Source organism: Triticum aestivum, chromosome 3A, assembly GCF_018294505.1.
Source record: "Triticum aestivum cultivar Chinese Spring chromosome 3A, IWGSC CS RefSeq v2.1, whole genome shotgun sequence".
Taxonomy (NCBI): Eukaryota; Viridiplantae; Streptophyta; class Magnoliopsida; order Poales; family Poaceae; genus Triticum; species Triticum aestivum.
Genome location: NC_057800.1, coordinates 666971115 through 667259472, shown reverse-complemented (window position 1 = coordinate 667259472; position 288358 = coordinate 666971115).

Here is a 288358-nt window from a genome sequence, read left to right as displayed (position 1 = left end):
AACATACAACTAACCCTGTGGTGTGATCCACGCGCGCGCTCATATGATGGGCACCAAAGGACAGCAACATAATCACAAGCAAATTAAACCAATCATAGCAATTCACCAATTACCGATAGGACAACGAAAATCTACTCAGACATCATAGGATGGTAACACATCATTGGATAATAATATGAAGCATAAAGTACCATGTTCAAGTAGAGGGTACAGCGGGTTACGGGAGAGTGGACTGCTGTAGATAGATGGGGGAAGGTGATGAAGATGTTGGTAAAGATGACAGAGGTGTTGGTGTAGATTGCGGTGACGATGATGGCCTCGGTGGTGTTCCGGCGCCACCGGGAGAGAAGGGGAGAGGGCCCCCATTCTTCTTCTTCTTCTTCTTCTTGTTCTTCCTTGACCTTCACCCTAGATGGGAGAAGGGTTTCCCCTATGGTCCATGGCTTCCATGGCATGGGAGGGGCGAGAGCGTAAGTGTAAGTGTTTAGTAACGCAGTTGATGTAGTCGAATGTCTTCGCGATCCAACCGATCCAAGTACCGAACGCACGGCACCTCCGCGATCTACACACCTTTAGCTCGGTGACATCCCTCGTACTCTTGATCCAGCTGAGGCCGAGGGAGAGTTTCATCAGCATGACGGCGTGATGATGGTGAAGATGAAGTTACCGGTGCAGGGCTTCGCCTAAGCACTACAACGATATGACCGAGGTGGAAATCCGTGGAGGGGGGCACCTCACATGGCTAAGACAATTGTCAACTTGTGTGTTCTAGGGTGCCCCCTGCCCCTGTATATAAAGGAGCAAGGGGAGGCTGGACGGCCCCTAGGGTGCGCCCCTAAGAGGGGAATCCTACTAGGACTCCAAGTCCTAGTAGGAATCCACGAAGAGGGAGAGAGGGGGGAGGAAGGAAGAGGGGGAAGGGAAGGAAAGGGGGGCGCCGCCCCCTTCCCCTAATCCAATTGGGATCCAAGGGAGGGGGGGGGGCGGCCAGCCCCTCCCGGCCCTCCCTCTCTTCCCACTAAGGCCCATAGAGGCCCATTAGTTCCCCCGGGGGTTCCGATACCCCCCCGGCACTCCGATATATATCCGGTAAGCTCCGAAACTCATCCGGTGTCCGAATATAGTCATCCAATATCTCAATCTTTATGTCTCGACCATTTCAAGACTCCTCATCATGTCCGTGATCACATCCGGGATGCCGAACTACCTTCGGTACATCAAAACAAATAAACTCATAATACCGATCGTCATCGAACGTTAAGCGTGCGGACCCTACGGGTTCGAGAACTATGTAGACATGACCGAGACTCATCTCCGGTCAAGAGGAACTTGGATGCTCATATTGGTTCCTACATATTCTACGGAGATCTTTATCGGTCAAACCGCATAATAATCTACATTGTTCCTTTTATCACCGGTATGTTACTTGCCCGAGATTCGATCATCGGTATCTCAATACCTAGTTCAATCTCGTTACCGGAAAGTCTCTTTACTCGTTCTTTAATGCATCATCCCGCAACTACCTCATTAGTCACATTGCTTGCAAGGCTTATAGTGATGTGCATTACCGAGAGGGCCTAGAGATACCTCTCCGATACACGGAGTGACAAATCCTAATCTCGATCTATGCCAACTCGGCAAACACCATCGGAGACACCTGTAGAGAATCTTTATAGTCACCCAGTTACGTTGTGACATTTGATAGCACACTGAGTGTTCCTTCGGTATTTGGGAGTTGCATAATCTCATAGTCATAGGAACATGTATAAGTCATGGAGAAAGCAATAGCAATAAACTAAACGATCATAGTGCTAAGGTAATAGATGGGTCAAGTCAATCACATCATTCTCTAATGATGTGATCCCGTTCATCAAATGACAACTCTTGTCCATGGCTAGGAAACTTAACCATCTTTGCATAACGAGCTAGTCAAGTAGAGGCATACTAGTGACACTCTATTTGTCTATGTATTCACATATGTACTAAGTGTCCGGTTAATACAATTCTAGCATGAATAATAAACATTTATCATGATATAATGGAATATAAATAATAACTTTATTATTGCCTCTAGGGCATATTTCCTTCAGTCTCCCACTTGCACTAGAGTGAGTAATCTAGATTACATTGTAATGATTCTAAGACTCATGGAGTCTTGGTGCTGATCATGTTTTGCTCGTGAGAGAGTCTTAGTCAACGGGTCTACAACATTCAGATCCGTATGTATCTTGCATATCTCTATGTCTCCCTCCTTGACTTCGTTGCCGATGGAAATGAATCATCTCTTGATGTGCTTGGTTTTCTTGTGAAATCTGGATTCCTTTGCCAAGGCAATTGCACTAGCGTTGTCACAAAAGATTTTCATTGGACCCGATGCACTAGGTATGACACCTAGGTCGGATATGAACTCCTTCATCTAGACTCCTTCATTTGCTGCTTCTGAAGTAGCTATGTACTCCGCTTCACATATAGATCCCGCCACGACGCTCTGCTTGGAACTGCACCAACTGACAGCTCCACCATTCAATAAAAACACGTATCCGGTTTGTGACTTAGAGTCATCCGGATCAGTCTCAAAGCTTGCATCGACGTAACCGTTTACGCGAGCTCTTTGTCACCTCCATAAACGAGAAACATATCCTTAGTCCTTTTCAGGTATTTCAGGATATTCTTGACCGCTGTCTAGTGATCCACTCCGGGATTACTTTGGTACCTCCTTGCTAAACTAATAGCAAGGCACACATCAGGTCTGGTACACATCATTGCATACATGATAGAACCTATGGCTGAAGCATAGGGAATGACTTTCACTTTCTCTCTATCTTCTGAAGTGGTCAGGCATTGAGTCTAACTCAACTTCACACCTTGTAACACAGGCAAGAACCCTTTCTTTGCTTGATTCATTTTGAACTTCTTCAAAACTTTGTCAAGGTATGTGCTTTGTGAAAGTCCAATTAAGCATCTTGATCTCTCTCTAAAGATCTTGATGCCCAATATATAAGCAGCTTCACCGAGGTCTTTCATTGAAAAATTCTTATTCAAGTATCCTTTTATGCTATTCAGAAATTCAGTATAATTTCCGATCAACAATATGTCATCTACACATAATATCAGAAATGCTACAGAGCTCCCACTCACTTTCTTGTAAATACAGGCTTCTCCAAAAAGTCTGTATAAAACCATATGCTTTGATCACACTATCAAAGCGTATATTCCAACTCCGAGAGGCTTGCACCAGTCCATAAATGGCTCGATGGATCTTGCACACTTTGTTAGTACCTTTTGGATCGACAAAACCTTCTGGTTGCATCATATACAACTCTTCTTTAAGATATCCATTAAGGAATGTAGTTTTGACATCCATTTTACCAAATTTCATAATCATAAAATGCGGCAATTGCTAACATGATTCAGACGGACTTAAGCATCGCTACGGGTGAGGAGGTCTCATCGTAGTCAACTCCTTGAACTTGTTGAAAACCTTTCGCAACAAGTCGAGCTTTGTAGACAGTAATATTACCATCAGTGTCTGTCTTATTCTTGAAGATCCATTTATTCTCTATGGCTTGCCGATCATCGGGCAAGTAAACCAAAATCCATACTTTGTTCTCATACATGAATCCCATCTCAGATTTCATGGCTTCAAGCCATTTTGCGAAATCTGGGCTCATCATCGCTTCCTCATAATTCATAGGTTCGTCATGGTCAAGTAACATGACTTCCAGAACATGATTACCCTACCAATGTGGTGCGGATCTTACTCTGGTTGACCTACGAGGTTCGGTGGTAACGTGATCAAAAGTTTCATGATCATCATCATTAGCTTCCTCACTTACTGGTGTAGGAATCATTGGAACTGATTTCTGTGATGAACTACTTCCCAATAAGGGAGTAGGTACAATTAATTTATCAATTTCTACTTTCCTTCCACTCACTTCTTTCGAGAGAAATTCCTTCTCTAGAAAGAATCCATTCTTAGCAACGAATATCTTTCCTTCTGATATGTGATAGAAGGTGTACCCAACATTCTCCTTTGGGTATCCTATGAAGACACATTTCTCCGATTTGGGTTCGAGCTTATCAGGTTGAAGATTTTTAACATAAGCATCGCAGCCCCAAACTTTAAGAAACAACAACTTGGGTTTCTTGCCAAACCACAGTTCATAAGGTGTCATCTCAACGGATTACGACGGTGCCCTATTTAAGGTGAATGCAGCCGTCTCTAAAGCATAACCCCAAAATGATAGCGGTAAATCAGTAAGAGACATCATAGATCGCACCATATCTAATAACGTGCGGTTATGACGTTTGGACACACCATTACGCTGTGGTGTTCCAGTTGGCGTGAGTTGCGAAATTATTCTGCATTGTTTCAAATGTAGACCAAACTCGTAACTCAAATATTCTCCTCCATGATCAGATCGTAGAAACTTTATTTTCTTGTTACGATGATTTTCCACTTCACTCTAAAATTCTTTGAACTTTTCAAATGTTTCAGACTTATGTTTCATCAAGTATATATAACCATATCTACTCAAATCATGTGTGAAGGTCAGAAAATAACGATACCCGCCGCAAGCATCTACACTCATCGGACCGCATACATCAGTATGTATTATTTCCAACAAGTTTGTTGCTCGCTCCATTGTTTCGGAGAATGGAGTCTTAGTCATCTTGCCCATGAGGCATGGTTCGCGAGCATCATGTGATTCATAATCAACTGATTCCAAAAGCCTATCAGCATGGAGTTTCTTCATGCGCTTTACACCAATATGACCTAAACAGCAGTGCCACAAATAAATTGCAGTATCATTATTAAACTTATATCTTTTGGCTTCAATACTATGAATATGTGTATCACTACTATCAAGATTTAGTAAAAATAGACCACTCATCAAGGGTGCATGACCATAAAAGATATTACTCATATAAATGGAACAACCATTATTCCTGATTTAAATGAATAACCATCTTGCATCAAACAAGATCCAGATATAATGTTCATGCTTAACGCTAGCACCAAATAACAATTATTCAGGTCTAAAACTAATCCCGAAGGTAGATGTAGAGGTAGCGTGCCGACGACGATCACATCGACTTTGGAACCATTTCCCATGCGCATCGTTACCTCGTCCTTAGCCAATCTTCGCTTAATCCGTAGCCCCTATTTCGAGTTGCAAATATTAGCAACAGAACCAATATCAAATACCCAGGCGCTACTGCAAGCATTAGTAATGTACACATCAATAACATGTATATCAAATATACCTTTCACTTCGCCATCCTTCTTATCCGCCAAATTCTTGGGGCAGTTCCGCTTCCAGTGGCCAGTTCCTTTGTAGTAGAAGCACTCAGTCTCAGGCTTAGGTCCAGACTTGGGCTTCTTCACTTGAGCAACAACTTGCTTGCTGTTCTTCTTGAAGTTCCCCTTCTTCCTTTTACGATTTTTTCTTGAAACTAGTGGTCTTGTTGACCATCAACACTTGATGCTCCTTCTTGATTTCTACCTCCACAGCCTTTAGCATTGCGAAGAGCTCGGGAATCGTCTTATCCATCCTTGCATATTATAGTTCATCACGAAGCTCTTGTAGCTTGGTGGCAGTGATTGAAGAACTCTGTCAATGACACTATCAACTAGAAGATTAACTCCCAGCTGAGTCAAGTGATTGTGGTACCCAGACATTCTAAGTATATGTTCACTGACAGAACTATTCTCCTCCATTTTGCAGCTGTAGAACTTTTTGGAGACTTCATATCTCTCAATCCGGGCATTTGCTTGAAATATTAACTTCAACTCTTGGAACATCTCATATGCTCCATGACTTTCAAATCATCGTTGAAGTCCCGATTCTATGCCGTAAAGCATGGCACACTGAACTATCAAGTAGTCATTAGCTTTGCTCTGCCAGACGTTCATAACATCTGGTGTTGCTCCTGCAGCGGGCTTTGCACCTAGCGGTGCTTCTAGGACGTAATTCTTCTATGCAGCAATGAGGATTATCCTCAAGTTACGGACCCAGTCCGTGTAGTTACTACCATCATCTTTCAACTTAGCTTTCTCTAGGAACGCGTTAAAATCCAAAGGAACAGTAGCATGGGCCATTTATCTACAACAACATAGACATGCAAAATACTATCAGGTACTAAGTTCATGATACATTAAAGTTTAATTGATCATATTACTTAAGAACTCCCACTTATATAGACATCCCTCTAATCATCTAAGTGATCACGTGATCCATATCAACTAAACCATGTCCGATCATCACGTGAGATGGAGTAGTTTTCAATGGTGAACATCACTATGTTGATCATATCCACTATATGATTCATGCTCGACCTTTCGGTCTCAGTGTTTCGAGGCCATATCTGCATATGCTAGGCTCGTCAAGTTTAACCCGAGTATTCTGCGTGTGCAAAACAGGCTTGCACCCGTTGTATGTGAACTTAGAGCTTATCACACCCGATCATCACGTGGTGTCTCGGCACAATGAACTGTAGCAACGGTGCATACTCAGGAAGAACACTTGTACCTTGGAATTTAGTGAGAGATCATCTTTTAATGCGACCGCCGAACTAAGCAAAATAAGATGCAGAAAGGATAAACATCACATGCAATCAAATAAGTGATATGATATGGCCATCATCATCTTGTGCCTTTTGATCTCCATCTCCAAAGCACCGTCATGATCACCATCGTCACCGGCTTGACACCTTGATCTCCATCGAAGCATCGTTGTCGTCTCGCCAGCTATCGCCTCCATGACTATCGCTACTGCTTAGTGATAAAGTAAAGAAATTACATGGTGATTGCATTTCATACAATAAAGCGACAACCATATGGCTCCTGCCAGTTGCCGATAACTGTGTTATGAAATATGATCATCTCATACAACAATTTATATACTCACGTCTTGAGTATATCACATCACATTTTGCCCTGCAAAAACAAGTTAGACGTCCTCTACTATGTGCAAGTTTTACGTGGCTGCTATGGGCTTAGCAAGAACCGTTCTTACCTACGCATCAAAAACCACAAAACGGTATAGTGATTGCTTTATGATCTTCAGAAAGAACCCTGTTCATTGAATCCGATTCAACTAAAGTTGGAGAAACTGACACCCACTAGCCACCTATGTGCGAAGCACGTCGGTAGAACCAGTCTTGCGTAAGCGTACACGTAATGTCGGTCTGAGCCGCTTCATCCAACAATACCGCTGAATCAAGAATTAACTAGTGACGACAAGCAATATGTATATACCCACGCCCACAACTCCTTTGTGTTCTACTCGTGCATATAACATCTAGTGCAACTCTGGTGCTGATCTTGCTCTGGTTGACCTATGAGGTTCGGTAGTAACTTGATCAGAAGTTTCATGATCATCATCATTAGCTTCCTCACTAATTGGTGTAGAAATCACTAGAACTAATTTCTTTGATGAACTACTTTCCAATAAGGGAGAAGGTACAATTACCTCATCAAGTTCTACTTTCCTTCCCCTCACTTCTTTTGAGAGAAACTCCTTCTCTAGAAAGGATCCATTCTTAGCAAATATCTTTCCTTCGGATCTGTGATAGAAGGTGTACCCAACAGTCTCCTTTGGGTATCCTATGAAGACAAACTTCTCCGATTTGGGTTTGAGCTTATCAGGTTGAACCTTTTTCACATACGCACCGCAGCCCCAAACTTTAAGAAACGACAACTTGGGTTTCTTGCCAAACCACAGTTCGTATGGTGTCGTCTCAACGGATTTTGATGGTGCCCTATTTAACGTGAATGCAGCCGTCTCTAAAGCATAACCCCAAAACGATAGCGGTAAATCAGTAAGAGACATCATAGATCGCACCATATCTAATAAAGTGCGGTTACGACGTTCAGACACACCATTACGCTGTGGTGTTCTAGGTGGCGTGAGTTTCCAAACTATTCCATATTGTTTCAAATGAAGACCAAACTCATAACTCAAATATTCACTTCCACGATCAGATCGTAGAAACTTAATTTTCTTGTCATGATGATTTTCCACTTCACTCTAAAATTCTTTGAACTTTTCAAATGTTTCAGACTTATGTTTCATCAAGTAGATATACACATATCTGCTCAAATCATCTGTGAAGGTCAGAAAATAACGATACCCGCCGCTAGCATCAACATTCATCGGACCGCATACATCAGTATGTGTTATTTCCAATAAGGCTGTTGCTCGCTTCATTGTTCTGGAGAACGGAGTCTTAGTCATCTTGCCCATGAGGCATGGTTCGCAAGCATCATGTGATTCATAATCAAGTGATTCCAAAAGCCCATCAGCCTGGAGTTTCTTCATGCGCTTTACACCAATCTATACCTACTAATAAAGTAAGGTGCGTTTCTCCAATTTTTTCATCTATTCACCGTCGAAAAGAATTTATTTTTTTCTATCCGAGGTGGTACTAAACTTTTATGCGTCTATCCGCTAGAAAAGAAAAATTGTTTGTCCAGTATTCCATAATTGGGCCACGCACGCTTCGGCCCAACTAAGCCAGCCCACTTACCATTGCCCAAGCAGTTGGGAAGACCATATTTCGCGCATAGAGCGATAAATAGCGGAAGCTGTCCATAGGGCGCCTAAGATTGGGCCGCCCCTTTTCCCCTTTTTGGGTGTTCTGTTTTTTTCCTGTTCCTTTCTCTTTCTCTATTATATTTCTTTTTTCTATTTACCTTCTTTATTTTCATCTTTCTTCAATTAAAAATTTACAAAAATATTCAGAATTTCAATTTTTGTTCAAATATTAAAAAATGGTAATAATTAAAAAAACAATTTCTTGATTTGAAAAATGTATGAAATTTTTTAAAACTATTCCGGTTTTGAAATTTCTCATTTTTAAAGAAATGTTTGTGTTTTTTCAAAAATTGTTTGAGTTTTTAATAAAGATTACTTTTTTATAAATGTTCCAAATTTTAATATATTTTATTTTAGTTAAATGTTCACAATTACAAAATAATATTTTCGTCTAAGAAAATATTTGCGAAAATTGTTTTAAATTCCCCCTTTTAAAAATTCCAAAAATTCACAACATTGTGTTTTTTTATAAAATTTTCATGTTTTCAATTTTTTTTGTGAATTTCAAAAATATTAATGTTTCTCTTTTTGTTTGTGTTTTTCCAAAAATATTGGAAATTCCAAAAAACGGTTGTTCGCATTTTTTCAAGATTGTCCAGGATTTAAAAAATTGTTCATGATTCCAAGAATATTTGCCAATTTATTTTTTTAATGTTTGAAAAAAATAAAAAAATATTTCTAATCTGACGCCATTGGCGGTGCGTGTCCGTTCTATACTGGTTGACTATAAATAAAAGTAATTATGGGCACGTGCCAATAAAAGAGAGTATGTTGTTTGGCTTTAATTAGAGAAAAAATATGGGCAATTGTGCACTAAAATAATCAAAGAGAATAAACCCTCAAAAAGAAGGAGCATTCATGCCTGATTATGCTAATAAAACGTGATTTATGCATTGCAATTAATAATCCACCTGGTTACGCCGTCGTAGGATAGAGTGGTCAAGACAACCATGTCCTGAAGGTTGTCTCACGGCCACCAAATGAGGAGGCAGGCACAACCCCAAGTTGAGTGCTCGCCACCACGCCGACCAACCGCATCACTATCAAGATTTCCCATGTCAAACATGTCCAGTGAGAAGATCATAACTCCTTAAGTTACGGGCCCAATCCGTGTAGTTGCTACCATCATCTTTCAACTTAGCTTTCTTCAGGAACGCGTTAAAATTCAAAGGAATAGTAGCATGGGCCATTTATCTACGACAACATAGAAATGCAAAAGGCTACCATTATGGAGACCATTTTAATGATGACAAATCTATTATCTTTTCCGTTGCTTCTCGCAAAAAATATCTCGCCCATTGCAACGCATGAGCATATGTGCTAGTATGACCTAAATGGCAGTGCCACAAATAAGTCGCGCTATCATTATTAAACTTATATCTTTTGGCTTCAATACTATGAATATGTGTATCACTACTATATCGAGATTCAATAAAAATAGACCACTCATTAAGGGTGCATGACCATAAAAGATATTACTCATATATATAGAACAACCATTATTCTCCGATTTAAATGAATAACCGTCTCGCATGAAACAAGATCCAGATATAATGTTCATGCTTAACGCTGGCACCAAATAACAATTATTCAGGTCTAAAACTAATCCCGAAGGTAGATGTAGAGGTAGCGTGCCGACCACGATCACATCGACTTTGGAACCATTTCCCGTGCGCATTCGTCACCTCGTCCTTAGCCAATCTTCGCTTAATCCGTAGCCCATGTTTCGAGTTGTAAATATGAGCAGCAGAACCAGTATCAAATATCCAGGCACTACTACGAGCAAGTAAGGTACACATCAATAATATGTATATCAAACATACCTTTCACTTTGCCATCCTTCTTATCCGCCAAATACTTGGGGCAGTTCCGCTTCCAGTGACCAGTCCCTTTGCAGTAGGAGCACTCAGTGTCAGGCTAGGTATAGACTTGGGCTTCTTCACTTGAGCAGCAACTTGCTTGCCGTTCTTTTTGAAGTTCCCCTTCTTCCATTTGCCCTTCTTCTTGAAGCTAGTGGTCTTTTTGACCATCAACACTTGATGCTCCTTCTTGATTTCTACCTCTGCAGATTTGAACATTGTGAAGAGTTCGGGAATTGTCTTATCCATCCCTTGCATATTATAGTTCATCACGAAGCTTTGTAGCTTGGTGGCAGTGATTGAAGAACTCTGTCAATGACACTATCATCAGGAAGATTAACTCCCAGTTGAGTCAAGTGGTTGTGGTGCCCAGACATTCTGAGTATATGTTCACTCACAGAACTATTCTCCTCCATCTTGCAGCTATAGAACTTATTGGAGACTTCAGATCTCTCAATTCGGGCATTTTCTTGAAATATTAACTTCAACTCTTGGAACATCTCATATGCTCCATGACTTTCAAATCGTCATTGAAGTCTCGATTCTAAGCCGTAAAGCATGGCACACTGAACTATCAAGTAGTCATTAGCTTTGCTCTGCCAGACGTTCATAACATCTGGTGTTGCTCCTGCAGCGGGCTTTGCACCTAGCGGTGCTTCCAGGACGTAATTCTTCTATGCAGCAATGAGGATAATCCTCAAGTTACGGACCCAGTCCGTGTAGTTGCTACCATCATCTTTCAACTCAGCTTTCTCTAGGAACGCGTTAAAATTCAAAGGAATAGTAGCATGGGCCATTTATCTACAACAACATAGAAATGCAAAATACTATCAGGTACTAAGTTCATGATAAATTAAAGTTCAATTAATCATATTATTTAAGAACTCCCACTTAGATAGACATCCCTCTAGTCATCTAAATGATCACGTGATCCATATCGACTAAACTATGTCCGATCATCACGTGAGATGGAAAAGTTTTCAATGGTGAACATCACTATGTTGATCATATCTACTATATGATTCATGCTCGACCTTTCGATCTTAGTGTTCCGAGGCCATATATGCATATGCTAGGCTCGTCAAGTGTAACCTGAGTGTTCTGCTTGTGCAAAACTGGCTTGCACCCGTTGTATGTGAACATAGAGCTTATCACACCCGATCATCACCTGGTGTCTTGGCACGCGAACTGTAGCAACAACGCATATTCCGGGAGAACACTTGTACCTTGAAATTTAGTGACAAATCATCTTATAATGCTACCGCCGTACTAAGCAAAATAAGATGCATAAAAAATAAACATCACATGCAATCAAAATAAGTGATATGATATGGCCATCATCATCTTGTGCCTTTGATCTCCATCTCCAAAGCACCATCATGATCACCATCGTCACCGGCTTGACACCTTGATCTCCATCGTAACATCGTTGTCGTCTCACCAACTATTGCTTCTATGACTATCGCTGCCGCTTAGTGATAAACTAAAGTAATTACATGGCGATTGCATTTCAGATAATAAAGCGACAACCATATGGCTCCTGCTAGTTGCAGATAACTGTTACAAAACATGATCATCTCAAACAACAATTTATATCATCACGTCTTGACCATATCACATCACAACATGCAAAAACAAGTTAGATGTCCTCTACTTTGTTGTTGCAAGTTTTATGTGGCTGCTACGGGCTTCTAGCAAGAACCGTTCTTACCTACGCATCAAAACCACAATGATTTTTCGTCAAGTGTGATGTTTTAATTAAACTTCAACAAGGACCGGGCGTAGTCAAACTTGATTCAACTAAAGCTGGAGAAATAGACACCCGCTAACTACATGTGTGCGAAGCATGACGATAGAACCAGTCTCATCAACACGGTCATGTAATGTCGATCTGGGCCGCTTCATCCAAAAGTACCGCCGAATCAAAGTATGACATGCTGGTAAGTAGTATGACTATTATCGCCCACAACTCTTTGTGTTCTACTCATGCATATAACATCTACGCATAGACCTGGCTCGGATGCCACTGTTGGGGAACGCGGTATTTCAAAAATTTTACCGATGATCATGTAAGATCTATCTAGGAGATGCATAGCAACGAGAGGGGAGAGTGTGTCTACGTACTCTCCTAGACCGAAAGTGGAAGCATTTAGTAACGCGGTTGATGTAGTCTAACGTCTTCACAATCCAACCGATCCAAGTACCGAATGCACGACACCTCCGCGATCAGCACATGTTCAGATCGGTGACGTCCTCGTACTCTTGATCCAGCTAAGGCCAAGGTTGAGTTCTGTCAGCACGGCGGCATGGTGACGGTGATGATGAAGTTACCGACACAGGGCTTCGCCTAAGCACTACAACAATATGAACGAGGTGTGTAATGATGTCTACTACACAACCTTCTTCTTGTAGACGTTGTTGGGCCTCCAAGTGCAGAGGTTTGTAGGACAGTAGCAAATTTCCCTCAAGTGGATGACCTAAGTTTTATCAATCTGTAGGAGGCGTAGGATGAAGATGGTCTCTCTCAAGCAACCCTGCAACCAAATAACAAAGAGTCTCTTGTGTCCCCAACACACCCAATACAATGGTAAATTGTATAGGTGCACTAGTTTGGTGAAGAGATGGTGATACAAGTGGTATATGGATAGTAGATAAAGGTATTTGTAATCTGAAATTATAAAAACAGCAAGGTAACTAATGATAAAAGTGAGCGTAAACAGTATTGCAATGATAGGAAATAAGGCCTAGGGTTCATACTTTCGCTAGTGCAAGTTTCCTCAATAATAATAACATAATTGGATCACATAACTATCCATCAACATGCAACAAAGACTCACTCCAAAGTCACTAATAGCGGAGAACGAACGAAGAGATTATGGTAGGGTACGAAACCACCTCAAAGTTATTCTTTCCAATCAATCCGTTGGGCTATTCCTATAGGTGTCACAAACAGCCCTATAGTTCGTACTAGAATAACACCTTAAGACACAAATCAACCAAAACCCTAATGTCACCTAGATACTCCAATGTCACCTCAAGTATCCGTGGGTATGATTATACGATATGCATCACACAATCTCAGATTCATCTTTTCAACCAACACAAAGGACCTCAAAGAGTGCCCCAAAGTTCTACCAGAGAATCACGACGAAAATGTGTGCCAACCCCTATGCATAGGTTCATGGGCGGAACCCGCAAGTTGATCACCAAAACATACATCAAGTGAATCATGTGGTATCCCATTGTCACCATAGATACGCACGACAAGACATACATCAAGTGTTCTCAAATCTTTAAAGACTCAATCCAATAAGATTACTTCAAAGGGGAAACTCAATTTATTACAAGAGAGTAGAGGGGGAGGAGAAACATAAGATCCAACTATAATAGCAAAGCTCACGATACATCAAGATCGTATCACCTCAAGAGCACGAGAGAGAGAGATCAAACACATAGCTACTGGTACATACCCTCAGCCCTGAGGGAGAACTACTCCCTCCTCGTCATGGAGAGCACCGTGATGATGAAGATGGCCACCGGAGAAGGATTGCCCCCTCCGGCAGGGTGCCGGAACGGGTCTAAATTGGCTTTCAGTGGCTATGGAGGCTTCTGGTGGCGGAACTCCCGATCTATTGTGTGTTCTGGAAGTTTTAGGATACATAGGTATATATGGGTGAAAGGAGCATGTCGATGGACCGAAGGGGGGGTCACGAGGCAGGGGGCACGCCCTAGGGGGGTGGGCACGCCCCCACCCTCGTGGGCACCTCCCTTTTTTCCTAACATGCACTCCAAGCTTTTCCGGTAGCTTTCCTTCCAAAAATAACTCCTCCAGTTGATTTCGTTCCGTTTCAACTCCGTTTGATATTCCTTTTCTTCGAAACACTGAAATAGGCAAAAAACAACAATTCTGGGCTGGTCCTCCGGTTAATAGGTTAGTCCCAAAAATAATATAAACGTGGATAATAAAGCCCAATATTGCCCAAAACAGTAGATAATATAGCATGGAGCAATCAAAAATTATAGATATGTTGGAGACGTATCAAGCATCCCCAAGCTTAATTCCTGCTCGTCCTCGAGTAGGTAAATGATAAAAACAGAATTTTTGATTTGGAGTGCTACTTGGAATAATTTCAATGTTATTCTTCTTAATTGTGGTATGAATATTCAGATCCATAAGATTCAAGACAAAAGTTCATATTGACATAGAAATAATAATGCTTCAAGCATACTAACTAAGCAATTATGTCTCTTCAAAATAACATGGCCAAAGAAAGTTATCCCTACAAAATCATATAGTCTAGCTATGCTCCATCTTCACCACACAACGTATTTAAATCATGCACAACCCCGATGACAAGCCAAGCAATTCATACTTTTGATGTTCTCAAACTTTTTCAATCTTCACACAATACATGAGCGTGAGCCATGGACATAGCACTATAGGTGGAATAGAATGGTGGTGGTGGAGAAGACAAAAAGGGAGAAGATAGTCTCACATCAACTAGGCATATCAACTGGCTATGGAGATGCCCACCAATAGATATCAATGTGAGTGAGTAGGGATTGCCATGCAACAGATGCACTAGAGCTATAAATGTATGAAAGCTCAACAAAAGAAACTAGTGGGTGTGCATCCAACTCGCTTGCTCACGAAGACCTAGGGCACTTTGAGGAAGCCCATCATTGGAACATACAAGCCAAGTTCTATAATGAAAAATTCCCACTAGTATATGAAAGTGACAACATAGGAGACTCTCTATCATGAAGATCATGGTGCTACTTTGAAGCACAAGTGTGGTAAAAGGATAGTAGTATTGCCCCTTCTCTCTTTTTCTCTCATTTTTTTATTTGGGCCTTTTCTCTTTTTTATGGCCTCTTTTCTCTTTTTTTATTTGGGCTTCTTTGGCCTCCTTTTTTTTCCGGAGTCTCATCCCGACTTGTGGGGGAATCATAGTCTCCATCATCCTTTCCTCACTGGGACAATGCTCTAATAATGATGATCATCACACTTTTATTTACTTACAACTCAAGAATTACAACTCGATACTTAGAACAAGATATGACTCTATATGAATGCCTCCGGCGGTGTACCGAGATGTGCAATGACTCATGAGTGACATGTATGAAAGAATTATGAACGGTGGCTTTGCCACAAATACAATGTCAACTACATGATCATGCATAGCAATATGAAAATGATGGAGCGTGTCATAATAAACAGAACGGTGGAAAGTTGCATGGCAATATATCTCGGAATGGCTATGGAAATGCCATGATAGGTAGGTATGGTGGCTGTTTTGAGGAAGGTATATGGTAGGTGTATGATACCGGCGAAAGGTGTGCGGTATTAGAGAGGCTAGCAAAGGTGGAAGGGTGAGAGTGCGTATGATCCATGGACTCAACATTAGTCATAAAGAACTCACATACTTATTGCAAAAATTTATTAGTTATCAAAACAAAGTACTACGCGCATGCTCCTAGGGGGATAGATTGGTAGGAAAAGACCATCGCTCGTCCCTGACCGCCACTCATAAGGAGGACAATCAATAAATAAATCATGCTCCGACTTCATCACATAACGGTTCACCATACGTGCATGCTACGGGAATCACAAACTTCAACACAAGTATTTCTCAAATTCACAACTACTCAACTAGCATGACTCTAATATCACCATCTCCATATCTCAAAACAATCATCAAGCATCAAACTTCTCTTAGTATTCAATACTCTATATGAAAGTTTTTACTATTCTTGGGTGCCTAGCGTATTAGGATTATTTAAGCAAATTACCATGTTATTTAAAACTCTCAAAATAATCTAAGTGAATCATGAGAGATCTATAGTTTCTATAAAACAAATCCACCACCGTGCTCTAAAATATATAAGTGAAGCACTAGAGCAAATGGCAAACTACTCCGAAATATATAAGTGAAGATCAATGAGTAGTCGAATAATTATGCAACTATGTGAAGACTCTCTAACATTTAATAATTTCAGATCTTAGTATTCTTATTCAAACAGCAAGAAAAACAAAAGAAAATAAAATTACGCTCCAAGCAAAACACATATCATGTGGCGAATAAAAATATAGCTCCGAGTAAAGTTACCGATGAACAAAGACAAAAGAGGGGATGCCTTCCGGGGCATTCCCAAGCTTAGGCTCTTGGCTATCCTTGAATATTACCTTGGGGTGCCTTGGGCATACCCAAGATTAGGCTCTTGCCACTCCTTATTCCATAGTCCATCGAATCCTTACCTAAAACTTGAAAACTTCACAACATAAAACTTAACAGAAAACTCATAAGCTCCGTTAGTATAAGAAAATAAATCACCACTTCAAGGTACTGTAATGAACTCATTCTTTATTTATATTGGTGTTAAACTTAATGTATTCCAACTTCTCTATGGTTTATAAACTATTTTACTAGCCATAGATTCATCAAAATAAGCAAACAACACACAAAAAACAGAATCTGTCAAAAACAGAACAGTCTGTAGTAATCTGAATCAAACGTATACTTATGGAACTCATAAAATTCTCAAATAAATTGCTGGACCTGATGAATTTATCTATTAATCATCTTCAAAAATAATTAACTAAATAGCACTCTCCAAATAAAAATGGCAGCAATTCTCGTGAGTGCTAATTTTTCTGTTTTTACAGCATGATCAACAAGACTTTTCCCAAGTCTTCCCAAAGGTTCTACTTGGCACAAACACTAATTAAAAGCATAAAACCACATCTAAAGAGAGGATAGATGAATTATTTATTACTAAACAGGAACAAAAAGCAAGGAACAAGAATAAAATTGGGTTGCCTCCCAACAAGCGCTATCGTTTAACTCCCCTAGCTAGGCATGATGATTTCAATGATGCTCACATAAAGGATAAGAATTGAAACATAAAGAGAGCATCATGAAGAATACGACTAGCACATTTAAGTCTAACATACTTCCTATGCATAGGGATTTTGTGAGCAAATAACTTGTGGGAACAAGAATCAACTTGCATAGGAAGGTAAAACAAGCATAACTTCAAAACTTTAAGCACATAGAGAGGAAACTTGATATTATAGCAATTCCTACAAGCATATATTCCTCCCTCATAATAATTTTCAGTAGCATCATGAATGAATTCAACAGTATAACCAGCACCTAAAGAATTCTTTTCATGATCTATAAGCATAGAAATTTCATTACTCTCCACATAAGCAAAATTCTTCTCAATCGGAATAGTGGGAGTATCATAAGAGACTCGAATACAATAAATTGTTTCCATATTAAAAGAGTAATGTTCAGAGAAGGGGGTAATCATAATCATGACAAGTTTTATAAATATAATCACTACTTTTTATAGCATAAGTATCATCACAATAATCATCATAAGTAGGAGGCATGCTATCATCATTATAAACTTGCATATCAAAACTTGGGAGACTAAAAATATCATCTTCATTAATCATAGCTTCCCCAAGCTTGGGACAAACATTAATTGCTGAAAATATATTCTCAAAAACATCATCTTCATCAAACATAGCATCCCCAAGCTTGGACCTTTTCATATCATAAGCATAATCACTCTCATCATTAATAGTATGGATAGCACCAATAGTATAGCAATTATCATATTCTTCCAAGCATGTGCCAAAAAGATTTTCAAGATCATAAGAAGTATCATTACCTTCCATAATTATATTTTCATGAGGCACAATAGTAATAGGGGCATCATTATTTGGGAGAGACATCTTTTGACCGCTCTTCCTTTTTCTTTTCTTCTTCTTCACCACATCATGTGTGGTGTCGGTGTCAAAACCGGCGGATCTAGGGTAGGGGGTCCCGAACTATGCGTCTAGGCCGGATGGTAACAGGAGGCAGGGGACACAATGTTTTACCCAGGTTCGGGCCCTCTTGATGGAGGTAAAACCCTATGTCCTGCTTGATTAATATTGATGATATGGGTAGTACAAGAGTAGATCTACCACGATATCAGAGAGGCTAAACCCTAGAAGCTAGCCTATGGTATGATTGTGTGTTGTCCTACGGACTAAAACCCTCCGGTTTATATAGACACCGGAAAGGATTAGGGTTACACAAGGTCAGTTACAAAGGAGGAGATATCCATATCCGTATTGCCTAGCTTTCCCTCCACGCCAAGTAGAGTCCTATTCGGACACGAGACGAAGTCTTCAATCTTGCATCTTCATAGTCTATCAGTCCGGCCAAAGGATATAGTCTGGTTGTCCGGAGACCCCCTAATCCAGGATTCCCTAGTAGCCCCTGAACCAGGCTTCAATGACGATGAGTCCGACGCGCAGTATTGTCTTCGACATTGCAAGGCGGGTTCCTCCGAATACATCATAGAAGAATTTGAATACGAGGATAGTGTCCGACCCTGCAACATAAGTTCCACATACTTCCGTAGAGAGAATAATATTTTTGCAAATCTAATTTGCTGACTTGTTTTGACAGTATGACGCCATGTCATGGCCCGGTGATTATTCGAACCGTTTCCTTTAACTAGCCCCGCACATAATGCGAGGGAGTTTTTTGACACATCTTGTCAAAGCAGAGATCGTGTCCCCTTATTACGGGATTCTCATCAATACGGTCGTGGGTAAGCCAACCATGTCTAGGACTCCTAGATTATAGGCAAGTCCCAAACGGCTACGGAGAGGACGCTTGATATTCACCCTCTTTATAAAGGGACAAGGTTTTCGCTTTTTCCCTCTCGTGCTCAATCGAACCCTTCCCCCGCCTCGAGTTCTAACACCTAAAGCTCAGGTCAGGTGCTCCAGATCTTCAATCATGTCCGGATCTAGCCTTCAAGGCCGGTGGATGCCCTCCTCCATCACGGAAGAGGATATCAAGAAGTTGAGGGAGGCCAGATACCTGACCGCCAAGGTTTCGCATCGGCTGCCTGCTCGAGGGCAGGTTGTCCCCACTCCCGAACCCGACGAGAACGTCGTGTTCGTCTCCCACTTCCTCCGAGGCCTAGGCCTCACTCTGGATCCCTTCTTCAGGGGTTTGATGTTCTATTACGGGCTAGATTTCCATGATCTAGCTCCAGACTCCTTTCTCCACATCTCGACATTTATTGTCATATGTGAGGCCTTCCTCCGCATTACCCCTCACTTCGGCCTGTGGCTCAAGACCTTTGAAGTGAAGCCAAAGATGATAGCATGCGGAGGCGCGTCAATAGGCAAGATGGCAGGAGCTCCGTGGCCGAAAGGTTCCTTTCCAGAGGTGTCCGAATTATGGCAACGGGAGTGGTTTTACGTCACGACTCCCAGAAGTGCCAAGTGGGCGGCTGCCCCCGCTTTCTGCTCGGGCCCCCCACCACAACTAATGTCATGGATTAGCAGAGGTCTGAGCTGGGGTCCAGCCAAGGACGTGCCTATACTGCAAAGCCGCATTCAAGATCTCTTCGAGGGAGATTTTAATTTGGTTGTGGTAATGCAAGTTATGCTGGTTCGTCGAGTCCAGCCTTGAAAACGCCGGCACCTTCACTTGTGGGAGTTCAACCCAGAAGGACCGCATGCCATTCAAAGTTTCCTCGGCCTGACGCATGAGGAGATGTACAAGTCATTCTTCGGACCTCAAATAGAGTGTCCGGATACTACCGAGGACGTGGGCCTGAGCAGTAACCGCGCCGCCGAACAAGTAAGAAATCCTCTAGCCGAACACACCGTATTTTATTCATGAAGTTATTTCTGAGAGATCGCTCTTTGACGAGGAATGGCTAACAAAGGCGAAGATGATTCGGTGTTTGCCCCCCCCTCCCTGAGGGTTTGGAAAATCCGGTTTTGGAAAAGATGCTCGAGCTCGCACCTTGCCCGGAGCCCTCGAAGGAAGATACATGGAGGAATAATATGGGCGGAAGCGGGCCCCCATCGCTGCCAGTTCCTACTGAGGGAATGAGCGCCTCCATAAAGGAGGATAACCGGGGGAGGAAGATGATTGCTTCTGAGGATCCGGAAGCCGATGCCTCCAAATGGGAGAAGAAGTCTCCAACAGAGGGTCCTGCCTCGGGGGGTGCTCTTGCCGCACAAAGTCTGCGGGGGGATCAGCCCTCCAGCGAGTCGTAAGTGCTCCAAAAAATACTTTAATAGTGAAGGTGTACCATCTTTCTTCTGAGAAAATAACCGCCGCATGTATCTTGCAGTTCGGGTCAGCCCCTCTCAGCTGAGCTCGTCTTCGAGGGATCTTCTTCCGGAGATGATGGAGAGCGAAACGCCTCCCCCGGACTCCTCCGCTCAAGAAGCAGGCGACCCCAAAGTGTCGCCATGGAGGGCCTCTCCGGATCCGGCGATGCCAGAAGATAATCCCATAGACCCCCGAAGTCCCCAGCGTCCGGCTCTCGAAGAGAGCAAACAAAAGAGTTCGACACCGTCTGGTATGCAGTCGGACGTTCTGAGGGAGCTGGTGGGGCGAGCAGCCATCTCAGAGGAACAACGTACGCTGATGGGTATGGTGATGTAGAGAATTTCGTCCACCGAAAGCGGATTACATGAAGCCTTTATGAGTCTACTGACAGGCTTTGAGGTACGTGAGATAATATGTGATAGTACCACACATGTTAGGTGTGCCCTGTGTAGATAGTAACCCCTGAGACTCTGGTTGTCGTCGAGAACGGCGGCGAACAGATGATCATAGTCCCAGGCAATAACCAGACTGCCTTTATGTGCAGGTGGTGGAAGCTCCGGTGGCTAGCCGGACTAGTGAGTTTGCCGAATTAAAACGGCAACTGGATGCGGCAGACGCCGACATCGAGCTTGTTAACAAGCCTCTTGACGAATCACAAGGTAAGTAATGTTTTTTGGTGAATGTCACACAATAAGAGCAGCATGATGCCAGTATCTTTAATATATTGTGACTGCAGACGGAGCTGCCACCGTGGAGACCATTCGGGCGGAGCTCGCCCGAGCCAAGGAACAAGCGAGGGTTAGTATTGCAGCTGCTTTGAAGGCGGCCGAGGAGTTAAGAGCCGAGAAGGCCGCCCATGGCGAAAGCAAAGAAAAGATGGCCAAGATGGCCGTAGAATTAACAGGCACTGCCGACCGTTGCCAGCTCCTTGAAGAGGAGAACCGAGTGAACGCAGCGGACCTGGAGAAGGCCACTATGGCGACCAAAGACAGTCGCTCTGCTATGAGGGCGAAGAAGGAGGAGCTGCGTGAAGCCGGGGATATTGCGGCTTGCAAGCCCTTTCTGCTGCGGAGGAAGTTCGGAGATCCGTGGTATGCCCCTCTGGATCGGCTGTGGAGTTCGACAGACGCATATATGGACTTGGCGGCGAGCGCTGTCGATGCGGTCGAATACTTCCAAGATCAATCAGGTCGTGAAGTGGACAAGCTATTCTGGTCGCAATTCAACGTTCCAGAGCGTCCGCTTCCCTTGACTAATCAGCTAGCCGAATGGTCCGAACTTAATAGGTTGTACGGACTCGCCATGAGGTCTTTTGTAGATCAGTTGTGGCCGGAGAAGCCGAAGCCGAACGGCTATTTGAGCTTAGTGCAGCAGTTCCTTGGCGCCGTGCCGCGCATCAACGCGATGAAGAGGTCGGCGTGCATAGAAGGCTCGCGGATGGCATTTGCCCGTGTCAAGGCATACTGGGCAGAGATGGATGTTACCACTGTTGCAGCGCAAGGTTCGGCCATGGGCCGAGTAGCTGCCGAGCACTATTTTGAAGAGGTTCTTGAGGGTGCTCGTTTGATAGAGTTCCAGTGCTCGAAGAATATTATGTTTGAATGACATGTATTCCCATTGTAAACACAATATTTTTATGAAATATAGTAAGGCTGTATTTATACTTTTGCCGGAAAGTAACGTGATGCCTCCTGTGCGGCCGTTTATGTATATATCTTATATCTTATATCTTATATTTACTAATTGAAGGCACCATACGAGCTTCCACGTTAATTCTAGAATTAAGCAATATTGTCCATTTGATTAGTATAAGATATGTTTTGCTGCCGTTGGATGAAGCATAACACGTCCCCTCTATTTTTCCATGCGTGTGAGTCGTCTGGTCCTTGGTCTCTATCTTCCCCCGTTTCAATTAAAAGAAAGGAAAACTGAAATTTGACATCCACAAGTTATCATGCGTGCATGGACCCATCTCCTGGTGACACACGTGATTCACAAGCCACGCGCGGCCGGCCGGCGGCTACAATGGCGGAGGCATCTGCAGGCCGGAAAGTGGAGGTGATGCGATTGCGATCAACGCGAGGACGACATGGTCAGCTGCAAAGGGCGGCAAGACCTCGGTGGCAACATCAATGTCGTTCTTGATGTGCTTCTTGGTGGGCCTGGAAGCAGTTCAACGACGACACAATGGTGCGTTGCACGAACGACGGTTGCGAGTGCACTGTCATGCTATAGCACCCTCAGTTCACCAGCGAACATTGAGGCATCATGCATGCAAGGATACGGTCTCGATGCACAGGCCCACACGATTCCATGATTAGGGGCAGTTTCGTTGATCATTGGCATGTCCGGCTGACATGCACGTGCAGCTTATTTGATTTCTAGCATCATCTATTGGTTTTGATTCAATTGCATATTAAGAACATACTTCAGTCCGTGAGAGAGCTGGCATGTTGACTAGCTTCCTCCACATACAAATTAGATTTGGAAAAAGGTACACTATACTAACGAATTGAATTGCAGGAACATTGGTTTTCCAGATTTTTTTTGTGCAGGAGATTTTCTAGGATTTCAGCTTCTGATGCATAAACAATATTATTTTTCCCTGGTGCCCGTCATTGCTGGAACTGTTAATCTCGAACTCATCTCAATGTTCCATCACATATCACATCGTTATCCAGTGCTTCTCTATTTTTGTAATGTTGTCCATTCTCTGAATTTGTTGCAAGCACTAGGTTGATGCATGAGGATAACATATGTTGTGTTTAATTGTGTTTGGCTACTTGCCTTTCCAAGAAGGTGGATGTTTGATTGCAATTATTCTGTATTGTAGGTACAGGAGATGCAAGCAAGCATAGGAACTCTACAATAACTAGCAAGTTAATAATAAGGTACGAGTTCAGTCTAATATATGATTCACCGTGAACCTTTTTTCAGTTCTGTGTACCAGCATTTTTTTTTTGCGTAGCAGCATTAGGATCATTAAGATGTCAGGTTCTTCCTACCGTTCTGTTCATGAATGGAAAAATTCTCCAATTTTTTCGACGACAAATAAGTTAACAACTTCTTGGTCAATGACATTAAATCTTTCAGTTCACCTATTTAATACATATTCTCTGACTTTCAGAAGGCACCATACGAGGCTCCATGTTATTCCACATCATCAAAATTAAATTAGCCATTTGATTAAAATTTAATGGTCAATATCTATTAGAAGGCCATAACTAATTAAAAGAAAAAAAAACACATGCGTAAAGGAATAGGCACGCACATAAAGGATTTTTTTTGAACACACGTACATAAAGGATTAACCCATATACCATGAATAAAGGGGGATTTTTACCACGTACGTAAGGGACTAAACTACCACCTTCATATTGATTCTCAAAAAAAAAAAACTACCACGTCCATAAAGGAGTCCTCAATTCCCACGTATGTGTCTTCTCCTTGCAAAAGGGAAAGAAAGACACGTAAAACAATCTTGACACCCAATGCTCAAAAACACGTGCATGGCGAATCAGCCCGTGGTTGAGTTGGTTAGGTGGACAGTGGTATCCCCAACCCACCAGGGTTCAAATCCTGGTGCTCGCATTATTCCTGGATTTATTTCAGGATTTCCGGCGATGCACTTTCAGTAGGAGGAGACGTTCCCGTCGACGACGAGGCGCCTATGGTGACTTCATAAGTCTCAACATGATATGCCGGCTCAGTCTTTCGGAGGTGCTCATAGGGGTAGGGTGTGCGTGTGTGCGTTCATAGGGATGAGTGTATGCACGTGTATATGAGCGCTTGTGTTTGTATTGATGCTCAAAAAAAAATCGTGCATGCCTACTTGATGGAAAGAAGACCCGTACAAATTAGGAATCCTTAAATGTCACGTAAAATAAATGATTTTATATGTCTGATCGGAAAAATTAAAAGCCGAGTATCTAAAAAAATCATGTCCCAGTAGCACGTGCCTTCTGCTTGCGTTTTTCTTAGCAAAGCCTTCTCCTTACAAAAGGGGAGGAAAACAAGGGAAAAAATAGCCCAACATTAATAAAAATACGAGATCACAATTTAAGCAAAAGTCGCGTGCGTGTCTAATTGAAGGAGTATTACACCCGTACAAATTCAGAATCCTCAAGCACCACGTAAAAGAAACGAGACTATATGCCTGATTGATTTTATTTTCACATCCTAGAATCTCGACAGAAAAATAGCCACGTCCCCAATCCAAAAGAAGCACGTACCCTCTCCTTGCAAAAGTGAAAATAAAAGACAAGAAAATATTCATGCCCGACGGTAATAAAACCTCATATCACAATTATCATGGAAGCAAGAAAACACTTGCGTGTCTAATTGAAGAAAAAGAAGACCCGTAAAAATCAGGAATACTTAAGCACTGCGTAAAAGAAAATAGGCATATATGCCTGATTGACAAAAGGAAACCTGACGTAAAATGGAAGACTTGCCCACATAAATAAATCATTTTTTTGCGGGTAAAATAAATCTATCAGGAACATACAAAAATCTCTCCCAAATTGCTGTTGGATATCACCATGGCCAAGTTTCCCTCTTTTGGAGTGTAATCTGTTGTGAAGAGCACGACTTAGTTTCAGCCAATGAAATGTTGTTATTTCTATATGATGATACGTTACATCTGAATATTGGAAAGTTTTGTCATTCTATCTACTTCAAAGGATTAGTGAAACCAATAAATTGTACCTCAGATTAAATTGTAACTTCCTTTATAGCATTACGTTTTTATGTTTTATGTGCTTAGAATTTTGGAGAAGATGGCATAAATCTTCCATCTAAACGATTTATGCACCTTCATAGTTATTACACCAATGTGCAGTCTTGACAATTAGTATCTTGCTGCAGCATCGCCAAGGTTTTGATAAGTTTTTTTCAATCAAAGTCTTATGTTACTCATACAGCAAATGTTGTTCAATAAGATTCACTATCATATGTTTTTCTAATGCTAGCCCGTGCGGATGCACGGGTTGACGACTAGTGTATATAATCTGAAAGATTGCAGTTGTTGGCTTCAACCCCCACGCATATAATGGGGAGGTGCTCGCAAAAAACGCGTGTTCACACTTAACCCAACGTTTTGGTTCTATTAAGGAGGTGATAACGTAGCGAACGAGGCAACCGGACTATAATGCTTTAACACTTTCACTTAGCCATAGGAGTTTGACAGTGGGGCTACTAGATAGCCCCTGGTGGCTCCGCACTCTCCCGATCTCGGGGTGCGTACATGCCTGGCCGGAAAATGGCCCTTCGTTAAGGCGAAGGAATTCTAACATTCCGATAGGTCATCGAGTGGTTGACCAGTCTCATGCTATATCATGACAGTAAGTTTTCGGCTTTCTCTACTGAGGTGCTCGTCCGAATGAATCAGGGCACAATCGCAGTAGTTCTCCTAGTGCTGCCTTAGCCGATAAACCGGAACGTAAGGCACCAAAACACAGGAGCCGGGCAAACCCAACATTTGACCAAAGACAATGATTCGGAGCTGATGCATATAAGGCCAAACTCGCGACGCCGAACACTCCCTAAGGTATTCGGTCTTTACGGTATAGACCGGGCCTAAATAGTGCCCTTTGTAAGAAGCCCCTTGTGTCTAGGTACGTGCATTACTCTGACGTGGCCACATGCCAAGACGTCAGCATCCTTCTCAATTATACTGAGAATTCGAGGGATGTGTATCAACAAGAGACAGTAAAAAAGGTTTACGCAGGGTCTTAATCTAAAAAGAATCCTTGGAGCGGGTCTATGCTGCATGTCTGCGCCTGTGTCTCCATTGTGCCGTATCCTGGATGGGTGTAGCACGATGATCATCTGTAAAAGAGAGGAACTTAGGTGAAAAAGTTGTCGTGCAAAAAGATAGTTTTTAAAGAAACCATGTATAACTAGAAATGAGTAAAAATTGCCACTTGTCTGCGCGCGTTGAGCCCCTTGTATTTGTAATAGGGGTGTGACCATCAATCCAGTACAAATTACATATAGCAGCGCCGGACTCGTCTAACCGCGTCCGTGGTCTTGACGACCTATCAGATGCTTTAGGTTGTGAGGCCGTTTTTAGTGTGCGGCTGCCAAGGCAGTCGCATTATCTTCGGCGCACAAAGATCTCTTAATACTTCCGTTCATTGTAATGATGCCATGTGGACCGGGCATCTTGAGCGTGAGGGAAGTGTAATGCGGTATTGCATTAAAGCGAGCAAAAGCTTCACGTCCAAGTAGTGCTTGATAACCGCATTGGAACTGAGCAATGTGGAAGGTTAAATGTTCGCTACGGGAGTTATCAGGGAAGCCGAATATAGCCTTTAGTAGCAGGGAGCCCGTGCAGTGAGCCCCTGGGCCTGGCATTACTCCTTTGAAGGTAGTGTTGCTATGGCAAATTTTCGTTGGGTCTATCCCCATTTCGCGGATTGTATCCTGGTATATCAGATTTAAACTGCTGCCACCGTCCATCAGGACTCGTGCAAAGTGGTATCTATCAATTATTGGGTCTAATACCAGGGGAGCCCATCCTGCCCGCCGGATATTTGCTGAGTAATCACGATGGTCGAAAGTGACAGGTTGAGACAACCAGTGGCAGGGTTTCGCGGTGATAGGCCCTTGGGCATATTTATTTGGGAGGGCCGCTTTGCTTCCCTTGATCACGTGTAATACATTGACTGTTTTGACTTCTGATGGAAACTTCTTTTGTTCCCTAGTGTCTTGCTTGAGAGGCTCATCCTCATCTTCGCTTGGTGTATCCTCCCCCTTGTGTACGGCGTTGAGCTTGCCGGACTGCTTGAAGACCCAACATTCTCTGTGGGTATGATTAGCGGGTTTACCAGGGGTGCTATGGATCTGACATACCTGGTCCAGAATTTTGTTCAGGATGGACAGTTCATCTCTGGCACCTTTAGAGGGCGGCTTTTGTTGACCTGGTCGAGAGCTTCGGAATCCGGCGTTTACCGCCGTGCTCTTCGGGCTGTCTTCTTTATTCCGACGCTTATTATTTTTGCTGCGTCATGATTTCCCGTTTTCATCTCTAACTTCGGATGTGCTTGGGTCACTGGTGCTGCATCTGGCTAGCCAGCTGCCCTCACCCACGCAAAAGCGGGTCATGAGGCCTGTTAATGTTGCCATTGTTCTCGGCTTTTCTTGGCCGAGGTGTCTGGCAAGCCATTCGTCGCGGACGCTATGCTTAAAAGCTGCCAAGGCTTCGGCGTCTGGGCAGTCAACTATTTGGTTCTTCTTAGTAAGAAACCTGTTCCAAAGCTTTCGGGATGACTCTCCGGGCTGTTGAGTTATATGACTCAAATTGTCCGCATCCGGGGGTCGGACATAAGTCCCTTGAAAATTTGCCCGAAATGCGTCTTCGAGCTCTTCCCAGCTTCCAATGGAGTTTTCAGGGAGGCTTTTAAGCCAGTGCCGACCTGGCCCTTTGAGCTTGAGGGGTAAGTACTTGATGGCGTGGAGATCGTCTCCTGGAGCCATATGGATATGGAGGATATAGTCCTCAATCCAGACCCCAGGGTCTGTTGTTCCGTCGTATGCCTCTATGTTTATGGGTTTGAATCCCTCTGGAAATTCATGGTCCAGCACCTCATCGGTGAAACATAGGGAGTGTGCGGCACCCCTGTATATGGGTGTACCGTGTTGTTCTGATGTTTGTTGTGTTACATCATATGCTGGGGCGCGCTTGCGTGGTCCATAGATGGATCTGGTTGCGCCGTCCTTTTGGTGCGAGCCCTCGTGTGGATCACGTATTGGCTTGTGAGTGGCGTTGTTTGCCGATCCATGTTGGCCGTGAGGTCGTCTATCCAGCCAGGTGACCGTTTTGATTTTTGGTTGTGGGGGATCTAGGGCCTCCTCATCGAATTCGGGTAGCAACTTCCGCTTCGGGTAGCTCTCGGTGGGGCGATTACCACCATACTTCGCTGCTATGTTGAGTACTTTACTCCATCTGATTTGGAGTGTGTCCTGTGCAGCCTTGAGCCTTTGCTTCTGCTTTTTTAGACTCCTCGCGGTGGCAACAAGCCTTTGACAGGAATTCTGCTACTCCGGGTGCCTGTCCGGCGTTATGTCGTTCGGACTATTATCTTTGACAGAATTGGTTTGTTCGGTTTGATTCTCAGTATTGCCGTGGTTCGGCAGTGGTTCGCCCTGCTCCAACGCTGGGTCTGTGTGATCGTTATTTCTGCCGAGGCAGGATTTGGGGTGGCGCTTACGCCGCCGCTTTGACTGCTTCTCGAGGGGACAAGCCTTCATTGCATCCTTCCGTTCCTCGTCGTCGTCTTCTTTTGGTGTGTCCACCATGCATACATCATATGATGAGGTGGACGTCCAGCGCCCTGTGGGCGGTGGTTCCTCTTCGCCTCCCGCATCGTCGTCCATACCGTCGATGTCTTCGGAGTCGAAGTCGAGCATGTCGGTTGAGTCATCGACAGTGGCTATCAAGTGGGTGGTGGGTGGGCCTTGAATTTCTTTGTCGTCCGCATCCCAGTCCTGCCGGACATAGTTCGGCTAGGATTCTCCTGACAAGGAGAGAGACCTTAATGAGTTCAGTATGTCGCCAAAGGGTGAGTGCTGAAAAAAATCCGCGGAGGTAAACTCCGTGATCGGCGCCCAATCGGATTCGATAGGAACGGGCGCAGGCGGTTCGGAGTCCGTGGCCGAAGAAGGATCCGGCAGTTTAACAACACGGCTCTCATGTAAGGCAAGGTCGATGTTCGGCTCGATCGCCGCTGAGGGTAAGGCCTCCGTGGCAGGGTCCATCCACCCATCCACGGAAGGCGCAACTGGCTCTGAATTGAGGGTCGGAGCGGCTGCCACTGCGATCTCCTTAACATTGTCCAATGGGAGAGCTAAGTCATGCTCATCGTGACCGCGTGGCGCACAAGGTAGAGGCTCGAATCCGTCGAAGATCAAATCTCCACGGATATTGGCCGTGTAGTTTAAGCTTCCAAACCTGACCTGGTGGCCAGGGGCGTAACTTTCCATCTGCTCCAGATGGCCAAGCGAATTGGCCCGCAGTGCAAAGCCGCCGAGCACGAAGATCTGTCCGGGGAGAAAAGTCTCACCTTGGACCGCATCGCTATCGATGATAGTAGGAGCCATCAAGCCTAACGGCGACGACACAGAGGAACTCTCAATGAAAGCACCAATGTCAGTGTCAAAACCGGTGGATCTCGGGTAGGGGGTCCCGAACTGTGCGTCTAGGCCGGATGGTAACAGGAGGCAGGGGACACAATGTTTTATCCAGGTTCGGGCCCTCTTGATGGAGGTAAAACCCTACGTCCTACTTGATTAATATTGATGATATGGGTAGTACAAGAGTAGATCTACCACGAGATCAGAGAGGCTAAACCCTAGAAGCTAGCCTATGGTATGATTGTATGTTGTCCTACAAACTAAAACCCTCCGGTTTATATAGACACCGGAAAGGGTTAGGGTTACACAAGGTCGGTTACAAAGGAGGAGATATCCATATCCGTATTGCCTAGCTTGCCTTCCACGCCAAGTAGAGTCCTATCCGGACACGAGACGAAGTCTTCAATCTTGCATCTTCATAGTCTATCAGTCCGACCAAATGATATAGTCCGGCTATCCGGAGACCCCCTAATCCAGGACTCCCTCATGTGGGTTCAATCCTCTTTTTGGAGCTCCTTATTAATGAGATTGGTTGAATAGGAGGCTCCTCCTCGTTACCTAATTCATCATAAGAAATAATAGGAGGATATTGGGAAGTCTCTTCCCTTTCATTAGTATTCTCTTCATCTTATATTTCTTTTCTTTTCTTTATGTAGTTGGCAATATAAGGATTTTCAATAAAATTCACCACACAATACATATAAATTTCCTCTAGATCAAATCCAGGAAGTCTATCAAGATTAAACTTTGGAATACCCTCAGTTATACGTTTCATTTCCTCATACCCCAAAAGAAGACTAAGCTCTTTATGATTCTCAAGGGTAATTAAATTATCACAATTTTTGGATACGTTTCGGTCATGAAACAATTTGCATTGGAGATTTAAATGACCATGTTCATTGCAAAGTTCACAAGGGGTGCGAAAAATATTGAATTTTTCAGCACAATCATCAAGACTTTCTTGCAACAATTCAGTTTCTAACTACTTATGCCTCTTGCAATATCTATCTTCCCTATTTGGTGTGTACTTACAAACCCAATGCACTCCACGAAAATTGACATGTTTATAGGAGACATTTTCATCATAACTAGTGCAATCATCATTAGTATCATGGATATTCAAAGAATTCGTACTAACAACATTGCAATCATGCTCATCATTCAAAGATTTAGTGCCAAACATTTTATAGATTTCTTCTTCTAGCACTCGAGCACAATTATCCTTTCCATCATACTCACGAAAGATATTAAAAAGGTGAAGCGTATGAGACAAACTCAATTCCATTTTTTATAGTTTTCTTTTATAAACTAAACTAGTGATAAAACAAGAAACTAAAAGACTTGATTGCAAGATCTAAAGATATACCTTCAAGCACTCACCCCCCGGCAACGACGCCAGAAAAGAGCTTGATGTCTACTACACAACCTTCTTCTTGTAGACGTTGTTGGGCCTCCAAGTGCAGAGGTTTGTAGGACAGTAGCAAATTTCCCTCAAGTGGATGACCTAAGGTTTATCAATCCGTAGGAGGCGTAGGATGAAGATGGTCTCTCTCAAGCAACCCTGCAACCAAATAACAAAGAGTCTCTTGTGTCCCCAACACACCCAATACAATGGTAAATTGTATAGGTGCACTAGTTTGGCGAAGAGATGGTGATACAAGTGGTATATGGATAGTAGATAAAGGTATTTATAATCTGAAATTATAAAAAAGCAAGGTAACTAATGATAAAAGTGAGCGTAAACGGTATTGCAATGATAGGAAATAAGGCCTAGGGTTCATACTTTCGCTAGTGCAAGTTCCCTTAACAATAATAATGGTAGGGTACGAAACCACCTCAAAGTTATTCTTTCCAATCAATCCATTGGGCTATTCCTATAGGTGTCACAAACAGCCCTAGAGTTCATACTAGAATAACACCTTAAGACACAAATCAACCAAAACCCTAATGTCACCTAGATACTCCAATGTCACCTCAAGTATCCGTGGGTATGATTATACGATATGCATCACACAATCCTAGATTCATCTATTCAACCAACACAAAGGACCTCAAAGAGTGCCCCGAAGTTCTACCGGAGAATCACGACGAAAACGTGTGCCAACCCCTATGCATAGGTTCATGGGCGGAACCCGCAAGTTGATCACCAAAACATACATCAAGTGAATCACGTGGTATCCCATTGTCACCACAGATACGCACGGCAAGACATACATCAAGTGTTCTCAAATCTTTAAAGACTCAATCCTATAAGATTACTTCAAAGGGGAAACTCAATTCATTACAAGAGAGTAGAGGGGGAGGAGAAACATAAGATCCAACTATAATAGCAAAGATCGCGATACATCAAGATCGTATCACCTCAAGAACACAAGAGAGAGAGATCAAACACATAGCTACTGGTACATACCCTCAGCCCTGAGGGAGAACTACTCCCTCCTCGTCCTGGAGAGCACCGGGATGATGAAGATGGCCACCGGAGAAGGATTGCCCCCTCCGACAGGGTGCCGAAACGGGTCTAGATTGGCTTTTGGTGGCTACGGAGGCTTTTGGCGGCTACGGAGGCTTTTGGCGGCGGAACTCCCGATCTATTGTGTGTTCTGGAAGTTTTAGGATACGTAGGTATAGATGGGTGAAAGGAGCACGTCGGTGGACCAAGGGGGGGCCACGAGGCAGGGGCGCGCCCTAGGGGGGTGGGAGCCCCCCACCCTCGTGGGCACCTCCCTTCTTTCCTGACGTGCACTCCAAGCTTTTCTGGTAGCTTTCCTTCCAAAAATAACTTCTCCAGTTGATTTTGTTCCGTTTTGACTCAGTTTGATATTCCTTTTCTTCGAAACACTGAAATAGGCAAAAAACAACAATTCTGGGCTAGTCCTCCGGTTAATAGGTTAGTCCCAAAAATAATATAAACATGGACAATAAAGCCCAATATTGCCCAAAACAGTAGATAATATAGCATGGAGCAATCAAAAATTATAGATACGTTGGAGACGTATCATGTAACTCTGGAGGAGGGCACCGCACAAGGCTAAAAGATCAACTTGTGTGTCTATGGGGTGCCCCCCTCCCACGTATATAAAGGGGGGAGGGAGTAGGAGGCCGGCCAAGGGGTGGCGCCCCCAAGGGGGGCGTCCTACTCCAAGAAGGATTCGCCCCCCTTTTCTATTCCTACAAGGAGAAGGGGGGAAAGAGGAGAGGGATAGAAGGAAAGGGGGGCCGCCCCCCAAACCCTAACCAATTCGGAATGGGCCTAGGGGAGCGCGCGCCTCCACCTGGCCGCCGCCTTCTCTCTTCCACTAGGGCCCATGAAGGCCCATTAATCCCCCGGGGGGTTCCGGTAACCCCTCGGTACTCCGGAAAATGTCCGAACCTATCGGAAACCATTCCGGTGTCCAAACATAACCTTCCAATATATCAATCTTTATGTATCGACCATATTAAGACTCCTCGTCATGTCCGTGATCTCATCCGGGACTCCGAACAAACTTTGGTACATCAAATCACATAACTCATAATACAAATCGTCATCGAACGTTAAGCGTGTGGACCCTACGTGTTCGAGAACTATGTAGAGATGACCGAGACACCTCTCCAGTCAATAACCAATAGCGGAATCTGGATGCTCATATTGGTTCCTACATATTCTATGAAGATCTTTATCGGTGAAACCGCATAACAACATACGTTGTTCCCTTTGTCATCGGTATGTTACTTGCCTGAGATTCGATCGTCGGTATCATCATACATAGTTCAATCTCGTCACCGACAAGTCTCTTTACTCGTTCCGTAATGCATCATCCCGTAACTAACTCATTAGTCACATTGCTTGCAAGGCTCATAGTGATGTGCATTACCAAGAGGGCCCAGAGATACCTCTCCGATAGACGGAGTGACAAATCCTAATCTTGATCTATGCCAACTCAACAAACACCATCGAAGACACCTATAGAGCATCTTTATAATCACCCAGTTACGTTGTGACATTTGATAGCACACAAGGTGTTTCTCCGGTACTCGGGAGTTGCATAATCTCATAGTATGTGGAACATGTATAAGTCATGAAGAAAGCAATAATAGAAAAAGGGTGATGCAGCAAAGTAGCGTAAGTATTTCCCTCAGTTTTTGAGAACCAAGGTATCAATCCAGTAGGATACAACGCATAAGTCACCTAGTACCTGCACAAACAATCAAGAACCTTGCAACCAACGCGATAAAGGGGTTGTCAATCTGTCGTGGAATTTGATACGTCTCCAACGTATCTATATTTTATGAAGTATTCATGCTATTAAATTATCAACCTTGGATGTTTTATATGCATTTATATGCTATTTTATATGATTTCTGGGACTAAGTTATTAACCTAGATCCCAGTGCCAGTTTCTATTTTTCCTTGTTTTTGAGTTTTACAGAAAAGGAATATCAAACGGAGTCCAATTGACGTGCCAATTTTTGACGATTATGGACCAAAAGAAGACCCCGGAGTAAAAGAGTTGGGCCAGAAGAGTCCCGGGCTATCCACGAGGGTGGGGGAGCGCCCACCCCCTGGGCGTGGGCCCCTGCCTCATGGACGCCTCGGGCACCTCCTTGACGTGAGACCGACGCCAAAAATTCCTATAAATACAAAAATCTCAGAAAATTAACCTAGATCGAGAGTTCCACCACCAGAAGCCTCCGTAGCCACTGAAAACCAATCTAGGCCCTCTCTGGCACCCTGCCGGAGGGGGCCATCATCACCGGAGGGCATGGAGGAGGATCCCGGAGGGTTGATCATCACCATGAAGGCCAAGGACCAGAGGGAGAACCTCTCCCCATCTAGGGAGAGGCCATGGAGGAAGAAGCACAAGGGGGAGAACCTCTCCTCCTCTCTCTCAGTGGCACTAGAGTGCCATCGGGAGGGGAATCATCGCCGCGGTGATCGTCTTCATCAACATCACCATCATCATCATCAACCTCATCTCTTTTACGCGGTCCACTCTCCCGCACCCTGCTGTAATCCCTACTTGAACATGGTTCTTTATGCCACATATTATGATCCAATGATGTGTTGCCATCCTATGATGTTTTGAGTAGTTATCCTTTGTCTTTGGGTTGATTTATGATCTGGATTGGTATGAGTTGTATGTTTTACTTTGGTGCTGTCCTATGGTGCCCTCTGTGTCGCGCAAGCGTGAGGGGTTCCCGCTGTAGGGTGTTGCAATACGTTTATGATTCACTTATAGTGGGTTGCGTGAGTGACTGAGACACAAACCCGAGTAAGGGGGTTGTTGCGTATGGGATAAAGAGGACTTGATGCTTTAATGCTATGGTTGGATTTTACCTTAATGATCTTTAGTAGTTGCGGATGCTTGCTAGAGTTCCAATCATAAGTGCATATGATCCAAGTAGAGAAAGTATGTTAGCTTATGCCTCTCCCTCATATGAAACTGCAATAGTGATTACCGGTCTTGTTAACGATTGCCTAGGACAATTCCGCACACCGATCCACCATTATTCCACACTCGCTATTTATAGTATTTAGTAATATATTCTAACTTCATGATAACAGCACCTACTTTTATATTTTAGCTCTCCGATATCATACAAAGTTATCCTCTTCATACCCACAGCATAGTTTTATTTCTCGTTGCTAGTTGGAAGCAAACGTTCGGTGTATGTAGAGTCATATCAATGGCAGATAGGGATTGAGAGAATATTGATCTTACCTTTAGCTCCTTGTGGGTTCGACACTCCATACTTATCACTTCCACCTTTGGAAATTGCTACGATGATTCCTTGCACTTGGGGATTATCAAGCTCTTTTCTAGCGCCGTTGCCGAGGAGCAATAGCATGGGGTTGATATTCTCGTGTGTGCTTGTTTGCTTTCTTCACTAAGTAGATTTTATTTTTCCTTTTTTTTCTATTTAATTGTGGGTGAAACATACACAAAAAATTAAAGAATGAAAATACAAAAAAAATATTACTTGCCTCTCATGCCTAAAAAGTTTTTCAAAAAGAGAAGTGATTGGAAAGTTATGCATTGAAGAAGTGAGGGTCGACCTTGAGCACTTGTGTTCATGCTCACGGAAAAAATGTAGAATTTTTCATGGAAGTTTCTCTGTAAATAATTATCCCCTTGTATATATCCATTGTATTATAAAAATAATGTGCCAAGCTTTGGTTTTAGGATGATTAGATTGCTTGTTTACTATGTGCAGAACAAAAACAGAAACTTTGGCTGTAGCGCGTGATTTTACATTTTTTACTGGAAAGTAAAATGGGTCTGAAACTTTTTGCACATTAATTCTGTATAAATTTCTCAAATTTTCAAATTTATTTCATAATTATTGGAGTCACAGAAGTTTACTAAACTTCCAGATTACTACAGACTGTCCTGTTTTAGACAGATTCTGTTTTCTATGTGTTGTTTGATTATTTTGATGAGTCTATGAGTAATATCGGAGGGTATGAACCATGGATGAGTTGGAATACAGTAGATATTACAACAATATGAATTTATAATGAGTTCACAACAGTACCTAAAGGTAGTGATTTGCTTTATTATACTAAGGGATCTCACAAAGTTTTTGCTAAAGTTTTGTGTGGATGAAGTGTTCCAAGATCGAGGAGCTATCAATATGAGAAGAATAAAGAGAGGAAAGAGCTCAAGCTTGGGGATGCCCAGGGCACCCCAAGTAAATATTCTAAGGATACTCAAGCATCTAAGCTTGGGGATGCCCCGGTTGGCATCCCATCTTTCTTCTTCAACAATTATCGGTATACCTCGGTTTTTGTTTTGTTCACATGATTTGTGTCCTTTGTTTTTTTGTTCTTACTTTATGAACCATGCTAGTATGAGATATCCCTTCATTGATTTATATAATGCTTCATGTGCTTCACTTATATCTTTTAAGTATGATCTTATAGAATTGCTCTTTGTGCTTCACTTAAATCTTTTGAGTATGGTTTTATAGAATGCTCCGTGTGCTTCACTTGTACATTTTGAGGTTGGACATTGGTTAGTTTATATTAATTGTAGAAAGCTCCACGAACTTCACTTATATCTTTTGGAGTATGAATAATAGTATCATCTAAAGCGGGTTTGGAAGAGTGTCAACTCTAGGAACTAGTGATCCCGCTATTCCGAATGAGAAGAATTTTGCTTATGTGGGGAGTAGAAAAATTTCTATGCTTGTAGATCATGAAAATAATGCTTTATGTGATGGTTATATTGTTGAAATCATTCATGATGCTACTGAAAATTATTATGAGGGAGGAATACATGCTTGTAGGAGTGAAATAATATCAAGTTTTTCTCTCTATGTGCTTAAATTTTTGAAGTTATACTTGTTTTTCCTTCCTATGCTAGTTGATTCTTGTTCCCATAAATTGTGTGCTCACAAAATCCCTAGGCATAGGAAGTGGGTTAGGTTTAAATTTGCTAGTCATATTCTTCATGATGCTCTCTTTATGTTTCAATTCTTATCTTTTATGTGAGCATCATTGAAATCATCATGCCTAGCTAAAAGGCATTAAAGAAAAGCGCTTGTTGGGAGACAACCCAATATTTACCCTTAATGTTTTTGTGTGTTATCATGATTAATATACTGTAGTAATCATGTTTTATAGATTTTATTTCAATAAAGTGCCAAGTAAGACCTTTGGAAAGACTTGGGTGAAAGTTAATGTGATCTTGCTGTAAAAAACAGAAACTTTGCACTCACGAGATTTGCTGCCATTTTTTATTGATGAGTGCGATTAGGTTGATTATTTTTGCAGAAGATTAATAGACAAATTCCTCACGTCCAACAATTTATTTCATAATTGTTTGAGTAGCAGAGGTATCGTTAGTGTTCAGATCATTACAGACTGTTCTGTATCTGACAGATTCTGTTTTCATTGCATAGTTTGCTTGTTTTCTAGTTTCTATGACTTATATTTATCAATATAAATTGTAGAAATGATATGGTACAGTAGGAATTGTGTGAGAACAATCATGATCTTTGTCTTTGACAGTACCAAGGTGAAAGGTTTACTCTTTATCATACTAACCTATCTCACGAAGTTCCGTTAAGTTTTGTGTGATTGAAGTTTTCAAGCTTTGGGTGAGATATCGATATGAGGAGAATAAGGAGTGGAAAGAACCTAAGATTGGGGATGCCCAAGGCACCCCAAGATAATATTCAAGGAAGACTCAAGCACCTAAGCTTGGGGATGCCCCGGAAGACATCACCTCTTTCGTCTTCAAAACTATCGGTATACCTTACTCAGAGCTATATTTTTATTCGTCACATGATATGTGTTTTGCTTGGAGCGTATTTTCAATTTTACTTGCCGTTTGAATAAAATCATTGGATCTGAAATATTAAATGAAAAAGAATCCTCCCATGGCTAGTTAATTATTTGATTACTCAGTGTCCTTCACTATTATCTTTTGGAGTAGTTTGTCATTTACTCATGTGCTTCACATATATCCTATGAGTAAATGGTTGAATAATTGAACATCATAAATCTGAATTTATATATGTTTCATATGCTTATACCATGGGGAGTAATGACTTCACATAGCATAAGTATAGGCGGTAAACTTATTGAAAGTTAGCAAACGTAGAATTGGTCACTTGAACAATTCATGAAAGAATATTGAAGGAAGAGAGATTTCACATATAAATATACTATCTTGGACATCTTTTGTAATTGTGAGCACTCATTAAAATATGACATGCTAAAAGGTTGATGTCGGACAAGGTAGACAATGTAATGGGTTACGTTTTCTTATATCCGAAATAAAGTATATTGTCTTGAATCATCCAACATGTTGAGCTTGCTTTTCCCCCTCATGCTAGCCAAATTCTTTGCACCAAGTAGAGATACTACTTGTGCTTCCAAACATTCCTTAAACTAGTTTTGCCATGAGAGTCCACCATACCTACCTATGGATTGAGTAAGATCCTTCAAGTAAGTTATCATCGATGCATGCAATAAAAATTGCCTTCTAAATATGTATGATCTATTAATGTGGAGAAAATAAGCGTTATACGATCGAGTGATGTGGAAGAAATAAAAGCGACGGACTGCATAATAAAGGTCTATATCACAAGTGGCAATATAAAGTGATGTTCTTTTGCATTAAGATTTTGTGCATCCAACCATAAAAGCGCATGACAACCTCTGCTTCCCTCTGCGAAGGGCCTATCTTTTACTTTTATCTTCTACCATTATGCAAGAGTCATGGTGATCTTCACCTTTCCTTTTTACATTTTATCCTTTGGCAAGCACATTGTGTTGGAAAGATCCTGATATATATATATATATATCCAATTGGATGTAAGTTTTCATGAACTATTGTTGTTGACATTACCCTTTAGGCAAAACGTTGGGAGGCAAAACTATAAGCCCCTATCTTTCTCTGTGTCTGATTAAAACTTTGAACCCATAAATATCATGTGAGTGTCAGCAATTGTGAAAGACTAAATGATAGTTGAGTATGTGGAGTTTGCTAAATCAAAGCTCTGACATAGACCCTTCCTGAAAGTAAGATGAATTGCAATTGTTTGATGACTGAGAATATAGTTTGTTAGTTTCAAGAGAGTTTATGATCTATACTTTAACATATGAATAGCTTGTTACTTGATCATGAAAAGTTTTATGAAATTGAGCTACTGTTATGATATATAATGATGCTAGAAAAAGTGATTGGAACTATCATTGATGAAACTTATGCACTTGCTAGCATTCACACTTCATAAATTATTTCTTTTATCATTTACCTACTCGTGGACGAGCAGGAATTAAGCTTGGGGATGTTGATACGTCTCGAACGTATCTATAATTTATGAAGTATTCATGCTATTATATTATAAACCTTGGATGTTTTATATGCTATTTTATATGGTTTTTGGGACTAACCTATTAACCTAGAGCCCAGTGCCAGTTTCTGTTTTTTCCTTGTTTTTGAGTTTTACAGAAAATGAATATCAAACGGAGTCCAATTGACGTGCCAATTTTTGATGATTTTTTATGGACCAAAAGAAGACCCCAGAGTAAAAGAGTTGGGCCAGAAGACTCCCGGGCTGTCCACGAGGGTGGGGGCGCGCCCACCCCCTGGGCGTGGGCCCCTGCCTCGTGGACGCCTCGGGCACCTCCTTGATGTGAGACTGACGCCAAAAATTCCTATAAATACAAAAACCTCGGAAAATTAACCTAGATCGGGAGTTCCGCCACCAGAAGCCTCTATAGCCACCAAAAGCCAATCTAGGCCCTCTCTGGCACCCTGCCGGAGGGGGCCATCATCACCGGAGGGCATGGAGGAGGATCCCGGAGGGGCGATCATCACCATCAAGGCCAAGGACCAGAGGGAGAACCTCTCCCCATCTAGGGGGAGGCCATGGAGGAGGAAGCACAAGGGGGAGAACCTCTCCTCCTCTCTCTCGGTGGCACCGGAGTGCCATCGGGAGGGGAATCATCGCCACGGTGATCGTCTTCATCAACATCACCATCATCATCATCACCCTCATCTCTTTTACGCGGTTCACTCTCCCGCACCCCGCTGTAATCCCTACTTGAACGTGGTGCTTTATGCCACATATTATGATCCAATGATGTGCTGCCATCCTATGATGTTTTGAGTAGTTATCCTTTGTCTTTGGGTTGATTTATGATCTAGATTGGTATGAGTTGTATATTTTACTTTGGTGCTGTCCTATGGCGCCCTCCGTGTCACGCAAGCGTGAGGGGTTCCCGCTGTAGGGTGTTGCAATACGTTTATGATTCGCTTATAGTGGGTTGCGTGAGTGACTGAAACACAAACCTGAGTAAGGGGATTGTTGCGTATGGGATAAAGAGGACTTGATGCTTTAATGCTATGGCTGGGTTTTACCTTAATGATCTTTAGTAGTTGCAGATGCTTGCTAGAGTTCCAATCACAAGTGAATATGATCCAAGTAGAGAAAGTATGTTAGCTTATGCCTCTCCCTCATATGAATCTGCAATAGTGATTACCGGTCTTTTTAACGATTGCCTAGGACAATTCCGCACACCGATCCACCATTATTCCACACTTGCTATTTATAATATTTAGTAATATATTCCAACTTCATGATAACAACACCTACTTTTATATTTTAGCTCTTCGATATCATACAAAGTTATCCTCTTCATACCCATAGCATAGTTTTATTTCTCGTTGCTAGTTGGAAGCAAACGTTCGGTGTACGTAGAGTCGTATCAGTGGCAGATGGGGCTTGAGAGAATATTGATCTTACCTTTAGCTCCTTGTGGGTTCGACACTCCATACTTATCACTTCCACATTTGGAAATTGTTACGACGATTCCTTGCACTTGGGGATTATCAGAATTGTCACGGCAGATGTCCTAGTGTGAGGACTTAGTCATGGAGCCATCACACTAGGTTAGCTTAAAGGGGTTAAACGGGACAAAGGACACAAGAATTTATACTGGTTTAGCCCGTTGCGGTGAAGGTAAAGGCCTACTCCAGTTGAGGTGGTATTTCTTAAGTCTTGATTACCAGGGAGCGAATATGCTTGACCTAGCTTTCGATCTCTTCTTTCTTGTCGTAAGTCGCCGCCGGGTTGTCCCTTTAGATACACAGGTTGACGCCCGACGGTTTACAGAGTCCCGACCGACTCATAAACGTGTCCGGCTCGGTGACTAACTGCACATGCCTTGCAAGTTACATATATATGACAGTTTACAATTGTTTGGGCCTTAAGTCGTCTTCGGGCTCCGAGCTTTGTCATCTGCATAATAGACTACCGCCTTAAGTTTCTTCATGGGCCTTGTCTTGATAAACCGCCAGGGACTTAACCCGGCCCTCCTGGGCGGGTTAACCCAATAGTCATATCCCCAACATTAGGCCCCAGGTTGATTTGAACTTGTTCATATCAATCTTCAACACTTAGAAAATATTCCTTCTCCATTACCTTTGCAAAATCTTGTAACTCGCCGTGACGTCATCTTCTAGGTTCTTGATAACCCGCCGTGACATCATCTATCATTAATATTTGCACAAGGCCCAACTCTAAATAAATCTTCTCTTTAATGAATCTCCGAGAAACACACCATCTGCGCCTTTCATATCCAGTTTTTGGCCTCCTCGATCCCCGCGCATGTCACTTATCAGTTTGCCGTATAAATATGGACGAGGGTCCCTTTCACTTCTTCCCCCCGTGCCTCTTTGTCTGTCTTCCACCTCGCGACGCCCTAGCGTTCTGGCTCTGCCACCGCCGTTGACCTTCACCTCTGCTCCAATATTGGCCGTTGCATCAACCTGTTCGAATCAGATTTCTTCCGCGCATCTCCGCTGTTCGACAACCCTGGTTAGTTCTCCTTCTTCCTCTCTCATAGATCCGCTAGGGTTTCAATGGAGTTCATGGAAGTTCGTCTTTGTTCTTGGTTGTAGCATTCATTTTTGATCCAAACTCGATACTCCTCCTACATTGTGGTAGTCGTAACAATCCCTCTCACTGTTTAGAATATTTCCTCTATATGAGAAAACGAATTTGGACCATGAACTACTCAATCACTGATATTTTAGGTCTGAATATTTTTGTATTAACTGGAATGTGGTAGATCCAAAATCATAGCATCAATCTGCGAAACCTGTTTTTCTCAGCACTTAGATTTTTCATCCGTAGATCTGTCCTTTCAAAATTTGTATGGGCGGCTTAACTCAGAAATAGTAACCCGCCAGGTATCATTAGTCCCCTTTTAAGCCGTCAATAGTTCCTTCTAACTCTGTAATGTCAATCTTCGGCTTAACACCTATGCATGCTTCCTTATTGTTTCCATGTTAACCATAATCTGGCTTAATCATGCAATACTGAACTGGCAAACCCTTTCTTTCAGATCATTGATATGATGGCTAAGACATACACGTCTTGCAATTGGGTCAAATCCCAGGTTACCGAGGAAGATTTGAACAATTTTTTTGCCACTAGCGCTTTAGCCAAGAAAGAAATCATCCATTAGAGAGTTCCTGGTGAGGAAGTTCCTCCTCAACCCAGACATGGAGAAATAATTGTTTTTGTTGATCACTTGGGTCAAGGATTCAGTCCACCCGGCTTAATTTTTTTTGTGATGTGTTGTATTTCCTTCAACTTCACCCTCAAGGCATCGGACCCAACTCCGTGTCCAACATCTGCAACTTCCAAGTATTTTGCGAAGCTTATCTTCAAGAGGAGCCTACAGTTGACTTGTTCAAGCAATTCTATTACTTGAACCATCAAATAGAATTCGTCAACGGGCCGTGTCAAGAACTTGGTGGAGTCTCCATTTAGAAGAGGAAGGACGTCAACTTTCCCCATGCTAAACTGCATAGTCACCCCAAAGACTGGAACCAAACTTGGTTTTATTGTCAAGATACATCTCCAGATGGTGAAAACCCACTACCAGGTTACCGTGAACACTGACTTAGCAACACTCATCCGCTCCCCCAATGGCTCAACTCGAGGGAAAGGGCCAAATACTCACCAACCTTTTGAAAGCTCAGAGCCTTTATGTTCAACGGCTTAACTGGCGTTGACTTTTCCTGGTGCTGGATATCTTGGAGTATTTTGCCATTAAGCCCTCGCCCCGGCTTAATGTGTGAATATATTGGTGATGTAAACCATCCTCGACGCCATTGTAACATTCAGCTGTCTGATGCAGAAGTCACTGAAGCCACGAAGAAGCTACTGAATGAATCTGTGAAAGAGTGCAGCAAAACCGGACTTAGTCCGTTCTGTTCCTTCAACCGGCCGCCAGCTGTAAGAATTTCCCCTCTTATGATTAATCCATATTTTTTGATATCTACTTATAATCTGCTCAATCTTCACATGCCGATGATCCATTTTGGAAGAGGAGAACATAGGATAAACCGGCCTAGCCGACTCGTGTGAAAACCAAGGCTCACAAGAAGCCCACCAATTAGAAGAAGACTACCGAGTCCGCCGACTTAAACATTGATGATGATGATGACGATCATGAGTCAGAGGTAGAACTTGATTCTCTTGGCTCCTTTTTATACATCTCACTGAAAATGATTGTTGCCAGGACGAGGCAGGAGCTAGCCGTGCAGGTGACGCAGAGGTAATTATTCTTTCTTCCGGCTCAGAACCTCTGCCAACACCAGAAACCCGACAAGAAAGCCAGAAAGTAAGATTTTCTCACCCTCTAGCTCACTTGGATCCAAACTTTCTTTTGAAGAAACAACAACATGAAGCTTGCCGCAGGACCTAGCATAGCGGCAATGTGATTACTTCTGTCAGCTTACCAAACACTCCCCTTCACAAACGCCGTCCAGAGGTCTTACATATTTCTGACATACTTTACCCCAAGGTGGGTTATTTTAGGCAACCTCTTAACCCATCTGATTGAAACTATTAGGGGACTTCTCATTCCTCCTCTGGCGAGTCAACATGAACACAAATTCCAGCTTTCAAGACCGTACCTGGGTAAGATCATTTTCAATTAATCCGACCTTATGCTTGATCATCACCTTGACTTCCTTTTACTTCTTATTTCTCAGGGGCCAAGCTAAGCCCAGCAAGAAGGCCAGGCTAGCTAAGCCGGCCGATGATATTAATCTGTCTGTACTGGAGAAGCAACCAGAGTCTCCTCATCCTCAACAAACTGTAGAAGCCATAATAGATAACTCTCCTCCGGAAGATCATGAAGCTTCCATGGACCATGTGGATGTTGAATCGACTACCTCTAAGCCGCCAAGCCCAATCAATCCTTCCAAGGAGAAGATTGATGATGTTGTTGTCATCGGTGTTGGATTCACAGCTTCGGGTCAACCTAAAGTCTTATCCAAGCACAATGCTAAGGAGGAAATTGCTGCTGAAGACAAAGGCAAGTGGAAAACATATTTGGAGAATTATGCTCATTTCAGCGCTCACGATCTTCATTCTGGTTTTTTGAACCGTCTGTACACAAGTCATGACTTTGAAGCCGGCTTAGTGAATCTGATGAAGGAGCGCTATGAGGTAAACACTGTAATTTCTTGTTACATGAATATCCTTCCCCTTAACCGCCAAGTTTATTGAACATGATAGAATAACATGTGCTGTAAACTTCAATAGTTGCATTGATCCACTCCTTGTAGCCCCCAAGGGCTGGCTTAATAAATATGTTGAGCTGGGACTTCTTAGCCAAGCAAGAATCAACATTGCGTCCATAGCCCCCCAAGGGTCGGCTTAACAAATATGTTAAGCTAGGACTAATCATCTTTCTAGAAATCCAGCAAAGATTAACATTGCGTCCGTAGCCCCCAAGGGTCGGCTTAACAAATATGTTAAGTCGAGAGTAAAACATCTTATAGAAATCCATAATTCCAGTCATAGTCTTTGTAAACCGGATCATCCTTATTTACCCAGGCCAGCAAACAAAGCCATGTTTAAAGAGCAATATGCATTAGCCCCCAAGTGCCAAGTGTAATACCTGTATTGTACTTGGGACTTCCCAATGTTTGAAGAAGCAATAGACATTAGCCCCTAAGTGCCAAGTATAATACTTGTATTGTGCTTGGAACTTCAAACAATTCCTTTGCCATCTTATTTACTGTTTACCTTTTGCAGACTGAGCTTAGCAGCAAAGAATCCCAAGTCGCCGACTCCAAGAAAATATTAAGTCTTAGTAAGCAGAAACTTCCAAGGCCAAGGATGAGCTGACTAGTTCCTTAGCAACCATGGAAAAAATGAAGGAAATCTTCAAGGCGGAACAAAAAGGTTGGGAAACAGATAAGGCAGCTCTGCTGAAGAGGGCTGAAGATGCGGAAGCGGCCCTTGAACCGGTATCTTCAGAGCTTGCCGGCTTAAAACAACAAATTAATGCCATGACTGCTGCTATCTTTGGTAAAATAATTTCCTCTTACTCTTTGAACATTTGTTTATCCATCATGCTCCCATCTTACAAACATCCTTAATACTGCAGGATCCCGAGTTACCCATCTAGGCTCAGATATGCGGATGAAGCTGAAGGCTGCTTATACACTCATAGAGCAACTCTATAATGGCGCACAACGAGCTATCTGCACAGCCGCTCACAAAAAACCGGCTCCAACCCTTACCAAGGATATATTGGACAAACAATCTATGGTGCCTGCACGGATTGGGGAATTGAAAAAATCAGCTGCCAGAGTCAGTGCCCTTACTGCAATAACCCGGGCCAAAGCGTGGCTAGTCGATCTTGCGTCGGCAGACTTAGCCAACGGCTGACCGAGCATAAAAGAAGATGGATCACCCTTTATAGCAGATGACTTTGCCACTCTTACTAGAGAAATGCGTACTTTGGCTAGCAAACTGGGTGAAGAAACTGATCTGACCCATTATCAGCCGGTTTATGATGCCAATAATAAGAAGGTGAAGGCGTCGACTCATGATGCTCCGGACCTGACTCCTCCGATCTGTAAGCACACTTATGCCCATGATGTTGATCCATCCACACTTATAAGTGATGAAGTTGTCTTCAAAGCATTAATGGGGATCGACTGGTCGACCACTAACTTCCAGCCATTGGGTGAAGAGGAGGCAGATGAACTGGGGCTGGATGAACCGCGACCTTGAAGACAACAAGGCCAAGAGTCGTAAGCCGGAGGCCGGCTTATCATCTATTTTCTGTGAGATTGCTAAAACAATTATTCCTGTGGGGCACTTGGTGCCGTTGTAATAGGCTTTAATTTAAACCCATGATCTGCCATGCCATCATGCATGTGTTGTTCTTCTTGATACTATTGATCTGTCAAGTTGAAGATCTGCCACGCATGTTTTATAATTTCATCAACTGTGTGTACCCGATTTATTTATTGTACATGCACACAAACACATGACAATAATCCTGGCGGTTTACCGCAGAACGGGTCATACTATCATATCAAAACCACTGGTGCCTAAAGATAGTCCATAACCAGGGCTGGTTCAATCATGACTTTTAATAAAGAAGTATCATACTTGTGACACCCGACCGCTTAATTTACCAGTGGAAAAGGGTGACAACCCAAAAAGTTGAGCGTACAAAGCTCGGTGCCAGTTGACACGTACCATTGGCTTAATACGCCATATGTAGCCAGGGGTAATATCCCAAAACTTAGAGCATAGCACTTCCAAGCATATAAAATCAGTATATCCTGGCGACTTATAGTCTTAAAGCCAGGGCCGGGTTAATGAACACCGAGTAATTTCATGTATAACTCAGAAGGCATAGCCCTTCGTTTTTAACCATGTATCAAGAAGTGTTCAAATCAAAAATCGAAAAATCAAGGCTGTCATAGGTGGCCAGGCCTAAAAAATCAAGTGCGTTCAAGGGCTGCACAGCCACTAAGTTAAACCTTCATACAAACCTTATAAGTCAGACCTCACATAACCAATCATCGTTTTAACTTTTGACAAATTGACGGTTTGTATAAGATTGATTTGTCAAAGTATGGAGGGTCGTTCCAAGATTACCTGGGCGGAGTGGCAGACTTAAAAATGCAGGATAACTCGGGGTTTTTAGGTGAATACACCTGGCATCCAAGCCTAGCTTTTAAGACTGTTAAAAGGGTCACAAAAACTCTTGTCCGTTGAACAAAGAGCCCCCAAGTAACATTATATTCCGAGCATGTAAGCCGGATCAACAAGGGTAGTCATAGCTATGCTTGATGATCAGGAAGGCCCCAAGTGATATATTTATGAGTTGTGCTCGCTGGGTACCTATGTTTGAGCCATGCTATGCAACAGACTCTCTTCGACCCTCATTATTTGGCATCAGGCCTTGAAGTGATCATATAAAATAAAGACTCAATTTCTGAGAAATGAAAACGACAGAGGCCCTGATTTATCAGGGATGCCGGCTTTGTTATATTAATCATAACATATACATTGTCAAAATATGTACATCAGGTGAGCCGGTGGCTCAGGTATAGTAAGGCCGAAGATGAGCAATATTCCACGGGCGACGGGTTTCCTCCTCCGACGTGCATGAGTCCTTGTGGTCTCGAACATTGATTAGGTAGTATGACCCATTGTTCAGATTTTTGCTGACCACATAGGGCCCTTCCCAAGATGGGGATAGCTTATGCATATCAGATTGCTCCTGGATAAGTCGGAGCACCAAGTCACCTTCTTGAAAAGTTCTGGTTTTAACTCGGTAGCTGTGATATTGGCGCAGATCATGCTGGTAAATCACCGAACGAGCCGCTGCAAGGTCACGCTCCTCATCTAACAGGTCAAGGGTATCCTGACGTGCTTTTTAATTGTCAGCTTCAACATAAGCCACCACGCAGGGCGAGTCATGATGGATATCACTAGGGAGAACTACCTTTGCTCCGTAAACCATGAAGAAAGGCGTGTAACCCGTAGATCTGTTGGGGGTAGTATTGATATTCCATAACAAGGAAGGTAACTCCTCCACCCAACAACCCGGCGTCCTTTGTAAAGGAACCATAAGCCGGGGCTTGATGCCTCTAAGGATCTCTTGATTGGCTCTCTCAGCTTGACCATTAGACTGGGGGTGAGCCACTAATGATACATCAAGTCGGATATGCTAACGTTGACAAAATTATTCCATAGCACCCTTGGATAGATTAGTGCCATTATTAGTTATTATACTATGGGGAAAGCCAAAATGGAAAATCACCTTTTTGATGAATTGAACCACTGTTGCTGCATCACATTTGCTAACTGGCTCTACTTCAACCCACTTTGTAAATTTGTCAACTGCCACCGGAAGGTGTGTCTTTTTATCTTTGGACCTCTTGAAAGGCCCAACCATATCAAGCCCCCAGACTACAAACGGCCAAGTGATTCGAATCATCCTCAATTCCTGAGCTGGTACGTGAGCTCGGCGTGAAAACTTCTCACACCCGTCACACTTACTGACCAGATCTTCAGTGTCGACGTGAGCCGTCAGCCAATAAAACCCATGATGGAAAGCCTTGGCTACAAGAGACTTAGAGCCGACGTGATGACCACAGTCTCCTTCATGAATCTCTCGCAGAATCTTACGACCTTCTTTAGGAGAAACACAACGTTGAAACGCCCCTGTAACACTGTGATGATGCAACTCTCCATTGACAATAGTCATTGACTTAGACCGCCGGGTTATCCACCTGGCTAAAGTTTCATCCTCAGGTAAGTCGCCTCGGGTCATATAGGCCAAATATGGAACTCTCCAATCAGGAATAGCATGAAGATCCGCCACTAGTTATGCTTCTGGGTCAGGAATAGCAAGATCCTCCTCTGTGGGAAATTTAACAAAAGGGTTATGCAGAATATCCAGGAAAGTATTAGGTGGCACCGACTTATGCTGAGACCCTAACCGGCTTAAAGTATCAGCCGCCTCATTTTTCCTACGATCAATGTGTTCAACCTAATAACCTTTAAAGTGACCTGCAATAGCATCAACCTCTCGACGATAAGCCGCCATGAGTGGATCCTTAGAATCCCAAGTGTCATAAACTTGCTGAGCTACCACATCTGAGTCGCCGAAACACCTCACCCGGCTCAAGTTCATCTCCTTAGCCATCCGAAGACCATGGAGCAAGGCATCATACTCAGCTGCATTTTAGTACAAGGCAACATCAGCCGGAGAACATAAGAAAACTTATCGCCTCATGGGGAAGTTAACACAACTCCATCCCCCGAGCCTTCCAACTGTTTGGATCCATCAAAGTGAATAGTCCAATACGTGTTGTCCAGCTTCTCCTCAGGCGTCCGCAACTCTGTCCAATCATGATAAAATCCACAAGTGCTTGAGACTTGATTGCCGTACGGGGCACATACTTTAACCCATGAGGCCCAAGCTCAATGGCCCACTTGGCTATCCGCCCTTTGGCTTCTCTATTTTGAATAATATCCCCTAAGGGGGCAGAACTAACCACAGAGATAGGATCACCAAGAAAATAGTGTTTAAGCTTCTGGCTAGCCATAAAAACCCCATACACCAACTTCTGCCAATGTGGATACCTCTGTTTGGATACAATAAGGACCTCATTGATGTAGTAAACTGGCCGTTGAACCGGATATTCTTTGCCAGTTTCCTTCCTTTCCACTACAATGGCAGCACTGATAGCTCGGCTATTGGCAGCCACATATAACACCAAGGGCTCCTTGTCAATGGGAGCAGCAAGAACTAGCGGCTCAGCCAATTGTTTCTTCAAGCCCTCAAATGCCTGATCAGCAGCATCACTCCAGCAAAAGTGACCATTCTTCTTCATCATCCGGTACAAAGGAATAGCTTTCTCACCCAACCGGCTTATAAACCGGCTTAAGGTCGCAATATGACCCGCCACACGCTAAACATCATTAACACACACCATCTTAGTCAGAGAGGTGATTGCTTTTATCTTCTCCGGGTTAGCCTCAATACCTCATTCTGAAACTAGAAAACCCAATAGTTTGCCGGCTGGTACACCAAAAACACACTTGGCCGGGTTAAGCATCATCTTATAAACCCATAGATTGTCAAAGGTCTCTTTCAAATCATCATTCAAGGTTTCCTTCTTTCTGTATTTCACCACAATGTCATCCACATAGGCATGCACATTACGATCGATTTGATTGTGGAGGCAATTTTGCACACACCGTTGGTAAATCGCCTGGGTGCTCTTGAGCCCAAAAGGCATAGACACATAGCAGAAGGCTCCAAACGGAGTGATAAAAGCCATTTTCTCCTGGTCCTTAACTGCCATCTTGATCTGATGATAACCAGAATAAGCATCCAAAAAGCTCAAACGTTCACAACCCGCCGTAGCATCAATAATTTGATCAATGCGAGGGGGAGCAAAGGGATCAGCCAGACAAGCCTTGTTTAACTCCATGTAATCCACACTCATACGCCACGTGCCATTCTTCTTAAGTACCTGCACTGGGTTAGCCAACCACTCAGGGTGAAAAACTTCAACAATGAAACCAGCCGCCAAGAGCCAGGTCACCTCTTCACCAATGGCTTTATGCCTCTCTTCTTTAAAACGACGAAGAAACTGTTTAACCGGTTTAAACGTTGGATCAATATTAAGAGTGTGCTCAGCGAGTTCCCTCGGTACACCTGGCATGTCAGAAGGTTTCCATGCAAACATGTCCCGGTTCTCACGGATGAACTCAATGAGCGCGCTTTCCTATTTTGGATCCAGATTAGCACTGATGTTGAACTGTATGGATGAATCGCCAGAAACGAAATCGACCAGCTTAGTATCATCTGCCCATTTAAACTTCAAGACCAGCCAGGTCAACATTATCTTTGTAAAACTTCAACTCCTCTGTTGCGTAGACAGACTCAACGTAGGCTGCATCACCTTCCTCACACTCCAAAGCTATCTTCCTGCTTCCATGCACCGTGATGGTCCCCTTGTGACCCGACATTTTGAGATGCAGATAAACATAACAAGGCCTTGCCATAAACTTAGCATAAGCCGGCCGTCCAAACAGAACATGGTAAGGACTCTTGATCTTTACCACTTCAAAGGTCAATGTCTCAGACCTGGAATCATAGTCATCTCCAAAAGAAACCTCCAAAGATATTTTTCCCACTGGATATGCCGACTTACCAGGCACTACACCGTGAAAAACAGTATTCGACAACTTAAGGTTTTTGTCAATCAATCCCATGCGACGGAAAGTTTCATAATAAATGATATTGATGATGCTGCCTCCATCCATGAGTACTTTGGTGAATTTGTATCCTCCCACCTAAGGCGCCACCACCAAAGCCAAATGACCCGGATTATCAACCTAGGGTGGGTGATCCTCGCGACTCCATACAATGGGTTGCTCAGACCATCGCAGGTAATGAGAAACCGCCGGCTGAATAGCGTTTACTGCCCTCTTATGGAGCTTCTAATCCCGCTTGCATAAACTTTTGGTGAAACATGGTACTGACCACTTTTCAACTACTTCAGGTTACTTTGGTAACCGGACTGCTGCTGCTGATTCCCCTGATTGTTGTGTTGGCCGTAACTGCCCCGATTGCCTTGGTTTTGAAAGCCAGAATTAGAACCTCCACCACCATAACCCGGGCCATGAGAGCCGGAACCTGAGCCGCCAGCTGGCTCATGATTGTTTTGAAAAAGATTGGAATTTTTGTACTCCTTCATAATGAACCAATCCTTCCAGAGGTGAGTGGATGGCCTCTCCCGGGTACCATGCCTTGGGCAAGGCATGTTTAGCTGCCGCTCAAGGGCAAAACCTGACCCTCTGATCCGTGGAGGCATCTTTCCCTTACGTCGCTGTCCATTATTCTGTGTATTGGTGTTAGCCACGAAATCCAAACTATTATCAGCTTTGCGCTTACCGTTGCCTCCCTGATTCGCTGGGTTATGCTGCTGCCATGTGTTACCGCCGCTCTTCATTCCCTTCCCCGGATTTTCCTCAGACTCAGGGTCCTTGGTACCATCAGAGTCGGCATACTTAACCAGAGCCGCCATCAGCTTCCCCATGTCATTGCAGTGACACTTGAGCCGCCCTAACTTCTGCTTAAGGGAAAAAACAATAGTTCTTATCTAACATCAAGACTGTTGAGCCGGCATTAATGTGATCTGACGAATGCAGGATAGTCGAGACCCGGCACACCCAATGGGTTGTTGACTTGCCTTCTTCTTCTATACAGGAATATAAATCCACAATCAACATAGGCTGCTTGCATGTATCCTTAAAATTCTGGATGAACCAAGCTTTTAACTCGGCCCACGATCCAATGGAGTTAGCAGGTAGCCCTTTCAACCAATTGCGGGCCGTCCCCTCCAACATCGTCATGAAGTACTTAGCACATGCAGCATCATCAACATCCAAGAGCTCCATTGCCATCTCATAACTCTCGACCCATGCTTCAGGGGGTAAGTCCGGTGTGCAATTGGGCACCTTACGAGGACCTTTGAAATCCTTAGGCAAGCGTACATTGCATAAAGCCGGCACCAAACATGGCACTCCCAAGGTTCTAGAGGTTACCCTCGTCTCCACCGAAGTTGTGGGATAAACCGGGGAACGTTGATGAGTCCCTTGCTGAGCCGCCAGCTCAGCTTCCCGGCGTGCTTTGCCCTGATCTACCAAATCCCGAGCATTGGCACCACCGCGCACCGAGTCATGTCCATGGGGTGGGTTATGGTGTCTCTCGCTGCTTGAAACGGCAGGTGTATCAATGTGTCTACTATAACTCCGGCTTGGGCGAGGGGTTGAATGAATCCTCTCATGACTATAGGAATAAGCCTCCTTGTAAGTGCATCTAGTGCCCCTTAGTGATTTTGGTGTATTGAAGACTTATAGGTTAAGGGACCGATGCATTTGTGAGTGTACACATGTCTATAAGTCTATGAGGAGTTTGGTATATACAAAGAAAGTCCACCCCTAAAAATTAAGTTCTTTGACCGAAGACTTTGGATTTCTGAAGACTTTCTGAAGACTTTGAAAGTGAAGAAATTGGTGTGACTGTGAAGAAGCGTGAATACTTTTGTTTTCGTAGTTTCATTTTCTCTTTCTTGAGTCATAGGAAACACCATACTGTTAAAGGGGGTCGAGGAAATACCAAGGAAAAGTTTCCAAGTGATGCTCAACTCAAAATCCTACACCTACCAATCCCTTCGAGTGAAGCCATTGGAAATCTCATGCAGTTCAGTCAACTTCTTCAGTGGCAGAGACGAAGTTCTTCTGGTCTCTGAAGAATTTTTTCTAATTGAGGAGTTAGGAATTCGCTAGTGCGGATTGCCTAGAAGTGAGGAACATGATAGCCTTGAGGAATTTGATACTCAAATTTCCGACCGTTGTTGTGCTACGCGCCAACTGTCCCAAAATATTTTCCCACCTAACGGTCATATCATTGAAGGGCATTTATGTCTTATCATGTCGGACTGCTCCCTAGGCTATAAATAGCCGCCCCCTACAACCACTAGCTAGTTGGCTGCTCTGAGAGAAACTAACACTTGTCATTTGAGAGCATCCCATCCTCCGAGGACTTTGAGGGAAAATCATCAAGTGAGGAAAACCCAAACCCAAACACCTACAAACCCAAAGTGATTAAGCATCACTGAAGAGATTGATCCTGCATGGATCTGACGCTTGTTACCTTTGAAGACTGTGCATCTTCCAGATGGTTAGGCATCATGGTCTAGAGCATCCAAGAGGAAATTGTGGATCACCGAGTGACTGAGTCTGTGTAGGTTTGGAAGTCACCTGAAGACTTACCACGAGTGATTGGGCGAGGTCTTTGTGACCTCAGCTCAAGGGGAATACGATGAGGACTAAGTGTCCTGAACTGCGTGTTCAGGACTATGTGTCCTCAGGTTTGAATACCTAGCCGCCCTAACCAGATGTACAACTGTCATAGCAGTTGGAACTGGTCTACCAAATCATTGTCTTCATCAAGCCTACTGGTTCTATTTCCTCAACCCTTCCATTTCCTCATTACCGTGTTGTGTGCTTGTTCATATCTGTTTGAAGACTTTGACTGAAGACTTTCCCAATTTCCTCAGTTCAATTTCTTTAGTCTATTTGTCTTCATCATGTTTATCATGTGATTACGCTTTCTGTACTCTGTGCTTGTCTTCATTTCATCATGAAGACCAAGCTTATGTTCTGTTATGTTTACATCTGAGTACTTATTCCGTTGCAAGTAGTTCTTCTCTTAGGAATTTCCTCACCCTGAAATTCCTTAGTGAAGAATTCATAAAAATCGCCTATTCAGCCCCCTCTAGTCGACTTAACACATTTTCAATTGGTATCAGAGCAAGGTACTCCCTTGTTCTGTGTGATTTTGGTTTAACTGCCTGGAGTTTTAGTTATGTCGATCGCAGGTATGATCAAGGTTTCTGCTGGGTGTCCTACCTTCGATGGGACAGACTACCCCTACTGGAAGAATAAGATGCGCATGCATCTTGAGGCAATTGACAATGATCTCTGGTACGTTGTGGAAAATGGCGTTCCCTCTGTCACTCCTACCATCAACGCTGCTGATGTGAAGAGATTCAAGCAACTCGACTCTCAAGCGCAGAACATCATATGTGGCCATCTGAGCAAAGGGCGGTATGGCAGAGTAAGTGCTTTGGAGACAACAAAGCTTATCTGGCAGGCTATCCAAGGTCAATGAAGGTGTCTCAACACAGCGTGACTCCGAAGTTGACGTTCTTCGCAATATCTTCAACCACTTCAAAAGACTCGACAATAAAAATGTTCAGCAAACCTTCGATCGCCTCACTGACATCTCAAATGACCTTCAAGCACTTGGTGCCACTAACATCACCGACCATGAGGTGGTTAAGAAATTGCTAAGATCGCTTGATTCCTCATTTGATACTTTGGCATTGTTGATACAAGAACGTGGAGACTATAAGTCACTTGATCCCGCTGATATCCTTGAGAGGCTAAACACTCATGAGTTCCAGCTTGCTGAGAAGAGAGATCTCTATGGACCAAGCTATGTCAGATCACGAGCTCTGAAGGCCAAGGCAGTGTCTGAATCTGAAGGTCAAGATTCTGGTAGCAGCCTTGGTGACCCTAAAGAACTGAGCCAGGAGCTAGCAATGCTCGTGAGGAAATACCAGAAGTTCTCAAGACGTGGTCGTTTTGGAAAATCCTCAAGAAGTGGTGACTTAAGATCAGATTCCTCATCCCATGATTACAAAAAGAGACTCTGTCACAAATGCAAGAAACCCGGTCACTACATTCAAGATTGTCCTCAGTGGGAAAAGGAATCAAAGAAGAATAAGTACAAGGACTACATTTCTGATGATTCAAAGAAGAAGAAGAAACATTCAAAGTCCTCTTCATCAAAACCTTCAAGGTCTTCATATCACAAGAAGAGCACCTCCAAGAAGTCTCGGGCATTCATTGGCAAGGAAATGGACTCTGAGGCTGAATCTGAGGAAAATGAGGAAGAGGAGGAATCTGAGGAGTCGGACTCTGGTGTGGCGAGCCTAGCCCTCCCTACCGTGTTCGTCAGCAAGTCCATCTTCAACTCTGAGGAAAAGGACCTCTCCAACACAGCTGACGACCGCGATGATGACTACACTCCCACCTATTGCTTCATGGCAAAAGGTGCAAAGATACTCAAATATCCCTCTTCTGAATCAAGTGAGGATGAATCTGATGAAAATCTCAAGCCTAGTTATTCTAAACTTGCTTAGATTGCTGTGAAACAACAAAAGGCTCTTGAAAAGGTTCAAAATATGCTATACAAAATCGATGATATGTTTGGTGATGAAATGGATCGCACTAAAATTTTGACTAAAAATCTTCAGAGACTTCAGTCCAAGTTTGACAATCTTCAAGGTCATCGTAACACTCTCTTATCTAATCATGAGAAGATTTCTTATGAATTTCTTCAAAGAAAGCAAGATCTTGAGCAATTAAGAGTGAGTTATGAAGATCTTCAGAAGGAGCGTGATTCATTACTTGCTCAATAAATCAGTGCTAATCAGGAATAATTTATTCCTCCATGTTTGAAGTGCATTGAACGTGAATCTGCTAATTCTTCACCTGAATGCTCAAATGCTTCCATTGCTGCCAATTCTTGAACTGTCTCTGCTATCACTAATTCCCCATCTGAGGACTTTGCTAGTATCATTGACGATGTAGGGCTGAAGGAATTGTATATGACAGGCATGTACAAAAGCCTCAAAGGGCATCAGGCTCTTTGTGATGTGCTTAAAAAGCAGATCCTCAACAGGAACCCTAGGAAAGGGGGTATTTCCTTTGAGAGGAAACTCAATGCTGATGGGACCTACTGGAAACCTGAGCAGTATCCCAACACCTCATGGGTTGCTGCAAAGGGACCTTCAGTGGATCCATCTACTTTATCTGGCTTTACATCCGAATCTTCATATTCTTCTGATGAGTCATTTGACTCCAACTATAAACTGTTCAAAAATCAGAATGGTGAAGTATTTGCTAGATATGTTAGCACTAACTGCAGGAACGGTTGTCCTATGAAGAAAATCTGGGTTCCCAAAAGGTGCCTTGAAAGTCTTCAGGTGAATGTCATCATGACACCACCTGTGAAGAATAGGAACCCCAGATCAAATTCTTCATATGGATCCAAGTCCTCATACGGACCAAATTCCTCACGTGGATCAAATTCCTCAAAAGGATCGAAGTCCTCATATGAATATGATCGTGCTAACCCTTCTGCTTCGCAGGGAAGATCTAAGGATTATGGATATGTGCATTATTCTTCAAATCATTATGTTCATAAATCCTCGAAGAATTTCTCTGCTTACTCTTATGATTACCCTACCCCCTCCTATGTGAAACGAAGTGGATTGGCATATATGCCACCTTTCTCTTATGGAGCTCGCAAAATGATGAACTCTTTGCCACCCCTTCAGATGTGTGTGGTGAAGAAAAATAACTAATCTCTTATGTAGGGTTAGGTCTCTAGACGAACTAAATCGTCTGAAGAATTTGCTGGAGACCTGAATATGCTTGAAAGGACGCAAGCTAATCATGAAGAAATGAATTATCATTTCTCACGTCCCCATACTGCTTTAACTGTTCGATTGCTTGATGAAATTGATCTGATGAAATTGATATCATATTCTTCATTGATGAAGTATATGAGTTTGTAAGCTGCACTAATTCATCTGCATGATGATGAACCCAAAGCCACTGAGTGGGTCCTCGATAGTGGATGTACAAATCACATGACTGGTGACAGGAGCTTACTGATGGACTCTGATTTATCTCCATCACATCTTAAGCATATCACCTACGTTGACAAAGGCAAAATCAAGGTATCGGGTCTAGGTAAGGTTGCAATCTCAAAGGATCGATACATGGACAAAGTCATGCTTGTCGAGTCCTTAGGGTTCAACCTCATGTCTGTCTCAATGCTTTGTGATCTTGATATGGTGGTTGTCTTTGGCAAGTATCATTGTGTTGTGATCATGGAAGCTGACAATTCCAAAGTCTTCAAAGGCTTTAGGAGAGGAGATTCGTATATTGTTGATTTCTCTACAGGACCACAACCTACTACATGTCTACTTACAAAAGCTTCAGAAGGCTGGCTATGGCATCGATGACTTGGTCATGCTGGGATGAGGAACTTGCACACGCTAGCGAAGAAGAGGCATGTCATTGGCATCGAGGGTGTCAAATTCCTCAAGGACCATTTGTGTGGAGCTTATGAAGCTGGAAAGATTACCAAGGCCAAGCATCCCTCAAAGACCATCATGACTACCACTTGTCCATTTGAATTGCTTCACATGGGTCTCTTTGGCCCTACTCACTATGCCACATTTACTAATGTTGCATCTTTATATGGCTTTGTCATTGTTGATGATTATTCTTGATATACATGGGCGCATATCATCACTTACAAAACTGAAGTGCAGGAAGTCTTCAAACGATTTTCCTCGAGGGCTTCAACCAACTTTGGTGTGAAGATCAAGCACATCAGAAGTGACAATAGAACTGCGTTCAAGAACACTGGTCTTGATGACTATCTTGATGAACTTGGTATCACTCATGAGTTATCTGCTCCTTATACTCCTCAGCAAAATGGCATCGTGGAGCGCAAGAACAAGACTCTTGTTGAGATGGTTCGCACTATGCTTGATGAATACAAGAAGCCTACTCACTTCTGGCCTGAGACAATTGATACTGCATGCCACATCATCAACAGGGTATATCTTCACAAATTCTTCAAGAAGACTTCATATGCACTCCTCACTGACAAGAAACCCAATGTGAGTTATTTCAAAGTCTTCGGTGCTAAATGCTTGATTAGAGATCCTCATGACAGTTCTAAATTTGCACTGAAAGAACATGAAGGTTTTATGCTCGGTTATGGTAAGGACTCGCACACCTACAAAGTCTTCAACACCTATCACCACAAGGTTGTTGAAACTGTATATGAGTGGTTCGATGAAACTAATGGCTCACAAAGAGAGCACCTACCTCCTGTGACAGATGAAATATCTCCAGAGGAATCCATCAAGTTCAAGGCTACTGAGGATGTCATTCCTACCGAAGAATCTGCTGAAGAAGTTGTTCCAGAACGTGAAGAACGTCATGCTGATGCACCTGAGGAAAATGGTGCTGAAGAAAATGCTGATCAAATTCCTCAACGACCACCAGCTCATCCTCGTGTTGCAAATGAAGTGCAGATTGAGAAAATCATCAGTGATATCAACATTCCAGGTCCTCTCACACGCTCAAGAGCTTCACATTTATCTAACTTTTGTGGGAACTTTGCTTTCGTCTCTATCACAGAGCCCGCTAAGGTAGATGAAGCATTTCTGGAGCCTATGTGGATTAAAGCTATGCAAGAGGAATTACATCAATTTGAGCTCAACAACGTCCCGGAACTAGTCAAACGTCTAGATCCTCGCAAGCACAATATCATTGGCACAAAGTGGATCTACCGCAACAAGCAAGATGAAAATGGCCTTGTGGTGAGGAATGAGGCACGACTTGTAGCTCAAGACTACACACAGGTTGAAGGAATTGATTTCAATGAAACTTTTGCACCTGTTGCTAGACTTGAGGCTATTCACATATTACTTGCTTATGCTAACCATCATGATATCATCTTATATCAATGGATGTGAAAAGTGCATTCCTCAATGGTAAGCTTGAGGAAGAAGTATATGTTGCTCAACCCCAGGTTTTGAAGATGCAAAGCATCCTGACAAAGTCTTCAGACTCAATAAGGCCCTCTATGGCCTCAAGCAGGCCCCTCGGGCGTGGTATGATACTTTGAAGGAATACCTCATGAAGAAAGGCTTCAAACCGGTTCACTAGACCCAAATCTTTTCACTAAATCTTATGATGGTGAATTGTTTGTGTGCCAAATATATGTTGATGATATCATTTTCGGATGTACTGACCAATGTTATAGTGATGAATTTGCCTATATGATGAGTGAAGAATATCAAATGTCAATGATGGGAGAATTGATATTCTTCTTAGGTCTTCAGATTCATCAACAGCGAAATGGCATATTCATATCTCAGGAGAAATACCTCAAGGATGTACTGAGGAAATTCGGCATGCAAGATTGCAAAGGAGTCAAAATCCCTATGCCCACAAATGGCCATCTATGCACTGATGAAAATGGTATTGACTTTGATCAAAAGGTATACCGCTCCATGATTGGTTGTTTATTGTATTTATGTGCATCTAGGCCAGATATTATGCTTAGTGTTTGCATGTGTGCCCGATTTCAAGCTACACCAAAGGAATCACACCATAAGGCTGTGAAGCATATTCTTCGATATCTAGCTCACACACCAACACTTGGATTATGGTATCCCAAGGGCTCGGCTTTTGATATCATTGGATATTCAGGCTCTGACTATGCTGGTGATCGTGTGGACCGCAAGTCAACATCAGGAACATGCCATTTCCTCGGACAATCCTTGGTCTGTTGGTCCTCCAAGAAATAGAACTGCGTATCACTGTCTTCTGCTGAAGCCGAGTACATTGCTGCTGGTTCTTGCTGTGCTCAATTGTTGTGGATGAAGCAAACCCTCAAGGACTACGGTGTCAACATGAAGAATGTGCCTCTCTACTGTGACAATGAGAGTGCCATCAAGATTGCTCATAACCCTGTTAAGCACTCAAAGACAAAGCACATTCATATTCGTCATCATTTTCTTTGTGATCATGTGTTTAAGGGCGAGATCACTATTGAGCATGTGAAGATTGAAGAACAACTAGCCGATATCTTCACAAAGCCCTTGGATGAGAAGAGATTTAGCAAGTTGAGGTGTGAGCTACATATGTTAGAATCTTTGAATGTCCTTTGAGAAGGACACACATCCTAACACTTATGCAAAATTTATGACATAAACGTGCAACACACGAAGTAACGTTTTTCTTCAATCAATGAAGACTAACCCTCTAAGTGTGAAGAAATTAACAAAGAATTTGATTCTCAGAACCCTACGACAATTGTACGCGGTATCTGAAATCATCATTCTTATACGGTGGGTCACGCCACCACCAAAAGTTGAAAATCTTCAATTTGACTTTTTTTTCTAATTTGAAATTCCTCGGTTGTTCATTTTCTTCAACTTTGCAATGTCTTCACTCTTTCCGTTGTTGTTCTTCATTGGCAATATATATATATATATATATATATATATATATATATGAGTTTATGTCCTCTACATCATTCACTTATTACTATTTCTTCAAGTTGCTTGTTCTGCTAAGTGAATGTGATCGGACCCTTCCCCCTCTATGCTAAACTCAACCCAGTCTATTCACAAATTCTTCATGTGCGTTCTATTTGAAACTCGTTCAAAATCTTCACTATGTCCTTGTCAGCTGAAGAATTTGCGAACGAAACTTTGAACTTATCTTATCTGAATTTTCGGGTTGCCGCTCAAACTGTTCCACCTTTCGCGATATATTATCCTATTCACCCACGACCGCACACGATCGTCACTTCTCTATACGTGGGTGACACATGTCACGCGAATGAGAAGGGTCAGGGGCACGTTCGTCCAATTTCCTTGGGCGAGCAGTTTTTCACTTCGGCTATAAATAACCCTCTCCCTTCCTCACTTCATTTTTACTCTGCTCGACCTCACTCCCTCGCTCGAGCTCTCAAACCCTAGCGCCGCCGCTACTTCCATCGTCGCTGGTGAGGAAGAGCTTCACTGCCTCGACCTCGTCGCCGTTGTACTCACGCCGGTTGTGGATTTCTTCACTCTGCCGCCGCCGTAGTTGTCTTCCTCAGCCAACTTAGGGCATGGAAGATCTGAACTGGCGAGCTTCTAAATCTACTCTTCATAGTTCGTCGTGTTCTTCATCAAGGGTAATTAAAAGTTACTTTTACTGCCCTTGTTGATTCTGATGTTTTCTTCAAATCTTCAAAAGGTGTTTATTCCTCAAATCTTCACACACTAAACACCTCACATATCTGCTCTTGATCTGTTTCTCTAAGCAACATTTTTCTTCAAGATTCCTCAATTGTGTGGATTTTCAAATCTGTACAACTCTGGAACCTAAGTCAAAGAACGCTTAGTGAAATTCCTCAAGACTCATCTGGTCAAATTCCTCAAACTTGCTCTTTTTGCAAAAACTTCTGAGAACGCATGTGACCTCTCCAAATTCTTCGCACCTATACTATGTTCACAGGTGCACATGTCTGCTGCTGAATCACTAGGTTCTCATCAACTTAACTCATTTGTAGCGTTCCTTGAAGAAAAACTGCACACCTCTTCATAGAATTTAATTGTTCAAAATCCTCAGTTGAAGAAAATGGCTGACGGAAAGAAACCTCAGAAGGGAGGAAAGAAACTGGAAGTCAACACAACTTTTGAGATCCCTGATAACATTTACAAGGATTATTGCACTCCTAATGAGGCCACACATGGAAAGGAGGACAAAAATCAGCGCAAGGTGCGCATACTGATACGTCCATTTTGCATCATGCTTTTATATCGATATTTATTGCATTATGGGCTGTTATTACACATTATGTCACAATACTTATGCCTATTCTCTCTTATATTATAAGGTTTACATAAAGAGGGAGAATGCCAGCGGCTGGGATTCTGGGATGGAAAAGGAGCAAATATTAGAGACCTATTCTGCACAGCTCCAAAAGTCCTGAAACTTCACGTAAGACGTTTACCGAATATATAAAAATTACTGAGGGCAAGAAGTTCACCAGGGGGGCCACACCCTGCCCACAAGGGTGGGGGCACACCCTACCCCCTGGGCGCGCCCCCTACCTCGTGGCCCCCCTGGTGACCCTCCGGTGGCCATCTTCTACTTTATGAAGTCTTTCGATGGGAAAAAAGAAGCCATCTTCTCGGACGAAACTCCGCCGCCACGAGGCGGAACCTTGGCGGAACCAATCTAGTGCTCTGGCGGAGCTGTTCTACCAGGGAAACTTCCCTCCCGGAGGGGAAAATCATCGCCATCGTCATCACCAACGCTCATCTCATCAGGAGAGGGCAATCTCCATCAACATCTTCATCAGCACCATCTCGTCTTGAAACCCTAGTTCATATCTTGTATCCAATTCTTGTCTCCAAGTCCGGGATTGGTGCTAGTAGGTTGCTAGTAGTGTTAATTACTCCTTGTAGTTGATGCTAGTTGGTTTAATTGGTGGAAGATCATATGTTCAGATCCTATATGCATATTAATACCCCTATGATTATGAACTGTTTATGCTTTCTGAGTAGTTACGTTTGTTCCTGAGGACATGGGAGAAGTCTTGCTATTAGTAGTCATGTGAATTTGGTATTCATTCGATATTTTGATGAGATGTATGTTGTCTCTCCTCTAGTGGTGTTATGTGAACATCGACTACATGACACTTCACCATTATTTGGGCCTAGAGGAAGGCATTGGGAAGTAATAAGTAGATGATGGGTTGCTAGAGTGACAGAAGCTTAAACCCTAGTTTATGCGTTGCTTCGTAAGGGGCTGATTTGGATCCATATGTTTCATGCTATGGTTAGGTTTACCTTAATACTTTTGTTGTAGTTGCTGATGCTTGCAATAGAGGTTAATCATAAGTGGGATGATTGTCCAAGTAAGGACAATACCCAAGCACCGGCCCACCCACATATCAGATTATCAAAGTACCGAACGCGGATCTTATGAACGTGATGAAAACTAGCTTGACGATATTCCCATATGTCCTCGGGAGGTCTTTTCTCTATATAAGAGTTTGTCCAGGCTTATCCTTTGCTCCAAAAAGGATTGGGCCACCTTGCTGCACTTGATTTACTTTTGTTACTTGTTTCTCGTTACAAATTATCCTATCACATAACTATCTGTTACCACTTATTTCAGTACTTGTAGAGAATACCTTGCTGGAAACCGCTTATCATTTCCTTCTACTCCTTGTTGGGTTCGACACTCTTACTTATTGAAAGGACTATGATAGATCCCCTATACTTGTGGGTCATCAAGACTATTTTCTGGCGCCGTTGCCGGGGAGTGAAGCGCCTTTGGTAGGTGGAATTTGGTAAGGAAAAATTTATATAGTGTGCTGAAATTTACTGTCACTTGTTACTATGGAAAGTAATCCTCTGAGGGGCTTGTTCGGGGTATCTTCACCCCGGCCAGTAGAGAAAAGAGTTGCTCCTCAACCTACTGAACCTACTAAAAATGAAAATGTCTGCTTTGAAATTCCTTCGGGTATGATAGAAAAACTGCTAGCTAATCCTTTTTTAGGAGATGGAACAAAGCATCCTGATGAGCATCTAATATATGTGGATGAAGTTTGTCGATTATTTAAGCTTGCAGGTGTAACCAGAGATGTTGTTAAGAAGAAGGTCTTCCCTTTATCTTTGAAGGGAGACGCATCGACATGGTATAGGCCATGTGATGATATGGGGTCTTGGAATTACAAACGATTGAAATTGGAATTTCATCAGAAGTTTTATCCTATGTGTCTTGTTCATCGTGATCGCAATTATATATATAACTTTTGGCCTCGCAAAGGAGAAAGCATCACTCAAGCTTGGGGGAGGCTTAAATCAATGTTATATTCATGCCCCAATCATGGGCTCTCAAGAGAAATGATTATTCAAAACTTATATGCTCGACTTTCTGATAACAATCGCACCATGCTCGATACTTCTTGTGCTGGCTCTTTTATGATGAAGACTATTGAATTCAAATGTGATTTATTGGAAGGAATTAAATGCAACTCTGAAGATTGGGACCTCGACGAAGGTAAGGAGTCATGTATGACACCTAAGTTTGATTGTGTTAAATCTTTTATGGATACCGATGTTTTCCGTAAATTTAGCACTAAATATGGACTTGACTCTGAGACAGTAGCTTCTTTCTATGAATCTTTTGCTACTTATGTTGATCTCCCCAAGGAGAAGTGGTTTAAATATCATCCTCCCATAGAAGTCAAAGTAGCTGCACCTATTAAAGTTGAAGAAAAGATTGTCACTTATAATCATCCTATTGTTCCTACTTCTTATGTTGAGAAACCACCCTTCCCTGTTAGGATAGAGGATCATGCTAAAGCTTCAACCATGGTTCGTGAGAGCAATATTGAAACTTAAACACCTCCTGAGCAAATTAAAGTTGAACCTGATATTGCTATTGTTAAAGATCTCTTGTCTGATAATATTGATGGGCATGTTATTTATTTCTGTGATGAAACTGCTAGAATTTCTAAACCTTGTGCTAAAGATAAACCTGGACCTGTGGTAGGCACGCCTGTTATTTCTGTTAAAATAGGAGATCATTGTTATCATGGCTTATGTGATATGGGTGCCAGTGCTAGTGCAATACCTATTAGCCTATATAGAGAAATTATGCATGATATTGCACCTGTTGAGTTAGAAGATATTGATGTCACAATTAAACTTGCCAATAGAGATACTATTTCACCAATGGGAATTGTTAGAGATGTTGAAGTCTTGTGTGGGAAAACTAAATATCCTGCTGATTTTCTTGTTCTTGGTTCCCCACAAGATAGCTTTTGTCCCGTTATATTTGGTAGACCCTTCCTAAACACTGTTAATGCTACCATAGATTGCAAAAGGGATGTTGTTACTATCGGTTTAGATGATATGACTCATGAATTTAATTTCTCTAAATTTAGTAGACAACACCGTGAAGAAGAATTACCTAGTAAGGATGAAATTATTGGTCTTGCTTCTATTTCCATACCTCCTAGTGATCCTTTAGAACAATATTTGCTAGACCATGAAAATGATATGTTTATGAATGAAGAAGGGAAATAGATGAAGTATTGTTTAAACAGGAACCTATTCTGAAAAACAATTTACCTGTTGAAATCTTAGGGGATCCTCCTCCACCCAAGGGTGATCCCGTGTTTGAGCTTAAACCGTTGCCTGATACTGTTAAATATGCTTATCTTGATGAGAAAAAGATATATCCTGTTATTATTAGTGCTAACCTTTTAGAGCATGAGGAAGAGAGATTATTGAAAACTCTGAAGAAGCACCATGATGCTATTGGGTATACTCTTGATGATCTTAAGGGCATTAGTCCCACTCTATGTCAACATAAAATTAATTTGGAAGAAGATGCTAAACCAGTTCGTGATCATCAACGACGGCTGAATCCTAAAATGAAAGAAGTGGTAAGAAAGGAAATACTAAAGCTCCTTGAGGTAGGTATAATCTATCCCGCTGCTGATAGTCGGTGGGTAAGTCATGTCCATTATGTCCCTAAGAAGGGAGGTATTACTGTCGTTCCTAATAATAAAGATGAATTGATTCCACAAAGAATTATTATAGGTTATATGATGGTAATTGATTTCCACAAATTAAATAAGGCCACTAAAAAGGATCATTACCCCTTACCTTTTATCGATCAAATACTAGAAAGATTATCCAAACATACACATTTTTGCTTTCTAGATGGTTATTCTGGTTTCTCTCAAATACCTGTGTCAGCCAAAGATCAATCAAAGACTACATTTACTTGCCCTTTTGGTACTTTTGCTTATAGACGTATGCCTTTTGGTTTATGTAATGCACCTGCTACCTTTCAAAGATGCATGATGGCTATATTCTCTGACTTTTGTGAAAAGATTTGTGGGGTTTTCATGGATGATTTCTCCGTCTATGGATCTTCTTTTGATGATTGCTTGAGCAACCTTGATCGAGTTTTGCAGAGATGTGAAGAAACTAATCTTGTCTTGAATTGGGAAAAGTGCCACTTTATGGTTAATGAAGGTATTGTCTTGGGGCACAAAGTTTCTGAAAAAGGTATTGAGGTTGATAAAGCCAAGGTTGATGCTATTGAGAAGATGCCATATCCCAAGGACATCAAAGGTATAAGAAGTTTCCTTGGTCACGCCGGATTTTATAGGAGGTTCATTAAGGACTTCTCAAAAATTGCTCGGCCTCTGACTAAATTATTACAAAAAGATATACCATTTGTTTTTGATGATGATTGTGTAGAAGCATTTGAAATACTTAAGAAAGCATTGGTCTCTGCACCTATTGTTCAGCCACCTAATTGGAATTTACCCTTTGAAATTATCTGTGATGCTAGTGATTATGCTGTAGGTGCTGTTCTAGGGCAAAGAGTTGATAAGAAATTAAATGTTATTCAATATGCTAGAAAAACCCTAGACAATGCTCAAAGAAATTAGGCTACTACTGAAAAAGAATTCTTAGCAGTAGTATTTGCTTGTGATAAGTTCAGACCTTATATTGTTGATTCTAAAGTAACTATTCACACTGATCTTGCTGCTATTAAATATCTTATGGAAAATAAAGATGCTAAACCTAGACTTATTAGATGGGTTCTCTTGCTACAAGAATTTGACTTATATATCGTTGATAGAAAGGGAGCTGAGAACCCCGTTGCAGACAACTTGTCTAGGTTAGAAAATGTGCTTGATGACCCACTACCTATTGATGATAGCTTTCCTAATGAGCAATTAAATGTCATAAATACTTCTCATACTGCTCCATGGTATGCTGATTATGCTAATTACATTGTTGCTAAGTTTATACCACCTAGTTTCACATACCAGCAAAAGAAAAAGTTCTTCTATGATTTGAGGCATTACTTTTGGGATGACCCACATCTTTATAAAGAAGGAGTAGATGGTGTTATTAGACGTTGTGTACCTGAGCATGAACCGGAACAGATCCTACGCAAGTGTCACTCCGAAGCTTATGGAGGACACCATGCTGGAGATAGCACTACTAGGGAAAAGCCTAGCAGCAGCAAGGGTTTTGGGCCTCTTAGTAGCGCGGGTGCTGATGCTACTAATAAGGCGCTACAGCTAACGTATAGCAGTAGCGCCTGTTGTCCCACGCTACTGCTATACATGAATAGCTATAGCGCTCTTTAGAAAAGGGCGCTGCTGATATTATCTACAGCGCTGTTTACTGGGAAGCGCTACTGGTAAGGCGGCACTACTGCTAAAATTCCCCCCCTTGCTACTACTAGTTTTATTAGTTTTTTCCCTGCATATTTTTTTGTATTTGAATAGGCTTTATACAATAATCTTTAGCATATCATACACATACAAATGTAATCATAGCATATACATACAATTAGTCTCATCAAATCATGTCATCATCATAATCATCATCCAACACAAAGTGGTCTCTCGTCATCATATCGAAAATAGCGATACAAGTCTCGATTACTTGCAAATACATCGTCATCCATCTAAACAATGATATACACGAGAAGAGCTATCACCTTGAGAACATGAGTTCGTATCCCTCTCTCGCATTAGCGTGAACCTAAACTAACTACTGCTTGTCACTCGGAAACCGGAAACCGGTACACCTGGGCGGCCTGACACTCCGGCCACTTGTCGTATATATACTCCTGGCGTAGCACTTCTTCTCCATCTATGATCTATGCACCTGCATCATCACATGAGTCGATGATATGCAACATATATAGTTGAGCAACAGAAAGAGACAGACTTGGCAAAAATAGAAACAACATATCATAAGCATAAATAACAAAGTTCATCGTACCCCAAAATACCCTAACTAGAGTGATTTTCGCTAGTCGAGGAGGAGGAGGACGGTTTAATTACATCACAAATAAAGTTTCACTGTGCATAACTCAAAGTTTTGTCATACAGAAAGTATGGACTAAACGGACACATTGTCATATATCGACAATCACTCCAACATGTCGATCCATCCATCCAAGTCAGGGAGATAGTCCCCGAGCCTAGTGAAAGGCTTCAGGTCGAGACGCTGAGAGGCTATCCATGTTCAGACGTCTTCCCGCGACATTTGTCCTTCTCCGTAGAACATCCCTGTTTTTCTGACGACCTCCTTCATGATGATTTGGGCAAGTTCGCGCCGGATGTTATAGAACTCAGCTCGAAGTCGATGATCCTCGATATCTCCTATGTCCTTTGCCCATTGCAGAGTAGGGTTCCTTCTTGTCGATGATCCTTGCTTTCACTCGATTTTTCCAGGCGGCCAACGCGTCGCTAAACTTGGTCATGGCGTGTTTGTTTATCTTCTTCATTGCCGGGTCCTCATCTGGATCTTTATAATCATTCTCATTCCGACCCGGGAACAAGAATATCTGGTGAAACTTCTTTAGGAGGGAGCTCCTCATATTTTCTATCTTCTGTAGTTTCTCATCGTTGATGGTGGCGGTTGTCCGTACGATGCAGCCTATTTGATTGCCGTAGCATCGACGCGCTTCCTCGGGTGCTGTTGGCTCAAAATTGCCGTCATCCACCTTCGTGACCACCACTATAGTAGTCCTGAGTTTGTTAGGAACCCGTTGCCTCTTTGCTTTCGGTTCTACACCGGCTCCGCTCCTCGAGGCAGCGCCGGTCTCAGTCTCAACGCCGGTCTCAATGCCGGTCTGAGTCTGAGCGCCGGTCTCAGTCTCAGCATCGGTCTGCGTGTCGGTCTCATTCCCCGATGCCACTGGTGGGCCCAGCAATAACATCGGTTGACCGTTGGTAAGGCTAAAAAATTCGTTTGCCGCCCGGTAGGCATCGTCACAATCACCAGAACCCTGTCCTTCATCGTTGCTAGCCATGTTTCCTATGATTAAATCCAGTCAATTAATTCTAGACCTAATAAAATGAATAATGACATAAAAAAAGCCTATTGTTTTGCAGGAATGTTGACTCCTTCCTGGTGCGGCAAATCATGGGCACTCGATATGTCCTACTTTGTAGCACAAGTCATGCCGAAATTCATGGAAAATTTCGACATGACCTTTGCTAAAAAGTGGACAAATCGAGAACCTGAAATTTGCCGGAAAAGAAATGAATCAACATTCCGGCAAAACATAGGCCACTAAGCATCATTCCCTGGAAATAGTTTCCAAATATACACGAGCAACCACATGTCCAAATTTCGCAAGCTAATTCAAAAACAAAGTGTAGAAGAAAATTCATTTAACTACTAATAGAACAAAATTCAGTTAACTTTAGTGCTCTATAATGATGAAAGGAAAAAAATTCAGTTAACTACTAATTTCATTCATTTAGGTTATTCATTTAACATCACCTAATTAACCTACTGTATCACTAGTACTAGCAGCACTACTAACCTAATTAACCTAGCAAAACTCTAGTGCCCTAACTGAAAAACATCTAATTAACATCTACTAGTACCACTATTGCCCTAACCTAATTAACATCTACTAGTATCACTATATACTATAAAAGCAGCATCTACACTAATTAAACCCTACTGCCCTAACTAACTTTTGCTCTACTAATTTTTCTCTACTAATTTTTTTCTCTAAAATGCAGAGAGAGATGAGTGGGGGGGGGAGGGGTGGGTGACTTACAGAGAGGGGAGAGAGGGCGGGCTCGGGCACGGGCAACGACGGTCCTGGGCGGGCTCGGGCACGGGCAACGGCGGTCCTGGGCGGGCTCGGGCGGCGGTGAGGTGGAGGGCGCCGACAGTGACGTCGAGGGCGGCCTCGGGCGGCGGCGGTGAGGCTGAGGGCAGCCTCGGGCGGCGGCGGTGAGGATGACGGCGGCCTCAGGGGGAGATGGTGAGGTTGCGGGCGTCCACGCCGGCAGGAGACGGCGACGAAGTGGGCGACGATGAATTGGGGAGACGGCGGCGAGGGCGAGGGATTTGAGGAAGAAGTGGTGGCCGAGGGGCGGGGGGGGGGGGAACCGCTGTTTAAGTGAAACGTAACGGTAGCGAGTTTCCGGAAACGCGCTATAGCTATGTTAGCTATAGCGCGTTTATTGAAACCCACTACTACTATTCCTTTCTCCTTTTTTTCCTTTTTTCTTTTATTTTTCTTTACAATTTATTTTTTTCCTTTTTCCTTTTTCTATTTCTTTCATTTTCATTTACTTTTCTACTTGTTTTTCACTTTATTTTATTTACGTTAGCAGCAGCGCCTTACACGTAAGCGCGCTACAGCTAAGGAGCGTAGCAGTAGCATTGGGCCAGTATACGCGCTACTACTAGGTTGGGCTAGCCATGTGCGCCCAATTCAAACATAGCAGCAGCGCTTTTCGCCAGTACGCGCTACTGCAAAAGTCGTAGCAGTAGCGCGGTTTATTTACGCGCGCTGCTACTAATTAGCAGTAGCGTTTGATTTTGTACAGCGCTACTGGTAACATTCTATGTATAAGGTTTTCCCTAGTAGTGTAGAACTGCACATAAGGTATTGCAATCTGGTTTTTATTGGCCTACTCTCTTCAAGGATGCCCGTAAGTTTGTCTTATCTTGTGATGAATGTCAAAGAATTGGTAATATTAGTAGATGTTAAAAAATGCCTATGAATTATTCACTTGTTATTGAACCATTTGATGTTTGGGGCATTGACTATATGGGACCCTTCCTTCCTCTAATGGATATACACATATTTTAGTTGTTGTTGATTATGTTACTAAGTGGGTAGAAGCTATTCCAACTAGTAGTGCCGATCGTAACACTTCTATTAAAATGCTTAAAGAAGTTATTTTTCAAAGATTTGGAGTCCCTAGATATTTAATGACTGATGGTGGTTAACATTTTATTCATGGTGCTTTCCGTAAAATGCTTGCTAAATATGATGTTAATCATAGAATTGCATCTCCTTATCATCCTCAGTCTAGTGGTCAAGTAGAATTGAGTAATAGAGAGCTCAAATTAATTTTGCAAAAGACTGTTAATAGATCTAGAAAGAATTGGTCCAAGAAACTTGATGATGCATTATGGGCCTATAGAACTGCATATAAAAATACTATGGGTATGTCTCCGTATAAAATGGTTTATGGAAAAGTATGTCACTTACCTCTCGAACTAGAACATAAGGCATATTGGGCTATTAAAGAACTCAACTATGATTTTAAACTTGTCGGTGAGAAGAGGTTATTTGATATTAGCTCACTCGATGAATGGAGAACCCAAGCCTATGAAAATGCCAAGTTGTTTAAAGAAAAAGTTAAAAGATGGCATGATAAAAGGATAAAAAAGCATCAGTTTAATATAGGTGATTATGTATTGCTATACAACTCTTGTTTAAGATTTTTTGCAGGAAAACTTCTCTCTAAATGGGAAGGTCCTTACGTTATCGAGGAGGTCTATCGTTCCGGTGCCATAAAAATCAACAACTTCAAAGGCACAAATCCGAAGGTGGTGAACGGTTAAAGAATCAAACATTATATCTCAGGTAATCCCATAAATGTTGAAACCAATGTTATTGAAACCATAACCCCGAAGGAATACATAAGGGACACTTTCCGGAACGTTTCAGACTCCGAAAAGGAATAGGTATGTGGTACGGTAAGTAAACCGACTCCAAAACAGTTTTTAAGGCAATATTTCTCTGTTTTGGAATATTTAGGAAAATAGAAAAATAAGAAGCAATCCGTGAAGGACACGAGGGCTCCACGAGGTTGGAGGGCGCGCCCTACCCCCCTGGGTGCACCCCCTACCTCGTGGGCACATCGTGTGCTCTCCGGACTCCGTTTTCTTACACGACATGTATTTTGGTCGGTAAAAATTCATTATATAATCTCCCAGAGGTTTTGACTCCCGTATCACGCAAAAATCCCCTGTTTTTGTTTCGAGCTGTTTTTCTGACAGATCCAGATCGTCATGTCGTCCTCAAGCACCCCCAAGGACCAGTTCTTCGAGAAGGTCATCAACCCCTACCTCGCAGAAGTGCTGCAACACCCTCAAACCATTGAGATGCGTGAGGGGTTGTTGCACATCCGCGATTTTGAGGGACCAAGGAAGACCGGAAGCACGGAGGCAAGGCTCGAGGCATTGGAGCAAGAAGCTTTCAAGTGTCAGGAGATGGTGGAACATGGACTCGATTCCAATCACATTATGATCACAGAGTTCACCAACAACCACAAAATGGACGTCAAGGACATTGGGGAGGCCATCTTCAAGCTTCATGAGAAAAACGAGCACCTCCAAGCCCAGATCTATGACCTGCAAAATCAAAACTGTGAGTATGAATATAGATTCAAGAGGATGAGTTTGGCTGCAGATTTGAGGTTTCAGGAGACTCGGTCATCCTTCTATGATGGTGAGCCTATGCCTTGGAAGAAGGACGACAAGCCTACGCCATCAACAAAGTCACCACCGTCTTCACCAACAAAGAAGAATTGAGTATCTGGTATGGGCACTCCCCTTGGCAACTGCCAAGCTTGGGGGAGTGCCCCGGTATCGTATCACCATCACTTTACCTTTACCATTTTTCTTAGTTCAATCCTTTTGGTAATATCTTGATCTAGTAGAATAAAAGTTCTTAGTATGATCTAGTTGTGAGTTTTGCTTTATGATTCCTCTATGTAATCGAGTCCGTGAGCTATATAATAAAGATTAGTGTTGAGTCAAGGGCTTGATTATTTTGCCATGGTACTAAGGGAATAAAAGAAAAGAGAAAGAAATAGAAAGAAACAAAGAGATCATGTGAATCTCATGGAGAGTAATGAGCTCACATAGAAAAAGTATGATGAATAAAAGTTGTTGAGAGTTGACGAACATAGTTTTGGTCATTGTTGCAATTAATAGGAAGTAATAAAGAAAGAGAGGTCTTCACATATAGATATACTATCTTGGACATCTTTTATGATTGAGAGCACTCATTAAAATATGACATGCTAAAGAGTTGATGTTGGACAAGGAAGACAACGTAATGGGTTATGTTTTCTGACACCTGAGATAAATTATATTGTCATGGATCATCCAACATGGTTGAGCTTGCCTTTCCCTCTCATGCTAGCCAAATTCATCGCACCAAGTAGAGATACTACTTGTGCTTCCAAATACCCTTAAACCAGTTTTGCCATGAGAGTCCACCATACCTACCTATGGATTGAGTAAGATCCTCCAAGTAAGTTGTCATCGGTGCAAGGCAATAAAAATTGCTCTCTAAATATGTATGACTTATTAGTGTGGGAGAAAATAAACTTTACATGAGCATGTGATATGGAAGAAATAAAAGTGATAGACCGCATAATAAAGGTCCACATCACAACTGGCAATATAAAGTGATGTTCTTTCGCACTAAGATTTTGTGCATCAAACCATAATAGCGCATGACAACCTCTGCTTCCCTCTGCGAAGGGCCTATCTTTTACTTTTATCCCCTACCTTGCATAAGAGTCATGGTGATCTTCACCCTTCCTTTTTACATTTCATCCTTTGGCAAGCACAGTATGTTGGAAAGATCCTGGTATATATGGCTAATTGGATTTGAGTTTTCATGAACTATTATTGTTGACATTACCCTTGAGGTAAAACGTTGGGAGGCAAAACTATAAGCCCCTATCTTTCTCTGTGTCCGATTAAAACTCCATATCCATAAGTATTGCCAGAGTGTCAACAATTTTGAAAGACTATATGATAGTTGAGTATGTGGACTTGCTGAAAAGATCTTATATGTTGACTCTTTCCCATGTTATGATAAATTGCAATTGCTCCAATGACTAAGATTATAGTTTGTTTGTTGTCAATGAAGTTTACGATTCATACCTGAAATTGTGATTGAATTATTACTCTAGCATAAGAAATCATATGACAAGAATTATATAAGTTGCTATTCTAAGAATGATCATGATGCCCCCATGTCCGTATTTTATTTTTATCGACACCTCTGTCTCTAAACATGTGGACATATTTTTGATTTTGGCTTTCGCTTGAGGACAAGCGAGGTCTAAGATTGGGGGAGTTGATATGTCCATTTTGCATCATGCTTTTATATCGATATTTATTGCATTATGGGCTGCTATTACACATTATGTCACAATACTTATGCCTATTCTCTCTTATTTTACAAGGTTTACATAAAGAGGGAGAATGCCGGTAGCTGGGATTTTGGGCTGGAAAAGGAGCAAATATTAGAGACCTATTCTGCACAGCTCCAATAGTCCGTAAACTTCACGGAAGACGTTTTCCGAATGTATAAAAAATACCGAGGGCAAGAAGTTCACCAGGGGGGCCACACCCTGCCCACGAGGGTGGGGGGCGCGCCCTACCCCCCTGGGCGCGCTCCCTACCTCGTGGGCCCCCTGGTGACCCTCCGGTGGCCATATTCTGCTATTGAAGTCTTTCGATGGGAAAAAAGAAGAAGCCATCTTCTCGGACGAAACTCCGCCGCCACGAGGCGGAACCTTGGCGGAACGGATCTAGGGCTCTGGCGGAGCTGTTCCGCCGGGGAAACTTCCCTCCCAGAGAGGGAAATCATCGCCATCATCATCACCAACGCTCCTCTCATCGGGAGAGGGCAATCTCCATCAACATCTTCATCAGCACCATCTCCTCTAAAAACCCTAGTTCATCTCTTGTATCCAATTCTTGTCTCCAAGTCCATGATTGGTGCTAGTAGGTTGCTAGTAGTGTTAATTACTCTTTGTAGTTGATGCTAGTTGGTTTAATTGGTGGAAGATCATATGTTCAGATCCTACATGCATATTAATACCCCTCTAATTATGAACATGTTTATGCTTTGTGAGTATTTACGTTTGTTCCTGAGGACATGGGAGAAGTCTTGCTATTAGTAGTCATGTGAATTTGGTATTCGTTTGATATTTTGATGAGATGTATGTTGTCTCTCCTCTAGTGGTGTTATGTGAACGTTGACTACATGACACTTCACCATTATTTGGGCCTAGAGGAAGTCATTGGGAAGTAATAAGTAGATGATGGGTTGCTAGAGTGACAAAAGCTTAAACCCTAGTTTATGTGTTGCTTCGTAAGGGGCTGATTTGGATCCATATGTTTCATGCTATGGTTAGGTTTACCTTAATACTTTTGTTGTAGTTGCGGATGCTTGCAATAGAGGTTAATCATAAGTGGGATGCTTGACCAAGTAAGGATAGTACCCAAGCACCGGTCCACCCACATATCAGATTATCAAAGTACCGAATGTGGATCTTATGAACGTGATGAAAACTAGCTTGACGATATTCCCATGTGTCCTCGGGAGCGCTCTTCTCTATATAAGAGTTTGTCCAGGCTTATCCTTTGCTCCAACAAGGATTGGGCCACCTTGCTGCACTTTATTTACTTTTGTTACTTGTTGCTCGTTACAAATTATCCTATCACAAAACTATCTATTACCACTTATTTCAGTACTTGCAGAGAATACCTTGCTGGAAACTGCTTATCATTTCCTTCTGCTCCTCGTTGGGTTCGACACTCTTATTTATCGAAAGGACTACGATAGATCCCCTATACTTGTGGGTCATCACATACAAAGGATAGAGAGGAGATGGGCACGAGAATGGAGAGAGTACAGGTATGTCACTCCAAAATATATGAAGAAATTCGCTCTTCACCCTCCCTGCCCAAGACCTCCATTGGCACCTGGCCAAGAAGCTGATCGCACTAGCCTCAAGTGCATTGAGGACTATCCTAATGAATGGGCAAAGCGTCAAGCTAAGTTGGCCAAAGTAGCAAAAGAGGCAGTGAGGAAATTCAATGAAGACTCTGCTGCTGCCACTGCTGAGGCCTCTGCTAGCAAGCCGAAGAAGACCATGCCTAAGAAGCCCGTACACAATACCAGTGCCTCTTCTTCTTCAATGCCCTCACAGCCAAGCTCCTCTGCAATGCCCTCACGGCCAACTGTTGCTAAGCCCTCACGGCCAATTCCTCAAGCCGCCCCAGTTCCTCAAGTTATAAAATCCTCAGCTCCTCCTTCAAAGTCCTCAACACCTATGGATCTCGCCTCATGCCAAAGGACAACAGGCATCTCTATTGCCTTAGGAGCCTCTGCAAGGTTATCAGCTCCTCTGCATTCTACAACTGGCCATACTTTGCTGAAGACCAAGGCCACTGCTGGACGAGGCACTATACCTAGGCCTCAAAATAAGTAGGTTGCCTTTCAAGTACCGTCCTATGAGGACGAAGCTGATGATGAAGAACTTGAAGAAATCCTCAGAGACAGACATCACAGGGTTGCTAGAGCCAAAGGCAGTAACATGCCATTGATGCTGGATCCAAAGTTGATCCTCGACTTCATCGACTTGTGGCACAAGGACCCCAACACACCTCTGCCTGAGATGAACCTCACTCCTAGTCAAAGTCATGTGTTGACTACCTTCATTGACGAAGAGAAATGGAAATTTGAGAAGGCCAAGCAGCTGAAGAAAGCGCAGTACAAGACGGAGCGCCTTCTGAAGAAAAACATTGTAACAATGACCACTGATGAACTCATTGCTGCTCAGACGGAGATAAAAAACCTCAATGATGAATTTGACGCGTACCATGGAGATTGGCTTGGAGCCAAGGTCAGATTTGTAAAGTTAGCTGAAAAATTCACTACCAATGTTGCAGCTCCAACGCAACAAGAAATTCCTCTGGCTGAAGCATCTGCTCAGCCTACTAAAGAAAATGCCAGCACCGCTGATGACAATCAGGCTACTGAAGAAAATGCTACTACCAGGGCTGATGACTGCATTCCAGCCGCTGATGAAACTGCTAGGGAAACCACTAGTGTTGCGCCTAAAGAAACTGTCAGGACAGCTGAAGCTTCAACTGTTATGCCTGAAGAAACTGATCACGCCAGGGCAACTGCATTAGTTGTTCCTGAAGAAACATAACCAATTTCCTCTACTCCTCCAGCACCTACACCAAGTCCTATTCTTCGTTCTACATTAGAAGCAAAGAAGACCAAGGCTGCGGAGCGTGCAACTGTGAAGAAACGGAAAGCATCAATTTCATCATAATCTTCAGCTTCGAAGAAGATGAAGAAATTGACCAGCTCATTTGAAAATCCGATAGATGATGTTCCAGTCTCGAGCATGCCATCAAAGGAACTCGTTCCTTTTGATGAAGAATACGTTATCCCAAGCGGATCCGATGAAGATATTCCTTCTGCTGCTTCTTCAGAGCAGTTGGATGAAGAAATTGAAGTGGATGCAATCCCTTCAACCCCGGTTGTCTCATCACCCATGCCTCAGTTTACTGCTGAAGAGGCCGACGTTGAAGAAATGAGTGGAGAAGATGAGGATGTGGACATTGGGTGCACAACGCCAGTGATTAATGATGACTTTTGGGAAAGTCAGCACCCCAATTCTCCTTTATTCACTCCCCTGCAACAAATTCCTCAGTCCCCAGTGACTACTGAAGTTCAAATGGGATCTGAAGAACCACACCCCACTTCGTCTATCCCTGAAGATATTCCAGCCACTAGTGCTGATGAAATTGCTGCCGAAGAATTGAAGACCCAGGCTGCCACTGAAGAAGAAACTGAAATTCCTCAGCCTGCAGATCCTGAGATTGCGATTCCTAAGGTTGTGATGCAATTGACTGACACTCCTCACCCCAAGCCAAAGGATCCTTTCTCAAAGAAGCAAAAATTCAAGGCTGATGACTTCTTCCACGAGCATGTATTCTTCAGGAACTACAACCCATATGATTCTACTCGTCTTAGAAGGAAGCGTTTTTGGACTGCCAGCCAAGCAAACTTCTATTCTTCGCTGCTTTTCAACAAAGACAAAGTCTTCGACCATGAGCACATTCCTCACGTGGACATGGAATCACTGCCTTGCTTCACGCTAGTCCTCAGTGTTCTTCATGATGCTGGACTGCTCAACTTTTGCACTGATATTGTTGATTGGAATGAAGAGCTAATTCTTCAGTTCTACGCAACACTACACATCACAGGAGATGTTGAAGATGTGAACTCTTGGGTATTGGACTAGATGACAGAGAATACTCACTTCAAACCACCGGCCTCTGAATTGCTTCATGCCCTGCCTGTCAGTCCTCCCCTTGAAGGCGCTCGTTGCATATATCATGAACCTGAACTTACCGCTCACTACATGCAAGTGTTGATGAAGCCGCTGAAGCCCGATCAAGCCCCAAGGACCAAGTTCGTCGTGAAGGAATTGTTGTTTGTGCCTAGAACTGTCTATCGCATTCTGACGAAGACATTGAGTCCAATAAAAGGCCACGTTTCGAATGACGAAGAAGGTGTTAGCAACATGAAGAATCTGCTATTCAATATCATACATGGCATTCCTATCAACTATCATTATTTCTTCATGAGGACTCTAGCACATGTTGCACTCTCTCCATTTGAGTTGAAGCCTTATGCTCCTTGGATTATGAGATTCCTCAGAACAAGATTTTCACTCAACTACAAGGCTGATTTTCGGAATCACGTCAGTTACCTGCCCCCAATAGAAGTCCTCAAGCGAACATTTTCCTCATCTGATGAAAAGGGCAAGGCTGCTGCAATTATTGATGAAGGCATTCGTCCATTGGATGGTCTGTTCTGCAAAGCTGCATCCTACTCCACCAATGATGACTCTGTCACTCATGACTCTGCCGCAAATGCTTCAAAGCAAAATCCTCAAGGCACAGCTCCAAGGGTGATGACTGATCGTGAGCTTCTCCTCAGTCTTCACCAGAAGGTTGATCGCAACCACAAATGGGTTAAGCGTTAGTTTGGTTCTATTCTTCATAACATGACTGCTACACATAATGCAGTGAATAAAAACCATTACTACCTCCATGAAGTCTTCAGTCACACCTGGGCTGTTTTGTCACATCTGTATGGTGAAGATGATATGAAGCAAATGGGTTCCAAGCAGGACTTTCGCTGGTCTCAACCACCGGCGAAGAAATTCAAGAAGCAAATGCTGTTGATTCCCCTGAATGTTCTGTTGGCCGTAACTGCCCGGATTGCCTTGGTTTTGAAAGCCAAAATTAGAACCTCCACCACCATAACCCGTGCCATGAGAGCCGGAACCTGAGCCGCAACCTGGCCCATGATTGTTTTGAAAAAGATTGGAATTTTTGTACTCCTTCATAATGAAGCAATCTTCCAGAGGTGAGTGTATGGCCTCTCCCGGGTACCATGCCTTGGGCAGGGCATGTTTAGCTGCCGCTCAAGGTCAAAACCTGACCCTCTGATTCGTGGAGGCGGCTTTCCCTTACGTTGATGTCCATTATTATGTGTATTGGTGTTAGCCACAAAATCCAAACTATTATCAGCTTTGCGCTTACCGTTGCCTCCCTGATTCGCTGGGTTATGCTGCTGCCCTATGTTACCGCCGCTCTTCTTTCCCTTCCCCGACTTTTCCTCAGACTCAGGGTCCTTGGTACCATCAGAGTCGGCATACTTAACCAGAGCCGCCATCAGCTTCCCCATATCATTGCACTGACGCTTGAGTCGCCCTAACTTCTGCTTAAGGGGCAAAAAACGACAGTTCTTCTCTAACATCAAGACTGCTGAGCCGGCATTAATGCAATCCGACGAATGCAGGATAGTCGAGACCCGGCGCACCCAATGGGTTGTTGACTCGCCTTCTTATTCGATACAGGAATATAAATCCACAATCGACATAGGCTGCTTGCATGTATCCTTAAAATTCTGGATGAAGCGGGCTTTTAACTCGGCCCACGATCCAATGGAGTTAGCAGGTAGCCCTTTGAACCAATTGCGGGCCGTCCCCTCCAACATCATCGGGAAGTACTTAGCTCATGCAGCATCATCAACATCCAAGAGCTCCATTGCCATCTCATAACTCTCGACCCATGCTTCAGGGGGTAAGTCCGCTGTGTAATTGGGCACCTTACAAGGACCTTTGAAATCCTTAGGCAAGCGTACGTTGCGTAAAGCCGGCACCAAACATGGCACTCTCAAGGTTCTAGAGGTTACCCCCATCTCCACCGAAGTTGTCGGATAAACCGGGGAACATTGATGAGTCCCTTGCTGAGCCGCCAACTCAGCTCCCTGGCGTGCTCTGCCCTGATCTACCAAATACTGAGCATTTGCACCACCGCGCGCTGGGTCGTGTCCACGCGGCGGGTTACGGTGTCTCTCACCGCTTGAAATGGCCGGTGAATCAATTTTTCTACTATAACTCCGGCTTGGGCGAGGGGATGAATGAATCCTCTCACGACTATAGGAATAAGCCTCCTTGTAAGTGCATTTAGTGACCCTTAGTGATTTTGGTGTATTGAAGACTTATAGGTTAAGGGACTGATGCGTTTGTTAGTGTAGACATGTCTATAAGTCTATGAGGAGTTTGATATTTACAGAGAAAGTCGACCCCTAAAAATTAAGTTCTTCGACTGAAGACTTTGGATTTCTGAAGACTTTTTGAAGACTTTGAAAGTGAAGAAATTGGTGTGACCATGAAGACTTGGTATTCATTCGAGGAACATGAAGCGTGAAGACTTTTGTTGTTGTAGTTTCATTTTCTCTTTCTTGAGTCATAGGAAACATCGTATTGTTAAAGGGGGTCGAGGAAATACTAAGGAAAAGTTTCCAAGTGATGCTCAACTCAAAATCCTACACCTACCAATCCCTTCGAGTGAAGCCATTGGAAATCTCATGCAGTTCAGTCAACTTCTTCAGTGACAGAGATGAAGTTCTTCTGGTCTCTGAAGAATTTGTTCTAATTGAGGAGTTAGAAATTCACCAGTGCGGATTGCCTACAAGTGAGGAACATGAGAGCCCTGAGGAATTTGATAGTCAAATTTCTGACCGTTGCTGTGCTACGCGCCAGCTGTCCCAAAATATCTTCCCACCTAACGGTTATATCGTTGAAGGGCATTTATGTCTTATCATGTCGGGCTGCTCCCTAGGCTATAAATAGCCGCCCCCCTACAACCACTAGCTGGTTGGCTGCTCCGAGAGAAACTGACACTTGTCATTTGAGTGCATCCCATCCTCCGAGGATTTTGAGCGAAAAACATCAAGTGAGGAAAACCCAAACCCAAACACCTACAAAACCAAAGTGATTGAGCATCACTGAAGAGATTGATCCTGCGTGGATCCGACGCTTGTTACCTTTGAAGACTGTGCATCTTCCAGACGGTTAGGCGTCATGGTCTAGAGCATCCAAGAGGAAATTGTGGATCACCGAGTGACCGAGTCTGTGAAGGTTTGGAAGTCACCTGAAGACTTACCACGAGTGATTTGGCGAGGTCTGTGTGACCTCATCTCAAGGGGAATACGGTGAGGACTAAGTGTCCTGAACTGCGTGTTCAGGACTGTGTGTCCTCAGGTTTGAATACCTAGCCGCCCTAACCAGACGTACAACTATCACAGCAGTTGGAACTGGTCTACCAAATCATTGTATTCACCAAGCCTACTGGTTCTATTTCCTCAACCCTCCCATTTCCTCATTACCATGTTGTGTGCTTGTTCATATCTGTTTGAAGACTTTGACTGAAGACTTTCCCAATTTCCTTAGTTCAATTTCTTCAGTCTGTTTGTCTTCATCCTGTTTATCCTATGATTACGCTTTCTGTACTCTGTGCTTGTCTTCATTTCATCATGATTACCATGCTTATGTTCTGTTATGTTTACATCTGAGTACTTATTCTGCTGCAAGTAGTTCTTCTCTTAGGAATTTCCTCACCCTGAAATTTCTCAGTGAAGAATTCATAAAAATCACCTATTCACCCCCTCTAGTCGACTTAACGCACTTTCACTCCTGCTGTACCAATGCTGTCTGAAGAAGCTCCCTAGCCCTTCGTGTTTCAACCGCAGTTGGAGACTTGCCTTCCACCGGGAGAGCCGCCAATCGCGATGCCGCAGAGATCATGTTATCCAAAGGGTTATAGTAATGACCCGATGGTGTTGGAACATACTGCAGTGTAACATTGTTCAGACGAGGCGGATCCGTCATGCGTGGCTGAGTCGGCGCTCCAGCCCTAGGCGTGGTTACCGCCTGGTTTACCTCTGGCGGGTCACTGGTCCCTGCACCGGTGCCTTCTCCTCATTACGTCGTTTGAAGCATTCTGATCCAATGAGAGCTGGAAGGAATCAGCCTGGATCTGTTGTGCCTGAGCATCTAGAACAGCTCGTTCCGCCGTCATCCTCGTGTCCTCAGCCGCCAGATCCTCCTTGGCTTGAGCTATCTGATCCCGCGGTTTTGCAATTTCTGTGTTATGCCGATCTTGATCTGCCGGGTTGACTTCTGCTGTTACCAATGTTGTCAAGGTGTCCAGTAAGTTGGACAAGACCTGAGCCGGTGGGCACGCGGGACCTCTTGCCCCACGCTGTCACCGTTGCTGAACCGGAAATCATTGCTGCCGCCATTGAAGAATTATGCATTGGCTGTGTGCTGACCATGAAAATCGCGACCCGGTTCGGCGGCTCACAGGGGTCTAGAATACTGTCGCCATCGGAACAACCCCCAAGCCTACCATCCTGCAGTTGATACAATGAAGTAGTCTCACCCGTGGACAAATCACCATCAGAGTAGATCTCCGTCTCACCACCAGACACGGATCCTTCCTCAAGTTCTGCTCCATGGATGAACCCCATGAAAGCACGTTTCATGGCGGGCTAAACTCGGGTGGGTCTCGCTCGCTGAGCTGTCTCGATGATGTTGGTGCAGATGTCTGGCTCAGGGCCCGGCTCGCTGGTTTTGCCTATGAAAACGTGGATTCCGCCAAAGGGGACCCGGTACCCGTACTCAATTGAGCTGGCCTCGGGGCCCCAGCCTGCATCATCGATGTAGAGCTTGCCGTGACTACTCTTGGTCATCCGGTCCATAGCGTATCCCTTGATCCCTTCGAAGTTGCCCTTCAAGAACTTGAAACCACCGTGTGCTAGCCCCACGGTGGGGGCCAAATGTCGTGGAATTGTCACGGCAGATGTCCTAGTGTGAGGACTTAGTCGTGGACCATCGCACTTGGTTAGCTTAAAGGGGTTAAATGAGACAAATGACACATGAATTTATACTGGTTTGGCCCCTTACGGTGAAGGTAAAGGCCTACTCCAGTTGAGGTGGTATTGCTTAAGTCTCAATTACCAGGGAGCGAATATGCTTAACCTAGCTTTCGATCTCTTATTTCTTGCCCTAAGTCGCCACCGGGTCGTCCCTTTATATACACAGGTTGACGCCCGGCGGTTTACAGAGTCCCGGCAGGCTCATAAACGTGTCCGGCTCAGTGACTAACTACACATGACTTATACTACAAGTTACATATATATGACGGTTTACAATTGTTTGGGCCTTAAGTCGCCTTCAGGCTCCGGGCTTTGTCCTCTGCATAATAGACTACCGCCTTAAGCATCTTCATGGGCCTTATCTTGATAAACCGCCAGGGACTTAACCCGGCCCCTCCTGGGCGGGTTAACCCAATAGTCATATCCCCAAAACAATCCCTTCACGGTCATTTACAAAATTGAGATCTGATAAAGATAGTAAAGTAAATATTTTTGGTATTTTTGTTGTATAGATTGGAAAGTAAAGATTGCAAAATAGTAAATGAGATGCGATGTAAACAAAAGAGATGCAATATAATAAGAAAGAGACCCCGGGGCCATAGGTTTCACTAGTGGCTTCTCTCAAGATAGCATGTATTACGGTGGGTGAACAAATTACTACCGAGCAATTGATAGAAAAGCACATAGTTACGAAGATATCTAAGGCAATGATAATGAATATAGGCATCACGTCCGTGTCAAGTAGACAGAAACGATTCTACATCTACTACTATTACTCCACACATTGACCGCTATCCAGCATGCATCTAGAGTATTAAGTTCATAAGAACAGAGTAACGCATTAAGCAAGATGACATGATGTAGAGGGATAAAGTCAAGCAATATGATATAAACCCCATCTTTTTATCCTCGATGTTAACAATACAATATATGTGTGTAACATCCCAATTTTCAATTTGGATGTTATACATAGATCATCATATGCATATCATAATTTTAATTGCATTTGGTTGTGATCCTAGAATTCTTAAGCAACTCAAGGACACAAGGAGAGAGTTAGAGGTTTCACTAAATTTTTATATTTCAATTTTTTCATATTTGAAAAGAGGATCAATTTGATTTTAATATTTTCTCTCCAATTATTCCCAACAACAAAAATAAATGAGAGAAGATAAAATGACTTTATTCAAAACAGTGGAGAAATATTGGAGAAGAAATTTTAAAATCAAATTAATGTTTTATTTGTATTTTATTTGAATTAGGGACAAATATGCATTTTAGTTCAGAAAAATGTTCATCTTATCCTAAATATTTAGTTTGGACGGTGAAAATTGTTTCTGGTATTTTTAGATTTTTTTTATTTTATTAGGATTTTATTTCGTGGCCAAATTTATTAAAAAAATGGTTTCCTGGGCTGGGCCAGCTGAGCTGGGCCAAGACCCAGCAACCCGGCGCCCTCATATCCGTGCGGACGCCGGACTCGGGCGAGGAGGAGTCCGGGTCGATCTCCGCCTCCGCCCCGCTTGCCCCTCCCGCAAGCTGGACGCCCCATCCCCCCTTTATAAGTGCAGGCCCCCACTTCTCCTCACCACCGCCACCGCCGAGCCGAGCCACGCCGCTGTTTGCTGCCGCCGCGGCCACTAGCCGCAACTGTCGCTCGTGCGCGCCACCGCCTCCCGGCGCAGCACCACCGCCTCGCCGTCACCTCGCCGCCGACGCCCCGCCACCGGAGCTGCCCGACCTCGCCACCACTCGCCGGAATCCCGCGCCGGTTTTCTTCGGTTAAACGATATAAAACCGTTTAGTTTTTTGGTTTATTTATTTTTTAGATCGGTTTTTCGTTTTGTCTAATTAGTTTAACAAACGGTTTTCGTTCATTAGCCTCTGTTAGCGAACGTTTGTTCGTTAGAATTTTCTTTTTAATTTTATTTTTCAGCCAGGGACCTATCCACAAATACTTTTCGTATAGATTTAGTCCCTGATCTTCAAAACCTCGTTACTTTTCACTCGTTTGTCCAAATCCAGTGAAACCAACGCCACAATCTTCATCTTGTTCCCCTCTTTCCAAATAAACAACTTGAACATGGTTTTGACAATTTAAAATTTGGGTTCAAGCAGATTTGAATTCGAACTTCTTTTGATCGTAATTTGAGTTTCGTAGCTCCGATTCGATTGATTCTTTTTTGCAAATCGGAGCTCTTCACTTGGACTTTCAGTTTCGATCTTTTCTCTTAGTCTTACTTTTGCATATTATGCTTGAGTGCTGATGTATGCTATTGTTTGTTCACGATAGAGTTTCTGGAGTGCGAGGCTTGCTACTACGATGTCACATCCCTAGCTTCTGGTGTTGCCTAGTGTTTGCATCTTGCTTGCATCATGTTTAAATTTCCGAAACTTGAATTGAGGATTGTTGAAACCTCAGAAATATGATTAAAAGAAGGGCAAGCACCCTTTAAATAGCATTCTATGAATCCAAAATGCCCTAAAAATAGTTTTGTGAATTTTGGCAAGAGTTATATATCAAACCAAAATTCTGGAACATTTTTAAGGAATTATTTGGTCTCTGAATTTAAATCAATAAGCTATTTGAATTTGGGGATATATTCATAATATATAATGAATATATTTTCAAATGCTTTGAAATGTTTTATGTACTTTTGGAATAGTCCAGAGAGGGAACATAAAATATCCCAGAGTGTTTTGGCACTGTTTTGAATTCATTTTGAATTTTTAATCAGTGGAAAAATGTATAAATAAAATCAAAACAAAACAGAGATAAAATTAGAAAGGGCAGAACTCGCCTGGCCTTACCTGAGAGGCCCAGTTGTAGCCAGTCCACCAGAGCCCACCAAGGGCAGCGATGTCTTCTTCCTCCTGCCAGGAGGAGAAGCAGCTGCGTGCGGCGTGCACAGCCAACCGTGGCCACCTCCTGCCTCCCTGCTGGCCTCCCCGGCGCCTCAGAGACGCCACGCAGCACCCTGGCTCACTCCCTCACTCCCCCCATCTCTCTGGTGCATCTCTCCCTCTCTAGCCCTGCTCCAAGCGCAGCCCGAGCAACCACCAAGCGCCTCGCAGCGCGCCAACGAGCTCCAGCGCAGCCACCCCGCACGCCTCGCCTTGCCGTTCGATTCCCTAGCTTCGCCTCGACGCCGTGGAGCTGCACGCTAAAGAACGTCACCGTGGGAGCCCCTACAACGCCGCCTGCATCGCCTTCTTCTCCCTCCGACCGTTGAGATCGCCGGCGACCTCTCGTCACCACCAGCCCCTCCCCGAGCTCGCCGAGGCCACCACTGAACTCGCGGTGAGCTCCTCTACCGATCCCCCTACTCCCATGCCCACTAGCTCATCGTAGCACCCGTTCCCGTCGAGCCCGAGAGCTTGAATCCGCCAGTCATGCCGCCACCGTGACCACAGCCGCGCAAGCTCGCAACCGAGCGCGCCACCGTGCTCAGCATGTTCCCAGGAGTCGACCGGGACCACCCGCGGCTCCTGCCGATCCCTGCAACGCCAATCCGCTCAACTCCCGAACTCCGGCCACCACGCAAGTCGCCACCGCCGTCGTTTTAGGCCACTAGAGCTGTTGCTGTGAGCACCACTGGACGCGGACGAGTCCCCTCGTCACGTAGAGCATCTCCGCCGTGCAAATGGTCGCCTGTGGGCGATTCCCGGAGCCCTCCGCCGCGTCTGCCGTCGCCGGCGTCGAGCCGTGGACCAAGTCCGGCGGGTTTGAACCCGTTGACCAGGGGTTTGACCTCCCCTGGTTGACTGACGTGTGGGACATGCCCCTTTTTAATTAGTGTTAGATTTAGTTAGTACTAATTAACTTAGTTAAGTAAATTAGACACTGACATGCGGGCCCAGGCTCTAATTAACTTAAGTTAGTTAGTTAGTCACTGACCAGTGGGCCCCACTGGTCAGGTTTGACCTGGACGGCTCCTGTTGACCTGCTGATGTCAGCATGACCCAATGCTGATGCAGTAATACATTTTCTGGATTTATTAATAATCAGTAAATTCCAGAAAATATCCAAAACTTTGAAAAATCATAGAAAATAATCTATGACTCCAAATTAAATAATTTATATATGAAAAATTATCAGAAAAATTCAATCTATCCATCTGTCCTAGTTTCATGCATGTTAGAATACTTTAACATTGCTGTTTAGGTGAATCAAGTTAAGGCACTAATATGACTTCATGAAATGGGTTTGCATTTGAATCTTTGGTTCAAATGGACTCATTCCAATCTGTTCTAGCTTGCATTAGCCCAAAACACATTCATATTGCCATGCCATAGCATGCATCATATTGTTGCATTGCATTGATTATGTTCCCTCTTGTTTGCCGGTGGTTGTCCCCTCTCGATAGACGTATTCCGACGATGAGATCGATGACACCGATGAAGAGTTATACTATCTTCAGAAGTGCCAGGCAAGCAAAACCCCCTTGTTCATTCCGATACAATTCCACTCTCTCGCTCCTGCTCTCTTTTATTGCATTGGGACAACACCGATTCAACTATTACATGTTGCGGTAGTTGAACCCTTTCCTCTGCATGACCCATCATTGCCACAGTAAATAGATGAAACCCACTAGCATGAGTAGGAGTTGTTTGAGCCCTGTTGTGCCTACTCATTCATGCTTGTTTGTCATGCCTGCTACTGCTTAGAGTTGAGTCAGGTCTGATTCATCGGGAATGAATTGGAATGTGGTGAACATGTCCTACTATTGAGAGCTAAGTGTGTGAACACGATTTGGTAAAGGTAGCGGTGAGAGGCCATGTAGGAGTACATGGTGGGTTGTCTCATTGAAACCATCCTCAGGAACTGAGTTCTGTGTTTGTGATCCATGAACAGTTACTACCACACATTGGGCTCCGGGCGCTCCATGCTCTCTCGACTTATTAATCAACTTGATCTCTGTCCAGGAGTTGCCACTAGTTTCTGGTGTTTGTAGGTAGTGTTAGTAGTCTACCAAGTGGCACCCGGTATAGGTGGGCTTGGGACAGACTAGGCACAGTGGCACGGTGTACCAAGTGGCACCCGGTTGGTGGGCTTGGGAACCCTGCTCACATCGTTTGGGGCCGTGAGCGACACCCCGGCCGGATCTCCTTGCGGATGGAACCCGAATAGGCGATAAACCTGGACGAGAGACTTGTGTGGTTAGTCAGGTCGTGGCCGACTCCCTCGCCCGGCTTCCGCTTGAAGGTTGCCGAGGTACATGACGTGTACAAGGCAATAAGTGGCGAGAGCGTGTGTGAAGAAGTACACCCCTGCAGGGTTATCATTATCTATTCGAATAGCCGGATTCCTCGGATATGGAAACTTGGACCCCTTGGATAGGTCATAGACAAGTGAAAGTGGATACTCTAAAACTCGCAAGATAAGCATGAGTGCTATGGATGGCGTTCTCGCAGGGAGACAGGAGCAGATCCATAGTGGTGTATTGGTATGGTGAATTTGTGGACTCATGTGCGCCACCTCAAAAGAGTTACTTGTAGTCGTAGTTCAGGTTAGCCACTGAATCAAAGCTGGCTGCTGCAGTTAAACTCCACCACCCCCTTTGTTGATACCGATGCATATGTAGTTAGTTCTGATGTAAGTCTTGCTGGGTACATTTGGACTCACGTTTGCTTAATTTATGTTTTGCAGAGAGACCCCAGTCCCGCTAGTAGTTCCGCTTGGACTTCGACGTTTAGCTCGTTACCTCAGCTACGATCTTGTGCCCTCGGCAGGATCTGGTAGATAGTCAGGCTTCTCAGCCTTTTTCATTTTTAGATGTCTGTACTCAGACATGTTAAGCTTCCGCATGTGCTTTGACTTGTATGCTCTGAATGTTGGGTCATGAGACCCTTGTTTGTAATATCTCGCTCCTTGGAGCCTAATGAATAAATACTTGAGTCGTAGAGTCTTGTTGTGATGCCATGTTGTATTTACACATATTGAGCATATTGTGTCTATGATTGAAATGCTTGGTATGTGTGGGATCCGACAATATAGTTGTTTATCCTTGGTAGCCTCTCTTATGGAGAAATGTAGTCTAGTGCTTCCATGAGCCATAGTAGTCCGCTACAGCTCGGTTCACCGGAGTCCTGCTAGCCCAGCACTACTGCTCAGGACACTTGACTGACCGGCATGTGTTTCACTTCATTCCTGTGTCTGTCCCATCGGGGAAATCTCACGCGGTGACATCCGGAGTCCTGCCTAGCCTGCTACAGCCCGGGTTACCAGAGTCCTGTTAGCCCAGTGCTACAGCCCGGATTCACACGCTGTTGACCGACATGCTCGAGGTTGATTCATGTATGCTTGTTCCCATGGGTTAGTGCCGCTTTGGGTTCACGACTAGCCATGTCGGCCCGGGTTCTTTGTCATATGGATGCTAGCGACACTATCATATACGTGAGCCAAAAGGCGCAAACGGTCCCGGGCCAGGTAAGGTGGCACCCATGGGAATACCGTGCGTGAGGCCGCAAAGTGATATGATGTGTTACATGCTAGATCGGTGTGACTTAGGATCGGGGTCCTGACAGCTTTGGTATCAGAGCCTGACTGCCTGTAGGATTACCAAGCCAAACTGGTCGAAGTTGAGTCTAGAAATGCTTTAGTTATATAAGGGAATTGATTGTGGAAGGGAGCGTAAGGCTCTTTTTACTCCTTATACCTCATGCCTATGATCTGAGTCATCCTCTTCTTTTCTACGGGGGTTGAGAACTAGGCTTCTCTTCTATCTCTTAGGATGACGTCTTACTAAACCGTAGTTGCCTAGGATTGTTGAGTTCAAGCCTCAGTTCAGTTCCTATTGCTTCCATATGTTCATAGCTGGCCTCAGAACCTTGATATTGTGATGTTGAGTGGTTATGCCACCATTTTGCAGGATGTCTCAAATTATTTTGAGCATTTACAGCTGTTATGCTGTCCGAGTCATCCCAGGTTTCTAAATAGTCTGATGCATTTGCAAATCCTTTCTCTCCATTCCTGATGTCCTTTTGGTCAGAATAAGAACACTAATTGGTCTGTTGAGGTACTCCGTTGCCTTGACATATATGTTGGAGCTATCATTATTATGACCCTAGGTGTTTTAGGGAGTCACCTAGTAATCTAGCCATGTTTTGTGTTCCGGTGTGATGATTCTGGCCACCATTCTCGAAAGCATCCCGTGATGCCATTTAGTAGTAGGTATTCTATTCCTAGGTTTTGAACCCGAGATTCACCCTACTTACCTCATGTCGATAGTGTTTGCTAGTTCCTTTAGGATATTAGTAACCTTTGCATTAGTCCTCGAGGTCCGTGGTATTTTCCTTCTTCCAAATACTATGAACCACTTATGGCAGAAGTTTGTTGGATCAAAAGATCACAACAGGAGGGCTCTCGATGAGTTCCCCATTCTATATTGTGACTCTGCCAATCCTACCTCTCTGCATGGGTTATCCGGAAGAAACCTGTTGAACTTGATTCGACATACTAATCTATGCATCCACAACTCAAAAAGATATATGTCCCCTTTAGTTGTCCATCTTCATTTGTTATTCCGACCATCATCTATCAATTGATAGTCAGGAGTAATTGTGCACCCGTGTTATCGATGTTTATTATTCTCGTGGTACGTTAAGCCATTCCATTTCAGAATAATTAGGAGAAACAAACTCCAGTACCTCATCCATATCTAGGATTGGGTCAAAGTAGTTGTATCCCGCAGATCAAAATGCCAATCGAGCTTTTGTTCTGTTCTACCTTGGATTTCTACCCTATTCATGCCAAGAATATCATAGGAATTGCACCATCTCTTATGAAATTTTGACACAGTGATACTTCTCGCCATCATCATTCATTCCTCAGTTCCGTGTTGTTGCAACAGGAATACCGACAAGTGAACCATGATGTGTGAAATTAATACTCCTAGCAACCCCGTTGCTTGGTGGTTAATGGACGATAATCTCATTCTTGGTGTGTTGATTATGGAATCATCATTCTAAGATTGATCGTGCTACCTAGTCCATTTTCCTGGTGCACTTTTTGATCAATGAGTTAGGATAGTGTCAACCCTTTGCTTATTTGATCATATGGTGTCGCTCTGTAAAGCAAGATTGTTCTTGATCTTAGTAACATATCGGTGGTTCATGATTTTCCGAATATCTTCTCGGAAGTATTTCCAGGTTGTCACCTGACCGCTATGTTGAGTTCGTGATCAAGTTGGTTTCTTGTAACCACGCCTTTCTCCAAGAATCCGTGTTGGATATCCCTGAGCTAGTTGGTTAAGCTAAACAACAACTTGGAGAGTTGGAAGATAAAAGCTTGTCTGACTTAGTTCACGTTAAGGGATATCTTTTTATTGTGTGTGTGTGTTGAAGAAAGATGATATCTCCATCGATTGGTCCTTGTGATCAGTTGTTGGATATATTGCCTTGTCAAAACTTAGACTTGAGTATGGGCTATCGTCAAGTCAAATCAGAACCAACGATGTTCGTAATGTTGTCTTACTCGTGGTTAATCCCTCGAGCATACACCATTATATCTTTTGGTCTGACCAATGCTATCACCGTGTTCACATGATGGTGGAAGTCCAGTGATATGGAAATTCCGATGAGTTGTTGTTGAGCCCATCAGCAGCATTTTGTCTCCCCCATGATTCATGTTGAACATCCAGCTAGTATTGGAAACTTTATAAGCATTATCTTCGTGTTCCGTTCATGAAGCATATGTTCGGATGAAAGAAGTGACTTCCTTTAATTCATGTGCATTTGATGCAAGTTGCCGCCGTGAATTAGAGAAAGTTTGTTTTGCCTCCTCTGGAATCATCCCAAATCATTCATGCATATGTGCGAAGTATTCTGTGGTTTGGAGACTTGCAACCTTCATTCTATATGTGTCCCTAGCACACCAAGCCACTGATTGATTTGTTCAAGGAGAAGAAGTTCCCTTTTAAGAGCTAACCCGGGCTTAATCAAGGACTTCGTTATCCGCAATGATGGTTTCCCACCTGAACTCGGTAGTATTTTATTGTAAGACTACTTTGTGGTCATGCTTGTCTTGGACAACATGTTCACATGTGTGTAGCAGAACCAGCTCATGTTTTGGAGCTTGCTATCATAGTTCATCTCCCGAGAGTCTCGCAACGTTATCTCGTCGACTTGTGTTGCAACCATTCTTTTCTAGACATCATGTCTGAAAAATCCTTTTACCAGCCAGATCTGAATCTCAGGCAGATATGATGGCTGGAACATTTCCAAGATCTATGATGTAGGTCCCGACGAGGTTGATATTCTGGCCGACACACCTAGTCAGAAGATCTATTATTGTAGCTCTTGACTGGTCAATTTCACCATCTTCTCTGTGAGGATCTTGTGCGACTTATTTTAGAAGTTCTTCCTTAGGGATTCTTGTGCTATTGGTATTCCTCGATTATGCTATACCATTCAAATGGTGGAATTGCTCTCGACTGTTGAGTTATCTCCCAGTTACCAGAATCATTCCCAGCATTTACATTTTGTTCCCAGCCTGTACCACCATTGTGCCATTCTACCATGGACTATCCTTCTCGGTAACCTCTGGTCAGGATCATCTCCAAAAGTGGTCCTACCATGGGTCCCATCCATTTCCGATGATAAGGTAAAAATCATCCATTGTGTTGTCTTCAACGAGGTAGTCCACATCATCCATTCTAGTCGGAGTATGCCATTCTTCGAACTTCTTCAAACGATCATTGTGATTGCCTCAGGCTGGTATAGAGAGTTTCAATGATCTTTGTATCAAAAGTAATTCTTTTTGCCACCTAAGGGAAAATCTCACGGGTCATCTCCCCTAGGGTGCCCCATTATGGAATCATGGCAATTATTTCCTCGCTATCTTGAAATCATGCACCATCCTTTTCAACATGGAATTTTTGCCTACCCAGTAGAACCTTGTCATCTACCTTTTTTCCATCACTCGTGATCTGTGTTTCATGTCTCAGCTCGAGAGATGTTACTATGTCTCATTCCATGAGTTGATCTTGTGATCATTAAGATGATCCTAAGTTGCTCGAACCTCAGGAAGGTCGATTCTTCTTAAATTCTCCCTTTCCACTCGTTGTCATGTTGGATGTAGTTCTAAAAGCAAGATGTCGAGATTAAGGTGATGATCGAATCAACGTTCTTATGAAGTGCAACCTGGATCGTGAAGATTGTGCTAGCTTTGTGTTCCCTCTGTCTTCTTACCTCACGTCTTGAATCTCGGGACGAGATTCTTGTTTAGTAGGGGTGAGCTGTCACATCCCTAGCTTCTAGTGTTGCCTAGTGTTTGCATCTTGCTTGCATCATGTTTAAATTTACGAAACTTGAATTGAGGATTGTTGAAACCTCAGAAATCTGATTAAAAGAAGGGCAAGCACCCTTTAAATAGCATTCTGTGAATCCAAAATGCCCTAAAAATAGTTTTGTGAATTTTGGCAAGAGTTATATATCAAACCAAAATTCTGGAACATTTTTAAGGAATTATTTGGTCTTTGAATTTAAATCAATAAGCTACTTGAATTTGGGGATATATTCATAATATATAATGAATATATTTTCAAATGCTTTGAAATGTTTTATGTACTTTTGGAATAGTCCAGAGAGGGAACATAAAATATCTCAGAGTGTTTTGGCACTGTTTTGAATTCATTTTGAATTTTTAATCAGTGGCAAAATGTATAAATAAAAACAAAACAAAACAGAGATAAAATTAGAAAGGGCAGAACTCACCTGGCATTACCTGAGAGGCCCAGCCGTAGCCAGCCCACCAGAGCCCACCAAGGGCAGCGATGTCTTCTTCCTCCTGCCAGGAGGAGATGCAGCTGCGTGCGGCATGCACAGCCAACCGTGGCCACCTCCTTCCTCCCTGCTGGCCTCCCCGGCGCCTCAGAGACGCCACGCAGCACCCTGGCTCACTCCCTCACTCCCCCCATCTCTCTGGTGCCTCTCTCCCTCTCTAGCCCTGCTCCACGCGCAGCCCGAGCAACCACCGAGCGCCTCGCAGCGCGCCGACGAGCTCTAGCGTAGCCACCCCACACGCCTCGCCTCGCCGTTCGGTTCCCTAGCTTCGCCTCGATGCCGTGGAGCCGCACGCTAAAGAACGCGACCGTGGGAGCCCCTGCAACGCCGCCTGCATCGCCTTCTTCTCCCTCCGGCCGGCAAGATCGTCGGCGACCTCTCGTCACCACCAGCCCCTCCCTGAGCTCGCCGAGGGCACCTCTGAACTCGTGGTGAGCTCCCCTACCGATCCCCCCTACTCCCATGCCCACTAGCTCATCGTAGCACCCGTTCCCGTCGAGCCCAAGAGCTTGGCTCCGCCGGCCATGCCGCCACCACGACCACAGCCGCGCAAGCTCGCAACCGAGCGCGCCACCGTGCTCAGCACGTTCCCAGGAGTCGACCGCAACCACCCGCGGCTCCTGCCGTACCCTGCAACGCCGATCCGCTCAACTCCCGAACTCCGGCCGCCGCGCAAGTCGCCGCCCCCGTCGTTTTAGGACCCTAGAGCTGCTGCTGTGAGCACCACTGGAGGTGGACGAGTCCCCTCGTCACGTAGAGCCTCTCCACCATGCAAATGGTCGCCTATGGGTGATTCCCGAAGCCCTCCGCCGCGTCGGCCGTCGCCGGCGTCGAGCCGTGGACCATGTCCGGCGGGTTTGAACCCGTTGACCAGGGGTTTGACCTCCCCTGGTTGACTGACGTGTGGGACAGGCCCCTTTTTAATTAGTGTTAGATTTAGTTAGTACTAATTAACTTAGTTAAGTAAATTAGACACTGACATGCGGGCCCAGGCTCTAATTAACTTAACTTAGTTAGTTAGTCACTGACCAGTGGGCCCCACTGGTCAGGTTTGACCTGGACGGCTCCTGTTGACCTGCTGACGTCAGCATGACCCAATGCTGATGCAGTAATACATTTTCTGGATTTATTAATAATCAGTATATTCCAGAAAATATCCAAAACTTTGAAAAATCATAGAAAATAATCTATAACTCCAAATTAAATAATTTATATATGAAAAATTATCAGAAAAATTCAATCTATCCACCTGTCCTTGTTTCATGCATGTTAGAATACTTTAACCTTGATATTTAGGTGAATCAAGTTAATGCACTAATATGACTTCATGAAATGGGTTTGCATTTGAATCTTTGGTTCAAATGGACTCATTCCAATCTGTTCTAGCTTGCATTAGCCCAAAACACATTCATATTGCCATGCCATAGCATGCATCATATTGTTGCATTGCATTGATTATGTTCCCTCTTGTTTGTCGGTGGTTGTCCCCTCTTGATAGACGTATTCCGACGATGAGATCGATGACACCGATGAAGAGTTATACTATCTTCAGAAGTGCCAGGCAAGCAAAACCCCCTTTTTCATTCCGATACAATCCCACTCTCTCGCTCCTGCTCTCTTTTACTGCATTAGGACAACACCGATTCAACTATTACATGTTGCGGTAGTTGAACCCTTTCCTCTGCATGACCCGTCATTGCCACAGTAAATAGATGAAACCCACTAGCATGAGTAGGAGTTGTTTGAGCCCTGTTGTGCCTTCTCATTCATGCTTGTTTGTCATGCCTGCTACTGCTTAGAGTTGAGTCAGGTCTGATTCATCGGGAATGAATTGGAATGTGGTGAACATGTCCTACTATTGAGAGCTAAGTGTGTGAACACGATTTGGTAAAGGTAGCGGTGAGAGGCCATGTAGGAGTACATGGTGGGTTGTCTCATTGAAACCGTCCTCAGGAACTGAGTTCTGTGTTTGTGATCCATGAACAGTTACTACCACACATTGGGCTCCGAGCGCTCCAAGCTCTCTCGACTTATTAAACAACTTGATCTCTGTCCAGGAGTTGCAACTAGTTTCTGGTGTTTGTAGGTAGTGTTAGTAGTCTACCAAGTGGCACCCGGTACAGGTGGGCTTGGGACAGACTAGGCACAGTGGCACGGTGTACCAAATGGCACCCGGTTGGTGGGCTTGGGAACCCTGCTCACATTGTTTGGGGCCGTGAGCGACACCCCGGCCGGATCTCCTTGCGGATGGAACCCGAATAGGCGATAAACCTGGACGAGAGACTTGTGTGGTTAGTCAGGTCGTGGCCGACTCCCTCGCCCGGCTTCTGCTTGAAGGTTGCCGAGGTACATGACGTGTACAGGGCGATAAGTGGCGAGAGCGTATGTGAAGAAGTACACCCCTGCAGGGTTATCATTATCTATTCGAATAGCCGGATTCCTCGGATATGGAAACTTGGACCCCTTGCATAGTTCATAGACAAGTGAAAGTGGATACTCTAAAACTCGCAAGATAAGCATGAGTGCTATGGATGGCGTTCTCGCAGGGAGACGGGAGCGGATCCATAGTGGTGTATTGGTATGGTGAATTTGTGGACTCGTGTGCGCCACCTCAAAAGAGTTACTTGCAGTCGTAGTTCAGGTTAGCCACTGAGTCAAAGCTGGCTGCTGCAGTTAAACTCCACCACCCCCTTTGTTGATACCGATGCATATGTAGTTAGTTCTGATGTAAGTCTTGCTGGGTATATTTGTACTCACGTTTGCTTAATTTATGTTTTGCAGAGAGACTTCAGTCCTGCTAGTAGTTCCTCTTGGACTTCGATGTTTAGCTCGTTACCTCAGCTACGATCTTGTGCCCTCGGCAGGATCTGGTAGATAGTCAGGCTTCTCAGCCTTTTTCATTTTTAGATGTCTGTACTCAGACATGTTAAGCTTCCGCATGTGCTTTGACTTGTATGCTCTGAATGTTGGGTCATGAGACCCTTGTTTGTAATATCTCGCTCCTCGGAGCCTAATGAATAAATACTTGAGTCATAGAGTCTAGTTGTGATGCCATGCTGTATTTACACATATTGAGCATATTGTGTGTATGATTGAAATGCTTGGTATGTGTGGGATCCGAAAATCTAGTTGTTTATCCTTGGCAGCCTCTCTTATGGGGAAATGTAGTCTAGTGCTTCCATGAGCCATAGTAGTCCGCTACAGTCCGGTTCACCGGAGTCCTGCTAGCCCAGAACTACTGCTCAGGACACTTGACTGGCCGACATGTGTTTCACTTTGTTCATGTGTCTGTCCCTTCGGGGAAATGTCACGTGGTGACATCCGGAGTCCTGCCTAGCCTGCTACAGCCCGGGTTACCGGAGTCCTGTTAGCCCAGTGCTACAGCCCGGATTCACACGCTGTTAACCGACATGCTCGAGGTTGATTCATGTATGCCTGTTCCCATGGGTTAGTGCCGCTTTGGGTTCACGACTAGCCATGTCGGCCCAGGTTCTTTGTCATATGGATGCTAGCGAACTATCATATACGTGAGCCAAAAGGCGCAAACGGTCCCAGGCCAGGTAAGGTGGCACCCGTGGGAATACCGTGCGTGAGGCCGCAAAGTGATCGGTGTGACTTAGGAATACATGCTAGATCGGTGTGACTTAGGATCGAGGTCCTGACATACGAATCACTAGGGTTTTTCGAACGTCAGCAAGGCAAGTAACACTTTGATCACATCCCTTATTACCCAGTTTTTATGCATTAGTTTCAACCCTACAAACATTGCATGAGTAGGACTTAGGATCGAGGTCCTAACATACGAATCACTAGGGTTTTTCGAACGTCAGCAAGGCAAGTAACACTTTGATCACATCCCTTATTACCCAGTTTTTATGCATTAGTTTCAACCCTACAAACATTGCATGAGTAGGACTGATAACAGGTGGGTATTTGGGAAGTAGTTGATGAGGTAGCACCTATTGTCTTATATCAAACCCTGGGTGTTTAACTACGTATGCTTATACTGCTAAGCTATGCTCGTAGATGTGGTTTGGTTTGAGAGAATTCATGAAAGATGTGAGAGATTATTGTTAACTAAGGTTTAACTTAAGGTGGCTACTTTAATACACATCTGGGTGGATTGGTTTGTGGGCACCTGGGGAACCTAGTGTTGTCCAAGGAGGTCCCGGGGAATCTGTGTGATCATCCTACGGGTCGCCACCCAAGCTCAAAGGGATCATTATGTTATTCATGCTGGAAACTTCCGTGTGCAGCCACAAGCCATTATGGGCTCTGGCATAGTTGAGTATGTTGTGTGACCTCTTACAGTGGTAGACTAGCAGATGTAGGGGATGTAGGTGGTACTGTCTACCCATCGTAACGAGCTAACGCTTCTGAAAGACCGTGTGTCGGTCATTTGTTTCTCAAACATCATGCAATGTGAGAAATAAAACGGAGGAGGTCGAGTCTTGTGGTGAAAAGTGCGCAAACCTCTATAGAGTGTACAAACTAATCATGGATAGCCGTGTCCTCGGTTATGGACATCTTGAGTATCTGGTACTTGAATTATTATGTTGATCTCATCACTTTACTTAATTAATTTGTTGGGTTGTGAACTTTTTTAATTGGGATTTGAGTTGGGGTTACATTCTCAATGGTTTTCAACCAACTTGGTAGTTAAATAAAATATATTCCATTATTGTAGGAAAAAACTAGCTGTAACACCCACGATGCGGCTGTATCTCCCACGTGTCGGAGCACGACTTAGAGGCATAACTGCATTGTAGGCATGTCGCAAGAGGGGTAATCTTTACACATCCCATGTACTGAATAAGAAAGGGATAAAGAGTTGGCTTACAATCGCCACTTCACACAATATATGAATATAGCATTACATCATCCAGAATACAATCAAGGTCCGATTACGGAACCAAAATAAAGACAACCCCTAATGCAATAGATCCTCGATCGCCCCAACTGGGCTCCTCTACTGATCGAAAGGAAACGAAACAACACAATGAACACGATCTTCATCGAGCTCCTCCTTGAGCTTGGTTGCATCACCTGCACGATTATCATCGGCACCTGCAACTGGTTTTAGAAGTAAACTGTGAGTCACGGGGACTCAGCAATCTCACACCCTCGCGATCAAGACTATTTAAGCTTATGGGTAGGAAAAGGTAGTGAGGTGGAGCTGCAACAAGCACTAGCATATATGGTGGCTAACTTACGCAAATGAGAGCGAGGAGAGACGCAAAGCACGGTCGTGAACTAGAAGTGATCCTGAAACTACTTACGATCAAGCATAACTCCAACGCCGTGTTCACTTCCCGGACTCCTCCAGAAAGGGACCATCACGGCTACACACGCGGTTGATGCGTTTTTAATTAAGTCAAGTGTCAAGTTTTCTACAACCGGACATTAACAAATTCCCATCTGCCCATAACCGTGGGCACGGCTTTCGAAAGTTCAAAACCCTGCAGGGGTGTCCCAACTTGGCCCGTCACAAGCTCTCACGGTCAACGAAGGATATTCCTTCTCCCAGGAAAACCCGATCAGACTCGGAATCCCGGTTACAAGACATTTCGATAATGGTAAAACAAGACCAGCAAGACCGCCCGATGCGCCGACATCCTGATAGGAGCTGCACATATCTTGTTCTCAGGGCAACACCAGATGAACACTACGTACAGCTAAAACCGGCCCTCAAGTTTCCCCGAGGTGGCACCGCAAGTGGCTCTGGTTCGGACCAACACTTAGACAAGCACTGGCCTCGGGGGGTTAAAATAAAGATGACCCTTGAGTCTGCAGAACCCAAGGGAAAAAAGGCTAGGTGGCAAATGGTAAAACCAAGGTTGGGCCTTGTTGGAGGAGTTTTATTCAAGGCGAACTGTCAAGGGGTTCCCGTTATAACCCAACCGCGTAAGGAACGCAAAATCAAGGAACATAACACCGGTATGACGGAAAACTAGGATGGCAAGAGTGGAACAAAACACCAGGCATAAGGCCGAGCCTTCCACCCTTTACCAAGTATATAGATGCATTAATAAAATAAGAGATACTGTGATATCCCAACAAAATCCATGTTCCAACAAGGAACAAACTCCATCTTCACCTGCAACTAACAACGCTATAAGAGGGGCTGAGCAAAGCGGTAACATAGCCAAACAACGGTTTTCTAGGACAAGGTGGGTTAGAGGCTTGATATGGCAATATGGGAGGCACGATATAGCAAGTAGTAGGTATCACATCATAACAAAAGAGCGAGCAACTAGCAAGCAAAGATAGAAGTGATTTCGAGGGTATGGTCATCTTGCCTGAGATCCCGCAAGGAAGAAGAACGAGTCCATGAAGAAGACAAATGGACGTAGTCGAACGAATCCTCACAAACGCGACTTTATCGGAACTAACCCGAAGAAGCAACACCGGAAAGAAGCAAACAACATAGTAAACAACCACCACATAAACATGACATGATGTACAACCAAGTATGATGCATGTCCGATTTAAAGAGGCATGGCACGGCAAAGTGCACAAACAACACTACAAGTTAAGTGGAGCTCAATATGCATCGGGATGCATATTGACAAAACACCACATTCCATTATTTAGTTCAATCTCGTTTATGTACCCAACAAAATTAAATGTTGATTAACATGGCAAGAGGTGAAGCAAATGATAACTACCTATCTAGGCAAGTTTAAATGAGGCCGGAACAACAAACAACAAGTCCGGAAAAATCCTCACCTGCATTTAGCAATTTAAAGCAAACACCAATTTTAAACATCTTAATGCTGTTAACATGATGCGGATGACATGTTCAAGTTTATGCAATTTTTATTAAAAGTTGGCAAGAGCATTATGAAGCATTTGTCACCATGGCGGACACGAAAGGGGTGCCATGGCAACGAATCCGGAAATGATGCCACGGCAACATATCGGTTCCGGTAGCTCACGGAGATACCGGTGCAAAAGGTGGTGTGGCGGGAGCGGAATAACTAGAGATGGTGGGGTGATCCCGGTTACCGGGTGTCCCATGAGACGACGGTATGGCAACGGGCAACATGCAAGAAACACGTCGGGCATGGTGCAAACGCGAGCATTTCATACAACACGCAACATTCGTTCATGGGTGTCGTCTCGGTGGTTATACCTTTAAAGCGTACAATTTCGGAACGGATCAAGTCGGCGTTGAGGAAGTAGTGGAAGTCGACGTTCTCGTGACGGTAGTGGAAGTAGACGTTCTCGCGACGGTAATGGAAGTAGAGGTACACATCTCAATGAGGAATTAGTCGTTTTTGTTCGCGAAGCGGTGGTGGTACATGGTCATCGAGGAACTTGACGAATCCACGTTCAACAGTAGTTGTACACGGGTCTTCGGCCACGGTAGTAGTCGTTCAACGTTTTCGTAGATGTTCAGGGTCACGGCGAGAAACTTGGCGTCCATAGAATCTTCGAGGGTCTACGGTAGTGGTACACATGTCATTGGGGTACTTGTCGGATCCAAGAGGTACTTGGCGAAATGCACGTCGACGGTAATTGTACTCGTATCATCGTGTTGGAGAGGAACTTGGCGCCCGGTGCGGTACTTAGAGAAATCCTTGGAGATGGATAGTGGTATCTCGCGTCCCACGGGATCTTTGAGGTTCGGGCGAGTAGGCAAACGACGACGAAGCCATTAGTCTTGCGTCAACAGCAACCGACAACGAAAACGCGCGGACCAGCAACAGGGGGCTGCCTCTTGGCGATCCAGTGACAGCAGGGTATGGAGCTCGATGGAGGCGGCGCAGCGAGGAGGCAGGGGCGACGAGAGACAGCGAGGACACGGGGAAGACGGATCCGTCCCATTCCCAGCTGGAAGGAGTGCAGAACGGCGGCAAGGCAACGGGCTTGGCAGAGCCGTTCGTTGATGGCGGGGTCCTGCTCCAGTTGGGCGACGAAGACATAGGCGCAATACCCATGGCAGGGGCCGAGGCGCGGTGCTCCGGGTTGGCGGTGTCCGGCAGGGTGACGGTGGCGGCCTCCAGTGAGGGAGCCGAACGGGGTAGGTGGCGCTCGGCGTACTCCGGCGATGCGGCGATCTCCTGGCGAGGCGGCAGTGCGCCTGCTGGCTCCTGGAGTAGCGGAGTGACGGGGACCGGCAAAGTGGCACCCCGGCGGCCGTGCTCGTGAGGATGAGGTCAGAGGAGCGCCGGCAGGGGCACGGCAGGTCGTCTGCATAGGTGGCCGGCGGGAAGAAGGGCAACGGGCGTGCGGCTCCAGGCGGAGCTCGAGCTCCCGGCGAGAAAGACGAACAGGGAGGAGGAGAGATGGGGATCGGGCAAACGGCAGGGGTGCGAGGCGTGTGTGCATGCAGCGCTGCTGGCGGCGGTGAGGGAAACGAGAGGAGATCGAGCAAAGGCTCGCTAGGGTTAGAGGGGATCGGGCATTGTTGGTCCTGGTGCGGGAGGTTGGGCGGCCCAGGTGTAGATGGCCTAGGAATTAGGCAGGGGCGCGGCTGGGCCTAGGGATGGGCCTTAGAGGCCGGCGGGCGCAATCTCTCTCTCCCTCTTCTCTTAACTAACTTATTTTCTTTAACAGAAAAGAAATTAGAGAGAGGAAAAGAAAGAGAAGGTTAGGGAAGGATTTTGCGCATGGGCATAATATTTCTGGACTCACAAAAATGTGAGGAATTTAAATAAAATGACAAGAGGATTTTTGGAGAACAATAGATTCGCACATGTTGAATTTAATTCAACATGTTTGAATTTTGAAACCCATTCGAAAGGACTCTAAATGGGCTGAGATTTTTTTTAGAGGAGCCTCGATAAAAGAGATGAGAAATATTGGCAAGGTTTGATGGTCAAACTCGAATAGGAATAGACATGGAAATATTTTGTAAGTGTGTTATGGGTGATTCCGAAGATGGAATATTTAATATAGCTCCCTAATATCGGGAGGATATGTTATAAAGAGAATCACCATGTGAATTCCCTCGATTTAAATGGATCAAAGATCCATGCCATTTATTTAGTTGAGTTAAGAAAAGAAATGACAAGATGGCATGATGACATGATGCAATGCACATGATGCAATGATGATTGCAATGAACCAAACAAATCACACGACGAAACCCGGAAACCCTGGAAGGCAACTGAAGCTCCAGTCTTGGGGCGTCACACTAGCTTTATGCAAATGATAACCATAGAGCCTACACCAGCCATATATGCATGTAGTAATAGCGGTTATTTGTTCATTGCTCTATAGTGTTATTTTGCCAGCATATTCCATGTACTGACGTACACATGCGGCAACGTATTATGTTGTAGAGTTTTCAGACGAAGTGTAAGGTACGCTAGGTCGTTGTCATGCACTTAGTTTTGCCGTGGAGTTGGATGGGCTTTTCTACCTTCGAAGCTTCCGCTGTTATCTTATTTAGATGGCCTTCGGCCATATTATTGAAATAAGTTATCTCTTGAGATATTCGATGTAATAAGTGTGTGATTGAACTCTGTTATAAATCCTCGAGTAATGTGTGTGTCAGCAATACCGATCCAGGGATGACACTAAAGCACAAAGACTTGACTGTCTGAGGTCGGGTGGCTACAAGGTGGTATCAGAGCACACGCTGACTGTAGGATGCGACCACTAGGACAAGCCACATGATACTCTTCTCTACTCATTTCTGACTCTTCTCCATTTTCTACTCTATAGGTGGCGGACCCAAGGAACAAGTTTACTCAACCGGATGACGACACCCCTTTCGGACGACACTTGAAGGAAGTCACTAGGTACCTGAGCATCGGAATACCAAGCTTCGCCGGGACCTACACCGCCACTCTACCTTAAGAAGAGCGCTGGACGATACGAGTACATGTTCCAGGAAGGACATTCACACCAGTTACTGAGCCCATAGAGTTCTCCTTTGATGCACCAACCTGGAGTCTAGGAAAGAGCATGGCGTCCCACATCGCCATGGGACGCATAGGCGAGGTATACAACAAGGATCTTAGGGACACCATCTACCAGATATGTGGACGCAGAGATGAGCAATGGGAGATGATTTCCACCAGGAGGGATAAGTCCATTGCAGCCTACATCCAGGAGTTAAACCAACACATTCGTCGTCAGGAGAACCAGTTGTGCGCCAGTATGATAGACATGAAGAAGGTGATGGCCAAGAACATAGAGCTAGAAGAGGAACTTAAGTCTACACGCGATGGATATGAAGAGGAAATTGTTGTACTACTGGAGAAGAATGAAGACCTAAAGAGGAATCTAGGAATATTCATGGGAGATCCCGTGCCAGAAGAGGACAATCATCCTGAAGACTACATCATACTCGACGACACCGACTCAGACCCCGATAGTGATGATGATCATGAAGATGAAGCTGGAGCAGATATCATGGAGTCTTCCACCGATCAAAATTTCTAGTCAACCACCATATTACCATTAGTATTCCCCCATGTATATAGTAATAGTCTGAGCATTTTGTAACGGTAGCTTAGATCGATTGTATGATCTTGTTTGAATTGAGTGGTGTGAAATGAATGTGTTTGTCTCATGTGCATATGGGTAGTGAATTTCTCCTTAAACCTCACACTATTCTGTTCTCACCCTGTTGGAAACGAGAGTTTTGGCAATGCTTCACGATATATTGATCGGTGCATAGCGCACGTATATATGGAGTACAAAGTGGGCCACAACCTCAACTATACAATGACTAGGGGGTGGGCCGGGCTATACAATATACATGAACATATCATATGTTCAACACCCCGCGCAGTCAAAGCATCACCGAAGACGCAAAGAATGGACCTAAACTCCTCAAAAACAGAAGTAGGCAGTCCTATTGTCATAACATCGGCGAACTGCTGCGCCGTCGGGACGTGGAGGACCCGGAAGTGCCCAAGAGCCAGCTGCTCACGAACAAATTGTATGTCTAGTTCAATGTGCTTCGTTCAACGACGGTGGACCGGGTTGGCGGAGAGGTACATGGCGGAGACGTTCTCGCAGTAGACGAGCGTGGCCTTGTGAACATCACAAAGCAACTCCTGGAGCAGCTGATGAAGCCAAGAGCATTCAGCAATGGTGTTAGACACTGCCCGACACTCTACCTCGACACTCGAGCGGGAGATGGTGGGCTGTCGCTTGGGGGACCAAGAGATCAAAGACAGCCCAAGGTAGACACAGTACCCCGAGGTGGAGCGTCGTGTGTCCGGGTAGCCAGCCTAGTCCGCATTAGAGTAGGTGACGAGGTCGGTGGAGGTGGAGGCCGTCAGCATAAGTCCCATGGACTTGGAGCCACATATGTAACAGAGGATATGCTTCACCAGAGTCTAGTGAGAGTCGCGCGGAGCATGCATGTGAAGACAGACCTGCTGAACAACATACTATAATTTGGGGCGCGTCAGGTTCAGGTACTATAGAGCACCCACAATGGAGCGATAGAAAGCCGCATTGGATGTAGGACAACCCTCCAGAGTGGAGACCTTGGCCTTGGTGTCGACAGACATGGGAGCGGGCTTGCAGTTAAGCATGCTGACGCGATCAAGAAGCTCATGGGCGTAGCGTTGCTGTTGTAGGAAGAACCCATCTGGCCGTCGAACCACCTCAATGCCAAGGAAGTAGTGCAGGGGCCCCAAGTTCTTCAGGGCAAACTCATCACGAAGACGAGCAGTAAGCCGCTGGAGGAGTGCGGTCGTGGATGTCGTCAGGATGATGTCGTCGACGTAGAGCAGCAAGTTGGTTGTGTCAACTTCGTGATGGTACACGAAGAGGGACGCATTGGAGCGAGTCGATGTAAATCCGAGCGTCTGCAGGAAGGCAGCAATGCACTGGCACCAGGTCCGAGGCGCCTGCTTCAACCCGTAAAGGGAACGGGATAGCAAGCACACATGGTCTGGATGCGCGGCGTTGACGAAGCCAGTGGACTGCTCAGAGAACACCTGCTCAGCGAGGTGGCCGTGCAAGAAGGCATTGGAGACGTCCAACTGATGCACAAGCCAAGCTCGGGAGACAACTAGCTGAAGCACGGTCCGGATCGTGCCCGGTTTAACAACCGGGGCAAAGGTGTCGGTGAAGTCCACGCCCGCACATTGCCGAAAGCCCCGAACCACCAAGTGAGCTTTATAATGCTCGAGAGTGCCATCCGGACGAGTCTTGTGCCGAAAGACCCACTTGCCCGTGATGATGTTAGCACGAGGCGGCCGAGGGAGAAGCTGCCAGGTACGGTTCCGCTGGAGCGCGTCGAACTCTTCCTGCATCGCAGCGAGCCAATGAGGATCCCGAAGGGCGGCTCGGGCTAACGATGGGAGAGGGGACAGCTCAGAGACGGAAGCAGCAAGAAGGTACTCATCGCTGGTGTACCACGTGCTCAGGCGGAAAGTGCCAGCCCAAGAGCGAGTCATCGGGCGGGGCAGCGAGTCCGGGGTGGCGGCGGGCGATGACGAAGAAGAGCCCTCCACCTCTGAGGCCGCGGGCGAGGCCGCGGGGGACGTCGGGGTGGGAGCGGGAGGTGTCACAGCCGCCAGGGAGGCAGACGGCATGGTCGGGACCGGGGACGCCAAGGGCAGCGCGGGCACCGGGAGGGGTGCAGCCCCTAAGGCAGCCAGCTGGGGAGAAACTCGACCCATGGCGCGGGGGCATCCTCAAAGCCGGGAGGCGGCCCAAGAGAAGCACACGAGCGGCCATCACCGGGAGTGGGCAAGTCTGCAACATCCGAAGGTACCTGCTAAAACGGAAAAACCATCTCATCAAAGTAAACGTGTCGAGAAGTGATCACCCGATGTGAGATAGGATCATAGCAGTGGTAGCCTTTGGTGTTGGGAGGATAGCTGAGAAAGATGCAGGCCACGGACCGAGGTGCGAGCTTATGAGGAGTAGTGGAAGCGATGCTAGGGTAGCACAGGCAACCGAAGATGCGGAGCTCAGCATAGGAGGGTGGCATGCCAAACAATAGGTGATGAGGTGCAAAATTCCCGCGAGTGCGACTGGGACGAATGTTGATGAGTAGTGATGCAGTGGCTAGCACGTCGGGCCAAAATAGGTGGCACGTTGGCGTGAAAGAGGAGGGTGCGGACGCAGTCATTAAGAGTGCGAAGCACGCGCTCAGCGACCCCATTTTGTTGCGAAGTGTATAGGCAAGTGAGACGAAAAATCATGTCGTGTGTGGCGAGAAGCTTGCGGATCGCAAGGTTATCAAACTCCTTCCCGTTGTCTGTTTGCAACGCATTAATGGGCCATCCAAACTGCGTGGAGTCATAGGAGTAGAAGGAGGTGAGAGTAGCAACAGAATCCGACTTTCGCCGCAACGGGAAGGTCCACACATAGTGCGAAAAATCATCAAGTATGACAAGATAATAAAGATAGCCCGTGTTACTTGCAACAGGAGAGGTCCAGACATCACTATGAATTAACTAAAACGGGTATGAAGCAACATGTGAGGAAGTTCTAAGAGGAAGACGGACATGTTTACCGAGATGACAAGCATGACAAGTGTGATCGTCAATCTTATTACACGTGAAGGAAAAACTCCGAAAAATATGATGAATGGTGGCGGTGTTGGGATGACCGAGACGAGCATGCCGAAGGTCCACTCCGGCGGAAAGCGCCATGGGTGCAGCAATGGAGGAGGTGGATGAGTGGATCGGGTAGGGCTCGTCGGGGCTGTCACATCGGTGGAGCACCATCCGGGTACGGACATCCTTAACAGAAAAGCCAAACATGTCAAATTCAACAGTGACCGGATTTTCACGTGTAAGAGAACGAACGGAAACAAGGTTTTTAATGATGTCAGGAGAGAAAAGTACGTTAGAAAGATATAATGGCATGGAGTTAGAAGGAAAAGCAGCATGACCGATATGAGTAATAGGCATGGAAGAACCGTCGCCCATGGTAACGCGAGCAGCGGTGTGAACGAGGTGAGCGGTAAGAAGGTTACCGGGGTTAGCGGCCATGTGAGCCATGGCTCCGGCATCCATATACCAGTCGCCACCACCAGTGTACTGCTGTGGCGTGGGGGCGGTGTGGAGGGCTGCTAGAAGCACGGGGTCCCAAGGCACCGGCGGGAGGGCCGGGGCCAACGGCGGCGCCGCCGCGAACCCACCGGCTGAGGGCAGCCCATAGGCCGCAGAGGGGCCGTAGAGCGGCGCAGGCGGGTAGTACTGAGGGGCCGCGTAAAGCGCCTGATGAGAGGCCGGGCGGGCGCCCAAGAAGCTGGGAATGGAGGCACGTGGTACAGGCATGGAGTATGCATAAACGACCCCCGTCCAGGGGTTCTGGGCAGCCTGCCAGGGCGCCGATGGGAGCTGCTGCTGCTGGTGGCGCGACGCCCCGCCATGTGCAGCCGGCTGCTCTTGCTGCTGTTTACGGCCACCACGGCCACCGCAGTGCTGCGGCTGCTCGGCGGGGGCGACGGGGGGGGGGGCTGCGGCAGCTGCGGGTATGGAAACCCGGGCAGCGGCAGTGCCGGAAAGGGGCCCGGGGCAGGCCACAGTGGGGGAGCCGGGGCGGTGGGCAGCGCACTACCGTGGGTACCAGAGGTGAGGGCCGTCTGGGTGGCCCGGGTGCGCGACATCCGCATCCTCCTCTCCTCGAGCTTCAGGTGTGCGAAGATCTTGGGGAACGTTGGTTGGTGATGAGAGGGATGTTGGAGGCGGCGTTCCCGAAGTCGTCCTTCAGGCCGGCGATGAGGGTGCTAAGAAGAAGCTCATCGGAGACCTTCGCACCGAGGTCACGAAGCTCATCAACAAGCTTCTTGAGGCGCATGCAATAATCATCAACAAACGAGTCGAGCTGCTGGCACCTAAAAAACTCGCCGTGCAAGAAAACCTTGCGTTGGAGCGCGTTGTCGGTGAAGAGGTTGTTGAGGTAGGTCCAAATGGCGTGAGCATCATCGTCGGCGGAGACCACCTTATGGAAGCGGTCCTTCGAGATGGTGGTGTAGAACCAACGGATGAGAGTGGTGTCGATGGACGTCCACTCCTCATCGTCTTCCATGAAGCAGGAATCCATGAAGTCATCAATGATCACGGAGGTTGTACTCACGGAACACAAGGGAGAAGTATGTCTTCCAGGCATAGTAGGTGGAGGAAAGATGATCGAGAACGACGGGAACCCGAGCGAGGATGTTGAGATCGCGGATGACGACGGGGTCAGGACCATCGAACGGGTTGGTGCGACGGCTGTGGGTGGTGCCGGTGGAACCGAGGGAGGCCATGAGTCCGAGAGGGGACGGGGTTGCGGCGGCGCGCGGGGAAGCGGCGCAGCTTGGGGAGGCACGGCGGGATGTGGGCGGAAGCGTGGGCGGCGGCACACATGGGCGGTGGCACGATGGTGTGGGAACGCGGCAGCGGGTTGCGGTGGCGGCGGCGAGTAGATCGCGGTAGAGGCAAGGGTTAGGGTTAGGATCGTAGGTATGATACCATGTTCGAAACGAGATTTTTGGGAATGCTTCATGATATATTGATCGGTGCATAGCGCATGTATATATGGAGTACAAAGTGGGCCACAACCTCAACTATACAATGACTAGTAGGTGGGCCGGGCTATACAATATACATGCACAAACCGTATGTTCAACACACCCCTCTAAACCTATCAGATACCTCTGAGATGTGACCCCGGATTTTTCTTCCTACCGGAGCTCACTCAATTGATCCAACAGCAGAATGCCTTGATGCAGTTGCTAGTCCAGAACCAAGGCAACAACAACAACAATCCACTGCCACCACCTCCAGTGGACAACTTAGCCCATTTTCTGAGGTTGAATCTGCCTGTGTTCTCTAGTAGCACCGAGCCGATTGTTGCTGATGACTGGCTCCGCAAGATTGGAAGGAAGGTGACCACCGCAGGTTGCACAGATGCTGAGAAGGTGCGCTTTGCCGCACACCAACTGGATGGACCCGCAGCCTCATGGTGGGAGAATTACACTGCCACTTTCCTCGTGGCCAATGTCACTTGGGATCAGTTTCAGCAAGCTTTCCGCACAACATATGTCTCAGATGGAGCCATGAGTATGAAGAAGCGTGAGTTTCGCAACTTACGTCAGGGAAATCGTACTGTGGCCCAGTACGTGGATGAGTTTAGTAAGTTAGCTCGTTATGCCCTAGATGATCTGGCCACAGATGCCGCGAGGTAGGAGAAGTTTATGGAAGGGCTGAATGATGAGCTGAGTAGCAGTTGATGGTGGCAACATTCACTAACTACCAGGAGTTGGTAGACAGGGCTCTTATGATAGAAGGCAAGCAACAGCAGATAGAAAGCCGCAAAAGGAAGTATGGACAGGGGAAGTACAATTCTGGAGCTCAGCAGAAGCCTCGCTTTACCCCAAACTCGGGAGGACATACCCATCGTAACCATGGAGTCCCACTCACAATGGAGGAACTTCGCATAACCACAGCGGTCCTAAGAATGGAAATGGGAATGGAGGAAGCAACAATCAGAACCGTTCCAACCCAGCAACACCTGCTAAGAAGGTCCTAAGTCATGTCACATGTTACAAGTGCGGGAAGACTGGACACTATGCCAATGATTGTTCTGAGCTGAAGAATGGCAATGGAAATGGAAGCTCTGGAAAGAAGCCCAATCCCTTTACCATAGGTCAGGTGAACCACATCAACGTGGAGGAAGTTGAAGAGTAGCCTGGCGCAGTGATTGGTAAGTTTTTGATTAAGTCATTCACCGCTCTCGTTCTTTTTGACATCGGTGCATCGCATTCATACATATCAAGGGGATTTGTGGACAAGCTTAAATGCCAACCTTAGCCCTTAGGTCACCCATGTTATTAAGCTCGCCAGGAGCAAAGTATATGGCCAGTCGATGGTGTGATCGGTTACCCTTAGCCATTGGTAGCCACGTTTTCCCCTCAGATCTAATAATTTTGGAGTCACAAGGATTGGATATAATACTAGCCATGGATTGGCTATCAAAGTATGGAGGAAACATCGACTGTGCTAGTATGTCAATTTTACTCACCACCCCTGAGGGAAAGAGGATCAAGTATGTATCTAGGCATGCGCCAAGGAGGACCTAAGTAAATTCCCTCTCGGGAGTTATTCAGGAAGAAGTGCCTATTCTGAAGGATTATCCTGATGTATTTCCAGAGGAATTACCAGGCATTCCACCAGATCGAGATATAGACTTTTTGATAGAGTTGTTGCCAGGCACCAGATCAATATCGAAGAGATTGTATCGGATGCCCGCGAATGATCTGGAGGAAATTAAGAAGCAGATTAAGGATTTATTGGAGAAAGGTTATATTAGGCCTTCATCACCGTGGGGAGCCTCAGTGCTCTTAGTTGAGAAGAAGGATGGATCTCTTAGAACGATTGTTGATTATCGTGCATTGAATGAAGTGATGATCAAAAACTAGTACCCACTACCGATGATCAATGATTTGTTTGACCAGCTGTAGGGAGCTAAAGTATTCTCCAAGATCGATATTCGATCAGGATACCACCAGTTGAAGATCCGAGAACATGATATACCTAAAACAGCTTTTACCACAAGGTATGGGCTATATGAGTACACGGTCATGTCTTTTGGATTGACTAACGCTCCTGCCTATTTTATGAGTATGATGAATGAGGTGTTCATGGAGTTCTTGGATAAGTTGTTGTGGTGTTCATTAATGACACATTAGTATACTCGAAGATTGAAGAGGAACACAAGGAACATTTGCGCTTAGTTCTCGAGAAGCTAAGGGAACATCAGCTATACGCCAAGTTCAGCAAATGTGAGTTTTGGTTGAAGGAAGTTGGATTTCTTGGACATGTTATAACAGGAGAAGGTATAGTTGTAGACCCTACCAAGGTTCAGTCTGTCACTGAGTGGTTGGCACCCACCTCAGTTGGCGAGATCCACAGTTTTCTTGGACTCACAGGATATTATAGGAGGTTCATTGAGAATTTTTCCAAGATTGCGAAGCCCATGACAGAGTTGTTGAAGAAGGACACCAAGTTCAAATGTACCGAAGAATGTGTGGCCAGTTTTCAGGAGTTGAAGAAACGTTTAGTTACAGCCCCAGTGCTAATTCTTCCAGATATACGCAAGGATATCCAAGTGTATTGCGACGCTTCTCGCCTGGGACTTGGAGGTGTACTTATGCAAGACGGAAGAGTTTTTTCATATGCCTCACGTTAGCTTTGACCTCATGCGTTGAATTATGCGGCGCATGATTTGGAGTTAGCAGCCGTAGTGCATGCGCTCAAGACTCAGAGACATTTTCTTGTTGGAAACCGTTGTGATGTATACACGGATCATAAGAGTTTGAAGTACATTTTCATGCAGAAGGAGTTGAATCTCAGGCAGAGGAGATGGTTGGAGCTCATAAAGGATTATGATATGAAACTACATTATCATCTAGGAAAGGCCAATATTGTAGTAGACGCCTTGACCCGCAAGAGTTATGTCAATACCCTCGTAACCGGAGGATTACCGCAGGAGTTAGCCGATGATCTCAAGGAACTTCGTTTGGAGATAGTTCCAAGAGGTTTTGTTGCAGCAATGGAGGTTCATTCTACATTATTGGGAAAGATTCAAGAAGCCCAGAAGGATGATAAGGAGATTGCTAAGATAAAGGAGAAGATGAGCAAAGTAAAGGCCAAAGGTTTTCGTGAGGATGAGCACGAAACTTTATGGTTTGAAGATCGTATTTATGTGCCTAATGACCCAGAGATCAGGAAGTTAATACTTCAGGAAGCTCATGACTCACCATACCCGATTCACCTCGGAAACACCAAGATGTATTTGGATTTGGAGGAATGTTTCTGGTGGACATGTATGAAGAAGGATATTGCCGAGTATGTAGCAGTATGTGATGTATGTCAGAGAGTTAAGGCAGAACACCAGAAGCCAGCAGGATTATTACAGCCTATGCCGATACCCGAATGGAAGTGGGGTAAACTTGGCATGGACTTTATCACCGGATTACCGAGGACCCGATCAGGATATGACTCTATCTGGGTAGTAGTAGATCGCTTGACCAAAGTGGCTCACTTTATTCCCGTGAAAACCACATATATGAGCGCGAAGTTAGCCAAGATATATATGACCAGGATCGTATGTCTGCATGGAGTTCCGAGGACCATCTTATCAGACAGAGGAACACAGTTTACCTTAAAGTTTTGGAATCAGTTACACCAGACTTTGGGTACCAAGCTAGAGTTCAGTATAGCCTTTCATCCGCAGATAGATGGACAGACTGAGAGAGTCAATCAGAATCTAGAGGACATGTTGAGAGCTTGTGCGCTAGATTATGGATCTAGTTGGGATGATAATTTGCCTTACGTAGAGTTCTCATACAACAAGAGCTATCAGGCTAGTTTGAATATTGCCCCTTTCGAAGCTCTGTATGGAAGGAGGTGCAGGACACCATTGATGTGGGATGAAGTCGGAGACCATCACTTGTTTGGACTAGATTTAATCAGAGAGTCTGAAGAGAAGGTTAAGTTGATTCGCGATAGACTGAAGGTAGCTCAGTCCAGGTAGAAGAGTTATGCTGATGGGAAATGCAAGGAGGTAGCCTATGAACTCGGAGACAGAGCGTATCTTCGTGTGTCACCACTACGAGGAGTTAAACGATTTGGAGTTAAAGAAAAGCTAGACCCAAGATTTGTAGGACCATATCGAGTTCTGGAATGTATGGGAGAAGTGGCCTACATGTTGGAGTTACCCGAAGGATTATCAAGAGTTCATGATGTGTTTCACGTTTCCCAGTTGAAGAAGTGCCATGCAGAGATGGCCGATATTCCTCTGAGAGATACAGTGCCCCTAGAAGCAATCCAGTTGGAGAGTGACCTAACTTATGAGAAGAAACCCGTCAAGATTCTCGAGTTTGCTAGCCGAGTTACACGCGGCAAGGTTATCAAGTTTTGCAAAGTTCAGTGGAGCCACCATACCGAGGAGGAAGCCACCTGGGAGCGAGAACAAGACCTACGGAAAAACCACCTGCACCTATTTACTAGCCAACCCGAATCTCGAGGGCGAGATTCATCTTAAGGGGGGTAGGTTTGTAACATCCCAATTTTCAATTTGGATGTTATACATAGATCATCATATACATATCATAATTTTAATTGCACTTGGTTGTGATCCTAGAAATCTTAAGCAACTCAAGTACCCAAGGAGAGTTGGAGGTTTCACTAAATTTTCACATGAATTATTTCAAATTTGAAAACAGGATCAATTTGATTTTAATATTTTTCTCTCCAATTATTCTCAATAACAAAAATAAATGAGAGAAGATAAAATGACTTCTTAAAAAGAGAGGAGAAATATTGGAGAAGAAATTTTAAAATCAAATTAATGTTTTATTTGTATTTTATTTGAATTAGGGAAAAATATGCATTTTTGAAAATTGCATTTTAGTCCAAAAAAGGTTCATCTTGTCCTAAATATTTAGTTTGGACAGTGAAAATTGTTTCTGGTATTTTTAGAAATTTTATTTTATTAGGATTTTTTCGAGGCGAAATTTATTTAAAAAGGTTTCCTGGGCCGACCCAGCAGTGCGCTGCCCTCATCTCCGTGCAGATGCCGGACTCTGGTGAGGAGGAGTCCGGGTCGGTCTCCGCCGCCGCCTCGCTTGCCCCTCCTGCAAGACGGACGCCCCCTCCCCCCTTTAGAAGCGCACCCCCCGCTTCTGCTTACCACTGCCACCACCGAGCCCCACCGCCATGCAGAGCCGTGCTGCGCCGCCGTTTGCCGCCGCTGCCGCTAGCCACAACCGTCGCATGCACGCGCCACCGCCTCCCCACGTAGCGCCACCACCTCATCATCGCCTCGCCGCCAACGCCCCACCACCGGAGCCTCCGGACCTGGCCGGCGCTCGCCGGAATCCCGCCACCGGTTTTCTCCGATTAAAAGGTATAAAACCGTTCGATTTTTTGGTTTATTTATTTTTTAGATCAGTTTTTCATTTTGTCTAATTAGTAAATGTTCACTGGTTAGATCGTTTTAACGAATGGTTTTCGTTCGTTAGCCTCTGCTAGCGAACATTCGTTTGTTAGAATTTTCTTTTTAATTTTATCTTTCAGCCAGGGACCTATCCACGAATACCTTTCTTACAGATTAGTCCTTGATCTTCAAAACCCCGTTACTTTTTACTCGTTTGTCCAAATCCAGTGAAACCAATGCCAAAATCTTCGTCTTGTTCCCCTTTTTCCAGATAATCAACTTGAACATAGTTTTGACAATTTAAAATTTGGTTTCAAGCAGATTTGAATTCAAACTTCTTTTGATCGTAGTTTGAGTTTCGTATCTCCGATTCGATTGATTCTTTTTGCAAAACAAAGCTCTTCACTTGGACTTTTAGTTCAGATATTTTCTCTTGGTTTTACTTTTGCATCTTATGCTTGAGTGCTTATGTATTCTATTGTTTGTTCACAATAGAGTTTTCGGAGTGCGAGGCTTGCTACTACGAATAACTAGGGTTTTTGGAACGTCAGCAAGGCAAGTAACACTTTGATCATATCCCTTATTACCCAGTTTTTATGCATTAGTTTCAACCCTCCAAACATTGCATGAGTAGGACTGATAACATGTCGGTATTTGGGAAGTAGTTGATGAGGTAGCACCTATTGTCTTATGTCAAACCCTGGGTGTTTAACTATGTATGCTTATACTGCTATGCTATGCTCGTAGATGTGGTTTTGTTTGAAAGAATTCATGAAAGATCTGAGAGATTATTGTTAACTAAGGTTTAACTTAAGGTGTTTACTTTAATACACATCTGGGTGGATTGGTTTGTGGGCACCTGGGAACCCAGTATTGTCCAAGGAGAGATCCCGGGGAATCTGTGTGATCATCCTATGGTTCGCCACCCAGGCTCAAAGGGATCATTATGTTATTCATGCTGGAAACTCCCGTGTGAAGCCACAAGCCATTATGGGCTCTGGCATAGTTGAGTATGTTGTGTGACCTCTTACAGTGGTAGACTAGTAGATGCAGTGGATGTAGGTGGAACTGTCTACCCGTCGTAACGAGCTAACACTTCTAAAAGACTGTGTCTCAGTCATCCATTTCTCAAACATCATGCAATGAGAGAAATAAAACGGAGGAGATCGAGTCTTGTGGTGAAAAGTGCGCAAACCTCTGCAGAGTGTACAAACTAATCTTGGTTAGCCGTGTCGCCAGTTATGGACATCTTGAGTATCTGGTACTTGAATTATTATGTTGATCTCATCACTTTACTTAATTAATTTGTTGGGTTGTTAACTTTTTTAATTGGAATTTGAGTTGGGGTTACCTTCTCAATGTTTTTCAACCAACTTGGTAGTTAAATAAAATATATTCCATTGTTGTAGGGAAAAACTAGCTTTATGCAAATGATAACCATATAGCCTACATCAGCCATATATGCATGTAGTGATAGCTGTTATTTGTTCATTGCTCTATAGTGTTATTTTGCCAGCATATTCCATGTGATGACCTACACAGGCTGCAACGTATTATGTTGCAAAGTTTTCAGACGAAGAGTAAGGTGCACTAGGTCGTTGTCATGCACTCAGTTTTGCCGTGGAGTTGGATGGACTTTTCTACTTTCGAAGCTTGCACTGTTATCTTATTTAGATGGCCTTCAACCATATTATTGTAATAAGTTCTCTCTTGAGATATTCGATGTAATAAGTGTGTGATTGAACTTTGTTATAAATCCTCGAGTACTGTGTGTGTCAGCAATACCGGTCCAGGGATGGCACTAAGCATAGAGACTTGACCGTCTAAGGTCGGGTCGCTACAACGTACCTTGCTGCCCCTACTATCACTAGGAAAGGACACTGCAAGATTGAACCCGAAGCTAAGCACTTCTCCCATTGCATGAAAGATCAATCTAGTAGGCCAAACTAAAACGATAATTCGTAGAGACTTGCAAAGATATCAAATCATGCATATAAGAATTCAGAGAAGAACCAAATAACATTCATAGATAATCTTGTTCATAAACCCACAATTCATCGGATCTAGGCAAACACACCGCAAAAGCATATTCCATCGAATAGATCTCCAAGAACATCGAGGAGAACTTTGTATTGATAATCAAAGAGAGAGAAAAGGCCATCTAGCTAATAACTATGGACCCGAAGGTCTATGGTAAACTACTCACGCTTCATCGGAGAGACGTAGAAGCCCTCCATGATCGATTCCCCCTCTAGTAGATCACCGGAGAAGGCCCCAAGATGGGATCTCACGGGTACAGAAGGTTGCGGCGGTGGAAAAGTGGTTTTGTGGCTCTCTGCGATCGATCTAGAGTATAAGAGTACATATAGGCGAAAGAAGTACGTCAGTGGAGCTATGAGGGGCCCACGAGGGTGGGGGTGCACCTACCCCCCGCTACAAAAAAAGACACTTCCATGATGATACGTGTTTGTCACAGTAGGTCACGTTTTCTGTCATGCATGTACATCCATGACGATTTTATGATGGAATCAAGATAGTCATACCTGTGCTGTCGTAGAAGTGTTCCATGGCATTAGCAAAATTATCATCACGGAAGTGTTCACTTCCATGACAATAAATGCCGCATCATGGAAGTGGTTTCGTCAAGGGTGACCGACATGTGGCATCCACCGTAACGGGTCGTTGTTAAGCTACCGGGTCCGGTTTTGGATCCGATAACATGATAACAACCCGGACCAATGAGGATTTTCCACGTGTAAAATTCTCATTGGCCTGAGGAAACACGTGTTGGCTCACTGTTGGGACAGATGTCATCCATTCATTGGACATGAGGCGCCTATGATACGTCGACACGTGGACCGTCCCAACAGTGGCCCATTCAGGTTAAAAGGTTGGGCCTATCAAAATAAGCGGGCCGGCCCATTAGCGGCCTACTTGAGTCAGGCCCATTTACAAGCATGACCCATATAAGTTACACAGAATCGGCCCATCAAAGGCCCATTCTACATATGACAATTTCCAGCCCATCATTATTTCATCCTGTTAACGGCCCGCTACATCTTTGGGCCTAATTGTGGCCCGAGCTTCTTTCGGCCTGTTAGCGGCCCATCGTCAGTTCCAGCCCGTTACCGGCCCGGAATGTCTTTCAGCCTTTTCTCGGCCCATTCTACAGTTGGGCCAATTCTAGCCCGCCGTGACATTAGGCCTGTAAACGGCCCATTCGGTAAATGGGCCAACTCCTAGCTTGTTTTGTCTCTCGGCCTGCTAATGGTTGATATGCCCATTTTGCATCATGCTTTTATGTCACAATACTTATGCCTATTCTCTCTTATTTTACAAGGTTTACATGAAGAGGGGGAATGCCGACAGCTGGAATTCTGGGCTGGAAAAGGAGCAAATATTAGAGACCTATTCTGCACAACTCCAAAAGTCCTGAAACATCACGGGAGCATGTTTTAGAATATATAAAAAATATTGGGCGAAGGAAGTACCAGAGGGGGCCACCCACCATCCACGAGGGTGGGGGGCGCGCCCTACCCCCCTGGGCGCGCCCCTTGCCTCATGGGCCCCCTGCCAGGCCTCCGGTGCCCATATTCTACTATATGAGGTCTTTTGCCCTGGAAAAAATCATAAGCAAGCTTACAGGACGAAACTCACCACTGGGCGGAACCTTGGCGGAACCAATCTAGGGCTCCGGCGGAGCTGTTCTGCCGGGGAAACTTCCCTCCGGGAGGGGGAAATCATCACCATCGATCATCTCATCGGGAGGGGGTCAATCTCCATCAATATCTTCACCAGCACCATCTCATCTCAAACCCTAGTTCATCTCTTGTATCCAATCTTTGTCCCAAAACATCAGATTGGTACCTGTGGGTTGCTAGTAGTGTTGATTACTCCTTGGAGTTGATGCTAGTTGGTTTATTCGATGGAAGATCATATGTTCAGATCCTTTATGCATATTAATACCCCTCTGATTATGAGCATGAATATGCTATGTGAGTAGTTACACTTGTTCCTGAGGACATGGGAGAATTCTTGCTATAAGTAGTCATGTGAATTTGGTATTCGTTCGATATTTCGATGAGCTGTATGTTGTCTCTCCTCTAATGGTGTCATGTGAACGTCGACTACATGACACTTCACCATTCTTTGGGCCTAGAGGAAGGCATTGGCAAGTAATAAGTAGATGATGGGTTGCTATAGTGATAGAAGCTTAAACCCTAGTTTATGAGTTGCTTCGTAAGGGGCTGATTTGGATCCATATGTTGCATGCTATGGTTAGGTTTACCTTAATACTTCTTTTGTAGTTGCGGATGCTTGCAAGAGGGGTTAATCATAAGTGGGATGCTTGTCCAAGGAAGGGTAGTACCCAAGCACCGGTCCACCCACATATCAAATTATCAAAGTACCGAACGCGAATCAGATAAACGTGATGATAAATAGCTTGACGATAATTCACATGTGTCCTTAGGAGCATTTTCCTTTATATAAGAGTTTGTCCAGGCTTGTCCTTTGCTACAAAAAGGATTGGGACATCTTGCTGCACCTTATTTACTTTCATTACTTGTTACCCGTTACAGACTACCTTATCACAAAACTACCTGTTACCGATAATTTCAGTGCTTGCAGAGAATACCTTACTGGAAACTGCTTATCATTTCCTTCTGCTCCTTGTTGGGTTCGACACTCTTACTTATAAAAAGGACTACGATAGATCCCTTATACTTGTGGGTCATCAAGACTCTTTTTTGGCACCATTGCCAGGGAGTGAAGCGCATTCGGTAGGTGGAATTTGGTAAGGAAAAATTTATATAGTGTGCTGAAATTTACTGTCACTTGTCACTATGGAACATAATCCTTTGAGGGGCTTGTTCGGGGTATCTTCACCCCGACCAGTAGAGCAAAGAGTTTCTCCTCAACCTACTGAACCTACTGAAAATGTTTACTTTGAAATTCCTTCGGGTATGATAGAGAAAATGCTAGCTAATCCTTTCACAGGTGATGGAACATTATATCCTGATTTGCACCTAATCTATGTGGATGAAGTTTGTGGATTATTTAAGCTTGCAGGTATGCCCGAGGATGTTATCAAGAAGAAGGTCTTCCCTTTATGTCTGAAGGCAAAGGCATTGACATGGTTTAGGCTATGTGATGATATGGGATCATGGAACTACATCCGATTGAAATTGGAATTTCATCAGAAGTTTTATCCTATGCATCTTGTTCATCGTGATCATAATTATATATATATATATATATATATATATATAATTTTTGGCCTCACGAAGGAGAAAGCATCGCTCAAGCTTGTGGGAGGCTTAAGTCAATGTTATATTCATGCCCCAATCATGAGCTCTCAAGAGAAATTATTATTCAAAATTTTTATGCTCGGCTTTCTCTCGATAATCGCTCCATGCTTGATACTTCTTGTACTGGTTCTTTTATGATGAAGACTATTGAATTCAAATGGGACTTGTTGGAAAGAAATAAACACAACTCTGAAGATTGGGATCTCGACGAAGGTAAGGAGTTAGGTATAATACCTAAGTTTGATTGTGTTAAATCTTCAATGGATACCGATGCTTTCCGTGAATTTAGCACTAAATATGGACTTGACTCTGAGATAGTAGCTTCTTTCTGTGAATCCTTTGCTACTCATGTTGATCTCCCTAAGGAGAAGTGGTTTAAATATAATCCTCCCATTGAAGTAAAAGTAGTTGCACCTATTAAAGTTGAAGAAAAGACTATCACTTTTAATGATTCTGTTGTTCCTACTGCTTATATTGAGAAACCACCTTTCCCTGTTAGAATAAAGGATCATGCTAAAGTTTGGACCGTGGTTCGTAAGAGTAATACTAGAACACCTACACCTTCTGAGCAAATTAAAGTTGAACTTAGTGTTTCTATAGTTAAAGATCTCTTGGCCAATAATATTGATGGGCATGTTATTTACTTCTGTGATGAAGCTGCTAGAATTACTAGACTTGACACTAAAAATAAACATAGACCTGTTGTAGGCATGCCTGTTATTTCTGTTAAAATAGGAGATAATTGCTATCATGGCTTATGTGATATGGGTGCTAGTGCAAGTGCAATACATCATGCCTTATATAAAGAAATTATGCATGATATTGCACCTGCTGAGATAGAGGAAATTGATGTTACAATTAAGCTTGCCAATAGAGACACTATTTCACCAGTTGGGATTGTTAGAGATGTTGAAGTCTTGTGTGGGAAAGTTAAATATCATGTTGATTTTCTTTTCCTTGGTTCCCCACAAGATAACTTTTGTCCCATTATATTTGGTACACCCTTCTTGAATACTGTTAATGCTAGGATAGATTGAAAAAAGGATGTTGTTACTATTGGTTTGGGGAATATGTCTCATGACTTTAATTTTGCTAAATTTCATAGACAACCCCATGATAAAGAATTGCCTAGTAAAGATGAAATTATTGGTCTTGATTCTATTGCCGTGCCTCCTAATGATCCTTTAGAACAATATTTGCTTGACCAGGAAAATGACATGTTTATGGATGAAAGAAGGGAAATAGATGAAGTATTCTTTAAACATGGACCTATTTTGAAACACAACCTGCTTGTTGAAATCCTAGGGGATCCTCCTCCACCCAAGAGTGATCCCGTGTTTGAGCTTAAACCTTTACCTGGTACTCTTAAATATGCTTATCTTGATGAGAAAGAGATATATCTTGTTATTATTGGTGCTAACCTTTCAGAGCATGAAGAAAAGAAATTATTGAAAACTCTGAAGAAACATCGTGCTGCTATTGGATATACTCTTGATGATCTTAAGGGCATTAGTCCCACTTTATGCCAGCACAAAATAAAATTGGAGAAAGACGTGAAACAGGTTGTGGATCACCAACGATGGTTAAATCCTAAGATGAAAGAAGTGGTAAGAAAAGAAATACTAAACCTTCTGGAGGCAGGTATAATTTATCTCGTTGCTGATGGTCAGTGGGCGAGTCCTGTCCATTGTGTCCCTAAGAAGGGAGGTATTACTGTTGTTCCTAATGATAAAGATGAATTGATCCCACAAAGAATTGTTATAGGTTATATAATGGTAATTGATTTCCACAAATTAGATAAAGCTACTAAAAAAGATCATTACCTTTTACCTTTTATTGATCAAATGCTAGAAATATTATCCAAACAAACACATTTTTGCTTTCTAGATGGTTATTCTGGTTTCTCTCAAATACCCGTTTCAAAAGAGGATCAAGAAAAGACAACTTTTACTTGCCCTTTCGGTACCTTTGCTTATAGACGTATGCCTTTTGGTTTATATAATGCACATGCTACCTTTCAAAGATGTATGACTACTATATTTTCTGAATTTTGTGAAAAGATTGTTGAGGTTTTCATGGATGATTTCTCTGTATATGGAACTTCTTTTGATGATTGCTTAAGCAACCTTGATCGAGTTTTGCAGAGATGTGAAGAAACTAATCTTGTCTTGAATTGGGAGAAGTGCCACTTTATGGTTAATGAAGGTACTGTCTTGGGTCATAAAATTTCTGAAAGAGGTATTGAAGTTGATATAGCTAAGGTAGATGCTATTGAAAAGATGCTGTGTCCTAAGGACATCAAAGGTATAAGAAGTTTTCTTGGTGATGCTGGTTTTTATAAGAGGTTCATTAAGGACTTCTCTAAAATTTCTAGGCCTCTGACTAATCTCTTATGAAAAGATGTTCCATTTGTCTTTGATGATGATTGTGTAGAAGCATTTGAAATACTTAAGAAAGCCTTGATTTCTGCACCTCATTTTCAGCCACCTGATTGGAATTTACCCTTTGAAATTATGTGTGATGCTAGTTACTATGCAATAGGGGCTGTTCTAGGACAAAGAGTTGATAAGAAATTAAATATTATCCAATATGCTAGTAAGACTCTGGACAGTTCCCAGAGAAATTATGCTAGTACTGAAAAAGAATTTTTAGCAGTCATATTTGCTTGGGATAATTTCAAACCTTATATTGTTGATTCTAAAGTAACTGTTCACACTGATCATGCTTCTATTAAATATCTTATGGAAAAGAAAGACGCTAAACCTAGACTTATTAGATGGTTTCTCTTGCTACAAGAATTTGATTTGCATATTATTGATAGAAAGGGAGCTGAGAACCCTGTTAGAGACAACTTGTCTAGGTTAGAGAATGTTCTTAATGACCCACTACCCATTGATGATAGCTTTCCTGATGAACAATTAGCTGTCATAAATGCTTCTTGTACTGCTCCATGGTATGCTGATTATGCTAATTACATTGTTGCTAAATTTATACCACCTAGTTTCACATACCAGCAAAAGAAAAAGTTTTTCTATGATTTAAGACATTACTTCTGGGATGACTCACACCTTTATAAAGAAGGAGTAGATAGTGTTATTAGACGTTGTGTACCTGAGCATGAACATGAACAGATCCTACGCAAGTGTCACTCCGAGGCTTATGGAGGACACCATGCTGGAGATAGAACTGCACATAAGGTATTGCAATCCGGTTTTTATTGGCCTACTCTCTTCAAGGATGCCCGTAAGTTTGTCTTGTCTTGTGAAGAATTTCAAAGAATTGGTAATATTAGTAGACGTGAAGAAATGCCTATGAATTATTCACTTGTTATTGAACCATTTGATGTTTGGGGCTTTGATTATATGGGACCGTTCCCTTCCTCTAATGGGTACACACATATTTTAGTTGCTGTTGATTACGTTACTAAGTGGGTGGAAGCTATCCCAACTAGTAGTGCTGATCATAACACCTCTATTAAGATGCTTAAAGAAGTTATTTTTCCGAGGTTTGGAGTCCCTAGATACTTAATGGCTGATGGTGGTTCACATTTTATTCATGGTGCTTTTCGTAAAATGCTTGCTAAGTATGATGTTAATCATAGAATTGCATCCCTATATCATCCACAGTCTAGCGGTCAAGTAGAACTGAGTAATAGAGAGCTTAAATTAATTTTGCAAAAGACTGTTAATAGATCTAGAAAGAATTGGTCCAAGAAACTTGATGATGCATCATGGGCTTATAGAACTGCATATAAAAATCCTATGGGTTTGTCTCCATATGGTTTATGGAAAAGCTTGTCACTTACCTCTCGAACTAGAACATAAGGCATATTGGGCCATTAAAGAGCTCAATTATGATTTCAAACTTGCCGGTGAGAAGAGGCTTTTTGACATTAGCTCACTTGATGAATGGAGAACCCAGGCTTATGAAAATGCCAAACTGTTTAAAGAAAAAGTTAAAAGATGGGATGACAAAAGGATACAAAAACGTGAGTTTAATGTAGGTGATTATGTATTGTTATACAACTCTTGTTTAAGATTTTTTGCAGGAAAACTCCTCTCTAAATGGGAAGGACCTTACGTCATCGAGGAGGTCTATCTTTCCGGTGCTATAAAAATCAAACTTCGAAGGCACAAATCCGAGGGTGGTGAATGGTCAAAGAATCAAACATTATATCTCAGGTAATCCTATAAATGTTGAAACTAATGTTATTGAAACCGTAACCCCGGAGGAATACATAAGGGACACTTTCTAGAACATTTTTGACTTTGAAACAGAAGAGGTATGTGGTACGGTAAGTAAACCGACTCCAAAACAGTTATAATAGCAATTTTCTCCGTTTTGGAATATTTAAGAAAATAGGAAAATAAGAAGCAGTCCAGGAAGGACATGAGGCTTCCACGAGGGTGGAAGGCGCGCCTTACCCCCCTGGGCGCGCCCCCTACCTCGTGGGCACCTCGTGTGCTCTCCGGACTCCGTTTTCTTGCACGATACTTCTTTTGTTCGGTAAAAATTCATTATATAATCTCCCGAAGGTTTTGACCACCGTACCATGCAAATATCCTCTATTTTTGTTTCGAGCTGTTTCCGCCGCAGATTTATAGCAAGATGTCGTCTCAAGACTCTGACGAAGAAAGCTATGTCTCACATCTCATTGCCGATCCAAAGACCTATGGAGACCTATCTCCTTGTGGTCGAACTACGGATGATGAGGAGGATGCTCACTTGAGGATGATCAATGACTCAAGTTCGGAGGAGGAGGATGTCTCTCTACCTCAACCTGGGGATATGCACGTGAAGTTCAAGAAGTCTAATCTTCCCAAGAGGGCTAAAGTATCTAACAACCGATCTATTCCTTCTCATTTTTAGGAGAAAAGCAAAGGAGATTTATGTGACAAGATCTTGAGGCTAGAATCGGAGGTTGATGATTTAAAGGAGGAGATCTCTCTTCTTAGCTACAACATGAAAAAGCTGAAGGCACAATTGTCATCATCATCACCATCACTAGCAAACAAGAACTGAGTATCTGGTATGGGCACTCCCCTTGGCAACTGCCAAGCTTGGGGGAGTGACCCGGTATCGTATCATCATCACACTTTGATCTTTACCGTTTTTCTTAGGTCAATCCTTTTGGTAATATCTTGATCTAGTAGAATAAAGTTTTAGTATGATCTAGTTTTGAGTTTTGCTTTATGATCCTTCTATGTAATCGAGTCCGTGAGATATACATAATAAAGATTAGTGTTGAGTCTAGGGCTTTTCCATCTTGCTATGATCTTGAGGGAATAAAAATAAAAGAGAAGAGAAAGCATAAAAAGAAATAAAGAGATCATATGTATCTTATGGAGAGTAATGACTTCACATATAAGGAGTATGATGAATAAAAGTTGTTGAGAGTTGACAAACATAGTTTGGTCATCGTTGCAATTAATAGGAAGTAATAAATAAATAGAGGTTTTCACATATAAATATACAATCTTGGACATCTTTTATGATTGTGAGCACTCATTAAAATATGACATACTAAAGAGTTGATGTTGGACAAGGATGACAATGTAATGGGTTATGTTTTCTTACATCCGAAATAAATTATACTGTCATGGATCATCCAACATGTTGAGCTTGCCTTTCCCTCTCATGCTAGACAAATTCTTTGCACCAAGTAGAGATACTACTTGTGCTTCCAAATATCCTTAAACCTAGTTTTGCCATGAGAGTCCACCATATCTACCTATGGATTGAGTAAGATCCTTCAAGTAAGTTGTCATTGTTGCAAGCAATAAAAATTTCTCTCTAAATATGTATGATTTATTAGTGTGGAGAAAATAAGCTTTATACGATCTTGTGATGTGGAAGAAATAAAAGCGAATTACTGCATAATAAAGGTCCATATCACAAGTGGCAATATAAAGTGATGTTATTTTGCATTAAGATTTCGTGCATCCAACCATAAAATCACATGACAACCTCTACTTCCCTCTACGAAGGGCCTATCTTTCATTCTTGTCTTATACTTTATACAAGAATCATGGTGATTTTCACCTTTCCTTTTTACATTTTATCCTTTGGCAAGCATAATGTGTTGGAAAGATCCTGATATATGTATAGCTAATTGGATGTGAGTTTTCATGAACTATTATTATTGACATTACCCTTGAGGTAAAAGGTTGGGAGGCAATACTATAAGCCCCTATCTTTCTCTATGTACGATTAAACTTCATACCCATAAATATTGCGTGAGTGTTAGCAATTGTGAAAGACTAAATGATAGTTGAGTATGTGGACTTGCTGAAAATCTCTTATATTGACTCTTTCTAATGTTATGATAAATTGCAATTGCTTCAATGACTGAGATTATAGTTTGTTAGTTTTCAATGAAGTTTATGATTCATACTTGAAACTGTGAATGAATTGTTACTTTAGCATAAGAGATCATATGACAATATATATATGTTGCTATTATAAGAATGATCATGATGCCCTCATGTCCGTATTTTATTTTATCGACACCTCTATCACTAAACACGTGGACATATTTTTCGATTTTGGCTTCCGCTTGAGGACAAGCGAGGTCTAAGATTGGGGGAGTTGATACGTCCATTTTGCATCATCCTTTTATATCGATACTTATTACATTATGGGATGTTATTACACATTATGCCACAATACTTATGCCTATTCTCTCTTATTTTACAAGGTTTACATGAAGAGGAGGAAAGCCAGCAGCTGGAATTCTGGGCTGGAAAAGGAGCAAATATTAGAGACCTATTCTGCACAACTCCAAAAGTCCTGAAACTTCACGGGAGCACGTTTTAGAATATATATGAAATATTGGGCGAAGGAAGTACCAGAAGGGGGCCACCCACCGTCCACGAGGGTGGGGGCGTGCCCTACCCCCTAGTCACACACCCTGCCTCGTGGGCCCTCTGGCAGGCCTCCGGTGCCCATCTTCTGCTATATGAGGTCTTTTGCCTTGGAAAAAATTATAAGCAAGCTTACGGGATGAAACTTCACCGCCACGAGGCGGAACCTTGGCGGAACCAAGCTAGGGCTCCGGTGGAGCTGTTCTGCTAGGGAAACTTCCCTCCGGGAGGGGGAAATCATCACCATCGTCCTCATCATCGATCCTCTCATCGGGAGGGGGTCAATCTCCATCAACATCTTCACTAGCACCATCTCATCTCAAACCCTAGTTCATCTCTTGTATCCAATCTTTGTCCCAAAACCTCAGATTGGTACCTGTGGGTTGCTAGTAGTGTTGATTACTCCTTGCAATTGATGCTAGTTGGTTTATTCGGTGGAAGATCATATGTTCGGATCCTTTATGCATATTAGTACCCCTCTGATTATGAACATGAATATGCTTTGTGACTAGTTACGTTTGTTCCTGAGGACATGGGAGAAGTCTTGCTATGAGTAGTCATGTGAATTTGGTATTCGTTCGATATTTTGATGAGATGTATGTTGTCTCTCCTCTAGTGGTGTCATGTGAACGTCGACTACATGACACTTCACCATTGTTTGGGCCTAGAGGAAGGCATTGGGAAGTAATAAGTAGATGATGGGTTGCTAGAGTGACAGAAGCTTAAACCCTAGTTTATGAGTTGCTTCGTAAGGGGCTGATTTGGATCCATATGTTTCATGCTATAGTTAGGTTTACCTTAATACTTCTTTTGTAGTTGCGGATGCTTGCAAGAGGGGTTAATAATAAGTGGGATGCTTGTCCAAGGAAGGCCAGTACCCAAGTACTGGTCCACCCACATATCAAATTATCAAAGTACCAAACGTGAATCATATGAACGTGATGAAAACTAGCTCGACGATAATTCCCATGTGTCCCCGGGAGCGTTTTCCTTTATATAAGAGTTTGTCCAGGCTCGTCCTTTGCTACAAAAAGTATTGGGCCATCTTGCTGCACCTTATTTACTTTCATTACTTATCACCCGTCACAAATTACCTTATCACAAAACTATTTGTTACCGATAATTTCAGTGCTTGCAGAGAATACCTTACTGAAAACTGTTTATCATTTCCTTCTTCTCCTCATTGGGTTCAATACTCTTACTTATCGAAAGGACTACGATAGATCCCCTACACTTGTGGGTCATCAACGGCCCGCACAACAGTTGGGCCTTTGACTTTAGGTCCATTGGGGTCCCACGTTCCACAGGGCATCATTCCAGCCCAGCGCGACTTTCGGCCTGTTAAAAGCCTAGTTTGCAAATTGGGCCTCCTCTGCCCCATAACACTTTCGGCCTCTTACTGGCCCGTAAAGTAAAAAGTCCGAGACAAAATTGACATCTATTTTAGCCTCCTAGAGGCCCGCGGGCCATTTCCATTTATACGGACCTATCAAGCTTTTCGCCTGTTAACGGCCTGCTAAGAGCCATTGTTACAGTGGGCCACATCATTTGGGATCCACTTAATATTATTTTGACCAGCCCAATTAAGTCCCGCTTTGACTACATATGTTTGTTCATTTGTATGGCGTCCGGGGAATGTTTGGGCATGTGGGCCCCTGTTTCAATGATATAGCATATTCAAGAATTATCCTACTGTATACTATCGCCTCTAAAAACATACACTATACAGTAAAAAGACTAAGGCATAGAAACAGAAAATAATCCTACACTATACAATAAAGAAATTACAGCCGAATATACCCACTGGGCATTATAGTTCGGCACTAGTGATAATAAAGCATATACAAACAACAAATTACATACACTGGACAAATAAAGCTCATACATCATGGACACACATCAATAGAACTTACCATTTGAACTATAATCTCTTCAAAAAATAGGATTGGTCGGATTTAGATAGCACATCTGCAAAATCTCCAATTCCTTCGTGGTTACCTCAGTGTCTTGTTTCATTTTTTTGACTCCTGCATCTAATACGTGCATGTCCAGTCTCAACTTGTTGATTGTACGTTGAGAATCATGTACACATTGTCTTGCCACCTCTAGTTGATGATCGAGAACATCAGCACATTCCAATTCCAATCCGTAATCATTCGGTAATGGCCATGCCGCACTGCTCGCAGATCTTTGTGTTGATGTCACTCCATCCTGAAATGTTTCTGTATGTACACGTGACTAGGGCAAAAATATAGTTACAATAGTGAAGCGAGCAAGACAGACTATTTTGTACATGGTAAAGCAAGTGATATTTTAAAAATTATAAAAATGGTAGTCTGTGTAGCCTGCATACAGAAATCTCTCTTAGCTCACCAGAGGAGCATGATGTTGGGATCAAATCCAAAACACAGACAGGTTACAAATTTAGACAACACGTTGCGTATAAGTAAGCAAGCAATTGGCCATTCTGTAGCTCAATTAAAGTCTTAGGGATCATAATGAACAGCAGAGGGATTCATACAAACCTACTACATCAAGCAAAGCTATGCTATCACTATCCTAGTATAAACTAGATTGTGAGCCTCATGCGGTAATAGTTGGTTAATAGACTTCAAAGCTTCAGGCACACTTCGCCAGAGTAATTAAATGGTAAGGCCTTTAATTATGTCAACTAATAGTTATACAAGTACCCAACATCAGGCATCATTATTTGGACATCTCATTAACTGAGGACAAATAAAGCAATTGAAAAGAGCAAATTAACTATGGCTGAAACAAACAAGGAATTGAACTGTTGAGTTGGATACAGTGACTTACCTTAACTGGTTGAATAGGCCTAGCACTGCTCCTACTTCTCTTGCAAGGCTCCTTCCTAACATCTTGTACTTGGAAATCCTCAATCTTATCCTCATTGCACCCCCTCCGCAAGGTGACACAAACTAGTTACTAGTCTCCTTGGAAGATAAATATGCATGCTTTTCAGTCTGTGAACAACACAAAAGGATGAGATTATAACAAAACAACACCACATAATGAAACATGCCACATCTCTTGCACTTGCACACAATGAAATGAGCATTTACTATGTGTGCACTATGTACAAAAACTAGGCATACCTTTGAACTGGATCTCCAGGTACTCTTGGACAGCCTACTTCAGTGTACAGCCAAACCTTTATGTCACCTATGAGTTAGACAAGCCCCCACTATAGCAACCCGTAGTTCGTAAATTTTTGACAAGCTCTGTTAGAGTGTTAGGTCAAGAACAACAAGTAATCAAAGCAAACAGTTCTCATATGGCTTGCTAATGCAAACAAGCCATTGAACAGATGTATCAAGAAAAGAAGCAAAGAAGGAGGCTTAAAGACCATCACTTGACTGACCAAATTTAAGGGGCATTTAAACATCATGTGCAATGTATGAACTAACATAAACATTGCATATTCCATATTCTACAATGGAATGCACATGTATTAGGTTATGCCATGTATGATGATGCCTAAATGTACACTATAAATGGCAGGAGTGATTCATTATTGCACGCACAATTGAATTGCAGGTTAAGGGCCAGTTCTATTCCGCCTTTTCAGAGCTTATTGTCAAAATAAGCCATAAAAGATGTAAAGAAGTCACTTTTGAGTTATGGGCTTGGGCTTAACTGATTTCGCTTTGGAGGGGGTGTTTCGGGTAGAAGCTCACTAAAAATTGAAGGGAAGGGGAATAGTGAAATGACTCTATTGTCTGCCTATATTACACTCAAAATGCAATTGCCCTGCCTGCTTGCATCTCCTCTCCCCTTTCCCTCTACCTCGATCCCCTGCCTGCAGCGATAGGGTTCCTCCAGCGAGCCATCGCCACTGGTCCCATCTGGCCTGGTCCTTGACGATGCTTTGTCCAGCTAGGCTACATGGCCGGTGGGTAGGGCCAAATCTCCCTGGCTGCTCCTCCCTCTGGCGCTGCCCCTCATTCTCATGGTCTCCAACAGCTGCTCGACTATGGTCTGTCCAACGCATAACTATGGCTGATGCCACACTGCGACAGAAGGCACCTTATTCCCCCTCTCTCCTCCCAGGTCGTGGCCTTGAGGTGCTGTTGAAGGATGAGCTCATCCAACAAGGCGAGGATCTCCCCTGATTTTTTGCCAAATTTTCATTCTGATCCACTATACAATGAATTGCTATGAGTTGCTTCTGCTGCTGCGATATGATGCATTGCTATGAGTTGCTTCTGCTGTAAATGATGAATTGCCATGAGCTGCTGCTGCTATATGATGAATTAAGACGATCTGCTGTTGCTATATGATGAGTTGCTATAAGCTGATCCTGCTGCTGCTATATGATGAATTGCTATGAGCTGCTTCTACTACTGCTATATGATGAATTGCTATGAGCTGCTCCTGATGCTGCTATATGATGAACTAGCAGAGTTACCCGTGCAATTGCGCGGCTAGATTTGCGTTTTTTGTCGAGTTATTTTATATTTTCTTAAAATAGTTGGTGCTACCAAAATATCCTATATAAATATTTTAAAGCTTCATTATCTATTTTTGGAATTGATAATGTACATTTACCATCTATTGCTTCCTAAGATATTTCCTATTTTCCTTGAATGAAAGTACAAAGTTAGTACAATTTTCCTAAAATAGTTTTTGTGTAGTCTCATTGCATGACAACTCTTCCACTTTCAACTTAATCATTTTTGTTAACACTAATAGTAGTCTACCATTCATGTTGTCTATGTGAACTAAAGAGTTAGTATTATTTTATCATATCATGATAAAGCTATACCGCATGTCCCAATATTTTTTTCCTTGAACAAAGCAGCACATTCTTAGGTTAATATACGCACATGCAATTCATAACATTTGAAAACAACACCTCAGCTATCACTAATTCATAAATAACTGAGATGAGTTGCTGCACCAAAATTGAAAAAAAAAGTACACATAAAGACATGGATCTCTATTGACAAAAGATAATATGTGAAGCAGACCATGCTTAACAGAACTATGCTTGTTGTGTCATATACCAGAGCTTCCGTTTTGCCGAGTGATAATCTTTGATGCTTGAAAAATATTGTAAATATATTACATGAAGAAAAAGGCATCTGAATATAAGATATTTCTAACGTATCAAATTTTAAAACATGCATCTAATATAGTCATTTTCTACAAAAATTTATGTTCGTACGTAAACATGAAATGCTTTGTAGCTTTATCATCATATAGTAGTGTTGTAAGTTATTAAGTAGATCTGAAACAAATTTTTTATGTATTAAGACAATGGCAACGTCTTAAGGAAATAGTGATCGAGTAGATAGAATTACATTGTTGACTTCTCCTGAATTATAGGCATTCGTATTAGATATCTCATAACTGAACAACACATGTACTACAAGATAACGACTTAAAAATAATTTATCTCAAAGTTAATGTTCATGTATGGAATAAAAGAAACTGTGCACACATGCCATAGAGATATTATCTTTTGTGCATACATATCAATTTACGGGTGAAACTTTAGTACCATTCTCGCTGGATTGCTTCTCCTAAGTAGAAGGCATGCTAATCTTTCCTTATGTCTTTGTCAATTCTTGGGGAAAAAATAACCTGCATACTAATCATGAACTTACTCAGAAAATGCATGCAAGGACTGAATATGGAAGTAAAAATATGTCGACTTTCGGGCTATGTTAACTCATGAGTGTCACCTAGGAAAATATTCGAAATTAAATTCCAACTGATAAATTGGAGATTGAGACCAACTCTAACTAACTTTTCATTGCCAAAGTAAAGGAGAATCACCTACAGAGATAAGGATCTGCACATAGTATCTTCTAAATGAAACTCCACACAGTGCTGTAGCTACTGTATCATTTCAACAATAAGAATTTGCACCCTGCATCCTATAGAAAGAAATCTGGACACAACATTAGCTATGATTACTACCTTTGGCGTCATCTCTCACATAGAATTATATCCCGTTTTCAACTTTTCTGCAAAGAAACAACCATAGCATTGATATTTTCTCAACGTTCATCTGAAAAGAAATTACAATTTGCATTGCTATTTTCTGTAAGCACTACCTCAAACATATGAGCAGGTGCAAGTTTCCAACATGTTTACGCAGCAGGGATGATTGAATATTTCGTAATCATCATGTCATCCATGGCAAAGTGAGGTTGCTGCTGCTGCTTTGCATGGTGGGCTTCTTGCCGTGGTTGCAGCAATGCTGATCTTTCCCTCACTGCCATCTCACACCGCCTTGATTAACCCTTATGCATGGCACATCTCAAGCTTTTGCCTATGGATAGGAGAGGGGAGTAATGAGTGCTGATTGTGGTGATAACAGAAGTAAGCAGTTTCTTCTCGGCAATTCAACATATGAAGGAATTAAAGGCAAACATATCAATAAGAATGTTGACTCAAAAAATGATGGGTTATGGTTTCGTCGAGCTTGTTCCCTGGAACATTGGGACAATTGCTGCCATGTACGTATTACTACAGGGATCAAATTGTCCTCACTGTGCCTGGGCAACCAATTTGGCAAGCTTGCACTAGTGGCTAGACCAAACCATGCATGTTGTAATCTCAGTATTCCATGACTACCATCCATCACCATGAGCATCAGCAACATGGATCCATGGTGGACCATGGACTATAGAAAATAATGTAGGTATTAGCTCCGGATTTGGCTTTAGTTTCACTGAGATAATCCGATGAGTTGCCGGATACTTTTTGCCCAGCGCGACCTGAAAAATCTTGCTTGGTTAACTTACTAATAACGTGATGTTGTTGCTGGAATTAATATTCACATACAAAGTTGGCCAACCTGATCAATCCACCTGTAATAACACATGTGAAATACAACATGCTAGAGTCGAAAGACCTAACATTTTTGTACATGCTTGCAACCATGGAAAATAAATCAGATGGCCGTTGTTTACTTGTGTATCTTTGTCGCGTCCGATCAACTCCAAACGTAATTGAGTTAGCTTTTGTGCTCTGTTCGGGCTCTCTCATATTTAATCTTGCGAATCAAATATCGCTTGTACAGTGGTTAGTAAACAGTGCTTCATGGTCTATTCGGTAGGTCAATGCATGGCCGGCAGGTACATATAGTATGAATAGTGAAATCCAAAGGGCGATCGAACCTAGATGTTGCACTGATGTTTGGAGAGAAGAGCGGCAGCTGCTAGACTCGTCATGGAGAGACCTAAAAGAGTAAAGACATGAAAGAGTTGTTATGGATGGGCATCAAGCAGCGCCGGGAGCTCCTCTGCCGCTCTGCATCAAGCTGCATGGGGAGCACCTCTGTCGCTCTGCAATTTCTCTGCTCCTCGCCGGCGCCTCTGCACCGCCGCACGCGCGCCTCGCCGCCTGGAGCCGTTGAGATCCGGTAGATCCCGTCGCAGCGGCGAGTCATCATCCCTTTGCCGCATCCTCGCGCTTTGTAGTTCCCCGAAGCGCAGCGTTGCCCGTGTAGTGGGCCTCGGAGCGATCAGGAAACTAGGCTTGTTAGGTTGGCCCGTGCGTAACTTGGCTACTATTTTCTCTTCTAAGTATTAGAATACAGACCGGACTCTTTAGATGAATATATGATTAAAGTAAGATTATACGTGACCTTGTATTTACGTGTCCTTCTAATGCACATGACCGAGATTGCACTTTCCAATCACATATATATACGTGACAGACTTTTTAGGTGCAACACAATATATGCGTGTACTCAATATTTGTATGTAACGTTATATCTTGTAATCTCAGCCGTTTATATAAAAAATTAATGGTAGAGATAATTTAATCCACCTGGACAAACATGATGGCTTATTTGTCTTTTGTTTTAATTATATAATAGATTGCTATGAGCTGCTGCTGGTATATGATGAATTGCACACTACTGCTGCTGTATGATGAGTTTCTATGAGCTGCTACTGCTATATGATAATAACCAGCCACTTGGACCATCGAATTTCAATAAATAATTGTTCTTAATTTAAATGCGGGTCATGCGTTCTTCATTTAAATTAGGCAATGGGATCTCTATGGAAGACATTAACCAAAGTAGATTGTGCCAAGTAGATGGTATCTTTGTATTTGCATTCTGAACAAATAGTCATGGTCTGTTTTCCTATCATATTAATAATGTAGTGGGTTCAATTTGTGATGTTTGCAAGTCAAATTAATTTTCATATGGGCAGAAAAATGACAAAATATAATGCAATCTAGACTTTTCAGTGATCATACCAAAGATAAGCTGAAAAGGAAGGCAATGAAAAGAACTGGTTGGCTTATTACCTGGAGCTTATATTCACATGTTCTTATTTTCTTAGGATAACTCGTAATAATTGTCCCTAAGAAACTTGGCCAATAGAACTGACATACAAATAACATTTCACGATGATTGCAATGAAGGAGTGACCTACCAAAGCACACTGTATAGGCTCACTGCTGCCTCTCCTTTTTTTGTGATGTTCCTTGAAACTACCACATACATCTTGTACTTTTTCATTGTGTAACCCTATCTCCAAGTTGACACGGCTAATTTCAGACATCTCTACATAATAATTCATTGCATATCCCTTGTGCAGATTTAAACCACCAATTAACGATTGTGTGCATAGCATAAACTAGCCATGACTCTGTGTGCTGGACTAGCAGGCACTCTAAGGGAGCCTAATGTAGTGTGCTGGAATTCCTACATGCCACCTACGATTTTGTGTAATGTACTACCTCTGTTCCTAAATATATGTCTTTGTAGAGATTCCAGTATGGACCACATACATATGTATATAGATGCATTTTCGAGTGTAGATTCACTCATTTTGTTCTGTATGTAGCCTATAGTGGAATCTCTAGAAAGACTTATATTTAGGAACGGAGGTATGAGGTAGTATCATGTATGACCTCTACATATCTAAATTAGCAGCCAGTAGTAGAAATCGTTGTCTGCACAAAGGGACTATTGGTTGAAAATCCTAGCAAAGCACGCTGGCAGGCACACAACAATACAAGAGAGAGAGACGCACTTACAAGATCATAGCAATGCCTCAATCCAGGATCATGGTTGGCCAAGCTGTTAGATCTAGAAGAAACATCGTCCTTGTAGTTTTTGCCAACTACATAACAGGTAACAGCGACACACTACTAGGGAAAAGCCTAGCAACAGCGCGGGTTTTGGGCCTATTAGTAGCGCGGGGACCGGCACTACTAATAAGGCGCTATAGCTAACGTATAGCAGTAGCGCCTGTTGTCCCACGCTACTGCTATACATGAATAGCTATAGCGCTCTTTAGAAAAGGGCGCTGCTGATATTATCTACAGCGCTGTTTACTGGGAAGCGCTACTGGTAAGGCGGCACTACTGCTAAAATTCCCCCCTTGCTACTACTAGTTTTATTAGTTTTTTCCCTGCATATTTTTTTTGTATTTGAATAGGCTTTATACAATAATCTTTAGCATATCATACACATACAAATGTAATCATAGCATATACATACAATTAGTCTCATCAAATCATGTCATCATCATAATCATCATCCAACACAAAGTGGTCTCTCGTCATCATCTCGAAAATAGCGATACAAGTCTCGATTACTTGCAAATACATCGTCATCCATCTAAACAATGATATATGCGAGAAGAGCTATCACTTTGAGTACATGAGTTCGTATCCCTCTCTTGCATTAGCGTGAACCTAAACTAACTACTGCCTGTCGCTCGAAAACCGGAAACCAGTACACCTGGGCCTGACACTCTGGCCACTTGTCGTATATATACTCCTGGCGTAGCACTTCTTCGCCATCTATGATCTATGCACCTGCATTGTCACATGAGTCGATGATATGCAACATATATAGTTGAGCAACAGTAAGAGACAGACTTGGCAAAAATAGAAACAACATATCATAAGCATAAATAACAAAGTTCATCGTACCCCAAAATTCCCTAACTAGAGTGATTTTCGCTAGTCGGGGAGGAGGACGGTTTAATTACATCACAAATAAAGTTTCACCATGCATAACTCAAAGTTTTGTCATATAGAAAGTATGGACTAAACGGACACATTGTCATATATCGAAAATCACTCCAACATGTCGTTGCATACATCCAAGTCAGGGAGATAGTCCTCGAGCTTAGTGAAAGGCTTCATGTCGAGACGCTGAGAGGCTATCCATGTTCGGACGTCTTCCCGCGACATTTGTCCTTCTCCGTAGAACATCCCTATTTTTCCAACGACCTCCTTCATGATGATTTGGGCAAGTTCGCGCTAGATGTTATAGAACTCGGCTCGAAGTCGATGATCCTCGATATCTCCTATGTCCTTTGCCCATTGCAGAATATGGGCATCGCTGGATCTAGGTGACATGCGAAGGTTCTAGTGATCCCGTATGTACTCTAGCATGTGGTCTAGGACATAGAATCCATCATTAAGAGAATCGTTCGGTTGCTGGATGCAACAGAAGTCGGTCTTATGGCCGAAGGCGACCCTGCCGCCCCTTCTCTTCTTGTCCCTGACCTCTCCACCCCCTGCTTGGTAGTAAAACATAGCACTGTCGAGAACATCCTTGATGTGGGTGTAATACTTTTTGTGAATGTTCTTCGACGAGTTGAAGTAAAGAGCGTGGGCTAATCGGGGGTAGAGGATGATGAGGACAGCACGCCCACCGCTGCGCAAAATAAGTACACCTCAAATTAATTAGCCTCCACCGTGCAAATGAATGATTGAAATCGAAGGAAGGATAGCAGCGCGTATGACTTACACGGGATGATAAGGCACGAGAATCGCCTCCTTGTCCTTATTGGCAAGCATGAAACTAATGATGTAATCCCTCATGTATTCACGGTGCTTTGCGCAGACTCCCAAGAAGCCCTCCTGCATGTAGTACGGGTCAGCGACACAGATATGAGATATCTGCTCAACCCCGATGATGTAGTTCATGTGCAAGGCATAAAGGCGGACAAACATCAAATCTAGCTTCTTCACATGAGACATGTTGAGTATGTAATCGAATCAGAGGAAGAACTTATCCGCGGGGAAGCTGTCGACGTATGACATTTGCCGCGGAACGTTAACCATGTAGAGTGGGTATCCTGGATCTTTCGAGGCGATGGGGCCTTTCTCTACCCGCAGCACATCGTCATGAACTCTCCTTAGATCACCGAATCTGGCCCGTAGCGCTGTTGCAGGTAGGCTTGGTTGACCGGGGATATGCCATTTATCCGCATCGGGGATATCTATACGGTCCTGAAGCCGAGGCTGCTGAGGCGGCTGGATCATAGAATCAGCTTTTTTGCCTTTCCTCGCTCTCTTCCTAGACTTCTTTACTACCAGAAGGTCATCCATAATACGTTGAGACGGCAATTCAGGCACCGACTCATGACGCTCAAACCCTGAGGAGGCGCCAGTATAGACATACAGTACAGCACCATCTCGTCCTCATCCTCATCCATGGCGATGTCATCAGCGACTAATGGAGCCTCCTCCTTACCCCGTCCGCTATCACCCAACCCGACACCCGACGCTAATTGGGTAGGTGGGGTGTTGATGTTCATACCTTGCTGAGGCTGCGTGCTCGTGGATGTGCTCCCGGCCGCCTCCAGACGAAGCAGACTCTTTGGCCACAACAGGACCCACCCATTGCAACAATCACCAAGCCGCTGCGGTGTCTCGTCGTCATCCCCCACTAGTACTGGAGGAGGCAAATTCTCATGGCCCGGTTTGACACTAGCCACGAAAACCTTGAAGACGTTCGGGGGGATCAGCCGGCTGTGGAACAATGGTTCCTTTGGCTTCATTATCATCGCCTTCCCCACGTCCACCGTCTGGTCACCGATGGTGTACAATATGGTGCACGGGATTTCGTTGGCCTGCAAAGAAAAGTTTGCGACGTGAGACATCTGAAAGGCAACGAAAACGGGAGATTATACATTTATATTGAAGGGGGCCGGTGTGACAGATACCGTGAGGGTGTCGAGCTCAGCCAAAGACGAAGCACCACCGAGCACGTCCGGTGCGGGAGCCAATGCGGGAGAAGGTGCGGGAGCCGATGCGGGAGCAGGTGCGGGAGCCGGTGCGGGAGCAGGTGCTGGTGCAACGCTAGTCGAGCTGCTCCCCAAGAAGTCAGCAAGGGGAAAGTCCTCTGCATTTTTTTCTGGATTTTGCCTTGTCCAAGTGAAAACGCCCGTCACCAAGGAAGTAGACAAATCTGCAACCACATGTTTTGCGGCAGCTACCGCTATTGCGACTACCTGAGATGATTTCTTCTCAACCACAATCTCAACCTTCTTGTCGATGTTTTCTTCAGTTAACCTCCGTCTTTCCTTTCTCTCCTCTGTGGTCTCACGGTAGTACTTCTTCCACGTGGCGCCGTCTCCGACACCGTGCACGCGTCCATACGATGGTCGAGTATCCACCGGTTGTCGTTTCAATATGTTCAACGCCCGGTTGAATGGAGTGTCCCACTTGGGCCTCGCCAATGCCTCACCCGGCGAGTCGCTTTCGGCCGCAATCCGGTGCTGCTCTCTCTGCAAAATGCACAAGGATTGTTTACAAATATGACTAATGTGTGCAGTCGAATTGATCAGAAACTAAAATTACCATCAGTCTCATGAACTCCGTAATGACCGGTTTTGTCTCGTAAACCTTCTTCATTGGGTCCCAATGGTGCCGGACCCTAACGACGTCACGCTCCTGCGGGACGGTGAAATCCGCCAAGGGGTCTGGGATGCCCAGACTCGCGGCTTCCGCGTCCTCCTTGGCCCATTTGGACCTGTTTCCGCCGTAACCACGGCTTCCGAGGTGGTGGCTCCCAATGTTCCTCTCTTGAAGCCCCTTCATGTACTTAGACTTTTTTTGGCAGCTTCGGCCTCGCAAGCCTCCTTGAATATTTGAAACTGCTCTTCCGTGATTGTCGGATTATCCTTTACAATCTCGGAGTAGGGTTCCTTCTTGTCGATGATCTTTGCTTTCACTCGATTTTTCCAGGCGGCCAACGCGTCACTAAACTTGGTCATGGCGTGTTTGTTTATCTTTTCATTGTCGGGTCCTCATCTGGATCTTAATAATCCTTCTCATTCCGGCCCGGGAACAAGAATATCTGGTGAAACTTCTTTAGGAGGGAGCTCCTCATATTTTCTATCTTCTGTAGTTTCTCATCGTTGATGGTGGCGGTTGTCCGTACGATGCAGCCTATCTGATTGCCGTAGCATCGACGCGCTTCCTCGGGCGCCTTTGGCTCAAAATTGCCGTCGTCCACCTCCGTGACCACCAGTCTAGTAGTCCTGAGTTTGTTAGGAGGCCGTTGCCTCTTTGCTTTTGGTTCTACACCGGCTCCGCTCCCTGAGGCAGCGCCGATCTCAGCCTCAGTGCTGGTCTCAATGCCGGTATGAGTCCCAGCACCGGTCTCAGTCTCAGTCTCAATGCCGGTCTGAGTCTATGCACCAGTCTCGATGTCGGCAAGGCTAAAAAATTCGTCTACCGCCCGGTAGACGTCGTCACAATCACCAGAACCCTGTCCTTCATCATTGCTAGCCATGTTTCCTACGATTAAATCTAGTCAATTAATTCTAGACCTAGCAAAATGAATAATTACATAAAAAGGCCTATTGTTTTGCAGGAACATTGACTCCTTCCCGGTGCGGTAAATCCCGGGCACTCGATATGTCCTAGTTTGTAGCACAAGTCATGCCGAAATTCACGGAAAATTTCGGCATGACCTTTGCTAAAAAGTGGACAAATCGAGAACCTGAATTTTGCCGGAACAGAAATGAATCAACATTCTGGCAAAACATAGGCCACTCGGCTTCATTCCCTGGAAACAACAAAAGGCCACTTGGGCACAATCGAACCACTTCAATGTCGATTATGATCAATGAGCAAACACAATTGAGGATTTTTCATATATCATGACCACTTCAAATTTGCATCTCCTAGTGTTTGACACTTCAAGAAAATCTACACAAATCTCATGCTCTCTGAAACTCAATTCAAAAACCAAATATAGATGGATGAACCCTAGAACTCAAATTATGAACCTAGAACTCAAATTATGTCCAATTTTTTTGTCCTAATAAAAATTCACTAAAAATTAAGAACCTACTAGACTTGCAACACTAATAGAAATTTATATTTTTATATAGATTTTTTTCTAAACTAAATCCTACCACCCTAGTTAACATCTAGTTAAACCTTACTTTCCTAACATTTGTAATTAAACACTACAACCCTAACCCACCTGCCCTAGTTAAGCATATACAATTTTTTCATACGGCGAGGGAGGCAGGGGCATCTTTGTCAAATTAACCTAACTAAATTAACCTAACTAAATTCTTTTCCTAACTAAATTAACCTAAATAATTTAGAGATAGAGAGAGAGGAGGGTGGGGGCTTACAGAGGATGGCTCCGGTGGTGGCGCGGGAGGCAATGGTGGCGAGGGAGGCGGGGGCGTCTCCGCTGACGGCAAGGGAGGCAGTTGTGGCGAGGGTGGATCCGGTGGCGACGACTGTGGCTCTGGTGGCATCAACTCTGGCTCCGGTGGCGTCGACTGCGGCTCCGATGGCGTTGATGAGGCCGCGCGACTCTGGTGGCGTTGGGGGCGGCTCCGGTGGTGTTGATGGCGCGTGGCTCTGGTGGCTCCGGGGGAGTCGACGTCGGTAGGAGATGGCGGAGAAGTGGGGTGACGGTGAATCGGGCAGACGGCGGCGGGGTGGGTCGATGGATTTGGGGGAGAATTGGTGGCTAGGGGGAAACGGTTTTTTGGTTAAGTCAAACTTAGCGGTAGCGCTTTTCGCGAAACGCGCTATAGCTAAGTTAGCTATAGCGATTTTCACAAAACGTGCTACTGCTATAGCTATGTAATTTCCTTCATCTTTATTATTTCCTTTTCTGTTTCTACAGCAGGGGTCTAGGAACGCGCTGCAGCTATGTTAGCTACAGCGCCTCTTACGAACAATCGCTACTGCTACGTCTTTCTCTTTTTTGCTTTCTCATTTATTTTGCTCTAGATATTATTTTTTCCTTTCTCCTTTTTCTATTTCTTTCTTTTTCATTTACTTTTCCATTTGTTTTTTATTTTATTTTATGTCCATTAGCAGTAGCGCTCTCCGCGCGAAACGCGCTGCAACTTATGTGCTAGCGGTAGCGCGCTTTCCTCAAGACCGCTACTGCTATGCGTAGCCTATCGATTTAGCAAAGGGGATATTAGTGGTAGTGCATTTTCATGCGCACGCGCTACTGCTAGTATTGTATCTGTAGCGCGGTTTACGGACACGCACTACTGCTATTTAGCACTAGCACCCATTTTTGACACGCGCTACTGCTAAATTTCTGTGTATAATGTTTTCCCTAGTAGTGACATGTTAGTATATTTGGAGTACATCGGGCAGGTGATGTTGGATGGGTTTAAAGGCGAAGTACCTAGGCCGTGGCGGGTGCTTGGCATCTTGCCAGATGGTGGGAATCAGGTTAGAAACACCAAGGGTGATGACGCTGCGTTGGCTGTCGGGGTCCGGTAAGGAGATCTAGAACCGCCGAGTAGGGTGTTTGTGGAGCGGCTCCGGTAGGGTGGACTATGGTGTGGGCGAAGTAGATCTGTGGCCATGGACGAGGGCGTCGGTGAAGCTGCTCCGATGGTTGGGTTAATGATGGTGTCGATGATGCGGATCTACGGTCATGGATGGGGCGTCAGAAGCTGCTCCAGTAGGTTGGATGAGGGTGCGACGAAGCGGATCTGTGGCCGTGGACTTGTGAGTTGGCAAAACGGCCCTGGTAGGGTAGAGAATGGTATAGGTGAAGTTACTCCGGTAGGGTTGACGATGGTGTTGATGAAGCGGCTCTGGTAGGGTTGAGGAAGGTGTCGGCGAAGAGGATCAGAGGCCATCGACGGGGGCCTCAGTGGGGCGACTCCGGGGGGGTGTGGACGAAGCGTCTCCGGTGGGGAGTACGAATGAGCCGCTGCAGATGCACTATGGTTGACGAGAGTACCGGCGAAGCAGATCTGGCACCATGGACAAGGACATCACTAAATGGGCTGTGGTATAGTGGTGGATGAGCAGTCTACTTGTTATTAGTGGAGGCGGGAGGGGTAGATGCAGTCGCAGAAGCAGATCGGGCGAGGTGGACGCCGCTGGCAGTGAATGGGCTCTGGTACGCCGGTGGATGAGTAGTCTAGGGTTTTGAGAGGGGAGGGGAAGAAAGGCCGATGAAGTACGGATGGCGTGATGTAAGATTCTCTAGTGCTGTGGAGTTAGTCGGTTTTTGCGGGAGGGGAAGAGGAAATGGGGGTGCCATGTGGTGGGGAGAACCGGAAGTTACCAAAGCAGCCCCGACCTATTATGTAGATGAGGGTGGTGTTGTTACTATTGTTCTTTGTGCACCAAGGACAAAAGGGGAATTTCGCATGCTAAAGACAAGGTGGCCGAAATTTTAGAAGGAGGCGGGAGATTTTGCCGCCCGCGGGATCGTTTCGTATCCAGTTTCAACTAATTTTGGACCGTGCTAGCGGGAAGGTCATGTGAGACTGTGTACACGGGGCACGCGTCAGCAGATAATAACTAGTGTGAACTCCACCCCAGAAAAAAATAGAATAACTCGGGATGATGCGCCGATAACTTGGACGTTCACACGGGAGCGGCCAATCGTACGTGCGTAGAGGCGCGTTCACAAAAAAGGGATCAAACACTCAGCCTATGTATTTCTTGTCTATAGATAATTTAGTGCCATTGGTTATTTACTATAAACATAATGCATTGACGTGTTAGTGTAGAGGCACACAAAAAGAAATGGATATTGTAGTCCCACGAAAGAAATGGATATTGTAGTCCGCTACTTAAAACTGTTACCTCATATGATTACATAGCCTCCATTTCATAAATTACGTACCTGTTGAATTCATATATGAATATTACATATATTACTTCATAATAGAACCTTAAATCATCCAAGACTAATGAATTTAAATGCAAGAGTAACAATGGTGATTGTACATGCACTACTAGGGAAAACCTTATACACAGAATCTTAGCAGTAGCGCGGCACAAAAAGAGGCGCTGCTGCTAATTAGTAGCAGTGCGGTTAGGGAAAGCATGCTATTGATGTAAATTTAGCAGTAGCGCGTGATGTTTAAACCGCGCTGCTACAAAAATCCACCGATAGTACACAACGACCTAACTTTACTAGCAGCGCGACCGTCAAGAAGCGCGCTACTGCTAATGCCATAGTAGTACCGCACTTTTTAGTCACGCCGCTGCTGCTAATTTTGAAATTGTACACACGGTTGGCCCGTTTAGCAGTAGCGCATGATAGGAAAGCGCGCTACTGCTACGATCATAGCAGTAGCGCGTTTTTGCTCCCGCGCTGCTGCTAAGACGCACCACCCACCACCTTTTTCCACCTCCCCTCCCCATCTCCTCTCCTCCCTTTCCCCTACCTCCCACATCCTCCCTCTCTCACTCTTCTTCTTCCTCAATACTTCTCCCCCCATTACTCTCCCTCTTCTACCTACCTTTCTCTCTCTTCATTACTCCTAGCTAACTACACCACCTCCATCAATGCATCTCCTTTCTTTTTTTCCTTCCCCCTCCACTAGTTGAAGTTGTCTCCTCCCAAATTAGCTAGCTAGGTAGATGTAGCATTTAGTTAAGTGACCTATTTGCCCCCTAACTAGATCTTTCTTTGTCAAGAAGAGCTTTGTGCACTTTTGATCTCCCTACATCATCATCCACACCGTGTGCTCGATCTCGTAGCTAGAGGTGATTAAAATTTCATGCTTTTGCAAAATGGAAATATGTGTGTGTGTGTGTATGTGTGATATGATAATTGGGAAATATGATGGAAATTGTGTGTGTGGCATGAGTTGACGCCAAATTGTGCTTTTGAGTTGCCTATGTTTTGCTGAAATGTCGATTTATTTCCGTTTCGGCGAATTTCGGGCAAACTCTAGATCTATATATGTCCTATTTTTAGGGAAGGTTGTGCCGAATTTTTGTATGACTTTGATGCATGCACGCATTTTTATAATCAATTTGTTTATTACTATCGTGCAGGTGTTCGTGATGGTCAGCGGAACAATGGTGGACAGGTGGTTGTGGTCGGCGGTGCAGGACATGAAAGAAAATAACCTGACAGAGGTTTTATGTCCGTGTCGAAGATGCAAAGGAATAGTTTGGCTCGACCCCTATGATGAAGGTCGTGTCGAAGTGCACCTTCTCATGACTGGTTTCATGGATGGCTATACTCGGTGGATAATTGAAGATGAGGATGATGATGTTGAGGACGCCGACAGGGCAGCCAATGACGACACTGGGCAAGACGAAGAGATGATTGATAATGGCAGCGGGGAAGAGGCCAGACATGGCGGCAGAGAAGGGGCCGGACATGGCGGAGGAGAAGGGGCTGGACATGTCGGTGGAGAGAACGTGGACTCCATGCAGCAGAGTTCGTCAGTACTAAGTTCAATCGTGCGGGGCCCTCATGTTCAAGCACTGCTTCACAAGGAGATGAGTACTGAGGGAGCTTCTTCTAGAGAGGATGCTAAGCTGGAGCAACTGGTGGTAGACTTGAACACTCCATTGTATGATGGTTGCAATCCTGAGGTGACCCGCTTGAGTTTCACGTTCCAACTCCTGAAGACGAAGGCTGAAAACAAATGGACCGACACTAGCCTCGATGAGCATCTCAAGTACCTAAAGGATGTTCTTCCCGTGGGGAATCTATGTCTTAGTAGTGTTGATGAGGCCAAGAAGATCGTGTGGCCTCTTGATCTGCCGCATGTTAGATACCATGCATGCATCAATGATTGCATAATTTATCGTAAGGAGCATGCGGAAAAAACAAGTTGTCCAGTGTGCAATGCTTCTCGATACAAGAAGGCCAGGAAGAAATGTCCCCAGAAAGTTGTATGGTACTTACTGATCACTCCCCGTCTCCAGCGGTATTTCGTAGATCCCAAGGAAGCAAAGCTAATGCGGTGGCACGCGGAAAGGAAGAAGCCCGACGATGGAGATGATCCGAAGCTGAGACACGTCAAGGATGGAAGCCAGTGGAGAGTGTTGAACAGCTTCTATCGGTATTTTGAATGAGATGCAAGGAACATCATGCTCGGCATGAATCCATTTGGCAACCAGAGCACCAACCATATCACATGGCCGTGTTTGTATGGATGTACAAACTCCCCCCTGGTTGTGCATGAAGTCGAAGTACATTCACATGAGCATGCTTATTCAAGGGCCGAAACAACCAGGAAATAATATTAACTTGTATCTGGGGCTACTTCAAGAGGAGTTAGACACTTTATGGAAAACACCGGCCAAGACATGGGACGCCAGCAAAGGCGAGTATTTCTACATGAGAGCCTGATCACGACGGTGCATGATTATCTCGGTTACGTATATGTCGCAGGCCAGGTGTGCCATGGATATTGCGGATGCACGTGGTGCATGGATGATACGACGTCTCAGCAGCTAACGTCAAGGAAAGATGGCGGGTCTGGGAAAATCGTGTACATGGGGCATCGAAGATGGCTCGAACAGGACAACTCGTGGAGAAACCGTGGAGATCTATTCAATGGTCACGCTGAGCATCTAGGACCTCCACGTAAGAGGAGCGGTGCCGAAATCGATGAGGTGTTGAAAAACTGGAAGGAGTGCGCCACGCCGGGAAAGATGATGAAAAAGGCGCCGGAGCCGCTGCTGAAGGTATGGAAGACGAGGTCTGTGTTTTGGGACTTGGAGTACTGGCACAAACTCGATACACCTCATTACCTTGATCAAATGCACATCTGTAAGAATGTCCTTGAGAGTTTGCTCATGACACTGATGAACATGCTGGATAAGACCAAGGATGGGCCAAAGGCAAGAAAAGACTTGCAAGATTTGAAAATCAGGGAAGATCTGCACATGCCGCCCCGTAAACAGTCAGACGAGACAGAGACGGAGACAGAGGCACGGGAGAAGAAGGGCAAGAAAATAAAGAAAGAGGATTATTGCCCCCCTTCTTGCTTCACCTTAAGTCAGGCTGAGATCGATCAATTCTTTAAGTCCCTTACCGGAGTCAAAGTTAGTTCTAGTTACTGTGGCAAGATAAGCAGATATCTAGACACAGACAAGAAAAGGTTCAGCGGGATGAAGTTCCATGACTGTCATGTGATGATGATGCAGATACTACCTATTGCCCTTAGAGGGATAATGGACAAGCACGTCCATGAGACGCTTATTGGTCTCTGTAACTTTTTCGACGTCATCTCTCGAAAGTCGATCAGTGTGAAGCAACTCCGAAGGCTACAAGAAGAGATTGTTGTGATACTGAATGAGCTTGAGATGTACTTCCCGCCCGCGTTCTTTGACGTGATGGTGCATCTGTGTGTCCATATTGTGGACGACATAATAGACTTGTGGCCGTCATTTCTGCACAACATGATGCCGTTTGAGAGGATGAATGGGATCATCAAAGGATTCGTTCATAACATGTCCCGTCCGGATGGAAGCATCGTCCAGGGCTATCTAATACAAGAGTGCATCTCTTTCTGCGAGAATTTTCTATATGGCGCAGACCAGCTACCTGATGTTAGTGTTGGTTTGCCCGTTAACAAGCATGAGGGGAGGCTCGAAGGAGAAGGTCACTCCAACGGTCACAGGGAACTGCACGTGGCATACTCAGATCGACGCAGTGACTTTGACATGGCAAACTTGGTAGTGCTACAACACCTAGATGAGGTAGATGCTTTCGTGGCACTGCACAAAGAAATTATCGCAAAGAAGTATCGTGACCGGGGGGTATGCAGGACGGACTCCGAAGTTACTAGAGAGCACAACTGCACTTTCATGCATTGGTTCAAAGAGCATATTATTGCTAATCCCCCGGAGGAGGGCTGTAAGGACAGATTTCTCATATACGCCTTAGAACATGGCCCCTCACCCAACCTCCTAACCTATCAGGCATACGATATCAACGGATACACGTTCTACACGGAGGCCAAAGATATGTTCAGTGATGATCAGAACTCAGGGGTGACGATGGAATGCATGACCGACAGCGACAACGGTGCAATTGAAAGATTTTACAGAAGGGTCGAGTAGATCTGGGAGCTTGACTACTTTGGACTGCAGAACACGACGATGTTCCGTGTTAGATGGGCTAAGAATGTCAAAAGAGAAAACCGGAATTTCTCTACCATGACATTACCCGACGCCAAGAGCGCTACCATGAACGCTATCACAAAAAATGAGCCATGGGTACACGCTAAGCATGTGACACAATGCTTCTTCATAACCGACCCGCGCAATCCCAACCATGTTGTCATGAGGAGAGGCAAAAGGAACATCATTGGAATGGATGGAGTCGCCAATGAGGAAGACTACGATCAGTACGGCAACCCAATGAGGGAAGATGATGATGATGAAAAAGTATACGTCAAAAGAAGAATCAATACTACATTACCAAAGAAAAATCGTACTCCATGGAAAAGGAAAAGTCACAATGAGGGGCTCAATTATTCTTCAACGAACAAGAAGGGAAAGAAGCTGACTCAAAAATGAAAACGTCAACGCTGAGGAATCGTATGTTATCGGTCAAATGATGTTATATATATGTTCCTCTTTTGTATACACACTTAGCCATTATTATGCATGGGTCCAATGATGTAATATATATGTTCCTATTTTGTATACATATTTAACCGTCAAATGATGCAATATATACCACCTTCAATTCTCTTAGTTAACTGCTCTCAGAAAAAAAAAGTGAGAGAAAATAAAGGAAAAGAAAACAGAAGGAAACAAATGGGAAAACTATTATATAGGTACTGGTTATAGCAGCAGCGCATTTTTCAGAAAAGAGCTACAGCTAGTCAAGGTAGCAGTAGCGGTTTCTACAGGAAAACGCTATAGCTACCTCGAGTAGCTATAGCGCGTCTTTCCTAAACGCGCTACTACTATGCCCACTTAACCCCCAAAATCCCCACTCCTCTCTTCATCCCGCCTCTTTTTCCCCCAAATCCCCACACTCTCCCTCCCCCCGTCGCGCCGCCGGAGCCATTGCCGCGCCTCTGCCCTCGCCCCCGACCCCGGCGCCGGCTCCGGCCCCCGACCCCAACCCCGGCGCTCGCCCACGGCCCCGGTCCCGGCCCCGACCCTGGCTCCGTCCCCGGTGCTCGACCCCGACCCCGACCCCTCCCAACCTTGGCCGTCGTCGGGCCTGCACCCTCTGTAAGGTTTTAGTTAGGTTTTTTGGTTAATTTAGTTGGGTTTTAGTTAGGGCAAATGGTTAATTTGGTTATATATGTGGACATGTGATGTTTTAGACATGTCATATTTGGATATTTGGACATGTCATTTGGACATGATGATTATGTGCAGGGTAAATGATCTGAGTGGCTGATGTTACGCCGGAATGTTGATTCATTTCCGTTCCAGTGAATTTTAGGCGCTCGATATGTCCATTTTTTTAGCAAAGGTCATGACGAAATTTTCCGTGAATTTTGGCATGATTTGTGCTAGATAATAGGCATATCGAGTGCTCGAAAACAACATTCTGGCAAACATAGATTTCTTTTTTATGTCATTTCTCATTTTTTTTCATAGTTTTAGAATTAAAGGAGGATACTTAATCATAGGAAACATGTCGAACAACGAAGAAACTGGGCCTTCTGACCAAGATGCAGACGAGATGGATTATGAGGGTGAACAAGAGTACCTCGACTATTTGACTGCTAAGAAAATGCAAATTCAAGGTTTGCAGGTCGGCTCGATGATGGTACTGACGCCGACATCGACACCGACAGTGCCGGCACCGTTGGCGGCGCCGAGACCGGCGGGGAAGGTACCGATGCCGCTACCAAAAATAAGAAGCAGAAGAAGCATGGGATACGAAAACCTAACAAACTAGGGATTGGATGACTAGTGATCACAAAGATGGCACCTAGCAAGTTTGAGCCATTAGAGTCGGAAGAACCTCACAAGTGCTATGGGAACCAAGTAGGATGCATCCTACGGGAATGCGCGAGCATCAACGACGATGACTTAAGGAGTAAAGAACATTTGACGCAGTTGCTCCTGACGAAGTTGCACAAGAGATTCAAGTTCCCCGACCGGGATGATAACATAGAAGAACCATGGGATGATCCGAAGATGAAAAAGATTAACAATCACGCCATGGGCATGTTCAGCAATGATTTGGCCTCCTTGAAAGGGAGGGTGAAATGAGCTATTGAGGCTGAGGAACCCCTGTCCAAGATTCTGGAGGAAAATCCGACACTTACGGTAGAGGAGTTCGAAAATTTCAAGGACACTTGCGCTACCGAGGCAGCCAAGTCTAAGGCTATGAAATTAAAGAGCCTTCAGTAAAGGAACACGGGGAAACATCGCCTCGGAAGCCATGGCTACCTCGGTAAAAGGCCCATATGGAATAAGGAGGATGCGGAACGTGAAGCAGTGGGTCTCCCAGACCCCTTCACGAAGTTCACCAACCCCTTGGAGCGTGACTTCATCAGGGCCCGCTACAAGTGGGACAAGGAAAAGAAGGTTCTTTACATGGACCAGATCACGCGGAAATTGATTAGACTACTGGTAATTATTATTTTACCACCTTACATTTAGCTCTAGATCTAGTCGACTACAAATTCCTAAATGGTTCACGCTCCTTCTGCAAGAGAAGCAACACCAGCTTGCAGCCGAAAGCCCTACTTCTTCGATGAGGCCCAAGTGGGATACCCCTCTCAACCGGGCCTTGAACGAACTTAAGGGACTCCCTTTGGGCCAGCGGCCGCAATATGGTCGTGTGCACGGCGCTGGAGACGGCGCCACGTGGAAGGTGTTTTACAATGAGGGCCCAGAGGCCAAGAAGCAGAAAAAGAAGTTTAGTCAGGAGGACATCGATGAGAAGGTGAATCTTGCGGTCGAGAAAAAAACAGCTGAGGACGCGAAAAAAACAGCCGAGGAGAATAATGAGTTGCTACTGCAAGCAGTCAATGCAGCTGTAACTGCGTGCAGAAATGATTTCGCTACTAACTTGGTTCCAGCTATCATCAACTAGACGAAGGAAAATCCAGACAAGACGGTACATGATTTCCCGTTGCCCAGTTTCATCGGGAGCAACTCCGTGAACAACAACACCACCGCACCATCACTTGCTCACGCAACCGGGCCTCCTCTTGCAGTCGCTCCCGCTTATAGAAGCATGTCCTTAGTCTCTGGCGTGCTAGGTGGGCCTTCGTGTTTGGCTGATCTCGACGCCATCACGGTAATTACATGTCACATCAACATAGAATATTCCATTTTTGTTGCCTTTCAGTTGTTTTACGCCACAGACATATGTGTTTGCAGGCCAAAGAAACCCCGTGCACCATACTCTACTTGATCAAAGGCCAGAAGGTGGACATAAGGATGGCAATGGGTCGGGTTTGGATCGGGTTGAACAATCTCAAATCCACATCCATGTCCATGAAAACAGTCTTTGCCCGCCCATGAAAAAATCCATGGGTGAAAAATTGTGTCCATGTCCAAATCCGATGGATATCCATACCCATTGGATATCGATTGGGTCCTCTCGAGACATATAAATAAGACATAACACAATATTAACATAAACTCTTCCATTCTCCACCTCGTGGTAGGCTAGGCTTCACTTATGGTAAATCAACATCCACTAACAACCTAAGATCATTTAGTATTTTTCTAACAGATGAGAATGACGAGTCATTTAAGAAGGAGGTATAAATAAGGGAAGGGGTGTTGGCGTATGTTACAGAGGGGATTGAATGTCAATTAAAAAAAGTTACGATGGGGATTGTGTAATTTCTTATGCATGTTTTAGATAAAAAAAAGTGTAAAATTGTTGTGGGACATACGACCGTGGGGCAGGGATAGCAGATTTTCCCCCATTAAGTCATAATATCGGGTCGGGTTTGGGTATATCCATGGGTACAAGATTATGTCCATGCCCTATCCACAAACAATCGGGTCGGGTTTGGGCGCCGCCCATGGACACAAAAGCATATCCAAACCCTATCCATTCGGGTCGGATATCCATGGATATCCATGTCCATGGATAATATTGCCATCCTTAGGTGGACATGGGAAAGGGGATGATAATGAACCCCTTGCAACCCACGTTCCACAACCAGCCGATCCCCGCTGGGCACTTCTGGGTTAGCTTGTCTAGTGTGAAATCAGGGCATGAGCATTTGCCTCCTCCAGTATATCCTGTGGGAGAGGACGACGAGACCCCGCCGCAGATTGGAAACTGCAAGGGTTTGGTGCTGCTATGGCCGAAGAATTTTATTCATTTGGAGCCGGCCGAGAGCACACCAATAACCACACATCAACAACCATGTGCGAAGACCACCACCCCGCCTACGCAATTACCAGCTCATGTAGTGTCGGGTGAGAGCGGCAGACGACGTGATGAAGGGGGTGCAATAGTACTGGCTGATCTAATCGGTCATGTAGAACATATAATGGATGAAGAGACGGAGGTCGACCCAATGGGTTTCCTCAATACAAATGCGGATGACTGTGACATAGATATGATGAGTCAACCATTTGACGAATCGGGCTATCAGCATGCTAATGAGGATATGGATGATCTGCCTAGGCAGAAGATCGTAGCAGGGATTGCAAAAAGTCTCTATTCATGAAATCCTCACAGGACATGCCTGAAGATGTCGCCTCAACACAGGCTCAACTAGCTGAGGGCCATACAGTGCTTAGCCCGAGAACACTGGGGCAGGGGTTAAGGAAGGGTCTGGAAGGTGTGCCCAAGAAAAAGGAGAGGAAGAGATCGGGGAAGATAGCTGCCTCCAAACAAGCCAGAGCACATAGCAGCCAGATGATGGATTCTGAAGAGCGTGTACCCGTGAAAGGTGCGGCCATGTTCCATCTCACGAGCGAGCCGATGCTACCGTCGAAACCACTGGAGGCACTATCAGGGGATCTCAGGAGACTGCATGACCATATGCTGCCGATTGAGAAAAGCCTACTAGCCTCGAAGGATCCAGGATATCCAACATACGTGACTCGTGTGCCCGAGGGGAAGTGCTACGTCGACACACGGCCCGCGGAGTTGTTCTTCCTATGGTTTGACCATATCTTTGAGATGTTTCTGACAAGGTGGCTCCATTTTACAATCGTCCGCCTTTTTGCGCTACATATGAGCTCTGTCATGAAGAGAGAAGAAGTCTCACAAATCTGTGTGGTGGATCCGTACTACATGCACGAGTCTTTATTGAGTCTCGGCGACTTTGAGTGTGAAACTGCTAGGGACTACCTCCAAAACTTCATGGTACAGAATAAGGACCAGGAAATTGTCCTCCTGCCTTATCATCCAAAGTAAGTCAGTTCCGGACTACCCTTTTGTACATTTCAATCATTCCATCTCGCTCATACGAAGAATAATTTGAGGTATCTTCTCCCCGCAGCAACGGGTGCGCTGTCCTTATCGTTCTTTACCCGCAAGTCTCCCACGTCGTGTATTTCGACCCTTCCAGAGGCTACGAGAAGAAGGACTACACCCACATAATGAATATTCTGGATGATGCTCTCCAAGGCTTCAACATTAGAGGTAGACACATGCAGATCAGGAAACAAAGGAACAAGAAGATGGGCTTCGCGCATAAAACTAACTTCTGCTGCATCCATGTCCTAAAACCAAGCAAGAAGGATGGATTGTACATCCTCCATCTCATGATTGAGTTCAACACCGATCACCAAAAGCTTCGCATGACAAGCAGAAATGATGAACATATCCACAAGTGGATAGACTCTCATGGAGAAGCGGATTATAAACTTTGAGATGACTTCTTTCGCATACAAAGGGACATTGCGACGATCATCATGAATGAAGTCGACGATGGGAAGGGGATGTTCCACCACGGCCCTATATCACGAGCTGATGTCCGAACTCACATAGGCATGCAACATCAAGACCTCACGCCATTCAAGAAGCTAGGGTCCATCCTTGATGATATGGAAGGATGGAACTTCTAGTGATTTACGATGCCGATGATGATGATATGTGTCGGTTGAACTTCTATACTTTCTGTAGCGATGAAACTTTGTGATGTCCACGGTCCTTGCCGAACTTGCGTAATGCTACTTTGTTTGTTTGGGTACGATGACCTGCGTACCTCTAGTTAATTAGTTTGTGTACTGTATGTTGCATCTAGTTGCTAATTAACCCTTTCTTTTTCGTATTCCTCTAATATATTTTGTTGCATATGATTTTACATCCTCTTGATGAACATGCATCTCTAACAGGTACCTAGTTTCTTGATGGCGAGATGGCGGTGCTATGTCGTGTACAAAGGGAAGGTTCCAGGGGTGCACAACGAGTGGCTTGAGTGTCAGGCGCAAGTGAATGGGGTCTCGGGCGCCAGCCATGAAGGCTTCAAAAGAAGACAAGAAGGAGAAGCTAGTTACTTGAGGTTCACGCTAGCGCGAGAGAGGACTTGTAACCGCCGCCTCATGTACTGCATAGTTCCGCTCTCACTCACAGTGATAGCTCTTCTCGCATATACCATTGTTTAGATGGATGACGTTGTAGTTGCAAGTATTCAAGACTTGCATGTATCGCTATTTTCGAGATGATGACAAGATACCACTTTGTGTTGGATGATGATTATGATGAGACTATTTGGTTTATGCTATGATTAAATTTCTGGTCTCGCAGCCATTGGTATGTGTATCATGATGACATTTGTATCTGCTAAAGATTCTTCTATAAATCATGTTCAAATACAAAACAAATATGCAGAAAAAAAACTACTAAAATTAGCAGTAGCGAGTGGAGAAAAGCTAGCAGCAGCGCCATGATAGCCGTAGCGCGTCCAGGCAAAGTGCGCTAGAGCTATTAGCAGTAGCGAGCTTCCATGAAGCGCGCTGCTGCTACACTTGTGTAGCAGTAGAGCTGGTGAGCACGCGCTACTGCTACGTGTTAGCGGTAGTGCCTTATTAGTAGCGCCGGTCCCCGCGCTACTGATACACCTAAAACCTGCGCTGCTGCTAGCTTTTCCCCTAGTAGTGATGATAGTTACATTGGTTGTTTGAAGAAACATCACTGTAACTTTGGCATGCACAATTAAAAAGCTTTATTTAGATAGAAAAAATGTGATATGTGAGTGTCCAATCTTTATAGCATTAAATCGATATTGTACCTTTGGCCAGGATACAAAGTAGATATTGATTTATGTTCAAGCGATGCACGTCCACGATCGCTAGATAGTGATATGCGAATGAATTGTGCAATCTCTCTCACACTATAAGTGCATCTAGTGCCACCCCTAGTTGGTTTTGGAGTATTGACGACAAACCTGGTTGAGGGACTAATGTGTTTGTGAGAATTGCAGGATAACACAGGTAGAAGTCCCTCATTGATTCGGTTTTCCTACCGGAGATGACCCCTAAAAATGTATGAAGACATTGAAGTCAAAGGTGGTATCTGAAGACATTCACATTGAAGACTATGACAAGAGAAGACATCGCGTGAAGACTATGGAGCACGAAGACTTTGTTGTTTCATTGTTCTTTTTCTTCTTTGTTGAGTTATAGGAACCACCGTACTATTAAGTGGGGTCCAAGTGAACTAGTCAGAATGACTGAACTGATGCTCAACCAAAATCCTATGTTTTCGAGCGAAGACAATGAGAGCAAATCTTATCCAGAGCTGGATAAGTCAGCTTTGCTTGTAGCTCAAGTAAAGTTGTCGTGTGTGTTTGAAATCTGACTGTTGGAACACGTGTCAGTTCCTTAGTGACCTAGGGTCATTTCAGACAAATTAGGTCGGGTTGCCTAGTGGCTATAAATAGCCCACCCCTTACACCATAAATTGGTTGGCTGCTCAGAGTTAGTGCACGGCTTTTGTCGTTTGAGAGCAACCCACCTCGAAGCCTTTGAGAGAGAAATCCTTGCGAGGATAAAGCCCTAAACACCTATAGCCAAAGAGTGTTAGGCATCACTGAAGTCTTCCTGTCTGTGTGATCTAAAGACTTATTACACTTGAGGACTGTGAATCCTCCAGCTAGTTAGGCGTCGCGTTCTGAGCTTCCAAGAGTCATTGTGGATCGCCGGTGAACGAAGTCTGTGAAGGTTTGGAAGTATACCTTGAAGACTTACCAGAGTAATTGGGCGAGGACTGGGTGTTCTTAGCTCAAGGGGAATAAGGTGAAGACGCGGTCTTCTGAGTTGAATCTCTGCCTCCCTAACCAGACATACAGTTGTCACAGCAACTGGAACTGGTCCAACAAATCATTGTCTTCGATGAGCCACTGGTTCTATCCTTCCCATCCCTTTATTTGCAGATTGGTCCTTGTGAAGTCATTGCCTATTTGCATTATCTATTTGTCTTCACTGTGTGACTACTTGTTCTGTGTGGCTTCATACTATCTTCCATCTTGATCCATACTGCTTAGCTGGTATTAGTCTTTGTGCTTTCACTTCATTGAATACTTGACTATGGCTTGGCTAGTGTAGTCTACCTTCCGCTGCATGTTAATAGGTTCATTTCTATCATCTGTCTTTGAACTTCCATGTTTTGAAGACTTCCATAAAAATCGCCTATTTACCCCCCCCCCCCTCTAGTCGATCACTAGCACTTTCAATTGGTACCAGAGCAAGGTACTCCCTTGTTCTGTGTGATTCGGTTTAACCACCTGGAGTTTTAGCTATGTCGACTGCATGGATAATCAAAGTCTCCGCTGTGTGCCCAGTCTTCGATGGAACTGAATATCCCTACTGGAAGAATAAGATGCGCATGCATCTTGAAGCCATTGATGTCGACCTCTGGTATGTCGTCAAGAATGGCGTCCCCAAGGCTAGTGAAGGTGTCACCGCTGCTGATGTCAAGAAGTTCGTTCAACTGGATTCCAGTGCCAAGAATATCATATGTGGTCATCTAACCAAAGGACATTATGACCGTGTGTGTGCTCTGGAAACATCCAAGCTAGTCTGGGACTGGCTCTCCAAGGTCAACGAAGGCGTCTCAACCCAGAGAGATCAAAGAATCAGTGTCCTTCGCAACCTCTTCAACCGCTTCAAGAGAAACGACAATGAGAATGTTTAGCTCACGTTTGATCGAATCACTGTCATCACAAATGAGCTTCAAGCTCCCGGCCCTACTGGGATTACCAAGCATGAAGTCATCAAGACACTCCTGAGATCACTTGACAGCTCGTTTGACACCCTAGCCCTGATGATTCAAGAACGCCCTGACTTCAAGACACTCGATCCGTCTGACATACTTGAAAGTCTCAACACACATGAGTTTCAGCTTTCTGAGAAAAGAGACATCTACGGTCCCAACTATGGGAGAACTCGTGCCTTGAAGGCAAAAGATGTCTCCTCATCTGAAGAAGAATCTGACAGCAGTTCTGATGATCCTGAAGACATTGGAAAGGAGCTTGCTATGCTTGTGAAGAAGTTCCAAAATTCACCAAGAAGAAAGGCTTCAGAAAGTCTTCACGATCAAGCTCAAGGAATGATGAAGCTTCTTCTCATGACTACAAGAAGAGAACATGCCACAAGTGCAAGAAACCTGGTCACTACATCTCTGAGTGTCCACAGTGGGAAATGAGAACAAGAAGAAGAAGAAGAAGAAGAAGAAGAAGAAGAGCAAGGAATATGATTCTGACGACAAGAAGAAGAAGAAACACTCAAAGTCTTCTTCCAAGTCTTCCTCAAAGTCTTCATCACACAAGAAGAGCTCACCTGGCAAGGCCCGTGCGTTTGTTGGCAAGGAAATGGATTCAGAGGAGGAGTCTGCTTCTGAGGAGGCGGAGGTGGAGTTTGAGGAGGAGTCTGATTCTGGCGTTGCAAGTCTGGCTACAACCTACGTTGCCAAGTCCATCTTCAACATTGAAGACAATGACTTCGTAACCAACGTCGATGCTAATGACAAGGACAACTCCGCTCCCACCTACTGCTTCATGGCACGCGGTGCCAAGGTAAACTCACGCACCACTCACTATCAAACATCAAGTGAAGATGACTCTGATTGTGGTTCCAAACCCATCTACAAAACACTTGCTAAAATTGCAACTGAACAACAGAAAGCTATGGAACATATTTAAAAACTGTTAGACAAAAGCGATGACCTGTTAGACGCTGAAATGACTCAATCTCAGTCCTTAATTGAAGACATAAAAATATCTTCATGTTAAGTATGAGGAGATTGAAAGTCGTCATGAAATGCTCTCAACAACTCATGAAAAGCTTTCCTATGATTATCTTCAAAGGAAGCAAGAACTTGAGAAATTGAGAGCGGCTCATGAAGATCTTCAAAAGGAAAATGAGTCACTGCGCGCCAAACAGATCAGTCCCGCTCAGGAAGGATTTGAACCACCATGTCTTAAATGCATTGATCGTGATAATGCTACTTCTGTTGCTGGATGTTCTACTGCTGCTACTGTTGCAATATCTTCAACTGTTGATGTGGTAACTAAACCCTCTGCTGAGGATACCACTACTATTGCTGATGAAAATGCTAGGTTGAAGACATTGCTTGAATCAGGGATGTACAAAAGTCTCAAAGGGCATCAGACTCTATGTGATGTCCTCAAAAGGCAGATTCTGAACCGAAACCCTAGGAAAGATGGTGTTGGGTTCGAAAGAAAAATGAATGCTGATGGCTCTTACAGGAAACCTGAGCAGTACCCCAAAACCACGTGGGTTGCTGCAAAGGAACCTTCAGTGGATCCATCCACCCTATCTAGCTTCACTTGCGCTAATCCCATTGTCATTTATGAATCCTTTGATGCAAACTATAAACTGTTTAAGAATTAGAATGGTGAAGTGTTTGCCAGGTATATTGGTACTAACTGCAGGAATGGGCCACCTATGAAGAAAGTTGTGTGCCGAAAAAGTGTCTGGAGAATCTTCCTGTGAATGTCGGCATGACACCACAAGTGAAGAAGAAAAACCCCAAACCACAGGCTTCATATGGTCCAAAGGCTTCATACAGACAAAGGACTCACCTGAGTCGCACTAACGCAAATGTTTTGCAGGGAAACCATACTCAGGCCAATGAATATGAGCGTGTTTCATCAAACTGCCATGTTCATAAGACCCAGAACTACTCTGCTTATTCTTATGAACACTTTTGTCCACCTGCAAGACTATTTGCTAGGGCTCCAAAGCCAAAGTTCTCAGATGCTGCACTTAGACTCATTGCTTCGAAGCCACCCTTGAAGATGTGGGTGGCTAAGAAAGGTTAACTCTCTTTTGCAGGGAAGGGTCTCCAGTTGAAAATCAAATGCATCTGAAGCTATTGCTGGGGACCTTAAACATCTTGTAGGGCGCAATATCAAATTCCCAAATGGTCTTATTATGTTTTTTTGTTAATGAGTCGCTTGCTACTTGCCCTATCAGTCCTAACCTCGATCTAAGCTTTCATAATCCACTTGCTCGTCAAATGTTTATGCTTCACAATTCTCTTCGTGAAGCCTATCCCCCTAACTGCACTGTAGGGTATGACACCAGCTGCTTCAGAATGGATTATTGATAGTGGATGTACTAATCACATGACTGGCAAGCGAAGTCTTCTCATGGACTCAACCTTACGTCCATTTGATAAAAGTCACATCACATTTGCTGATACTGGCAAAAGCAAGGTATTGGGTCTAGGTAGAGTTGCAATCTCAAGGGATCAGCACATGGATAAAGTGATGATTGTTGAATCCCTTGGTTTCAACTTAATGTCTGTCTCAATGCTGTGTGATTTGAATATGATTGTGATGTTTGGAAAATATCGTTGCCTTGTTCTAATGGAATCTGACAAGTCTCTAGTCTTTGAAGGGTATCGGAAAGATGATTTGTACATGGTAGATTTCTCAGCAGGACCACAGCTTGCCGTATTTCTTCTTGCAAAAGCTTCAGAATGCTGGCTCTGGCATCAGAGGCTAGGGCATGCTGGCATGAGGAACTTGCATACTCTAGCAAAGAATAAGCATGTCATAGGCATCGAGGGCATCAAGTTCAAGAAGGATCACTTATGCGGTGCTTGCGAAGCAGGAAAGATGACGAGGGCCAAGCATCCCTCGAAGACAATCATGGCAACGACTCAACCCTTCGAACTGCTACACATGGACCACTTCGGTCCCACTCACTACTCAACTCTTACTACTACTGCTTGTCTATATGGCTTCATCATTGTTGATGATTATTCAAGATATACATGGGTGCATATAATCCTCTACAAGACTGAGGTGCAGGATGTCTGTAGACGCTTCGCCAATCGAGCCATGAACAACTATGGCGTCAAGATCAAGCACATCAGAAGTGACAATGGCATTGAATTCAAGAACACCGGCCTCGACACATATCTTGATAATTTGGGCATCACTCATGAGTTCTCAGCTCCATACACGCCGCAGCAGAATGGCATCGTGGAACGCAAGAACAGAACACTCATTGAGATGGCCCGGACGATGCTCAATGAATACAAGACTCCAAGAAAGTTCTGGCCTGATGCCATTGATACTGCATGCCATGTCATCAACTATGTTTATCTTCACAAGCTTATGACAAAACATCCTATGAGCTCCTCACTGGTAAGAAGCCAAATGTCAGTTACTTCAAAGTATTTGGTGCCAGGTGTTGTATCAAGGATCCACATCACACTTCAAAATTTGCGCCGAAAGCACATGAAGGTTTTATGCTTGGTTACGGAAAGGATTCGCACTCCTACAGAGTCTTCAACCTCTTTCACTATAAAGTGGTTGAAACTGTGGATGTGCAGTTCGATGAGACTAACGGCTCACAAAGAGAGTACCTGCCAAATGTGCTAGATGAAGTTCCATCCAGTGAATCCATCAAGCTTATGGGAATTGGAGAAATCATACCGTCTGAATCATAGCCCCAAGAGGAACTCATCATCTCTGCACCTGATCAACCTGAAGACAATACTCAGCCTGAAGACAATCCTTCTAACGATGACAATGATCAGCAAGAGCAAAATCTTCGTCCTGTTCATCCTCGTGTTGCAAATGAAGTACAGATTGAGAAAATAATTGATTGCATCAATGCACCTGGTCCACTCACTCGTTCAAGGGCAACACAACTAGCAAATTTCTGTGGGCACTTCGCATTCGTCGCAATATCTGAACCCAAGAAAGTTGATGAAGGCTTCATGGAACCCGAATGGATTCAAGCTATGCAAGAAGAGCTTCAACAGTTTGAGCGAAATAATGTATGGGAACTGGTCAAGCGTCCTGATCCTTGTAAGCACAATATCATAGGCACTAAATGGATATATCGCAACAAGCAAGATGAGCATGGTCAAGTTGTCAGAAACAAGTCTCGTCTCGTTGCTCAAGGATACACTCAAGTTGAAGGAATTGACTTCGATGAAACATTTGCTCCTGTGGCTAGGCTTGAAGCTATACGCATACTGCTGGCCTATGAAAATCATCATAACATTCTTCTATATCAAATGGATGTTAAGAGTGATTTTCTCAATGGCAAGATTGAAGAAGAAGTGTATGTTGCACAACCGCCTTGCTTTGAAGATCCAAAACATCCTGACATGGTCTACAAGCTCAACAAGGCATTGTATGACCTCAAACAAGCCCCTCGTGCTTGGTATGACACACTAAAGGACTTCCTGAAGAGCAAAGGCTTCAAACCTGGTTCCCTAGATCCCACACTCTTCATGAAGACATATGATGGTGAACTGTTTGTGTGCCAAGTATATGTGGATGACATTATCTTCGGCTGCACTAATCGGAAATACAGTGATGAGTTTGGATACATGATGCAAGAGCAATATCAGATGTCCATTGTAAGTGCATCTAGTGCCACCCCTAGTTGGTTCTGGAGTATTGACGACAAACCTAGTTGAGGGACTAATGTGTTTCTGAGAATTGCAGGATAACACAGGTAGAAGTCCCTCATTGATTCGGTTTTCCTACCAGACATGGCCCCTAAAAATGTATGAAGACATTGAAGTCAAAGGTGGTATATGAAGATATTCACATTGAAGACTATGACAAGAGAAGACACCACATGAAGCCTATGGAGCTGGAAGACTTAGATCTTTCGTAGTTCTCTTTCTTTTGTGTTGAGTCATAGGAACCACCGTACTGTTAAGTGGGGTCCAAGAGAACCAGTCAGAATGACTAAAGTGATGCCTAACCAAAACCTATGTCTTCGAGTGAAGACTATTGAGAGCGAATCTTGTCCAGAGTCGGACAAGTCAGCTTTGCTTGCAGCCCAAGTAAAGTTGCCTTGTGAGTTTGAAATCTGACCGTTGGAACACGTGTCAGTTCCTTAGTGACCCAGGGTCATTTCGGACAAATCAGGTCGGGTTGCCAAGTGGCTATAAATAGCCCACCCCCTACAACCATAAACGGTTGGCTGCTCAGATTCAGAGTACGGCTTTTGTCGTTTGAGAGCAACCCACCTCGAAGCCTTTGAGAGAGAATTCCTTGCGAGGATAAAGCCCTAACCACCCAGAGCCAAAGAGAATTAGGCATCACTTAAGTCTTCTTGTCTGTGTGATCTGAAGACTTATTACACTTGAGGACTGTGCATCCTCCAGCCGGTTAGGCGTCGCGTTCTGAGCATCCAAGAGACATTGTGGATTGCCGGTGAACGAAGTCTGTGAAGGTTTGGGAGTCTACCTTGAAGACTTACCAGAGTGATTGGGCGAGGTCTGTGTGACCTTAGCTCAAGGGGAATACGGTGAGGACTGGGTGTCCTGAGCTGCGTGTTCAGGACTGGGTGTCCGGGACTGTGTGTCCTAAGGTTTAAATACCTAGCCGCCCTAACCAGACGTACAGTTGTCACAGCAACTGGAACTGGTCCAACAAATCATTGTCTTCAGCGAGTCACTGGTTTCATCTTCCCTTCCCTTTACTTACTGTTACTCCTTGTGAAGTCATTGTATGTTCGCACTATCTTTTGTCTTCACTGAGTGACTGCGTGTTCTGTGTGGCTTCACAATATCTTCCTACCTGATCCTTACTACATTGCTGCTATTAGTCATTGTGCTTTCACTCTATTGAATACTTGACTATGGCTTGCCTAGTGTAGTCTACCTTCCGCTGCAGGGTAATAGGTTTATTTCTATCGTTTGTCTTCATAACTTCCACGTTTTGAAGACTTTCATAAAAATCGCCTATTCACCCCCCTCTAGTCGATATAACGCACTTTCAATTGGTATCAGAGCAAGGTGCTCCCTTGTTCTGTGTGATTCGGTTTAACCACCTGGAGTTTTAGCTATGTCGACTGCAGGGATAATTAAAGTCTCCGCTGCGTGCCCCGTCTTCGATGGAACTGAATATCCCTACTGGAAGAATAAGATGCGCATGCATCTTGAAGCCATTGACGTCGACCTATGGTATGTCGTCGAGAACGGCGTTCCCAAGGCTGGAGAAGGTGTCACTGCTGCTGATGTCAAGAAATTCGTTCAACTGGACTCTACTGCCAAGAATATCATCTGTGGTCATCTGACCAAAGGACAGTATGGCCGTGTGAGTGCTTTGAAACATCTAAGCTGGTCTGGGACTGGCTCTCCAAGGTCAATGAAGGCGTCTCAACCCAGAGAGATCAGAGAATCAGTGTCCTTCGCAACCTCTTCAACCGCTTCAAGCGAAATGACAATGAGAATGTCCAGCTCACATTTGACCGACTCACTGACATCACAAATGAGCTTCAAGCCCTCGGCGCTACTGAGATCACCAAACATGAAGTCGTCAAGACACTACTGAGATCACTTGATAGTTCGTTTGACACCCTAGCCCTGATGATTCAAGAACGTCCTGATTTCAAGACACTCGATCCGTCTGACATACTTGAGAGGCTCAACACACATGAGTTTCAGCTTTCTGAGAAAAGAGATATCTACGGTCCAAACTATGGGCGAACTCGTGCCTTGAAGGCAAAAGCTGTCTCCTCATCTGAAGAAGAATCTGACAGCAGTTCGGATGATCCTGAAGACATTGGAAGGGAACTTGCTATGCTTGTGAAGAAGTTCCAAAAATTCACCAAGAAGAAAGGCTTCAGAAAGTCTTCCCGATCAAGCTCAAGGAATGATGAAGCTTCTGCTCATGACTACAAGAAGAAAACATGTCACAAGTGCAAGAAACCTGGCCACTTCATCTCTGAGTGTCCACAGTGGGACAATGAGAACAAAAAGAAGAAGAAGAGCAAGGAATATGACTCTGACGACAAGAAGAAGAAGAAATACTCAAAGTCTTCTTCCAAGTCTTCCTCAAAGTCTTCATCACACAAGAAGAGCTCATCTGGCAAGGCACGTGCGTTTGTTGGCAAGGAAATGGATTCAGAGGAGGAGTCTGCTTCTGAGGAGGCGGAGGTGGAGTCTGAGGAGGAGTCCGATTCAGGCGTCGCAAGTCTGGCTACAGCATACGTTGCCAAGTCCATCTTCAACACTGAAGACAATGACTTCATCACCGACACCGATGCAAATGACAAGGACTACTCCGCTTCTACCTACTGCTTCATGGCACGCGGTGCCAAGGTAAACACACGCACTACTCACTATCAAACATCTAGTGACGATGACTCTGATTGTGGTTCAAAACCCAGCTACAAAACACTTGCTAAAATTGCAACTGAACAACAGAAAGCTATGGAACATATTCAAAAACTGTTAGACAGAAGCGATGATCTGTTAGGTGCTGAAATGACTCGATCTGAATCCTTAATTGAAGACATAAAAAATCTTCACGTTAAGTATCAGGAACTTGAAAGTCGTCATGAAACTCTCTCAACAACTCATGAAAAGCTTTCCTATGATTATCTTCAAAGGAAGCAAGATCTTGAGAAATTGAGAGCGGCTCATGAAGATCTTCAAAAGGAAAACGAGTCACTTCGCGCCAAACAGATCAGTTCCGCTCAGGAAGGATTTGAACCACCATGTCTTAAATGCATTGAGCGTGATAATGCTACTTCTGTTGCTGAATGTTCTACTGCTACTACTGTTGCAATATCTTCAACTGTTGATGTGGTAACTAACCCCTCTGCTGAGGATACCACTGCTATTGCTGATGAGAATGCTAGGTTGAAGACATTGCTTGAAACAGGGATGTACAAAAGTCTTAAAGGGCATCAGACACTATGTGATGTCCTCAAAAAGCAGATTCTGAACCGAAACCCGAGGAAAGAGGGTGTTGGGTTCGTAAGGAAAATGAATGCTGATGGCTCTTACTGGAAACCTGAGCAGTACCCCAAAACCATGTGGGTTGCTGCAAAGGAACCTTCAGCAGATCCATCCAATCTATCTGGCTTCACTTGTGCTAACCCCATTATCATTGATGAATCCTTTGATGCAAACTATAAACTGTTTAAGAATCAGAATGGTGAAGTGTTTGCCAGGTACATTGGTACTAACTGCAGGAATGGACCGCCTATGAAGAAGATCTGGGTTCCGAAAAGGTGTCTGGAGAATCTTCCTGTGAATGTCATCATGACACCTCACGTGAAGAAGACAAACCTCAGACCAAAGGCTTCATACGGTCCAAAGGCTTCATACAGACAGAGGACTCACCTGAGTCGCACTAACGCAAATGTTTTGCAGGGAAACCATACTCAGGCATATGAATATGAGAGCGGTTCATCAAACCGCCATGTTCATAAGACCAAGAACTATTCTGCTTATTCTTATGAGTACTATTGTCCGCCTGCAAGACTGTTTGCTAGGGCTCCAAAGCCAAAATTCTCAGATGCTGCACTTAGACTTATTGCTTCTAAGCCACCCTTGAAGATGTGGGTGGCTAAGAAAGCTTAACTCTCTTTTGCAGGGAAAGGTCTCCAGCAGAAAACCAAAATCGTCTGACGCTATTGCTGGGGACCTTAAACATCTTGTAGGGCGCAAGATCAAATGCCCGAATGGTCTTACTATGTACTTCGTTCCTGAATCGCTTGCTACTCTCCCTATTAGTCCTAATCTGGATCTAAGCTTTCATAACCCACTGGTTCGTCAAATGTTTTTGCTTCACAATGCTCTTGGTGAAGCCTATCCCCCTAACTGCACTGTAGGGTACGACACCAGCGTCTTCAGAATGGATTATTGATAGTGGGTGTACAAATCACATGACTGGCAAAAGAAGCCTTCTTATGGACTCAACCTTACGTCCATCCGACAAGAGCCACATCACATTTGCTGACACTGGTAAAAGTAAGGTATTGGGTCTAGGTAGAGTTGCAATCTCAAGGGATCAACACATGGATAAAGTCATGCTTGTTGAATCCCTTGGCTTCAACTTAATGTCTGTCTCAATGCTTTGCGATTTAAACATGATCGTAATATTTGGAAAATATCGTTGCCTTGTTCTAATGGAATCTGACAAGTCTCTAGTATTTGAAGGGTATCGAAAAGATGATTTGTACGTGGTAGATTTCTCAGCAGGACCACAGCTTGCCGTATGTCTTCTAGCAAAAGCTTCAGAATGCTGGCTCTGGCATCGGAGGCTTGGGCATGCTGGCATGAGGAACCTCCACACCCTGGCAAAGAAGAAGCATGTCATAGGCATCGAGGGCGTCAAGTTCAAGAAAGATCACTTATGCGGTGCCTGTGAGGCAGGAAAGATGACGAGGGCCAAACATCCCTCGAAGACAATCATGACCACTACTCGACCCTTCGAACTGCTTCACATGGATCTTTTCGGTCCCACTCATTACTCAACTCTTACTACTACTGCTTGCCTCTATGGCTTTGTCATTGTTGATGATTATTCTAGATATACTTGGGTGCACATAATCCTTTACAAGACTGAAGTGCAGGATGTCTTCAGACGCTTCGCCAATCGAGCTATGAACAATTATGGCGCCAAGATAAAGCACATCAGAAGTGACAATGGCACTGAATTCAAGAACACTGGCCTTGATACATATCTTGATACCTTGGGCATCACACATGAATTCTCAGACCCGTACACGCCACAGCAGAATGGCGTCGTCGAACGCAAGAACAGAACACTCATTGAGATGGCCAGAACGATGCTAGATGAATACAAGACTCCAAGAAAATTCTGGCCTGAAGCCATTGATACTGCATGCCATACAATCAATCGTGTTTATCTTCACAAGCTTCTGAACAAGACATCTTATGAGCTCCTTACTGGCAAGAAGCCAAATGTCAGTTACTTCAGAGTATTTGGCGCCAAGGTGCTGGATCAAGGACCCACATCACACCTCAAAGTTTGCACCAAAAGCACATGAGGGTTTTATGCTTGGATATGGAAAGGATTCGCACTCCTACAGAGTCTTCAATCTCTTTCATTACAAAGTGGTTGAAACAGTGGATGTGCGGTTCGATGAGACCAACGGTTCACAAAGAGAGCAACTGCCAAATGTGCTAGATGAAGTTCCATCCAGTGAATCAATCAAGCTAATGGGAACTGGAGAAATTATACCTTCTGAAGCTCATCCTGAAGAAGAACTTATCATCTCAGCACCTGATCAACATGAAGACAATGCTCAGCCTGAAGACATTCCTTCTAACAACGACAATGATCAGCAAGAGCAAAATCTTCGCCCTGTACATCCTCGCGTTGCCAATGAAGTGCAGATTGAAAGAATAATTGATAGCATCAATGCACCCGGTCCACTCACTCGTTCAAGGGCAACTCAGCTAGCAAATTTCTGTGGGCACTTCGCATTCGTCTCAATAACAGAACCCAAGAAAGTTGAAGAAGCCTTCATGGAACCTGAATGGATTCAAGCTATGCAAGAAGAGCTTCAACAGTTTGAGCTGAATAATGTATGGGAACTGGTTAAGCGTCCTGATCCACGGAAGCACAATATAATAGGCACCAAATGGATATACCGCAACAAGCAAGATGAGCATGGTCAAGTTGTCAGAAACAAAGCTCGTCTCGTTGCTCAAGGATATACTCAAGTGGAAGGCATTGACTTCGATGAAACATTTGCTCCTGTGGCTAGACTTGAAGCCATACGCATACTGCTGGCCTATGCAAATCATCATAACATACTTCTATATCAAATGGATGTGAAGAGTGCTTTTCTCAATGGCAAGATTGAAGAAGAAGTGTATGTTGCACAACCGCCTGGCTTTGAAGATCCAAAACATCCTGACATGGTATACAAGCTCAACAAGGCACTGTATGGCCTCAAACAAGCCCCTCGGGCCTGGTATGACACACTCAAATACTTCCTGAAGAGCAAAGGCTTCATACCTGGTTCCCTAGACCCCACTCTCTTCACGAAGACATATGATGGTGAACTGTTTGTGTGCCAAATATATGTGGATGACATTATCTTCGGCTGCACCAATCAGAAGTACAGTGAAGAGTTTGGATATATGATGCAAGAGCAATATCAGATGTCCATGATGGGAGAGCTGAAGTTCTTCCTCGGTCTTCAAATACGACAACAACGCAACGGCATCTTCATATCTCAAGAGAAGTATCTCAAAGATTGCCTGAAGAAGTTTGGTATGCAAGACTGCAAAGGCTTCACAACACCAATGCCAGCCAAACATCATCTGGGTCCCGACGACAATGGTAAAGAGTTCGATCAAAAGGTATACCGCTCCATGATTGGTTCTTTACTTTATCTATGTGCATCTAGGCCAGATATTATGCTTAGTGTTTGCATGTGTGCTCGATTTCAAGCGGCACCAAAGGAGTCGCATCACTTAGCTGTGAAGCGAATTCTTCGATATTTGGCTCACACCCCAACTCTAGGATTATGGTATCCAAAGGGCTCAGAGTTTGATCTGGTTGGATTCTCGGATGCTGATTATGCTGGTGACAAAGTTGATCGCAAGTCTACATCAGGCACATGTCACTTTCTGGGACGATCACTTGTATGTTGGTCTTCAAAGAAGCAGAACTGTGTATCTCTCTCCACTGCTGAATCTGAATACATTGCTGCTGGATCTTGCTGCGCTCAGCTTCTGTGGATGAAGCAAACACTCAAGGACTATGGCATTCATCTGAAGCAAGTGCCACTTTACTGCGACAACGAAAGCGCCATCAAGATTGCCAACAACCCAGTTCAGCACTCGAAGACAAAGCACATTGAAATTCGTCATCACTTTCTCAGAGATCATGTTGTGAAGGAAGATATTGATATCATACACGTCAACACTGAAGAGCAATTGGCAGATATCTTCACCAAGCCCTTGGATGAGAAGAGATTTTGCAAGTTATGGTGTGAGCTAAATATCCTGGAATCCTCAAATGTCCTGTGATCAGGCACACATCCTAACCCTTATGCATATTGATGACTTAGATGTGCAACACACGAAGTAAAGTATATCTTCAATCAATGAAGACATACATTCTAAGTGTGAATACATTAATGTGGAATTTGACTTCGGAGCGCCACGATAATTGTGCGCCGTGTCTGGGTCTAATACTTCCTATACGGTGGGTAACGCCACCACCAAATGTTCTATTTTGAAGTGTTTCACTCATGGCGTTACATTTGCTATGTCTTCACATTTGGTTTGGCTTCAATCTCAACATATCTTCATGATTATCTTCACTATGTTGATTATATAGATATATATATACTAGTGTTCTGTCCTCTACAGCATTCACTTATAGCTATGTCTTCTTGTTGAATCTTTTGAACTAAGTGAATGTGATCGGACCCTAACCTCTCTATGCTTTCTATCTCAAATTCTATCTCTCCAAATCATATGCATTCTATTGAAACTGTCGAATGTCTTCTCTGCGTCCTTGTCAGCAGAAGATACAGAGACAACCATTAAGTCCGTTTTCAATGCTCATTCCTCCACATGAAACCCGGAGAAGTAGGAACGACCACCCGACAATCCAGGTGTGCGTGGGACGTGGAACAAACCCCAAACTTCCGCATAATGGCCATGTGTTCCTCAGATGCGAATCGCCAGGGGCACCTGTGTAATAACGCAGTGCCGCCCCTGTACCTATAAATACACACTTCACAGCGGTCATTATCTCTTCTTCCACTCTCGCACGAACCCTAGCGCCACCGCTAGCCCTCGACGACGCCGGCGACGAAGCGCTTCGCTGCCGCAACCTCTCCGACGCCGTCTTCACGCCGACCGCGGACATCGTCCTCTCCGCCGTCGCCGTAGGTGTCCTCCGTCGCCAAGTTAGGGCACGGAAGATCGAACTGCTCGGCCTCATCTTCCACTCCGTCTAGCAGTTCTTAGTGTGGTAAATAAAACTTCCTTTTTACAGCACCGTTGATCCTATGGCTTTGTCACTTTCTACCACAAGCAGTTTCTATTCACACAAGTTAGATCTCTCTCATACTGCATCTCATAACATGCCTAGTATATTCACTTATGCTTCACAAAGTAGTTAGATTCCTCACTTGTACTGATCTGTGGATTCGTACAAATCTGGAACCAACTCCTTATCTATGAGTGAATGTCTTCGCACGATGAGGTCAATGTCTTCTAAACTGATTTATCTTCAAAATCTTCTGAGAATGCATATGACCTCTTCCCCTTCCCTCGCACCTTAATGCTGTCACAGGTACATGTCCGTGGGAGAATCCTTTGGTTCTCATAGTCTGCATTCATTTGCAGAATTCTTACAGCATCACATAAATTCTCCCGAAGCCAGTTCCTGTTTGTCCAGCAAGCGAAAACCTTTGAAGCCTTTGAACGTGTTGAAGCCTTTCAGTTTAAAGTTTATGGCTTCAGAGAAATCAGCAAGGAAGGGTGGCAGAAAGCGTCGTGGAGAAACATCCAGAGATCTGCCAGATGACCTCTCAGAACTGTACAAGACAGATCCTGAAGAGGATTACAATCAGCGCAAGACCCGAATCCAATGGATTCGAAGATATTGGGCAGAACAATGGTTCAAATACCGATTTGTAACCCAGGAATATGCTGAGAAAAATGCCATCAAGAGACCGTGGGGAGACATCCTATACAAGAATCTTCTACCCAGGTCCAGAGATGAAGCCATTGAACAAGGCTTCTATCCCTGCATGGTCCGTGGGCCACAGCCTGCTGATGCACACCCATCGTCACTACTATGGTGTCGTGACGACAATCTGTTCAAGCGCAACTTCCAGTTTGCCCAGAACTCAGCGAAGCAAAACAAGAAGACATTGGGACTAGACTTCAACCCTGGTCCCTCAGCTCCAAGGGCTGATGGCACACGAGATGCAGAACCCAATGTCATCGGTCCTTTCTACAACCTTGAAGGCCTCATCACCCATATCTTGGTTCAAGGGACTGCAGTGAATGAGCCTGCAGCTGACGCTGAATCAGATGAAGCGCCTGCAGCGCCGAAGCCAAAGAAGTTGAAGAAGCCTAAAGCTTCAAAGCCTGCCCCTTCACCAAAAATCTCACGGGCGAAGCCACTGGCAACTGCACCTCCTGAAGACAGTGTGCAGTCCGAAGATTTATCACGCATCTCCAAGCCCCAGAAGGTCAAGATGCCTCTGCCACACACCGGCCAAGAGCTAACAGCTGCTGCCATTCTGCGCAATGATGCCATTGATCTGTCAAGTGATGAAGATCTTGCAGATGACGCTCTTGAGCAACTCATCAAGAGCAAAGAAGAAGCAGAAATCTTCAATGATCTGCCTCTCTTTGATGTAACCATCATCCACAACTTCATTGACGAGTGGTTTGACACGCCAAACATCAGCTTTGAAGATCTGCAACTACCCATTGGCCTCAGTGTCGCCTTCCAAGGCGCCATTGCTTCAGAGCTAGCTGTCGCCCAGCGCATTGTTGAACTGAAGCAAAAGATTGACTATGAAAAGGCTCAGTTCAAGAAGCATATGGCCAAGCTCAGCGTGCAAGAGGTGAAGAACTTCAAGATCATGATGCACGAGCTCAAGGAAGCCTTTCTGAAGAAACGTGCAGAAGCTCAGGGTTCGCGTGAGCGCATGAAGGTTCTGGCTGACAGATGTGTGCAAGCCTACAATGAGGCTGAGAAGCGCAAGGCCCTTGGGCGTCCTGGCATCGACCCCAGGATGGCCGCAAAGAAGAAGAAGAAGCCTGCTACGGCTGAACCCGACGCACCAAGGCAGGAAGCAGTTCCCATTGTCTTCCCAACTAGAATGACTGGCTCGAAGCCAAAAAGCCGGTCAACCGCTTCAGAGCTCAAGAAGACGAGGACTGCTGAGGCTGAAGCCAGGAAGAGGAAACATCCTGAAGCCTCTCCTACTGCCCCCTCCAAGAAGAAGAGGAAGACCAAGAAAGATCGGGCTGCTCCCACAGAGCCTTTGATAGTTGAACCCATTTCTATGGTTATCCTGACGCTGAACGCCAACTGACAATCCATGAGCCTGCTTCACAGAGGCTCATGAAGCTGAAGACTTTCCAGCAGCTGATCCCATCGCTGCTGAAGACATTGGTCAACATGACCATGTAGAAGATGGTGCAGTCCTTCCTCAGCTCGAGAACAGCGAACTCATCAGCATTGGTCGTCCACTGACGCCAATTGCACAGGATGCTTCATGGGTGGATCTCCCACAAGAGGAAGAAGACTTTGAGGCCCAGCCAACTCCAACTACACAGGCGTCGCCTGCGTTGCGCAGGCTTCGCAAAGGTCCAAGGCCTCAAGTCTCTGCTGAAGACAATCCGGCTGCATCAGCCGCGGAAGAAGAAGTCCCACAAGTTGCCACTCCCCTGTCCCACCAAGAAGCAGTTCTCAAGGAGAACGTGATTGTGACCGACCCTCCAGCTCGTCAAGTGGAGGCTGAAGCTAATGTGGAGCCCTCCCCAACGGAAGAAGAAGTCAGCAAAGCCACTGATCCCGCCACTTCTGTTCCTAAGTCTGCTGCCGGTCCCCAGTTCGACTATCATGTTGAGCACAGGCCTCAGGTACAGAAGCCAATCCCAAGATTGCCAACATTCCCAGGTCCTGCATCAGCACCTGGCTCCTTCAATATCAATGGCTTCAGAGAAGACAACTCATTCTTCAATAGCTCTAGGAACCCCTACTCAAGGGAAAGGATATCATCTGATCGGTTCTAGAGCTATCCGCAGCGAAGCTATTACTCATGCATTCTTTACAACCAAGGTCGCATCTTCCCACACAAGCGCCTTGACATTGAAGCTATAGCTGGTCTGCCCTGTCTGGAAGAAGCTCTGGATTGCTTCAAGGAAGTGGGACTGCTGCCGTTCGTTACTGACCAAGAGCATTGGAATGAAGAGTTGCTGCTCCAATTCTATGCCACACTTCACATCCGCGGGTATAGCAGAGATCCGAAGACTTGGGTCCTGGAGTGGATGACTGGAAACGTTCATCACGAAGCCAAAGCCTTTGACATCATTGAGCTCACTGGTTTGCCCACTCCTGGCGATCTCTACGAGCATGGCTGTCAGCTGCATAGTGAAGCTATTGAGAGCATCTTTCAGAAGCCTGAACCTGATATGAGTCAGATGCTCAGCATGATGAAGCCATTGCCCCAAGATGCTGCTTATCCCACGGAGTTCTTCGTTGAAGACCTTGAGTATCTGCCAAGAACCATTTATCACATCATCAGGTGAACTCTCTGGCCCATCAAAAGGCACTCTCCACATGCCAAGCTTGAGGGTGCAATGAAGACTTTGGTCTTCTATATTCTTCATGGAAAATGCTTCAATGCATGGGACTTCTTCATTCGCCAACTTGCTGCATCAGGCTCTGATCTGTTTGGCTTGAAGTTCTACGCCCCATGGGTAATGCGGCTAATCAAACTTCACTCCGCTATCTCATATCAGCCATCTGCTCGCAATCATCGGATTTTTCTGCCTGATGTGGATATCTCTATTGAAGCCATCTATCCTGAGCCTGCCAAGGAACCTCTAAGTCTTCAGAATGCAGAGCATCAGAGTTTCTCTCAGAACATTGAAGGAGTTGAAGCAGTCACTCGTGTCTATCATTTGGCTGGCACTACACGTGCACCACATCCTACTCTCACTAAAGCCACTGATAGTACAACTGCTCCACGACCCAAGAAGCGCACTCGTGTTCTCAACGACCGAGAGCTTCTTGTGGCTCTTCATCAGAAACAGGATAGGCATCATGACTGGCTGAAGCGTCAGATGCAAAGCCTCTTGGTGGATGTTAATCGCATTCGCAATCTTGCCACCAAGAATGCTTTTGTTGCCCATGAAACCTCTCGCCGCACATGGAAAGGGCTAACGATGATGTGTTCTGAAGATGATCTTCAAGAGGATGGCTTCACTGAGCGATTCAAGTTTGACTCCACACCTCCTCGAAGGGCTGTGCTGCGACGAACTCCATCCCTTGAAGACTCTGAGTTCTCTTCCTCTGCTGCAACTGTGACTGCCAGAGTTATCGAGGATGAAGACGATGCTACTTCAGTGCCACCTCCTTCAGCACGCTTTGACTCTGCTCCAAGCTCTTCAGCACCGCCAAACACCACCAACGACCCTGCTACTTCACCTACTCCTCATGGGAACGAGTAGATGCTCTATGTCTTCAAACCTTTTTGGTCCTTACTGACAAAAGGGGGAGAAGCATATGAGGTTGATAGTCTTCAAGCGGGTCCATATGGGCGGGTGCTTTATATTTTGCTTCGTGCTTACAACTCTCGTTTTGCTACATTTGGTTCTTTGAGTTGTAACACTTAAACTCGATGGTCGTCTGCTACTTATCTGCCACCTTGTTTTGCGATGATAAATTCCGCATGTGCGACGATAAATTCCGCACTTAGATCATTCTGCAGACGTCCATTTTCCATTATGCATGTCATTATCTTCATATACTTTCACATGCATAGTGGATTGTCATCATAAGTTGAAGTGGATCTCCACAAGTACAACCTGCCATGTGCATTTGCATTCCAAAAGCAAATTACTTATATGCACATCTTCAGGGGGAGCCCTTGCAACTTATGAAGACAATTCCTTATCCTTTACAATTTCACAGATTATATTCCCCGTTGAAAACTTCAACTAGTTTGTCATCAATCACCAAAAAGGGGGAGATTGTAAGTGCATCTAGTGCCACCCCTAGTTGGTTTTGGAGTATTGACGACAAACCTAGTTGAGGGACTAATGTGTTTGTGAGAATTGCAGGATAACACAGGTAGAAGTCCCTCATTGATTCGGTTTTCCTACCAGAGATGACCCCTAAAAATGTATGAAGACATTGAAGTCAAAGGTGGTATATGAAGATATTCACATTGAAGACTATGACAAGAGAAGACACCACATGAAGCCTATGGAGCTCGAAGACTTAGATCTTTCGTAGTTCTCTTTCTTTTGTGTTGAGTCATAGGAACCACCGTACTGTTAAGTGGGGTCCAAGAGAACCAGTCAGAATGACTGAAGTGATGCCTAACCAAAACCTATGTCTTCGAGTGAAGACTATGAGAGCGAATCTTGTCCAGAGTCGGACAAGTCAGCTTTGCTTGCAGCCCAAGTAAAGTTGCCGTGTGAGTTTGAAATCTGACCGTTGGAACACGTGTCAGTTCCTTAGTGACCCAGGGTCATTTCGGACAAATCAGGTCGGGTTGCCAAGTGGCTATAAATAGCCCACCCCCTACAACCATAAACGGTTGGCTGCTCAGATTCAGAGTACGGCTTTTGTCGTTTGAGAGCAACCCACCTCGAAGCCTTTGAGAGAGAATTCCTTGCGAGGATAAAGCCCTAACCACCCAGAGCCAAAGAGAATTAGGCATCACTTAAGTCTTCTTGTCTGTGTGATCTGAAGACTTATTACACTTGAGGACTGTGCATCCTCCAGCCGGTTAGGCGTCGCGTTCTGAGCATCCAAGAGACATTGTGGATTGCCGGTGAACGAAGTCTGTGAAGGTTTGGGAGTCTACCTTGAAGACTTACCAGAGTGATTGGGCGAGGTCTGTGTGACCTTAGCTCAAGGGGAATACGGTGAGGACTGGGTGTCCTGAGCTGCGTGTTCAGGACTGGGTGTCCGGGACTGTGTGTCCTAAGGTTTAAATACCTAGCCGCCCTAACCAGACGTACAGTTGTCACAGCAACTGGAACTGGTCCAACAAATCATTGTCTTCAACGAGTCACTGGTTTCATCTTCCCTTCCCTTTACTTACTGTTACTCCTTGTGAAGTCATTGTATGTTTGCACTATCTTTTGTCTTCACTGAGTGACTGCGTGTTCTGTTGGCTTCACAATATCTTCCTACCTGATCCTTACTACATTGCTGCTATTAGTCATTGTGCTTTCACTCTATTGAATACTTGACTATGGCTTGCCTAGTGTAGTCTACCTTCCGCTGCAGGGTAATAGGTTTATTTCTATCGTTTGTCTTCATAACTTCCACGTTTTGAAGACTTTCATAAAAATCGCCTATTCACCCCCCCTCTAGTCGATATAACGCACTTTCATCATGATGGTTATGCTCAATCAGGCAAGCACGACATCTTATATTGAAATACCCAGATGCCTGAAGAGTTAATGCAAGCGCCTCGCAATTCCATCTAGGCGCCATTCCAAAAGTAACACCCATGAGCTTTACTTATGCATCACGATATCACTAGCTCGTCCAAGCGGCACAAACAACTGTTGTGAAGCATATTCTTCGATATTTGGCTCACACCCCAACACTAGGATTATGGTATCCAAAGGGCTCAGAGTTAGATCTAGTTGGATTCTCGGATGCTGATTATGCTGGTGACAAGGTGGATTGCAAGACTACATCAGGCACATGTCACTTTCTGGGACGATCACTTGTGTGTTGGTCTTCAAAGAAGCAGAACTGTGTATCTCTCTCCACTGCCGAATCTGAATACATTACTGCTGGATCTTGCTGCGCTCAGCTTCTATGGATGAAGCAAACACTCAAAGTCTATGGCATTCATCTGAAGCAAGTGCCACTCTACTGCGACAATGAAAGCGCCATCAAGATCGCCAACAACCCAGTTCAGCACTCGAAGACAAAGCACATTCAAATCCGTCATCACTTTCTCAGAGATCATGTCATGAAGGAAGATATTGATATCATTCACGTCAGCACTGAAGAGCAACTGGCAGATATCTTCACAAAGCCCTTGGATGAGAAAAGGTTTTGCAAGTTGCGGTCAGAGCTAAATATCATGGAATCCTCAAATGTCCTGTGATCATGCACACATCCTAACACTAATGCATGTTGATGACTTAGATGTGCAAACACACAAAGTAACATATATCTTCAACTAATGAACACTTACACTCTAAGTGTGAATACATCAACGCGGAATTTGACTTCGGAAGCGCCGCGATAATTGTGCGCCGTGTCTGGGTCTAATATTTCCTATACGGTGGGTAACGCCACCACCAAACTTTTGTTTGGAATACTTTCTGTTGGTGTTGCATTTGCAAAGTCTTCGCATTTGGTTTGTCTTCATTGTTAACATGGCTTCATGTTTATCTTCAATGTACTGATTTGGTTTCTGTCCTCTACAGCATTCAGTTATAGCTATGTCTTCTAGTTGAATCTTTTGAACTAAGTGAATGTGATCGGACCCTGACCTTTCTATGCTCCTGTCTTAAGTCTATCTATCCAAATCATATGCATTCTATTGAAACTGTCGAATGTCTTCGCTGCGTCCTTGGCAGCAGAACATACAGAGACAAACATTAAACCTGTTTTAAATGCTTAATCATTTTTTCCCGAAACCCGGAAAAGCGGGAACGACCACCCGACAATCCAGGCATGCGTGGGAACGTGGAACAACCTCCAATGTGTTGCATGATCGCCACGTGTCCTTCAGATGTGAACCTCCAGGGGCACCTGTGTAATAACACTATGCCGTCCCTGTCCCTATAAATACATGCCTCACCCCAGTCATTATCTCTTCTTCCACTCTCGCACAAACCCTAGCGCCACCGCTAGCCCTCGACGATGCCGGCGACGAAGCGCTTTGCTGCCGCGACTTCACCAACGTCATCCTCACGCCGGCCGCGGACATCGTCTTCTCCGCCGTCGCCGTAGGTGTCCTCCATCGCCAAGTTAGGGCACGGAAGATCAAACTGCTCGGCCTCCTCTCCCACTCTGTCTAGCAGTTCCTGGTGTGGTAAACTAAAACTCTTTTTACGGTCCTTTTGATCCGATAGATTCATCCTTTTCAACCCCAAGTGGTTTCTGTTCCTACAAGTTGGATCTATCTCGTTCTGCATCTTATAGCATGCCTAGTATGTTCACTTATGCTTCACAAAGTAGTTAGATTCCTCACTTGTACTTATTCATGGATTCGTACAAATCTAGAACCAACTCTCTACATATGAGTGAATGTCTTCACACTATGAGGTCAATGTCTTCTAAACTGATTTATCTTCAAAATCATCTGAGAATGCATATGACCTCTTCCCCTTCCCTCGCATCTCTAAAGCTGTCACAGGTACATGTCCGTGGGAGAATCCCTTGGTTCTCATAGTCTGCATTCATTTGAAGAGTTCTTACAGCGTCACATAAATTCTCCTGAAGCCAGTTCCTGTCTGACCAGTAGACGGAAGACTTTGACAGTGTTGAAGCCTTTCAGTCTAAACTTCATGATAACTCAAAAATCAGTCAGAAAGGGCGGCGGACAATGCCGTGGAAACACTGCTAAGGACCTGCCACCGGATCTCTATGAGTTATACAAGTCAGATCCAGAAGAAACCTATGGAGAGCGCAAGAACCGAATCCAATGGATTCGAAGACATTGGGTAGAGGAATGGTTTAAGTACAGATTTGTCACCAAGGAGTATGCTGAGAAGAATGCCTTAAAGGGACCCTGGGGAGATATAATATACTAAGGTCTTCAGCCCAAGTCAAAGTCCAAAGATATTGCTCAAGGCTTCTACCCCTGCATGATTCGTGGACCTCAGCCTGCTAATGCCGACCCATCTTCTCTGTTATGGTGTCGTGAAGATAATCTGTTCAAGCACAACTATCAGGCTGCGAGAACTCATCCAAGGAAAACAAGAAGTCTTTGGGATTAGACTTCAACCCAGGCCCCTCTGCACCACGAGCTGACGGCACACGCGAAGCTAAACCCAATATTATTGGGCCCTTCTACAACTTAGAAGGTCTCATCACTCACATTCAGGTTCAAGGGGCAGCCGTGGACCACTCTGCAGATGACACTGATTCTCACGAAGCACCTACACCACCGAAGCCTGTGAAGCAAAAGAAACCAAAGGCTTCAAAGCCCTCTTCTCCACCAAAGGTCTAACGGGCGAAGCCTTTGTCCACTGCACCTCCTGAAGTCAGGTGTGCAGTCTGAAGATCTCTCACACATCTCCAAGTCTAACAAGTTGAAAAAGCCCATGCAACCCACTGGTCAAGCACTGACTCCTGCTGCTATTTTGAGAAACGAGAATGACGCCATTGATCTATCCAGCGACGATGATCTTGGCAATGATGCTCTAGAGCAATTGATAAAGAGCTAGCAAGAGGCAGAAATCTTCAATGATCTTCCTCTCTTTGATGTGGAGATCCTGTACAAGTTTATTTATGAGTGGTTTGACAACCCAGATGTCAGTTTTGATGATCTTCGGCTTCCAATTGGCCTCAGCGTCTCCTTCCATAGAGCCATTGCTCCTGAGCCGGCTCTTGCCCAGAAGATTGTTGAGCTAAAGCACAAGATTGACTATGAAAAGGCTCAGTTCAAGAAGCACATGGCCAAGCTCAATGTTGAAGACATTCAAAACTTCAAGGTCATGATGCATGAGCTCAAGGAGGCATTCCACAAGAAACGAGAAGAAGCAAAATGTCCTCGTGGTCGCATGAAGAATCTTGCTGCCAAATGTGTTCAAGGCAACAATGAAGCTGAAAAATGCAAGGCTTTGGGGCGACCAAGCATCGACCCCAGAATGGCTGCCAAGAAGAACAAGAAGCCAGCTGTGGCAGAACCAGAAGCATCAAGGCAGGAAGAACCTCGCATTGTCTTCCCAGCCAGTATGACAGGCTCGAAGCCTAAGGTCCCCACAATGGCTTCAGAATTCAAGAAAACTAGAGCAGCTGAAGCCGAAGCCAGAAAGCGTAAGACCAAAGCCACCACTGATGATGCTCCCCCAACCAAGAAAAGGAAAACAAAGAAGAGAGATCGAGCTGCTTCCACAAAGCCCCTTCTTGTCGAGCCAATTTCTGTTGCTCGTCCTGCGTCTGAACATCATGAACATCGTCTGTTAGTTCATGAGCCTGCTTTCACAGAGGCTCCTGAATTTGAAGAGAATCCAGCTGTTGACCCCACCACAGCTGAAGACATTGGTCCTCACGATAATGTTGAAGATGATGAAGTCCTTCCTCAGATCAAGCACAATTTGGTATCATCGCCTGTTCTCACGAACAACAAACTCATCAGCATTGGTCGTCCATTGATGCCAATTGCTCAGGGTGACTCATGGGCCGATCACCCTCAAGAATCCCCTCGTGCTGAAGAAACACCAATCACTCCCCCACCTCAGGTCACCACTCCGGTGATTGACAGTGAAGACTTTGAGGCCCAACCAACTCCATCTCCACATGCATCGCCAGCATTTCGCAGGCTTCGCAAAGGACCAAGGCCACAGGTTACATTTTCAAGTATTCTAGAAGGAGAAGAGCGCCAATCCATTTCACGCGAAGTCTTTCCTGAAGCCACTCCTACTGCGAACATCCCTGAATCTAAAGCCAAAACGGCTGAAGATATTCCGGCTGCATCAGCCGATGACTATGAAGAAGAACGTTCTGGTACACCCCCGTCCAACCCTGAAGTTGTTCTCGAGGAGAACGTGTCCGACCCTCTAGCTCCTGAAGTGGAGGTTACCAATACTGAGGCGGCCACCAACATCAACACTAAAGCCAATGACGTTGTCATGGCTGAGGCTAATGTGGCACCTGAAGCTAATGTGGTGCCAGAAGTGAATGCACCTGAAGCCAATGCAGCACCCGAAGCAAATCCGCTGCCTGAAGCCAATGCCTCTGCTCCTGTACCTCCTCCAAGGCCACACACAATTGAGAAAGCATATGATCGTGGACAGCTTCTTACCGTCCGCTAGCCAATTCTGGTTCCTCCGCCTACTCCCGGACCTCAATTTGCCTATCATGTGGAGCACAGGCCTCAGGTCCAGAAGCCAAAGCCAAGGCTACCACGGTTTCCAGGTACTGCAACTTCACCAGGATCATTTAATCTAAATAGATTCAAGGCACACAACACATTCTTCGACAGTGATAAGAACCCCTACACAAGGCCAAGAATCTCTTCGGACCAATTCTGGAGTTATCAGCAGCGAAGCTATTATTCATGCATCTTGTACAATCAGGGACGCATCTTCCCTCATATGCATCTTGATTGTGAAGCCATTGCTGGACTGCCATGCCTTGAAGAAGCCCTTGACTGCTTCCGTGATGCGGGTTTGCTCAACTTTGTGACTACAAAGGAACACTGGAATGAAGAACTTCTGCTTCAAGTCTATGCTACCCTCCACATTCGTGGATACAACAGGGATCCGTAGAATTGGATCCTTGAGTGGATGACAGGCAATGTTCATCATGAAGTTAAAGCCCAAGACATCATTGAGCTCACAGCCCTGCCCATTCTTGGCGAATATTATGAACCAGGTTGTCAACAACACCAGAATGCTTTGGAGAGCATTTTCCAGAAGCCAGAACCCAACATGAGCCAAATGTTGAGCATGATGAAGCCTTTACCTCACGACGCTGAATACCCAACCGAATTCCTTGTTGAAGACCTAGAGTATCTGCCCCGCACCATTTACCATATCATCAGAAAAACTCTATGGCCTGTCAAAGGACATTCATCTGCAGCGAAGCTTGATGGAGCAATGAAGACTTTGGTTTTCTATATCTTCAATGGCATAAGCTTCAATGCTCAAGACTTCTTCATTAGGCAGTTGGTTGCATCTGGCTCCGACATTTTTGGTATGAAATTCTATGCTCCATGGGTCATGCGCCTTATCAAGCTTCACTCTGCCTTCAACTATCAGCCGTATGTGCGCAATCATCTTGTATTCTTGCCAGAGGTTGATCTGTCTGTTGAAGCTATTTACTTAGAGACTGCTAAGGATCCAATCTATCTTCACAACGTTGATCATCAAAGCTTCACCCAGCCCATTGAAGGAGTTCAGGTAGTATCTCGTGTTTATCCATTCGATGGTAACACACGTGCCCCTCGCGGCCAAAATGACGCAACTGGAAGCACCATTGCCCAAAGGCCTCGGAAGCGATCTCGTGTTCTCAATGACCGAGAGCTTCTCGTCGCGCTACATCATAAACAGGATAAGCATCATGACTGGCTTAAGCGTCATATGCAAAGCCTCTTGGTGGACGTCAATCGCATTCGCAATCTTGCCACCAAGAATGCCTTTGTTACACATGAAACCTGTCGAAGGTCTTGGAAGAGTTTGACTTTGCTCACTGCTGAAGAAGATCTTCAATACGATGGCTTCACAGAAAGATTCAAGTTTGACTCCACTCCTCCAAGGAATTCTCACTTGCGTCGGACTCCCTCACTTGAAGACTCTGACTATTCGTCCTCAGCTGCAACGGTGAATGCCAAAGTCATTGATGACCAAGATGATGCCACTACACCACCTCCAACTTCAGCGCGTGTCGACACTGCATCGAGTTCTTCTGCACCACGGACCTCAACGACGACCCTGCTGCTTCGCCTGCACCTCATGGGAACGAGTAGAAGCTCTATGTATTCAAACCTTTTTGGTCCTTACTGACAAAAGGGGGAGAAGCATATGAGTTGATAGTCTTCAAGCGGGTCCATATGGGTGGTTGCTTTAGTTTTTGCTACATTTGCAAAGTGTTTACAGCTCTCGCTTTTGAAACATTTGGTTCGTTTTTGAGTTGTAACACTTAAACTTGATGGTCGTCTGCTACTTTTTCGACACTATGTGATGCGATGATAAATTCCGCATGTGCGACGATAAATTTCGCACGAAGTCATTTGGCAGACGTCCATTTTCCATTATGCATGTCATTATCTTCGATATATCCTTTCATGCATGATGAATTGTCTTCATAAGTAAAAGAGGAGCTCCGCAAGTACAACCTTCCATGTGCATTTGCATTCAAAAGCAAATACTTAGATGCACATCGTCAGGGGGAGCCTTCCTGCTACTTACGAACACAATAATTCAATCCTTTACAATTTCACATACTTTTATCCCCGTTGAAAACTTCAACCAGTTTGTCATCAATCACCAAAAAGGGGGAGATTATAAGTGCATCTAGTGCTACCCCTAGTTGGTTTTGGAGTATTGACGACAAACCTGGTTGAGGGACTAATGTGTTTGTGAGAATTGCAGGATAACACAGGTAGAAGTCCCTCATTGATTCAGTTTTCCTACCGGAGATGACCCCTAAAAATGTATGAAGACATTGAAGTCAAAGGTGGTATGTGAAGACATTCACATTGAAGACTATGACAAGAGAAGACATCACGTGAAGACTATGGAGCGCGAAGACTTAGTTGTTTTGTCGTTCTTTTTCTTCTTTGTTGAGTCATAGGAACCACCGTACTATTAAGTGGGGTCCAAGTGAACCAGTCAGAAAGACTGAAGTGATGCTTAACCAAAATCCTATGTCTTCGAGTGAAGACAATGAGAGCAAATCTTATCCAGAGCTAGATAATTCAGCTTTGCTTGTAGCTCAAGTAAATTTGCCGTGTGTGTTTTAAATCTGACCGTTGGAACATGTGTCAGTTCCTTAGTGACCCAGGGTCATTTTGGAAAAATCAGGTCGGGTTGCCTAGTGGCTATAAATAGCCCACCCCTTACACCATAAATTGGTTGGCTGCTCAGAGTTAGTGCACAGCTTTTGTCGTTTGAGAGCAACCCACCTCGAAGCCTTTGAGAGAGAAATCCTTGCGAGGATAAAGCCCTAAACACCCAGAGCCAAAGAGTGTTAGGCATCACTGAAGTCTTCCTGTCTGTGTGATCTGAAGACTTATTACACTTGAGGACTGTGAATCCTCCAGCCAGTTAGGCGTCGTGTTCTGAGCATCCAAGAGTCATTGTGGATCGCCGGTGAACGAAGTCTGTGAAGGTTTGGAAGTCTACCTTGAAGACTTACCAGAGTAATTGGGTGAGGACTGGGTGTCCTTAGCTCAAGGGGAATAAGGTGAAGACGCGGTCTTCTGAGTTGAATCTCAGCCTCCCTAACTAGACGTACAGTTGTCATAGAAACTAGAACTGGTCCAACAAATCATTGTCTTCAATGAGCCACTGGTTCTATCCTTCCCATCTCTTTATTTGCCGATTGGTCCTTGTGAAGTCATTGCCTGTTTGCATTATCTATTTGTCTTCACTGTGTGACTGCTTGTTCTGATTGGCTTCATACTATCTTCCATCTTGATCCATACTGCCTAACTGGTATTAGTCTTTGTGCTTTCACTTCATTGAATACTTGACTATGGCTTGGCTAGTGTAGTCTACTTTCCGCTGCATGTTAATAGGTTCATTTTTATCGTCTGTCTTCGAAACTTCCATGTTTTGAAGACTTTCATAAAAATCACCTATTCACCCCCCTCTAGTCGATCACTAGCACTTTCACACACGCATACATATCTCATTTCCTCGTGGGCATCAAAATCACACACGCGCACTTCGTGTATTTCTCTCCCTCCATCAAGGTTAGAATTCATCTTTCTACCCCGTCCTACAAGTCTCTCACACAGAAACACACACTCTCTGTCCATCGAACACACCCACCGCTTTAATTCCGCCCACCCACAACCACTAATGTCTCAAAGGATAATTATGTCTCTCACACATATGCCTAAGGTTAACTCGAGTTCCGGAACCATATGAATACATACAATGGGATTCCAGCAGAGCACCTTTTGTTTTGAGATCTCTCTCTCTCTCTCACACACACACACACATACGCACACGCGCGCGCATAGACATTGTTTGTCATTTCATTTTTTCCGGCACTTGCATGCACACCGTTTGTTTATCTCTATGATGCTTTAAGTATGCCTCACACACATCCTATCTACCTATCCCTTAATATAGATATGTGTCACACAAACTCCTTCTCCCTACTAGCAAGATGCCCATGCGTTGCACGAAACATCAAGATGCATTTGTATGAGTAGTTTATCTTGTGGGAGAAAAGGATGAACGAGGGAATGCCTTATTTGCAACTGTGGAGAGGGGTGTGGGTATCTTTTTGCAAAATTGTCATAGTTTCCGTCCTATCTGTCAGATATAAATCAGATGGCCTATATTGCAGGATGGCAGGAACACCATCATCACCAACTCTGTTTTTTATAAGAGTAGAGATATGTAAGTGTCACTGCCCCCCCACCCACACACACACACTTCCCGACACCGAAGGAGTAGGGTGACACCTCGATCTTGATACTAATCCATCGACTGGCTTCTCTCTCAAACACACACACACACACACACACACACACACTGCCCGACACCTAAGGAGTAGGGTGACACCTCGATCTTGATAGTAATCTATCTACTCCTCTTTCAAACACACACACACACACACTCGCTAGTTGTGCCTCTATGCATACCGCGCACAATCGATGTGTCTTTCTCTCCCTCTCCCTCCCCACCCCACCCCAACCCCAACAATGACAGCAGAAGGGTGACAACTCGATCTGATCTTAATCTGTCAATTGATTTCTCTCTCAAACATTGTGTCTCTGTGCCTCGCTCAGACACACTCAATACATCTTTTTCTCCGTAGCGCACTCGATATGTAGACTTCTCGCGCATGCACAGCTGTAGTGACGATGATGCTGAACCCAATGTGCTTTGTTTTTACCGGCCTCATGTGATAGTTTTCACCCTGTTTTCTATTAATTAGCAAGACAACCTTTTCTTTGCTACTACTAGTGAATCTGAAATCATTCGTGGCAGAAATAAAATATATCACTTCAAACAAATTATCGCGGTAACTATTTTAAAAGAAACTAGCTAGATGCTCGTGCGTTGCACGGAACATCAAGATACATTTGTATCAGTAGTTTATCTTGTGAGAGACTAGCAAGATGCCCATGCGTTGCATGGAACATCAAGATACGTTTATATGAGTAGTTTATCTTGTGAGAGAAAAGGATGAACGAGGGAAGGCCTTATTTGTAAATGTGGAGAGGGGTGTGGGTATCTTTTTGCAAAATTGCCATAGTTTCCTTCCTATCCGCCAGATATAAATCGGACGGCCTATATTGCAGGATGGCAGGCACACCATCATCACCAACTCTGTTTTTTTATCTCAACTCCTATAAAAGACTTAGTTGGTGATGATGGTGTACCTTCCATCCATCATTTCTGACCATCAGATCTGCATCTAACGACTATGATGTAAGTCGTGGCTTTTTGCAGCAAGACCCCACTTCCATGCTCCAATTTGCAGAAACCCCTTAGTATATTAAAACCAACCACATCCCTCCCCCACCTCATCAAAACAGCCACAAGGAATATATTTTGAGTGAAACCTAATACGATTATATTTTTAGTGATATATACACCAAACTAGAGTGTTTTTCTTTCAAGTTTGTGAACATGTATTATTATATTTTGGATCCGTTGCAACGCACGGGCACATTGCTAGTAAGAGTAGAGAAAAGGATGAATGAGGGAAGGCCTTATTTGCAAACGTGGATAGGGGTGTGGTATCTTTTTGCAAAATTGTCATAGTTTCCTTCCTATCTGTTAAATATAAATCTGACGGTCTATATTGCAGGATGGCACGCACACCATCATCACCAACTCTGTTTTCTACTCCCTCTGTTCCTAAATATTGGTCTTTTTAGAGATTTCAACAAGTGACTACATACAGTGCAAAATGAGTGAATCTACAATCTAAAATATGTCTACATACACATCCGTATGTGGTAGTCCATTTGAAATCTGAAAAGGACAAATATTTAGGAATGGATGGAGTATAAGAGTACACATGGAGATATATCTACAACATGGTCTACAACAAAAATGTGCTGGACTGGTTAGCGCCGGATGCTCGCAACGCGATGACCTGAGTTCGAATTTTGTCTTTAACTTTAGATTATATATATATATTACTTATTTAATATATACTTCTTTCGCTATTGTACTGACAGTGGAACCCACAGAGTACTTAGAATACAAGATTAAGGATGTACTTGTTTCTTTTTAACTTTCTGTACGAAGGTGTAGCCACCCTGCAAGTCACGTGTACACTGTACATGCAATTAACTTTTTATAGAGGGAAAATCATATACACAATTAACTCAAATGGATTGGATGTGAATCTATTATTTCCAGCATAAGAGACTTGTTTCTTTTTAACTTTCTATATGAAGCTGTAGCCACCCTGCAAGTCACGTGTACACTATACATGCAATTAACTTTTTATAGAGGGGAGAATCATACACGCAATTAACTCAAATGGATTGGATGTGACTCTATTTTTTCCAGCATAAGAGCATATCCAACGGCAGCCGGCAAATTTCCTCCTGCTTCCTTCCACGGAGGACGACATCAAACGCCAGTGGCATACATTTTCACAACTCTAACCACCCAGATGAAATTCGTGCAAACACGGACATTTTTCATATAAGCATGCAGGATTTCGCATAAAAAATTCAGATCTTCATATAAACATGATGGATTTCATTACATTTACATGAACTAAGCGGTGCTAATCCGGATCTCTTGGTATAAATAATAGTCCCTCCGTCCGGAAATACTTGTCCTAAAAATGGATGTATCTAGACTTATTTTAGTTATAGATACATTCAATTATCCATTCTTAGAACAAATATTTCCCGCCAGCCGGAGAGGGAGGACGTAATATAAATGGCCGCCCGCGGATCCCTTTGTCTTCCTCATGTCCGGTAGACACTTGCGGGTTTCGACGAAGGTCCTCGGAAGAGACGAAGCAGCAAAGAAACCACCTAAATGTGCCGTCGTCGCCTCGGCGGTAGCCTTCATGGGACCTGTCGTGGAATTGTCACAGGAGATATCCTAGTGTGAGGACTTAGTCGTGAGGTTAACGCATCTATTTGGTAGCTTGAGAGGGGTTGACCAGAATCGAGAGACGCAACACACAAGATGAGGATTTAGACAGCTTCGGGCCCCGGGAAACATCATCCGGTAACAACCCTACATGTTGTTTGTGGCTAGGTCTCATTATGCTCATGAGGGAGTCGCCGTGAACAAGCTCTCCTAGTTATGTCTAACCCTTAAGATTATTTCCTCCCCCCTTTGGGGTGCCCTGCCCCTCCTTATATATGTTGAAGGGGCGGGTTACATGTAGAGTCCAACTCGGATTAAGACTTAAACTATTTTGACTTCTCTTCATGGGCTTCTTAATGTCTCGGGCTTGTTAACCCCAGGTGACTTTGTCTGCCGGGTTATGATTGTCTGTCGGGTTATGACTGTCTGCCGGGTTATCATCTAACTTAACACATGCCGGGTTATCATCTAACTTAACACCTGTCGGGTTATCATCTGACTTAACACCTGTCGGGTTATCATCTGACTTAACACCTGCCGGGTTATCATCTGTCGGATTACCATACGTTATAACCATCTGTCTTAAGTGTCTGTCTTAACTCTCTGCCGGTTTACCATCTGCCGGTTTGCCAAGTCCCAGCTGGGTTATAACTCCGGCCGGGTCATACGCGGGGTATATCCCCGACATTAGTCCCCAATTTAATTTGGATTTATCGATGCTAAACTTATCCTGATCATCCTTAAGTCCTTGTCATTTCCTTCTTCTAGAAAATCCAGGTCAATAGGCCAGCTTCATAATCAATTTGCTGACATTGGTTTGTCATAGAGAAATATTGTGAAGAATAATTCATTTGATTCAGCTCTCAATGCTTAACAAAAATATTGGTCCTTGGAATCCTCATCTAATATTCGGTCGGCTTAAGGATGTAGAACTTGCCGCTTTATCATTGCCAAAATTGCCGGTTTATAAATATTGGGTCATAATTGTAGTTAACATCAAGCTTGAAAATATACCTCTTATATGCCTATCACTTGTAGCCCCCAAGTCTTAAGAAGGTAGCGTAGCAACATCTTAAGACTTGCTTCAATATAAATGTCACCGCCTTGAAGAAACCCGATTTGTTCATCTCAGTCATTAGTCATAAACTGAGTATTCCACATATGTAGCCCCCAAATGCCGGATTGTCTTGCTTGCAGCAACCTGGGACTTGAAATTGCCTTATGCTCATAAAAACTTCAACCAGTGTAGCCCCCAAGGGACGGGTCATTATGCAATATTGAGTAGGGACTTTGTAGATATGATCATGTAGACTTGAGCAGCAACGTGTAGCCCCCAAGGGCCGGCTCAGTAAGATAATACTGGGCTGGGACTTTATATATATACTTCATTGAAAATAACTTCATATGACGTAACCCTCACCATGGGGCTTGAACCCACGTCCACAAGGTTAAGAGCTTTGTACTCTACCAACTGAGTAATAAACCTTTCAATATAATGGATTAGAGCTTGTTTGCCTTAAATTTTTGACAGGAGCAATTGGTAGCCCCCAAGGGCCGGCTCATTATGATGTGATGAGTCGGGTCTTCAATAAGGCCAATAAAAATGACTTTGAATTAGCCCCCAAGTGCCATGGTGCATGCTGGCAGTGACATGGGACTTGCATATTTGATATAATCTCAACTTGAATAATGTAGCCCCCAAGTGCCGGGTCGTAAGCCTGCAGCGACTCGGGACTATTCCTTCCATTTGCACATATGATGTATGCTATGATGATGTAATGATGATGCAATGCATGATGCAATATATGATGATGTATATGTATGTGGCATTGATCCGATCAAGAGGGTTTAAGCTATGGTTCGAATACGACCAAGCCCCCAAGTGATTTCCCTGGTGGCCTTACGCCGATCAAGAGGTGTAGCTATGGTTCGAATACGACCAAGCCCCCAAGTGATTTCCCTGGTGGCCTTGCGCCGATCAAGAGGTGTAGCTATGGTTCGAATACGACCAAGCCCCCAAGTGATTTCCTTGGTGGCCTTACGCCGATCAAGAGGTGTAGCTATGGTTTGAATACGACCAAGCCCCCAAGTGATTTCCCTGGTGGCCTTACGCCGATCAAGAGGTGTAGCTATGGTTCGAATACGACCAAGCCCCCAAGTGATTTCCCTGGTGGCCTTACGCCGATCAAGAGGTGTAGCTATTGTTCGAATACGACCAAGCCCCCATGTGATATTGTGAGCTGTGCTCAAGGGCACCTATGTTTGAGCTGTGCTTTTGCAACAGACTCTCTTTGGTCCCTTTATTTTTTTCTGAGAACTTGAACTTGCGAGAGATTATTCTTTTGAACCGGAAATTCTTAAACCGGATATTGAGAGCTTCAAAGCTTTGTGGGAGACAGCTTTACCTTGAGCCGGATTTTAAACCGGAATCCTTCTTTTTAAGCCGGAAATTTTCTAACGGCCTTTAAATATTCGCCAACAAGGCAGTAGCCTCCAGGGCCGGGTTATCTTCCCTCCACTGACCCGGAGTTCTTGAATTCACTGAAACCGGCCAATTCTGCCAAGTCACATCATTGTAGCCACCGAGTCTTAAGGCGACTCAAGGAGTTGGCTTGAGATTCTCCATATTTGACCGTGATATAAACCGGTATGAGTCATTCAACATCTCAGTGATATAAAAATCCCTTTTGTAGTAGACAACTTGCCCTGCATTGAAGAACTTACAAGCCGAAGTAATTGCTCTTTTAAAAAAAGCAATATAATATAAAAATATACTGGATGGACTTCACCTGATATGTTAGGCCAGTAGTTATCTACTGCGGAGTTGATGATCACCATGGTGAAGCGGAAATCAATCATGGGTGAGTCCACCATGGGAGCAAACAGATGAGTTGGCCGCAATATTATAGGCCAGTGCGGACGGGCAAGTTGTCCTCCATGTTGTAAACCGGTGCGGACGCGTGAACTGGGCATCCGTTCATCGGGTAATGTGACACGGAGGAAAACACTGTTCTAAAATGTTGCAAGTGTGTGCTTTATACCCGCAATATAACAATAATTTTTCCTGTATATAAAAACACCAATAGGGAAGTGTAATGGTGCTCAGAGGAATTGAAATACACAGACAAAATATATAGAAAGGATAGCACCTGGTATTTTTTATCGGATGAACATGGACGGTTGCCTTCCCCCTTCTTCTTCATTTTTATCCTTAGGTAGGTCAGAGAGGCGGCGTCCACAGGCGGCTTAGGAGGCCATGGTTGACCCATCTTCCAAAGCTAGCTTGTAGCGAGTCAGTCAACTTGATTGACCAATTTTAAGTAGCCACACCATTCCTCTTCTTGTAGACAAAACCATAGCCCGATTTTTTTACACAGGGCGGCTCTGCCTCTTTTCCTAATCCAATTTCACACAAACACCCGGGCCACATCTCTTCTTCCTCTAAGAAGGAGTGGCAAGCAAGCGGAGGATCGGGCAGAGCAAGTCGAGGCGGTTTAACGCCCAATGATGGTAGAAGAGCAAGGTCACAGCGAGGTGCAACGGATCAGCCACGGCGAGTCAACGACGGCGGGTCACGGCCATGACGGATCGACCACGATGGGTCAAGGCCACAACGGATCGACCACGGTGGGTTAACTACGGCGGGTCAAGGCCATGACGGATCGACCACAGTGGGTCAACCATGGCGGGTCAAGGCCACGGTGGGTCAACCATGGCGGGTCAAGGCCACGACGAATCGACCACGGTGGATCAACCATGGCGGGTCAAGGCTCGCGGCGAGGCGAAGGCCTATGGCGGCTGGCCAACGGAGGCAAGTGGCGACGGACTAGAGGTTCCTGGGCCGACGATTTCGCAAAACGGCGACGGCGATTTGTAGAAGCCCGAGCGAGCGCATGGCCAGGGCGGTCCAAGGCAATGGAGACGAGTCGCGTGACGGCGGCTCGTAGGCGAGGCCAAGAAGATGGCAGGGCTGGACCCAGCCAGACAACATGATAGGCAGAGCGAAGCAAAGCACACGAAGCTAGGGGAGCACAGCGGCGAGCGGAGACGGACGGGGCCGTCGGGCCTGTGCTGGACAACCGGGGCGGTTTGCCGGCGCAGTCGCGTGGAGGCGGGGCGCCGTGAGGGAAGGAGCAGCACGGGGCCCGGCGCACCGCGAGGGTGGCTCGGACTCGAAGGCGGCGGACACGGCCACCATATAGATTGAAATTGCAGCCGAAGCTTTGAATTATCTTGACTTCGTGGACTTGTAGTGCGGTCGTCGGGTACCTCGGTGTGGTACGGAGCCATCTTTGAGGTACACGCAGTAGCCACGTCTCACCACTTCGCTGTTGTTGCAGGAGGCACACAGCTGGAGTAGGCAACAGGGGAACAACGGCAGGCCAACGGAGGTGGAAACACGGCCGTGGCGGTTTAGCAGCAGATGGCCAGGCGGTGGTTTAGCAGCAAGTCTGCGGGCGCACGCGACAGATGCAAGGAGACTCACATCCGGGGCGGCTCGGCAGATGGTGATGGTGCTCAAGGCATCAGGCCAATTCGAGGTGCATCGGCTGACTTGGCCACTGCGACAGAGGTGGTCGAACCCAGACGGGGAAACGTTGAACCGCTCCGAGACAGCTTGACACAGTCGTGGAGGCAGAGTGAGGAGGCCATAGCGGGGTGATGCAGCCGGTGGGTCGATGAAGGCGAGCCACGGTGAAGGCGGCTTGACGGACGCGAGGTGCAGCACTCTCAACCACGGGTTGTAATAGAGGCAGAGGTGGCGCCTCCTGCGTCCACAGCCGTGAAGTGCTTTGATGGCGGCTTGGCTGGCGGTTAAAGGCTGACGAACGGTTCGGGTGGCTCAGTGAGGCAGAGTCGGGCAACTCGAAGCAGGAAGAAACTCACTGGACGCGGCGGCTCACGAGGTTTCGATGTAGGAGGCGGCCCAGGCAAACGGTGGCCCGCGGGTAACACATTCGATTTTGAGGCAAGTCGCCACGGAGAGGACGACCGATGAGGTGGCCCGTGACAGCAGCGGGTCAACAAGACGATAGCGACTCTACACAAGGCAGAGACCGTTCACAGGCGAAACAAATCAACGGCCAGCTCGTGTAGGGGTGTTGACAACTCGAAAGCAGCAATTTGCACACGTATGAGAAGGATTGCGGTGGAACCTTGGTGATGTCGAGCCGACCCGAAGGAAGCTTGGTGGAGATGCGGGTGTGGACGCGGCCTGGAGCAGAGGCCGAGCAAGGGCGAGTCGGAATTGGATGGTCGTGGTGAAGGCAGCAAACCGGCAGGGCGGCTTAGGAAGTCCGCGAGGCAGCAGCTCACGGCGGCGGCTCGGAGAGAGGCCACGATAGAAGCATCAAGCCGGCGGGGATAACCGAGTCCGTGGCCACATTCCCTTCCTTTTGACTTTGACTCTTCAATTAAGATGAACGTGATCTGATTAAGGCCTTGACTTGGCGACTTGACTTGGCTTGGCGACTTGCAGAATTCTAACTTGTGGGGATCGAATCTGAAATTGTTGTTTTACTGCTCATTGATGATGTTGATCTTTCCGCTACAACCTTTTTCCATCCCATGAAATTTTCTCGAGACATGGGATAGCCACGGAAAACTGCAAACTTCTTGATCCCTGGAAAGATCCCTCCAAGTACTCAACACCACCATGCGTGAGCCCCACGGTGGGCGCCAACTGTCGTGGAATTGTCACGGTAGATGTCCTAGTGTGAGGACTTAGTCATGAGGTGAACGCATCTATGTGGTAGCTTGAGAGGTGTTGAGCGGAATCAAGAGACGCAACACACAAGACGAGGATTTAGACAGCTTCGGGTCCCGAGAAACATCATCCGGTAACAACCCTACATGATGTTTGTGGCTAGGTCTCATTATGCTCATGAGGGAGTCGCCGTAAACCAGCTCTCCTAGTTATGTCTAACCCTTACGATTATTACCCCCCCCCCTTGGGGTGCCCTGCCCCTCCTTATATATGTTGAAGGGGCGGTTTACATGTAGAGTCCAACTCGGATTAAGACTTAAACTATTTTGACTTCTCTTAATGGGCTTCTTAACATCATGGGCTTCTTAACGTCTCGGGCTTGTTAACCCCAGGCGACTATGTCTGCCGGGTTATGATTGTCTGTCAGGGTATGACTGTATGCCAGATTATGACTATCTGCCGGGTTATCATTTGACTTACCACATGTCGGGTTATCATCCCACTTAACACCTTTCGTGTTATCATCTGACTTATCATCTGCCAGATTACCATCCGTTATAACCATCTGTCTTAACTGTCTGTCTTAACTCTCTGCCGGTTTACCATCTACCGGTTTACCAAGTCCTAGTCGGGTTATAACTCCGTCCGGGTCATACCACGGGGTATATTCCCGACAGGACCCAAGTGGTGGCATCCTCCCGTGTTCTACTTCTCCTTGATGATGGCAGTAGACACGGAGAAGTTGGCCATCGACTCGTCGCTCTCCATGCACCCGGCTTCTGTCTCTGCCTGCATGGCGTTTCCGTAGGCATGGGAGGTGCGCCCACACACACAGAAAGCGCAGCCACCACAGACACGGGTGGCGCGGTACGACATGGCAGCGACGACGCCCGTACCGGGGTGCTCGCCGCCGTACCAGTGTGGAGCAACTCGCCACTCCTCATCGAGCTGAACTGGAGCAGCGAGTTGCTAAAGCACGCGCCGGATTGGGTGGCAACTGGCTCCGTCGGGCCAAGCGAGGTTGATGAAGCACCGAGCGGCCTCGGCCGTATCCGGAGGGATCGGCAGGCCACCCAGCCGGGTAGTATGCCGGAGAAAGGCTCCTCGGTATCCATCGGAAGAGTGGAGAAAATGGTGAAGGAGGAGATGGGGGAGCAGCGGAGGGGTGTGATTCTTGCCCGCTGTCTGTCTGGCCTCGTTTAAATAGGGGGCAGACGGTAGGAGCTTGGCTATCATCTGGCCTCGTTTAAACTGAGGGCGGACGGGAGGAGCTCGGCCGGTGTTGCGTTTAATTCCGGCGTACTCATGAACGGACGTGTGGCCGGAGTAGGTTTCTCGGTTTGCATGCGGGTTTAACGAAGGGGTTTGATGGAGGCAAGGTTTCATGCAGCAAGCGGTGCAGTACTATTCGATTTGACACTGGGTGGCACAGTTCCCGATACGACTTTAATGCAGATGAGGGAGGGGTAGCGGTTCCCGAAATGTTGAATGACCAATGATGCATTCTCCTTCAATTAGCATCGTGCATGCATGAGGGAAGTAATGGGAGGAGGACCGGGAAAAGAGGCTGCACGATGTGAATGCAACGCAGTTTGCACGCATATAAAGGCACCCCTCCATTCCAATGCATCTACCACATCGTACGCACCTAAGCATTTGCCTAAACACCTATACTAAGCGCAAAAGTGCTCACTCCAGACCCATGGCAACGATGCGCGCGAGCGGCAAGCGACTATGCCAGATGGTCCACAATGCCGACATGCGGCATGGCGCCGAGGATCGTCTCCAGATGGTGTTCGCGACCGGCTGGTGGATGGCCGCCGTCGACGCCAACTACGACTCTCAGTTGGACCAGATGATCGTTGCCAACACCAACAAGTTCACTGTCCTCAAGAAGCTCAGGGACGACATCGCCGTACTCTTCCAGCCCGCGCACCCAGGCTCCTCATTGCCTGCCACCCTAATCGTCCTCCATGGTTGGAACCTATTTCAAGCACTAGTGGCCCTGCGACTGCCCGCCGACGCCACGAAGAATGTCCACCTAGAGGTTGCGCTCGCCGCGAGGCGCCTCGCCCTGCAAGAATTCGTCGACCTACACATCCACATGTATGAGCAAATCGTGTACATAGGTATCTACAAGGCCATTGAGAACGCTACGACGTTGGCCTTCCTCAACAGGATGGAAGACATGGATGCCTTTGCTGAGAAGCACCTTGACCTCGCCACAAAAGCCACCGCTCCTTAGCCGCCGGTGGTGGCCCGGCGCACTAAGTTAAGGAGGAGGAGGAGGTCGTACGTTCATGGATGCATCTTTGTTCTTGCCTCCTATAACCACCACTCCGATCGCATCATCATGGCCTTAATTCTTATTGTGCTATTGCATTCTCGTTCCAGTCAATACCGACATAGGCGATCCCTTTGCTTAATTTTATGCATCACTGTAACTAGTACTCCATCTGTCAATTTATAAGTTGTGCTTACCTTTTCCATCAACTTCGTGCAATGCACGGGCATCTTGCTAGAAACACTAGAACATGTCGGACTGCATGTGACCAAATCGACGATGCACCAACCTAGCTACTACGTACCCTGCTTATCTGGCAGAAATAGCCCCGCCCTAGCATTTCCAATCGTTATTTCTATCTGTTTTTGAAAGTAATCATTATTTCTATGTATCGATCGTGCCAAGGAGCAGAACCAAATGTTATAATTTATACTTTTTTCTCTACTCCTACTCCTATAAAAGACTCAGTTGGTGATGGTAGTGTGTCTGCCATCCGTCATTTCTGACCATTAGATCTGCATCTAACGGTTGTGAGGTAAGTTGGGCTTTTTTGCAACAATAGCCCACTTCTCGGCTCCAATTTGCAAAAAATCCCATTATTATCTTGGAAGCAACCACATCCCTCCCTCACCTCATCAAAACAGCCTAAGAAATATATTTTGAGTGAAAAGTAATATATTAGGAGTATGTCAAAACAAGAGTGATTTATTTCAAGTTTGTGAAGAAGTACTACTATTCTTCTACTTTGGATCTGTTGCAACGCAAGGGCACATTGCCAGTAAAAGGAAAAGGCATGTCATGTTCGCGTCGCACCCCCACACGCCCGGGAATCGGGAGTACTCCACGGCCCATCCGGCACGCCACATAGCTAGGGAAGGCGTGTTGCCTAGCATTTTCACTTTCATGAGGGACCGCCATTGAGCAAACCGACCATTGGCAAACCGTACCCCGCCTGCCGCCGGGTTGGAAAACAGAAATGAGAGGAAGATCTAGCTGTAGCATGGAAGCCAAGAAATTTGGTGTCTGATGGGGCTCGTTGATAGAGTGTGTACGTATTTATTCATAACTAGCAAGATGCCCATGCGTTGCATGGAAAATCAAGATGCATGTGTATGAGTAGTTTATGTTGTGGGAGAAAAGGATGAACAAGAGAAGGCCCTATTTGCAAATTTGGAGAGGGTGTGGATATCTTTTTGCAAAATTGCCATAGTTTCCTTCTTATCCGTCAGATATAAATCGGACGGCCTATATTGCAGGATGGCAGGCACACCATCATCACCAACTTTGTTTTTTATAAGAGTAGTATAAGAGTATAGATATAGATATAGAGAGTAGAGAGTAGAGATTTGGGTGCAATGCATGTGTACCTTACTAGTTGGTTACCAAATCTCATTCGGGTTTGGCACGAGCTCGTACTGCGGAAGCACCACAAGGCATGTCTAGGAGTTACATTTCCCTCTTGGGGCCCACGGGACCAAGCTTCCGTGGCTTAGTGCACCGGCCTATGAGTCAATGACATGTGGACCTTAAATGCGGCTGGCCCACATGTCATTCTCATGGTGGTGGCGTGGTTCGCAACTCACTTGTTCGAGATGAACCGGCCGGTGGTGGCGTGGCCTTGGATGGCCACACCGGCGGGTACTGCCTATAGTACAAAAGTACTCCACCTGAGTATTGATGCTCGGGACGAAATGTGTCACAGACGCTGGATGAAATTTCGATGGTGCGGGAGTACGGATCGAAGCACAGGAGCGGAGCAGGCAAACCGCATCCACTTGGGTGTGGTTGTGGTAGAAAGTTGATGGTCGCCGCAGTTCAGCTGGCCCGCATGTCATGCATACAAAGGCAGAGGAGCGGAGGGGCCGAGAGGGATGAGCTGCTCGTCGGGGGACGTCGTGACGTGGGTTGGAGCGGCATCGTGGGAATCGCGTGTGGGTGTGGCAGTGGTAGAAACAAGAAATGTGATGGTCGTCATGGTTCAACTTCCATGGACAAGCTATCATGTCTGCTAACACATGCATTGCATACCGCTCACTGCAAGGAGCAGTAGTAGAGAAAAATTGTTCCAAAGATATCATTTTTCCGATAAAATTCTCGAGATATCATTAGTTTTTACACATGGGATTACTCCTGCAAGGGTCAATCACAACAGGTGTTTTGTAAAAAAATGCATCTTGATGTTTCCTGCAATGCACGGGCATCTTGCTAGTTATAAAAGAAGCTCACATGGGCATCTTGCCGCAGGGTGTGCCACCGACCCAAACTCAATTTTTTTCAGACGCTTAGGTGCACTGGATGCCGTGAAAATGCTACAAAATTTTAAAAAATAGCTCCAATTTTTTTAAACCTGATATCTTCAGACCATCAAAATAGCCCGAGGAATATATTTTGAGTGAAGCATGATTTAATTTTACTGATATATGTATATCAAAACTAGAGTGTTTATATTTCAAGTCGTGAACAAGTATTATTCTACTACTTTGGATCCATTGCAACGCATGGGCTAGCACATTGGTAGTAGTAGTCTCTATCACTATCCCTACTCTACTGCTATAAAAAACAGAGTTGTTGATGATGGTGTGCCTACCATCCTGCAGTATAGGCCGTCCGATTTATATTTGACCGATAGGAAGGAAACTATGACAATTTTGCAAAAAAATACCCACACCCCTCTTACACTAGCAAGATGACCGTGCGTTGCACGGAACATCAAGATGCATTTGTATGAGTAGTTTATCTTGTGGGAGAAAAGGATGAATGAGGGAAGGCCTTATTTGCAAATGTGGAGAGGGGTGTGGGTATCTTTTTGCAAAATTGCCATAGTTTCCTTCCTATCCGTCGGATATAAAGCGGATGGCCTATATTGCAGGATGGCAGGCACACCATCATCACCAACTCTGCTTTTTATAAGAGCTCTTATAAAAAGCAGAGTTGGTGATGATGGTGTGCCTGCCATCCTGCAATATAGGCTCTTATAAAAAGCAGAGTTGGTCATGATGGTGTGCCTACCATCTTGCAATATAGGCCGTCCGATCTATATCTAACTGATAGGAAGGAAACTATGACAATTTACCCGCACTCCTCTCCACATTTGCAGATAAGGCCTTCCCTCGTTCATCCTTTTCTCCCACAAGATCTTGATGTTCCGTGCAACGCATGGGCATCTTGCTAGTCTCTACTCTTATAAAAAACAGAGTTGGTGATGATGGTGTGCCTGCCACCCTGTAATATAGGCCATCTGATTTATATCTGATGGATAGGAAGAAAACTGTGGCAATTTTGCAAAAAGAAACCGACACCCCTCTCCACATTTGCAAATAAGGCCTTCCCTCGTTCATCCTTTTCTCTCACAAGATAAACTACTCATACAAATGCATCTTGATGTTCTGTGCAACGCACGAGGATGTTTCCTTGGGGGTCTCTCCATCACGGCATGGCCGTAGTTGCAAGTTGACACCGACATTGAGGGGCACTCGGATTTTGTCCGATGAGCAGGTAAGATGAGTTTGATCACGTAGTAAATGCATTCTAAAGACTACTTCCATGTCCATTTCCTAATTCTCCCCTGCCCACTGTTTCACAGGTTAGGCTCGGTGCGAGTGGAGATTGGCTTGCATAGGTACGGGAGGGTACACACATCAATTTGCACAACATTTACAACGGTGACACCATTCTCGTAGAACCTTTGTCCAACATTGGGATCAGCCATGCAACGGGCCACCGCCTGAATTGGTACGATGGAACCATGGTGAGATTGAGGAAGATAGCACGAACCTTGCACATGGCGGTCAAAGGTGGACGATGTTGTCTGCGGCTGATTTTTTGCCGTACGAGTACGAAGACGCTCTGCTCCTTTCTAACCGCATCTTCGTGGTGACAAACCAAGGGACTTTTTTCGTATGGGGCACATCCTACGGGATACTCCCTCTCTCCCGGTTTATTGGTTTTGAATTTTTTTTTGTTTTATATGTTTCAAATTCAAATTTAGAGCTCCCCATCACATGTTGAGATTACAATGTCCATTAAATCGTTGCGTGCATGTATAGTAAAGAAACAAATCTCGAGTTTGCCATGAGTTCGTGCAGCGGTAGCACCACAAGGCCTGGCGCAGGAGTTACATTTACCTCTCGGGGCCCTCGGGTCTGAGCTTCAGCGCCTTACGACACCTGCCTTTGAGTCAATAACATGTGGACCCGATAGGTGGCCGGTCCACATGTAATGCTCCCGAAGGCAGAGGGGCAGTGGGGCCAAGAGGGGTGAGCCGCAGGTCGGGGGACCTATGGTGTCATGGGTTCGAGCAGCATCGTGGGAATCGCGTGTGGCTGTGGTAGAAACTTGATGCTCGCCGCATTTCAGTTGGCCCACATGTCATGCACACAAAGGCAGAGGGGCAGTGCGGCCGAGAGGGGTGAGGCGCATGTCGGGGGACGTGGTGCCGTGGGTTGGAGCAGCGTCATGGGAATCGCGAGTGGCAGTGGATGAAACGTGATGGTCGCCTTAGTTGAACTTCCATGGACAAGCTGTCATGTCTACGGACACTTGCATTGCATATCGATCACTGGAAGGAGTAGTAGAGAAAGCTAGGCGGATAAATAGTTCCTTATAGTCAAGCGGACCCATGCTACTACTTGTTCCAAAGACATGCACACCATCGAAATAGTCCATCTATATCAATATACACAGAGAGGGAATAAGTTTTTACAACAGAGGAAATAGTTCATCCATCCATAATGCCCTGCTGCTGGTGCAGCATCTTATTCTTGTTGTTGTTCTCATTTTCTATGGGAGACAGCTTCGCAACAAGCTCTCTGGACCTTGCAGCTATCTCAAAACTCACACGGGCATCGAGGGCAGCATATTTTATCCGCTTGTACGTCAAGGGATAATTCTCCCATCCAGACGACCTTAATACTAGCGTCTCATCACCCTTCTGAACATTTGTTCAGAGCACAAAATTTGCTACGTCAAATAGGGATGGTGTCGGTTTATCACAATCTTCTACATGAATTTTTATTTTGGTTTGTACGTCAGCGATGCTTTTCAAATCATGGTTGTATGGCTCCAACTTCTGTTTATCCCTTGCGATGGCTGTCCCACAGAAGTATATGTCCTCCCGAGACAAAAAATCATGAAGCTCACCTGGTATGGAGGGCGTGTGTATGATGTGGTACACCAAAACATCATCTTCGAGGCACAGCTGTTGGACGAGGCGCATTGGATCTTCCCAGTGGAACGCTCCGTGTACTCTGCATCGAGACCGATGACCTTCATCTTCACCTTTTGGAGGGAGTTGGATACATTGTTGATCCACTTCCGAACAACCCTTGGGTGGTCGGTGACTGTGGCAACTATGCTCAACGAGCCTTCGACGAGGACATGTTGGACGCTAAAAACCTACATCTCAATCTCTTTCGCCATTTGGAACCGCTGGACCAGAGGGCTATGGTTTCGAGAATTAGGATTAGATGGCTAGTCTAACTCAAGAAGATGATTATTTATAGGGGCTTCGGAATTACTCCAGGAGGATGTGAATAGGTTAAAACAATGTGAATGCACTGTGGTTTGGATGCAAATGAAGATGAAGGAGTAGTGAAGAAGCCAAGGAAAAACGGTTCCTGATAGAGAAGTAAATGGGAGAAGTGGCCTGCAGGCAGTTGATTAGACGGCTAGGTAGACTAAACGAATAGGCTACGCGGGTAGACTGAGGAGTGGGGCTTGTCCCTATACGTTCCCATCCTTCTAGCGCTACATGTGCCACTGGCTAGTTGAGGTCACTCTTTCGAATCACCGTGGCGAGATATTTTATGATTCCTTTTTATTTCTGCACCCCTCCTGACAGGTGGAACCTATGCAAGCGGATAAAAGTCCTTCTTTGCGCTTCCGCATGCACGAGAATTTGGTTCTTCTCGCAATATGGATGATACCTGGAGGATGAAGTGAACCTAGAGGAATGCTAGCATGGGAGTACTCCCTCCTTTTTGGTTTATAAGGCTTATCTCAACTTTTTGGTTTTTTCCAATTTAAAGGGCTCATCTCCATCTCATTTTTAGTTTCCAATGCGCATTCAATCTTTGCATGCAAGAATTAAAAAGGAACACACCAATGCATGCAATGTTCCTACTCATCTAGTGGCCAAGCATACATGCACTGTAATTAATCCAAATTAATGCATGAGTTTAATTGGGTTAGTTTTGTAAAGTACGATATACATTCCTCCACTCACCAAATGCCTTGGTTGATGAGATTTGAGATTTGAGCCCTATAAACCGGAAGGGAGGGAGTACTACTCATGTTCCTACTACTCCTACTACTACTACTACTACTACTACTAGTAGTAGTAGTAGTAGTAGTAGTAGTAGTAGTAGTAGTAGTAGTAGTAGTAGTACAACTATGGTACACTTGATGGTCAAAATACTATTGTATTATTCATCCGGTCCTCATGGTGAAGTGACAAGACCCTGCGCCCGAGGTGACACCAGTCCAGGCGGCGTGTCTGGGTTACCAAAGTCAGCCTCACCTTGTGCACTATGCCGTCACTGTCACCGCCGATGTATAGCATGACTCGCCTTGTCTTCCTCTCCCCTAGCACCACTCCATCTTCATATCCATCTTGCCGGAGATCCTGAGGTCACTCTTCATTTTCACACAAAAAATAAGTCACTCTTCATCATCTCACTGTGCCCCCACGTACCCTCACCTCGCTCGCCTCCCCCAGTACCACTATTCCCTCGCTAGCCGCTCCAGCACCGAGAGCCTTCTCCCCCGTAAATCAAGCCCCCCAAAACCCCACCTTCCAAACTCCACCATGGCCGAACACGAATCGCGCATCATCCATATGAGTCGCGATTGGAGCAATCTCCCTAGTGACATCCTCGACCTCTATTGTTCGTGTATGGATACGTTGAGCGCCCTATGGCTGGCTGCATGCTTGAGGGGCATGCACACGGCCATCATCGAAGCGAGGCCAAAGCTTTCCAATACACCCTGCTTGTTGCAATCTGGTCTTGCGAGATTTTCTCACCATGATACGGAGGCGTACATGATGCCCCTCGACTTCAATCCGACCTCCATTAGCCAAAACTTCTTTGTAGGTATGTAGTGGGTCGCCGTACATCATTTCCCTCGACTTTGATCTGATCACCATCGCCCAAAACTTCTTGCAGGTATGTACTGGGTCGGCATGAACTCCCACTGGATGGCTGCCGTCAGAGAAGATGGGAAAAAGTTGGTTCTCGTGAACTTCCAGACCTCCCATGAGATTATCCTTCCTTCGTTGGATGATATAGAGTTTTACCGTCACGGTCCAAGTCATCTAGATTACGTCATCAGTTGGACGCACCTTGTTTTGCAGAAGATTGTAATCTGCCAAGTGCCCACATGACAGGCGGATTACGTAGACTTCAAGCTAATTTCCTTGTTTGACAAGGGACTCACCTATCTTTCCGCCGGTGCATTCTTTAGCTGGAGACATCTCGGCTCACAGTGGATCATCGTCAAAGCTGATACACACTTCTGTGATTCTATTGAACGCAATGGCATCATATATGCGATCGACAAAGGAGATGGCACCATGTATTGCTGGGACGGCGCGTGTAAGTTGTTTCCGTCCGATGTTAATGTAGAAACATGCATCACACTATAGGTTTCATCTAACCATACATTAGGGAAGTAAATGTGAATATGGAGAACTCTATATTTGGAAGTAGTGAAATCCTGTAATGCTTACCGTGTGTACATACCTATGTTCACCCTTCAGCAATCAATGGCTAGAATAATATGCTCACAAAAATTTTGTGTAGGGGAATGTGACAGGAAACAAAAATTTCGGTATAGCGAGCACTATGGAGACTGCATACAAGGTTTGATCTGATCCATACCAACTCGAAGAGTGGCGGAAGAAGAGTCGGTGCAGATCCCCGCAGCTAGGATTTACAACCTACCAATCAAGAGGATGTACTCCCTCTCCGGACAGCCCCTCGGGGGGCGGTCGGATAGTCCCCCGGACAAAGTCGCAGACAGCCCTTCGGGAGGACCCTCAAAACTCGGACGATAACTTGGATAGCCCTTCGGGAGGATACTCGAACAGCCCCTCGGGCAAAAGATCGAAACTGCAATCTCTCTACGGGGTTGCACACATACGGTGTCAGCTATCCGGCAGGGCCTTTCCTTCCAGAACTAGTTCCAGCCGGAACCCAGACAGCCTTTTGGCTCTACGAACCTATTTTGCTGGGAGGGAGAGAGAAGCTAGAAAAGTCATGACATGTGTATGAGAGAAAGGGATGAAGAGATGGCAGCCCTCACCTCCTCTATTTATAGGAAAACCAAGGGGTAGTGTGCCTCCACAAATTACCAAAAACTCCCATGCATTAGGTCACACATGAGGGTGTTAAGGACAAAATGGGATGCCATGTGGAGCTCCAAGGAGCTCCACCACCCATGGACAGCCACCCCTAGGGGGGCCCCCAAATGGGGTTCCTTCCCTTGTAAGCCATTTCCTTCTAGAACTTTGACCAAGTCCAAAAAGGTGGCTCTCCAAAAATATCCCAAAAGGCACTTTCACTATTCACGACGACATTTTTCAGTGTCCGTTCGAACTGAAAATATTTATGTGGGCTTAGAACATTTGCAGTACCCACTAAAATTATTTTCAACGCATTCTGAAATAATTTCGGTTTAGTGATTTTCATCTGTGAAACGCATCTAAAGTGGCTCCAGCAGCTCCAGAACATTTCCTGTTTTTATACCGGAAAATTCCCAAAAGTTTCCAGAATGATTTTGGCACCCTCCAAGAATTATCAGGCATGTGCCGAAACCAATTTGACTTAATAGTATATCCCGAAACAACTTTTTGGTTTCACCGAAACTCATCCGATGACCTCTCTTTGCGGAACTTTTCCGCTGTCCGAAACCTTTCCAGTGTCCGAAACTTTTCCGATGATATTCTCTCAGACTCCCTGTCTAGTATTCAGCAGATAGATGACCCTTAAGCGTGTGACCCTATAGGTTCGGTGAAGTATAGACATGACCCAGAACCCCTTCCGACCAATGATCAACATCAGAGCCGTGCACACCCATATTGACCCCTATACCCACACGAATGAGATTCGAGTGAACCTCCAGTTGCAGTGAGCTATTCTTGTTGCTTCGCGATATGTCACGAAGACCCGAGGTGAGATTTCTTGCATCCCCGTGGACGAACAATTTGTCCACCATACAAGTTACCTCGTTACCGGTTTTGTTCTCTTTTCTCGTTTCCATGTTCCGGCATCCCAGTGATCAAATCACAAGGTGTCTAGCCAGACGATTATGGATATCATAACACCGACAGGGCCCAAGAATATCTCTCCATCATCGAAGGTGCAAATCCCAATCTTGAGCTATCTTGTTACTTGCCATACTTTTTCGTGAACCCGTAAGCCACCGTAATAGCCACCCAGTTACAGATGACGTTTAACAAACCCCAAAGTTCACCAAGCAAGCACGAAGGAACTCGATACTCTCATGGTCTGAGGAATTATGCAAACATTAACTATCTTTGTGATATTAACCATAAACTTGTGACGAAATGTCGGGACTCCGATTCTAAGTCACACCGATCTAGCATGTAACACCTCATATCACCTTGCGGCCTCACGCACGGTATTCCCACGGGTATCGCCTTACCATGGCCCGGGACCATTTGCGCCTTTTCGCTCACATATATGATAGTATCGCTAGCATCCATATGACAGAGAACCCGGGCCGACATGACTAGTCGTGAACCCAAAGTGGCACTAACTTACAGGGACATGCATACATGAAACAACATCGAGCATGTCGGTCAGCATCGTGTGAATCCGGGTTGTAGCAACTGGGCTAACAGGGCTCCGGGAACCCAGGCTGTAGCAGGCTAGACAGGACTCCGGATGTCACCGCGTGACATTTCCCCGAAGGGACCGACACAGGAACAAAGTGAATCACATGCCGGCCAGTCTAAGTGTTCCGGAGCATTAGTGCTGGGCAAGCAGGACTCTGGGTAAACCGGGCTGTACCGGACTACCATGGCTCGGTGGAAGCACTAGAATGCATTTCCCCATAAGAGAGGCTACCAAGGATAGACAACCAGGTTGTCGGATCCCACACATAGCAATACACGTTACACGTACTCATAACATGCAAGTATGCGCTGTACAACATGGCATCACAACATAACGCGAACTCATATAGATAAAGGCCCAGAAGAGCCACATAGCATTAAATACAAACATGGGTCACATGACCCATCATTCAGAGCATACAAGCAACGGAAGCATTACATGTCTGAGTATAGACACTACAAAAGAAAAAGGCTGAGAAACCTGACTATCTACAAGTCCTTCCCAAGGGTACATGATCGTAGCTAAGGTAACAAGCTACTCATCGAATTCCAAGTGGTACTACTAGTGAGACAGATGTCTCACCTGCAAAACATAAATAAAGCAAACGTGAGAACAAAGGTACTCAGCAAGACTTACATCAGATCCTATCATACATGCATTTGTATCAGAAAGGTAATGTGGGTTTAGTTGCAGCAAGCCAGCTTTGACTCAGTGGCTATCATGTTCTACGACAACGAGAAACTTCTTTGGGGTGAGGCAGCACACACGAGTCCACTAATCACCACGGCAATACACTACTATGGATTCATCCCCGTCTCTCTATGAGAAGGCCATCCATAGCACTCACACTTGTCTTGAGCATTTTAGAGTATCCACTTTAAGTTGTCTATGTACCACGTAAGCCTCCAAGAAGTCCATAACTGAGGACACGGCTATTCGAATAGATCATGATAACCCTGCAGGGGTGTACTTCTTCACACACGCTCTCACCACTTATCACCATGTACACGTCATGTACCTCGGCAACCTTCAAGCGGAAGCCTGGCATGGGTGTCAGCCACGACCTGACTAACCACACAAGTCTCTCATCCAGGTTTATCACCTATTCGGGTTCCATCCGCAAGGAGGTCCGGCCGGGGTGTCACACACGGCCCCAAACAATGTGAGCAAGGTTCCCAAGCCCACCATCCGGGTGTCACTTGGTACGCCGTGCCACTGTGCCTAGTCTGTCCCAAGCCCACCTGGCCGGGTGCTACCTGGTAGACTACTAACACTACCTACAAACACTAGAAACTAATTGCAACTCCTGGACAGAGATCAAGTTGGCTAATAAGTCGAGAGGGGTCGAGTTACCGGAACCCAATGTGTGGTAGTATCTAGTCATTGGACAACATACAAAGAACTCAGTTCTTAGGGACGGTTCTAGTGAGACAACCCACCATGTACTCCTACATGGCCTCTCACCGCTACCTTTACCAAATCGTGTTCACACGCTTAACTCTCAGCACTAGAACATATCATACCACTCCAATTCATTCCTGATGAATCAGACCTGACATACTCTAAGCAATAGCAGGCAATGCATGGTTGGAACATAATATGGCTCAATCAACTCCTACACATGCTAGTGGGTTTTAATTATTTACTGTGGCAATGACAGGTCATGCAGAGGAATGGGTTCAACTACCGCAGCATAAAGTAGCAGTTGAATCATTGTTGTCCTAATGCAATAAATGAGAGCAGGAGTGAGAGAGTAGGGTTGTATCGGAATGAACAAGGGGGTTTGCTTGCCTGGTAGATCAACAGGGGGCACAGCTCCTCTGACAGGTACTCTGGATCGGTCTCCGCAGCAGGACCAACCGAGAAGGAACGGTGTCGACAATCAAACACAAGCATATGCAACAATATGATGCATGAATATGGCATGAATATGTGATGTGTTTTGAGCTAATGCATTTAGCATTCAACTTGGAAGAGGTCCATTTGAACCAAAGGTTCAAATGCAACTCTAATTTAAATCCCTTTAAATGCCATAAGTGTGTTTTCATATATACAGCATGTATAGGTTGGTTTGTCATGCATGAAAATGGTACAGATGGATAGATAGAATTTTCCTGATCATTTTTCATATATAAATTATTTCAATCTGAGGTATGGTTGAATTTCTATGAATTTTTGAAGTTTATAACATTTTCTGGATTTTCCTGATTTATTTTTTAAACCAGAAAAATGATATATTGCGTTAGCATGACAAAAGCATTGCGTCAGCAAGTCAAAGTCGGCTGACCAGGTCAAACCTGACGTGTGGGGTCCACACGTCAGTGTCTGTGGCTAATCCTAAATTAAATTAAGCATAAACTGGTTTAGTTAATGGGGTTGGGCCCATGCGTCAGTTACTCAGGGGTTTAGTTAGATGGTGATTAGCCTTAAGCTAATCACCTGACCCATGGGGCCCACCTGACGGGCCGGCGAGGTCAAAGGGTCAAACCCCACCGGCGTTTTGCCGCCGGTGAGGCCGAACGCGGCGGAGGGGCTCGGGATCGCATTCCCGGTGACCAAAAGAGCCGTGGAGACCACGGGCGAGGAGCCGGGGCCCGTCTGCGTCTTTTGGAGTAAGTGGGAGAGGCGGGGACGACCGGAGATCGCCGAAATCGAGCTTGAGGCGGCGGCTAGAGTTCGGCTGGGTGCGCGCACAGCGCTGCGGTGCACGGCAGGGGCTGCGGTTGGCGGCGTGGGCTTGCTGAGGGGCTGCTGAGCGTGTTGGCATGCGCGGCCACGAGCTGCGCTGGCCAGGATGACGGCGGCGGCATGAACGGCGGTGAGGAGCTACGGCCGTGGTGGCAGACGGGGCTAGAGGGCGCCGGAGGAGCAGAGGAGAGGGGGCGGGTCGACAGCGGGGCTCACAGCGGACTCGGGGACGTCGTCGGAGAGCTCGGGGAAGGCTGGAGTCGGCGGGGTGGCGATGGGGATCCACGGCGGCCGGAGGCGAAGATGGCGACGACGACTGCTCCACGGGGCGCTCCGGCTTGCGTGGCTCGGCGGAGAGCTTCAGAGCGAGGAGGTGGAGCTCGCAGACATGGAGAGAGGGCGAGGGGGAGACGGTGGCTGCGGCGGCGACGAGATGCGGCGACGGCAGTGCTCGGCCTTGAGAGAAAAAGCGAGGGGGAGGCGGCAGAGGAGGGGATCGACTCGGGGGGACAGTGATAGGGGGTCGGGGGAGTACGCGGCGGCTCCAGGAGCCTCTCCCGCGTCTGCAGAAGCAGGAGGTTGCGCAGCGCGTGCATGCGCGCGGCGACCACGCACCCCTAGCCTCCTGGCGAGAGGTAGGGGTGACTGGCGCGGCCAGCTGGCTGGGCCGGCCTGCTGGGCCGCTAGGCGAGGCCGGCTGCACAGTACCAGGCCGCGGTAACCCAGGTAAGCTTTCTCTATTTTGTTTTCTTTTCTATTTTTCTGACATTTGTTTGATTTAATAAAAATACTAAACCATTTTATTTTCTTATGCCAATTTTTGTAGGGGCTAGTGGTATTATTCCAGAGCTCCTCAACTACTGGCATAATTTTTGGACAATATTATATATATAACAATATATATCCAAAGCAAAAAATTACTGCATTAATTCCAAATGCCCAAAATAAATACTTATGAGCTCCTGAAAATGTTAGTTTGATTTTTATCTCTGTCCAATATTTTCACAGAGCAACATGAACATTTTCTTGGAACTTTTTGGAGCAATTTTTTTATTTGGGTCATTTCCAGAATGATTCTGAGGGTTTCACAAATCCCCATTTCAAATTTCAATGAAATTTAAACATGATGCAAACATGAAGGCTAGCCTAGGTCATACGAGAACTAGGGATGTGACAACTCGCCCCCACTCGAAAGAATCTCGTCCCGAGATTCAGGAGTCGGCGGAAACAAAGCGGGGTACTCAAGTCGAAGACGATCTTCTCGCTCCCAGGTAGCTTCTCCCTCGGAATGATGAGACCACTGAACCTTGAGAAACTTGATGTTATGACGTCGGGTGACACGCTCTGCTTGATCAAGGATGCAAACAGGGTAATCTCGATATGTGAGCTTATCTTGGAGATCAAGCGTTTCGTGGTCTACTCCACGGATGGGATCCGAGAAGCAACGACTGAGTTGAGAGACATGGAAGACATCATGTACTCGGGAAAGATGTGGGGGTAGTTCCAACTGGTAGGCAACCTCTCCTCGTTTAGCGAGAATGTGAAAAGGACCAATGTAACGAGGAGGCAACTTTCCCTTGATACCGAATCGATGGGTACCCTTCAAAGGGGTAACCCGAAGGTAAGCTTTGTCGCCAACTTCATAAGCCACTTCCTTATGACTACGGTCATACTGGCTCTTTTGACGAGATTGGGCTGTTTTCAAATTCTCACGAATGATGTGAACTTGCTCTTCTACCTCCTGGATCATATCCGGTCCAAAGAATTGGCTTTCACCGGTTTCTGACCAGTTCAAAGGTGTTCGACATCTTCGTCCATACAGAACCACAAAAGGAGCTTTCTTGAGGCTGGATTGGTAGCTATTGTTATAAGCAAACTCGGCGAAGGGAAGACACTTCTCCCAATCCATACCGAATGAGATAACACAAGCTCTAAGCATGTCTTCGAGAATTTGGTTGACCCTTTCCACCTGACCACTTGATTGAGGGTGGAAAGCGGTACTGAAGGAAAGATGGGTGCCCATGGCAGTTTGGAAACTCTCCCAGAAATGAGAAGTGAAAAGACTACCACGGTCTGAATTGATCTCTAGTGGAACACCATGAAGTGACACTATTCGAGAAATATATAAGTCAGCTAGCTGACTAGCAGTGATATTCTCTCGAACAGGTAGGAAGTGAGCCACTTTGGAAAGACGATCAATGACTACGAAGATAGCATTATTCCCTTTCTTGGTCCTGGGAAAGCCGGTGATGAAGTCCATACCAACTTTATCCCATTTCCACTCAGGAATAGCTAAAGGCCGAAGGGTGCCAGCAGGCCTTTGATGCTCTTCCTTAACGCGATGACAAACATCACAGTTAGCAATGAACTCAGCGATTTCTCTTTTCATCCTAGTCCACCAGAACCTCTGGCGTAGGTCCTGATACATTTTAGTACTACCGAGATGAATCGTGAGAGGAGATTCATCGGCCTCCTTAAGGATTAGTTGCCGAATATGCTGCTTCTTGGGGACCACCAGGCGATTCCCGAAGAAAACAACACGTCGATCATCTATAGAGAAACTACCAGCAATGCCCTTGGCAATGTTTCTCTTGATCCGGGTAATCCCCGTATCATGCTTCTGGGCTTCTACGATATGATCCAGAAGAGTAGGTTTTGCCACCAAGGTAGAAAGGATTCCACGAGGAGCAATGTGAAGGTTAAGCTTACATAATTCCTCATGGAGAAGTGATTGGCCCTGCTGCAACATGAGATTGTTGCAATAGGACTTACGACTTAGCGCATCAGCCATGACATTGACCTTGCCTGGGGTGTAAGTAATACCTAAGTCCTAATCTGAGATCAACTCAAACCAACGTCTTTGCCTAAGGTTTAAATCTGGTTGGGTGAAGATATACTTGAGACTCTGGTGATCGGTGTAAATCTCGCAACGCTTACCAAGAAGGTAATGTCGCCAGGTCTTAAGTGCATCGACTACGGCTGCAAGCTCTAGATCACGTGTAGGATAATTATCCTCATGTGGATGCAACTGTCGAGATGCATAGGCAATCACATGACGATCTTGCATAAGAATGCAACCTAGTCCCTGTCGTGAGGCATCACAATAGATAACAAAGTCCTTAGTGAAATCCGGTGGCACCAGTATGGGAGCAGAAGTCAGGCGTCTTTTCAGTTCCTGAAAACTGTGCTCACACTGTGGGGACCACTCAAACTTTTTATCTTTCTTGAGAAGTTCCGTGAGAGGTTTGGCCACTTTGGAGAAGTTCTCAACGAAGCGGCGACAATAACTGGCTAAACCAAGGAAACTCCTAAATTGCTTAACTGTTTCAGGCGGAGTCCAATCAAGAACGGTCTGAACTCTCTCGGGATTGACAACAATGCCCTTACCAGATATCACGTGGCCTAGGTAGGTCATTTCTGGCAACCAAAATTCGCACTTGGAGAACTTGGCATAAAGGCGGTGCTCTTTGAGTTTTTCTAACACAAGTCTAAGATGTTCGGCATGCTCTTCCTCATTCTTCGAGTAAATAAGAATATCATCGAGGTAAACCACGACGAACTTATCTAAGTACTCCATGAAGATCGAGTTCATCAAGCGGGAGAATGTAGCTGGAGCATTGGTTAGACCGAAGGACATGATGGTGTACTCGTACTGACCATAACGAGTGATGAAAGCCTTCTTAGGAATGTCCCCGTTTCTGATCTTGATTTGATGGTAGCCTAACCTCAAATCCATCTTGGAAAAGACTGAGGATCCAGCAAGCTGATCATACAGATCATTGATCCTGGGGAGCGGATACTTGTTCTTTATCGTGACCAAATTAACGGGACGATAATCTACAACCATTCGGTCCGTACCATCCTTCTTCTTGACAAAGAGGACGGGGCAAGCCCGGGGAGAAGAACTAGGACGGATGAAACCCTTTTGCAAGGATTCATCGAGTTGTTTCTTAAGCTCAGCTAGCTCTAAGGGTGCCATCTTGTAAGGTCTCCTAGAGATTGGGGCGGTTCCTAGGATAAGATCTATGACAAACTCTACATCTCTGTTAGGTGGAATACCTGGCAGTTCCTCTGGAAAGACAACCGGAAAGTCATGGACTAACAGGCTATCTTCAAGGTCTGGAAGAGGGCTGGCATTAAGAGAATAGAGTTGGCGCTTTGCAGCTCTAGTGGAGATAGTGACTATCTTGCCAGATGGGTGTGTAAGCTGAACATACCTTGTGTAACAATCAATCTTGGCATAATGAGCTTTCATCCAGTCCATACCCAAGATGTTGTTAATATCTGTAGACTTGAGGGCTATAAGTGATGCAAGGAATACAAGCTGTCAACAAGGATTTCATTACCATGGTTTACACTAGAAGTTTGCCATTTGGATCCAGGAGTTTGAATGACTAGTGGAGAGGGCATATCACAAAATGAAATGTTGTGCAAGTTAGCATAGCTTTCAGAAATAAAGGAGTGAGATGCTCCAGTGTCGAACAGAACCGATGCTGGATGGCAGTTGACAAGGAGTGTACCAAGAACGACATCATGAGCGTCTTTAGCTGAGACGTGATGCACATGTCCACGTTCAGTGGAAGCTGTCTTGACACTGATTATCTTGCGTGATGGCTTACCACGGCCAACAGACTTCTCAGACGGGGGTGGAGCATAGTTGGTTTGAGAGCAGTCACGTGCATAGTGTCTTGGCTCTCCGCATGTGAAGCAAATCCCTGAAGTAGGACGTGGACCCGCATTGACAAGCAGTCTACCAGTAGGCCTGGGTGGAGCACATAACTGAACTGGGTGAGGCGCCACATAAGAGGGCCTCGGTGAATAACCGGGTGGAAGAGCGGAGTTCGGAACCCAAATCCGGCGCTTCTGAGAAATAGAACCGGAGGAAGAACCCAAATCACGGGTGTGCTTACGAGACTCCTCATAAGTGACTTGAGTTGTCTCCGTGTTAATGGCCTTGTTCAGAAGAGCCTGGAATGTATTGCAATGGTGTAAGTGGAGATCACGACGCGACTTGGGGTTGAGACCCTTCCGGAACCTAGCCTTCTTCTTTGCGTCCGTGGACACCTCTTCTGTAGCATAGCGGGCAAGGTTCTCAAACTCTCTACTGTAAGCATCAACAACCATCTTATCCTCGGTGAAACTACAGAACTCTTCTCTCTCGCGGTCAATGAGAGCCAGAGGGATGTGATGCTCGTGAAAAGCCTCAGTGAAATCTCTCCAGGTGGGTATCTGGCCAGCTGGAAGCATAGCCTCATAGTTCTGCCACCAAAGACTAGCAGGACCTTCCAAGTGGTATGCAGCATAGGTGACCTTGTCACCTTCAGCTACGTTCGCAAAACGCAGCTTAATAGTGATACTACGGAGCCAGTCATCTGCATCAAGTGGTTCAATGGAATGATGGAAGGTAGGTGGTTTCAGACCAATGAAATCATAGATGGTCGCCGACTCTTTGCACTGGGGTGCGGTGTTCTCCTCAATACGTGCTAACAAGAGGTTAGACCCACGCTTGTTCCTCTCCATCTCTAACATGAACTCTGCCAACGAAGACTGATCGGGAGGATCCACATCCCTACCATCTCCATGGTTCCGACTACGAGCAACAGAACTTCGGTTAACTGACGACATCTTGAAGAACCAACCAAGGAAACAAGTATGTATTCAACATCATCATAAGGATGTAGAATATAGTACAAGGAAAATACTATCTCTTGAACTCCTAGGGAAATTTCGGCAGCATAACGGCAGTAAAATGCTCAAAATGAGACATCCCGCAAACGATGGGGTAGTACCAAACTCAACATCATCACTCAAGGTTCTGAGATATTACTAAACAGACTACACCGGAAGTACTCGAAAACTGGAATATGACTCTGATCAACCAATCCTAAGAAACTACGGAGTAGTAACACGTGATCCTGATAGACAGAAGAGGAAGCCTAGTTCCTTAACCCCGTAGGAAAGATAGGATGACTCCGATCAGAAGGCATGAGGTATAAGGAGTAAAAAGAGCCTTACATTCCCTTCCACAATCAATTCCCTTATAGAACTAAAGAGTTTCTAGACTCAACTTCGACCAGGTTGGCTTGGTAATCCTACAGGCAGTCAGGCTCTGATACCAAAGCTGCCAGGACCCCGATTCTAAGTCACACCGATCTAGCATGTAACACCTCATATCACCTTGCGGCCTCACGCACTGTATTCCCACGAGTGTCGCCTTACCATGGCCCAGGACCGTTTGCGCCTTTTGGCTCACGTATATGATAGTATCGCTAGCATCCATATGACAGAGAACCCAGGCCAACATGACTAGTCATGAACCCAAAGTGGCACTAACTTACAGGGACAGGCATACATGAAACAACATCGAGCATGACGGTCAGCAGCGTGTGAATCCGGGCTGTAGCAACTGGGCTAACAGGACTCCGGGAACCCGGGCTGTAGCAGGCTAGACAGGACTCCGGATGTCACCGCGTGACATTTCCCCGAAGGGACAGACACAGGAACGAAGTGAATCACATGCCGGCCAGTCTAAGTGTTCCGGAGCAGTAGTGCTAGGCTAGCAGGACTCCAGGTAAACCGGGCTGTAGCGGACTACCATGGCTCGGTGGAAGCACTAGACTACATTTCCCCATAAGAGAGGCTACCAAGGATAGACAACCAGGTTGTCGGATCCCACACATAGCAATACACGTTACACGTACTCATAACATGCAAGTATGCGCTGTACAACATGGCATCACAACATAACACGAACTCATATAGATAAAGGCCCAGAAGAGCCACATAGCATTAAATACAAACAGGGGTCACATGACCCATCATTCAGAGCATACAAGCAACGGAAGCATTACATGTCTGAGTACAGACACTACAAAAGAAAAAGGCTAAGAAACCTGACTATCTACAAGTCCCTCCCAAGGGTACAGGATCGTAGCTGAGGTAACAAGCTACTCGTCAAAGTCCAAGTGGTACTACTAGTGAGACAGATGCCTCACCTGCAAAACATAAATAAAGCAAACGTGAGTTCAAAGGTACTCAGCAAGACTTACATCAGATCCTATCATACATGCATTTGTATCAGAAAGGTAATGTGGGGTTTAGTTGCAGCAAGCCAGCTTTGACTCAGTGGCTATCCTGTTCTACGACAATGAGAAACTTCTTTGGGGTGAGGCAGCGCACACGAGTCCACTAATCACCACAGCAATACACTACTATGGATTCATCCCCGTCTCTCTACGAGAAGGCCATCCATAGCACTCACACTTGTCTTGAGCATTTTAGAGTATCCACTTTAAGTTGTATATGTACCACGTAAGCCTCCAAGAAGTCCATAATCGAGGACACGGCTATTCGAATAGATCATGATAACCCTGCAGGGGTGTACTTCTTCACACACGCTCTCACCACTTATCACCATGTACACGTCATGTACCTCGGCAACCTACTAGCGGAAGCCTGGCGAGGGTGTCGGCCATGACTTGACTAACCACACAAGTCTCTCATCCAGGTTTATCGCCTATTCGGGTTCCATCCGAAAGGAGGTCCGGCCGGGGTGTCGCTCATAGCCCCAAACGATGTGAGTAGGGTTCCCAAGCCCACCATCCGGGTGCCACTTGGTACACCGTGCCACTGTGCCTAGTCTGTCCCAAGCCTACCTGGCCGGGTGCCACTTGGTAGACTACTAACACTACCTACAAACACAAGAAACTAATTGCAACTCCTGGACAGAGATCAAGTTGGCTAATAAGTCGAGAGGGGTCGAGTTACCGGAACCCAATGTGTGGTAGTATCTAGTCATTGGAAAACATACACAGAACTCAGTTCTTAGGGACGGTTCCAGTGAGACAACCCACCATGTACTCCTACATGGCCTCTCACCGCTACCTTTACCAAATCGTGTTCACACGCTTAACTCTCAGCACCAGAACATATCGTACCACTCCAATTCATTCCCGATGAATCAGACCTGATATACTCTAAGCAATAGCAGGCAATGCATGGCAGGAACACAATATGGCTCAATCAACTCCTACACATGCTAGTGGGTTTTAACTATTTACTGTGGCAATAACAGGTCATGCAGAGGAAAGGGTTCAACTACCGCAACATAAAGTAGCAGTTGAATCGTTGTTGTCCTAATGCAATAAATGAGAGTAGGAGCGAGAGAGTAGGATTGTATCGGAATGAACAAGGGGGTTTGCTTGCCTGGTAGATCAACAGGGGGGCACAGCTCCTCTGACAGGTACTCTGGATTGGTCTCCGGAGCAGGACCTACCGAGAAGGAACGGTGTCGACAATCAAACACAAGCATATGCAACAATATGATGCATGAATATGGCATGAATATGTGATGTATTTTGAGCTAATGCATTTAGCATTCAACTTGGAAGAGGTCCATTTGAACCAAAGGTTCAAATGCAACTCTAATTTAAATCCCTTTAAATGCCATAAGTGTGTTTTCATATATACAGCATGTATAGGTTGGTTTGTCATGCATGAAAATGGTACAGATGGATAGATTGAATTTTCCTGATCATTTTTCATATATAAATTATTTCAATCTGAGCTACGGTTGAATTTCTATGAATTTTTGAAGTTTATAACATTTTCTGGATTTTCCTGATTAGTTTTTAAACCAGAAAATGATATATTGTGTCAGCATGACAGCAGCATTGCGTCAGCAGGTCAAAGGCGGCTGACCAGCTCAAACCTGACGTGTGGGGTCCACACATCAGTGTCTGTGGCTAATCCTAAATTAAATTAAGCCTAAACTGGTTTAGTTTGTGGGGTTGGGCCCACGCGTTAGTTACTCAGGGGTTTAGTTAGATGGTGATTAGCCTTAAGCTAATCACCTGACCCATGGGGCCCACCTGACGGGCCGGCGAGGTCAAAGGGTCAAACCCCACCGGCGTTTAGCCGCCGGCGAGGCCGAACGCGGCGGACCGGCTCAGGATCGTGTTTCCGGCAACCAAAAGAGCCGCGGAGACCACGGCGAGGAGCCGGGGCCCGTCCGCGTCTTCTGGAGTAAGTGGGAGAGGCGGGGACGACCAGAGCTCGCCGGAATCGAGCTCGAGGCGGCGGCTGGAGTTCGGCCGGGTGCGCGCGTAGCGCTGCGGTGCACGGCAGGGGCTGCGGTTGGCGGCGTGGGCTTGCTGGGGGCTGCTGAGTGTGTTGGCGTGCGCGGCCGCGAGCTGCGGTGGCCAGGACGACGGCGGCGGCATGAACGATGACGAGGAGCTACGGCCGTGGTGGCAGACGGGGCTAGAGGGCGCCGGAGGAGCAGAGGAGAGGGGGGTTCGACGGCGAGGCTCACAGCAGACTCGGGGACGTCGTCGGAGAGCTCGGGGAAGGCTGGAGTCGGCGGGGCGGCGATGGGGATCCACGGCGGCCGGAGGCGAACATGGCAAGGGTGACGACTCCACGGGGCGCTCCGGCTTGCGTGGCTCGGCGGAGAGCTTCAGAGTGAGGAGGCGGAGCTCGCAGACACGGAGAGAGGGCGAGGGGGAGGCGGTGGCTGCGGCGGCAACGGCAGCGCTCGGCCGTGAGAGAAAAAGCGAGGGGGAGGCGGCAGAGGAGGGGATCGACTCGGGGGGAAAGTGAGAGGGGGTCAGGGGAGTACGCGGCGGCTCAGGAGCCTCTCCCGCGTCGACGGAAGCAGGAGGTGGCGCAGCGCATGCGTGCGCGCGGCGACCACGTGCCCCTGGCCTCCTGGCGAGAGGTAGGGGGTGACTGGCGCGGCCAGCTGGCTGGACCGTCCTGCTGGGCCGCTGGGCCAGGCCGGCTACACAGTGCCAGGCCGCGGTAACCCAGGTAAGCTTTCTCTATTTTGTTTTCTTTTCTATTTTTCTGACATTTGTTTGATTTAATAAAAATACTAAACCATTTTATTTTCTTATGCCAATTTTTGTAGGGGCTAGTGGTATTATTCCAGAGCTCCTCAACTACTGGCATAATTTTTGGACAATATTATATATATATATATAACAATATATATCCAAAGCAATAAATTACTGCATTAATTCCAAATGCCCAAAAATAAATACTTATGAGCTCCTAAAAATGTTGGTTTGATTTTTATCTCTGTCCAATATTTTCAGAGAGCAACATGAGCATTTTCTTGGAACTTTTTGGAGCAATTTTTTTATTTGGGTCGTTTCCAGAATGATTCTGAGGGTTTCACAAATCCCCATTTCAAATTTCAATGAAATTTAAACATGACGCAAACATGAAGGCTAGCCTAGGTCATACCAGAACTAGGGATGTGACACGAAAAGAATCTCATAGCGTAACATCAATTTGGGTCGATTCAACACAAGTGTTCTACCAACACCGTGCCCTCAAAATTGCCAGCATAGACATGCCCATGATCGGGAAAACGGGATCATCATGCAATACATGAGCCAGTCTTAGAGGCAAGACTAGGAATACATTTTACCGTTTAGTATACAACACGTTCACATGAGTTTCCCTCCGAGCCTCATCGATATTGCAGACTCGAGAATCATTGCTATTATAGCATGTAAGCTAAACATTCATTACAAAATTTGGAGATACAAAATGGCTGTTATTACTGCCTCTAGGGCATATCTCCTATAGACTCCCACGTGCATTAGAGTCATAATCTAGTTACATGGCTTCCCTAACACCAATGGCTATCTGGTGCTGCTCATGCTTTGCTCGTGGTAGAGGCTTTGTCATTGGGTCTGACACGTTCAGATCCGTGTGAACTTTGTGTACTTTCACTAAACCCGCTTCGACATGATGTCGAATGAGTTTATATTTGCATTCAATATGTCTTGTCTTATGGTGCGAACTTGGCTCCCTTGCCTGAGCCACGGCGCCACTATTATCACAATAGATCTCCACCGGGTCCTGGGCACTAGGAACCACACCAAGGTCTTCAAGAAATTGCCTGATCCATACCGCCTCCTTGGAGGCTTCTAAAGCAGCAACATATTCCGCCTCCATCGTAGAATCCGCCACAGTCTTTTGTTTGGAACTTTTCCAATCTACTGCGCCACAGTTCAATATGAAAACATATCCTGATTGAGATTTGAAGTCATCTGGTTCAGTCATGAAGCCTGCATCAGTGTAACCACTTACAATGAGCTCTTCATCACCTCCGTACACAAGGAGTAAATCCTTGGTCCTTCTGAGGTACTTAAGAATACCCTTGACTGCGGCCCAGTGTTCCAATCCTGGATCACATTGGTACCGGCTGCTAACACTTAGCGCATAGGAAACATTCGGTCTTGTACATAGCATGGCATACATAATAGAACCAACTGCCGAGGCATATGGAACATCATTCATTTGTACTCGCTCATTGAGAGTACGAGGACACTGATTCTTGCAAGGCACTGTGCCAGGTGACATGGGGAGAAGGCCCTTCTTGGAGTTCTCCATGTTGAATCTTTTCAACACCTTGTCAATGTACGTGCTTTGGCTAAGCGATATCAGGCGTTTTGATCTATCTCTATAGATTCTGATGCCGAATACATATGCTGCTTTGCCTAAGTCTTTCATTGAAAAACTCTTCTTTAATGAGTCTTTTATTTCGCTAAGAAAATTCACGTCATTTCCAATCAACAATATGTCATCCACATACAAGATTAGAGATGCTTTTGCGCTCCCACTAAACTTCTTGTAAACACAAGATTCTTCATCATTCCTGATGAAGCCAAACTCTTTGGCCACTTCATCAAAACGAACGTTCCAGCTCCTCGACGCTTGCTTTAGTCCATAAATGGCTTTTTGAAGTTTGCATACCTTCCTAGCATCCTTATGAATGACAAAACCTTCTGGTTGTATCATGTATACATCCTCTGTGAGGTTTCCGTTTAGGAAAGCCGTTTTGGCATCCATCTGACATATTTCATAGTCAAAATAAGCAGCAGTTGCTAGTAATATCCGAACCGACCTTAGCATAGCTATGGGCGAGAAAGTCTCGTCATAGTCCACTCCTGGAACTTGCGTGAACCCTTTCGCGACAAGTCTATCTTTGTGGATAGTAGTGTTATCATCCGCGTCCATCTTTCTTTTGAAAATCCATTTACAACCAATGGGCTTTACGACTTCTGGAGGTTCTTCCAAGTTCCAAACTTTGTTTTCGTACATGGATTCCATCTCGAATTTCATGGCCTTGTGCCATTCCCTTGAGCTGGGCCCCGCCATCGCTTCCTTGTAGTGCGTTGGTTCATCGTCTTCAAGAATGAAGATTTCGTTATGAAACCACTCAGGTGGCTGGATAGCCCTACCTGATCTGCGCGGTTCAGTTACAACATTGTCTGAAGTTTCCGCATCACATGCGAAAACTTTTGGCTCGGTTGTAGGGATAATTAGCGGAATTTCTTCCGGTTCCTTAGCCATACCAACGGTTGCCAAAGATTCAATAATCTCATTAAGTTGTACTATCCTCCCACTTAATTCTTTTGCAGGAAACTCTTTCTCGAGAAAGACTCTGTTTTTAGCGACAAACACTTTGCACTTGGAGGGTTGGTAGAAGAAATACCCAACGGTTTCCTTGGGATAACCTACAAAGTTACATTTGTATGATCTAGGATCGAGTTTGCTCGGTTGTAAACATTTTACATAAGCTTGACAACTCCAAACTTTGAGATGCGACAAATTGGGTTTCTTCCCATGCCATAACTCGTATGGTGTTGTCTCACCAGATTTATATGGTGCTCTGTTTAATGTGTGAGTGGCAGTTTCTAGTGCATGACCCCAAAAATATATCGGAAGTTCCGTAAGAGACATCATCGACCTAACCAAGTCCAACAAGGTTCGGTTATGTTGTTCCGATACTCCGTTTCTCTGTGGAGTTCCGGGAGGCGTAAGCTGTGAAACGATTCCACGGTCACTCAGATGTTGGTCAAACTCATGACTAAGATATCTGCCTCCGCGATCAGACCACAGAAACTTAATCTTTTTGTCACAATGATTTTCTACCTCATTCTAAAATTCTTTGAACTTTTCAAAGGTTTCCAACTTATGCTTCATCAAGTAGATATAGCCATACCAACTTAAATCATGAGTAAAAGTAATGAAGTAAAACTACCCACCCTGTGCGGCCGTGTTCATTGGACCACATACATCACTATGTATTATTTCCAATAATTCACCCGCCCGTTCAAGATGACCCGTGAATGGCATCTTGGTCATTTTCCCCATCATACAAGCTTCACATGTGTCGAATGATTCAAAATCAAAGGATGGCAAAACTCCATTTGACAGGAGTTTTTGCATGCGTTTCTTTCCGATGTGGCCAAGTCGACAGTGCCACAAGTAAGTGGTGGTGGTATCATCCTTCTAAGGCGTTTAGCATTCACGTTAAAGACATCATTTCCACATTCAAGATTTAGTATGAAAAGGCCCCCAACAATGCGTGCAAATCCATAAAACATATCCTTACAATAAAGTGAACAACCATTGTTCTCAGACTTGTACGAATATCATCGTGCACTAAACAAGATCCAGAGATAATGATTCTACACAATGTCGGAACTAGATAACAGTTACTAAGTTCCAACATAAATCCCGAAGGGAGACGTAGAGGCATAATGCCGACGCCTTGAGCGGCGATCCCAGCGCCGTTCCTGACCCGCATCACGACCTCATTCTTTGCCAGCCTGCGCACCTTCTGAAGTCCCTGTATCGAGTTGCAAATGTGAGAAACTGATTCGGTATCAAATACCCAAGACTTAGTATTTTCGCTGGCAAGCGAAACGTCAGTGACCTTAACTTGTATAACAATTATACCTTTTTCGGTTTTCCCGGACTTCTTATCTTCTAGATACTTCTTGCAGTTTCTCTTCCAGTGTCCTGTGCCCTTGCAGTAAAAGCACTCAATTTCATTCTTGGCTCTGCCCTTAGAGTTGCTTTGAGACTGGTCTTACCGGTGCCCTTGCCCTTCATTGGCTTGCCTTTGTTTTTTAAACTGGCAGTTTTATTCACAAGCAACACTTGCTTGCGATTTTTCCGCAGTCCTCCTTCTATAGTTTTCAGCATGGCGAGCATCTCTTCCAGTGTCTTCTCCATCCCTGTCATGTTGTATTTCATGACAAAACCATCATAAGACAGGGGGAGTGAAGAAAGCAACATGTCCATCATATGGGCAGGTGGATGTGGAAAATCCAGGGCTTTAAGCCTTTCAGAATAGCCAATCATTGACCTTGTGTTCGCCAACTAAACTACCCTCAGCCATCTTGCATTCCATCAAAGCCTTCATGATATCAAATCGTTTAGACTTTGCGGTTTCCTTGTATAGAGCATCCCATTCCCGGATCATATCACGGGGTCTGTGGAATTCAAAACGTTTTTGAAGCCCTGGACTCATGCAAGCTAGCATGAGGCACTACACCAAGTTGTGATCATCATCCTGAGTCGGTTGTTTGCCACGTATCACATACATCTTGTTTACATGACTCGTTTGTGTTCTTTTGGCTCATCGCAAATAGTTCATCCATGTGAACTGTATGCCGCATATCACACACATGTTGTTAAGTTGAACCGTTTCTGTTGTGTTCCCTAATCGAAAACAGTTCGTCCGAGTGAACCGTATGCCATATATCGCACACACATTGATATGGCTGCCCGTTTCTGTTGTTCTGCCTCATCGCAAACAGTTCAAATGGATTAACCGTGTGCCCTGCATCGCACACGCAACTAAAATATGAACCGTGTTTGATGGCTCCGCCATCGCAAACGTTTTGCACCTTTTTTGACGGGTTTTTTACACCACCGTTTGCGATTAATGCATCGCACATAGTTTCGTCAAAGGGTCTCTGATCGTAGTGTTGCATTAGTAGCATCCTGCAGTAGTGAACTAAACAAAATATAAAATATTTTTAGGTTTTTTGTTGTATAGATCTGAAAGTAAACATTGCAAAATAGTAGATCGGAAACTAATATGATGGAAAATAGAAGATCGGAAACTAGTACGATGGAAAATAGACCCGGGGGGCATAGGTTTCACTAGAGGCTTCTCTCTTGAAGGCAAATAATACGGTGGTGAACATATTACTATTGAGCAATTGATAGAAAAGCGCAAAGTTATGACGATATCCAAGGCAATGATTATGTAATATAGGCATCACGTCCGTGTCAAGTAGACCAGCTCCTGCCTGCATCTACTACTATTACTCCACACATTGACTGACTCCTACCTGCATCTAGAGTATTAAGTTCATGAAGAACAGAGTAACACTTCAAGTAAGATGACATGATGTAGAGGAATAAACTCAAGCAATATGATGTAAACCCCATCTTTTTATCCTCGATGGCAACAATACATTACGTGCCTCGCTACCCCTACTTTGTCATTGGGTGAGGACACCGCAAGATTGAACCCAAAGCTAAGCACTTCTCCCATCGCAAGAAAAACCAATCTAGTTGGCCAAACTAAACTGATAGTTTGAAGAGAATTACAAAGATATCAAATCATGCATATAAGAATTCAGAGAAGATTCAAATAATATTCATAGATAATCTAATCATAAATCCACAATTCATCAGATCTCGACAAACACACCGCAAAAGAAGATTACATCGGATAGATCTCCAAGAACATCGAGGAGAACATGGTATTGAGAATCAAAGAGAGAGAAGAAGCCATGTAGCTACTAGCTATGGACCCGTAGGTCTGAGGTAAACTACTCACACTTCATCGGAAGGGCAATAGAATTGATGTAGATGCCCTTCGTGATCGAATCCCCCTCTGGTAGGGTGCCGGAAAAGTCCCCAAGATGGGATCTCACGGAAATAGAAGCTTGCGGTGGTGGAAAAGTGTTTTCGTGGATGCTTCTGGTGGTTTGGGAATATATGTCAATATATAGGAGGAAGAGCTAGGTCAGGGTGTCACCAAGGGTCCCACAAGGTAGGGGGCGCGCCCTATCCCCCTGGGTGCGCCCTCCACCCTTGTGGCCGCCTCATGGCTCTTCTGACTTGATCTCCAAGTCTCCTGGGTGTCTTTTGGTCCAAGACAAACACACCACAAGGTTAGTCCCAAAAATAATATAAAATAGCATATTGATGCATATAAAACATCCAAAACAGATAATATAATAGCATGGAACAATCAAAAATTATAGATACATTGGAGACATATCATACCGCATCCTCTAATTTGGTGGATGGCAAGCGGCCTCAAGAAGGAGCCATACTTTTTTTTAAAGTTGAAAAAGGTTACCTATGAGGAGCGATAAGTTGGAGGGCATCTCGTTTTTCTTTCGAATGGGCAATAAGCTGGGAGAGCTGGAGAGTGTCTCTTATGGGCTGTCTCTAGTGTTAAGACCGTCCAGGATGAGAAACACGACGGCAGCCGACCAGGCCGATAGAAAAGCCAATCCATCTCAAAGCCCATTAGTTTTTCTGTGAGAAAAACCAATATTTCTTGAATTGGGGCACTCCTGAAAAATCATGCATCCTGCTGGACTCTCTCCTCCCGTCGCCCCCCAATTCCCCGCGCTCCCCTTCTTCCTCACATGTATAGAAAACCCCCGCTCACCTTCTTCCTCACTCGTACAGAAAACACATGGTCCCCTTCTTCCTCGCTCATACAGAAAACACTCGTTCCCCTTCTTCCTCGCTCCTACAAAAACACTAGCCCTCCTTCTTCCCCACTCACACTGCCAGTAGGCTCGTCTTTGGCTACTCTGCTCAAACCCATGAGCTCGATGCGACGCCCACAAGGAAAATGGAGTCGGCTGGCCCCAGCTCCAAGAAGATGAGGCTCCCGCCAGCAGCGACGCCGGTTGTAGATCTCGCACTAAGCAGCACGGGGAGAAGCGGCAATCCCCCACCCCTCGGATCTGCGGAACCCATAGAATCTCAAGTGGACCACATCAGCGATCTCCCGGACACCATCCTTGGGGAGATCATCTTGCTTCTCCCACTAAGGATTGCTACCGCACCCAAGTCCTCTCAACACGGTGGCGCCCTCTATGGTGCGCCACGACCCTTAATATCGACTATCGCCAGCTATCCGTCGTTCATGATTTTAAACTTCTCAGAGCCATCATCTCCTCCCACCAGGGCTCTATTCAACGCCTCTGCATCCCGACACGCTACCTGCTGTCCATACCATGCATGGTGGACGCCTGGCTAACATCCCCTGAATTCGAAAAACTCCAGCTGTTTGAGTTCTACCATACCACGAACCGAAGGCAAAGAATTTGTGCCTGATACATCCATGTTGCATCATGCTTTTATATCAATATTTATTGCATTATGGGCTCTTATTTCACATTATGTCATAATACTTATGGCTATTCTCTCTTATTTTACAAGGTTTACATAAGGAGGGAGAATGCCGGCAGCTGGAATTCTGGGCTGGGAAAGGAGAAAATATTAGAAACCTATTCTACACAACTCCAAAAGTCCTGAAACTCCACGGAATACCTTATAATAAAAAATGAAAAATCCTCGCCAAAGATGAAGACCAGGGGGCCCAAACCCTTCTCATGAGGGTGGGGGGCGCCCCCCCCTAGGGCGCGCCCCCCTACCTCGTGGGCCCCCTGGTGGCTCTCCGATGATGATCTTCTCCTATATGAAGTCTTTCGTCGAGAAAAAAATAGGAAGCAACCTTTCGGGATGAAACTCCAGCACCATGAGGCGGAACCTTGGCGGATCCAATCTAGAGCTCCGGCAGAGCTGTTCTGCCGGGGAAACTTCCCTCCCGGAGGGGGAAATCATCGCCATCGTCATCACCAACGCTCCTCTCATCGGCAGAGGGCAATCTCCATCAACATATTCATCAGCACCATCTCATCTCAAAACCCTACTTCATCTCTTGTATCCAATTCTTGTCTCCAAGTCCGGGATTGGTACTAGTAGGTTGCTAGTAGTGTTAATTACTCCTTGTAGTTGATGCTAGTTGGTTTAATTGGTGGAAGATCATATGTTCAGATCCTTTATGCATATTATTACCCCTCTGATTATGAACATGAATATGCTTTGTGAGTAGTTAAGTTTGTTCCTGAGGACAAGGGAGAAGTCTTGCTATTAGTAGTCATGTGAATTTGGTATTCGTTCGATATTTTGATCAGATGTATGTTGTCTAGCCTCTAGTGGTGTTATGTGAACGTCGACTATATAACACTTCACCATTATTTGGGCCTAGAGGAAGGCATTGGGAAGTAATAAGTAGATGATGGGTTGCTAGAGTGACAGAAGCTTAAACCCTAGTTTATGCGTTGCTTCGTAAGGGGCTGATTTGGATCCATATGTTTCATGCTATGGTTAGGTTTACCTTAATACTTTTGTTCTAGTTGTGGATGCTTGCAATAGAGGTTAATCATAAGTGGGATGCTTGTTCAAGTAAGAACAACACCCAAGCACCGGTCCACCCACATGTCAAATTATCAAAGTACTAAACGCGAATCATATGAACGTGATGAAAACTAGCTTGACGATATTCCCATGTGTCCTCGGGAGCGCTTTTCCTTATATAAGAGTTTTTCCAGGCTTGTCCTTTGCTACAAAAAGGATTGGGCCACCTTTCTGCACTTTATTTACTTTTGTTACTTGTTGCTCGTTACAAACTATCTCATCACAAAACTATCTGTTACCACTTATTTCAGTACTTGCAGAGAATAGCTTGCTGAAAACCGTTTATCATTTCCTTCTGCTCCTCGTTGGGTTTGACACTCTTACTTATCAAAAGGACTATGATAGATCCCTATACTTGTGGGTCATCAAGACTCTTTTCTGGCGCCGTTGCCGGGGAGTGAAGCGCCTTTGGTAGGTGGAATTTGGTAAGGAAAAATTTATATAGTGTGCTGAAATTTACTATCACTTGTTACTATGGAAAGTAATCCTCTGAGGGGCTTGTTCGGGGTATCTTCGCCCCGACCAGTAGAGCAAAGAGTTGCTCCTCAACCTACTGAACCTATTGAAAATGAATATGAAAATGAAATTCCTTATGAGTATCCTTCGGGTATGATAGAAAAACTGCTAGCTAATCCTTTTACAGGAGATGGAACAAAGCATCCTGATGAACACCTGATATATGTGGATGAAGTTTGTGGATTATTTAAGCTTGCAGGTATACCCGATGATGTTGCTAAGAAGAAGGTCTTCCCTTTATCTTTGAAGGGAGACGCATTGGTATGGTATAGGCTATGTGATGATACAAGATCATGTAACTATAGAAGATTGAAATTGGAATTTCATCAAAAGTATTACCCTATGCATCTTGTTCATCGTGATCGCAATTATATATATAATTTTTGGCCTCGCGAAGGAGAAAGCATCTCTAAAGCTTGGGGGAGGCTTACATCAATGTTATATTCATGCCCCAATCATGAGCTTCCAAGAGAAATGTCGGTGTCAAAACCGGTGGATCTCGGGTAGGGGGTCCCGAACTATGCTCTAAGGCGGATGGTAACAGGAGGCAGGGGACACGATGTTTTACCCAGGTTCGGGCCCTCTTGATGGAGGTAAAACCCTACGTCCTGCTTGATTTATTCTTGATGATATGAGTATTACAAGAGTTGATCTACCACGAGATCGGAGAGGCTAAACCCTAGAAGCTAGCCTATGGTATGATTGTATGTTATTGTGTCCTATGGACTAAAACCCTCCGGTTTATATAGACACCGGAGAGGGTTAGGGTTACACAAGGTCGGTTACAAAGGAGGAGATATCCATATCCGTACTGCCTAGCTTGCCTTCCACGCCAAGTAGAGTCCCATCCGGACATGAGACGAAGTCTTCAATTTAGTATCTTCATAGTCCAATAGTCCGGCCGAAGGATAGAGTCTGGCTGTCCGGAGACCCCCTAATCCCGGACTCCCTCAGTAGCCCCTGAACCAGGCTTCAATGATGATGAGTCCAGCGTGCAGTATTGTCTTTGGCATTGTAAGGCGGGTTCCTCCTCCGAATACATCACTGAAGAATTTGAATACAAGGATAGTGTCCGACCCTGCAAAATAATTTCCACATACGACCGTAGAGAGAATAATATTTCCACAAATCTAATATGCTGACACGTTTTGGCAACATGACATTATGCCATGGCCCGGTAATTATTCGAACCATTTCCTTTAACTAGCCCCGCACACAACGCGAGGCAATTTCTTGACACGTCTTGTCAAAGCAGAGATCGTGTTCCCCTTATTACGGGATTCTCATCAATACGGGCGTGGGTAACCCAACCGTGCCATTTATTACGGCGCTTGGGGGATAAGCGAGTTTTACCAGGCTGGTGGGGACGCATAGTTTCGTTCGCCCATATAAAGGGACAAGGATTCACCTTTTCATCCACGCCTTCTTCCTCCTTTGCTCATCCATTTTCGCACACTCGAGCTCCAGCGCCCAAGTCTGCATTTCAAACCTCAACCTTCTCCAACCATGTCCGGAGTGGGAGGAAGGTGGACGGTATCCTCCGTCACGGAGGGACACATCAAGAAGTTGAGGAGAGCCGGATACCTGCCCGACGACATCGCGCACCGGCTCCCAGATGTGGGGTAGCTCGTCCCCACCCCCAGGCCCCACGAGAGGGTAGTGTTCCTTACCCATTTCCTCCGCGGACTGGGATTCCCTCTCCACCCATTAGTCTGGGGGCTCATGTTCTACTACGTCCTGGATTTCCACGATATGGCCCCGAACTTCATCCTCAACATCTCGGCGTTTATCATCGTGCGTGAGGCCTTCCTCCGCATCAAGCCCCACTTCGGCTTATGGCTGAAGACCTTCAATTTCAAGCCGGAGGTTGTGAGCGGCTGCCAGGCAGAGTGCGGAGGCGCCATGGTGGGCAAGATTCCCAACGCCACATGGCTCGAGGGCTCCTTCATGGAGACCATAAAGGGTTGGCAATCGGGGTGGTTCTACATCACCGAGCCGCGTGACCCTACATTGGGCAGCGGCCCCCGAGTTCCGATCTGGCATCCCCACTCGGCTCACCTCCTGGCAAGAGAAAGGCCTGTCCTGGGGTAGTTCGGGAGAGCTGACCGGACTCCAAACATGTATCCAAAACATGGTGAGCAAGAAGCTCAAACTCGTCAACGTAGTCCAGGTCATGCTCATCCGTCAGATCCTCCCGTGTCAACAACGGGCTTTCAACTTGTGGGAGTTCGACCCCGCCCAGCACCAAACTCTGAATAGGCTCTTCGACACAACACACGAGGATGCCCGGAAGGTGCTATTCAAGGGCGCCGAGGTTCCCCCTCCCACTACCGAGGATCGTGGATTCTGCGCGAAGCGCCAAGCCAGCGCGGTAAGCTGTTTTACCTCTTACAGGATACTTGTTTTTCATAGTTTGACTCTATGCGGGATCTAAGCTCCCGTATCTTTGATAGGACTGGCAGGAGACGGCCGGACAGATCGACTGTCCGGCTCCTTTGCCCGAAGGCCCAGCAGACGCTCTCCTGACGGAGATGTTGACTCCGGCTCCTTACAAGGTGCCGGAGAAGACCAAGAAGGCCAAGGGAACCAAAAAGAGTTCCCGGCGCCAGGTGAAATCGGACTCATCATCTGAGGACTCCTCGGCGCACTCCTCCCACGAAGACGAGGAGGAAGATGAATACGCTCCCCCTCCAGTCGGGGGAGACAAGAAAAGGAAGACCGCCCCAACTGGGGGGGGGGGCGAAGGGTCCAAGAAGGGAAGGACTCTCCTTCCAAACAGTTCCACGACCGCCGCCGAAGGCAAAGACGGGTGGTTGCCCAGGGCCAAGCTCCTGGCGAAGTCATAAGTATTCGGATACCAGAGTAACTCATAGCATTCCTTTGTCGCACTGCTTCTCCTAACGCTGAATCGTGATTATGCAGACCGTCCCGAGCCCGCATCAATGTATCCTCGTCGGACGGCTCCCTGGACTCGTCGGATATGGATAGCGATCCACTTCCGACCGCCACCTCCCCTTGCCCTACGGACAACGCCGAGGTGTTGTCTCAAGAGGCACCGGGTCGAGGGGAGACAGTCCCAGAGGCGCCTCAAGGCGACCTTCTGGACTCCGGGAGTAGAGGGAACAAGGCCCCCGAGGGCTCCGAGCTCGACCCTCAGCCGAACAAGGCCCCCGAGGGCTCCGGTGGTTCCGGACTCGGGCAGGTGGCCTCCTTCCATGAGGGGCCAGACGCCTATGCCGGGGACCTCTGTCCATCTAGAGGCATCGGTCAATCTGCTGGGAGTGCTTCGCAATGCTTCCATCGACGAGGAGCACCGCACTATTATGAGTGTGGTGGTCCAGAAGGTTCAGTCCGCCAAGAGCGGACTGACTGAAGCATGTGCCAGCCTTCTAACAGGCTTTGAGGTAAATTCTTGAAATATGGGAAAAGTATTACCGCATAGACAGTAGCCCTTGATGCTCTGTTCGGTGTTCACGAAGAAAATCCGAACAGAGGATCAAACAATATCGCAGGAGTCTAATATAAGTATGTCAATATGCGTATGCAGGCTTCGCTGTTAGCATCTGCCGCACTGACTACAGAGGTCGCCGCACTGAAGCAGGACCTTAAAGGGTCCAAGGACGAGCTCGGCCTTGCCAAGAGGCAGCTCGAGGAGAACAAACGTAAGTAGTACCTAGTCTATGGATATGCATAAAAAGAATGCGATTGCAAAATGATAGGATCATCGTAAATTTGCCAGGGGCCACGACCGAGGGGGCGACCCTGAAGCAAGCGCTATCCGAGGCCAAAAACAGAGCGGCCAAGGGGCGCACCGAGCGGGAAAGGCAGGAGGCTCGGGTGGGCAAGGTGCAGCAAGAGCTCCAAGCTCTCGTGATAAAGCACGAGGCGTTGGAGCTTGACTTGAAGACGCGAGAGTCCGAGCTTGCCGTGGCCCTCGAGAGCGCAAAGAATGCCAAGGCCGAAGCCCAAAAGGTCCTCCAGCAAATTGATGCAATGAAGAAGATAGCAGTGGGTAAGGCATTCTATATGCAAAGCAAGCATGTGAAAGTAAATTACTTGTTACTTACCCGAATCTGGAGCTCTCTAGGAGCATTCGCAGATTTGCCCCGCAGTGTGTCGGATGCCGCAATGTTTTACCAGGCCGAGGATGGAAGCTCAACGGAGAAGTTGTTCTGGGCCCAATATACTGGGACCGAACACCCGGTGCCTATGAGCGACCAGCTAAAGCAGCTAGTCGAGCTACACAAGGCGGCCGAATAGGCCATGAAGGGTTTTATAGTCCGGCTGTGGCCTGGCGACGCCCTTCCGAACAGCTACTTCGGCCTGGTGAGGCGGCTTGTGGATGCCTGCCCACGGCTGGAAATCGTCAAGCGGTTCGTCTGCATCGAAGGTGCATGCCGGGCTTTCGCCCGTGTGAAGGTGCAATGGGCCAAGCTAGACGCCGTGAAGCTGATCAAGGAAGGGCCGCCGGAGGGCAAGGAGCATCGCCACCCCGAGATGTACTATGAGGGTGTCCTGAAGGGTGCCCGTCTCCTAGCGGACGAGTGTACCAAAGATACAATATTTGAGTAAACCCGCTCGTGTAATCATGTATGCATGAAACTTGTTCATATGCACTATGCAATGCTTGTTTGAATTTAAAATATTACCTTCTGTTCGGCTGTTTATCAAATCTGAGAGATGGCTAATCGTCGGCTTCTGCCCCCATGCCACGAGTGATGGGGTGTTCGGGATAAACCTGAGCACTCTTGTTCCCATTTTTGGGTCCTTTAAGGGAGGTGCTCAGCACAACGAACAAGGTAATCGGACTATAATGCGTTATCACTCTCACTTAGCCATAGAACTCTATAATTTTAAATTTCGGTGAAGCCCCTAGTATTCGGAAGGCCGAATCTGGGGCGCGATACACGCCTTAAGCCGGACAAGGCCGACTCTTCGCTCTAAGCGGCATAAGTCTTTAAGGACTTGAAAACCTCTCGAACAGCGACCAGTCTCTCGCCTTATCATGACAGTCAGTTTTAGCTTTCTCTACTGAGGTGCTTAGCCCAGCAGAACCGGGGCACAATTGCAGTAGTTCTCCCAATGCTACCTTAGCCGATATAGCGGAACGTAAGGTACCAAAACATGAGAGCCGGGCAACCCCAACTATTGACCCAAGACATGATTTGGAGCTGATGCATATAATGCTATAAGTTCGGGGTGCCGCACTGTTGAAACTGTCCGGACTTCTCACGCCGTAATGTGGGGTATGCTTAAGCCCCTAGCGTATTGGCCGTACCAGAGTGTACGGGTGCTGGATGTCATGAATGAACATATATATATAAAAGGAAGAATGCAATGATAGCCTTAATGCAATGCATTGTTTATTAAAAAACGTGCGTTAGAGTAGAATGATACAGGTAGTGCGATAAGCAAAAAGTAGGACTATCAAAGGGCAAACTGAGGAATAATATTAAAGCAAGTATTTCACACATTTTCGTAATCCACCTAGGAATTCCGTGGTGTGATGTAGCTTGCTGCCTCCTTGGTTGCTGCATCATGTGTTCGGCAATCATGCTGCCGGACAAGGTTTCCAAAGATTAATGTCCTAAAAGAGAGAAAAATAACAAAGCGCGGAGCCCCTAGTGCGGTTTAAGCCACATCTTGGGGCGTGTTGTAGTCGTGCCCCCTTCCCCGCCTGTGCCCATGGTATTTTTAATGCGCAATTATGTATGCGTGTCATGGGTTTCGTCGTTTGGCTGGGACCTGGGTGGGGGCCGCATTGCTATGCAAGCTCGGAACGTGCCAGGCGGTCCTGTTGTCGATTACTCCGGGCGTGCTTGAAGGTGTCCGGGTCCTTAAATGCCGAACTAGTGGATTGCCTTAAGAGGCTGCTTTGCGCTTCTACTGCGAGGGCCGCAGTGTCCTCCTCCGTTCGGAGAGAGCGCTCTGTGTTTCTATTAACTGTAATGACCCCCTAAGGTCCTGGCGTCTTGAGCTTGAGGTATGCATAATGCGGCACTGCATTGAATCTCGCAAATGCGGTTCGCCCAAGCAGTGCATGATAACCACTGCAGAACGGGGCTATATCGAAGATTAACTCTTCGCTTCGAAAGTTATCTGGGGATCCAAAGACCACTTCCAGTGTGACTGAGCCTGTGCAATGGGCCTCTACACCTGGTATGACGCCTTTAAAGGTCGTTTTTGTGGGTTTGATCCTTGAGGGGTCTATACCCATTTTGCGCACCATGTCCTGGTAAAGCAGGTTTAGGCTGCTGCCGCCATCCATAAGGACTCGGGTGAGGTGAAATCCGTCAATAATTGGGTCTAAGACCAGTGCGGTGAATCCTCCATGATGGATACTAGTGGGGTGGTCCCTGCGATCGAAGGTGATCGGACAGGAGGACCATGGGTTGAACTTTGGGGCGACTGGCTCCAACGCATATACGTCCCTGAGCGCACGCTTCCGCTCCCTCTTGGGGATGTGGGTTGCGTATATCATGTTCACCGTCCGTACTTGTGGGGGGGAACCTCTTCTGTCCTCCGGTATTTGGCTGCCTGGGCTCCTCCTCGTCATCGCTTTGTGGCCCCTTATCTTTGTTTTCGGCAATTAACTTGCCGGCCTGCTTGAATACCCAACAATCCCTGTTGGTGTGGTTGGCTCGCTTGTCGGGGGTGCCGTGTATTTGACACGAGCGATCAAGTATGCGGTCCAAACTGGACGGGACCGGAGTGCTTATTTTGAATGGCTTTTTCCGCTGACCGGATTTAGAGCCTTTGAATCCGGCATTGACTGCCGTATCCTCGGTATTGTCACTGTTAATGCGGCGCTTATGTTTGTTGCAACGTGACCTGCTACTGCCGTCCTTGGTATCCGAAGTACCATGGTTCTTTGATATGTTGTTACTGCGAGCCAGCCAGCTGTCTTCTCCCGCACAAAAGCGGGTCATGAGTGTCGTGAGGGCTGCCATAGATTTTGGCTTTTCCTGACCAAGGTGCTGGGCTAGCCACTCGTTGTGGATGTTGTGCTTGAAAGCTGCTAGAGCCTCTGCATCCAGACAGTCGACGATTTGATTTTTCTTTGTTAGGAACCATGTCCAGAATTGCCTGGCCGATTACTCTGGCTGCTGAATTATGTGGCTCAAGTCATCGGCATCTGGTGGTCGCACATAAGTGCCCTGAAAGTTGTCGAGGAATGCGGCTTCCAGATCCTCCCAACAACCAATGGACTCTGCTGGCAAGCTATTGAGCCAATGCCGAGCTAGTCCTTTGAGTTTGAGTGGGAGGTATTTAATGGCGTGTAGATCATCACCGCGTGCCATGTGGATATGCAGGAGGAAATCCTCGATCCATACCGCATGATCTGTTGTGCCATCGTATGATTCCATATTTACGGGTTTGAAACACTCTGGGATTTGATGATCCATTACTTCGTCTGTGAAACATAAGGGGTGTGCAGCGCCTCTGTACTGGGCTATATCGCGACGCAGCTCCAATGAGTCTTGCCCGCTGTGCTCGGCCCGATCGGATTTACTTTTGTTGTATCCGGTGTGATGATTATTGTCTCGTGTAGTGGCGCGCCCTCGTGATCTGTAGATCGATCTTGCATGTTTTGCTTTGTCCTCCAATACGTATTGCAGGTCTGGCATATTTCCCCATGCCTTTTTATTTGAATGCCATCAGGGTGCAGGCTGAGCTTTTGGCTGGAATGCCTCTATATCGCAGCCACGAGGTGGCCGATCAGCCGCGTCATACGCTTCTTCCTCCAGTCGGGGTAGCAACCTGCGTTTTGGGTAACTCTTGGAGGGGCGTTCGAGTTTATATTCCTTGGCCGCGAGGACTTCAGTCCATCTGTCAGCTACCAGATCTTGATCAGCTTGAAGCTACTGCTGCTTTTTCTTAAGGCTATTTGCCGTGGCTATAAGCTGGCGCTTGAAGCGCTCTTGTTCGACGGGATCCTCTAGCACGACGAATTCGTCATCGTCGAGGCTTGCCTCATCTTCGGAGGGAGGCATGTAATTATCATCCTCCCTCATCTGCCGCTCTCTCAGGAGGGCTGGCCTCTCCATCCTCCTGCCCTAAATCGTGCTGGAGGGGATTATTGCCATCTTCGGCACTATCCGGAGTGCTATTATCTCCTGTGTCAGTATCACCACTTTTTCTTTGGCGGGACTTAGAGCGGCGCCACTGACGTCGGCGCTTGGGTTGCTTCTTGGACGGGTCATCCCCCGCTGTCTCGTCGCCATTGCCTTCTTTCGGTGTGTCCACCATGTATATATCGTACAATGAGGTGGCTGTCCAGTGCCCTGTGGGCAGTGGTTCCTCTTCGTCTCCCGCATCGTCGTCCATACCGTCGATGTCTTCGGAGTCGAAGTCGAGCATGTCGGTTAAGTCGTCGATAGTGGCTACTAAGTGGGTGGTGGGTGGGTAGCAAATTTTTTCGTCATCCGCATCCCAATCCTGCCGGACATAGTTCAGCTAGGATCCTCCTGACAAAGAGAGAGACCTTAATGAGTTCAGTATGTCGCCAAAGGGAGAGTGCTGAAAAATATTCGCGGAGGTAAACTCCATGATCGGCGCCCAATCGGATTCGCTTGGAACGGGCAAGCAGTTCAGAGTCCGTGGCCAGAGAAGGATCTGACAGTTTGACAACACGGCTCTCGTGCAAGGTAAGGTCGATGTTCGACTCGATCGCCGCTGAGGGTAAGGCCTCCATGGCGGGGTCCATCCACCCGTCCATGGATGGTGCAACTGGCTCCAAATTGAGGGTCGGAGCAGCTGCCCGTGCGATCTCCTGAACACTGTCTGATGGTAGAGCTAAATCATACTCATCGTGACCGCGTGGCGCACAAGGCAGAGGCTCGAACCCGTCGAAGATCAAGTCTCCGTGGATATCGGCCATGTAGTTTAAGCATTCAAACCTGACCTGGTGGCCAGGGGCGTAACTTTCGATCTGCTCCAGATGGCCAAGCGAGTTGGCCCGCAGTGCAAAGCCGCCGAACACAAAGATCTGTCTGGGGAGAAAAGTCTCACCCTGGACTGCATCGCTATCGATGATCGTAGGAGCCATCAAGCCTAACGGCGACGACACAGAGGAACTTTCAATGAAAGCACCAATGTCGGTGTCAAAACCGGCGGATCTCGGGTAGGGGGTCCCAAACTGTGCGTCTAAGGCGGATGGTAACAGGAGGCAGGGGACACGATGTTTTACCCAGGTTCGGGCCCTCTTGATGGAGGTAAAACCCTACGTCATGCTTGATTTATTGTTGATGATATGAGTATTACAAGAGTTGATCTACCATGAGATCGGAGAGGCTAAACCCTAGAAGCTAGCCTATGGTATGATTGTATGTTATTGTGTCCTACGGACTAAAGCCCTCCATTTTATATAGACACCGGAGAGGGTTAGGGTTACACAAGGTCGGTTACAAAGGAGGAGTTATCCATATCTGTACTGCCTAGCTTGCCTTCCACGCCAAGTAGAGTCCCATCCGGACACGAGACGAAGTCTTCAATTTAGTATCTTCATAGTCCAATAGTCCGGCCGAAGGATAGACTCCGGCTGTGCAGAGACCCCCTAATCCCGGACTCCCTCAAGAAACAATTCTTCAAAAAAATTATGCTCGGCTTTCTGAAAATAATCGCACCATGCTCGAGACTTCTTGTGCTGGTTCTTTTATGATGAAGACTATTGGATTTAGATGGGATTTATTGGATAGAATTAAACGCAACTCTGAAGATTGGGACCTCGACAAGGGTAAGGAGTCGGGTATGACACCTAAGTTTGATTGTGTTAAATCTTTTATGGATACCGATATTTTCCATAAGTTTAGCACTAAATATGGACTTGATTCTAAGATAGTAGCTTCTTTCTGTGAATCTTTTGCTACTTATGTTGATCTCCCTAAGGCGAAGTGGTTTAAATATCATCCTCCCATAGAAGTAAAAGTAGTTGCACCTATTAAAGTTGAAGAAAATACTATTACTTATAATGATCCTATTGTTCCTACTTGTTATGTTGAGAAACCACCTTTCCCTGTTAGGATAAAGGATCATGCTAAAGCTTCAACTGTGGTTGGTAAAAGCAATATTAAAACATATACACCTCCTGAACAAGTTAAAGTTGAACCTAATGTTGCTATTGTTAAAGAGCTCTTGTCTGATAATATTGATGGGCATGTTATTCAGTTCTGTGGTGAAACTGCTAGAATTGGTAAACCTTGTGCTAAAGATAGAAATAGACATGTGGTAGGCGTGCCTGTTATTTCTGTTAAAATAGGAGAACATTGTTATCATGTCTTATGTGATATGGGTGCTAGTGCTAGTGTTATACCTTATGACTTGTATAAAGAAATCAAGCATGAAATTGCACCTGCTGAGTTAGAAAATATTGATGTCATAATTAAACTTGCTAATAGAGATACTATTTTAGCAGTGCGAACTGTTAGAAATGTTGAAGTCTTGTGCGGGGAAACTAAATATCCTGCTGATTTTCTTGTTCTTAGTTCCCCACAAGATAGCTTTTGTCCCATTATATTTGGTAGACCCTTCTTGAACATTGTTAATGCTAAGATAGACTGCAAAAAGAATGTAGTTAGTATTGGATTGGATGATATGACTCATGAGTTTAATTTCTCTAAATTTAGTAAACAACACCGTGAAGAGGAATTGCCTAGTAAGGATGAAATTATTGGTCTTGCTTCTATTGCCGTACCTCCTAGTGATCCTTTAGAACAATATTTGCTAGACCATGAGAATGATATGTTTATGAATGAAAGAAGGGAAATAGATGAAGTATTCTTTAAACAGGAACCTATTCTGAAACACAATTTGCCTGTTGAAATCCTAGGGGACCCCCCTCCACCTAAGGGTGATCCCGTGTTTGAGCTTAAACCATTGCCTAATAATCTTAAATATGCTTATCTTGATGAAAAGAAGATATATCATGTTATTATTAGTGCTAACCTTTCAGAGCATGAAGAAGAAAGATTATTGAAAACTCTAAAGATGCACCGTGCTGCTATTGGATATACTCTTGATGATCTTAAGGGCATTAGTCCCACTCTATGTCAACATAAAATAAATTTGGAAGCAGATGCCAAACTAGTTCGTGATCCTCAACGACGTCTGAATCCTAAAATGAAAGAAGTAGTAAGAAAAGAAATACTAAAGCTTCTGGAGGCAGGTATAATTTATCCCGTTGCTGAAAGTCATTGTGTCCCTAAGAAGGGAGGTATTACTGTTGTTCCTAATGATAAAGATGAATTGATTCCACAAATAATTATTACAGGTTATAGGATGGTAATTGATTTCCGCAAATTAAATAAGGCTACTAAGAAAGATCATTACCCCTTACCTTTTATCGATCAAATCCTAGAAAGATTATGCAAACATACACATTACTGCTTTCTAGATGGTTATTCTGGTTTCTCTCAAATACCTGTGTCGGCTAAAGATCAATCAAAGACTACTTTTACATGCCCTTTTGGTACTTTTGCTTATAGACGTATGCCTTTTAGTTTATGTAATGCACCTGCTACCTTTCAAAGATGCATGATGGCTATATTCTCTGACTTTTGTGAAAAGATTTGTGAGGTTTTCATGGACGACTTTTCCGTCTATGGATCTTATTTTGATGTTTGCTTGAGCAATCTTGATCGAGTTTTGCAGAGATGTGAAGAAACTAATCTTGTCTTGAATTGGGAAAAGTGCCACTTTATGGTTAATGAGGGTATTGTCTTGGGGCATAAAGTTTCTGAAAGAGGTATTGAAGTTGATAAAGCCAAGGTTGATGCTATTGAAAAGATGCCATGTCCCAAGGACATCAAAGGTATAAGAAGTTTCCTTGGTCACGTCGGATTTTATAGGAGGTTCATTAAGGACTTCTCAAAAATTTCTCGGCCTCTTACTAATTTATTACAAAAAGATATACCATTTGTCTTTGATGATGATTGTGTAGAAGCATTTGTAATACTTAAGAAAGCATTAGTCTCTGCACCTATTGTTCAGCCACCTGATTGGAATTTACCCTTTGAAATTATGTGTGATGCTAGCGATTATGTTGTAGGTGTTGTTCTAGGGCAAAGAGTTGATAAAAAATTAAATGTTATCCATTATGCTAGTAAGACCGTAGACAATGCTCAAAGAAATTATGCTACTAGTGAAAAAGAACTTTTAGCAGTTGTATTTGCTAGTGATAAGTTCAGACCTTCTATTGTTGATTCTAAAGTAACTATCCACACTGATCATGCTGCTATTAAATATCTTATGGAGAAGAAAGATGCTAAACCTAGACTTATTAGATGGGTTCCCTTGCTACAAGAATTTGATTTGCATATTGTTGATAGAAAAGGAGCTGAGAACCCCGTTGCAGACAACTTATCTAGGTTAGAGAATGTTCTTGATGACCCACTACCTATTGATGATAGCTTTCCTGATGAACAATTAAATGTCATAAGTACTTCTCGTAGTACTCCTTGGTATGCTGATTATGCTAATTACATAGTTGCTAAATTTATACCACCTAGCTTCACATACCAACAAAACAAAAGGTTCTTCTATGATTTTAGACATTACTTTTGGGATGACCCACATCTTTATAAAGGAGTAGATGGTGTTATTAGACGTTGTGTACCTGAGCATGAACAAGAACAGATCCTACGCAAGTGCCACTCCAAAACTTATGGAGGACACCATGCTGGTGATAGAACTACACATAAGGTATTGCAATCTAGTTTTTATTGGCCTACTCTCTTCAAGGATGCCCGTAAGTTTGTCCTATCTTGTGATGAATGTCAATGAATTGGAAATATTAGTAGATATCAAGAAATGCCTATGAATTATTCACTTGTTATTGAACCGTTTGATGTTTGGGGCTTTGATTATATGGGACCTTTTCTTGCCTCTAATGGATATACACATATTTTAGTTGCTGATGATTACATTACTAACTGGGTAGAAGCTATTCCAACTAGTAGTGCTGATCATAACACTTATATTAAAATGCTTAAATAAGTTATTTTTCCGAGATTTGGAGTCCCTAGATATTTAATGACTGATGGTGGTTCACATTTTATTCATGGTGCTTTCCGTAAAATGCTTGCTAAATATGACGTCAATCATAGAATTGCATCTCCATATCATCCACAATCTAGTGGTCAAGTAGAATTGAGTAATAGAGAACTCAAATTAATTTTGCAAAAGACTATCAATAGGTCTAGAAAGAATTGGTCCAAGAAACTTAATGATGCATTATGGGCCTATAGAACTACATATAAAAATCCTATGGGTATGTCTCTGTATAAAATGGTCTATGGAAAAGCATGTCACTTACCTCTCTAACTAGAACACAAGGCTTATTGGGCTATTAAAGAACTAAATTATGATTTTAAACTTGCCGGTGAGAAGAGGTTATTTGATATTAGCTCACTAGATGAATGGAGAACTCAAGCTTATGAAAATGCCAAGTTGTTTAAAGAAAAGGTTAAAAGATGGCATGAAAAAAGGATACAAAAGCGTGAGTTTAATGTAGATGATTGTGTATTGCTATACAACTCTCGTTTAAGATTTTTTGCAGGGAAACTTCTCTATAAATGGGAAGGTCCCTACGTTATCGAGGAGGTTTACCGTTCCGGTGCCATAAAAAAAACCAAATTCGAAGGCACAAATCCGAAGGTGGTAAATGGTCAAAGAATCAAACATTATATCTCAGGTAATCCCAGAAACCAATGTTATTGAAACCATAACCCCGGAGGAGTACATAAAAGACACTTTCCAGAATGTTTCAGACTCTGAAAAGGAATAGGTATGTGGTACGGTAAGTAAACCGACTCCAAAACAATTTTTAAGGCAATATTTCTCCGTTTTGGAATATTTAGAAAAATAGAAAATTAAGTAGCAGTCCGGGAAGGACACGAGGGCCTCACGAGGGTGGAGGGTGCGCCCTACCCCCTGGGCGTGCCCCCTACCTCGTGAGCACCTCATGTGCCTTCCGGACTCTGTTTTCTTGCACGATACGTATTTTGGTCAGTAAAAATTCACTATATATTCCGCCGAAGGTTTTGACTCCCGTATCACGCAAAAATCTCATGTCTTTGTTTTGAGCTGTTTTCTGTCAGGGTTGTCAAGGCCAGGCACTATGTCGTCTCCCTCCTCCTCCAACCATGAGGGCAACGATGCTTGGCTAATGAAGATAGAGCTGAAGAGAGAAGAACCTATGGACATCAACAATGATGAAGGGATCAAGAAGGCCATGGAGGACCAAGTTCCAGCAATAGAAGACACCCTTCAACTGGATCATAATCTTCTTACCCCTACAGAAATCGAAGCTTTCAAGATGATTGAGTTGGCTCGTATACAAAATAAGTATCTCACACGTGAAAATATTTTGTTGAAGGAGCATATCATCACACTCAAGGGCATTATCCGCAAGTTAGAAGACCTCCTACGCTCGATGTGCGACTATCCGTCATCAACAACCCCACCTTCTTCACCAACAAAGGAGACATAATCACATGGGTATGGGCACTCCCCTTGGCAACTGCAAAGCTTGGGGGAGGTGCCACGGTATCGTATCACAATCACAACTTTTATCTTTACCGTTTTTCTTAGTTCGATCCTTTTGGTAATATTTTGATATAGTAGAATAAAAGTTCTTAGTATGATCTAGTTTTGAGTTTTGCTTTATTATCCTTCTATGTAATCGAGTTCGTGAGCTATATAATAAAGATTAGTGTTGAGTCAAGGGCTTGATTTTCTGGCTATGATCTTGGGTGAATAAAAGAAAAGAGAAAAAGAATAAGAAGAAACAAAAGCTCATATTGATCTTATTGATAGTAATGACTTCACATAGAAAGAGTGTGATGATTAAAAGTTGTTGGGAGTTGGCAGACATAGATTTGGTCATCATTGCAATTAATAGGAAGTAATAAGGAAAGAGAGGTTTCACATATAAATATACTATTATTGACATTTTTTATGATTGTGAGCACTCATCAAAATATGACATGCTAAAGAGTTGATGTTGGACAAGGAAGATAATGTAATGGGTTATGTTTTCTTATATCTGAGATAAAGTATGTTGTCATGGATCATCCAACATGTTGAGCTTGCCTTTCCCCCTCATGCTAGCCAAATTCTCAGCACCAAGTAGAGATACTACTTGTGCTTCCAAATACCCTTAAACCAGTTTTGCCATGAGAGTCCACCAACTTCTCTACTAATAAAGCAAGGTGGGTTTCTCCGATTTTTTTCATCCATTCATCGATGAAAAGATATATTTTATCCGAGGTGGTACTAATTTTTGTGCAAAAGAAAAACAGATTGTCCAGGATTTCGTACCTGGGCCGTGCGCTGAGGCCCAGCCAAGCCAGACCGTTATTTTCCAGCCCATACAGCTCGCAGAACCCTATTTACTGCATGGAGCGTCAAATACCCAAAGCTTCGCACAGGACACCCAGTACTGGGCCGGCCCAGTTTTGTTTCATCCTGTGTTTTTTCATCTCATTTCTCCTTTTCTTTCCTATTTCTTTTTACTTTTTTCCCATTCCAAGTTTAATTTCATTTTTCCTTTTTTAGTAAATTTGAATTTTCAAAAAATCTCAAAATTTGTTTTTTTTAGTTTTCGGTAAATGTTCCAAATTCTAAAAATATTTCTATTTTCAAAAATGTTAAGGACATTATTTTTTTCTAACTTTTTTCATATAAACAAATGTTCCCAATTTTCAGAAAATGTTTTTATTTTCCACAATTATTCATTATTTCCAATTTTGCATTTGAAAAAATGTTTCAAATTTGAAAATGTTGTTGTTTTAATGAAATTTTTATGAAACTAAAATAATTTTATTAAATAAAAAATTCAAATTTGTTCTGAATGTTCAAACATTTTACCATTTAAAAAATTGTTGGCTAATTCCGAAAATCTTTAAGTTGTTATAAAAGGTTCATGTTTTCAGAAAATGTTTGTGAATTTCAAAAAATATTCCAATTTAAAATGTTGTTCACATTTTTCCGAAATATTCAGAATTTTCAAAAAGCTATTTGGAATTTGAAAAATTGTTCATGTTTCGGAGAATATACGCAAATTCATTCTTATTTTTATGATAAGTTCAAAAAATTCAAAAAATGTTTCAAAACTGACGCTTCACGCTGGCCATTGGTTATTAGGACGTGTTTCTTTGATTAGCTAGCAGCACATCATCGGGTCTTGGATTTATGTGCTGCAATTAGTAATGCATCCAGTTACACCGTGGAGGAGACGCCAACAAACCCCACCACTATGGAGATCTCGTACGCCAAACATGACCCACGAGAAATCGCAGCTCCTATCTCCGCCGGCCACCACTGCGGAGACTGTTTTCGGAGCACTCATCATTTCTCTCCCGTTGCTTCTCCTAATAAATATCTCTCCCATTGCAACGCACGGTCAAGTGTGCTAGTATCTACCTATGTATTGAGTAAGATCCTTCAAGTAAGTTGTCATCGGTGCAAGCAATAAAAATTGCACTAAATATGTATGATTAGTGTGGGAAAAATAAGCTTTATACGATCTTGTGATGTGGAAGTAATAAAAGCGATGGACTGCATAATAAAGGTTCACATCACAAGGGGAAATATAAAGTGACATTCTTTTGCATTAAGAATTTGTGCATCCAACCATAAAAGCGCATGGCAACCTCTCCTTCCCTCTGCGAAGGGCCTATCTTTTATTATTATCTTCTACCTTATGCAAGAGTCATGGTGATCTTCACCTCTCCCTTTTTCATTTTATCCTTTGGCAAGCCCAGCATGTTGGACATAACCTGATATATATATATAATTGGATGTAGGGGGGACGAGTTATTATTGTTGACATTACCCTCGAGGTAAAAGGTTGTGGGGCGAAACTATAAGCCCCTATATTTCTCTATGTCCGATTAAAAATCCGTAACCAAAAGTATTGCGCGAGTGTTGGCAATTATGAGGGACTAGATGATAGTTCAGTATGTGGACCTGCTTTTTAGCTCTGACATAGACTCTTTCTGATGTTATGATAAATTGCAATTGCTTCAATGACTGAGGTTATAGTTTGTTGGTTCTCAATAAGGTTTCTGATTCATACTTTTGCATTGTGAATAGATCATCACTTGAACATAAGCAATCATATGACAATATCTATGTTTGTTGCTGTTATGAGAATAATCATGATGCCCTCATGTCCGTATTTTATTTTTATCGACGCCTCTACCTCTAAACATGGGGACATATTTATTGTTATCGGCTTTCGCTTGAGGACAAGCGAGGTCTAAGCTTGGGGGAGTTGATACGTCCATTTTGCATCATGCTTTTATATCGATATTTATTGCATTATGGGCTGTTATTTCACATTATGTCATAATACTTATGGCTATTCTCTCTTATTTTACAAGGTTTACATAAGGAGGGAGAATGCCGGCAACTGGAATTCTGGGCTGGAAAAGGAGCAAATATTAGAGACCTATTCTGCACAACTGCAAAAATCCTGAAACTCCACGGAATACCTTATTATAAATAATGAAAAATTCTCGCCAAAGATGAAGACCAGGGGCCCACACCCTTCTCACGAGGGTGGGGACGCCCCCCCTAGGGTGCGCTCCCTACCTCGTGGGCCCCATCGTGGCTCTTCGATGACCATCTTCTCCTATATGAAGTCTTTCGTCGAGAAAAAATAGGAAGCAACCTTTCGGGATGAAACTCTGCCGCCATGAGGCGGAACCTTGGCGGATCCAATCTAGAGCTCCAACAAAGCTGTTCTGCCGGGGAAACTTCCCTCCCGGAGGGGGAAAACATCGCCATCGTCATCACCAACGCTCCTCTCATCGGGAGAGGGCAATCTCCATCAACATATTCATCAGCACCATCTCATCTCAAAACCCTAGTTCATCTCTTGTATCCAATTCTTGTCTCCAAGTCCTGGATTGGTGCTAGTAGGTTGCTAGTAGTGTTAATTACTCCTTGTAGTTGATGCTAGTTTGTTTAATTGGTGGAAGATCATATGTTCAGATCTTTTATGCATATTATTACCCCTCTGATTATGAACATGAATATGCTTTGTGATTAGTTACGTTTGTTCCTGAGGACAAGGGAGAAGTCTTGCTATTAGTAGTCATGTGAATTTGGTATTCATTCGATATTTTGATGAGATGTATGTTGTCTAGCCTCTAGTGGTGTTATATGAACATCGACTACATAACACTTCACCATTATTTGGGCCTAGAGGAAGGCATTGGGAAGTAATAAGTAGATGATGGGTTGCTAGAGTGACAGAAGCTTAAATCCTAGTTTATGCGTTGCTTCGTAAGGGGCTGATTTGGATCCATATGTTTCATGCTATGGTTAGGTTTACCTTAATACTTTTGTTGTAGTTGCGGATGCTTGCAATAGAGGTTAATCATAAGTGGGATGCATGTTCAAGTAAGAACAACACCCAAGCACCGGTCCACCCACATGTCAAATTATCAAATTACCGAACGCGAATCATATGAACGTGATGAAAACTAGCTTGACGATATTCCCATGTGTCCTCGGGAGCGCTTTTCCTTATATAAGAGTTTGTCCAGGCTTGTCCTTTGCTACAAAAAGGATTGGGCCACCTTGATGCACTTTATTTACTTTTGTTACTTGTTGCTCGTTACAAATTATCTCATCACAAAACTATCTGTTACCACTTATTTCAGTACTTGCAGAGAATAGCTTGCTGAAAACCGTTTATCATTTCCTTCTGCTTCTCGTTGGGTTCGACATTATTACTTATCGAAAGGACTATGATAGATCCCCTATACTTGTGGGTCATCAGTGCCCACACCACCATTGTCCATCTCGTGGTTTTCCTCCTATCTCCACACCACCACCTTCGCCCCATGCCATCTACCAGATGATCTAGTACAAATGCTTCAACTCCCACTGCTAAAAAAACGCTTGTGGTGGTTTATCTGTCGGAGGCCTCACTGCACAACATCATCCACTCCAGTTGCCCTGCCCTGGAGTGCTTGCTGATTGTTTTGAGAATAGAAATCCGTATCAGTTGTCTCCAAGTAAAGTTGCCTCACCTTAAAAGAATTGGAATTTGTTTTGAAGGACAGCAACTCTTCATCGAAGATGCCTCTTCACTTCAAAGGTTGCTCCTTGATTATTGTTATATACCTTCGCAAATAATTGTCGTCTCTGCGCCCAAACTAGAGACCTTGGGTGTAATTCATGATCCGTTTAATTATCACAAGTTGGTATTCGGCTCCACATTTATTCAGGCATCGTATATTATCATCTACACATTTGTAATAATAAGTTGCTTTTTCATTTATGCGCATAAGTTTTATATCATCTTATAGTACACTTTGGGTAATACTATTATGGTATATGCTCAATGAAGAGTTCATCCATGGATAGCCTATCAATGGTGCTGGATTCTGTCCAGAACTTATATATCGGAGTGTTTAGTTATGATCTGAACACAATTATTGGCTTGCTGCGATGCTTTCCATGTCTGGAGAATTTGTGTATAAAGGTGATGATTTCATGCACATTGAAAGCCCATATATATTGTACAAGAATTAACCGTTCAGCTGTCGCTCTTTTGACATACTCTTTTTTTAGACCTTAACTGTTTTCAATCTTCATATCTACTTAGGCACTAACACATGGAGAAAAACATATAACCAATCGGTGGCATAATAAGCATCGGGATTTTCTCAGTTCTCATGACATTCGTTTGAGGACAATTACGATGGAAGGATATGCATCCAACCAGGCAAACAGAAACTTTGTCACATTCTTCCTATTGAATGCGAGGTTACTAATGTCCATGAGGCTTATGTTTTTCAACAAGAAATTTCTCACGGATGGATATGTTGAACAGCAAAGAAAAGAAGTTTCAGGTGGACAAATGGGCTTCTGAACGTGCTCGGCTTCTATTTACAACAACTTGTGGTCATGTTGCAGTAAATTTTTGGCATAGGATGTTGATTTTATGGATCAAACCAATCCATTTGTTTGTGACTGCCAAAAACTATGGTTGGGTTAGATGTTATTGCCATATTCAGTCTGGGTTTTGTCTAAACCTGATGAACAATTAATCCTTGGGCTTTTGTACCGTCTGTAAGCTTGAATTATATGTTGTTGCCCTTTTCAACTTGGCTGTGACTGTCATCTTTTTTGAGGGGTTACTGTCATATTTTCTTTGAAACAAGCCAAATGGCTTGCCATTTCCTTAATTAAAGAGAGAAATATTGTAACAACAGGGCCAACAACTCGCCCAGTTGTAGAGACGGGGCAGGGTATCAACTGCGTTGTGTGGAGGCTATGGCCCATCTAGCCCAGACTTTTATTGAAGCACATGACAAGCCCGGTTGATATCTTTTTTCTTTCTGAAAATAGCTAGCCCGGTTCTATTTTATTTTGTACAATACCCAACCCAGGCCTACATGCTTTTCTTAGCCCTACTGGGCTGCAAATCTTTAAAGATGAGGAGCGATGTATTTGACTTCCCCAAAAATGGGCTATAAGTAGTAAGAAATGGCCGTAAATTTTAAAAACGTAGAAAATCGACAACTAGATTCAAATTTTGTTTTTTTGGGATTTCAAGATTTTAAGTTTCATTGTTTTTTTTGGGGGGGGGGGGGGTCATTCTATTTTAATATGAAATAAAATTATTTTATAATTATTTTTAATGTGACTCGAAATTTCATGATCAAAAGAGTTGGAACCCCACTAAAACATGCAAAACTTTGTTCAATTTTTTAGCAGTGGCCAACAAAAAGAACATGGACTTTAGAATATCCTTAATAATTAGCAAGTGGGCTATAAATTATTAAAAATAAAGGCAAATGGGTTGTATATTGTTTTCCACGGATTTGGAGACCGAATTGTGGGCCTACTAGGTTGACGATTATGATGTCCTATTTATTTTTACATGTACGCAAGGCTTTGTCAACTTAGTGAACACAGAGTAGTGATTGTTGGATGTCCATCCAACCGCCGTTGTGCTTCTTCAATATCTGATCTTCCTGCTCCAACTGCCCGAACCAGCGCCAGCGAGACTGCCTGCTCCCTCCTTCCATGGCCAGTTGTGCTGCCGCGCAGGCCTCACCGGCCCACCCTACTCCCACTGCTGGCCAGGCCATCCCTCTAGCCACTCGCACCTCCTGTTGTTTTCCAGCGATGGCAGCCTCACCCCACAATCGACCAGTCAGCCCTCGTACTCCCATCAGCATGGGCATCCACTGTTGTGGCTTTGCCGGCTCTGGGTCACTCCCTTCCTGGGCCCGGCCATCGTCCACCACATTGGTACTCTTGACACGGCGTGGTCAACATGATCAACAAACGACTGTCATCGGAAGAGGGAGGAGAGGCTGACAATAGGGACCCACACAAGCAAGTGCCTCCTTATGAAATGAAAAAATGATTGCTCCTGCTGACATCTAGGACCCACTAGAAAAATCTTCGCACGGAAGGAAGTGCCTTCTTATTATGCGAAAAAACTATTCCTCCCGATGACAGCTGGGACCCGGAAGATTTGGTGGCTGACTTGTGGGCCTACTAAGCTGACGCGTTCGCAGGGCTTTGTCAAGTAAGTCAACAAATGATTCTAGTAGCTGGACCGTTGGATGTTAATCCAACAGCCGAGTTGCTTCTTCAACCTCTGATCTTCTTGCTCCAGCCGCCCAAACCAGTGCCGATGGGACCGCCTACTCCTACATCCCGTGGGCGGTAGTGCTGCCGCTCAGGCCTCACCACCCCACCTTAACCCCACCGCTGGCCAGACCTTTCCTCTACTCACCCACACCCCGTTTTATTCTCCCGCGATGGCAGCCCCACACCGCAGCGGAACTAGTGAACCCTTGTACTCACCTCCGTGTGGGCATCCACTTCCTGGTCTTCCTCGGCTCCGCATCGATCCCTTAGCAGGCCTTGTCGTCGTCCACCGCCTTAGTGCTATCGGCACGGCGTGGTCAATGTTGTCAATGAACGACATCCATCGGAAGACGACTGTACACGGTGAGGCTGACAGCTGGATCCACCAGCTACATCTTCGCACGCAATGAAGTGTCTCCTTATTACACACCAAAAAAATGATTCCTCCCCCTCACAGTTGGGACCCATCACATATATCTTCGCATGCAAGGGAGTGCCTCCTTATTCTCCCTGACAGCTGGGACCTACCTGGTCGAACCGTACATAGGGTTGTCTGTTTGGTCGCGAACGTGTACGTATATACTAGTTGATCGGTCCCTCTGCAAGGATGAACCATGAACGGGTAAGTAGCAACACGTGTCATAGTAGAGCCCCTGACGTAGCAGTTCAGACAGTCCTTGCTAAATCGTGTACGCGTACCTACATCCACACGACAAAAAATACGGCCACTTACGTACATACAGGCGGGGTCTCAAACGTGTACAACAACTGTGCCCTATTCATTGGCAGCCAACCGGCTAGGTCGGAACAGACAAACAACATCGTGTTCATCGGGAGGCAACCGACTCGGTCGGAACGCGTCCTGTTCATCGATTGGGAGGCAACCGACTGGGTAGAAACGCGTCATGTTCATAGATTGGGAGCCAACTGACTTCTATGGAACAACCAAAACGGGGTCCTACTCATCGGGAGGGGTGTGACGTACCTCAAAACAGAGGAAACAACCTTCTATTCGAGTGCCTAAGGTCGAAACGGGCTCCTGTTGATCAGAAGGGTGTGGCTAGCGCAAAACGGAGGAAACGAACTTGTATTGGAGTGCCTACGATCAAAACGGGTTCCTGTTCATTAGGAGGGGTTTCGCGTACTGCAAAACGGGACTACACGGGATAATGTTCATCCACCGTCTATTGCCTCGCTCCAGCCTCCACGGGCTACTTTTCATCCATCGTCGACTTCCTCGAGCCTCCACCTGGTACTGTTTATCCACTGGATCTTCCTCCTGCCTCCACCAGCTACTGTTCATCCACGGGCTACTGTTCATCCAGCCTCCATCAGCTACTGTTCAACCAGCCCTCCACAGGGTCCTGTTCATCCATTCCCAACCGGCTCGGGTGTGTGGTGGCCTCCTCGATCGGGTTCTTGTTCATACGGTGGCAACGACCTACTACTACCATGGGGTCCTGTTCATCCAACCCCCACCAGGAAACTGTTCATCCAACCCCCAACAATGGTCACTATTCATCAAGAGGCAGGTTCGATCGGCTTCAGTTAGCAGTAGTAGCGAAGGAATCGCTCGGGTTCAGAAACGTAGCTAGCTAGTGCAATCGCTCGGGTTCAGTAAGTGAATGCCTCGCGCGAGTTCAGTTAGAGCCCAACGCCTCGCACACACACGCGTACATGTATGAGAGAAACGCGCAAACCTCCGTGCATCGATCGCTCGGCCCCGACCACCCATCGTAACCGGGAGCTCCCCAAAATTTTCCTCGCCCTTGCTTACCATGATTTTTCCATCATGGACGGCCCAAAGAATGTCATGCAAGTGCGTCCTCCGCCCACCCAGGACGAAAAGCCCATTTTTTCATAATTTTTTCATAGAAGTAGGAGCCCGCCACATCTATGATGATATGTGGTTTTGTCCCAATTATCATCATAGAAGTGTCATAAGCATGAAAGAAAAAGTTTTCGTTCGGGCCAAAATGCCACGGATGTGTCTTTTTTTGTAGTGCATGACGTATATATGGTGGTAAGTGGTGAGAGAATGTGTGAAGAAGTACACCCCTACAAGGTTATAAATCTATTCAAATAGTCGCGTCCACGGACATGGACTACTTGGAGACTTATATGGTTTATAGACAAATTTAAATGGATACTCTACAATGCCCAAGATAAGTGTGAGTGCTATGGATGGCCTTCTCATAGGGAGACAGGAGATGATTCATAGTGGTGTATTGTTGTGGTGACTAAAGGACTCGTATGCGCTCTCTTACCTTAAAGAAATTACTAGTAGTCGTAGTACAGGATAGACACTACGTCAAAGTTGGCTTGCTGTAGTTAAACTCCACAATCCGCTTCATTGACAGTGACACATAAGTAGATAGTTCTGATGTAAGTCTTGTTGAGTGCATTTGCACTCACGGTTGCTTAATTTATGTTTTGCAGAGGAGACTCCGATCTCACTTATAGTTCCACGTGGAGTTCGACGTTGACCGAGTAACTTGTATCCAAACTACAATCTTGTACCCTTGGGAAGGTCTGTAGATAGTCAGGCTTCCATCCTTCTTTCTTTCCAGTTGTCTATACTCAAGCAAGTTTATGCTTCCGTTTGCCTGTATGACTTTGTATATTCGGTCATGAGACCCATGTTTGTAATAAACATGCTATATATGGCTCTCCCGAGCATTATCTATACTTGAGTTGTACAACTATGGTGTGATGCCATGTTGTAGAACACATACTTGCATGTTATGCATGTGTGTAATATCTATTGCTATGTGTGAGATTCGACACCTAGTTGTTTGCCTTTGGTATCCTTTCTTACAAGGAAATGCCTCCTAGTGTTTCCACTGAGCCCTGTTAGTTCGCTACTGCTCCAGAACACATGGATTGAACGACATGTATCCCTCTTTGCTCCTGTGTCTGTCCCTACGGGGAAATGTCACCCAGTGTTTACTATAGTCCTTGTGGCTTTGGTATGACTTGGTTACACTCGCTGCTGACCAACACGTGCATTGTTGGGTTACCTATGTTTGTCCATGTACGACTGTGCCACCTTGGTTCACAACTAATCATGTCGACCCGGGTTCCTTGTCATATGGTTCTAGCAACTTATTCATATAAGCGAGAGATAAAAGGTGCAAAATGTCTGGACAAGGTAAGGCGGCAGCCGTGTGAACCGTGCGTGAGTCTCGGGGTACTTATATGGTTTGTTTCGGCTAGATCCATGTGCCTTGGGAACGGGGTCCTTACAGGGAGAGGGAGAGTCTTTTGCTTTTGCTTGCTTTATTTGGATTTGCCTTTGAGTTACTTTGGTTGTGTTGGTTTGTAAGACTATGCTTGTGTGTGGCCGTACTTGATTTGCTTTGGATGCTACTTATCTATCAGTTATGCTTGTTGCTATGGTCATTCACATGTTTGCTTGGTGATGAGTGCTTGTACTTCATTCATATTATTTCGTGCACTCCACCAAGATGTATGTGGCATGGAAGAGTTACCACATGATCCTAATCGATTATGCATTTGCATTCAAACACAAGTTTTAAATAATTCACAAATTTAGGGGGATCTCTTGCTTATCATATACTTATCAAAGAAGCAATGTCATTCAATAATTATATCTTATGTCAAAGCTTTGATCTACATGTTGTCATCAATTACCAAAAAGGGAGAGACTGAAAGTGCAACTTATCCCCGGTTGGTTTTGGTAATTCATAACAACATATACACTATTGAACTCATGCTTATTCAAAGAATATTTCAGGGAAGTTCAATCTAGATATGGCTATGAGATTTGAATGCAGGACCCTCAAAATGCAAAGGACATGGATTGGCAAAAGGTTAAAGACTGTACAATTTTGGTTAAGTGATCCAAGATCACATTGATGTGAATGTGGAACCCTCAAAATGCAAAGGACATGGATTAGCAAAAGGTTCAAGACTCTACATTTTTTGTTAAGTGATCTAAGATCACATTGAGTCCATAGGAAATCCAATACTATGAAAAGGTAATGATCTTTTGATCATGAGTCATTTGATCAAGTTCTTAGAGATATCGCTCCAAAAAAAACCAACCACACCCTCACATTCCTATATGTCAAGAATCCAAAAGCCTATCTCGGTCCCACCGACCACTCCTACCCGGACTCATTGAGATACACTTGACAGAGGCACTGCCTAAACCCTAATGATTCGGTCTTACCGAGATGACCCTTTGGTCTCACCTAAGTGACCACACCAACCTTCTGTTACCCATCGACTTCATCTCGAAATTCCCGAGTGAATCGACCGGTGTCATGAAGTGGACTTGCCAACCTTCTGTTGCTTATTGATTTCATTTCGGAATTCCGGGTGAACTCGATCGGTCTCACTGAAATGTGGAGAGTGCTTAGGTCACCACCCATCGGCCCCTTCGAGTTGTTTCATCGGGTCTCACCGAAACGTCTAAAGTTCAAATCTTTTGCATTGGTCAGTCTCTCTGAGTGGTTGTTGGATCGAAACTATGCCTAGAGGGGGGTGATTAGATTATTTGACCAAATAAAAATCTAGCCTTTTCCCAATTTTAAGTCTTGGCAGATTTTAGCAACTTAGAACAAGTCAAGCAATCAACCTACACATGCAAGTCTAAGAGTATAGCAGTGGAATGTAAAACATTGCATATGAAGGTAAAGGGAGGACTTTGAAGGAAGCAAATGCAATGTAGACACGGAGATTTTTGGCATGGTTCCGATAGGTGGTGCTATCGTACATCCACGTTGATGGAGACTTCAACCCACGAAGGGTAACGGTTGCACGAGTCCACGGAGGGCTCCACCCATGAAGGGTCCATGAATAAGCAACCTTGTCTATCCCACCATGGCCATCGCTCACGAAGGACTTGCCTCACTAGGGTGGATCTTCATGAAGTAGGCGATCTCCTTGCCCATACAAACTCCTTGGTTCAACTCCACAATCTTGTCGGAGGCTCCCAAGTGACACCTAACCATTCTAGGAGACACCACTCTCCAAAAGGTAATAGATGGTGTGTTGATGACGAACTCCTCGCTCTTGTGCTTCAAATGATAGTCTCCCCAACACTCAACTCTCTCACACAGATTTGGATTTGGTGGAAAGATGATTTGAGTGGAAAGCAACTTGGGGAAGGCTAGAGATCAAGATTCATATCGTTGGAATGGAATATCTTGGTCTCAACACATGAGTAGGTGGTTCTCTCTTAGAAAATGAATGCTAGAAGTGTAGGCACGTTCTGATGGCTCTCTCCACAAATGAAGGAAGGGTGGAGAGGTATATATAGCCTCCACACAAAATCTAACCGTTACACACGAATCACCAAACTCGGTGGGACCGAATCATGAAACTTGGTCAAACCGATTTAGTTCAAAATGTGAACGTTAGGCTTTTCGGTGGGACCGACATGTCAACTCGGTGGGACCGATTTCATTAGGGTTAGAGCATAACTAATCTCGGTGAGACCGATTAAACAAACTTGGTGGGACCGATTTTGGTAATAAACTAACCAGAGAGTTGGTCAGGCAAACTCGGTGGGACCGAATCGCTCATTTCGATGAGACCGAAATGTTGCGAAAGGGAAACAGAGAGTTTGCATTGCGAACTCGATGGGACCGATCGCTCATCTCGGTTGGACCGAAATGTTATGAAGGGAAACAGAGAGTTTGCAATCCCATCTCAGTGAGACCAAGATCCCTATCGGTGAGACCAAAGTGACTAGGGTTTGTGGCAGTAGCTGTGTCAAGTGAACTCGGTGGCGCCGGATAGATCAAATCGGTAGGGCCGAGTTTGACTTTTGGTTTGGGACATATGTGGATATGAGAAAGTGGTTGAGGGCTTTTGGAGCATATCACTAAGCATTTTGAGCAAGCAAGCCATTAAGCAACACCTCGGCCCCTTTTAATAGTATTGGCTTTTCCTATGGACTCAATGTGATCTTGGATCACTAAAATGAAAATGTAGAGTCTTGAGCTTGAGCCAATATGTGTCCTTAGCATTTTGAGGGGTCCACATTACTAATCGATGCCATGCCAATCATTGAACTTTATGAAATGATCATCTTGCAATATCATTAGTTCAATGAGCTATATGTTGTTAGTGATTACCAAACCCACCCAGGGATAGTTGCACTTTCAATCTCCCCCTTTTTGGTAATTGATGACAACATATAGATCAAAGCTTCGACAAATGATAATAAAATTGAAATACATCGTTGCTTTGAGAAGTGTGTGATAAGCAAGAGCTCCCCCTAAATTTGTGCACTATTTGCAATTTGCGTTTGAATGCAAATGCACAATCGATTAGGATCATGGGTTACTCTTCCATGTCACATACATATTGGTGGAGCGCTCAAAATGATAGGAATTAAAACATGCACTCATCACCAAGCAAAGTGAATGATCATATATGAGATAGCAAAGATAATATCATCCAAGCGAGCATTAAAGTTGAATATGATGAAACACATGATCATACAAGTATCTCACACATAGACATAAATAGTATCAAATGAGCACACACAAAAATATCAACCAAATAGCAAGAGAGACAAAGAAGCAAAACACAACACACACACTCTCTCTCTCTCTCTCGAAGCCTATGATCTATACATTTCTCCCCCTTTGGCAACAAGTTACCAAAAAGCTTGAAAATGCATAGTGCTATGTGTCTCTCTAGGCTTGATCTTCGGGAGGTGGTGTAGAGAGGACTCCAAGGACGAAGGCATCAGTAGATGTTGTTGGTGCTGGTGGAGTGGCAACTGGAGGTGGCACTAAAGTTGTTGCTGCTGGTGATAAAGTAGTTGCTCTAGTGTCAGGCACTGGCACTGCAGCACATATCTGATCTCTAGGCACTCTTCGAAAAGCATCTGTAGTAGCCTGCCCTTTCGTCTCCTCTGCTTCCTCCTGGATCTACTCAACAGCTGACTGCATCTCAGTTACCTTAAGATCAAGATCATAAAATTTGGTTTCTATGATCCTCTCCAAGCTCTCCGGATTCTTGTTCAGGGTGGCCAAGCCCTTCTCAATCCTCAAAGTTGCTTGAATTAGATATGCAAGCTGATCTTGTTTGGACTTTAGTAAGACTTGAGATGCCTCCTCAACACTTGGCATTTTTGCAGCCTTCTCAGCCTTTGCCTTTGCTCTCTTCTCTTATGCTTGCACTGATGTGGGATCATCCTCATTCATCACAACTGTGTTATCCTCAAATTCTGGTCTCAAGGGTAAGTGCTCCTTGTCCAACAAATAAGTGCATGTGCCCATCTTGGAGTTGATGAGCACCTGAATGTGTGGAGCATACCCACAAGATCTCTTTTGATCAGCAGCTGTCCTCTTGATTGTCTCAACAATCAAACTCATGACCTTGAATTTTTGAGGCACATCAAATATCTGTAGCAAGTTGATTGAATGTCCTCTTATCATCTTGTGATCTCCATATTTGGGCAACAATGTATGCCTCAAGATTGTGTTGATTGTTGCTAAACAAGACAACAAGTAGTATACAGATCCAAGCTTATGTGTTTCCAAAGCTTTGTCTGGGATCTCTTTGTACATGTTGGCCATAGAGTTGTGGTCTTTCTTCTTCTTGGCAAACACATCCAAATCATCCTCATGCTCATCAGGGGCATTTATCAGCTTGGCCCACTCATCAACAGTTAACGGGTACCTTGTACCCTCAGACATCCACACAATCCTACCATCTGGATAAAAATGAGCAATGGAGTAGAATTGCATGATGAGTTCATCATTCCATTTGGTCAGCTCTTAACCCACAAATTTGCCAATACCACATGATTTGAAGCTCTCATGTACACCGGGAAAATAGTCTTCATTCTCATCAATGAATTCCCAATCAACCCATTTCATATCACAGACAATAGGCTTCTTGTCAAGCAAAATAGTCTCATAGAAATCTTGTTGTTCTTTGGTGTGGAACCTATAGTCCACTGTAGTCCTCCTTCTCACAGCATAGGGATCAGACTATCTCCAAAGTCTCAGACCTACATCCTTCCTGATGTTCATATCCTCTGCCACTAGATGGGTGTCATTGTGATCTGAAATCTTTGGTTTAAGCATTCTGAGCACTTGGGCTTCAGCATCTTCTTCTTCCATCTCAGGCACTGGGGCCTTCTTTTCTCTTCAGCTGGATCTCTCATTATAGAGGATCTACCAATGACTCTGGCAGTGGTCTTCTTGACCCTCTCTTTCCTTTTCTTACTATCTCGAGTAGCCTCTTCAGTTGGCTTAGAAGTTTCAGCAGTTGAGGCCCTGGCCTTTAAAGTTGGCACCCTCTTGGCAGGGGCCTTCTTATGCAATCCAGGATTTGTTGTAGCAGCAATATAATATTCCTTCTTTAGTATTTTCTTTTTGGAGCTCACTTTTTCCTCAACAGCCACATAGTCCTCATCCTCAGAATCTGAGGTTTTCTTCTTCCTTGATCTGGTGGCTGCCTTGGGCAGATTGCTAGGAGTGCTCCTGCTGCCCTCATCATAGCTTCTTGAGGGCCTAGTGCCCTCACTCATGTGCACTTGCTCTTCTGATTTGTTTTGGCTATCGCTCTGGTCAGACATTCTGGCAAGCAAACTGACAGCAGACCCTATGAATAGATATGGATGAGGTAGAGTGGATGAGCATCACAAAGTGCAGAGTTTTTGCAAAACAGATGAGTCAAAAACTTAATTTTAGTCCTCCATAGAAAGCATTTCGGAGCTACTGATTTGTTAAAATCGATGACACCCACGCAACTTTTGTAGTCTAAACTAGTGAACTCAGTCAGACCGAGTCACAGTTCAGCGGCTCCGAGATTGCTAGGGTTTCACAAAGAGTCGAACTCGGTCGCACCGATTTGTAACTTTCGGTCAGACCAAAAAGTGCAAGTGCAATGGCCTAAACCAAATCGGTGAGACCGATTTCTACAACTTGGTCGGTCCGAGATGACTTCGATGGAAACCTAACCCTAAATTTTCGAATCAAACCTAACCTAAAGGAAGTTTTCTCTGGATAGATTGATCTCATATGTGGTAAGGAACAACGCATTGCATTGTGCTAAGAATTGGAGTAAGGAATTAGCACCAAAGATCAAACTCATACCCTAGTTCAGCGGTGAGTTCGCTACGGCGGCAATGGTGCGGTTGAATCCCATTGACGGCGACAAAAACCAGCGGCATGATGACCCACAAGTGTAGGGGATCTATCGTAGCCTCCTCGATAAGTAAGAGTGTCGAACCCAACGAGGAGCAAAAGGAAATGATAAGAAGGTTTCAGCAAGGTATTCTCCGCAAGCACTGGAATTATCGGTAACATATAGTTTTCTGATAAGGTAATTTGTAACGAGTAATAAGTAATAAAAGTAAATAAGGTGCAGTAATATGGCCCAATCCTTTTTGCAGCAAAGGACAAGCCTAGACAAAATCTTATATAAAGGAAAGCGCTCTCGAGGACACATGGGAATTATTGTCAAGCTAATTTTCATCACGCTCATATGATTCGCGTTTGTACTTTGAAAATCTGATATGTGGGTGGACCAGTGCTTGGGTACTTCCCTTCCTTGGACAAGCATCCCACTTATGATTAACCCCTATTTCAAGCATCCGCAACTAAAACAAAAAGTATTAAGGTAAACCTAACCATAGCATGAAACATATGGATCCAAATCAGCCCCTTACGAAGCAACTTATAAACTAGGGTCTAAGCTTCTGTCACTCTAGCAACCCATCATCTACTTATTACTTCCCAATGCCTTCCCCTAGGCCCAAACAATAGTGAAGTGTCATGTAGTCGACGTTCACATGACACCACTAGAGGAAAGACAACATACATCTCATCAAAATATCGAACGAATACCAAATTTACATGACTACTTATAGCAAGACTTCTCCCATGTCCTCAGGAACAAACGTAACTACTCACAAATCATATTCATGTTCATAATCAGAGGGGTATTAATATGCATAATGGATCTGAACATATGATCTTCCACCAAGTAAACTAACTAGCATCAACTACAAGGAGTAATCAACACTACTAGCAACCCACAGGTACCAACCTGAGGTTTTGAGACAAAGATTGGATAAAAAAGATGAACTAGGGTTTGAGATGAGATGGTGCTGGTGAAGATGTTGATGGAGATTGACCCCCTCCCGATGAGAGGACTGTTAGTGATGACTATGGTGATGATTTCCACCTCCCGGAGGGAAGTTTCCCTGGCAGAACAGCTCCACCGGAGCCCTAGATTGGTTCCGCCAAGGTTCCGCCTCGTGTCGGCGGAGTTTCTTCCCGAAAGCTTGCCTATGATTTTTTTTCTCCACAAAAGACTCCATATAGCCAAAGATGGGCATCAGAGGGCTGCCAGGGGGCCCATGAGGCAGGGGGCGCGCCCCCCACCCTCGTGGACGGTGGGTGGCCCCCCTCTGGTACTTCTTTCTCCCAATATTTTTTTATATATTCTGAAACGTGCTCCCGTGAAGTTTCAGGACTTTTGGAGATGTGCAGAATAGGTCTCTAATATTTGCTCCTTTTCGAGCCCAGAATTCCAGCTGCCGGCATTCCCCCTCTTCATGTAAACCTTGTAAAATAAAAGAGAATAGGCATAAGTATTGTGACATAATGTGTAATAACAGCCCATAATACAATAAATATCGATATAAAAGAATGGTGCAAAATGGATATATCAACTCCCCCAAGCTTAGACCTCGCTTGTCCTCAAGCGAAAGCCGATATCGAAAAATATGTCCACATGTTTAGAGATAGAGGTGTCGATAAAATAAAATATGGACATGAGGGCATCCTGATCATTCTTATAACAACACACACACACACACACACACACATATATATATATATATATATATATATATATATATATATATATAGGACAGGGATATTCTGTTACTAGTAATAGAATATTATTTTGTTACCCCTCCGCCCTATATATAGTCCGACCATGATTTCCTCGCTGGAAAAGAGAAAATGCAAACAACCCTCGATCCCGACCACCCCACATGCGCCGCCGACCTCAACTCCCAGGGGAATCACCTCTCACCTCTGGCGATGCGCTGCGCCCCGCCGCCTCCAACCTCCGGCGCCGCGCCGTGCCCCCCGCCTCCCACCTCCGGAGACTTCCCCCCCCCCCCGCCTCCCATCTCTGGAGACGCGTCGTGCCCCCCGCCTCCAACCTCCGGCGACGCGTCGTGCCCCCCGCCTCCCAGCGACGCGCCGCGCCCCCCACCTCTGGCCACGCACCGCTCCCACATCCCGGTGACACGCCGCCCCACCACCACTGCCCCCTTCCCTCTGCTACCACTGCGCCGCTGGTTCCCCTCACCTCTGCCACCACCAACTTCTCTTCCCACCCCCATCACACCGATGCTCTTTCCACCCGCCGGCGGCCGCCCCCATAGCGCGTCATCCTGCTCCTCGTCCGACACCTCCGCCCCACCATCGTCGCCAACCTCACACGCCGGCCTGCATCCCCTCCCCACTCCTCGACATCAAGTTCTGGAATGCAGTGTACGATAAGTTCAGGTACTTTCCCGTGGACGGCCAAGTTCAAGGATGCCTCTGTGCCTGAGGCAAGCTGTGGAACTGCAACCAGTTATTTAGACCTTTCAATCACGCAATCACTTGCGGACACTGCTCTGCTTTTCTTTACGCAAATTATTCTCGAAAAGTTCAAATTATAAAAGCGGGCAAGTCCAGGGTTCACCGGTGGAAGTTTGAGGAAAAAGATAAAAGAAAAGGAGAGTTAGTGGGACAGAAGTAAAAGGAGACGCTCTATTTTGCTGGTAGATAATACTTATTCCATAATTTCCTTCTACCCTGACCGGCAGTACTCCTAGTATCGCACCTCCAGTCGGCGACCTCGCTTCGGCCACGCCTCCACCGGGCGACGCTGCTTCTGCCTCCCGCCCAGATGCACGGGTCGCCGCCTCAGTTAGTCGCTAAGCACCCTTGACGATCCAGGAGACTGTGAACTGAAGTAGGCAAGTAGCTCCCTCCACCACACAACAACCTACAAATAGTTCGATAGGGCGCGGGGGTTCAGTTCGACAAAGACGAGCCAGGCAGCCGCCCTTTGAATCACAAACTGGTGCAGTTCGATCTTTTGCGAGTTGGAAATTCCTGATGCTTAGTGTGTCAGTACAACCCTACACTACAAGGCATGCGTACATCCACTTCACGTGTTACTCAACAATACTGTGCATTTGCTTGGCAGCTTTGTTACTCTAGTTACATATCACTTGCTAAATAAAAAATTTGTTGTTCACTTTTCTGTGTTTTGTTGAATAATTCTCGAGAGACTTGGTAGCAGGTATTGTCAGTTCAAAAAATTATATGCTGGAGGTTTGTCGGAATGACAGAAAACATGAGTTCAATTTTTCTGTACCATCGCTTTTATTGCTATAAATGTCAGTCAATTGTTTTCTTGATGCCATCAAGTGTTTGCTTAAAATGCCTAAACAAAGATCTATTTTATTTCAGTTCAACAACTAATTTTAGTTCAGTTCATCCTGAGCGGCATTCCCGGGTCTCGTCTCCCATTTCATCGTGAGCAGCAGTTCAAAAACTAACTTTAGCAATAACTTTCCTATTGTATCTAGCATCGTGGGAGGGTTCGATCAAGGCGATGATATTTGTGTTCATTTAGTAGTCTCTTCTACACTTTGGCCTTTGTACTAAAATAGTGTTTTGGTATTGCATGTTAGATTTCTATAGCATAAGGGTGGATAATTGTATAGAGGCGCTTGATGATTGAACTTAAAAGATTCCAACGATGTGCCGATTGTGTGCAAATAATTAGACGGGCAAGAGAAGTTTTGCAAACTTGAATGCTTCAGTCCTACTTGTGTTTGTAATGCTGCAGGTCAACAAATGTACTGATGCATCTAATTTATTTTTGTTATGTAATACGTGTGTGAGTTCGAGAAGAGTGTCCGTACAGGGAGGAAGGTTGAGGAGAAAGAATTTGTTGTCTTGACATAGCTGCTTATGGTGCAGCCGCTGAAACTCGATGGCATAGAGGCAGAGGGAGAAGCAAGGGCACAAAGGAAGGCAGAGGTACACTCCCTCGCTGTTACTTTCCGAACCTTATTAGTTTGGCAAAGTAGTTTTTGCAAAACCATAGCATTAGAAAACCTCAGTATTTTAATGTGTGGGCAAATTCTTTAGTTTCTAAAAAGCTAGTTTTTTCTCAGTTTTGGTAAAACTGTGGAGGCGTTTGGCAAATGACAGTTTTATTAAGATTCTCTGATTTTGAACGATTGTTCTATCGTTGCATGGATAATCTTGACGATACCTATAGCTGAAACTAACTCAGCTGCACTCACGGCCGGATCAACTCGTGCTAACGGCCACCATATGCATGCATGCTGGGAATGAGCATGTTCTCTGTAGTGCTAGGATTCATAGTCGAGTTATCTCTTGTGATCCATCAAAGACGGAGCGTTGTGACAGCCACTAAAGGTGCAGCTCGTGCATCTAGAAGTGATCAGAAGCAACACACCCCTATAGAATCACCTCCACGTGCACATGTTTTCGGTCAGCGTTGAGTCATCCGTACGTGTACGACCTTTGGCCAGATAGATCTATCGTCTAGCAAGTATTGGTCATAAGATGATGGACTCAGAGAGACCAATGAACCAACGTTTCTCAGTTTTTAGAAAACAGGCCCAGCAGCCGCTCGTGATCCCCGCTCCTTCAGCTCGACTTCGTCGGTGCCGTCAGTCCACAGGAGTAGGAGCGACATGCCCGACAACAAACAAGAACAGAAGGTATGTGTTGGAAATTTAAAATTCTATATACATTTGCCGAAGTTACCTTATCCTCCCATCAGTCTTACGATTTAGACTAAATTTCAGCCCTGATTTAGACTTTCTTTTTGCAATAAATAATTTCACTATCTCAGTACAATTAGTTGACCATCTCAGTACAACTATTATTGGGTGTGCCATAACTAGATGCTTGACTGCCTTATTATTATCACTAGTGCTTGTATTCAGATTGCTCCTTCAGTCCAACCTGACCCCCGCGTCCCACTCGGCCATCCGGTCTGACATCATCTTTGTATTCTTCTTCGCCTCTCACTCCACAGGATTTTTGCCGATTTTTCAGTTCTACACTAACGCTGCTTCTAATGGGTGTATGTGTGATTATTGGTTCGTGCTTGTCTTTGTCAGCGCTAGGAGGAAATTTTAGAAATTAATATAGTACCATTAGCAAATCTTTTGAGTGTTTTTACACAACCAATGATGTTGGTATTTCACTTCCCAGGATGGAGTACTGTGGTATAGCAATTCAGTAACTAGAAAGAAGATCCATCAGTTTCAAAAATACTTTTCATAAGTTGTTAAGAGTTTATTTGTGGTGGTTAGCAATTCAGTAGCTAGAAAAAGGATACATCAGTTCAAATATACTTGCCATAAGTATTTAAGAGTTTATTTGCGGTGGTTAAAATGAAGGTCTTTGTTTTGAGGACAAGAATACTAGAAGTTCGAATGCTGATGTGTTAAAAAAACTCCAACTACTTTGTTTAAGCTTTTGATGTCTTATTTTCTGCACTTATATATAGAATTTGGTGGCTCACTTTTGCTAGTTTTCTGCAGTTCTCGGGTTAGAAAAGGTATCAGTTCGCTTTGCAAAAACTCTACGGGTGTACAAGTTTTGTTTATTGCTGCAGTTCCGTGCATATTACAGAAGAAAAAACAAAACATGTGATGATGTGTCTGATGAAGAAAAATTAACGAAAATTCACTGATTTTGTGAGTTGCCGCACATGAACTAGATAAATCCACATGATTTTGGGAGTTTGTATGTTATGCCTGTAACGTTTGTAACTTCAATGGAAGTTTCTTCTCAAAACTGAAATTGTTCTGCATGTACTGATAGATTAGTTGTTAATTATTGGAGTGTTTTGTTATTGCAGAATCAAAATATGATGTGGCATTGCTTCTTGGCCTAGTTGAGAGAACTCTCATGTTAAAAAGTACAAAGCAGTTTTGAAATAATTCCCAGTGTCTTTAGAAGCATTCATGGTTAAAAAGCAACGACAACCTCCTCCGTTCGAGTTGAGCACTGGTCATTGTCCAAGATGAGCACTAGGTGTCGTCCAAGTTCAAAGAGGGTTGTATGCAAGTACAGAAGTTTATTTTAGTGAGAAAAATGTGGGGTTTTGACAATATTCTATATGATTCATTTGTTTAACCTTAGAACTTGGCAATATTCATTATATTTTTCTATGATGAAGGCATACATGAAGTCCTGTGCAAATGGTTATCCCATTATTGCTTCAAAGATACGTATTTTGTTTCTTCAAATGTGTTGTGCGCCTGTTTGATGAGGTAAAGCAAAGTAAAATAGTGAAAATTCCATTAAAGACACTTGGAAGTACAAATGTAAAAAATAAATAAGTTTTGCTTCTCGTCGGGTAGGATGTTTAGAGAACAAAACATAAGTTAAAAACGGAATGGTAAAAATGTAAGTCTGTTCAACTATATAAACCATAAAGGTACGATGGTGATGGCACCGTCAGTAAGGACAAGGATAAGAAAGAAAATTAAAAACTAAAATTAAAAGAACATCGAGTGATTATTTTTTGAGAAGTACAAACTCTCTAGTACCATAAGTACCATAAATAAAAAATAAAAAATTGCATCAGTTTTGACTCAAGGGACAATAAATTTGCAAAAACAATTGTACCAGTAAAAGTTTAGAGGAAAAAAAGCAACTGGATAAATGGAAAAAATGACAAGTTCACAACTACAAAAGTTCTATGTTCAAACATGACGTCTCTAATAAGATTGGGAAACAGCTCAAACAAAAGAAAAACCCATAGAAATTCAAATGGTAAAAGTTCAAGTCGCAAAACGCGAGAAGTCCAAAACATCATTGCAAATAAATGAGTTCAAAAAAAGAAACACATAAAACATTTTCTTTTTGAAAAAGTATCATTAATGCAAGTTCGAGGAGTATGGTACCATAAACTATTGAAAAGTTACGAGGAAAAGACATACCAAAAAAAGAGAGTAAAGTATAGTATGCGAAAACACGCTCAGCACAAACCTATACAGACATCAGTTCAAGTACTTTTTTCGTAACCTTTGAAAATTACTCTGTGAAAAATACCTCCTCAGTACAAACACACAAATAGATCAATACGAGTACTCTGTTTTTTCTGACGGGAAAACAGTAGGATCCGTCTCATCATAATCAAAATTACTCTTCAACGGTTACGAATTTGAGAAAACGTTCAACATGACTAAGTTTTGCATTTTTGATATCTTTCCAACGGTATATTATTTGCCACATTTCGACAAACTTTTTAAAAAATCGCGTTCAAAATCAAATTTGCCCGTATTTTACAAACGTTCAACATGACTAAGTTTAAACCTTAAGGAATTAGAAAAACATTTCTACACAAAAAAGTTGCACATTTTCCATAGCTTTCCAACACCGTATCATTTGCGTCAATCAGATAAACCATTTTCAAAAAACCACGAAAATACGTTTCGCCCAAAATTTCACTGTTTTTCAAATTACTTTTAAATCGTATAGAATTTGAAAAAACGTTAGATAGATGGAAGAAGAGGATTTTCACCAGCTTTCCAACGCCATCTTATTTTCTCAATTCCGACAAACCGTTTGAAAATTAAGTCCAAAATACGATTAGCGTTTTTGGTTTTGAAAAAAATGACCTTTTCAAAACTGCTCTTAAACTATGATGATTTTGCAAAAAGTTCCTATATATTTGTAATGTAGATGTCAAGAGCTTTCCAATGATATATTACACACCCCATTCCGATGAAAAGACGATCAGTTCGACGTGATGAAAATCATCAGTACAACCGCCTGAAACCATTAGTTCAAGTAGGGTAAAAGAATAATATTCTGTTACGCGAAACAGAATAGCCTAGATGTGTGTGTGTGTGTGTGTGTGTGTGTGTATGTTGTCATATGATCTCTTATGCTAAAGTAACAATTGAATCTCTCCCTAATAATAAAGCACGGATTGAGTCTCCGGGTTCATCGTCACGGCGTTTTTATAGTTAAGCCCCTGTATTTTAGACAATGGAACCCGCAGTCCTCACCGATACAGAGGAGAGAAAAGAAAACCCAGCCACGACTCTGCCTTCCGATCCCATCTCCACCTCCATCGCGCCACCACCTCCTACTGCCCCACATCATCGCGCGCCACTGGCCCATGGCCCCCATCGCCGCGCGCCGCCGCCTGTCTAACTCCTCCCGTAAATCGGCTCAGGAGAGAGGAGGGGAGGGGAAGATCCCATGGAGGCGGAGAAACACCAAATGTCCTTGCCTGCAGCGAAGACGGTGCCCAGCCTCCTCGACAGCGCGCGACTCCTACTTGTCGCACGGTATGTCCCTGTGCCCGTCATTCCCCTAGATCCCACTCCCCCGACCATAATATTTCTATTTCAAGGCATGTAAAGTGTTTGATGAAATTTGACAGCAAAATTGTTTTCTGTGCTGGCCGATAGAACGGCCGCATCACCGAGCTCCAGCGGGTGCCGCCGCGGACGAGACGCCGCAATGCCACGTGGTGACGCCGCTTGTGTCGGGGCCCGAAGCGCCCGCGGAGCTGGCACAGTGGTGGTTCTGCTATATGTGGGAGCTCGGTTCCGTCCTCAACTTCCTCCGCGTGTGTGTCCCTTTCTACCATCATACCCCAAGTGGCCGGCAGATCTGCGTACTGGGTTTGCTTCTTCGCTTAGGCTTCTAGGAATTTACTACTAATCTTTAGTTTTCTTGCATTAACTATTTGAGCAAATGGTACAGTAGCAGCATGGTTGATGCCTGCTATTTCATCACTTGAACATACTTCATCCATTGATTTACTAGAGTATATATGTATTTGATCACATACTCTGTTTAGGCAATACATGTTTTTCAGCCAGCATCTCTAGGATTGGTTAGCATATTGAGAACATGTTATGCTCTTCTGCCTTTCATTTATCTTTTATGCTAAGCAGTCACACAAACGATGCAGACATCTTCCTTGGATTCTCATGATTGTTAATCACATGTGCAGTCAATTCCCCCAATAACCGGCATGGCGATGGGGCGCGGAACCTGGGTAACCGTCCTATGTAGAAAACTAAGGGATTGGTGACATTGGGTATATTATATATATATATATATATATATATATATATATATATATATATATATATATATATATATATATATATGACTGATACCCCATGTTGCAAACAATTTAATGCCAGTACTGATATTCCATTCAATTGATAAACTAACAGAGATGCAAACTACAGGTGCAGAAGGTGATGTACCAATAGTTGCATCACATGGGTTAGTCATGTACATAAGAATTGCTTGATCAGATATTCTGATTCAGTCTTATCATCATAGTTTTTCTAATTGTTCGATCTTGTGTAGAGCTGTAGCGACCAGACCTCAAACAGTCTGATCTCTGTGCTCCGGTGTCATCCCTGCATCAGTAATGCTGACACCACACAGTACTCGAAGGATTTATAGCAGAGTAGCAATCACACACTTATTACATCGAGTGTCTCAAAAGAGAACTTGTTACAAATAATATGGCTTAAGGCCATCTAGTGTCGATAACAGCGGAAGGCTTGGAAGATAAGTGAGTCCATCAACTCCAACGGCATCACTGAGTATAGAACCACGACCGAAAAACTCCTTAATCGTCGTCTGAAAAGTCTGCAACATTAATGTTGCAGCCCGAAAACGGGTCAGCACATGGAATATGCTGGCAAGGTAACACATAGAGAATAATGGAATGCAACAACTATACTATATGCGTATTTGGCTGGTGGAAAGCTCTATGGTTACTGTTTTTGCGTAAAGCCAATTTTTCCCTACTTCAAAGGAATAAAATTAATTACTATCATGGTGGTTGTGAAATATTGAGAATGGTTGACAGCATCCTCAATCCCAATTAAGTAACATCATTAAAACCCATCAAAATTAATTTAGGGTAACATGTTGAGATTCACATGAAAATCCAGGTACTAGATACTCAAGATGTCCATAACCGGGGACACGGCTAATCATGATTAGTTTGTTACACTCTGCAGAGGTTTGCGCACTTTTCCCCACAAGACTCGATCGCCTCCATTTGGTTTCTCGCACTACAGGGTGTTTGAGAAGACGGATGACCGAGACATAGTCTTTCAGAAGCGCTAGCACCTTACGATCGGGTAGACCGTACCACCTACATCCCTTACATCTGCTAGTCTACCACTGTAAGAGTTCGCACAACTTAGTCAACTATGCCAGAGCCCATAATGGCTTGTGGCTGCACACGGAATTTTCTAGTATGAATAATCTCATGATCCCTTTGGGCCTGGGTGGCGGTCCAATAAAAACAGGCAAGTCCTGGAAACCCCAGGTACCTCAATCCACCCAGATGTGTGTTAGGTTGCCACCTTAGATAAACCCTTAATTTTCAATCTCACATCTGTCATGGATATCACTCACCCAATCCACGTCTACTAGCATAGCATGACATAATAAGCAAACGTAGAAGTAACTCCCAAAGGTTTGATAATAAACAGGTAACAGGTACTACCTCATCTACTTCCCATCCCACAGTTTAATTAGATCCTATTCATGCAATGTGTGAAGATTAATCTAATGCAATAAAACTGGGTTGTAGAAAAGGTATGATCAAAGTGTTACTTGCCTTGCTGATGATCCGCGAAACCTAGAGATTCAACGTAATAGGCGGTGCACTCCGGATATTCTATCGCAGACAAACAACAAGCATACAATAAGTACTCATCTAATGCACAGGTAAAACTCAAATAGAAGATCTAACCAGAAAGTTCAACTTAAGAACTCCGGTTGGCAAAAAGAATCAAATCAAACGAAGCAAAAGAAATCAAACGGTGAAAGAAAACAACTTTGTTCTGGTAATCTGGATCTAGGGAAAATTTTACAGTATCAAAAACTTGTTTAAGTTGATTATTCGGAAAGAGGGTTTCGAGACGAAACTCCAGGCGCTTGAATCGCCTGATTCCGATAAACGAGCGAAAAGTTATACTAAAATGAAAATCAGATCAGAAATCGCGATCAGAAAATAACCGCGGAAAATCCGACGAAAAAGACAAACGACGAACAGAATTTTAAAAAAAAAACTGCACGGAAAACGAGGCGGCGGCGGAGCTGGGGCTAGGGTTAGGGTTTAGGCGGCAGCGGCGGCTGGGCTCTCCTCGGGCCGGGGCGGTCGCTATTTAAAGGCCCGGTCGGCAGATTCCTGGCCGGGTACGGCCCGAAGTCGGTTTCCGTTTTTTTTTAAATCCGCTCGGAAGAAAAATAAAAAGAAATACTAAACGGACTCCAAAAATCACGAAATAAATTTTTCCGGGTTCCTAAAATCAAGCCCGATAAAGTGAAAATTTATCTGGGCCCAAACTACAACTTTGAAAAACGCGTATTTTTCCTAAATTCAAATAAAAATACCGAAAAACTCCGAAATAAAACTTATTTGATTTTTTATTAAATCCTCAATATTTCTATATTTTGGGAAAGTCATTTTATTCCCTCTCTCATATTTTTGTAATAGAAATAATTGATGATAAAATAAATAAAATCAAATGATCCTGTTTACATAATTTGAGAAAACTCAAATACGTAAATAACGAAATCCCCAACTCTCTCCGTGGGTCCTTGAGTTGCTTAGGATTTTCTAGGATCAAAACCAAAAGCAAAATAAAATATGATATGCATAATGACCTAATGTATAACATTCCAAATTGAAAATTTGGGATGTTACAAACCTACCCCCTTAAGATGAATCTCGCCCTCGAGATTCGGGTTGGCTAGAAAATAGGTGAGGGTGGTCCTTGAGCAAATCTTCCTCTCGCTCCCAGGTGGCTTCATCCTCCGTGTGGTGGCTCCACTGAACTTTGCAAAACTTGATAACCTTGCTGCGAGTAACTCGGCTGGCAAACTCGAGGATCTTGACTGGTTTCTCTTCATAGGTCAAATTGTTATCCAACTGAATTGCTTCTAATGGTACTGTGTCTCTCAAAGGTATGTCAGCCATCTCCGTGTGACACTTCTTCAACTGAGAAACGTGAAACACATCATGCACTCCTGCCAATACTTCTGGCAATTCCAACTTGTAGGCTACTTCTCCCATACGCTCCAGAACTCGATATGGCCCTACAAATCGTGGCGCTAACTTCCCCTTAACTCTAAAGCGCTTAATCCCTCGAAGTGGGGATACTCGAAGATAAGCTCTATCTCCAACTTCGTAAACTGTCTCCTTGCGTTTAGAATCTATGTAGCTCTTTTGCCTGGACTGGGCTACCTTGAGCCTATCGCGAATCAGCTTCACCTTCTGTTCAGACTCTTTAATCAGATATGGTCCAAACAACTGGCGGTCTCCAACTTCGTCCCATGACATCGGTGTCCTGCACCTCCTTCCGTACAAAGCTTCGAAAGGTGCCATCTTCAAACTGGTCTGATAGCTATTATTGTAAGAAAACTCTGCATATGGCAAATTATCGTCCCAACTAGATCCATAATCTAGCGCACAAGCTCTCAGCATATCCTCCAAAATCTGATTGACTCTTTCAGTCTGTCCATCTGTCTGTGGGTGAAAAGATGTACTAAACTCTAGCCTAGTACCCAAAGTCTCATGCAACTGCTTCCAGAACTTTGAGGTAAACTGGGTTCCTCTATCTGATACAATACTCCTCGGAACTCCATGCAAACATACGATCCTGGTCATGTATATATTTGCCAACTTAGCACTGGTGTAAGTGGTCTTTACTGGGATGAAATGAGCTACCTTCGTCAATCGATCAACTACAACCCAAATCTAGTCATAGCCTGAACGAGTCCTTGGCAATCCCGTGATAAAATCCATGCCTAGCTTATCCCACTTCCATTCGGGTATCAGCAATGGTTGCAACAATCCTGCTGGCTTCTGATGCTCTGCCTTTACTCTCTGACATACATCACAAACTGCTACATACTCCGCAATATCCTTTTTCATTCCGGTCCACCAGAAAATATCCTTCAAATCCAAATACATCTTGGTATTTCCTGGGTGAATCGAATATGGTGAATCATGTACCTCTTGCAGAATCAACTTTCTGATCTCCGAGTCATTGGGCACGTAAACACGGTCTTCAAACCATAGGGTGTCGTGCTCATCCTCACGAAATCCTTTAGCTTTTCCTTTGCTCAGTTTCTCCTTTATAGCGGCAATCTCTTTGTCAGTTTTCTGAGCTTCTCTGATTCTATCCATCAAAGTTGCCTGAATCTCCAATGCTGCTACATAGCCTCTCAGAACTATTTCCAAACATAGCTCACGAAGATTTTCTGCTAACTCCTTGGGTATTTCTCCCATCATTAGTGTATTGACATGGCTCTTGCGGCTTAATGCATCAGCTACTACATTAGCCTTCCCGGGATGATAATGTAATTTCATATCATAATCCTTGATAAGCTCCAACCATCTCCTTTGTCTGAGGTTCAACTCCTTCTGTGTGAAAATGTACTTCAAACTCTTATGATCCGTGTACACCTCACAATGATTCCCAATGAGGAAATGTCTCCATGTCTTCAGTGCATGCACTACGGCTGCTAACTCCAAATCATGCGTAGCATAATTCAATTCGTGGGGCTTCAGTTGTCGTGAAGCATATGAAACAACTCTCCCTTCCTGCATAAGCACTGCTCCAAGTCCTCGACGTGAAGCGTCACAATACACCTCATAATCCTTGGTTTGATCTGGCAAAATCAACACTGGTGAGGTAACCAAACGTTTCTTCAACTCCTGGAAACTAGCCTCACACTCCTCGGTCCATTTGAACTTAGTATCCTTCTTCAACAACTCCGTCATAGGCTTTGCAATCTTTGAGAAATTCTTAATAAATCTCCGGTAGTATCCTGCGAGTCCAAGAAAACTCCGGATCTCTCCAACGGTAGTTGGTGCTTCCCACTTGGTCACGGTTTCAACTTTAGTGGGATCTACTGCTATACCTTCTCCGGATATAACGTGTCCGAGGAATCCTACTTCCTTCAACCAAAACTCACATTTGCTGAACTTGGCATACAACTGATGTTCTCTGAGCTTTCCAAGTACCAAACGCAAATGCTCCTTATGCTCCTCTTCATTCTTCGAATATACCAGGATATCATCAATGAACACTACGACAAACTTATCCAGAAACTCCATAAACACTTTGTTCATCATGTTCATAAAATAGGCAGGCGCGTTAGTCAGTCCAAATGACATAACGGTATACTCATACAGCCCATACCTGGTGGTGAAAGCTGTCTTAGGAATATCCTGTTCTCGAATCTTCAACTGGTGGTATCTTGATCGCAAATCGATCTTGGAAAACACTTTAGCTCCTTGCATTCGATCAAACACATCGTTGATCATTGGTAGTGGGTACTTGTTCTTGATCGTTACTTCATTCAATCCTCGATAATCAACAACCATCCTTAACGATTCATCCTTCTTCTCCACTAGAAGTACTGGCGATCCCCAAGGCGAAGAACTTGGGCGAATATATCCCTTATCCAGTAACTCCTTAATCTGCTTCTTAATTTCCACCAAATCTTTTGCGGGCATCCTATATGGTCTCTTTGATATTGGCCCAGTGCCTGGCAATAGCTTAATCGAAAACTCAATGTCTCTATCCGGTGGCATGCCTGGCAACTCTTCGGGAAATACATCAGGAAAATCCTTTACCACTGGTACTTCCTCCTGCACAACTCCTGTTAGGCAATTCACTTGTGTCCTTTTTGGTACATGCTGGGATACATACTTGATCCTTCTCCCTCCTGGTGTGGTAAGAAAAATTGACTTACTAGCACACTCAATATTCCCTTTATACTTTGATAACCAATCCATGCCTAATATCACATCCAATCCTTGAGATTCCAATACTATTAGGTCTGAGGGAAAAACATAGTTACCAATCCTTAATGGTAACCGATCACACCATAGACTTGCCACATACTCTGCTCCTGGCGAGGTTACTAACATGGGTGACCTAAGGGCTTGGGTTGGTAGGTTATACTTATCCACAAATCCCCTTGAGATGTATGAATGCGATGCACCAGTATCAAAAAGAACGAGTGCAGTAAATGACTTAACCAAAAACTTACCTATTACTGCATCGGGCTGAGCTTCAACCTCCTCCACGCTAACGTGGTTCACCTGTCCCCTGTTGAAAGGGTTCGGCTTCTTCCCAGAACTTCCATTGCCATTTTGGCCTTCAGGACATTCATTTGCAAAATGTCCTGGCTTCGAACACTTATAGCAAGTGACATGGCTCAAGTCCTTCTTGGCTGGGGTTGATGGGGTGCTGCGGTTCTGTCCATTGCTTCCTCCATTTCCATTACCATTCTTGGTGCTATTGTGATTGTGCGAGCTACCTACTCCATGGGTATGCTGAAAATGTCCTCCTGGTCTAGGGGTAAAACGAGGCTTCTGCTGAGCTCCTGAATTATACTTTCCTTGTCCATACTTCCTCTTGCGGTTCTCAATTTGCTGCTGCTTCCCTTCAATCATAAGAGCACGATCTACCAACTCCTGGTAGTTGTTGAAGGTGGCTACCATCAACTACATGCTCAATTCATCATTCAGTCCTTCCAGGAATTTCTCCTGCTTAGCTGCATCCGTAGCAACGTCATCTGGGGCATAACGTGCTAGCTTACTAAACTCCTCCACATAGTGGCCAACTGTCCGTCCTCCTTGGCGCAAGTTACAAAACTCACGCTTCTTCATGGCCATTGCTCCTGCTGAAACATGAGCAGTACGAAAAGCCTGCTGAAACTGGTCCCATGTGACAGTGTCGACTGGGAAGGTGGCCGTGAAATTCTCCCACCAAGATGCTGTGGGTCCTTCTAACTGATGTGTGGCAAACTTAACCTTCTCCACATCGGTGCATCCTGCTGTGGTCAACTCCCTAGCTATCTTGCGGAGCCAATCATCTGCTACTATCGGCTCGGTGCTACTGGAAAACACCGGCGGATTCAGCCTAAGAAAACGGGCTAAGTGGTCAATAGGTGGTGGTGGGTGTGGGTTGTTGTTGTTGTTCCCCTGATTCTGATTCTGAACTAGCAACTGTATCATGGTGTTCTGCTACTGGATCAACTGGGTGAGCTCTGGCGGAAAGGCAAATCCGGGGTCACGTCTCGGAGGCATCTGAGGGTTTAAAAAAGATGAGATATAATAATAGAGGGGGTCTAAAGGGAAAACACTACCCATATGCACATGAGGCAAAAGCACACAATTCACTTCAATCAATCAAACAAGACATACAATCGATCTAGCTATCGCAAGAGTGCTCGGACTACTATATTTACATGGTGGACTACTACTACTGATGAGGTGGTCTACTAGAAATATTCTACGGTTGTAGACTCCATGATATCCGCTCCTGCTTCATCCACATAGTCATCATCGCTACTATCTTGCTCTGAGTCGGTGCCGTCAATGATGATGCAGTCTTCCGGGCTAATCTCCTTGGGTTCTTCGTCTTCATCTACTGGTGTCGGGCCTCCCATAAATATGCCAATCTTCTTTGTTAGGTCGGCATTCTTATCTACCAATACTTCAATTTCTTCTTCATAATCTTCACGTGTAGCCTTGAGTTCTTCCTCTAGTTCCTTGATTCTAGTCTTAGCCTTCTTCAGATCTATCATGTCGGCGCACATCTGATTCTCCTGTCATCGAATGTGCTGGTTTAACTCCTGGATAAAAGCTGCAATTGATCTATCTTTCCTAGGGTTGATCATCTCCCAGTGTTCATCTCGGCGCCCACAAATCTGGTAGATAGTATCCTTGAGATCTTCTCCAATGCGTCCCATGGCGATGTGAGCTGCCATACTCTTTCCTAGACTCCAAGTTGGTGCATCAAAAGAAAACTCTATGGGCTCAGTGACTGGCATGAACGTCCTTCCTGGAACTTGAACTTGAATCATCCAGCGCTCTTCTTCAGGTAAAGTGGCGTTGCAGGTTCCCGTGAAGCTTGGTATTCCTATGTTCAGGTATCTAGTGACTTCCTTCAAGTGGCGTCCAAAGGGTGTATATTCATCCGGTTGGGTGAACTTGTTCCTTGCATCCGCCATCCTGAAGAGTAGAAAAGATGAGAAGTCAGAAAAGAAGAGAGTGATCTAGTGATCTAGGTCTTTAGCTTAGTGGTCGTCTCCTACAGTCAGCGTGTGCTCTGATACCATCTCTGTAGCGACCAGACCTCAAACAGTCTGATCTCTGTGCTCCGGTGTCATCCCTGCATCAGTAATGCTGACACCACACAGTACTCGGAGGATTTATAGCAGAGTAGCAATCACACACTTATTACATCGAGTGTCTCAAAAGAGAACTTATTACAAATAATATGGCTTAAGGCCATCTAGTGACGATAACAGCGGAAGGCTTGGAAGATAAGTGAGTCCATCAACTCCAACGGCATCACTGAGTATAGAACCACGACCTAAAACTCCTTAATCATCGTCTGAAAAGTCTGCAACATTAACGTTGCAGCCCGAAAACGGGTCAGCACATGGAATATGCTGGCAAGGTAACACATAGAGAATAATGGAATGCAACAACTATACTATATGCATATTTGGCTGGTGGAAAGCTCTATGGTTACTGTTTTTGCGTAAAGCCAATTTTTCCCTACTTCAAAGGAATAAAATTAATTACTATCATGGTGGTTGTGAAACATTGAGAATGGTTGACAGCATCCTCAATCCCAATTAAGTAACATCATTAAAACCCATCAAAATTAATTTAGAGTAACATGTTGAGATTCACATGAAAATCCAGGTACTAGATACTCAAGATGTCCATAACCGGGGACACGGCTAACCATGATTAGTTTGTTACACTCTGCAGAGGTTTGCGCACTTTTCCCCACAAGAGTCGATGGCCTCCGTTTGGTTTCTCGCACTACAGGGTGTTTGAGAAGACGGATGACCGAGACATAGTCTTTCAGAAGCGCTAGCACCTTACGATCGGGTAGACCGTACCACCTACATCCCCTACATCTGCTAGTCTACCACTGTAAGAGTTCGCACAACTTAGTCAACTATGCCAGAGCCCATAATGGCTTGTGGCTGCACACGGAAGTTTCTAGTATGAATAATCTCATGATCCCTTTGGGCCTGGGTGGCGGTCCAATAAAAACAGGAAAGTCCTGGAAACCCCAGGTGCCTCAATCCACCCAGATGTGTGTTAGGTTGCCACCTTAGATAAACCCGTAATTTTCAATCTCACATCTGTCATGGATATCACTCACCCAATCCACGTCTACTAGCATAGCATGGCATAATAAGCAAACGTAGAAGTAACTCCCAAAGGTTTGATAATAAACAGGTAATAGGTACTACCTCATCTACTTCCCATCCCACAGTTTAATTAGATCCTAATCATGCAATGTGTGAGGATTGATCTAATGCAATAAAACTGGGTTGTAGAAAAGGTATGATCAAAGTGTTACTTGCCTTGCTGATGATCCGCGAAACCTAGAGATTCAACGTAACAGGCGGCGCACTCCGGGTATTCTATCGCAGACAAACAACAAGCATACAATAAATACTCATCTAATGCACAGGTAAAACTCAAATAGAAGATCTAACCAGAAAGTTAAACTTAAGAACTCCGGTTGGCAAAAAGAATCAAATCGAATGAAGCAAAAGAAATCAAACGGTGAAAGAAAACAACTTCGTTCTAGTAATCTGGATCTAGGGCAAATTTTACAGTAGCAAAAACTTGTTTAAGTTGATTATTCGGAAAGAGGGTTTCGAGACGAAACTCCAGGCGCTTGAATCGCCTGATTCCGATAAACGAGCGAAAAGTTGTACTAAAACGAAAATCGGATCAGAAATCACGATCAGAAAATAACCACGGAAAATCCGACGAAAAAGACAAACGATGAACAGATTTTTTTTTTAAAAAGACTGCACGGAAAACGAGGCGGCGGCGAACCTTGAAAGTCGCGCGGCTCCGGCGGCGGCGGCGATGGCGGCGGGGCTGGGGCTAGGGTTAGGGTTTAGGCGGCGGCGGCGGCTGGGCTCTCCTCGGGCCAGGGCGGTCGCTATTTAAAGGCCCGGTCGGCAGATTCCTGGCCGGGTACGGCCCGAAGTCGGTTTCCGTTTTTTTTAAATCCGCTTGGAAGAAAAATAAAAAGAAATACTAAACGGACTCCAAAAATCACGAAATTTTTTTTGCCGGGTTCCTAAAATCAAGTCCGATAAAGTGAACATTTATCTGGGCCCAAACTACAACTTTGAAAAACGCGCATTTTTCCTAAATTCAAATAAAAATACCGAAAAACTCCGAAATAAAACTTATTTGATTTTTTATTAAATCCTCAATATTTCTATATTTTGGGAAAGTCATTTTATTCCCTCTCTCATATTTTTGTAATAGAAATAATTGATGATAAAATAAATAAAATCAAATGATCCTGTTTACATAATTTGAGAAAACTCAAATACATAAATAACGAAATCCCCAACTCTCTCCATGGGTCCTTGAGTTGCTTAGGATTTTCTAGGATCAAAACCAAAAGCAAAATAAAATATGATATGCATGATGACCTAATGTATAACATTCCAAATTGAAAATTTGGGATGTTACAAGAGCTGAAATTGAAATGTACAAGGAGCTTGAACCATCGACTCGCTTACTGATCTTGAAAGCGATATGCGAAAGACGTGTCGAGGTTCGTGATATTACCATCCTAGGGAGGCAATGAGGTTTTTCAAAGTGCCAATCTTTTCATATGTGCAGTGCGGTAGAGAAATGTTACACCATTTTGATGTTGTATGTCTCACATGTGTTTTGTGTTGCGTATATCAACCCTAACTATGACTGACTGTTTGAACCATGTTCCATTATGTTGATTCAGAGAAAGCTTATTTCTGTTATAGATGAATGAAATATCAATAGTGCAACATGACTAATTTTTGACCTACGAGTAGGAAGTGCATGAGCTGATGCTAGCATGCCCTGACAAAACATGAAAAAACTGGCTCTCTGATGTAACTACCGCCTAAGAGATTGTTTCGATACAGTTATCGTATTTTAGAGAATAATTACCAGGTTCTCTGATGTAGTTGACAGGTTCTCTGATGTATTTTAGAAAATAATTACAACTAGCTCGGCGACAAGGGCTCTGGGTCATCAGCTTCGGCAAGTGGAGGTTCAAGTTCAGGCACGACAAGCTTTTTTCCGTAAAGATGTGAAATTGATGTTTGAATCTTCCTTCTGATCCTGTTAATGATAACGAGGTTCTCTTGATAGAATGTGAAGTTGTCCCTTGTTTTGTTAGCTTTTGCGCTATATTTTGTTCTTCGTCAAACACAAATCGCTACCGATAGGGTGTGCTGTGGACCCGTGGACTTCCATGACACGGCCTTCAGCATTGTTCCAACATGCTCTGGTGCTTGGACTCTATCTGTTTGTCCAACATCGAAGACAACATGATGGTTGCCTTCGTGCCATGGCAGACATTCTTCCTGAAGCGGGAGGACATGCATGTCCTGATTCAATGGTGATGTGTAGATGTGTTGGCCTATCACATGAGCAGCCACATGGTGACTGTCTTCACGAGACTTCTTCTTTCTACCAAGAGCACCGGCTTCCTGAAGGGACAAAACTATGGAGGGGCGGTGAACAGATGATGTTGGAGTACTACATGTGGTGTGTTCCAGTGGCACAAACATGGTAGCCACGTCTAGCTCCATCTCGGTGCTTCCTCTACTCATTAATTTTGCTTTGTGCATGATATCTCCCATATTCTTTGAATTATATATGTGCTTATTCATAATTCATAATGCTTCGATTATTTCTACTATGACGAGTATTTGATATGACTAATGCAGAAAGTTCTTCTCAAACCTTAACTAATTATTTATAAAGTCAGTGTGATTAAAAAAGCAAAAGATCAAGAAATCACACACATATTGGACAGAATATGTAAGCTAGATTTTATAAAGTTAGTAATATTTGTTTTTCTTTTTATGCACTTCCCAAATTTCATGAGCGCAATTAGCAGGTCGGAATGCATGTCCAATATAAAGGGTAGTTCACCGGGATCACGTTAAGTTTTTCTCCCGTTGCAACGCACGGGCATTTGTGCTAGTCACAATTTCAAGTATGAATCAGAAACTTCATTGAAAACCAACAAACTATAATCTCAGTCATTGAAGCAACTGCAATTTATCATAACATAGGAAAGAGTCAATATAGGAGCTTTTCAGCAAGTCCACATACTCAACTACCATTTAGTCTTTCACAATTGCCAACACTCACACGATATTTATTGTTATGAAATTTTAATCAGACACAGAGAAAGATAAGGGCTTATAGTCTTGCCTCCCAACCTTGTACCTCAAGGGTAATGTCAACAATAATAGTTCATGAAAACTCACATCCAATTAGCTATATATATCAGGATCTTTCCAACACATTGTGCTTGCCAAAGGATAAAATGTAAAAAGAAAAGGTGAAGATCACCGTGACTCTTGCATGAAGTATAGGACAAGAATAAAAAGATAAGCCCTTCGCAGAGGGAAGCAGAGGTTGTCATGTGCTTTTATGGTTGGATGCACGAAGTCTTAATGCAAAAGAACGTCACTTTATATTGCCACTTGTGATATGGACCTTTATTATGCAGTCCGTCACTTTTATTTCTTCCATATCACAAGATCGTATAAAGCTTATTTTCTCCCCACTAGTAAATCATACATATTTAGAGAGCAATTTTTATTTCTTGCAATGATGACAACTTACTTGAAGGATCTTACTCAATCCATAGGTAGATATGGTGGACTCTCATGGCAAAACTGGGTTTAAGGATATTTGGAAGCACAAGTAGTATCTCTACTTGGTGCAAAGAATTTGGCTAGCATGAGAGGGAAAGGCAAGCTCAACATGTTGGATGATCCATGACAATATAATTTATCTCACATGTAGGAAAACATAACCCATTACGTTGTCTTCCTTGTCCAACCTCAACTCTTTAGCATGTCATATTTTAATGAGTGCTCATAATCATAAAAGATGTCTAAGATAGTATATTTATATGTGAAAACATCTCTTTCTTTATTACTTCCTATTAATTACAAGATGACCAAAACTATGTTTGTCAACTCTCAACAACTTTTATTCATCATACTCTTTATATGTGAAGTCATTACTCTCCATAAGATCCACATGATCCCTTTATTTCTTTTTATTATTTTTCCTTTATTTTATTCCCTCGAGATCATAGTAATATAATAACGCCCTTGACTCAACACTAATCTTTATTATATATAGCTCACGGACTCGATTACATAGAAGGATAATAAAGCAAAACTCAAAACTAGATCATACTAAAATTTTATTCTACTAGATCAAGATATTACCAAAAGGATCGAACTAAGAAAAACGGTAAAGATAAAAGTGTGATGGTGATATGATACCGGGGCACTCCCCCAAGCTTGGCAGATGCCAAGGGGAGTGCCCATACCCGATACTCAACTCTTCTGAGGTGGTGAAGAAGGTGTTGGTGATGATGGATAGTCGCACATCGAGCGCAGGAGATCCTCCAATTTGCAGATAATGCCCTTGAGTGCGATGATATGCTCCTTCAACAAAATATTTTCACTTGTGAGATACTTGTTTTGAATGCGAGCTAACTCAATCATCTTGAAAGCTTAAATCTCCATTGGGGTAAAGATATTGTGATGAGGTTGAAGGATGTATTCTTCTACTACTGCCGGAACTTGATCCCCCATGGCCTTCTTGATCCCATCATCCTTGTTGATCTCTCCGGGCTCTTCTCTCTTCAGCTCTATCTTCATTAGCCAAGCATCTTTGCCATCATTGTTGGAGGAGGGAGACAACATGATGCCTGGCCTTGACAACCCTGGAGGAAAACGGCTTGAGAAAAAATAGGAGATATTTGCGTGGTACGGTGGTCAAAACCTTCGGGAGATTATATAATGAATTTTACCGACCAAAAGAAGTATCGTGCAAGAAAACGGAGTCCGGAGAGCACACAAGGTGCCCACGAGGCAGGGGGGCGCCCAGGGGGGTAGGGCGCACCCTCCACCCTCGTGGACGCCTCGTATCCTTCCCGGACTTCTTCTTATTTTCCTATTTTCTTAAATATTCCAAAACGGAGAAAAATTGCTATTAGAACTGTTCTGGAGACGGTTTACTTACCGTACCTCATACCTATTCCTTTTCGGAGTCTGAAACATTCTGGAAAGTGTCCCTTATGTATTCCTCCGGGGTTACGGTTTCAATAACATTAGTTTCAATATTTATTGGATTACCTGAGATATAATGTTTGATTCTTTGACCGTTCACCACCCTCGGATTTGTGCCTTCGAAGTTGTTGATTTTTATGGCACCGGAACGATACACCTCCTTGATGACGTAAGGACCTTCCCATTTAGAGAGGAGTTTTCCTGCAAAAAATCTTAAACGAGAGTTGTATAACAATACATAATCACCTACATTAAACTCACGTTTTTTTATCCTTTTGTCATGCCATCTTTTAACTTTTTCTTTAAACAGTTTGGCATTCTCATAGGTCTGGGTTCTCCATTCATCAAGTGAGCTAATGTCAAAAAGCCTCTTCTCACCGGCAAGTTTGAAATCATAATTGAGCTCTTTAATGGCCCAATATGCCTTATGTTCTAGTTCAAGAGGTAAGTGACATGCCTTTCCATAAACCATTTTATACGGAGACATACCATAGGATCTTTGTATGCAGTTCTATAGGTTCATAATGCATCATCAAGTTTCTTGGACCAATTCTTCCTAGATCTATTAACAGTCTTTTGCAAAATTAATTTAAGCTCTCTATTGCTCAGTTCTACTTGACCACTAGACTGTGGGTGATAAGGAGATGCAATTCTATGATTAACATCATACTTAGCAATCATTTTACGAAAGGCACCATGAATAAAATGTGAACCACCATCGGTCATTAAGTATCTAGGGACTCCAAACCTCGGAAAAATAACTTCTTTAAGCATCTTAATAGAGGTGTTATGATAAGAACTACTAGTTGGAATAGCTTCTACCCACTTAGTAACGTAATCAACAGCAACTAAAGTATGTGTGTACTCATTAGAGGAAGGAAACGGCCCCATATAATCAAAGCCCCAAACATTAAATGGTTCAACAACAAGTGAGTAATTCATAGGAATTTCTTGACGTCTACTAATATTATCAATTCTTTGACATTCATCACAAGACAAAACAAACTTACGGGCATCCTTGAAGAGAGTAGGCCAATAAAAACCGTATTGCAATACCTTATGTGTAGTTCTATCTCCAGCATGGTGTCCTTCATAAGCCTCGGAGTGACACTTGCATAGGATCTGTTCCTATTCATGCTCAGGTATGCAATGTCTAATAACACCATCTACTCCTTATTTATAAAGATGTGGGTCATCCCAGAAGCAATGTATTAAATCATAGAAGAACTTCTTCTTTTGCTGGTATGTGAAACTAGGTGGTATAAACATAGCAACAATATAATTAGCATAATCAGCATACCATGGAGCAGTATGAGAAGCTTTTATGATAGCTAATTGTTCATCAGGGAAGCTATCATCAATAGGTAGTGGGTCATCAAGAACATTCTCTAACCTAGACAAGTTGTCTACAACGGGGTTCTAAGCTCCCTTTCTATCAATAATATGCAAATCAAATTCTTGTAGAAAGAGAACCCATCTAATAAATCTAGGTTTAGCATCTTTCTTTTCCATAAGATATTTAACATCAGCATGATCAGTGTGAACAGTTACTTTAGAATCAACAATATAAGGCCTGAACTTATCACAAGCAAACACAACTGCTAAAAATTCCTTTTCGGTAGTAGCATAATTTCTTTGAGCACTGTCTAGAGTTTTACTAGCATATTGAATACCATTTAATTTCTTATCAACTCTTTGTCCTAGAACAGCCCCTACAGCATAATCACTAGCATCACACATGATTTCAAATGGTAGATTCCAATCAAGAGGCTGAACGATAGGTGCGGAAATCAAAGCTTTCTTAAGTATTTCAAATGCTTCTACACAGTCATCATCAAAAACAAAAGGAACATCTTTTTCTAAGAGATTAGTCAGAGGCCTAGAAATTTTAGAGAAGTCCTTAATGAACCTCCTATAAAAACCGACATGACCAAGGAAACTTCTTATACCTTTAATGTCCTTAGGACACGGCATCTTTTCAATAGCATCAACTTTAGCTTTATCAACTTCAATACCTCTTTCAGAAATTTTATGCCCCGAGAAAATACATTCATTAACCATAAAGTGGCACTTCTCCCAATTCAAGACAAGATTAGATTCTTCACATCTCTGCAAAACTCGATCAAGGTTGCTTAAGGAATCATCAAAAGAAGTTCCATAAACTGAGAAATCATCCATGAAAACCTCAACAATCTTTTCACAAAAGTCAGAGAATATAGCAGTCATACATCTTTGAAAAGTAGAAGGTGCATTACATAAGTCAAAGACATATGTCTATAAGCAAAGCTACCGAAAGGGCAAGTAAAAGTTGTCTTTTCTTGATCCTCTTTTGACACAGGTATTTGAGAGAAACCAGAATAACCATCTAGAAAGCAAAAAATGTGTATGTTTGGATAATCTTTCTAGCATTTGATCAATAAAAGGTAAAGGGTAATGATCCTTTTTACTAGCTTTATTTAATTTGTGAAAATCAATTACCATTCTACAACCTGTAACAATTCTTTGTGGGATCAATTCATCTTTATCATTAGGAACAACAGTAATACCTCCCTTCTTAGGGACACAATGGACAGGACTTACCCACTGAATATCAGCAATGGGATAAATTATACCTGCTCCAGAAGTTTTTGTATTTCTTTCCTTACCACTTCTTTCATCTTAGGATTTAACCATCATTGGTAATCAACAACCGGTTTCGTGTCTTTCTCAATTTTATTTTGTGCTGGCGGAGAGTGGGACTAATGCCCTTAAGATCATCAAGAGTATATCCAATAGCAGCACGGTGCTTCTTCAGAGTTTTCAATAATTTCGTTTCTTCATACTCTGAAAGGTTAGCACTAATAATAATAGGATATATCTCTTTCTCATCAAGATAAGCATATTTAAGAGTATCAGGTAAAGGTTTAAGCTCAAACACAGGATCACCCTTAGGTGGAGGAGGATCCCCTAGGATTTCAACAGGCAAGTTGTGTTTCAAAATAGGTCCATGTTTAAAGAATACTTCATCTATTTCTCTTCTTTCATTCATAAACATATCATTTTCGTGGTCTAGCAAATATTGCTCTAAAGGATCATTAGGAGGCATGACAATAGAAGCAAGACCAATAATTTCATCTTTACTAGGCAATTCTTTATCATGGGGTTGTCTATGAAACTTAGCAAAATTAAACTCATGAGACATATCCTCTAAACCAACAGAAACAATATCCTTATTGCAGTCTATCTTAGCATTAACAGTATTCAAGAAGGGTCTACCAAATATAATGGGACAAAAGTTATCTTGTGGGGAACCAAGAACAAGAAAATTAGCAGGATATTTAACTTTCCCACATGAGACTTCAACATCTCTAACAATCCCAACTGGTGAAATAGTGTCTCTATTGGCAAGCTTAATTTTAACATCAATTTCTTCTAACTCAGCAGGTGCAATATCATGCACAATTTCTTTATATAAGGAATGAGGTATTGCACCTGCACTAGCACCCATATCACGTAAGCCATGATAGCAATGATCTCCTATTTTAACAGAAATAACATGCATTCCTACAATAGGTCTATGTTTATTTTTAGTATCGGGTCTAGCAATTCTAGCAGCTTCATCATAGAAATAAATAACATGCCCATCAATATTATCGGCCAAGAGATCTTTAACCATAGAAACACTATGTTCAACTTTAATTTGCTCAGAGGGAGTAGGTGTTCTAGTATTACTCTTACGAACCACAATTGAAGCTTTAGCATGATCCTTTATTCTAACAGGGAAAGGTGGTTTCTCAATATAAGCAGTAGGAACAACAGGATCATTATAAGTGATAGTCTTTTCTTCAACTTTAATAGGTTCAACTACTTTTACTTCAATGGGAGGATTATATTTAAACCACTTCTCCTTAGGGAGATCAACATGAGTAGCAAAGGATTAATAGAAAGAAGCTACTATCTCAGAGTCAAGTCCATATTTAGTGCTAAATTCACGGAAAGCATCGGTATCCATAAAAGATTTAACACAATCAAACTTAGGTGTTATACCTGACTCCTTACCTTCTTCGAGATCCCAATCTTCAAAGTTGCGTTTAATTATTTCCAATAAATCCCATTTGTATTCAATAGTCTTCATCATAAAAGAACCAATACAAGAAGTATCGCGCATGGAGCGATTATCAAGAGAAAGCTGAGCATAATTTTTTTGAATAATAATATCTCTTGAGAGCTCATGATTGGGGCATGAATATAACATTGAATTAAGCCTCCCCCAAGCTTGAGCAATGCTTTCTCCTTCGTGAGGCCAAAAATTATATATACATATATATATATATATATATATATATATATATATATATATATATATATAATTACGATCACGATGAACAAGATGCGTAGGATAAAACTTCTGATGAAATTCCAATTTTTCAGTCGGTTGTAGTTTCATGATCCCATATCATCACATAGCCTAAACCATGTCAATGCATTTCCCTTCAAAGATAAAGTGAAGACCTTCTTATTGATAACATCCTCGGGCATACCTACAAGCTTAAATAATCCAAAAACTTCATCCACATATATTATGTGCAAATCGGGATGTAAATTTCCATCACCTATGAAAGGATTAGCTAGCAGTTTCTCTATCATACCCGAAGGAATTTCAAAGTAAACATTTTCAGTAGGTTCAGTAGGTTGAGGAGCAACTCTTTGCTCTACTGGTCGGGGTGAAGATACCCCGAACAAGCCCCTCAAAGGATTATGTTCCATAGTGACAAGTGACAGTAAATTTCAGCACACTATATAAATTTTTCCTTACCAAATTCCACCTACCAAAGGCGCTTCACTCCCCGGCAATGGCGCCAGAAAAGAGTCTTGATGACCCACAAGTGTAGGGGATCTACCATAGCCTTTTTGATAAGTAAGAGTGTCGAACCCAACGAGGAGCGGAAGGAAATGATAAGCGGTTTTCAGCAAGGTATTCTCTGCAAGCACTAAAATTATCGGTAACAGATAGTTTTGTGATAAGGTAATTTGTAACGAGTAACAAGTAATAAAAGTAAATAAGGTGCAGAAATATGGCCCAATCCTTTTTGCGGCAAAGGACAAGCCTGGACAAACTCTTATAGAAAGGAAAGCGCTCCCGAGGACACCTGGGAATTATCGTAAAGCTAGTTTTCATCACACTCATATGATTAGCGTTCGGTACTTTGAAAATTTGATATATGGGTGGACCAGTGCTTGGGTACTGCCCTTCCTTGGACAAGCATCCCACTTATGATTAACCCCTATTGCAAGCATCCGCAACTACAACAGAAGTATTAAGGTAAACCTAACCATAGCATGAAACATATGGATCCAAATCATCCCCCTATGAAGCAACTTATAAATTAGGGTTTAAGCTTCTGTCACTCTAGCAACCCATCATCTACTTATTAATTCCCAATGCCTTCCCCTAGGACCAAACAATGGTGAAGTGTCATGTAGTCGATGTTCACATGACACCACTAGAGGAAAGACAACATACATCTCATCAAAATATCGAACGAATACCAAATTTACATGACTACTTATAGCAAGACTTCTCCCATGTCCTCAGGAACAAATGTAACTACTCCCAAATCATATTCATGGTCATAATCAGAGGGGTATTAATATGCATAATGGATCTGAACATGTGATCTTCCACCAAGTAAACCAACTAGCATCAACTACAAGGAGTAATCAACACTACTAGCAACCCACACGTACCAATCTGAGGTTTTGAGACAAATTGGATACAAGAGATGAACGAGGGTTTGAGATGAGATGGTGCTGGTGAAGATGTTGATGGAGATTGACCCCCTCCCGATGAGAGGACCATAGGTGATGACGATGGTGATGATTTCCACCTCTCGGAGGGAAGTTTCCCCGACAGAACAGCTCCTCTAGAGCCCTAGATTGGTTCTGCCTCATGGCGGCAGAGTTTCTTCCTGAAAGCTTGCCTATTAATTTTTTTTCTCCATGAAAGACTCCATATAGAAAAAGATGGGCATTAGAGGGTTGCCAGGGGGCCCATGAGGCAGGGTGTAAGGCGCGCCCCCACCCTCGTGGACGGTGGGTGGCCCCCCTCTGGTACTTCTTTCGCCCAATATTTTTTTACATTCTAAAACGTGCTCCCGTGAAGTTTCAGGACTTTTGGAGATGTGCATAATAGGTCTCTAATATTTGCTCCTTTTCCAGCCCAGAATTCCAGCTGCCGGCATTCCCCCTCTTCATGTAAACCTTGTAAAATAAGAGAGAATAGGCATAAGTATTGTGACATAATGTGTAATAACAGCCCATAATGCAGTAAATATCGATATAAAAGCATGATGCAAAATGGACGTATCACGGCGGGAGGTCGCTAGCGATGAGAAGACGATCCGGAGACCAGAGGCGGCAGAGCAGGACACGCACGGGCTGAGGAGGTTTGAAGAAATTTCCAAAATCTCACCCGTGGGTGTATATATCCTGACCCTGTCGGCGTGACCGAGTGGAACAACTCGGTGGCACCGAGATGCAGAATCACAAGCAGTTATTGCAACTCGGTGTGACCTCAAAGTTCAAATCGGTTGCACCGAGATTGAAAACCTAGATCAACTCAGTGAACTCGGTGTGACCGAAGTGAATGGATCGGTCAGACCGAAATGCACAGAGAGGTTTTGGAAGTTTAAGTCTATGACGAATCGGGGACTTCGAGTGATCCTCACAGAGAGTGGTTCGAATCTGACTTGACCAAACTTTCTGATGTAGCATGAATAGAGTTTGAGATGAGAAAAGCATACATAGCTAGAGGAGGTTCTTAGGCATTCTTGTCCATCCACTTGGCAAAAGAGAAAAGGCCAAACAATCAAAACAACAAGTGGATGTCCTCGAGTGAGTAAGATATGCAATCAATATGCTCACACAATAAAATGGCAAATGAAATATGTGACAAAGCATGCACAAACACTCTAGCATCTATCAAGCAATTGGCGATGACTAGGTCATCTATATGCGAGTATATTGACTGAGGAGTCAAATGAAAATATTTGATCATAGGTCATACTCATCGTTTAAGCACAAGTGGGGTTGCCACTTTTACATAAAGCATTGTTGTGCTCACACCATTAGAGTTGCTTTAGCTAAATTGATTAGAGTAAAGCTCCCCCTAGATGTGATATCCCTCCCTAAGAGGGATGAACTAACCTTGGGTTTTGTCGATGATGACTTCATGTAGATGTTGAAGATGTGGATTCTCAATGTTGATGTAGATCATTTGGAGCAATCCATTGGAGTGAGTTGCACTTTCAATACCTACACGGGTT